Below are 260,587 nucleotides of genomic sequence, written 5' to 3' on the forward strand. Positions count from 1 at the left end.
TAATAAGAATCCGAGTAATATAGATAAATCAGGATTTGTGCATGTTAATATGCAGAAGTTTCTGTTTACAGTCAACCGGTTGAGCCAATCGGAGATAGATTATGTAGCGGTAATGTTTGCTTTTATGCACCGCCTCCTCCTCGATGTAATCACACTTCTCACTATAAGCGGGGCTCCTAATCTCGCAGAACAACTTGAATCTGGTATGTGGGTCGCTGAAATTAGAACGATCTGATGTTTACGGATGTTGCGGGTTAATATCTCCTTTAGACCCTGTGTTTTGCAATTTCTTTCGATCGAGTACGTTAAAGTTCACAACCAAGTTCTTGTACACTACGATTACTGATTCGTTGTAGATGGAGTTTAGCACACTGCACCCATGGAAGGCGCTCGAATTTTTTCTTTTTCTTTGAATAATTATCAGCTTGAATTGATGGGAACCTCTCGAGTTTAGAGATTGAAGGGTAAATTACGTGTTTGATACCTAAACTATCAATCTTAGTCCGTTTTAGTACATAAACTTTTAATTTTTTCAAAACCATTACTAAAGTTTAGTTTTTGTTTCATTTAGTACCTCGCCGGTAAAAACTTTAGTCTTTGTTTCATTTTAGTATCATGACGTTAAAAACTTTAGTTGTTGTTCGTACCCCTTTCAAAATTTAACGTTAGGTTTTGAAAAAATCGAAAGTTTATGTTAGGATTTTCGGAAGCTCGAAACGACAACCGGAACGATTTGCAAAGAGGGGTCGGAACGGTTTTGTGTTTAGGGAGTAAGGAGATTGAAAGATAGAGAATTGCACAGCAATTTATAGTGGTTCGACTTTCTCAATCAAAGTCTACGTCCACTACCTTAGCTCCTCACCAAGGATTTTCCAACAAATTCTTTGTGCTCAATTTTAAATTAAAAGAACTTTGAATTATTTTTGTAAATTTGTAATAAATTCAATTAAGTCCAAATACATTTTGTAAATTCAATTCAAGTCCAAAAACCATTTTGCCTTAAATTATTATATCGAAACATAGTTCAACAATCTCCCCCTTTTTGATATAACAAAACATTTGAAAAAATGTTTTTGGCAAAAACTCCCCCTTAATAAAATGTTTAATGAAAAAGATACTAGTTGTTGGAAAATATATGAAAATGTTAAACTCCCCCTTTTTCATTAAGAAATTGAATTTTTCAAAATAAACTTCTCCCCTTTTTGTTATATCAAAAATAATTCGATCTTTGAAGTTTAAAATAACTTTGGAGAGTAAGTAGTAAATTTTACATTTAAAAATAATTTGAAAAATCAAAGCTCCCCCTCAATAAATATATTCCAAACAAAATTAAGCTTTTAAGATCTTGACACTTAAACAAAATATTGAATTTCTAAAAAGAATAACAAACATGTTTGTAGCACATGAAATTCAATATATCTAAGTCTAAAATACTTTATGCAATACCAATTGTTGAAATTTGATATTAATACCAATTGCTAAAATTAAGTGCATTTGCATAAAGTTTTCCAAAAATGTTATGCAATTTTAAAAATTTGATATCAATTGCTAGAGAGATATCATTTTCATTTAGACCACATGCATAAACATTCAAATTTAGGCCAAAAATTAAAATTTATAAAATCAAAGTATTTTGAAATTTGATATCAATTGTTAGAGAGATATCATTAGCATTTAAAACCAATTTTGACCAAAATTCATTATGATGAACTAAAAATTCTCAAAAATAAATGTTCATCATAATCATCTTTTCAACATACATGAGATTAAAACAATGATGCATAATCATTTAAAATCAAAACTCATGCATGCTTAAAATCAAATGAGCAACCAAATAACCAAAATTAAAAGCATTAAGCTTAGAGGTTACCCATTCCTTTTTCATGTGTGGCTAGAGCATCTTGAATGTCATCATTTTCATCACAATTGCTTCCACACACCTACAAGAGACATTTAAGTAGATTTTGGTATCCAAATTGCTTTGGATCCTTGAACATTAGTTACAATGCCCCTTGTTCCTTTTGGAACCCATACTTGCCTAATTTTAAAATGTGTTCCTTTCTTCAAAGGACAATTATGTTTCATATGACCATGATAATGGCAATGTGAGCATTTTGCCATTTTTAAACATAATAGATTGTTTTTAGAAATTAATTCTTTTTCTTTTGTTAAGCTTTCAAGCTTAACTTCTAACTCAAAATTTTTCTTTTCTAAATCATTTATTTTGATTTTTGAAAGTTCTAAATCATTTTTCAAAATTTCATTTTGATTTTCAAAATCAACTATAGCTTTCAAAATCGATTTATTTTCAATTTTGAGTTTTAAAATTAATTTCGTATATTTGGAATTCATGGTCTTAAATCCCAAATACAACCTATTATAAGCATCTTGTAACTCATCAAAAGTAAATGAATTAAATTCATTTGAGTTAGAAGATACCTCAAATTCTTCTTGAGTGGTCATGAGGCATAGGTTGACTACTTCATCTTCATCATTGGAATCATCTTCATCACTCCAAGATGCAACAAATGCCTTCTTCCCCTTTGTATTTAAAATAGGACATTCATACATGACATGCCCCTTTCTTTGACAATCAAAACATACCGAGGGACTCTTCTTCTTGGTTGATTCATGTTTCACTTCCTTGGAAATCATGAATCTCTTGAGTTCCTTCAAGAGCTTGACCATCTCTTTTTTTTGTTCATCATCGTCTTCACCCACCTCATCACTTAAATCTTGATAGCTTTTATTGATGCCTACGTCCTCATTCTTCTTCTTCTTCTTCTTCATGTTTTTCTTCTCTTCCCTTTCTTCATCTTCCTTCACCATCATCTCATGAGTGAGAAGGGAACCAATTAGCTCATCGAGAGTGAGAGACTTTAGGTTTCTTGCTTCGATAATGGCTGTCTTCTTTGATTGCCACTCATTTGGAAGAGAGTAAATCATCTTCCTCACAAGCTTCTCATTTGGGATTATTTCTCCATATCCATTGAGACCGTTGACAATCATAGAGAATCTATCCGTCATAGCTTTGATGTATTCATCGGGTTTCATCTTGAAGTTCTCGTAGCTATGGTTGAGAAGACTTTTCTTTGATTCCCTCACTTCGTCGGTTCCTTCATGAGTGACTTGGAGCTTAACCCAAATCTCTTTGGCACTGGAACAAGATGAGACTCTTCCATATTCATTTGGGCCTAAAGCACAAAATAGAATATGTATAGCCTTAGAATTAAGCTGAAAATTTTTCTGCTCTTCTCTACTCCAATCGTTGTACTTGCCGGGTGGAAAGGAGTAACCATCCATGATTGAGTACCAAGCTCCTAGATTGTATGATTGAATGAAGTACATCATCTTATTCTTCCAATGTGCATAATTTGCTCCATTGAAGAAGGGTGGCTTGTTGACCGGTTGTGAATCCATAATAGGATATTCTTCAAGATAATAAGCACCGGAGGAAAAAGTTATTTCTTTGTCGGCTGCGTCGGGAATTGGTAGAGCTTCTTCTAGGATCGTCTCAAGGTGGTTAAACCTTCTTAACGAGTTAGGCTCTGATGCCAATTGTTAGGATTTTCGGAAGCTCGAATCGACAACCGGAACGGTTTGCAAAGAGGGGTCGGAACGGTTTTGTGTTTAGGGAGTAAGGAGATTGAAAGATATAGAATTGCACAGCAATTTATAGTGGTTCGACTTTCTCAATCAAAGTCTACGTCCACTACCTTAGCTCCTCACCAAGGATTTTCCAACAAATTCACTAATTTGTTCTTTCTTTTGAGGACAAAGAGATAACCTTACAACTCCCTAGTTTTTCCAGGCTAAACTAGAACCTTTCCCTAGCTTTTACACGGGCTAAGCTATAACCTTTCCCCTTTACAAAAGGATAAAAGATGTAAACAATAAAACCTCTCTAAGGTAGGTGTTTACAAGAATTAAGCTCACAAGAACAAAATATTTACAAGAGAAAGATGAAATAAGAATGAAAAACTCTTCTCTTGTGTTTGATTACTTGGATAGTTGTTCTCTCTCTTCTTCAAGTGTCCTTAGCTTGTATTTATAGCTTGGAATGTGTTTGAAGTCATATCTAGCCGTTGGGGATGTTTTGGAGCCGTTTGGGAATGATTTTTCAGCAAAAATAGGCTGCCCAGAATGGGGGGAATCGGTACCCCTTCATAGGGAATCGATACCCCTTCATAATATTCAAATATTATGACCGTTTGGCTGATGAACAGTGAGGGAATCGGTACCCCCTTGGGGGAATCGGTTCCCCTTTTACATACTGGAATTTTTGAGCCTCGAGTTGCTGTTCAAACAGTGATTTACTGTTCAAATAGTAATTTACTGTTCAAATAGTAAATTACTATTCATAAAAACATTTTTGTGCTCAATTTTAAATTAAAAGAACTTTGAATTATTTTTGTAAATTTTGAATAAATTCAATTAAGTCCAAATACATTTTGTAAATTCAATTCAAGTCCAAAAACCATTTTGCCTTAAATTGTTATATCGAAACATAGTTCAACAGTTTAGATACTAAAACGGACCAAAACTGATAGTTTAGGTACTAAACACATTAAGTTTTTAACGGCGGTGATTAGTGATCGATGACTGGCAACGATGATGAGTGACGGACAACAATGTGAACTTTGATCGAAATTAGGGAACAATTTGATATTTTATATAAAGTTTAAATGTTAAATTAATATTTTATGTAGAATTTAAAGTCAAAATAATATTTTATTTAAAATTTAACTACTTTTATTAACCTATCACATCAGTAATGTAACGAGTGTTGATGGCCCAGAGACCAAAATAATACGGTTTGAAAATAAAATTGATCAAAACCTAACTTTTCCAAAATTGGTGACTGTAATCGAACATGTCAAAAATATAAAGGACTAACATTGTTATTTATACTATATTTTAATATTTTTAGAAAAAATGTAAATTACATCATTCATCATTCAGTTACCATTTTACTCTTATTTTAGTTATTAAAGTTAAAAAAATTAATTTAATCACTCAGTTTTCGAATTACTATTGTTTTGTTCGCTCTACCATTAAATAATTAACGACATTGTTGTAATACCTCGAATTTCGAGTCAGTAGTTCGAGTCAACTCGAGACCAATAGGTTGAGCCCATTAGATCTTCTAGACCAGTCTATATTGGTTTTGGGCTTAAGTTTGGCCCAATAAATTAAGGTAAGTGGTGATTTTAAGTTGGGGAAAAAAGGAGAGAGACCAAATTAGCAATTTACCCATAGCTTGTTTTAAAGGATAAAAATCCCTTATTCTTTTAGAATTCACAAGTAAACCAAACCCACCAAAACTATCTTCTTTTCTCTCTTCCTTTTTCCTCCCAAGAGAAAGCTTAAAGGAGAAAGCTTTTCAAATTCCAAAGTTAATTAGAAGAATTCAACGTAAGAACCTTAATCTCCATCCATTAAGCTTCATTTAGAGCTTTTAATCTTAAGTTTTGGTTAAGGTTTTCAAAATGAGGTTTTATGAAAGTTAAGGGAATCAAAGGATTCAAGCTTGTTTTAGTAAAATTATGTTGTTAGAGTGTTCTTAACTATATTTCCGAGCTCTAAACAAGTTAGTAATCTTCTTATTTTGCTTTGGCTCAATAAAAGAGGTATGAGAGAGTTCTAAAGCAAGGGGTAAGGAAAAGGTGACCCCTAGTTGATTCGAGAGAAGTTTTAGCAGCCAAGGAGGTCAGATAACACACTTATAACTCCTTCATACCCTTAGTGGGTCATTAGAATTGCAATATTATAACACCCCCAACCCGTATCCGACCCGGATACGAGTCCGAAGTGTCACATTGACTTTTAAAACCTTGACTCTTAAGAAAAATCCCGGGAAATTTAAAACTTTATTTTAATCAAAATAAAGACTTTATCAGAGTGCTCGTACTTAATGACTTATTACATGCCAACACTTTATACATAACCAAATACATCCTTTGTCAAATATTTCTGATCTGATCTTTTGGTAAGGAAAACTGACCTATCTTGCTCCGCATCACTCCTTACTCTTCTCGAAACCTACGTGTGAAACAATCACACGCTAAGTCGAAGACTTAGTGAGGCATAACAACTTATAATGCACTTTAAAACATATATTGATACATGCATGTTCTGTTCTATCATGTTATAGCAATTCCATGCATTTTTCATATCGTATAAAATCATATCAGATTAATTGCAGTAAATACATACATACACATAATTCATCATTAACAGTTTATAATATAATCACATACTTTTCAATCAAACACTATACACACACAACATCATATCATTTCTATAGCATTTATCATACCACTAACTTATATTTGGTCATATCTCTGGATTAGCCCATGTACATATGTGAGAACTATCGATATGTGAGTCTATAGAGGTTGTGCACTATGCTGTCACCACAGCTCGTATAAATGCACCAAAGTGCCCCGTAGAATTACACCGTAGTGCCATATAATAATGTCCATAAGGACCACATAGAATTCTTTAAGAATCATATACATATGCTAAGGATCAAGTATGTGTCTTTCCAGACTTCACACATGTTCCAAAGAATATACATATGTCCCGAAGAACCGCGTAGAATTGCACCGTAGTGCCATATAATAATGTCCATAAGGACCACATAGAATTCTTTAAGAATCATATACATATGCTAGGGATCAAGTATGTGTCTTTCCATACTTCACACATGTTCCAAAGAATATACATATGTCCCGAAGAACCGCGTAGACCCTCGACTCTTGGCATGCCAACTATACCCCTAGCTCTCATGACACATAACATCGGCGTTATCATTTATTTCATTTCAAATATTCACATAAACTTGTAATTCATTTTCACATATCACTTATCACATAGCTTCTTTTCATATGATCACATAGTCACGTAGTTCACTTACACGTAGATCATTTCCATATAATTCACATGTCACATATGTCATGTTTTCATATAATTTCTATCATTTCTCACCCAATCACCTTTATTCATGTACACATACTCATCATATCTTGTTCACATATGATCATATACTTCATATAACAGATAGGAACACTTTCGCGTAGCTTATAATCATAGGTTTTGTCTCATAACATATACTTGTTTTCACATATATATTTCATATCAATTCTTATACCATCACATAATTCCTTTAACATACATAACATATCATGTAACATTATAATAGAAATACCTATAAGTCATATCACTTAGAGCACATATATTTATAGTCACATTGCTTATATCTTAATCTTATGCCTTCTCTTAGACATATATATATATATATATATATATATATTCACATGTTCAGGTAATCCATCATTTCATCACATAATTGTGTATTCATATAACTCATTTCATTTCATTTCATATCTATCTATATATATCTATCCTCAAGATTATCCTAATATAAATCATATAGCACTCTTATATTTCTTATTCATATTCATCTAAGGCAGACTTATAAACATATCTCACTTCTATTGTTTCTCTATATATAATCTAATCTGTTTACTTAATTCAATTTCATATAACTCCTATAATCTTCTCATATAACTTCAAACTTTTCTATCATACAACCCATGTGTTATAGTTTTATTTAAACATATGAATCTTTCCCATCTAGCTTATCTTATATGTTCATCTTATCATTTATGTTCAAATCTCCTAGTTAGTGTACTATTCTCACTTCATCCTATAGATCAATATTATCCAGCTTATTTCACTTATCATATAGTAATAATTATATTTTACTATGATCACATAGTTTATATCTCATATAATTCATAACCTTTCTTATGTAATTACTTATACTTTATCATCTAACACATAAAAGAACAGATCAATCCATATACTCAAGCATACATACATGCATATTCAACTCATGCCTTTAATCATGCATTCATGTGTAATACTTCAGGAAATAGACTCATCGCAAGTCTTATTCCTATTGCACATCATATACTATTGAATATGCACTCACCTGGCCTCACTAGTCAATTCCAATCTCTTATCTTTCCCCTTGATCGATCTTACTTGTCAATGGTTCCGGAACTCGTTTAAGCTCTGAATCTACATAATTATACATTTTAAGGCAATTATTAGATACCTACACCTTGTAATTTGATACTAGCAACTTAAACGAACTTATTAAACCCATATTCCCAATTTTCCTTTAGGGGGAATCGGTTCCCCCCTATGGGGGTATCGGTTCCCCCATGACATACTGGAAATTCTTGTTCATTTGAAGGGGTATCGGTTCCCCTTGAATGGGTACCGATTCCCCTTGCCCAGAAATCATATTTTGAGCTCGAAAATCCTTCATTTTCAGCTCAACACATCATACTTCATTCCCTTTAATATTCCTAACTTTCATACACCTACTTAAACTCATTTCTACTCCATAATCACTTCATTAAACTCAAAATTCTATCATTTACATGGCATTCAAGAATCACACTAAATTTCCAACATGTTCTAAAACCCATTCTATCACTTCATATCTCTTAATTTAACCCTTGACAAGTCAAATTCAACTTCACAATCTATTATCTCCTTCCATATCAAAAATTCACTTAAAAACTCATTTTTTTAATTTCTCATAACTTGTTAATCTTTGAGGTTTAAGCCACCTAAAGCTTTCCTTAATCTTTCTTAATATCCCAAGAATCAAAACAAGCTTTAAAACGAAAGAATTAACCAACTAACGACCCACTTACCTTATACCGGGCTTCACGGTTGAGAGGAGGAAGAAGAAGACTGAAGAATGCTCTGGACTTTTCTTCCTACGTGCTTATTACCCTTTATAAAGGGAAATATAAATCTTCCCTGAAAAATTACCACAATACCCTTAATATTTCCAAACTTAATCATTAAATCCAACATCAACTTTCTTCAATTAAATCCATGAACTTTTAACTTATTTCGAAATCGAGCACCTAGTTTACAAAATTTGCAATTTAATCATTGACCCTGATTTGGGATGTTACAAATATAGCTTGAGAGTTGAGTTTGAGCATGTTGAGTAGATTTCCATGGTAGATCCATATTAAAGTTACTTTAGCATGTTTTAATCCTTATTTATGACCCTTATAAGCATATAAGCACATAAGACTTAATAACTAATTGGGAAACCTTAAGGTAGGAAATTTGGGGAGTTTAAGAGGCAAATTTGTGCCTAAATAGGGTATTTTTTTACATGCAGTATCGATATTTCATAAGGAAAGCATGAAATCGAGAGTTTTTGACGAACAGCAGCGATACCCTTCTGTAGTAACGATACTAAGAGTAAAGTATCGAGACCGGGATTCTAATAGGCTATTTTGGTATCGGTACTCTAGGGAGTATCGATACCCAAGGTCCCAGTAACGATACTCCCATATGAGTATCAATACTTCCTATTTCTTTCAAGGCATATCAGTTGGGGTATCAATACTGAGGAGAGGGTATCGATACTGTAAGTCAAGTATCAATACCAAGGTTAAGAATTGGGATTTAATTCAAGGGAAATTATAGAATCAAGTGAGGTTTCCCAAAAACTTATAACTTTTCTCAAATAAGACTACAAGTGAGAACAGTAAAAATGCTTAATTCAAACGTAGCAACGAGATAAAGTAAGGTGAAATAAGACTAGCCTTATTTGAATGCTTGGAAAGCGATTAGGACACCCGAGTTTCTTTAGAAAAGCTAGTAGTGTCGAAAGCATAAATTTAGTCTGAATATATCCATAGGGAGTACGCAAGGAACTTTAAGCTGACTGACTAAGGCCAAGGTCTGACACTCGCAAGGGGTGGGTTAGTTCGAGGGTGTTGATCAATGCAGTGATTCCGGGCAATCATCCTCGGTAGATTATAGGGGTGTGTGAGCTCCGAGGTATAGAACCCTCACCTGCACCATGATGTCTATCATAAAGTAGAAAGTGAGTATACTTGTATACTCACTAAAGCAAGGCAGTAAACTTGATAGCTTGAGTTTTTCAGTGATGCACTTTTAGTATGTTCTAGTTATTATGTGGCACTAAGTTAGTATCTCAATGTTTAGAATTTGTTTCCTTACACATATTAGGTAGAGTAGTTGAGGAGTAGTAAAGGAGTAGTAGAGTGATCGAGGTTCAGACCAGAGAAGATCAGAGTACGTCTCAGCATTTTAAAGGGTATGTATAATTGTAAACATTGTTGTCTAGTTGAGTCGTAGATTCAATTAAAGTGGTTTGTATTATTTTGAAATGTAAATATGTTTATTTTGGAGCTTCTCAGTGTAAAGTTTTATTATAATATATTATATTTTATTAAAATGATTGTTTTGAAGTCAAAGAAAGTGAGAAAAAGTTGATCAGCCACTTCGGTGGTTCCGTGTAACACTTTAAATATATCGACTGTGTGTCGTACTAGTCTAGGGTGTTACAGTTGTAACATGATAACCAACACCAAAACAACGTAGCTTTAGATCCCTATAGAGAATCAAATTTAGACCAAAATGATATCATTTTTGTCTAAATAGAAAACTATTTTTTCCTTTATTTTCATTCTTTTTTCTTTTTCTTCTTCTTCCTCATTTCTCTCGTCAACTTAAACGAATTCAAATTCTGGTGACCAAGCCGACCATCATTTTAACCACTGTCGATCTTCGACATCGGAGGCCAATAACTCTCAAAATTTTCTAAACGCAAATCCAATATTCATTTAATCGAAACACACCATAAGCTCCATAGATATAATAATGATACCATTCCAATTTCATGTTAACCTGACTCCTCGTTTTGTTGAACATTGAAGTTTGCTAATTGATCAGGACCGATGGTCATAAAAGGAGTATTCAAGATATACGAAAGATAGAACCCCAATGATTCAACATAAGTGATGGATGTAAAAATATTTTTCAGAGTGAACACACATATTATTAGTCATAAAAAGTTTTTTATAAGAGGTGGACACAACTAAAATTTCGGGATGAACACAACTATTAATATATATATAATTATTCAAAAAAATTAAATTTTAAGGTAGAGACGTGCCGTCCCTGAATTTTTAATTGATCCGGTACTGTCCTGAAAATAGGCATTGGGTGTCGTTGGATTGATATCAGTGTGGGTTCTATTATTAATGCTAGTGTTAGCATTGGTGTTTCCTACAAATTACCTCTTTCAATTTCCATACAACGATTCGTATACTATCTCTCTTTGCCTATCGTCCACTGAATATATTTTTACTTCTAAATTTGTAACCTTTCAAATAACCAAAAGTAGGGCACAATATCTCACTTTTTTAAAAAATTACACATGCTATTGTCTGAAACATATTTACACCTCAATTCTCTGACCTTTAAAGATAAGTCACTGTAAGACTGTTATGCATGGTGCCTTCACACACTAACTCTATTTTGGATGATTTTAACACTCATTTTTCCCATCCTCACAAAGTAAAAAACAGAATGACAAAGGTAATTAGACATGAGCCATGGACATTAAGTTCTTGAAAGTAAGTTCTTTTCTTTTAAGAAAATATGAGTGTTATCGTACGAGTTCATCAATAAATTTTTTCACCTTGCTTTTTAACAGGATGAGCCTCAGAAATTTGTGAATGTTCATAAGACCTTTAGAGCGAGAAACGAGATCAAGCTCCTCAACGGAGAAGATAAGCGACAACAGTAAGTAGGCGGTGAAGAGTTAAAACATTGGATTGTGGAGAGAGAAAAAATATAATAAAATATTCATGGGTGCATGCGACAGTCTAAAAAATAATAAAAAATGACATGCCACCACAAAGTTAGAGACAAAATGGTAGAGTGATAAAAATGTTCGATGTTTAAACTTTAGTGATTAAAATAAAATGTTTTATACTGTAGTGATCAAAATAAGATTAAGAATATAGTTAGGTGATGAATAGTATAGTTTACTCTTAAAAAGTGCCAATGAAAACAACGCCGTTTTAACTGTATGTCTATAAACCCTAAAGTAAACCCTAAACTCTCTTTCTTCCCTTCATATCATTCCTGGGATTCATTTTTTCCGTTCAAAAAGCAGAAAATTCAAGGGTTTGGTTATATTTGATTTTTTTAACTTTAGTTAATGGTCAGCAGTAATTTAAAGGAGTGGTTTGATGGTTGCCCAAATGTAGATAGTTTTGGGTTAGAAGAGAGTGTATTTGACAGTATTGAGAACACTATGGAGATTGGTCAAGAGGAAAGCTTCGGGAAAACCCCTGTTGGTGACCTTGGCTTTGATGGGTTCGAGCCAGTTGTTGATGGGTCCGCGCTGGTTGAAGATGAGCCAGGCCGTACAAGGTTGGAGGAAGACGAGTCAAAACCACAAGGGGAGTTGGGTTTATCAGTTGAGGAGTCAAAACCAGAAGATTTTGATGGGCTCATGGCGATTGGTTGCGAGTCTGATCCAGTTGGAGTTGAGCCAGGCTGTACAGTGAAGGCGGAAGAAGAGTCAAAACCAGAAAAGAATCCGACTTTACCTATTGAGGAAGTGATTGAGAAGGTTGGTTTGGATGATGGATTAGAGAGTGGAAGTAGTAGTTCAGTGTCCGACAGTGAAAGTTCTTCTTCGTCAACATCTTCTAGTAGTAGCAGTGACGAGGAGGAGGAGGAGGAAGAAGATGAGGAGGATGAAGAGAATAAGGAAAAAGTGAAGGTGAATGCTAAAATGTTGAATGATGCAGATGAACTTGAAGATGGTGAGATAATAGGTACTAATGAGGAGGCAACCTTTGATGGAACTGACAATGACGACGATGACGAGGAGGAAACAGATGATATCCTTAGTGCATTAGATATTGAACTCGAAGAAGTTGATGATGATGAGGATGCTGGTGCTTCAAAAGGTCCCATCAGGTCCAAGCATGAAGTTGAGGTAACAAATTGTAGCTTTGGTCATATGTATTTTGATAGTTTTGTTATTAACTTATTATTATCTTGGTTTTGACTTTTTGAGATTGTCATGGTGTATCATGTTTCTATGATTATTTTGTGTTTCTGCATGGTGTCTAATATTTCCAAGTGAAGCTCTTGTGTATCTGTTCTGTTGTTTATTTGAATGGTCTGTGTGTATTGAGCTTTTCGCTTGTTAAAAGCTATTTTGACATGCTTTGGATGAAAGTTATTGTTTTTGACTCTGCTAAGATGGCAGATTAAGTTCATAATGAAACCATGCCATATCCATTCAAATTACTGGCTGGCTGGTAGCAAATCTGTGTTAACTTTGTTTACAATTGGAGCCTTATTTGGTTAACTTTGGATGTAATTTTAACTCATCAAAACTAAAAGATATATTTTCCGTGCGAAACATTGAACGGTATTGCATTCTGGTTCTTGCTTTGCCAGATATCAGGCTTTTCAGTGCACTCTGTTCTCGACCATGGAAACCTATATCTAGACTTCTCTTCCATGCTCTCTGTAATTCTGAACAATATGACCAAAATAGTTATTACTGAAGTTAAAATTTCGGCAAGGCATAAAGCCAGAGTTATATTTGTTGAATAATATTTCTGAGAGAATGCATTGCATTTGGCAGGTTCTTCCTGAAGTTCCACCACTGGATGTTGAACTGCAACCCCATCACCAAATGCTGCCTGTTGGAGTTATTTTGTCGGTAAGCTCAATTCGGAACCTCTATTGCAAACTACAAACGCCGAACCTTAAAGTTTGTTCATACTTTATTAACACTCCTATACCTTATATTTCAGAGCTTGGGCTTTTTTTTCAGCCTTTAAGTCTAATGATGTTCATTACACTGTTACAGATGATTGGTACCAAAGTTATTGTTGAAGGAAGAGAGCAGCACAACCCTCTGAATGAAGGTTCGGTTCTCTGGTTAACCATGAACAGATCTCCACTTGGATTTGTGGATGAAATCTTCGGACCTGTAAAAAACCCATACTATATAGTGCGGTATAATACCGAGAGCGATGTCCCTGCTGGGATCCATGAAGGCACTTCTATCTCTTTTGTTCCTGAATTTGCTAATCACGTTCTCAACGAGAAAAGTCTTCACAAGAAAGGATATGATGCATCCGGTGAGAATGATGAGGAGTTGTTGGGTGATGCTGAGTTCTCTGATGATGAAAAAGAGGCCGAGTACAAGAGGATGCAAAAAATGACAAAGAGAGCCATGAATGACCAGAGAGTGGGAAACCAGAAAAGCAATAAAAAGAAAGTTAATGGAGCTTGGAATACCGATGGGAACTCTGCCCAGCAAACAGCAACAGGTCAACTTCCACCTAATCAGAATCAACATAATATCTCCGTAGTCTCAGCATCTTTGGTCAATCATAATTGTTCATCTTCTGTTGTGGGACAACAAAATTTTGTTGGTGGATCTGGCTTTGTCCCACCGTCTGGTAATATTGGACCTTCTAATGGAGTTTGGAATAATGGAATGGCAGGCCAGCATCCACAGAATGTTGTTTTCCCGAACAGGTTTTCTGCTGAAGGAATGCAATTGCTCTCGCAGAATTACGCACAGCAGCCTATTCCTTTGTCAAACCCTGCAATATCTATGCCTACCATGATGCCCTATCAGCAGCAGCAGCAATTTGACCCTAGTTTGAGCACATTTCCTAATATGGTCTTACCTGGTGGCCAGTTAAACTCTTTTGCTGGACTATCCTCTGCACCTTTGCTGGGGATTGCCGGTCAAAATTTAATCAGCCAAAGCACGTTCGGAATGGGTATGCAGTCCCAACAATTCCTTGGTGCATTGCAGAGTATTTTAACAAATGGACCTACTCTAAATGGGAACTGTAATTTGCAACCAAAAGGTGTCCAAGTCAACTTCGAATTATCCCAGAACTTTAACATGGGTGCACCATCGAGTCATGGAGGAAAATCACATCATCGAGGCCGTGGAAGTGGTCGTGATCGTTTTAGTGGTGGAAGAGGTCATCACCGATCTGAATAAATTCGAATAGAGACACGAGCCAAACTATACGTTTCGGTGTGCAACTTTTTGTTGATTTTTTCCAATGTAAGAGATTCAAGGTAATTAGCATTGAATATGTCTGACTATTAATCAAGCATTTTTTTCCAGTTTCAATTCCCAATTCTTTCATTGTCAACACACAACAAAATGTTTTGGTGTTTTTCTTTTTTCATAGATTTCACATTCAAAGAGTAAAGCTAATGCATATTCAATGAAAAACTTCATGTGCTTAGCTTAAAAAAACTTGGGATCATCATCAATTCTTGAGTTAAACTAGAAATAACCACAACCTCCATGAAATATTACCTCAACTGCAAACTTTTGGTGGGTTGCGAAGTTTATCTCAATCGAATTCTACTGGAATTCTCCCTCGTTCCTTCCACTCAAATCCACTACCAGTTGCCGCCGCAAAAATGTCATCAATGGAGTCTCTCATTCTCCAGCTCCACGAAATATCCGCCGTCAAATTCGGCAACTTCAAGCTAAAATCCGGCATCTTTTCTCCCTGCTACATAGACCTCCGCCTCATCGTCTCCTACCCTTCCCTCCTCCGCCAAATCTCCCACTCCCTCCTCTCATCTCTCCCTCCCCGAACGCCCTTTAACCACATATGCGGCGTCCCTTACACCGCCCTCCCAATCGCCACCTCCATCCCCATGCTCATGCGCCGCAAAGAAGTGAAAGACTACGGCGCTTCCAAGTCCATCGAAGGCGTTTACGAGAAGGGTCAAGCCTGTTTGGTGGTTGAAGACCTTGTCACGTCTGGAGCATCGGTCCTAGAAACCGTAGCGCCGTTACGGGCGTCGGGAATCAAGGTGACGGATGCCGTCGTGGTTATAGATAGAGAACAAGGCGGGAGGGAGACGTTGCAAGACAATGGAATCAAACTTCATGCTTTGTTTACTTTAAAGGAGATGGTTAGGGTTTTGAGAGAGAAAGGGAAATTGGAGAAAGAGATGGAGAGTTTGGTTATGAAGTTTTTGGAAGAGAACAAGAAAGTGGCTGTGCCTAAGGATGATAAAGTGGGGGTTAAGAGTTTGGGGTTTGAAGAAAGGGCTAAGTTAGCTAAGAATCCAACTGGGAAAAAGCTGTTTGAGGTTATGGTTAAGAAAGAAAGTAATCTCTGTTTGCCTGTTCATGTTGGGACCGCTGCTGAGTTGCTTGATATTGCTGATAAGGTAAAATTGGTTTTAGTTTCTTAGGAAAGTTTTGAATTTTTCTAGAGAAAATGATTGAAGGAAATGGGTTTTCTGTTTTGGATGGACTTGTTTTCTCGGTGAAGTTGAAATATTTCTAGTAGAGTGATGAACAAAGTGTTTGTTTTTATAATTTTCTTAACCATTTCTGTTAAGTAGAGAAGTTGATTTTGCTCTTTGGCTGATTTTGTTTATATACTAACTTGCTAAACATTCTCTTGCTCGATATTTGAATTTATATGCAGGTTCTAAACTTGTGAATTTATATGCAGGTTGGACCAGAAATCTGTCTATTGAAGACTCATGTTGACATATTACCCGATTTCACCCCAGATTTTGGTTCTAAACTTCGTGCGGTAAATATCAAATGCTTACTGAATGTTTTGTGCCTACATTTCCTGACCTAATTGCAGCATTACCTGTTAAAGTCGGTAATGTAGGATCTTGTGAAGTGGTAGACGTTAATGCTAAGTTGAACTAACAATCCTGTTATGGGATCTTTCAACTGAAGATTGCAGAAAGACAACTTTTTTATCTTCGAAGACTGTAAGTTTGCCGACGTTGGTAACACGGTGACAATGCAGTATGAAGGGTAACCTTCAGTTTTTTTGTAACCCAAGTGTTTCTGGTGTGTTCTTTTGCAGAGGAATCTTCCACATATTGGATTGGGCTGATATTGTTAATGCACACATAATCTCAGGTCCTGGAATTGTGGATGGTCTGAAATTGAAGGATGGTTATGATTTCTCAAAGTTACCTTTTGGCTAGGTTTAAACTATGGAGTTGAAACTAATCGTTCTTGTAAATTTATATTCCGGGAACTGTTTTAGGGTTTGCCTCGTGGTAGGGGCATGTTGCTACTTGCTGAAATGAGCTCTGCCGGTAACCTTGCCACAGGAGACTACACAGCTGCTGCTGTAAAAATTGCAGAAGAGCATTCTGATTTTGTCATTGGTTTCATCTTGGTCAATCCGGCATCATGGGCTGGGGAACCGGAAATCCTGCGTTCATTCAGGCAACCCCTGGTGTCCAAATGGTAAAGGGTGGTGATGATCTTGGCCAGCAGTGTAACACACCATATTCTGTAAGTATTTTATCCCGTCATCACTCCTTCTACAATCTTTTGTACCATGAAGCTATTGTGTACATGAACTTTCATTATCCTTTTCGTCTTGAACAATATTCCAGGCCATCTTCGATAGGGGTAGTGACATAATAATCGTGGGTCGAGGAATACCGCCTTCAAGGATGGAAAGCATACACGGCTAAATGCAGTTAAATATCTTTTATGTTATCTGTCCCACCTTGCTTGAAACTAATGCACTCACATCCCTAATAACAAACCCAGTGGGATTTTGTTAATCAGTAATTTTTTTATGCATACTAAATCAAAGAATTAAAATTTATAAATACTAAATCAAATTTATAGTTCATAACATTAATTAATAAATACATTTCAAAAATTAAAATAATATATTTGAATCAATCAAAGGAGTAAAATCTATAAGTACTTTTGAATAATTAATAAAAATATTAATATTATATATCGTAATATATTTCTTGGTAAACTATAGCATTCTTGGCGCAATCGTATTTCTTATATATATTCATAATATTTTTAACTTTTAATTTATTTTCTTATCGTGGGAATGTCTAAAGCTCTATCCGCTTAAACTCTGACAACCATTTAGCTGAAACTTAAAATGTTAATAGTATACATAACATTTATAGATTGTAACTAATTTTCTTATCGTATAACATTTTAGTGCAACTTGTTATGTTACTTCGACTAATAACTTTTTCGGTTATGATTTATAACATTTTGTGATATGATTTTAACATGTTACCTTTTTTATCAGTCACGTCGTTATTAATCTTATTTTAGGCGTCTCACAATAGAACTTCATGTTATAGGGAACTTATTTGTAAGAGGCATCTCCAGCCAGTTATGAATACATTACAGAGTCAACATTGTTGTCTCATCTTACTAGGGAAACTGGAGAAGAAACTCAAGCTAAAATAGAGGGACTGCACCAAGATATACAGTCAAGTCATATCAGATATATAACGAAAATGAAAACAAAAGCTTTTAGGATGCAATTACAGGAAACAATGGAGAAGAATTAATTTTATTAAATTGAAAGTAATTTGTACAAATTAATTAATTCTTTTATTTATTTATTTTAAAATAAATTTTTTTTCTTTTAATCATTAAAAATACCGATGTTGAAAAGGCGCTATATAAATATATAATTATCATTTACAAGATATATCTTAAAAATATTCTAAAATAATATAAAAATAATATATATCTAAAACTATTCGTAAAATAATCTAGATATTTATAATGTAACACCCTAAACCAGTACGACACATAGTCGACTAATTAGGATGTCACATGAAACTACCGGAGTGACTAATCAATTTTTTCCTCCATTTCTCTTAATTTAAAACGACCAATCACATAATAAAATCATTCCTAAAATATAATTGAAACTTTACATTGGGGAGCTCCCAAAATAAAAATATAAATTCAAAATAAACAGAACAACTTTACAATAAAGTTACGACTCAATACAACTGAGTCACGTCATTCAAAACATGAGACATACTTTGTTTTCCTCTGGACCTTAATCACTTTAAGACTCCTCGGATGCTCCACCTAATTTGCATAATGAAACAAATTTCAAACGATGAGTTAACTAGTTAGTATTACACTAACAACTAGATCATACTAAAAGTGTATCATTAAATGCTCAAGATATCAAGTTTACTGTTTTAGTGAGTATATTTGTATACTCGCTCTCTACTTTATGATATATATCATGATACGACTGAGAATTATGCATCTCGAAACTCACATATCTCTCTAGTCTATCGAGAATATTTATCATACTAAAAATTTAGTATTAAAAAAAATATTTATCACTCTAAAAATTTTGAGTTCAAACAACATCATTTACGGGATATATTTACATTGTGGATAAGTTAGAAATTTTTTAATAGATATACATTATAATAGCTGCAAAATTTTCAATATATATATATATGACCTTGAATTTTATTTTTTTAATAAAACTCAAATCTTTTTACCTTCACGACTTTGGTATCAATCACTATGGAAAATACCAAAATAAAAACGAGCATGGTTTGTGTCGGCCATTCTCCGATCTTTCAAGAGTTAATGAGAAGGCAGCATGTGGAAGAGGGTAATAGAGATAGTGCCGATTTGATTGTCAACGGTGGGGGTGTCGGTGTTTCAAAGTTGAAGAAGAAAGGGGGCTGATTTATGAGTATAAAGAGCGTTGCTAATAGCGTGAAGGGTAATAGAGAAGGGCGAAGCAGCGACGAGAGGGATACCTCATCGGAGAAGGGCGGGAGGAGATCAAGTTCCGCCACTGATGATTGCCAGGATGTTTCATTTCATGGGCCGGAGAGAGTGAGGGTAAAGCAGTATGGGAACCATGTAAAGAGCTCACTGCTCTTTTCAAGAGTCAAGAGATACAGGCGCATACAGGGTCCATTTGGAGTATTAAATTCAGTTTGGATGGCAAATACCTTGCTAGTGCAGGTGAGGATTGTGTGATTCATGCATGGAAGGTTATTGAATCAGAGAGGAAAGGCGAGTTGTTGATGGAAAAGCAAGAAGATGGGAATTTGAGCTTTTTGCTTGTGGCTAATGGATCTCCGGAACGGACTCTGTCGTCACCAAGTTCTGATCTCCATCTTGAGAAGAAGAGAAGAGGAAGGTCATTGATAAGCCGGGAATCGATGAGCCTAGACCTCATTGTGGTGCCAGAGACTGTATTTGCGCTCACAGATAGGCCTATTTGTTCTTTTCTAGAACATTTGGATGACGTGCTTGACCTCTCATGGTCCAAATCTCAGGTTAGTCACACCGGACTATCAATATAGTTTGATTTTCTGGTTTTTGGTAAGTAATGTTGTTGGGAAGAACTTTATTTAGAGTTTCTATTTTCAGCCTTTAGAAGCCTAATAAACTAAATCTCTGGGGTAATTGTAGTTGTCTATTTACTTAGATTTAGTTAATCAGTTAAATAGATGTGCTGGTTTTTCTTATACCAAGCATTTATTGTATATTTTCATGCTGGCTCAATGTAAACAAAGAAATGCATTTTTGTTCTTTTCGGATCTCTGGCTCTGTGAGATGGATTTTCACATCGAGTTTCTGGACTGAAAAAAACTTAGTAGCTTGTCCGAGAAGTCGATCTTCTACGATCATGATTAATTCTTGCTTGTAATGCACTTAATCAGAAGTTATTTGTGAACATAACTGGTTAAATTACGTGTGAATTTCACAAATTATGAAATCTATTGCCATCCTGCTTGATTTATTGTTTTTGATGCTTCTATGATACCTTCTTCCTTGTTACCAGTTCTGGTTAAGGTTCATGGTGACACCGTAATATACCTTGTGGAAACTTTGAGATCATCTTAGGACCACTTTTGAATTTGCATATCGATAATAAATGGTTAGGAATGTTTTTGGTTCTACCACCACAAGTTTTTATGAACCATTACGAACGTTAATGACATTTAACTCAAATTGGATGCCTTAGAAGTTTTTCAAATTTTAAATGATGCTGAAGTGATGCCTCTATGTATTCCTTTTATATTTGTTGCAAGCTTCTAGAGAGGTAATTGTTTGGCCATTTTTTATGCCTTCCCCCCTGCATCACTACTTAGACTCTGTTAGAATCATAGCTGCAGGATATTCTGGTAAAAAATTCTGTTTTTCCTTTTCAGCAATTGATCTCATCATCAATGGACAAAACAGTTAGGCTTTGGGATTTGACTAGCAAGAGTTGTTTGAGAATGTTTTCACACAGTGATTATGGTAAGTAAATTACTGTTGAACGTCTGGTGTTAACCTTCATAATGTCCCTGTTAAGAACATCACTAAATTGTACTATTTTTTGGGGATAAATAGTTAGAATACATACGAGCAGTGAATGACATGTGATATACTTTTGTTCTCCATAGTTGTAATATCAACATTTGCATCAACCCAAAAACATCTAAGAGACTCTCAAAGTGCTAAATCTTTAGTGTAATTTCGTGGCTTAGAATGTGCAGAGTTCATTCACGTTAAGCGTGTTTGGTGTTGGTTCAATGAAAATTGTAATTCAAAGATCCAACATAAAGAAATATATAATTAGCTTTTTCTTGTCTCTTGAAATTGATTTTTGTATTACTGATGATGCTTTATTCTTGTGGAACTACCTTGACACAGTAACTTGCATCCAATTTAACCCGGTCAATGATAGATACTTCATTAGTGGATCCTTAGATGCTAAAGTTCGCATATGGAGCATTCCTGATTGTAAAGTTGTTGATTGGAATGATCTACATGAAATGCTCACCGCCGCTTGTTTTACACCAGATGGCCAGGTTGGGAATGGCCAATTACAAGTTCGTTCTATACAATAAACAATGAATAAGAAGCTCATGAAATTTCTATTTATTTTGAAGGGTGCACTAGTTGGCTCGTACAGAGGAAGCTGCCGTTTATACAATGCTTCTGGTACAAGTTTATGAATTCTCTCTCCCTATATTGTCTGCATTCTCGTTCTTTATTTTATGGATGACTTACCGAAGAAGTTTCTTGCATTCATGCATTTTTTCTCCAGAGAACAAGTTGCTACAGAAAAGTCAAATCAATTTGCAGAACAAAAAGAAGAAATCTCATCAAAGGAAAATTACAGGTTTCCAGGTAAATCCCATGTCCCTGCTGCTTGAAATTCTATGTTTAATATTGAAGGCACATTTCTTACTTAGAACCCCCCTTTTTTTTTTACATATTTCTTGCCACCTTGTTTTCACTTTATACTTTCCCCTGCGGACTACTTTCCCAATCAGTTTGCACCTGGAAGTTCATCAGAAGTACTCGTCACATCTGCAGATTCACGAATTCAGGTAATTGATGGTTCTGATCTGATTCACAAGTTTAAAGGTAATTCTTCATATGATATAAATATGAGCATGAGATTCTGCAATTACGCTGATTCCACTGATGTTGTTGACTATATGTGACAGGATTTCGGAACACGAACAGCCAAATCTCTGCTTCTGTTACGGAAAATGGAAAATATGTTGTCTGTGCTAGTGAGGACTCTTATGTTTACGTGTGGAAACACAAAGTAGAATCAAGACCTAGCAGAAGTAAAGGAGTCACCAAGACACGCTCTTATGAACATTTTCACTGTAAAGATGTATCAGTTGCCATCCCTTGGCCAGGTATTGGTGACACTTGGGGACTGAGAGATACACGATTGAATGATCAAAATTGTTTCGACGACAATATCGACAAAGTTTCGACAGCCAATCATCCTCCTACACCTATTGAGGAGTATAGCGGAAATGAGGGTTCATTATCGGCATCCGGGTGCAGCAATAGCCCTCTCCATGGAACAATTTCTAGCGCCACCAAGAGCTATTTCTTTGACAGGATCTCAGCTACATGGCCGGAGGAAAAATTACGGAACTGCCCCAAGGCGAGTGTGGACTTGTCTGGGGTTAACCCAAACATGTCAGCCTGGGGCTTGGTGATTGTAACAGCTGGGCTTAGAGGTGAGATTAGAACTTTCCAAAATTTCGGATTGCCATTTCGAATTTAATTGGGTAAGGAACCTCGAGGGTGGTGGCAAATGAGTTGATAATATGCGAGTACAATGAAGGTGAGTTTGAGAGATTCCATGTTGTTGAACAACGCTGAGTTTGAGAGATTTAAGCCTTTTTTTTTTTATTTTGTTGTTTTTTCCCCAAGCCTAATGAAGGTGAAGCAAATGTCCAAAAGAATAATGCATCTTACTACAACATATATATCAAGTATTTAAATTTGTTTAAACAAAATTATGATTAAGGATGACAATAGTTCGGGTTGGACTGGATTTTTATCAACTTGACTTGATTAAAGAAATATACCTTGTTATTCGACATAAAAACGACTTAAATTTTAATATAAAAATTTAAACCTAATTTAATCCGACATAAATTTATAAAAAAAAAATATTAATATGATACAAATATACATAATTACATATGAAACTCCGGCATCAGTTCACCACAAACTGAAATTCAATCCATTACACTGTATCCCCCCACTAGAGACCATCGTCCACTCCCTGTCCCTTTCAATCCTCTCATAAAACCAGACCCCATACATTTTGGGGCACAGCACCGAAATATCCCCATGCTGTTTAATAGGAGAGATAATATATTTTTAAAAATATCATAGGAAATCCAAATATCAAATCCTCATTGGCTACACACCTGGAATCAATATGGCGGATGCATTACCCTGCGCATTATCTTATCTTTCCATTAACTTTCCCTTTCTCTTTTCTTCCCACCTTATATATATGCCACCATTAAAAGCTGTTTGACACACTGCTTCAACTTGGGATTCTACAGTTCAAAGTTGGTAATGGCTCTACAGACAGCTGCTTTGGTTCCAGCTACTTTCTCTGTGCCTAAAGAGGTTGTTTTTAAGTTTTGTAGCCATGAAAGTGGTTCCTTTCTTGTGTTTTAATGGTGGGTTTTTGATTGTTTTTGCAGGGAAAATTTAGTGCATCTTTCAAGGATTCAACTTTCTTTGGAGTTTCACTTTCTGACAGTGTCAATGTTGATTTCAGTTCTGCATTCAGATGCAAGGTTTCATTTGTTGTTTTTTTGTCCAGAATGAAACACTGACATTACATGTTTCATATCTTGTTTGTTTTTTCTGTAATTTGAGGATATTATGTTTCATTGTAGAGGGAATTCAACCAAATGACTGGAGCTGTGAGAGCCCAAACAACAGCTACTGAAGCTCCTGCCACCATCAGATCCGCCGTGGATGGCAAGAAAACTCTGAGAAAGGGTAGTGTTATCATTACCGGTGCCTCCTCTGGGTTGGGTTTAGCCACCGCTAAGGCCTTGGCTGAAACTGGGAAATGGCATATTATCATGGCTTGCAGGGACTTTCTCAAGGCCGAGAGAGCAGCAAAATCTGCTGGCATGTCTAAAGAAAACTACACCATTATGCACTTAGACCTTGCCTCGTTGGACAGCGTCCGCCAATTCGTCGACAGTTACAAGCGATCAGGGAGGCCTCTTGATGTTCTTGTTTGCAATGCTGCTGTTTACCAGCCAACTGCCAAGGATCCCTCTTTCACTGCTGAAGGATTTGAGCTTAGTGTGGGAACTAACCATCTTGGTCACTTCCTTCTTTCCCGGTTATTGCTCGAAGACCTGAAGCAATCCGATTATCCATCTAAACGTCTCATTATTGTTGGTTCGATTACAGGTAAGTTACTACCAATGCATTCGAAATGATCATGTTACAAAAAGTAGTTATGTGATGTACTGACTTGGAGTTGTTTTTTTGGTACAATGAACCAGGAAACACGAATACCTTGGCGGGAAATGTACCTCCCAAGGCCAACCTTGGGGATCTAAGGGGACTTGCAGGGGGACTGAACGGGCTGAACAGCTCGAACATGATCGATGGTGGAGAATTCGACGGTGCCAAGGCATACAAGGATAGCAAAGTCTGCAATATGCTCACTATGCAAGAATTCCACAGGCGGTTCCATGAGGAAACCGGCATCACATTCGCTTCCCTTTACCCGGGTTGCATAGCTACGACCGGCTTGTTCAGGGAGCACATTCCGTTGTTCCGACTCCTCTTCCCTCCATTCCAGAAGTACATCACCAAGGGCTTCGTCTCCGAGGAGGAAGCCGGAAAAAGACTAGCACAGGTATAAACAAAGACCAACATATTGAACATTCAGTAGCAGAACTAGTACATAGCATCGAGTGTTCAATCAACACAAACTAAGCTGCTTTGATGTAGGTCGTGAGCGAGCCGAGCTTGACGAAATCGGGTGTTTACTGGAGCTGGAACAAGGATTCGGCTTCATTTGAGAACCAGCTGTCGCAGGAAGCCAGTGATGAGGAGAAAGCACGCAAAATATGGGAGCTGAGTGAGAAACTTGTGGGGTTGGCCTAAGTTATAGCTTTGAGATTGAATGTAGTGTGGATCTTCTAGAATCTAGATGGTGTGCTGTTGTAAAACCTTCTTCTTTTGTAGATTGTAGGTGACTGGCATTGTCAGTATGAAGAATGAGCAAACCAAAAATAACAAGTAGCCAATCTCTCTAGGCAGTTCTTTGTGTTCTAATCAACACCAAAATAACAATCTTAATCATCGTGTTCTAATCAACATTCTTGAAATATTAAGACAATTATACCCGCATTTCCCGAAATTCTTTGTGGGCAATATTAACCCGACCGAACCCACCCAATAATGAACTGATCCAACTCTCTAGATTCTCAACTTTCCCGCACTTTCTGGGCAGCCAAACTGGATAAACCAAGAAGAAAACCGGAGAAGAAACTCTCCTCGTTTAATTAAGAAACCAACTCCGTTACGTGTTTGATATTTGCATCTAATACAAAATCGTAGAGTTGAAAGTTTTAGCAGAACTTCATAAAAACAGAGCACAGATATGTATAGATATTAGCATGAACATGCATTAATTACGTACGTACACATGATTTTAAGGAACTTTATTGCAAACCTAAGATTGTTTTGAGCACTTTATTCTTCATAGTTACAGTGTTGATCCAACGGGGGTTTTACTGCTTCCTTATTTAGATAAATACTAATACACTACAAACTTTTTCGATTGTTATTTGAATTCATCCAACTTTTTTGGGGTTTATATGTAAGGTTATGTTATGTAGGTTTTTATTTCTTTTATTTTTTGTTTTTGGGTAAAGCACACAAATGGTCCCTCGACTATATGACATTGTCCTATTATAAGTCTCTTGACTATTAATAGTTACAAAATGATCCTCCGACTATAACATGTTGCCTCAACTATTAAAAATTATAAACTGATCACTCGACTATTCATTATGTTCTAAATTCGTCCTCTTCCGTTGAAAATTTGATGGTTGTCTAAGTTGGACTTTAGAATGATGATTGAGATATGATTGTCGTTTGAGATTCTGTGATCATATTTTATTATATCACAGTGAGCATGTTAACTTTTAGCTCAAAATACCGTCGATTTTTTAACGAAAAGGGCGAGTTTCGAACATAATGAATATTCGGTAACCATTTTGTAAATTTTAATAGTCGAGGTACACAATAAAACAACACTCTATAGTCGGAGAACCATTTTATAATTTTTAATAGTCGAAGAACTTAATAATGCAATACCTTATAGTCGAGATAATTTGTATATTTTACCCAAAATCTGTGGGTGTTTTAGATAGGATCAGTAATTTACCTGATCATGTTCTTTGTCACATTCTATCGTTCCTTCCCGGCAAAGATGCAGCCCGAACCTCTGTTCTTTCACCCAGGTGGGGGTATCTTTTTGTTTCATCATTATCTACCCTTGATTTTACTCGTTTCTTAGCGCCTCGGGAAAATGATGAAAATTTCCTGGTATTTGTTGATAGATTCTTTTCTAACCCCAATCAGTTAAGTCTAGAATGCTTTAGGGTGAATGACTTTTGGGTGAATTGTCACATTCCGTTGGGGAAGAGTGAAATTAGATGGGGGAATAACCCTCCATGGAGCGATGATTATGTACGCCTTAATGGTTGGATATGTGCTGAATTGCGGCGTGGGGTTAAGGAAATTGGTATACATTCCATAAATCAAAATTTTCTCACTTTGCCCACTCTTCTGTTTACCTGCCAGTCGCTGGTGACACTGAATTGAGCATCACGGGTGTCCACTATGTTCCATCTAATGCTTGTTTACCCAATCTTAGAACTCTTCATTTTGCATACTTTGTATTTCGAGATGCTCATTCAGTTCTAAGGTTAATTTCCAGACTTCCAGTTGCCCTTTGTTAGATGTCGGTTTCGTGAGAGAAATGAACTCAATATCCATAGTCTTTCGCTTAAGAGATTGGTTCTAGATTTTGAAAAGATTGTGGATCGCGACAGAGGTTTCGATTTCGTTGCGGTTAATGCTCCAAACTTTGTTTATTTCAAATAAGTCGACGATGACATGGCTGAAGGCTGTACTTTAAGTGATATAAAATCTCTAGAGAAAGCTGATGTTAAAATTACTCTACTTGCACTTGGTAGTGTGGGTCGTGGACATGAAAGAGATCTTCTTCGGAGAATTTGTAACGTACAGTCTCTGTATTTAGCCATTGAAGATTTGGTTGTTATCAATCAAGTCAATGTCTTCGGAATGCATCTTGAATCAGCGTTTGCGTTTCACAACCTTGTTGAATTTGAACTTGTGAATTATTCAGAATGGCAAGCGGCTTGGATTGTGGAGTTTCTACATTGCATGCCTAATCTAATGAAGCTTGTCCTGGATCTGGTATGAAAGCTTGTTTAAGTACGATTTAATCTATATATTCTTTACAATGAATACTCAGTTATATCCACCAGTACAACAAAACTTGAATTTGAAAGCCGTTTGAGATCATAATTTATGTCCATTTTAAACTCACAAAATTCACTTGTGTGTGTGTGTTTAGAGAACTGCAGAAGAAGGTTTCGGGTCACCGCCTAATGCATTGCCTGCATGCTTGCTATTTCACCTCGAGGAGATTGAAACAGGACACATCGAGGAAGATGGTCAGTTTGAACCATGGTTTTCAGAACTGGACCGGTTAACAAACCGGCCATGTTACCGGTTCAAACAGGTCGAACCGATTCGACAGGTCGGAAGAACCGGACGACGTCATAATTATTTAAAAAATTAAATAAAAATACCAAAAATATTTAATAAAAAATAATTTTTTATATCACAAGTTATAACATATATAAATTAAAAACCATAAAATCAAGTGAAACAAAATGATTCAAATTAACTACAACATAATATTTAAGGTAAAATATATTAAATAATAAATATAATTATATAACTATAATTAAAAAATAAATTTGGGGCTAAAAAAATCATAACAAAATGATATTCTTTGGTTTATTTTTTTTTTAAAACAATCTCACATGGTTAAGAAACATAGAAGAGCATCCCAAAAGTCTAAAGAGTAAAAATATGAGAACAAAACAATCTCACATTGCTAAGAAACATAGAAGCGCATCACAACTAACTTCTATAAATAATAGAGTAAATTTGGCATTCAAAATCATGGAGCCTTTTGGTGAGCATTGAGTGAACTATTCTTTCACTTCAATCAAGCTCGAATTTTAGGTTTCAATTGAGCTTCTAAATTTTTTTTTAGTTCAAGCCTTTTTGAGTTCAAGTTTCAATTTTATATTTCGAGTTCGAGTTGAACTTGATAATTTTTAGCTTGTGAGTTTGAGTTGAGTTGAACTTATTTTTAAAGTTTTCAAGTTCGAGTCAAGCTCAACAATACTCGAGTTCGACTTGGCTCGTTTAACAAACGACGTTTGGTTTAATTTTAAAAAACAAAATTTTCGGTTTTTTCCGGTTTTCAACCGGTCCGGTTCGAACGGTTCAGCGGTTCTGGCTGGTTCACTAGTAACAATTCAACCGGTTTAGATTGAACCGGACTAGGTAACGATTCCCGGTTGAACCGGCCGATCCGGTCCGGTTTTCAAAACAGAGGTTTGAACTAATTAATTATTTTCTGAAATATGCATTAGTCCTACAGAATCTCATAATTAGAATTTATGCCTCCTGTGACGAAGATCGATTACGTGCCATTGAAAAACTATCGAGTTTACCAAAGGAAAATGACCATGTTACTAATCTAATACAATGAACTTGTATGGAAAATAATTTATATAAACTTGAACCATTATCAATTTATCATTTAAAAATTATTATTTTCGATTTTCAATCTTTTGAAACAACTTCAATAAAACCAATAAAAACATATTTTATTTTCTAATTTTTACACATTGTTCATTCTTTTAATATCTCAATCAAAACGTTATTTTCAATATTTTACGCAAAAAAAAAAAACGAAAATCATCCTTGGTAAACCAAATTTTTGAAATATTAACCGGACCGAACCCATTCAATAATGAACTGATCCAACACTTTAAATTCTAACTTTCCCGCACTTTCTCGGCATCCAAACTGGAAAAACCAAGAAGAAAGTTGGGGAAGAAACTGTTGTCATATAGTTAAGAAACCAACTTCGTCAAAGTCCTTATACGTGTTCGATATTTGCGTCCAATACAAAATCGTAGCAAGTTGAAAGTTTTAGCAGAAATTCATAAGAACAAAGCATATATATAGATACTAGCATGAACATGCATTAATTACGTACACGTGATTTGAAGCAAACCTAAGATTGTTTTGAGCACTTTATTCTTCATAATGATTGTGAAGATCCAACAGGGGTTTTGCTGCTTTCTTATTTAGATATACACTAATACACTACAAACTTGTTCACTCATTAGCATAATATGGTCTCGTTTCTCTCTCTCTCTCTCCTTACTTGGGTGGAACAGGCTCATTGATGTTAGGCTCTTTGACATTTTGTTCACTGCCAACAGGTTCACACCCTCCCGAACCGTACCTCGGCTGATTACACTGTCCGCACCCACCGCAAGGCTGCTGTGGTTGCTGGCAACACCCCCCATTGCTACACCCTGGCTGCTCTCCTGGTATTTGTGGAATCTGAGGGATCTGTGGGATTTGAGGAATTTGTGGGATGCTTGGGATTTGTGGGATTCTTGGGATTTGTGGGATCTGTGGGATTTGTGGTATCTGTGGGATTTGTGGGATATTTGGGATTTCTGGTATCTGTGGGATTTGTGGGATCTGTGGGATTCTTGGGATTTCTGGTATCTGTGGGATTTGTGGAATTATTGGGATTTGTGGGACTTGTGCACATGGTGGTCGAGTGGGACAACTAGGGTGATTATTACATGTCTCCTGACATCCGGAACTGAGATCATCAAGAAGACCGGGCTCACCAATTCCAGCGGTTCTTGTATCATTGGCGTTAAGCTCATGACTTGTGCTGGCTGCATTGACGTGAGGAAGAAGGCCGTCCACGTTCTTGTTGCGGTCGTCATCGTTGTTGTGGTGTTCCAGGAGGAACCTATGACCCAAACTGAAGCTTAAAGACAAAAACACCGACAGACTCAAGACTGCAAGTTTTGTCACTGACACCATCTTTGTGTGTCTTGTCTTTCGATGCTCCATCAAACCGATGGGTTATGAATACATTTTATAGGCTCGATCAAACAGAAAGGCGGGAAAAATGATACTTGTGTTTTGTTTGGTTTGTTCGTTTAATCCGGAAGCATGGATTGCATGACTACTTGTTTTGCCCGCAACGCCATTCTTAAACGCAGCCGTCTTTTACCCCTCTAATCCTGCTCATCACTTTCAACCATTATTAAGCATCTTGAATAGGGTGATAAATTATCTTAAATACTATCTTAGATATGCGAACTAAGCACGTTGAAGTTTTAGGGTTTAATGTTAATTTTCGAATTTTAACCTTTCAAAATTATTTTAGTTTAGTTTAGGTTAAGTTGTATGCATAATTTTACTTAAACATAAATTTATCGAGTAATTTTAGTGATAAAAGAGAATATTATTCTTCTAAAAAAATCATATTTGAGTAATTACATCTATAAGTATATGTATGTTATTAATAAATTAAAAAAATTATAAACATTTATTACTTATAACCGCTCGAGATTATTATTTTTTAAAAACTTTAATTCTAATAAAATAAGATTGTACAAAAATCAATCAGTTCATTGTACTTCCACATGTTTCTTTAAATCCAAAGAACCTTTTTTTTAAAAAAATACACATTAACCGAATGATATTTCATAATTATCTTTTTATCTTAAAAAAAATATATGTAACAAGAAGGTTAATCACTGCTACAAATAATAGATACTTCAATTTAGGAGAGAAAAAACATACAAACATGGGTTTCCCCCCCCCCCCAACAAATCAGGCGGCTAAAATATTAAAGGTATTGGGGTCGTTCTGCGGTGCGGCGCCTAAAAAACGGCTAATATACGGCGTGACCGGTTAAACAAGTGACCGGTTAAAATTTAGACCGGTTATGTTATATTATTTAACCGGAAATATTATAAAGTACAATAACATACTAGGTAGCGCTTATATAATGTAATAGGTAGCGCTTATATTTACCTATTTTATAAGTAAACCGGTATATTTATACCGATAGCATTGCAAATTTACCTATTACATTATATTATATTGAAAGTGTCCATACTTTTTATAAAAAGGATCGATACTTTAACAGTGTTTCATGTTTTCCACCTACAATATTGATTTAATAATTTCATTTGCACAAAAAATTATTTGATTGTTTTGATATTTTATAAAATATTATTTAGAATTTTTAATTTAATAATAATATATACCGTAACGTAAAAAATAAATCATTAGACGCCTATAATTACTAAATTAATATCTTAAAACTCACTCAAAAGATAACCTTAAATTAATGTTTTCCACAGTGAAAAAGTATGGACACTTTTATAAAAAGGATAGACACTTTACAATATAACCACTACCTATTGCTTGGCATCATATGAGATTTGGATTTTGATTTCCTTTTGCTTGGCACCATATGAGCTTTGGATTTTGATGAGCATCGGAAGTATTTCAGACTTATGATTTGGGTGGTACTCAACTTATGATTTTAGTTGCTATTTGTTACATTTCTTGTATACCACCCAGATCATACGCCCGAAACGTTTCTGACGCTTTAAAGTTGACCAAAAAATAAAATGGTCGGGATTTCCCTCGCGTTTATACGTTGGAAAAAAAACAATGGAAATTAGGAATAATCAATGATAACATGCATATTGGCTTGGGCTAATATTTATAGTGGAGCCGAAATATATATTGAAATTCAAACTCAAATTGAAATTTAAATTCAAACTCCAATTACATATGAAATGAATTTGAAATGCAGTGTTAAATTGAACATGAAAATTGCATAATTGATTCATACTGTTCAAGTAACATGCTTTATGAACCATCAAGCTAAAAGACAATATTGATTGAGTTCAAAGCTGAGTTGTGAGTTGATGGAGTTGTCACACTTGTCACATGGTTGGAATAAAGTACTCACATGCGAGATAGATACCTATTACATTATATAAACGATACCTATTACATTATATAAGGGCTACCTATTACATCATATGTTTACCTATTATATTGAAAGTGTCCATACTTTTTATAAAAAGGATCGATACTTTTTTTAAAACTTATGTAATTTATGTTTCAATTTTTTTAACAGTGTTTCATGTTTTCCACCTACAATATTGATTTAATAATTTCATTTGCACAAAAAATTATTTGATTGTTTTTATATTTTATAAAATATTATTTAGAATTTTTAATTTAATAATAATATATACCGTAACGTAAAAAATAAATCATTAGACGCCTATAATTACTAAATTAATATCTTAAAACTCACTCAAAAGATAACCTTAAATTAATGTTTTCCACAGTGAAAAAAGTATGGACACTTTTATAAAAAGGATAGACACTTTACAATATAACCACTACCTATTACATTATATAAACGATACCTATTACATTATATAAGGGCTACCTATTACATCATATGTTTACCTATTTTATTGAAAGTGTCCATACTTTTTATAAAAAGGATCGATACTTTTTTAAAACTTATGTAATTTATGTTTCAATTTTTTTAACAGTGTTTCATGTTTTCCACCTACAATATTGATTTAATAATTTCATTTGCACAAAAAATTATTTGATTGTTTTTATATTTTATAAAATATTATTTAGAATTTTTAATTTAATAATAATATATACCGTAACGTAAAAAATAAATCATTAGACGCCTATAATTACTAAATTAATATCTTAAAACTCACTCAAAAGATAACCTTAAATTAATGTTTTCCACAGTGAAAAAAGTATGGACACTTTTATAAAAAGGATAGACACTTTACAATATAACCACTACCTATTACATTATATAAACGATACCTATTACATTATATAAGGGCTACCTATTACATCATATGTTTACCTATTTTATTGAAAGTGTCCATACTTTTTATAAAAAGGATCGATACTTTTTTTAAAACTTATGTAATTTATGTTTCAATTTTTTTAACAGTGTTTCATGTTTTCCACCTACAATATTGATTTAATAATTTCATTTGCACAAAAAATTATTTGATTGTTTTTATATTTTATAAAATATTATTTAGAATTTTTAATTTAATAATAATATATACCGTAACGTAAAAAATAAATCATTAGACGCCTATAATTACTAAATTAATATCTTAAAACTCACTCAAAAGATAACCTTAAATTAATGTTTTCCACAGTGAAAAAAGTATGGACACTTTTATAAAAAGGATAGACACTTTACAATATAACCACTACCTATTACATTATATAAACGATACCTATTACATTATATAAGGGCTACCTATTACATCATATGTTTACCTATTTTATTGAAAGTGTCCATACTTTTTATAAAAAGGATCGATACTTTTTTTAAAACTTATGTAATTTATGTTTCAATTTTTTTAACAGTGTACTGCGAATTTAAAATGATAATATACTTGTAGTTATTGTACATACCTAAATATGTACTGCGAATTTAATGTTGTACCCACCCTTTAACTACAGAAACATGTTCAAAATGAACCTTCGTTTACATATCCATCAACTCCTGGAGCACTGAACTTGCACAACAAAATTTTTGCCATGGATAATACTGATGTAGACAATGTTAAGCCAACCGAGGAATGCCATGAAGTACATAATGTTGATGAATCTGACAGATTGGTTGGTCAGCTCTTCTGTTCACGTGATCAAGCTTGGCACTTTTACAAGGGATTCGCACGGGAACATGGGTTTAGTGCACGTAAGGGAACAACACGGCTTGACGTGGAAGGGAATGTGAAGACACAAGAATTTTGTTGTTCCAAAGAAGGGTTTCGAGTATCAAAAGTCAATACTGTTGATCGTCAACGTGCTCATACGCCAGTCACAAGAACAGGATGTAAGGCTAGAGTCGTAGTTACAGCAACAAATACAAACGATCAGTGGGTTATAAGTAAGTCTGATCAGAAACATAATCATGCATTGTGCACATCTGCTATGACACCATTTATGCGTTCTAATCGAGCTGTAAGAGTACTATATAAACGGTGGAAAACACTTGATAGGACCTGATTTCCTCAGAAGAATCGTTTGTTACAGAAGGAGGTGGTTGAGAAGAACTGGGTTGAGAAGAGCTTTGAGAAAGACCTCGCTTCTGACGCTGACGTTTTGGAGCCATTTTGGTTGGATGCTACCCCTATTACAATGGAACACAAACACATTCAGGATAAAAACTCCAATATAGAAATCAATCAAACCCATAAAATATCGATAAATTTACCTGAATATCTGATCGTCACTTATGATAACGGTAGAAGGAAGAAAGAGGAAGATTGCCTGCTTGCATTTATGTTTAGGGTTTCTCGATTAAGAGTACTATATAAACGGTGGAAAACACTTGATATTTAAATTTGTATCGACACAAAATATATTAGTGTCGACACATTATTTAGACATATTCTCTCATAAAACCGGTATAATTGTACCGGTTAGATTGAAAAATTACATATTACATTATACTTTTGGGTTCGATGATTTTGGGATCGACACTTTTTTATATATGGATCGACACTTTATGGGTGCACCTTGTTTTTAATTCATTCTGGAAAAAAAATATCGACACAAATTATATTAGTGTCGACACATTATTTAGACTTATTCTCTCATAAAACCGGTATAATTGTACCGGTTAGATTGAAAAATTACAGATTACATTATACTTTTGGGTTCGATGATTTTGGGATCGACACTTTTTATATATGGATCGACACTTTATTGATGCACCTTGTTTTTAATTCATTCTGGAAAAAAAATATCGACACAAACTATATTAGTGTCGACACATTATTTAGACTTATTCTCTCATAAAACCGGTATAATTGTACCGGTTAGATTAAAAAATTACATATTACATTATACTTTTGGGTTCGATGATTTTGGGATCGACACTTTTTTATATATGGATCGACACTTTATGGGTGCACCTTGTTTTTAATTCATTCTGGAAAAAAAATATCGACACAAACTATATTAGTATCGACATGACCCTTAATGTGTATAAGAAACATGTACAACAACATACTGCTAACTTTTCTCATCTCATTCATAATTATATTCACATAAAAAATATAAATCGTATACAAAATTATAAATCTTATACAAAATTAACTCGACATTTACATCATTGCATCCTTTTGTTATTCCTATGTAATATTGCAGCTTTTGTTATCTCCTGTCTTCGTTCATTTTGATTGTGGCTTACGAGATCGTTTAATACTCGCGATCGATCCCAGTCTCCAACAACCTATATTCAAATTGTCAGAACGTTAAGTATTGTCAACTACAGCATTCAATCTACGACTTTTAACAATTTTACCACAAACAATTTTTTCTATCCACTTACAAAATCACCAGTTGCCCCTGTAGAACCGATCGATTCCATCCACATCATCACATACATGCTGCAATCATATCTGTTACAAAATTTGAAAACCACACATGTCAATATGATGAATACTGCATAAATTAAGCTTTCTATTTGTGATAACATCTCATACCCATTCAATTGCTTATTCTTCTTATGCTCCACAAATTTGAAATTTTTCAAGGGATACTTTCCTAGAGATCCACATGACTCAACCCAAATGCGTTTCTTATTATAAGAATCTAATATTTTAATCTGCATTAAAATAGAAGAAGTTATGCACCAAAAAATTATGCATTATAATTTACATAATGTCCTTTCATACATACATACATACCAATCTCTTAGCATCCTTCACTCTCTGTTTAGCTGCTTCAGTTGTAAACATACTATCATATATTGTTACAACATGATCTACCATATCCAACACCAACAGATACCAATGTGAATTATGGTAGTTTATTGTGATCATTATCTGCAACAAATTTCACACCCAATTTGACAAAATTCAACATTCTATATCCGAAAACATCATTTGCAATTGGTATGGTGTCTTACCTTCTCACAGTCGGTGAATTTCACATAGTTATCCAATATGACACCCCAGAAGGTAGAAATACCCTCAACACTTTCTTTGTTGTTGCCTTCCAACGCCTGTTGCTGTAATTACGCAACAAACATTATTAATTTACCGTCTATAACACTACTTTTCAATATTTATTAATTTAACTCACCACTAAGAGGTATGGAAGGTAGCCAATCCTCCGGTGTGACTTTTGAGAATCGTAGCATATGGTCCAGGCGAGCAAATCGATAACCTAACAAAATTAATTACACAATCAGAACATATTCAATAAGTTTTATTTATTTTCTACTTTCTACTTACCACACCGCCAACCCATTCCGTAGGCTTCAACGTTGCAACGTCGTATACAGTAGCGAATTGATTTCCCATTGATATTACAGAATATCTGTATGAATCATTAGGATTAATATCTTGTCATGAAATATTTAAATATCACTCACAAAACAATATATTTCACTTACCCCGATTCTAACTCGCTATTCCATAAATAATCACAAATTGCAGCTTCGATGTCATCAATTCCGGTTGGAATGTCCGCTTTTTCAACCTACAATTTTGCATACAAATTTTGTCACAACAACATAATAAAAATCAAATTAAGTATTCTTTTATTAAACTTACCTTCTGCTTCTTCTTCTGGGGTGCAGGACATTCCGAATCCAAAACTGCTGCTATAACACTCTCCGGTGTATAAATGACATCGACTTCCTTCCTCCTCATTTCTTCCATCTCTTCTTCTTCCTCCTCCCTCTTTTCTTCTTCATATTTTTTCAGTTCATCGTACTTTTTTTCTACATAGCTCTTCATATCTTTTATTTCACCCTTCAATTGAGCTCCTTCATCCGAGTATTTATCAACCACCCCTTCACCCCCGTAAGTTCACTCCTCAAATCAACAACCTCCTTCACCACTCCCTCAAATTTTTCTCCCGTCACCATCTTAATATCACCCCTTAACACCGAAACTTCTTTCACCACTTCACCCCTCAACACCTCTACTTCTTTCACCACTCCATCTATTTTTCCTTCCACTACCCCCTTATGCCTCTCGAGTTTCTCTACGACTTGATCAAGTTTCTCTTCGACTCTTGATTGTCTTTGCATGATTTCAAATTGGATTTTTTTGATATCAGCCAATTCAGACATCAAAATGTCGAAGTTACTCTGTTTTGCTTCACCGTCGTCTCACTCACCTTCATCCCCCAATACAACCATCCCTCCTTTCTTCTCCTCTGCCTCCACTGCCTCCTCTACATCCTTGCCAATAACCTTCAAAAAATTAAATTACAATATTAAGACATTGATTATATTCTTAATATTATTTAATTACATTTATTACCATTTCTTGCTTCTTCCCTCTATCCAACTTCAACTTCACCATCACTCTAACCACCTCTTCCTTCCCCCATGCACGGATGCGTGCCACTCCGGTTCTTTCATAAGCCGGCACTGCCTCACAGCCCGACCAAAAATCGAACAGTGCAACCTGCATTTATAATAAAATTAGAATTTTTATATAAAAACACAAAAAAGTGATTCAACTCATTTACCTCTAAGATTGCTATGCACCCTTTGAGGTATCTCTGGCTGCCCTTTTTAAAGGTGATAATTGATTCAATCAATCTCGAATGGATATATTCAGCCCAATTGAATTCACCCTTCAAGCCTTCATCGCAAATGAGCTTCATATATTCCTTGTTCGTTGACGTATCACCCGTTGGACAAAGAAATATACCGACAAGGTACAATAGAACTCGGGCCTTCAGCTCATCCCCCAAGTAATATCCACTTTTGATATCCTCTTCAACTTCAGTATATGTCACCTTATGATTCAAACCATATTTGGAGGCAAGTGCTTTCCAGTTCTTACTCCTACAGACTTCTATAACACTTTTGCCTTTGTTTTGTACCCCCAATACGGCTGCAGCAGTCGATACCCCCAGAGGGAATGAATAATCACCATACTTAGCCATACATTGACTGACGTCAAATTGTGCCATCAAGGATCAACACAATTCCCTCCGAATAGGTCGATCCCTTACTCCGATCAACGATCCAAAACCTATTTCTCCCAGCACATTCAACTGACCCTTCTCCTTAAGGTGTTTAATTAATAAATTCACCCTTTTAATGCTGCATCTTGTCGACACTTCCTACATTTTTTAACAATATATAATGTTATAGTTCTTATATATTTGTATCAACGTATTTACAAGTTTAATGAATACCTTATTTTCATGTGCTTTCCTCCGTTCTTTGTATTCTTTACTATCATTCCTTGACTGTGTGATGTAAGGTTCCTTTTCAGCATCACTCATTGAATTCCATTTGGACCTCACATCTTTTTTCACCTAATATTAAACATAAACGTTTCTTAATCAATACATTAACACTAAATACTAATACTACTCAATGTCAATTTCATTTTACATACCGAACCGCTCTGTGTGCCATCTCCCTTCATCCTTTTGCATTCGGCCATACTGTTAACATTTAAAATTTGTAATCAATTTAAAGTTTATCGATACTTTAATCCAATTACCATTTCAACAATAATAACAAAAAGACATTGATACTTACTAGAAGTACATATATCCACCCTTTGGTTGCTTTCGAGTCTCGGCCTCAATTTCAAAGTCATCTGCTCCACCAACAATTTTCCAACCCATTGACTCCATTTTTCCTTCATATATCAGTTTACGCAAATCAAATTATTTTGTTACATACACTTTTCAATATACAAATATAGATAACTACTCTTGTGGTAAAACGGTTTTCTTCAAAAGAATTTGAATGGCCACACCAAAATGTGTCGGCACATTTATACAACCTATAATATCATTTTCTACCTATAATATTTAATAAAAGTATCGACATTTATATTTTTCCTTGAATATCTATTTCTACCTGCAATCGGTCCCAAATGCTTCCTTACTCCAAAACCCCAAACAACACATAAAAAACCCTATCGCGATTACTGTAATAATAAAAAATTAGGGTTTCGACAACATACTTTTCGATTCGACTGCAGCAACAAACAAACAAACTTCGCTTTAGAAACGCCTTCTGAAATGCAGCAACAATTACTCTTCGATTTCAAAAACTCGTCCGTTCTATCTATTTTCAGAGGATATTTAGCTTATATTTTCATCGGATATGTTATTTATATTTAATCGATACAAATACAAAAGTGTCGATACTTTTATGTCAGGTGTCGATACTTTCGAAAGGATAATTACCTATTTCTTTGAAAGTGTCGATAATTTATTACACGTACTTACGAAAGTATCGACACTTTCAATATATCCGGTATCATTTTACCGTTTTTATCATTTTGGTACCGGTTTTATCATATTTTTACCTGTTATATCGTTGTGGATCGATATTTTTTTTTAAAGTATCGACACATTATAGGCGCTATAACTGCTTCTCTTTTAAATTCACAAAGTGTCGATCCTTATATAACGTATCGACACTTTTAAATTTACCGGTTTTATCATTTTGTTACCGGTTTTATCATATTTTACCTGGTATATCGTTTTGGATCGATATATTTTTTAAAAGTATCGACACTTTTTAGGATTTAAAACTGCTTTTAAAGTTATGTAATTTATGTTTCAATTTATTTAATAGTGTTTCATGTTTTCCACCTACAATATTAATTTAATAATTTAATTTACACAAAATTTTATTTGATTGTTTTGATATTTTATAAAATATTATTTAGCATTTAAATTTAACAATATTAACCAAATATAATAATAAATATGTTTTCAACAGTGAAATAAGTATGGACACTTTTATAAAAATGATATATACTTTTTTGAAAGTTATGTAATTTATGTTTCAAATTTTTTAATAGTGTTTCATGTTTTCCACCTACAATATTAATTTAATAATTTCATTTACACAAAAAATTATTTGATTGTTTTGATATTTTATAAAATATTATTTAGATTTTAAATTTAACAATATTAACTAAAGATAATAATAAATATATTTTCATAGTGAAATAAGTATGGACACTTTTATAAAAAGGATAGATAATTTACAATATAACAAGTAAAAATATGACAAAACCAGATTCATTATGACAAAACCGGTAAAATTTACTTGATATGTTAAACGTATGGACACTTTTATAAAAAGGATAGATACTTACCGATAACCAAAGTTTACCGGTTACCAAATTTTTTAATAGTTTTTCATATTTTCTACCTAAAACATTATTAGTTGTCAACATAATAGGTACCGCTAAACCGAATTTATTAAATACATTTTAATGTATCCGGTAATGCTGTATATTAGCCGTATATTAACCCGCCTTTCCTGAGACATCCCCAAGGTATTGGGTCTACTAAAACTTTATTTAACTAAATACGACATTTGTAATAGACGCAAGTGATGAGTTCCATGTGATAATATTTTTAATAGTCTACGTATAATGAGCTTCACGTAGATCATTATTTTAATGGCGTTATAATGACTCGTCAGTTGAAGTGATGAGTCAATTAAAAAATATTAAAAAATAAATTAGAAAATAAAAAAATATTCGATGGAACTCGTCATGTCGAGGACGAGTTCCTTCGAAATAAAAAAAAACTAGATGTTGGCTAGTCATTATTCAACGGACAGACGAGCAACAACGGACAATTAGAACTCGTTACCTTGAGGTGACGAGTTCGGCAGAGGATAATTTAAAAAAAATTAAAATTAAAAGAAAAATCAATTTATTTAAATTTTACGAAATATAAAGTAAATTAATTGTAAAAAAATAAATTTTTACGTGAAAATTATAATAAAAAAATTATCTATGTCTTTTAAGTTCTTGACGATGCCTCGGAGTGGTCAAATGCAAATGTCGTGGGGGTCATCGAGTACGTCGTTGTCGTCTTGCTGAGGAGGTGTACCCAACACACTCTACGATCCACATTCAAAATACGGTGATGGATTTAAGATATTTGACGCCATCAACGCCGTAACTGCTTCGACTTAGCTGCTACTTTGTTAACCATATATGATATGGTCCCAGTCACCAACAGCCGCATGTTTTATCGAAGATGCTTGACTGTACTGAGGTGCATCTCATGAACCTCCAACCCAATTCGGTCGAGTCTCGGCTGAAGTATGAAATGGAGGATAGAAACCGAAACTCGCTTGGGATGCATAATAATACTCTTCACCGGTAGATGTTGAAGCAAAAGCAGAAAATGATGATGTTTTCTTCTTGGACTTCAACTTGAACTTGGCGCATGTGACCTGATGTTGTTGCAATTTTGCCATCTCTTTCGGTGTCGTGAGATATGGTTTACCACTTTCTTCGTAAAGCTGAAGTTAGGGAAAATGGTCGAAATCTAAGTCCAGCAGTGTAATGTCCTAACGATGGGGGAGCAATAGTTCACGTTGATTCCATAGGTCGATGTAGTAAGTGCACTGGACAATTTTCATTATGTTTCCCACATGTATCGATTGTATGGAGCACGTCCATATTGACCTAGGAATTGGTTGGCACATCACTCTATCAATCGTGTGCCACTCAATAATCGCTTGGTGCAATAACGACATCATGGTACACCATAAGTGAGACCCCTAAAAAAATCATCCCGGTAATACATGATTGATCTACTCATCGACATACTGAAGCCAAGAGAACTGTAAATATTAAATATCAAAGTTAGTATATATAGAGTTAAAAATATTCAAAAATAATAATAATAATTTTGTATGTCATACCGTGAATCGACCAGCGATGTCGATCTTCATCTATATGTCTTGTACAGTGGCACCTCTCAACTTCGTCTCCTTTATTTTATTATGTCATCTAAAATATTTAAAAATAGACAAATTATTATAAAAAAAATAAAAAGTAAATAAATTTATGAAATTAAAAAAATAATTAAATAAATGAAGTTAAACAATTACCTTTCAGCCAGCAGAAACTCGACCAAGGCATCTGTAATTGGCATAAAAAACAGGAAGTGATACGAAGCCCAGGACTGTAGCAGTATCACACAACCTGCTACATCACCTTTTCGATCCGACGTTACAATTGCAGCCTTGCAAAGCTCCCGGTACAGAAAGGTTAGAATCACCGAGCCCCAACTGGTGTTACTGCACACAATGAATTCTTCCAAAATTTGCAGATATTGAGTGTGCACCAGATTATCATATTTATCCAATAATGATATCTCTCTGATCACTTGGAGAAGAAATGCTCGAGACGCGAAAAAAACCTTTGCCTCGGTAGACTCGACAGTCACTTCGAATTCAGACTACAACCACGTTATCATTACCCGATAGCCCCTCATGACGTCGGATGGTGGCCATTTTCCCAGAACTTGGTGGACCAACGTCAAGGGGTCGTACATGTTCTGCCTCACCACGGGGGCTCCATTCACTGGAACACCGAGTTGGTAAGCAACGTCTTCCAAAGTAATTGTCGCTTCACCACTCAAGAAATGGAACGTGTGTGTCTCGGAGCGCCAACGTTCGATCAGGGCCTCGATCAACGATAGGTACAACTTGAAGCCACATAAAAATATAGTCAGAAATAGATCGGATTGATGTAGACACATCATTATTCGATGATGCGGTTCTCTGGTTGTCATCCCTCGACTTCGAATGGAGTATTCGTCGTTCAGCCCACGTTGGATCAATGAAGCATGGGCGTTATCCAACTGCAACATATATTCTCGGGTTACCATTTTTCAAAATTTTCTCACAATGTATGTTTTTTTATTTAGGGTTTAGTGAAAAACCAAAACCCCAAACTCCTATTTATAACCTTATCCCCAACAACTATAAACGGCTAATATTTTTTTAATTTGAAGGAACTCATCACCTCAACGTGACGAGTTCCATCAAATATTTTTTTTATTTTCTAGATTTTATTTTTTTTAAAATTAAAAAAAAAATTAATGGACTCGTCACCTCGACGTTACGAATCATTATAACGTCATTAAAATAATGGCCTACATGGGACCCACCACACATGGATCATTAAAAATAGGTAACGAGTTCCGTTTGGACTGTAACAAATACTGTATTTTGCTAAATAAAGTTTGGGAAAACTCAATACCCTAAATATTTTACCAGCTTAGAGTATTGGGCCAAAAAAACCCTATAAACATGAGTGGAAAAAGGCCCAATAGCAACTTTTGCAATCAAACTTATCAAAAAAATTCATTTCAACTAACATACACTTAGGTGGTGTTTGTTTTTGCAGAGCTAAAATGTCTGTAGTCTGCGAACCACATATGCAGGCATCTACAACAGAAGAGGTGGACCAAAAGCCTACAGTCTGCAAGAAGAAGATTGTTTGTTTTTTAACGTCTGCAGACTGCTAAAATAAACTGAAATATAAATAAACTGATTTTTTAAACTTAAAAGAGTTTTGCAATACTGAGATTTAAATAATTTTAGTTTTAAAATACTGAAATTTAAATAATTCATACAACTACAATAATATATTTTTAGAAAAACAAACACCACCTTATTAATTCTATTATAAGTCTCGCATAGTCACATGTATTATTAGTTTTATAAGTTTTATAGAATAAAATTTATAAATGATCATTAAATTGTATGATTTTTTAAATATGCAATTATGTAATACTTTTAATTTTTTTAAATATATATTAATATTTTATTTTTATAATTATATGATATTTTTAGAAAATATTTTTTAATTTATCAAATTATTTTATGATTATTTTTTATTTAATTGTGATTATATTTTAAAATTTTAAAAACATAATTTATAATTTTTTATATTTTAAAATCTTAATTATCAAAAAATGAAATTATTTTTTATTAAGCAATGTGGTTTAAATACTTACATTTTGTATAAAAAGTTTAAATATAATTTAAAAATAACAAATCCAAAAAATATTATATTTAAACTTAAATCAAAATAATTAAAATAAATATAAAATTTTAATAATATATAAAATAATTTATATGATATAAAATTAAATATCTATAATATAATATTAAAAAATTAATATTTAATTTATTTAAAAATTAATATTAAAATTAATATAAATAATATAATATTAAAAATTAATATTTAATTTATTTAAAAAATTAATATTAAAATTAAAATCAAATATAATATAAAATTAAATATAAAACCTCCTTGAAGAGGTTAGAAGAAGTCTGCAGACATAAGGCCACGTCTACGTCGCGCAGACCACGCGCAGACGTTAAAAGAGCTTATGTCTTATAAAAAACAAATGGTCTGTGAAGCACAATGTTTGCGCGTGGTCTGTGCGGCGCAGAAATATTTTTTAATTTATCAAATTATTTTATGATTATTTTTTATTTAATTGTGATTATATTTTAAAATTTTAAAAACATAATTTATAATTTTTTATATTTTAAAATCTTAATTATCAAAAAATGAAATTATTTTTTATTAAGCAATGTGGTTTAAATACTTACATTTTGTATAAAAAGTTTAAATATAATTTAAAAATAACAAATCCAAAAAATATTATATTTAAACTTAAATCAAAATAATTAAAATAAATATAAAATTTTAATAATATATAAAATAATTTATATGATATAAAATTAAATATCTATAATATAATATTAAAAAATTAATATTTAATTTATTTAAAAATTAATATTAAAATTAATATAAATAATATAATATTAAAAATTAATATTTAATTTATTTAAAAAATTAATATTAAAATTAAAATCAAATATAATATATAATTAAATATAAAACCTCCTTGAAAAGGTTAGAATAAGTCTGCAGACATAAGGCCACGTCTACGTCGCGCAGACGTTAAAAGAGCTTATGTCTTATAAAAAACAAATGGTCTGTGAAGCACAATGTTTGCGCGTGGTCTGTGCGGCACAGAAATAAGAGCTTTACAGACCTTACACAGTAAAAACAAACATCACTTTAGAAAAATATGTAACAACAGGATTAATCACTACTACAAAGAACGGATACTTTTTTCTTATTTCGGCCCACTTCTATGAAATTTATTTTGGGCCTCTGGCCTTTTTCGTAAGAATTCATTTCATGAATTTGCTTTTTAAAATTTTGTTTTATATAATTTGTGTGAAAAATCTATAAAAATATATATTCAACATATATTTACAGGAATTCATACGAGTTAACATAATGCTTGAATTGGTTGTGCCCTTAAAACTGGTCTTTTCCACTATGTTTGGTTACAATTTTACGGCAACCCTCAATGCCATTGCCAATAAGCAAAAACTGATATTAAGAACCAGGAAAACGCACGGAGCAATGGACTACAGATGTTCCAGTACTTCTTGCATCACCCAAGGCAGCCGGTAGCGTCTTCATCCCGGTGTCGGATCATACTTCACAAGTACTACCGGACATCAAAGGTTCGGCAAACTGGTCTAAGTAGTATGATGATCAAAGTGGATACAGCTCTGCCACTAAGAAATATGTGTAGCAGAGCTTGTGTCTTCGATGTATTTGTGTTTATGCCCCGGAATTCATAATTTTCTCTCATATATGTATGTGACAAAAACATGATTGAAAGCAAGATACAGGGACAATGAGAGCAGAGCATTTATGAAGCTCATTCAGGGTGTACAACAATAAAAGAATAGATAACAAATTTTTTCCAGACAAAAATTTGTGCCATAATCCTAAAATTAGCCAACTAGTCCTCCTATTCCGAGACGGGGAAGAAAAGAAGCAAATTTGTTTTTGCCGAAAGAAAAGAAGATGGTTGACGATGAAGAAAGAGAACGAGATTTCTTCTCTTATCTTCTTTTTGGTTCAAAAAGCATTTAAAAGAAAGTGCCATCTCTGTTACCAGCAGTAGCCCTACGGTGACGTCTCGAACCAGATCTCTTATCCCTGCCACGTCTTGGAGTCCTCTTCCCTTGATTTCTTCCACGGACATTTGTATTTGGCAAAGCCGGTGGGCGTCGAATCACAACTGGTGGGGGCATGTGCTCCAATAGATCTCTATGATATGCCTGTGAAAAAGAAGAAAAGCAGTCGAAATTGATTACATGTGCCTATCGTACCTAAAAGCTCCTGCTACTGGTTGTATCCAATAAAAGCCGAAGAAATCCCTTACTCAAGCATATCAAGCACTGATGTAAGTGACTTTTTACATTGTAACATATTATATATTCAAAAAATAATATATATTCAAGCTCGAAATTAGTAATCTCGTGAAGTTAATAGCAAATACAGAATATGTACCTGTATGACAAAATTGCGTCGTTCACAATCCAAAAACATATTGATATGCCAATCAACTTTCGCCATTATCTTATCCCTCACCATACCAAAGCTTAATTGGTCCCGAGATGTAAAACGATCAACTTCATTGAACCACAGGCATGTAAAAAGATTCGTGATTGGAATATGTTCCTTTATGAGTACACAACCTTCAGGAACATCTGCAGAAAACCAGTTTAACACCAAAAAGAAAGATTTTTAGTATAGAAATGGTTGAAAAACCGTATAAGGCATGTATATATTTGTATTTGTACATAATATTGTACATACCACTGGTTATAGGAAGCTTGGCCTCAGAATATGGTGTTAATCCCTCTTTTTTATAAAAATCCACCTGCGCATCAATCGATGAATTATCATATTTTCCTGCAGCTTTATTTGCTTCAGCCTCTACAAAGACATCAAATCGCCTGTAGTGTCTCGAGATTGCAAAATTAGCATTATGGCGCCACAAGAATCTGAGAAGAAGAATGGCGAAATAAGATAATGGTCAAATTAAATTCAACTGAATCATCAAATCTGAAGTCAAAGACTCAAATCTATGTTACTCAGACTTAGATGCAAGTGTCAAACACATGCATCCAACATGCATATATTCAATTTTACTCCAAGATTTATGTAATTCAAGAATCTTAGCACATTGCCAGAATCTCATTTTGCCAACATCGGACATTAAACCAAAGCAAAAATTATATTTAAGTAGCCATGTAGCAATAATGTGGTTGATATTCTTGATCGACAAAGAGTTTGTTTTCATTATAATTTGGTGATGCAGTCCATCTGACACAATAGAAATCATATGACCAAGAAGTTTAATAAGCATTTTAAAAATCATGAGACAGAGAGCACCTCTCAAGAACTTGATAAGGATCCACAACAAGCTGGAGCTTTCCGTCGATCCATAAAGAGTAGCGAACATTTGGGAAGATTCTATGTAACAAAAGCTTTGGGACCTGCCATAAAAACATGCCACATAAAAAGAACTTCCTTAAGTCACATTTGGTACATAAGTAATAACATAATGAAAAAGCTTAATAATTACATGAGTTATTACATAAGTTTTAAAACAATATGTCTAATATAAAGAAGAATTAGAATGAATTTACACTTTCAGTTAGAAAGATGAGTTAAACTCAAGGAAAAACTAATACCTATTCAAACAAGCAATATATATTCCTTATCTTTGTTCAAATTAAGCCTTGTGAATGGCTAAAAATTACCTAGTGAACATAGCCTATTGCTAACTCATGTACTAAAACATAAGGAAAAAGTTAACACTCCTACCAAACGTAGCATAAGTGCGATAACCTAAAGAAATTTCTGATAAGGATCAATGCATCAGATCTCCTTGATCTTTCACCAAATATTGATCTAGTCGTCACACTTATTTTGTAAACTGAAGTATATATTTATAGGTCCATTTCAAAGAGAAAAAACATAGACAACAATGATAATCAATGACCAAATTCCCCTTTATGACCTCTTATCTTTTCTCACCCTCGACAATGCTTTAAAAGAAAACACTGGTAGATCAGAACCAGACAACGAACCCAACTACCCTACGACAAGCTCATAATTGTTGCTAAAATAGATGAGACTACGCATCAAATTTTGTTTACTAGTACTAATCATAAATTCTATGACACAGGGAAGGACCATATACACCAGGATCTGATAAATGTTTAAAGGTGAATCAGATTACAAAAAGTCCAAATAATGACAACAAAATGAAGCGCAAATCAATCAATATCGAAGTATGCTAACCTTGCCATTACGTCTCGCATCCATGTAAGGAACATTGTGAATCACAACAATTCTCCACAAGCCCACCTTTTTACTGTCATCCAACACACTTTTGTTCTTCATATATGCTTCTGTTTCTTTATCAATAAACATGTAGAAAGGAACATTTTTCTTTGCTTCTTCACTGATGTTCATGGGCTGTTGTATCACGTCATAGTTCCCTGGAGAGCAACAAATAAAGCAATGATGAGGATAAAGCATGCATAAATGCAATAAAATATTGTGGAACCCAGAATGTCTAGTAGTACCAAATATAGCCGACGCAACGATGATCTCGTGGAACTGCTGCAACTCTTCCAGATCAGACTCGTCAAAGTCAAATCCAGTCTGGTGTCCAGGTTTACTTCCCTTGACAAATCTGACAGAGAAAGTACATGGAATTACAATATTAAAAAGTAAAAGGAAAACAATATCTATTTGTGAAGACAGATAGTTCATTCAATCATTTAAATGCATCGTGAATAACAAAAGAATCACATAAATCTCTACCTGAAATGTTGTCAATGAGTATATTGAGAGGAGAGTGAAACCTACCCACAGTGGACTGTCATCGACTCTTTTATGTCAAATAAATCTTCTCTTTGCTTTAGAGACGGATATCCACCAAAGTCAGAGCCCCCATGTGGTTCAGTTTTAATTGGATTTTCATCATGAACATATGTCAAATTATGAAGCACTGGAGATTCTGATGGGGAGCTTGGCATGCTAGCTATGGCCTGATCCACGGGGAGGTAACATACTGGACATGCTGAAACAAGGATGAGCAAGAATAAAATTAGTGGCAAGATAATGAAACATAATCCAAATATGCACATATTGAAGTAAGCACGAATCAACATTTTTGGTGCAGAAGTGATTATGATTTACCTTAAAAAAAAGAACATAATAAATAATCCAATGGCTTCAAGTTGATATATTATGTTATTATTAAACAAATGAGGTAGCTTCTAATTAAAACTATCGCTTTATGCATCCATGTGAAAAATATTTATACAATTACATTTAATGCAACTCTGATTATGAGAAAAAAAGAATAATGAACCTAAACTTACGCCGAGGCCCAATCCGTCTAAGATAAGGTGGAGGGGGAGGAGGAAATGTGAAATTCATGCATGGATGGTTTGCACCTTTAGAATCAGAAACTTGAAATTTATTTCCATCGCCCCCATTCACACTATTTGCTGCAGAATACTTTTTATCTTTATGCTGATCCTTCCTTCCAAGTATCCGTGAAGCTTCACTATGGGCACCGTTCAGGTAATGAGTCATGCTCATAGTTCCAATCCGTTGATCCACAGTTGGACTACGACTTTCTGTCTCTTTGATCGTACAGAATGCAAACCAGAAAAAGATGAATAAGTTATTGTCTCGATTAAATTACTGTGCTAAGAATGAAAAGTCTGCAAGCCACTATGTACATCAGTAAGTGAGCATATAAAAGACCAAGTACAGAAAAACCATGTCAGCCAATGCTTAGTGCTCTAGAAATCAAAATTCAAGAATCCAGAGTAACAGAAAAAGGAACAGACCTTTGTTGACAAGAAAAGAACCCAAGACGAAGACCAAAAGGGAAAGGGCAACCAGAAACAGCATGGAAACTTTCCGGCGACCCAAACACCGATACCAAACGGAGGGGAGAGACCTCTCCTTTTCTCTAGAACCTGAAAGCATTATGATTGGATTCTTTCGTGCACTAACAACTGGTTTAGAGTGCAACAATCTTCCACCGCCAGCAATAACGTTTTTGATGCTCTGCAATGACCCATAACTCCCTGTACGTAGACCCAATGACCCTCCAGTCATTGTATCTCAAACCCAACCCCGAGTTCCTCTCTCATTTCCTTTCACCCTATCATTCACTCACAACAACCCCACAAAATTTCTAACAAAAAAACATACAATGAATAATTATACTATTCAGCTGGAAGCTAAAAGCAAATCCAATCACTCAACTCTCACTTTAGATAAAAAATACAGCAAACATTGTCCGGTTAAACAAACCTCTATCATACATATCAATAGATAAACCAGTAACACATTTCTTTGAAGCATTTAACTTTCGAACTTGTTCCCGAAAGCCAATGTGATTGATTTCTGTTAACATAAACAGACCAAAGAAGCAGGAAGTCAGGAATTCCTTTCCTCAAGCCACCTTAGACGGAAATCATAACTTTTTTTTTGGCAAATGTACTTTGGAAATTCAGGACAAACGAAAACTAATCTACATCTTTTTTCAATGAACACGAATTAGATTATCTTGGGGCTAAGACCTAGCATCCTTCCACTATTTTTCTCTCCATGACTATCCAGTACAACTTTAGTCACCGTTCATAAGGATGACATCACAATATATACTTATTAATGGTGTTAATAAATACATTGATAAACAATGGATAAAAAAGAAATACAGTGAGCTGATTAATTATGGATAAAAAAGCAATAGAGCGAGATGAATCCTCTAATATCAAGCCTTTGGTCATGAAAATACAGAAAGCTAATGACAAATCGTAATAGAACTGTTCCTTAAACCAATGTGATTGTAGTGGGATTGAATTCTATTAATCCAACGAACACATGGAACATCAAAAATATAAATTTGGGATTAGAAATTAAAACCCGGTTTAGAATTTCGCTCACTTTTTCTCAGAACTGATATGGTTCAAAATATTAACAAATTGCAACAAAACTGGGTCTTTATCCACGGAAACAGAGAGAAACGGATAAGACCCAAACCCAAAAAATTGCAACAAAAACAAAAATGTTAATCACAGTTTAAAAGAAATCATTTTATTTCCAGGAGTTCAAATCCAAACTGAAATCAGGGAAATTTTGCTAAAAATGTGAGAGGGATCACTTACCTTTAAGAAAATGAAGGTCCCATTTTAGATCTTTTGTTCCTTTTTGAGTCTTTAATTTTTTGTTGAATGCTTTGAGTTTTCGTTCTCTGATGATGATTGTTTTGATACGAAAACCAAATAAAATTACATTTTTTATTTGTACAATAAATAAAGTTTCAAGCAAATAAACATGATAAATTTAGTTTTCTTAACTTAATTTATTAAATAAAGAAAAAATGTCTTAAATTATAAGAAAATATATTATCGTACATTTATACTAAAAAAATCGAAGTATATTACATAAAGGGTAAAGTTCACAAAATGGTCCCGATTATATGATACTAATTTATTAAGTTTGTTGACTATTAAAAGTTACAAAGTGTTCTTCTGATTATTTATTATGTTCCAAACATATCATTTTTCGTTAAAAATTGACGGTACTCTAAGTTAAACGTTAACATGTTGATTGTGATATGATAAAATCTGATCTCAGAATCTTAAATGATTATTATATCACAGTCATCATATTAACGTCCAACTTAAACAACCGTCAATTTTTAACAAAAAAATTATGAGTTTGAAACAAAATGAATAGCATAGTAATCATTTTGTAACTTTAATAGTCGAATGACTTGACAAAATAATATTATATAATTAGATGATCATTTTATAACTTTTAATAGTTGATGAACTTAATGAGATACCATTTGTGTACTTTACCTTATATAAAAGAAATTAAAATTCATTCAAACAACTTAGATAAATTATATATACGTGTGTGCACGAATCGAGAACCTAAGTAGCTACGAGATTTATTGTTATCCCTTGAAATTTTAAATTTGAGCATCATGCATATAGGAGTATAAACATTCATTATGACATGATTGAAAATTTTCAAATCGAAATAACTTTATATTCATCATAAATTTATAAAAATAAAAATAAATTATATATCTAAATAAATAATATTGTAGACGATAAACATTATAACATTAATATAAAATTATATATAACAATAATGACTCGTTAATAAAGTGACATTAGAACAATTTAAAAATAAATTATCTTTAATAATTATAAATGTCTATCAACATATATTCCGAGCGTATAAATTATTTATCATTAGACACAAATTTATCAGCCTCATTGATCGAGCATCCCTCACCAACAAACCTATTTACATTGATCCCGATCGAGAATCGCTTTCGAAGACGACGTTTCTATGAGTTGATGAAGCCTTTGAGCTCCTGGACCTGGCTTGATCTTGTTCATGTCTCCGACTTCCGAACATTTCGGTTCGCCGCTGCACCAACCACCCGGTGTGAAGCTCCCCTTTTCCCGGCCGAGCAAATCTTTGTCGATCTTATCCAACACTGCATCGTCTTGTTTGAATTTCCGAGCAAAAGCGGCATTACTTCGAATCATCATGTCCCAGTCATTAAGAGTAAGGATGTGCGGGTGCTGTTTAGGGGGGGATTGTCCCATGAAATATAATGCAAATCATGGTTGACAACGGTCTTGGCAAACTCCGGAGCATTGCATACGACAGACTGAAAGTAACCTTCAGGCGAGGAGACGAAGTCGTGTGGTACATGAGAAGAGTTCTCGGCAGATTATCCCAACCCCAAACACAAAATTTGACGAACGAATGCGACATAACCGTCCATGCAGAACCTGCAACCAGAGACGATGTACAGAACCAGTTAACCGAAAGCACGGTTTCAATATATACTATCAATATGTATGAATATAATTTGCAGTTCCAGCATACGAAGAACAAAACCAGGGCACTCCTTTAAGAGCAAAGATCCATCCAGCTGCATCAATAAACCGATGCATACGACATATAGATTCGGATAAGTCACATTTCAATGCTCATATTCTTAAGAGAGAATAGGAAACATCTTAAAGTTTCCGGCATACAACGGTGTACTAACCGGTAAATAATTTGAATGCTGTAGGTAATTTTCGCTTCTGTGAAATCCAAAATATATCAGACTTGGTCCATAATCAAAGGCTTAGCTCGTTTATCCCTGCACAAGAACCACCAAATATGTTGGCATTCGACATATGTAACTGTGTTAGATTCAGACAGAAAGAATGAGAAAACCTACGCTTTCCAACCAAGCTGGCTTGTGTGTTCAATAAAATTAAGGTTCCGGTCTCAATCTGAGAATGCATGAATAAGATCTGCAGATAACAAACAAATATATCAAAGACCGTTTGGTGCATAACTGAATAAAGGAACACCGGAAACGATATCAACCGGCTCGGTTCTCAGATAAGGCATGTGATGGAGACTTACCATCTTGAGTCACAAGGGGATAATCCGATGCACTGAGATTGATAAACCAATCCCAATCTTTACTTCTGTTGAGATGAATGGCACCAGCATGGAGCGTATTGGCGACCATGGTCAGCCCTCGATACGTAACCATATTAGCCTTGGTAATCATATAAACATTCCCTACCTTCGAAAACATCGTATGGTTATTTATTCTGGCAGCAAGCGTTGATCTCTCCTCGGTCGGCGCCTCGACGTCCAAATAAACAACATACTGATTCCTGGGATGATACAGAATATGAAGTGTTCTCCAAAGCTTTTCCAGATCACCTTTCGATCCAGAAACCAAGTATACAAAACAAGGTAATACCGGAGCAGGAGATGGCGTCGAAGGACCTATGTTGATCTTCGACTCAGCATAGCCCGGCTTCCTTTGATTCATCAAAATATAAACCGGGAAAATCGAGAAGAATGAGTTGATTTTGCGAACCGAGGGAACGAGACCCATGTCGAAACAAGTAACAACAAGGATCGTGCATATGAGAGAACTTATCACAAGGGGGAGCACCCATTTCTTCTCCATGTTCAACATTGACACCATTTTCGAACCTCAAGGATCTAACAGACAACCTCAACTCCAAGGCCTTTGATCATCACCGATTCGGATATAATTCGAAACCGCAAATACCATCAATCTTCAGATCAAAGGCCTTTCCTGCAACATATAATTCCAAGATATACCTTTGCAAATAGATGTTAAATGAACAACCGTTGATATTGGTTTATTCTATCTAGAAAAACTATTTTATTCTATGTTAACCTGTTATGCTAATTCCCAGAACATTAAGGAGTGGAAACTAGATCAGGTCGACGAATCAAACATAAACAAATTAGCAATGAAAAAGAAAGAGTATTTAAAGTATGAAAGATACAAAAAAATGGACAACATACTAAGACAAGGAACCAGACACATAAATAAACAATTAGTTAAAACACCATTAAAAATACCGAACAATTAGTTAAATACTTTGGGATTAAGCTACTGTTCTAGAAAAAGCTGTCAAGGAATCTTTTTTTTTTTTATATTTCCAACTCTAAATCAAAATGTTGTTAATCACCAAACCTGTAAATCTAAATCAGGTTAAAGATCCATAGCTACCGTTAGAACATAGGCAAAACCCAGAAACGGAAAATCGGCAAAGATCACGTCTTTGCACGAAAGGAACAAAACCCAAATCTGGAAATCAAATCCAAAAGCAGCCGCTGGATAACAAATGAAGCTGAAGATGAAATGAACCTAAGGATCTGTTTATTTGGCTGTTGACTGTTCAATAAAATAGTGGTGAATGATTTAGTATTAAAGTACATTCTGAATGATTTAAACATTCAGAGTTAATTCATATAGAGTCTCTGAATCATTCAACGTTTAATCATTTTAAGATAAATAAACAGCTCATAACTTAAGAAACAAATCTAACTTTTGATGCTGGTAAGATAACAAATGAAAAAAAATGGTTCTCTTATTTTCATATGTAATGGGTAAGGGAGGTAAAATAGTAGGTTGTCTCCAACACTAGGTTGAAAGCAGTTTCTATAGGAGACTTCCAAATTATGAAATGTCTTTCATGAGATTCAATCTCACAACCTCAAAATTAATAACTTTGTACTCTACCAACTGAAATGTCCCCACTGATTTATTTATTGTCACCACAGCTTAAAATTCTCTACATTATTAATTAAAGTAATAAGCAGTTTGTATTGTTTAAGTAAGATTTTATGATCAAATCATTATATATGTAAAAAAAAATTCATTGAAAGATTTATCTATCAAAATTAGATGTGTAATATGGATCGATCCAAATTAGTTAGGGAGAAATTTTGGAACTAGAGGACAACAAAAAAAAAAATCAGATTTGAAATTAAATTATTATCATACTTTTAGTTTTGTTAAAATTTACAAAGTAACGTATTAAATAAATTTTCCTTATTTTTTAGAACCAAAAATATTTTCCAATTAGGAAATTGAAATATGTTTGATGGTCATGGTATTTGATGTTAATAAATATATATTTTTTGAAATATTAATAAATATTATTTAATATTGAAATTTAAAAAAATATTAATGAATTTGTCGATAGTCTTGATGTTTAAACAACAAAAATTAAATATTTTATTAAAATTTATTAATATAAAGAATTAAAAAAAAAGCTTTCGGAACTCCATAAACAGCAAAGCTAACCAAAATCTTTGAACGGTTTATTTTACCGCTTGTAGTAGGAAGAAACCCCACCAAAGCCAAATCCTTTTTACTATGTTTTCTCACTTTTTTTTTAAATTTTCAATTTTACCTGCCATTAATGCTTGGTATAATTCTAAATCTAGAGTTTCTATCTTGTAGTTCCTTCCCTATTTGAAAATAAGCAGAAGAGAAAGGGACTAAGATCTGACCCCATCTCTCCTTTGCTTCGCCAAAAACTCTCAAAACCCCTTTTTCCCCTCTCTCAAAGGGTTTCCTTATCCTCTCTTACAAATCTCTCTAAAAGGGTAATCCTTTAATCTTTCTTTCATTTCTCATGTTTTTCTCTCTGGGATTTTTGTTTGATCTGTTTTGACTTTTTCACCTCTTTTGGCCTTTTTGAAAATTCTGGGATATTCTTAATTGGTTCGTTGTTGATTTGCATTCAATTTTTTTAATATATAAAGGCTTGATCTTGCTGTCATAACTTAATTTTTCTCTTTTAGTTTTTTGATCCGGATTTTATATTACTGTGGTTGATCAATCATGTATTTTTGTTGTTCGATTTATCCGATTTGATATTGTTTATAAAGATCTCGTGTAGAATAAAGGAAAAAAAACTGAAGCATCTGTTGTTTATTTAATATATTAATATCCTTGAAGCCAATTTACAAAATTCCTGCAAAACAAATAGCTTTAGATTGATCTTCTTAATGTTGTTATACTATTTGATATTTTACTCCTTGTTTTTGATTTTATTATGTCTTGAATTGTCCAGTGATTAATGGGTGTTGAAGTTGTGGGATCTGAAATGGTAAAAGTATCTGTTGACAATGCAACTGAAGTTGACGAGTCACTTCTTCACGATAAGGAAAACGGGAAACTGGACAAGGATCGGGTTCATAGTGAACCCATTGAAGTCGGTTCCGATGCCGAGGAACCAAATAAGGGAGAAGAGAAAAATGTATCTGATGCTAACTTTCCGAGTGATGCAGTTGCCGACTGGCCTGCGCCTAAGCAGATCCACTATTTTTACTTTGTAAGGTATCGTCCTTTTGATGATCCAAAGATAAAGGCCAAAACCGATCAGGTTGATAAGGAGATGCAAAAGTTGAATAAACTCAGGTTTCAGCTTATTGATGAATTAAAATCATACAAGGTGAGTGAATTGCAATTAATTTCGTTTAGTTGGATAGCGTTATTGTTGGCTTAAAATTAGATCAATAAACTATGTTTCGAATATGATATCTGGTTTGTTTAGGGTTGTCGTGCTCTTAAGATATTCATATGCCATCCTGTTTTGTTTTTCATTGGTTCCTATAGATTAGGTGACATTAATGTTGCGACGATATGGATCATTTATCTGATTGTCGGAACCGCAAGTCCTTGAGCATGAAACTAATAATCGCATATATGTTATTGCTTTTTTTACATGTGGTGCGGAATGGGATTTGGTATATATCAGTTCCTCGTTGCTGTATTTTCCTCAAATTGCGAAAGATTCTAAGCTCATTATGCTGCTGCTGTTTAAAGTTAATATCTTTATGTTAATGCAGTCGGATCGAGCAGAGCTGCTATCTCAAGTGAAAGCCCTGAATGTTGATTTCGAGCAGTTTAAGACAATGTTAGGTGAGAAAAAGAAGGAAATGGAACCACTGCAGCAGGCTTTGGGCAAGCTTCGCAATAATAACAATGGTGGAGGTCGTGGTGGTATGTGTTCTTCTGAGGAAGAGCTGAATGATCTTGTATGCTTCTACTGTAAACGAGATTTAAGCATTGTTTTTCCGCTGCAGTCGATCCTTTGCTCTCTCTCTTTCTGGCACTTATCCGGAATTGATAAATTGCAGATCTATAGCTTGCAATATCGCATCCAGCATGAAAGCATCCCATTGTCCGAGGAGAAGCAGCTCCTTAGAGAAATCAAACAACTAGAGGGAACCCGAGACAAAGTTATTGCCAACGCGGCGATGAGGACAAAGATTCAGGAATCACTGGGTCAGAAAGAAGACATTCAAGATCAAGTTAAAGTAAGAAAATTCTGTTTTGCACAATTTTTCTATCAGAATTTTCTTTTCCCCTTTTGTATCAAAGTATAGACTACTGTAAAATTAGACTAATGAACTTGCTATATTTGTTTCATTGTAGCTTATGGGTAATGATTTGGATGGAGTAAGGAAGGAACAAAATGCTATATGGTCTAAGAAAAAGCAAATTAAAGAAAAAGTGAATGCGATAGAGAGCAAAATCGAAGCTTTACAGGAAGAGCTGAACACCGTGATCCAGAAGAGGAACAAAGCTTATGAAACCATGCAGCAACTGTGGAAACAACGAGATGAGGCGGTATGTTGTTCATTGCTTTAAATTGAATCTTTTTTTGTCCTGGTTTTGCATGAGATACTCTACTTTTTTTTCTTTTTTCTATTTCTCTCTTTGCATGAATAGATGCGGTTTTCTATGGGCCTCGGAATGGATACGTCTCTTTTGCATTTGGATGTTTTCTTCTTGGCTCTGCTTACGGATGAAAAAATAAATTTTAACATTTATTCTTTGTCATTTCTGAAGTTGTTTTGGTCATGATTGTTATAATATAATGAATTTTCGATCGGTATGTATTTCCGGGTTTTTCATAATGAAAATTACTTCTGTTTTGCAATTCAGAATGCTCACTTTTACCAAAGCCGGTCACTCTTAAACAAAGCCAAAGAGCTAGCAGCAAAGAAAGATATAAAGGGTCTTGAGGAGCTTTCGACTGTTGAGGTTGTTCAGAATATTGGTTAATGTTATGTCTCGAGTATCGCCTATGTTATAGTTTTTGGCTCCTCTTATTTTTTGTATTGTGCAGGTCGAGAAGTTTATGGCTTTGTGGAGCAGCAAGAAAGCCGTCCGGGACGATTATGAGAAAAGGGTTTTGTTGTCCCTGGACCAGAGGCAATTAAGTCGGGATGGTCGGATAAGGAATCCCGATGAGAAACCACTGGTTGTACAGGTGGCACCGGTGCCTTCTGCACCTGAAACGATTCCAAAACCTAGTGTCCGACAACCAAAGGAAGAAGCCAAACCTTCTCCTGAACCAGATACGAAACCAAAAAAAGGCAAGAAAGATGCTGACATCAAATTAGTTGAGTCAAAATCTTCTCCCAAGAATGATGCCGTAGCTGAGAAAGAGATCTCTGGATCCGGCAACTTGCAAAAGGAAGCCGAAAAGAAATCTGCTGAGAAGGAAATCGACGCAGCTAAACTGAAAGAAATGAAGAGAGAAGAGGAAATAGCAAAAGCGAAGCAAGCCATGGAAAGGAAGAAGAAGAAGGCTGAAGAAAAAGCAGCCAAAGCAGCCATAAGAGCTCAAAAGGAAGCTGAAAAGAAGCTCAAGGAAATTGTTTCATTCTTTAATCATGTTTTGCTCGTCGCTAACTAGTTTGCAGATCTAAACTAATCTTTTTATTTTATTTTATTTCCCCCCTTTCAGGATCGCGAGAAGAAGGCAAAGAACAAGGCGGCAGCATGTGCAAATACTGAGGAACCGACCGAAGCTGTGGTTGAGGCTCCAGAACCTGAGAAGGATGAAAATGCCGATGCAGCAGTTCCTGCTTCTGTTGTGGGGAAGGATAAAGTTCAGAAGGAGAACACCATAAGGTACAGGAACCGAACTAAAGGTCGTGATTCACTACCGAGACCCATCCTGAAACGTAAGAAGTCGACCAACTACTGGATGTGGGCTGCCCCTGCTGCACTGGTGGTGCTGGTACTTATAGCTTTGGGTTACTATTATCTTGCATGAAGAAAGTTAAACTCGAACCGGAACCGAACCGAATGAGTTATACAGACAAACTTTTTCGGTTGATAGTGGTTGAAGTTAGTTAATTTCGTTCGTTGCATCCCAATAGGGATGTACATCCCATAATGTTGCTGGTAGTTCAGTCTTAATGCTTTACTGAGAACAAAACCATGTACTTTTTGTTTGTAGTATTTTTAAAAAAATTTATTGCAATGAGATGATAAAGTTAATCATATTACTGTGTGATTATGTATAAGAAGCTACACAAATATAAATAATTTAAAAGTTGATCACCAATAAGCAAGTAAAAAGTTTAAATACGTGCTAAATTCTTAATTAGGATTAGTCTTCTAATTTAAAAAAAGGGCCCGTACAGATTGAAAAATAAAATTATCAACAGAAGATGCCAAAATATTTTGTTGTTAGTACTAATTTTGCAAAAAAGAAAAAGGGTAAATTAACTATTTCATCAATAAACTATGAGGTTAATTTCATTTTGAACATAGAAAAATAGTTGAGGACTAAATAGTTAATTTATCCAAAGTAAAATAGTGCACTGTTTAGCGTTTTAGGATAGTGTTTGTTCATTAACTAGTTTTGTTAACGGAATGAAACAATAACAATGGCTGCCGCAAGCCTCACCTCCCCATGGCTTCTTCGAAGAGCATTTCTAGCTTTGGCTTTCTCTCAACCTCTTCATTTCAATAAAAATCTTTCCTTCTGTGGAAATCGCTCTTTTCTGTTTCATAAATCTCTAAATTTTTTTCCAATGTCAAATAAATGCAAAGTAATGTTCTCCTATTTTCTTTATTATTCACCTTTAATTTAAATTACATATTTTTTTTATTTAATTAATCTTTTTTTATATGAAAAAAGATTAATTATTTTATTTATTTTTTAGCACGCTATCTATTTACTCTTATATTATATCTTTTTTCACGATTAGATTTGACATCAATTCTCTATAATCAAATGATGTTTATTTAGTTATCTTATTGATTTATTTCTACTTTAGACCTTCATATTCGAAATTGATAGGTGCTCGTAAATCGTAATATTAAAGATATATCATGATTAAGATATGATAATGTCAATTTGTTAACGACTTTTTATTATTATATATTTTTATATTTTTGTTGATAATGGTTATACTTCATCATCGACAATGATGTTTATTTATATTTATCATTTTTTATGATCCTTCTTTTATGTCATTATTGTTATATGATTTTTATTTTAATGTTGTTTATGTTCATCCTATCATTAATAATGATATTTGTTTATAATCTTTTCAGTATCTATATCCTTCATCATTGACAATAACAAATAATCCTGTTTTATTTTTATTTTTTTTAATCAGGAATTATATCCTAAACTCAAATGCAACTAATTACTTTGAAATATGGAAGAAATAATGAAAAAATAAAATAAAAAGAGAAATCAACATATAAAACTTGGAAGCAAAACTATAAACGTTAAAGCACAGATATTATTCATTAAATATCAAAACATTAATCAACAACAAAGTAATATAAAATATCTAAAACCCACCTTCAGGGATGGACATGGAACCGAATCAGACCCGATCGGGTCGGGTTTTTAAAAAAATTGGGTTTGGTTTAGGTTTTTTAAAGGTGAGTTCGGGTCGGGTCGGATTCGAGTTTATGGTGAAAACAACCCGACCCGAAAAAAATATAATTTTACCTTATATATTTATGAATAATTACAATAATACCCCTCTATATATTATTTTTTCAATAAAATCACTGTTTTTATTTAATAAAAATAATATTTTATTATTATTTCGGGTCGGATCGGATTTAGATTTTATATCAAAAAGTCGAGTCGGGTTCATGGTGGAGGTTATATATTTTTCGGGTTAGGTCGGGTGAACGATGTAAACTTTTTTGGCCGAAACCCGACCCATGCCCATCACTATTCAAGAGAGACAACGATCATACTAAACAAAACGCTGGCAGCAAGCAACACTGCACTCGAATAAGTCGTTGTAGCAGATGAACTCGACGGCGCCGGAGATGAACGGTTGGTCGGAGCAATGGTTTGACTTCCACAGGTAGCCTGAGAATCGGACGGCGAAGAATCAATGGGAGAAGGAGAAACACCTTGCGGAGGTGCTGGTGGACTTGAACTGGTTGAAGGTGCCGGTGGACTTAAACCGGTAGACGGTGCCGGTGGACTTAAACCGGTAGACGGTGCCGGTGAGGAATCAGAGGGAGTTGACGCTTGTGGTGACGGAGATGCTGTAGGGCCATGAGACACCGGAGACTGCTAAGGGCCGTACTGTGGAGCATGAGTCGATGGCACCGGTGAACGCGTCAGACCATGAGCCATGACTATATATAGAGAGAGATATACACACATGAAGCTCCAAAGAAACCTCTTCAAACCCAAAACTTTCAATTTTGGAAATTGACAGAGTTTTGGATTTTAATTAAAAACATAAAAAAACGTGTGGAATTGAGCCTATGTTGTTAAGAGTATCATCATTTGAAGAAATGAAATGGGAAGGAGTGTTTAAAATATAGAAATGAAATGTATAAATATTGAGGACTAAATGTATAATTATTTAATTTTTAATAGCAACGTTACTTTCTCTATTAAATGTTAACTACAAGTGGCTTATTGACACACTTAAATAGTTAAGTGAACTGTTTTAAAATTGATGACTAAAATTAAAAAGTACAATAGTTAAATTATCATACGGATATTTTACCCTAAAATGCAAGCACAGAGTTAATATTTCAAAAATGAAAAATAAAAATCAATAACAAAGGCCCAATTCGATCATCGGCCATGTTGGGAAAAATCAGCCCGTGTTAATTATTTAGCCCAATATAACATAAAGTAATATATGTAGGGATCTTTCAAAAAAAAATATTTTATTTAGGGATCTAAATATTTTCTACGGTGACTGGAACTCGTCACGTTGAGATGACGAATTCTAAGTAAATTATTTTTATTCAATTCTTTTACTCCGATGTGATAAAATTTAACTAAGAATTATATTTTATTAGAACTCGTCATCTCAACTTGATGAGTTTGAATAAAAAATATTATTTGGGCAAAGTCGTCGCCTCGAGGTAGGGATGGGCATGAGACTTGAACCTGACAGGTTTCAACCCGAGCAACCCAATCGGGTCTGGTTTTTTAAATCGGTTTCGGGTTGGGTTTTTAAAGGTGATGATCGGGTCTGATCGGATTCGGGTTTATGGTGAAAAATACACGACCCGATCTGATCCGGAAAAAATAATTTACCTTACATATTTAGAAATAATTATAATAATACCCCTCTATATATTATTTTTTAATTAAATCATTGTTTTTATTAAATAAAAATAATATTTTTTATTATTTTGATTCGGGTCGGATCGTATTTAGGTCAGGTGGAAGGTATGTATTTTTCTAGTCGGGTGAAAGATGTAAATTTTTCGGATCACCAACCCGACCCAAACCCGATTCATGTCAATCCCTATCTCAAGGTGATGAATTCCTTGCCAAAATAGCCAAAATAAATTTATATATGTCCGTCTTATTAGGCAAATTTTTTTTGCTCGGTAACCATATTGGGCCAAAAAAACCTTGTTCTTGACCTAAATGGGTTGCCTTAGCTCCCCTTGTTACAAACTCCCTCTCAACGGCGTCTTTTAATGCAATTAAATTTACAAGTAAAAGATTCCAAGTAAAAGAGAGAAAAATACCAAGTCGAGAAATTCCATTAACAAACATTTTTTTATGCTCTAATTTCTCGATCTCTTTCAAAACTCTGAAAAATCCACTCTTTTGACAAAAACCGAGGGAGACAAATATCGAAACAACGATACAGAAAGATCTGCAAAAACCCAACAGGTAAAATTGAAAAAAGAAATCTCGAACAAATGGATTTGTTGTGTTTTTTTTTCTTTCTCGTTAGACACACTTGGGGATGTTGTGGTTCCACTATCGAAGGAGAAAGAATTTTGTAAATGGTATTTGTTTAATTTGGTTGTAAGAATTCATGTTGTTTATGTTATAATGTGAATTTTAGGATAATCCTATGTTTTATTGATTTTTTTCTTTTTGGTTTCTATCGTGCATTCTTTGCTTTCAGTGTGAGATAGCTTATAGGCATTTTCTAACTTTATTTATTTTGTGTTCGGGTTTTTAGACCTTGAAAATGTGGGAATGTTGTAAGATATGCTTTCGTTGTTGTTAATTATGGATGTAGTTTTTACTTGAGGATATTAATGTTTTTCTTCTTCTTTTTTAACATTTTTTGTTTCAGAGATTGGGTTTTTGAGGCTGCTTTTGGATATTTGGATGTGGGTATTGAACTGTAATTGAAGAATGGGTGGAATGTGAATGGTTTGAGGGGTTTAATTTTGGGGTGGCTTTGATCCTTGGTGTCCAAGGAGTTTGTGTGTTGAAATGGCTGATATAGAAGGTTTACAAGCAGCAGCAGGGTCTAGATTTAGTCAGGTGGAGTTGATTGGTAGAGGATCCTTTGGTGATGTCTATAAAGCGTAAGTGTATTATCTTGATTTCTTTCCCAATCACATTGCTTCAGTACAGTTGCATTGTTTATTTACATTTTGTTATAAGAAAAGAACTTTAATGTGCTAGTTATACTTGCTAATTGTGATTGAATGTATGTTGCTCATTATAATTTTTTTTACAGTGCTTAATTTAGAGTTGTTTTGTGTTTATGGGGTTAGATTATCGATACCAATGCCTCAAGTCTTAAGTTGAATATATGAGATGTCCCTAAGATTTGAAATATAAAGAAAGAATCTGTCTTCCTGTCTGTTGGGGTAAAAGAAGCTTAAAGGGCTGTTGGGTGCTGATTGACTATCAAATCATAGGAATATATGGAGACATCTGAACTTTATGAGTATTCTAATTACTTTGTTCAATTGTGTTTGTTATTTTGTTATTTCGTTTTGTAATGTTTGTAGCAGTTGGATGATCTTGCTCTATGAATATGGATATACTAAAATAAGCTTTGAGAAATGAGAGTGAATGGCTGTTTAAATAATGAATCTTGGTAATGAAAATGAGATGGATAACTGATGTTTTTCTTGATTTGCAGGTTTGATAAGGAGTTGAACAAAGTAGTTGCTATTAAAGTTATTGATTTAGAGGAATCGTAAGTTGGTTCATTTGTTAAATTAGCAAGAAAGTATTCTAATTTATATACTATCTTCTGTTTGTAGTTCCTTTTTCAAGTTAGATCTGCCAACTTTGGACACAATACATTTACACGGCACAACCGTGAATGATAAGAAAACACGACAAGAAAAAAATAACACGAACAAGACACGAATTAATGAATGTGTCAAAATAGATATAACATTAATTGTTTATGTGTCAAAGTTTATAAATATTCAATATCTTAAACACAATTATGACACATGAAATTACACAAACAAAAAAAACTCGAGTTGTTGGGGCTATGTCAAGTATTAGCATCTTCCTCTTAGTCTATGTTAATTAATTGCATCAATTGTTTGTTCACGTGTCCAGCATAGTAAATTTATCTTCCCCTTGTCAATATCGTCCTTAGAAGCATTATAATTGATCAACTTGCATGGGAGTTGCAGAAGCCTCTACTTACTAACAAGTAGCTGGGACATATAAATCTTCTTTCATTTCACTGTTTTTATTTTTATTTTGGTTTTTAGCTGTTTCTTATGGTCGCGTTGTTTTGCATTTTGCAGCGAGGATGAAATTGAGGACATCCAGAATGTATTGCCTTACTTACCTGGGAGCTAGTATCCTAAGTTTTCAATGAGTAGGTTACTAGGTTTTTCATATGTTCTGTTTTTGTTCCAGGAAATTTCTGTTTTGTCACAATGCCGCTGTCCATACATCACAGAGTATTATGGTTCCTACCTTCACCAAACTAAACTGTGGATAATAATGGAATACATGGCTGGTGGTTCAGTTGCTGACCTAGTATGTTACTTCTATGATTTGCTTCTGCATGTTTGATTCATCAAGTATCATTGCTTAAGACTATGCTTTAAATGATAAGGAATAGGTTTAATGTTGCTCTATGTATTACTTGAGGTGCTGAGGAACTTGGTTACCTAGCTTTTTCCATATTACTTTTCTTATAATATTTCCCTCATAGATCAAAGGGCATTGACCTTGATTTCCTTCTCTCGCTCTCTATTAGGGGGTTGTTGGGGGTTGGGGTCGGGGGCATTGGAAAAGGGGAGAGTTGCTAATAGTGATCTTGTGTAATTTTAAAAGTATTAACCTCATGATAAAGATTCTATATAACTATTTTCATTCCTAAATTTCATCTAAAGTAGGTAAAGATAATTACAAAACTTTGAAGGTATTGCTACTGTCTTTCCTATGATAGTGCTTTTAGCTCCAATTTGAAGGCACTTTTCTTAATAGACATCGGTAGTCTTTTTCTTCTTTTATTTCCCTGTTCTAATGCAGCACACAATCTCCGTTTCGATTTTTTTGGAGGGTATAATACAACTACCAATTTCATCATATCTCTCTTCTCTTTGCATATGAACTAGCCTTTGTCCACTCATATTTGTGTCAATGAACTTGTTTGTTATCTGTTCTTTTTTGCACTATAATTCTCGAATAACGTTCTTTTCTTTTTATTTTCTGGAAAGTTAATGGCTACTCTTTGTGAGCAGCTCCAACCTGGTCATCCACTAGATGAAATGTCCATTGCCGGTATCATAAGGGATTTGCTGCATGCAATTGAATACCTACATAATGAAGGAAAGATTCACAGAGATATCAAAGGTTGTTTTTTATTCACTCACTTTACCCACTTGTAAGGTATACGATATAGTGTCACATATATAAGAAGAATTTTAGAACATTCGGTTCAGAGATTTGTATAGGTACATGCCTGCTTCAAATTATTCTTCTCTTTTTTTTTGAGCCACTTGATTTTTAACTGTTGTTTGCATATATCAACTTACCTTCTTACTGCCAACATTTTTTACCATCACTTTTGGCAGCGGCAAACATTTTATTGGCTGAGAATGGTGATGTTAAGGTACTTCTCTTCCTCTCAAATGGACTCAAATTTAGCATGAATTATTTCTGTAGAGTTGCTATGCATATAAGTATCCAGTTGGTACAGGTATATGCATTCTGCTGTTGGCATTTAAGTCTGTGCCCATGAAACAGGTTGCAGATTTTGGTGTTTCAGCACAACTAACAAGGACGATATCCCGGAGAAAGGTACAATACATTTTCTTTTTCGAGTTAATAGCACAAGATGTCAAACTATGACCCCCATTCTAATTTGGTCCCTAAACTTTAAAACATTATGTCCAGCTAACTCTACAAGTTTTTGAAGGTCCTGATAATTAAAAATTCTAATCTATTTTTTAGAAGGTCACAGGTTCAAATCCCTGGAGCTTCAAAAACAGATTACAATTTTTTTAACCAGCAGAGTTAACCGCACGTTAACAAAAGGATCAAAATGGATTTATACTGATAGTTTGAGGATTGATATATGATATTTTAAATCTTAAGTACCAATTTAGAATGGGGTCCTAGTTTAGGGACTGAAATAAAATGCTTTAAAGTTTAGAGATCAATTTAGAATGAGATCATAATTTGGGGACATCATGTGCAATTATCTATTTTTTGTTAACACCATTTTTCCAATAAGCATGAATGCTCTTTCGGGCTTTGTCTTCCGCTATTTTTTCCTTAATATCCATGCCTTTAGTGACACCCTAATTTCTGGCTGCTCTGTCTGCCCCCTCTGTGTGTAGAATGGTGTGATAGTCGTATGATCAGCAATGAACTAACATGGTTGACAACATCAGACTTTTGTAGGAACACCATTCTGGATGGCACCAGAAGTGATTCAGAATTCAGATGGATACAATGAAAAGGTACTTCTACACCTGTGCTTATATTTCTTGAGTTTTCTAACATGTTTTGCTGCTTTCACCTCACATCTATTTGTGCATTCTCTCTATCTATTAAGCACATATGCGCAGCCTGCCGTATCTTTGTCTGCTAAGCCTTGTCGAATAATGGGCGTTCCATCACTCCAGTTATTTTCTGTTACAGGCAGATATATGGTCTTTGGGAATAACTGTGATTGAAATGGCCAAAGGAGAACCTCCATTGGCTGACCTTCACCCTATGAGAGTTCTTTTTATAATACCCCGAGAAAATCCGCCGCAGGTAATATCATTAGTTTTGTTATCATGATGAAATTTGTGTCAAATGATTTATTCTTATGTTTTTCATTCTCTTGGCGAAATCATTATGATTTACATTTTGATGTAATCCTAAATTTCTATCCTGCAGTTGGATGAACATTTTTCCCGCCCTATGAAAGAATTTGTTTCTTTATGTTTAAAGAAGGTACCTGCTGAGGTGAGCAATTATGCTTTCAGCTTCCGTATGTGTCTGTATTTTAGGTATGTTGTATTGTGACTGTTGTCTTGAACTCTGTGAGCTGCCTATAAATCGCAAAATTTATGTTGATGTGCTGTCTTTTAAAACTACTCTGATGTGTAAAAGTTAAGTGAACCTGGAATTTTGGTTAAATTGTTTCCGAGTTCTTTAAATTTCCTTATTCTTTTTTTTAATCTGTTTAATTTCAGAGGGCTAGTGCCAAGGAACTTCTCAAGCATCGTTTTATCAAGACCGCTAGGAAGAGTCAGAGGCTTCTCGAGAGAATTAGGTGCCATCACTTACTCGGTTCTTTGTGATCTACATATTATGGGAATTTTCTGTGTCAGCATCTGATAAGGAATATGCTTATGTTGTTTGTTCTGTTTTTTAAAATGTCATGATTAGGGGATGCTATGCTTGAAGTATCATTCTTACATTGGTTATTGTAGTTAAGATGCTTGCATTTTTTTTGTTCTTAATAGAGACCGGCCAAAGTACCAATTGAAGGAAGATGCTGAAACCCCCAGAAACAGCCCCAATCCTTTAGGGGAATTTACTGACACTGTGAAGGTATTAAGAGATATAAGAGGTGAAGGAACTGTTCGAACTAGGTGGGTTGACCATGTTAATTAGCAATTACTTTTTTGATTTTGATGGGATTCTTACTGACCTCTTCTGATCAGCAGTAATATGGGGAAAACATTTAGAAGTGCTGGATGGGACTTCAGTATTGGTGGAATGCAGAATACAGGCACCGTTCGAACTGCTCCAAAACCTCCGCAAGTTAGAGAAAGGAAATCGGACGTTTCATATAATCAAGCTAAACTGAGACCTCCAAGTGGGAATGCACTTAATGAATTCCCTGACGTTTCCTTTGGCGAAGGCATTAGAGAGTCACATTCCGATGAAAATCAGGATAACTACCATGATGTAAGACTCTCTCTCTCTCACACACACACACAAAAACCTATGTGCTCAATAAAAAGCTCCATTGCATGGGAGGATCTTTGGGTTTGAAAGACCTCTTTTATTGACAGGTTGGAGCTAAACGTATGATTTTTTTTATTTGACATGCACATGCTTTGTTATTAAATGACCAATTTTTTTTTAGAATTATTGTCCTGTCTGCTTCTTATCAGACTAGAGAAGCTTGCAAAGCTGGATCCACTAGCCATTTCTCACATAGTCTGTTTATGTCTCTCACATTTAACTATATGGTCCTTTTCTGCTTGGATCATATTAAATTGGTTTTTTGTTTTGTTCCCAGGATGAAACATCAGTCAGTGGGTCAGGAACTGTAGTCGTAAGATCTCCTAGAGGATCTCAATCATCTGCTTTGGTTCGTGACCCAAGTTCTCTTGTAAGCCTCCTTCACTTTACTTGCAGTTGTCTCCACAAATATTTAAAGATGAATTCTTGCTCAAATTATGGTTCTTGACCCAGTACTATGCTCAACTTTGGGAGTTAGTCCTTGTACCCTAATTTGGCATAATTTGATCCTCTTACTATTATTAATGTTATACCCTAGTCCAGATCACTAGTACCGTAAAAAGAAATCGTTAATCGTCTGGTGTAGACTGACACCAACATTAATGATTTGGTATAAATCCTCAAGTTGAATATGGTACGGGGCTAAATCCTTGTGTCTCAGCTGTTGATTTTTTAGATTTCAATATGTGTCGTGTAGTCTAGCAGCGGATATGCCTCTTTTGAAGATGCTTCTACCAGTGGAACTATTGTTCTCCATGGACAACATGACGACTCTGATTCTCAAACTCCAAGATCTAGGGTAGGTATTCAAGGGAAGCCTTCGACTGCATCAGCTGAAGATAGTACAGCAAATCTTGCCGAGGTTGTTCACTTTTCATCTTTCTTGATCATCTTACCTGTTGAGATTCCTCCTATATAAATCCGAGTTGATTGAACATGGAGCTCAAATATATTATTAGCTTCTAAATACGGCGTGTATGATCATGCTAATTTATTGAAAAGGTCATTTTTTAACTTGTCGGTCCAGGCAAAGGCTGCAATTCAAGCCGGGCTGACGAGAGGAAATGCTAGGGACAAGTCTGCAATGAGCAAGAACAGTACCCCGGGAAACGAAAACAGAAGAAGATATCAAATGAGTAAGAGTTCCGACTCTTCCAGGTAAACCTGATAAAGAAATAACTTTCGGTATCTTCACTGCAGCATTTTATATGGCTTTGGTTATGATATGGTTGTGCTGATATCTCTATCATTATTTTATTCCTGAAGTTCTCATGAATATTTTGATACACAAAGAGCATTCCCAAGAACACGTCAACCAAGTGATGATGAAGAAAATGCAAAGATTGCATCATCATCTGTACCACTATCCATGTTGCTTATCCCTTCCATTAAAGAGGTGTGCACCACATGATGTTTAGTTATGTTTTTCCTTGCCAATTAATGTGATAGATGTAACTTTGAAATTTTGTTTGAATTTATGTAGTGTTTAACCCAGAGGCTGTATTGAGTTGCTTGGATAGATACAAATTTCTCTATCGAGTATGCAATAACTAGAACTTAATCTAGATTCAGACTCTCTTTCATCCACGTCTAAATAACTTCATTGTATTAACTGATTCATATTATTGATTGAATGAAACAACTGCGTACCAACTCAAGTTAGTAGGTTATGATTAAAAAATGTTAAGATAAATGGAAACTACCAGGATTAAAAGCTAGGATATTGGAAATGGTTTTGACTAGTAGAATGTTGATATAGGGTCATTTGATTTGAGCCCTGCATAATACATGTAAAATTTACGAGGAATTCTGAAAGATGTGATGATTATTCCGTTTCCTGATCAGCTGCTGACATGTGTTAATTTTGCGTTATTCCTGTTCACATCTTAATAGTTCGTCAATGCACGGAATGTAGGTAATTGCTGATGATTCAGAAGGGTCAGTTGCGCATGCGGTTACAAGTTCTTTCATGCTAATGGAGCGTACAAAACCTGGATCTTGTGAAGCTCTTGTATACAAGTTGCTCGATCGATTAGCAAGGTACGTAAAGAAAATAATTTGTTCTCTCACGGTATCCTCTCTTGATTAAACTCAAGTAGACGTAAACTTTTGCAGCTCAAAGGAATCATCAATGAAAGATCTGCATGAGCTTTCATCTCGCTTGTTCAATAAGGGCGAGACACAAAATAGAATCCCAAATACCGACAGTAAGAAAAAGGCGCAGCATAAAGAACTTCATTCGAATTCCAACTTGAGTCCACTAGCAAGATTTCTTCTTTCCAGGTCTGACTGAACATTACTCCCTTAACTAACAAATGATTCATCGTTTGAGAAGTTGAGCTCTTTCTTACAATCTGCTATTTTAATGGGGCACTAAACTGTTCCGGAACCATTTTCGTATGATGCACAGATGGCAAAGCCAAACATCGCGAGATCTCGAGCCTGGTTAAAACGAAAACTGTTGGATCGAGTATACATCTCTGCTTCGTAGTGTGGTTTAATTTTATGCATTTGTTCTGATTTTGATGTTCATAACATGGAAAGCAATTGTGTATTTTATTTCTGCTTCACATTTGTCTTGGCATCATTGATGTATAATTAGGGTTTGCAATTGTAATATCATCAAACATTAATCATTCATTAAACATGATATCTTTGGCGATATGTCCTGATAATTTTCCTAAATGAATGGACCGGCAGTGCCTTGTTTTATGGATGTAGAAATCAACACCTTATAGAGGCTAAGCTTACAATTCTTGTCCAATATGGGGAATAATAACAAAATAGGACTAAAATTTATGCTATTGTAAATTGGGAATTAGAATTGTTTAGCCCAAGACAAAAGTGTTTTATTGTAAAATCACCCTTAAACTAAACTCTTTTTTACCTAAATTAAATTAGATAATGTAAATTTTTAACATGCACGTATTAACTTGATTGGCAAGATGAGTTTTGGTCAAATTTTCATTAGGAAATTTGTAAAAACGAAATTTTAGACAATTACTTTGATTAAAAAAAGGCAGATATTTAGCAAAAATTAAATTAAACATTTATTTTTCAAATAAACTAAGAAAATGTAAGTATTAAATTATAAAAAAAATTAAGTTTAGGGTGTAAAAAGTTATTTTGTGCTTCCAAACTAAAACCCCAATAGCTAAAACCCATTCCCTTCTCCTGCTCCTCTTCTCTTCCCCAAAGATGTACCCAATGTCTCACCCGTGTCGTATCCCGCACGTGTGGCCCCTCTCCCCGAGGATTCCTCTGAACGAGGTGGGGACGTGAGGAATGAACAAAGCGAGGAGATGGCGAGAGAGAGTAGACAAATTCAGGCTGAGAGTTGAGTTTGGAGGAAACCTTTTAGGATTACGACAGAGGAGGAGAAAATTCCCTTCCCTTCGCTGCTTATGCCTGAGAAAAAGAACGAGAAGCGTGCTGTTCTTGATTTGATGGATGGCATTAGGGAAGTCAAGGTGAGTGTAAATGCTTCTTCTTTTGAAACAATTTAATCTTCTGCATATTTCCTATGACAAACACGCTTAGTTGTTGACTTCTTGTATTTTCTTTGCTAATTACATCAAGTTATTTCTAGTAATTTGTTCAGGCTACTGCCAAGGCGAACTTCGATGAGACCATCGAAGCTCATGTGCGATTGGGTATCGACCAAAAGAGTTCCGAGCTGGTATGCATCATCTTAGTTTGTCTGGGTTCTTATTTGTAACATTCTTTTGAAGTAATTACAGCTTTTGGTTTCTATATTTTGTTTGTAAGAGGGGATTTTTTGTCTGCTTACTGCTCCTCCAACTGAAATGCATATTGTTCGTGGTACAATGGCACTTCCTCATGGTGCTAAGAAGGTATTCGGAACTTTTTCTTTCAATTCATGGGAATAGGTTGCACTAAACTGTTATCTTGTCTGTTAACAATACTATATATGAATTTTCAGGAAGTTAGGGTGGCTGTTTTTGCTGAAGGAATAGATGCTGATGAAGCTAGAGCTGCCGGAGCAGATATTGTTGGTGGCGTGGAACTTATTGAGGAAATCGCAAGTATTAAACCACACTTGTTGATATTGTTTTCGATATATGCTTAATCATAGTTCTTCGTTGTCTTGAGTTAATTATTGTTATCACCCTTGTCAGGGTTTATGCCCTTTAGGTTTTTGCTTTTGCGTTCCCTCCCTGAACCTGAGCTTGTATTGTTGTAGGCACTGGCAAGGTTGACTTTAACCGATGTTTCTCAACACAGTTTCATGAAACGCCTTTATCAGGTTCTTGATTTCAGATACTCTTTCAAATACTGCCCCCTTATTAATGTTATCATTTGGTTCAACTGATGTGATTTTCACGTCTTGCAGATATCGAAGATTCTGAATCAACATGGTCTGATGCCAAACCCCAAAGTAAGTTTATCATCTAATCATTATTTTTGTTAATGCATGACTAAGTGGAAACACCACTCCTCACAGTTACATTTATAGCAAGGTACTGTCACCAAAGATGTTACCAAGGCAGTCAAAGAAGCAAAACAAGGTCAAGTAAAATTCAGAATGGACAAAACGTCTATTGTGCACGTCGGAATTGGAAAGGTTTCATATCTTACTTATGAACATGATCTTGTGGTTTTAAGAATGTCATTGCTGAAAGTGAGGTCATGAAACTTTTCACCTGTGGTACAGGTGAGCTTGTCAGAGGAGCTTTTGCGTGACAATGCTGGCGCATTTACGAATTCTCTTTTGCAAGCAAAGCCAGCAGGACTAAAGAAGAGTAAGAGAGCTACACATTATATTTTATATTTGCAAATTTATTCAGTCTTAGTGTGACTGTGTTGCTTGGAGAAATGCCTTTCTAGTGTGCAAGTGATATAGTGCGGAAGTATATGAAGTTATGAACAGTAAGAAGAAGAAAAAGATATGATGCAGAAGTGGAAACAATAAAAGAAAACCAAAATATCTACTCATATTCTGGATAGGATTTATCTTTTAGCCTGCCGTAAAAGAGTTGCAATTACAATGAATTACTTTGCCAACAGAATGATTTTATGAAGTAACTTTAATCTTAAATTTTCCAATCCTCAAACCATAAACTATGAAAATGGTTATTTGTTACCCTTAGTTGCATTCTAATGCGATGCAGATTAACTTCTTAATTCAATAACTTTAATTGGGAATCAATTATAATTACTTAATATTCAATAAACTAGATAAAAGAATTTAAGTATAACATGCAAATATTAAACAGCCAATTTGGTGAACTTCTAGGATAGTCCTGCATCAGTAACTTTCTTGAATGGACCCTATTTTCTGTCTGATTCTATGTTTATACATAATTTTGGGGTTTTTTTTACAGCTTCCAAGTATGCAGGATATGTGAACTCCTTCCATATATGCAGCACAATAAGTTCATCATGTTTATTTATATTGCATTTTAGCCGCTGTTCATTGATACCTGTTACTTTTAGAAACTGGTATCCTTTTATAAACTACTCTGATAAACATAAATGATTTTGATATGACGTTAAATATAATATTTTTTTGTAAAATTAATTTTAAGTCCCTAAAATTTTTCAAAGCTTTACAATGAGTCTTTTAAGTTCAAATTATATTAAAAATGTCATTCAAATACTTTAGAATAATTTTCAAAGTCTTAAATTTCTCAAAATGTCAAAAACTGACTTTTTAAACAAGCATTGCCCAAAAGTTTCGAAATTTCTACAAGAGTTTCGAAACTTTCCAACAGTCACCCAAAAAGTTTCGATACTTAACTGTAGTTTCAAAACTATCTCAAGAGTTTCGAAACGTTTTTTAAAGTTTCGATAATTTGGGTCCAATGGTCATATTTTTCAATTGTTCTTTCGAAGAGTTTCGAAACTTTCCACAGAGTTTTAAAACTGTGTGCAGGTAGCCTTAAATGCGTGAATTTAATGCTTCAAACGACTCCAAACTCCCTCTAAAAACCACAAATGGATAGAAATCAATGAGAGCATATAAAAGGGGTCTTCAAACAGCCAAGAAAAGACAAGAAAACTATTGCAACAATCAAAGAGCATTTAGAGCCAAATTTGTAATCTATTTTGTCCTTCTTACATAGAACACTATCCCATTCTTTGTAATTTTCATTCTAGTGTTCTTGGATGTGTGAGAGCTTCAATTTGCAAACATCTTATCTTGTGAGGACATTCAAAAGTTTGCTTCTTTGTAATTTCTTCTTAGAAATGGTTGTACACTTGAGACTTTGGGGTATAAGTCTACGTGTGTTGTAAGGTTACAGTTTGTCCTAAAAGGTTAGAACAAATTAGTTGATTTTTCCTATCAAAAAAAAAAATTAGTTGATTTGTTGAAATACTTTAGTGTGGAAGCTAAGGTAGTGGATGTAGACTTCATTGAAGAAGTTGAATCACTCTAAAATTGCTTGTCAATTTTTCATTTTCTTGCAAAAAGCTTCCATCATTTTTCTAATTGCCAATTCACCCCTCTTGGCTATTCCATTGATTTTATTGACACAACATACTCACTCTACTTGCTATGCTTGTGAATTCAAAAGTATTTGCACTCTAGGCAACTTTGCTAAGCTTAATAATTGCTAGGAACTTTCAGTTGCATGTTTGAATGTTCTGATATAACCTCTTTTTGGATGTTGATTATAAATGCTTCACTACAAAGTGAGGGAAGAAGAATGAGGATTTTATTGTATGATTTCACGAACATGCATACCACCATATGAACTATTCATTATCTCAGATGTTAATACAATGTCAACTGTCGCTAACTTTCCCGTGATGTCGGGGCATGTTCAAGTTAAAATTTTATCATCTGATTTATAACAAATGTGTTTCGAATTTAAATGTCTTTGTGCAGATGGGTCCTGGTTTTCGTGTGTCTCTACAGTCATTGTCCAGAGCAGCAGATCACTACAGCAAAGTATATCTTAACGCCTAATTCATTTATCCAGACTAGCAGAACACTACAGTGTTCATTGCCTGAGTGGATGGTTCCTCGGAGACCCAAGTGCATTCACAGAAGGTCTTCAAGATTTTAAGGTTTTGTTGCGACTACAATTGAATATTGTGTTGTAATCTGCTGATACTCTTTGTAGCCCTAGACCAATCCCATCAATGGCAGAGTCATAGCTTGGTGAGGTAGGCACGTGTTCACCTTAAAATTCAAATTTTCTTCGATTAGTTATTTATTTTAATGATGGTGTTCACCCTGAAATTTTTCGTGTCCAACCTGAAATCTAAGTTTTCTTCGATTAGGTACTTATTTTACGGACGTTGTCCACCTTGAAATTTTATTTGTATGCATTCTATTTAAAAATCTTATGTTGTTAACATACGTGTGTCTACCCTAAAAAATATTTTTGGATCCGCATTTAAACCGAAGCTAGTTTCTTTTAACTATTATTCTTATTATTAGATTGACATATATAATAAAAATGAAAAATACCATATCAATAAGATCTATATAAATCAGTTTTACAGGGTAATTAATGTACGTTTGTTATTTCATTAAGATTATCCTTGTCTGTGCAATTTTGACCGACGTTGTCATCATTGTCGGCATTACTGTATACTAATCAAATTCACTTTGTAAGATCTAAGTCCTTGCTTCATCATAATCCCTTCCCGTATCCTCAAACCTCACGTTTGTTGAATGTCTAACAATTATATAAATTATTTTATATTTTAATAGACCAAAGTAATAAAGTAATAAACAATTCCATATTTTTTAAATAAAATCTTGAATTTAAATATTATGAATATAAAAGGTTTATGGAAGAGAAAAAAGTAGGGGGAGGGGGAGGGCACATCACATGCGAGTGGGGCAGAGTTGGCCTGAAAGCAAGCAAACAGGTACTTTGCTATTCCATCCAAATTACCTAAAATGCAACTAATTTGATTGCAAAGCCAATCATTTCAGCAATCACGTGCTCAATTCCAAACTTAATATAACCAAAGCTACCCCACACTCTTTCATCATCACCCAAACATTTTCTTCATGCTTTGCTCCTCTCCTCTCCTCTCCTATTGCTTCAATCTCTCTATTATTCTGTACTGTTTTTTCTTCCGTATATTTATATGATTACGACGTATTATTTGCTTAAAATTTTATTAATCTATTGATAATGTGTATATACATTTACCGTTGAGATCTTCTAGAGAGAATATCATTTCTTTTTATCACTGGTTTCACTTAACGGGTTCTCGTCTGCAAAGTTCACTCAAAATAAGATTTGTTGATACGATTTAAATTTACAAGTTTTATATGTTTTGAACATATTGAGTGGCATCAGTGGTTAAAGAGTATTATTCTCCCTAGAGATTATGGGTTCAAACAGTTACGTTTGCAATGTGTGCGTTGTTTATTAATACTTAATAAAGATTATAACATATAGAATATTTAAATTTTACACTATATAAATAAACCCCATTTTTTTGATACATTATTATATATAAATAAACATTTAATGATTGGTTTAATCAATAACAAATAAGTTCTCATACACATGTATTGAAAACCCTATTTTTATGTTCGTATCATATTGATATTATTTTTTATAATTATAATTACATATTATATAATTAAACAAAATTTGATATATTTTATACTTTTAAGCTCATTTATATTTAATCATTTTTTATAAACACGAGATATCTATATTATTTTAATATAATGCAGATTTTTCACGCACCACTCGTGATATAGTTATGTACGTAGAAGATTAAACAATTACATTGGAAATGAATAAATAAAAAAGAACCGAAAAATATGTAAAACATTGTGGATTAGGCAAATATTAAGATTAATTAAGGATAGAAACTAATAATGCACGATGGTACAGTCATGAAAATAAAATCTAGGTAGGGCAATAACATTAATTAGCAGTCATTTCAAGACCATAAATGGTAAGTTCCTAAGTCTAATTAGCAAGTCCACATGCAATCAAGCTCAGTTTGGGACATCTTGCCATCAGCAACAGAGCCAGTGTTGCCTTCCTCAGATACGGCCCCCCAATTGACAGACGAGCCACCGCGAAGTGGTTGCGCCGCCGGTTGGTAGAGGAAGAAAGAGAGCTGCGGATTCTCCTCAAGCGACCTCAGGCTTGGAAACACTGGAACACCCTCGTTTCTTGCATACCTTGAAATGGAATCGAAGCTGTTGTTGAACATTTGGAGTGGAGGAGGTACCGGTGGTGGCAAGGCAAGGTTGAATCCGCCGTGGCAGGTGGGAAGGGTGGCAGCATTGGTGGAGAAACAGGACACGTGCTCGGTTTGGTTGTGGCTGTCGTAAGAGCAGATGTCGCGGTCAGTGAGGGAAACGCCGCCGGTTGCAGCCGTGGGATCCAGGAGCGGTGGAAGGGAGACCGAGGAAGGAGAGCTTGGTTCTTGGTAGAGCAGCATGGGGGCGGCGTTCATGGTGGTTCTCTTGGCTCCTCCGCCTCCATTGCCAGTGCCACTCTTCTGAAAGACCCTGGATATCACCCATTCATCCTGGAATAGTAAAATAAAACACATGCAAATTTCAGCAAACAGTGAATACTTGAAACAAGAACCAGAGGTTCCAAATCACCTTGAAAATGGCAGTCGGCAGATAATAAAAAAAACACTTCATAAATGAGATTTCAGGCGTCTTTTCATTGGATTTCGAGTTCACAGAAGAGTGAAACTGTTAAACCTCATGGTGCTGATCAGATCTTGCATGTAAAATAGTAATCTTTAAGTGTACATACATGAATGGAAAGATGCCATTTGCTTTTAACGTACAGATTTAGAGAAATACAGTTCATTGGCCAGAAGTCCAAATGCAAAAAGCTCTTTCTAAAGAGATCATATAACTGTTAGATCACAGTGTTAATCTGAAAAGTACAGGTAAAAAACCACAGTAACAAGAGTTGTAACACAGATTAATGACTTTCAATTCATTGTTCAAAGGAACAACAGTTGCTTTTAACATGCAATGTTACTGTGTAAGAACTTCCATTTTCATTAATAAAATTAAAGGTTTTCCCATTGGAATAAGTGCAAAAAGACATGAAGTTTACGATCAAAGAGAAGGATATAGACCTTGGAGCTTGTACAGAGGTAATGGTAAGCAAATTTGCCTTCCAGGCGATATTCATGCATGACCCAGTTGCTTTTCTCTCCTTTAGGAGCTCTTCCCCTATAAAAAACCAGTGTCTTCTTCATCCCAACGAGTGCACAAGTCTTTGAACTATAAATCTCCCGATCTTTCCCAGTAGCTTTCCAGTATCCAGCTTCAGTTGCTCGGTTAGTTCTCAACCCAGTTGGGTACTTCCTGTCCCTTAAGCAAAAAAAGTACCACTCTCTCTCTCCCATTTTCGCCTTCTCTGCAACAAGAAACAAACAGCACAAAAGCAAAAAATAGTTAATAACATCATCATCGTCATCATATTTACATCGATTTATGTGTAACAAAGAAAGGGATAGTAAAAGGATATGAAAATGATTGCCAACCAGGAAGTTCCCAAGGCTCACACTTGTTGAGGTCAACCTCAGCTATGGCTCTACCAGTAAAACCACTATCAAGAACTTTCTTCAACAGGTAGCATGTAATGAGCTCTTCATCGGTTGGGTGGAAACGAAAACCCGGAGGTAAATGTGTTTGGTAACTATCCATTACCTCAAGAACCCTTAACCAAGGCTACTGAAAAGTGAAAACCCTAAGCTTCAAAGACAAAGTTGATGACAATGGAGTGAAGAAAAAAGGGTTTATATAAAATCTCTCTCTCTCTCTCTCTGTGTGTGTGTGTGTGTTTTATCTGGGATTTCTGACCTGATTCTGAAACCTCTCGGTTTGCTCTTTCCCTTATGTGTGAAGGAAAAAGGGGTTTGGAGTATGCGTGCGTGTGTGAGAAAAGGGTGCAGAAGCAGGGTTTTCCCGGGTGTCAGTGAAGAAGAAGAAGAAGGGAGGGGGAAACAGAAAGAAGCTTTTATGATAGTAAACTGCTTTGAGAGGAGATGGGAGGAAAAGAGGGAAAGAAAGACGAGATTTTTCACCATGAATCGATAAAGCTGTTTCATATCTTCATCGTCAGCACTTGACAGTGACTTTGTAATTACCTAAGCCCTCTCTCTCAGTTCCTTTTTCTTTGTAACAAAAACAGTTAATTACAATGAAATATTTTTATAGTATTGTTATATTCAGTTAACTAAGCGGTTTTCATCTTAATACTCCCATTTTAACGATGTAAATGAATTCAACGTTCAACGAATTGTTTAATAAATAATTTGTTTGTGTTTGTTTACTTGTCCAATGAATAAACATAAATAAATTTTTTCGTTCGTTTAATCAAATGAACGAATACTAACAAAAGATTCGTTTATTCATTTATATTTGTAAATATTCAGTAATACATTTGTTTATGTTCGTTTAAATTTATTAACATATGTATTTTTCACCCAACAAATCACTATCTCTTTCGTTTGATGATAGATTGAAGAAAAAATCCTAGGTCAATCATTTAAATTTACGTTTGTTTGTATTCGTCTGTATTCATTTATCATTTTAGTTAAGGGATGGACCTAGGCGGGTTGGTGGGGACGATCGCCTCCAAAATTAAAAAGTATCATATATTTTAGATTTTTTAATGTATTTTCTATTGAAATTCTATTTTCGCCCCCTATAACTTTTATAAGTTCAAGTTTGTCTCTTGAAATTTTATTAGTTTAAGTTCACCCCAAACATGAAATCCTGCATCCATCCACTCAATGAACATTAACGAACATGAACAAACAATATTTCTTAACGAATGAACACAAATAAAAAAATTATATCCGTTTAGTTGTTCGCGACTGTTACGTTTGTATTTATTCAATTTATTTACAAGCTTCGATTAACTTATAAAATGAATAGCATCAATCACTGCTCATTGAATATCACAAAAACCAAATAAGAAGTGAACTACAAATTTCATCCCTCAATTTTAAGCTCACTTCTATTTTGGTAATTAAATTTAAAATTTTTATTTGATCATTTCACTTCTGATTTTTTTTATTTTAGTCTCTCAAGCGTTATATCATATACAAAGAGCGATACTGATAATGCCCTATTTTTTTACATGAATATCAAGTGTTATCCACCTCATTTTCTTTTTTTCTCTATGTTATGTTCGTATCATAACTATTATTCTCTAACGTCTTCTCTGAGCACTCAAGTCATCACCAAACTTGTATTATTGTTTTATATCTTTCTATCAGTCTTATTTTTCTCAAAATCTATTTAAAATTCATAAAATTCAACCTTAAACTTAAAATTTATAAAACATCAAACCACTCTAATCTACAGTCTTCATCATCCGGTCACGAATCACGATTAAATCAAAATATATAATTTATCTCCTTCTTTTCCACCTTCCCACTATTGGAAATCGAAAATCGATGCTTCATTGTCGAGAGGTCAAAGAGGATTTGATACAAGTATTTTCCCATAAAAAACAAAGAAAATTTTAGGGTTATTTCATATAATTTTAAAAGATAAGTGCCTATTCATGATACATTTAAGTATTTAACAGAAGAGTGACCAAAATAAAACTAATTTAAAAATTTAGTGATCAAATTTTAAAAATTAAAATTTAGTTATCAAAACAAGGGCGGCTTATAATTAATCCTTAAGCCTTTTAGAACAAGGAGAAACTAAACAAAGGTAATCGCAGAAATTCTAAAATACAACTTGTTAATATAAGGTTAAGAATTTTGAGAAAATCAATTGCAACATAAAATCTTATAATACAAGTGTAACTTTTTAGATTCGACAAAGTAACATTTTAGGTTAAAACTGAAAATATTACATTCTCGATTGAAAATATCACGTTTTTCATAATATTTTTATTATAAGCTCTAAACCCCAAAATGTAACTTTCAAGTAACAACCGAAAATATTACAAAATTATATAAATGTTTAGATATAAAAAGATCATTTTAAGTTGAAATCCGCTTTAAATTAACCTTAAATTAAATTATCATACAGAAAAGCTATGCAAATGATAATTGTGGGTGGCATTTTTAAATCAATAACCTTTTTTTATTATTTAATTATAAAATGACTCCTAACTGATATTATTTAGAAAAATGATCCTAAAATCACTCATGTAGAAATACCTCGCGTTCTGAAAAACTCGTTTAAAGGACGCAAAAAATGTATAGAATTTACTTTTTGCAAAAAAGCCAGGTTTTAAATTTTTTTTTTTCAGAACGCGAGGTATTATTACGTGACTAGTTTAGATTCGTTTTTTCAAATGATACTGGTTGTGGATCAATTTTTTTTACTAAAATAATAAAAAGGGTTATTGATTTTAAAACTCACCAGACTTGATACTACAGTTAGAAGACATTTCATATAGGGACAGGTTTCTCGTTTGGGTTCACTTACAAAAATATGATCTTTATTAATCATTTATTCAACTATTCTCAAACAGTTGGTCTGAGGCATCGACTTAATAGCGATCTTAATTGATTTATCTTTTTTTATAATAGCCAATTGTGATTATAGTAACTTAAATATGCATTATTTGTAATTAAAAAATATTATTTGAAGATTTTCAAGATTGGAATTTGATCTTATTGACGCGTCATGTCTGGGATTTTGAGATTATATCAAATCATATCATCAACCAGCCACTTGCATGCTCAGGTGATGCACCCAACTTGCAAGCTTTCTTTTTGTAGGCTCCTCTAACCCTAAAAGCAACATGCGAAATGCTCCTCTTCTCCCAATTTTGGCCATCCTCATAACTGCCTTTTCTCTCTCTAAAATCGACAAGAGTGAAGGTGATTTCTGTCATTTTGTTGATGAAATTTGTTAATAACTAAAGTAGATAAATAGTCGACTATTAAAATTTATAAAATGATTCTCCGATAATAGAGATTTGTTTTGTTGAGTCTCTTGATTATTAGAAGTTACAAAATTATCATCTGATTATTCATTATGTTCTAAGCTCGTCCATTTCCGTTAAAAATCTGACGATAGTCTGAGCTATACATTGACCTGTTAACAGAGATATGATAAAATCTAATCTCATAATCTCAAACGACTATTATATCTCAGTCAACGTGTTAACTTCCAACTCAGGCGACTACTAATTTTTTAACGGAAAAGGACGAGTTTGAAACATAATGAATAGTCAAGTGATCATTTTGAAATTTTAATAGTAAAGAGACTCAACAAAATAACTCCCTATAATTGATAGATTATTTTATAACTTTTAATAGTCAAATAAATCAATAAAGTAATACCCTATAGTCAAGGGATCGTTTATATACTTTATCCTTTGTTAATTATGTTTAAATTAATAGAATCGGTCCATTAACCACACTTAATTTTTAACCCTTTGCAAGGTCAGCCCTAGATAGTAGGTAGGTAGCTTTTGCCGTTTACGCCTCCATCTCTGATCTCATCTTCTTCCAAATGCAAAACCATAATATCCTCTTCTTCCTGATTGGCCCTCTGCAGATCTATGTAAATTTTATGAACAAGTGAATAACAACTATAGCCATACAGTACAAGTGAATAAAAATGGCAATTTGTTTTTCTTCTTCTTCTTTTCAATAAATACAGATACAATTATGATTAGTGATTGTGTATCATTTTTAAAGCATGCATTATCATTAGGGATAGCATCGAGTCAGGTTAGGGTTGAGTTTTTTGTCAAACCAATTTAATCAAAAAATATGTATCATTCACTCAAATTCGATTCGACTCAAAAATTATATATATTCTCCATCCATCTCAATCTAAATTTTTTGAGTATAAATCTGACCCAACTCGATCCAATATAAAATAAAGACTTAATTAAAAAATAAAAACTTTTTTTAAAAAGAAATTACATTATTATCATCGGGTCAGGTCGGGTCAGAGTTTTTTCACCCTCCACCCGATTTGATCCGACCCGACCCCACCACTTAAAAAATCTGGTCCGACCCGAATCATTTTTTTTTAAAGAAAAACCAACTCTATCAGATCAGATCGAAACTCATCAATTTAGGTTAAATTACTATCCCTAATTATCATTGTGTTTAACACTTATTTAACTTATATATTTTTTATTATAATTGAAACACAATTGATCTAATTTGTATTAAACCACTATAACTTAAAAAATTGATTCATGTCGTACACTTTTATTGCATATAGTTGCCGATGGGCATCTATAAACATTTCATTTTCCATAAAACAAACCATATCTGACATCTATTTTAAGTATTGTTCACAATAAATGAACGTGCATCTAAGAAGTGGCAGCAGCATTAATTGATGGTTGCCGGTATACTGTATGAAGCATCAGCTTGCCGTGCCTCTTGCAGAAAGATTTTAACCTCCCCAATGCTTCTTTCACAAAGTGTGGATCTGCAGCAAAAGTGATTCGAATCCAATTCTTTAACCCCACTGCAGTACCTGCACCATAAATTTTTTGCAAAATCACCCTACTAGCTAGGCGAAATCCGGGTTCGAATTTGCTCGTCGTCGTTCCGATTACGAACAGGATTCATTGATAGACTCACTGATTTCATTTGAAAACCAAAAAGATAGAAGGAACTATGCTGATGGCAACATTATTGTTCGTAAATGTTCAATTTGATTGTTTCTTACCAGGAAGAATGATGACGGATTCTTCTTTGGCCAGCCTGAAACAGAAGTCGATGTCGTCGCCGATATCTTGCAGACCGGAAACATTTAGTTTAATCTGTGGAGTTCATGAACAAAATTGGCTTGAACATGTTCGTGAATCCTTGGAGTTCCAAACAGAGATTGCAAATTATGATAGTCCATTACCATCACAGACATTGACCCCTGAGGCTTATGGGGACAAGTAATACAAGGGATGTCCTTTATCAGATCCCAACAAATATCCGATGTCTGCTTCAGTGTGTTTATGGTTTTCTGGAAGAAACCCTCGTCGGTTTGCTCGATGATACGGGGAACTGCCGCCTACGACACCCACCGGAAAGCCACGAGACAAATATAGTGAATACCTATGGTGATGGCATACAGACTAGTGCCTATGCTTTGAATAACAATAGGATGCTCACATTTGGTTAGTCCATAATCAATAACATATATACATACCTGAATAAAAGTTGCAGGTCCTCCTAAAATATCGAAATACTTCTCGATACGCTCGATAATCTGATACGAAATAAGAACTTCAAAGAGATCGAATAAAGATCATAACAAATAGATAATGCTTGGGAACTTCATGTGCATCATTATTGTTCAAACTTGAAATAGACAGGTATTACAAGCACTAGATGTAGTATCACGTTCATTATTGTATAACATTGAGAATACTGATGTGCAAGACAAAGAGAATGACCTTAGGATTCTTAAACATGCCAGAGGGTTCATTTATGACGAACCAACCGAGTCGCCATCCGGGCACGATCCATCTCTTCGATAGAGATCCTAGAGTTAGGACCGGAACAATTGATCCGAAGACTCCCATTGGTACAAATGGGTTATCCCCAAAAACAAGGTGCCCGTAGACTTCATCAGCAATAAGCGGAATCTTAAGCTTCTCTGCAGTTTCTGCTATCTGATTACATAATTTATATTAAACAAACAATTAGATTACTCCAAGTTTCCCAGTAAACAACTGCATTTCACGGTCTGTGCACGGTCTCAGATCGTTATGCGGATGTGGTCGTATAAAAAGTTCCATTCTCCTGATGCATACCAACCTTTTTCAAGTGTTGATAGGAGTAAACGTTGCCACAAGGATTACCGGGGTTTATGATTACGAGACCGACCGTATTCTGATCTGCTAGTGCTTCAACCAAATCAAGATCAACTTCCCAGCCTTTCTCGGGGAGAAGATCGAAATACCGAACTTCAATACGTCTGAAGGTAGCACAGAGTTCATAGATTGGGAAGCCCGGCCTCGGAATCAAGATGTTTGCACCCGGTCGAGCAAGCATCGCCAACGCAACGTCAATAGCTTGAGTGCAACCGGATGTGATGAAAACATCATCAGATGATAGTTTGTAGGGAAGATCACATGAGAGATATTCTGCAATTGCCCTGTTAAAACATGAAAAATGAGTATAAAAATCTATGTTGATCCTACAAATAGATAAGAAAATTGAAAGAAATCAATATATTTGTATCATACACTTGCACCGAGTTAGAGTAATACATTCAATAAGTTTTCCTTTTTGCTTTTTAATGCATCGTTCTTCATAAAAACCAGGAAAATACAAGAAAATTGACCAAAGCGATAGCTCTAGATTGCACTAAATCCAAGACAAGTACGAAATTAAAGCTGAAGCAAGAATTTATCAAGCTTATATCTAGACAAGTTCTTTAATGTAAAAATTTAAAACAAAGAAATTACACGTGAAGGATTGAGAAACCCCAGATTTTATATGATTATTTTGAGTAAGCAATGAAAATTTATCTTTGTCAACTTAAATATCAAGCACAATCTGATGGAACAGAAACTGGTACTAAAATTTGACTAAACCACACAAACACACAAAAAGAAACTGTCAAATTCATGCACCAAGCATAGCAAAAAAGCATGGAATTAGGATCTGGAAATCATTAACCTTCTGGTTTGGGGAAGGCCAGCAGTGGGTGAATAGCCATTGAACTTATGAGATTGCAGAGCTTCAACAACAGCTTCTCCAGCAACATGAGTTGTGTGGAAGCAAGAATAAACAGTTGGGTCACCCATTCCCAGAGAAATCAACCCCTTGCTATTGTTTCCATCAACGTATTGCATTAACAGACTCAGTATGCCTTTGATTGTAATTGTTGAAGCTGTTCCCATTTCATGGTTCACTGTTCCGTTCTCCATGCTTTTCAATTCTAAAAAAACACCCTTTCTTCTTCTTTTTCAACGATTTGGCTTTGTTTATTCTTTGATGAACTGAGAGTTTGCGAAGAGAGCCAAAGACGCCTAAAAGAAGAGAGAGGGAGAGACGCGAGTTTTGAAGAAGAAGATTGGTAAGAGAAGCCGTTCAGTTCCCTCACCACACGTTAAAACTATATATTTTGGTTCCTTGCATGGAGAAAAATTAAAAGATATACCATTCTGAAACTTCTATGGTACAAGTGAAAATCATCCCCACAATTTCATATATTTAGAAACACAGTCCATCACTTTTTCTTCTTTTTCTTTTTCACCCCACCAACAAACAAACAAAGTCAAATCTCAAATCAAAATGCTAAGCCGTCCCGTGACAGTATTATATATTCCCACGTTATAAAGATAAAAATGACATTTTTAATTGAAATTTAAAAATGGAAAAATTATTATTATTTAAAGAAGCACGTTCTCCTTAAGAAAGAAACCTTTGAATAATATATATATATATACCAATTGAAAGGAGAACTTATTTTCTAAAAAATTAAAACCATAAAGGCAGTATTACTTTATTATATATCAATAAATATAAAGACTAAATTATCTATTTGGTACTCTATATATTTTAGTATTTTTGTTTTAGTCATTTACTTTTTTCTAAATCATATTTAATATTCCAGTTTATTTTTTATTTTGATAGCATGATATGATAATAATTTTAATTCTCAAAATTTGTACATTCTTTCATATTGGCTGATGTGTTCATACTAAAATACGATTCTTTTACATTAATTGTTCATCTAACCGATGATATCTACCTTCAAACTTTATTAGTGTCCACCTTCATTCGGAATTCTTTTATTATTAATTTATAATTTTTTAAAAAATAAAAATCCGTCACAGCTGTGCCGAGTGATATTCATTGCAGCAGCCTGATGCTTTTATTTTCATCCGTACTGGCTGTGAACTTCAAAGTGGCCATGAAAAATGTACAATTAATAATCCTTTTTGATTTTTTGGATTTTGATTTTGGTTCCAAATGAAGACAGTGACCAAAGAAATAGCAGTGGTGGAATAAAAAACTATGAATAAAATTTTATAGAATTATAGTTGAAAATATTGTAAAAGGTACTAAATAAAATTTAATTATTTTTACTAACACGATCAAAGTAAGGGAGATAACGTCTAATGGTCAAAATGTCACTAATCGATAGTATAAATGATCAAAATTTCATAATTGAAAAATTGAGTGATCAAAAATTAAAAGAAAATGAAAAAAGTGACCAACACTGTAGTTTAATTAAAGGAAATAAATTACAATTTTTATTTTTATATATTTCTATTTACCAATCAATTCAGTTGAACTATCTAAATTTGACAAAGACTATGCAACAAAAGCTTTGTGATTTTTCTATTTAAAAATCATTTTTCCGAAACCCTAAATTGATTAGACTGGTTACCCATTTTGAGGGAAAAATCAAAATCCATCTACAGTAAACCGATTTTCAAATCTAAAAGAGTATATTTGTAAAGGCTTAATACTAAAATAAATTTTCAAATTAAACATTTTTTTTAAATAGGTGTCTAAACTAATTTATGATTCATCCCAATACCTAATGTTACAAACGTTATCTATTTAAGTGGTCGGGCCTTCAACGGTGTTAATTATTTCATAGTTTTAAAAAATTTATTTAAAATTAAAAATTAATTATATATATATATATATTAAAAAGAAAACACAAATTTGAAATAAACTAAAACTTTGAAAACCTTCATTTCAACCACTAAACCCACGCCAACCGCCGCTTTTTACAGTTGACGAAGCTTCACCCGACCTCCCATTCCCCCAGCAACCAAAACCCCCATGAAACAGTGACGATAGACGACAAATCAACATTTTATACCCCGCGAATCCTAGGATGAAAATCGTGATCTCACACGATTCCAGAGACCAATCGAAGAAAATTACGACGACGTATGAGTAGGGGATTGCAAGGACTATGTCGGTGATGGTGGTCGTGGCCGGAAAGGGCGATGACAACATATTAAGTTTATGATTTGGTATTTTGGGGTTGTTTTATATTATAAGAAAAATTAGTTTTTTTTTATATAAATATCATGATTTTTTAAAATATTTTTTAAAAAATAAATTACAAAATCATCAGATTGTGACACGTTTCACTTAACGGAAGAAATTAATGTCATTGACGGCACGGGAACCTAAATGGGTAATGTTTGTAACGTTAGGCACCTGAATGAGTCAAAAAATAATTTAGGTACCTATTTAGGAAAAGCGGTATAGTAGGGTCACTTATTTTGGTATTAAGCCATTTGTAAATAATTGGACTTATGATAGATTTGTAATTTTTTTCTATTTTATCACTAACATCGAAAAATTATGCTTGAGGTACTGAAAATATTAAGTTCTCTATATATCATACTACTATCATGTATGAATTTTATCATGGGTAGATTTTTAGTTTAAATTTATTATGGTTTAAATTTTATCATGTATCATTAATTATTTAAATTTATTTTGATTTAATTTTTTAATTTAGATTTATTTTAATCATAAGCCTTAGTTAACTATTATTGTTTATTGTGCAAGAATTATTATCTTAATAATTATTTAAATGTATATTGTTTATATTTATAATTGCAACTGTAACGATAAATATACTTAAAAAATGAAAATTATATCGAATTCGATATGTTACACTTAGGGATGGGAATGAGACCCGACCCCGACGGGTTTTGACCCGACCCGATCCTATCGGGAAGGGGTTTTTTTTTTAAATTTAGGTTCGGGTTGGGTCGAGTTTTTTTAATGTGATGTTCGGGTCGAGTCGGGCTCGGGTTTAGGGTGAAAAATACCTGACCCGAAAAAATAATAATTTTATCTTATATATTTAAGAATAATTACAAATACCTCTTGGAAAAACCATGCAGACACACTACAGGCCAACACCCAACCATGCAGCCACACGAATAAACTATTGAACTTGCAATTGATTTCGATTTACCTCTACAGCCAAAGTTGCTGCTTAGGTGCTTCTTCTATCCAAACGATACCGCTAAACTTCACGAGCAATTGTATGGTCAGCCTTATTGGCCGCACGACGGGAGAAACAGAAAAATACAGATTCAATCGCCTTATCATCGGCCACAAAAGTTACGACTCGACTGTACATCAGGGTCTATAAATATACATGCCCTCTAAGAAAATACTTAAGACATACTCTGCTTTGAGCTCGGTCTGGATCTTGATTGCTCAAAAGGCTTCTCCAATACTCCATCTACTAATCTGCGTAAGTAAACAAATTTCAAATGTTGAACTCACTAGCCCAGTGCCACATTAACAACTAAATCATACTAAAAATATTCAATAAATGCTCAAGCTATCAAGTCTAAATGCATCAGTGAGTATACTTGTATACCCATTCTTTATTCTACGGTAGACATCATGGTGCGGCTGGGGATTCTGCATCTCGAAACTCACGTACCCCTCTAATCTACTGAGGATGAGGCCCGAAACTCTACATCGGACACAACACCCTCGACTAACCCACCCCTCGCGAGTGTCGAGTCTCGGCCCTAGTTAGTTAGTTTAAAGTGCCTCGCGCACTACCTAAATATATCCAGACTGATTCTACTCATCGATACCAGTATCACTTACTAAAGTAACCAGGGTGTCCTGAACGTTTTCCGATTATTCAAATAAGACTAGTTTTATGTCACCTTAAATTATCTCGTTTCTAATTGTAATTGACATTATTATGGTTCTCAGTTGTAGTATTACTTGGAGAGAAATTAGAGCTTTTTGGAAACCTCATTTTCCTCTTAAGATCTATTGGTATTGGATGTTAAAACCCAAACCAATACTTTGGTATCGATACTGGCCTTACAGTATCGATACTGCCTCTTAAGTATTGATACCCTAGTGTTAATTCCCCTTGAATGAAAAGGGGAAGTATCAATACTCCTATGGGGAGTATCGATACTCAGACCTTAGTATGGATACCCCCTGAGGTACCGATACAAAAATACACACTAAAAAAAATAGTTTCGATACCAAGCCCCCTGGTCTCGAAATCAGGACACCAGTATCGATACTCCTTCAAGGGGTATTGATACTGTAACACTAATTTCTTTAATTTTAAGTCTACCATAAGAACAATATCGATAGTACTGATACTCACCCTCGAAAATGCTCTATTTGGGAACGAATAGGTTACTCAAACTTTCCCAAATCGTTATTTTGAGGTTCCCAATTAGTATTTAAGTCTTATATGATAAAAAAAAGGGTCATAAATAAGGGTTTGAAACATGCTAAACCACCATTGCATAGAAACTACAATGGAAATTTTACTAACATGCTTCAATCTCAACTCTTAAGCTAGAATGCATTTCTAGTGACCCACAATTGGTATGAAGGAGTTGTAATGTGTTATCTTGAGTCCTAGTTACTGAAATCTCTCTCGAAATCAATTAATAGTAAATGTATCATTTCATCTAACTTTTGAGCTTTCCCCCACTTCTCTAAATTAAAGCTAGAAAATGAGTTAATAATCTATCTAGGGGCTTAAAAAAAAGTTAAAAACACTCTAAATAACTTAATTTCACTAAAAAAAACTAGCTTGGATCACTTTATTCCCTAAAACCTCCAAAAAACCAATTTTAAGAAACTACAACCAAAACTTGAGATATGAGGTTTAAACAGAAACTTAAAGGATAGGGATTAATATTCTTACCTTGGGTGACTCAAAATAAAATTGAAATTCTTAAAGTATTCACCTTTAACTTAAGCTTGAAGGAGGAAGAAAAAGAAGAAGAATAAGAAGAGAAAAAAAAAAAGAAAATATGGAAGAGTGTTTGGTAAAAAATTTTTTGGAAAGGGCTCATGTGAAAATCACCTAAAATAAGGGGTTTTCATCCTTTGATTTAAGAAATTGGTTAATTGTGCTTTTGGTTCCTCCTTTAGCTCCTACCAAACATCACAAACCTTACTCCTGGGCTCAACTTATGGGTCTCGGTTTGACTCAAACTACTAACTCGAGATTTGGGGCGTTACAAATTCATCATTTCCTATTATTCATACCTTCTTAATAGGTCAGTCCCTTAGGCTTAGTGGTGCAACCAAGCTTGTGAGTCGAGTCCACGATGTAAATGAAGCTAGTGGAGTTTGAGATTTTCAAATTATTAAAATTAAATTTGATTCGATTTTTAAATTTACGAGTTTAAAATTGTCAAATTTAATTCGAACTTGAAATAAAAATAAAAGCTTGACTCAAAAGCTCGTGAGCTTAAAAATTTTAAATTCCAATCGAAATAAAAATTTGAAACTCGACTCAAACCCAAATTCGAACATTAAGCACATGAAAATCTTATATTATATATATTTTTTTAAATAACATGTAGATGTTAATATTATCAATAATTTAATTTTAAAAATATAAAATTTTAATATATTATTATTTTTAGTTGCTCGCTAGTTTTTCGAGTCGAGTATCATGTAGCTTCAACTTGTTAAAAATTTGAGTCCAATTTATTTTAGTGTTGACCAAATTTTAAATCAAATTAATCTCAAATAATTCATAATTTATCTCGTTTCATTTACCGTCTTAAACCAATTCTTTATTCTGATCTGGGTTTTGGGTGAATGTTACTACGTTAGAAACGGTTTCTAGGATTGGATTACTAATTACTTATGCCTTTTGATTTAATTAATATTGTTTTTCATATTGAACCTATCGGTAAAAGAGAAATGAGAGAAAGAAAAAACAAAAATCACATTTTTTTACTTGATTTTATTGGAATAAAAAAAAACGACAAACAGACTCTTACTGGTGGTAAAATTAAAAATAAGGGGAATTAACCCTAGCTTATCACTACTTTGGGGCCTTGATGTAAGCCACATGGGTTGCATTTGCAACTCTTTTAAGGGTTTTAAGATCATAAGCCACCCAACACCTTGAAATTTCCTGGTTGTAAAAGTAGCCCAAACACTTGCAATCCTTGCTACATCTCTTCCCACATTCATCTTCTTTTATGGCATTTCCTCTAGTGTAAGTAGTCATGAAATGATCAACCCCTAGAAGCTTGTAATAGTAAAAATCCTTCTCGTTGCAGCTCGTTAACTTCTTGACATCGCAATCTTTACTCCAACCCAACAGCCCGTTGGGCGACGGGCATGCCACGCATTGGCTGTCCTCACAAAGCCCGAATTTCCCACATCGTTCCGGCATTTGGCATTCATCGTCCCAAGATGGATCTCTTTTGAAAAGAGTGAAGGTTTCCTGCCATGCACCCTCGAACACAGGGTCATAGTAGGTGAATATCCTAATATTTCCATCCATTCCGAGTCGAAGAAACGATAACGTGCTGTTGTAGTTGGGTCTTCCGATCCTTAGAGTCCCTCCATAGTTAGAAGTAGCATGATACCCCAGATTTAGCCCATAGGCAGTAGCCTCGTCGTTTTCAGGGGTGGAATCGAACTTAACATATTCTAAAGGACCCTTTCTAACATTCACCCAAAATTCAGGATTGAAATAAAGAATTGGCTTAGGGGTGTTCGGGCCCTTATAGTACAAAACCAACGATTTAGATTCCATGACCAGGCTATAAGCACCATCCGAGTTATTGAGATCAGAGGCTCGACTCACAAGCTTGGTTGGACCACCAAGCCGAAGGGACTGTCCTGCTAAGAGGGTATCGGTAGGATAATCAAAACTCTGCCAAATGAAATTACCTTTGGCATCATGAAGCACCATGTTCCCATTAGGCAGAATTTTGAACCCCGTCACACCTTTGTTAGAGGTGTTGGTTTGCCAAGCGATCCGGCCATCGACGTCGGCCAGGACAAGGTTTCCGTTGCGTCCGAACGTCAACGTGGCGTTTTCCTTAACCGGGTTCCCGCGGTTCGCTTCCCAAACCCACCGGAACAAGGATTCGGATTTGGTGAGCCCCATACGCAATGCAAGGGTAAATGCATCCGGGGTGGTGTTGTAGAAGCAAAGCTGGAATGGGGATGCAAAGGGAGGTAAAACTCGATAGTTGCCATCGTACTCTATGATATAAGGTCCCAGTTCTCCTTCGTTGACGTATTGAAACGTCTCTGAAGCTGGCACCGTGGCTTTAGCAAAGGAAAAGACTGCAAACAACAAGATATATATCATTGTGGAGGGAAATTGAAAAGCTTTGTGTTGGTGAGGGATGTGAATGGATGCAAAGCGCTTTATAAAGACCCGCTGTAATTCAAAAAATGAAAAAGAGGGTTAATATTATATTCCCAATAGCTATAATTTCCCACGTGCCGGACTGCACATTGTTTTTTCCTTACATTTTTCTCGAAACCTGCACATGCAACTTTTACATTACCATAATCACGTATCCGCTTTCATTAGGGTATATGCAACTTGTCAATACCTTTATTTAATCACTATTTTTGTCGGTGCACCATTATCCATCTAGATATAAAATATAACTTGGTAGGGATATTATCTGTCCATATTGTTCACCAGACATCGAATTTGACCAATAAAAAAAGTACAGACAGAATTTGTTCGAGCGCAATATGATATATCTAAACATAATAATACAATAAATTTGGACATATTTAAAAACTTATTTTAAAGTGAAATGAGTAAAGTTAAGATGCTTATTGTTTAATTAGCAGGCAGTAAGTGCTTCAAAAGCATGTACTAATACTTTACAACAAAGGGTTTTGATAATGGGTTGCATGGCTGGAAAGGCATTAGCTTTTGTAACGAGGAAAATAAGAAGCCGTTTGCTAATTTTGTAATATTTTATGCATAAATTGCATCTCATGTACTGCATAAACTGTTACTGGTATGATGATATTATGATCTAATTCTGCTGTACAAGTTGATACTATGGGCACTAGAAAGGACGAACCTAAGCGGTACTTGGAACTTCTATCTGAATTCAGGCGTGGCTGCTGATTTTGACCGCCAGCGCATAACAAATGACAAGTTTGGACTTCACCAATTATTTGTTTGCTGCTTCACTCTATGGATTGGCCCCTCGTTTACATGAATCCACAAGAGATCTCAAGTTTTTCTTAGCACATAAACTAGACAAGGCTATGGTCAGAAGTGACGGACTCTCATCTAAATCTAACCCTCATTCAGCAGGGCAGGGCAGTTTCCAAGAATTGGTTTAAGATAACTTTTAAAAATAATTTACTATTTAATATGCAACTAATTAATTAAATGAATATTTTAAGGACTAGTTTCAATGTTTCATGATAAGCCACGAAAGGTTGACGAAGAGAAACGCATAAAGGCATTAGGTTCACGAAAAAATCATTATCAGTGGAATAATATTTTTTCGAAATTATATTCTTACGTTTGGTTCAAGAGTATTCTCTCTTAGAGATATAATCAAATATTCTTTTTTAGAGGTATAATAAAATATTCTCAACGGTATCAATTTTTGGGTCTTTTTTCGGCATGCCCGTTTTTGAGATTTTATTGGCCTAGAGCAAACATAGAAATTAGATCCCTAATTGTTAGATGAACGATATGAATGATCATTGAAGAGTAATACTGCTCTATGTTATTCATAGTACTTACACCATTATATACAAGTGATCCATAACTACTTACAACAACCTAACAACTTCAACAACTAACTGCAACTAACTAACTGACTACACCTAACTTCATACCAGCTTATACATTTGCACACTAACTACATTCCACATTCTCCCCACTTTTGCCTTCTCCTCCAAGAAACGACTGAACATAAACCTTTGCTCGAAACATCTGAAACTGTGCTGCAGACAAAGGCTTGGTCAAGCCATCTGCAACTTGATGGCTAGCAGGCACATAATTAATCAAAACCTGTCTAGCAACCACTTTTTTTCTAATGAAATGAACATCAAGTTCAACGTGTTTTGTTTTAGCATGATACACCAGGTTTGCAGTAATGGCTACTGCACTATTATTATCACACCACACTATAGGTATTTTAGGTTGCAACATTCCCATGTCTGATAGTAGAGCACTTATCCACGTTGTCTCGGCAGTAACATCAGCCACGCTCCTATACTCAGCCTCCATAGTGGATCTGGAAACAGACTTTTGCTTCTTAGAGCTCCACATAACCAGATTCTCACCAATAAACACACAGTTGCCTGAGACAGACCTTCGATCATATGCATTCCCACCTCAATTAGCATCCGCAAAGGCCACAATACTCAGTCCAGCACTGGACGGTGTTATAGCCAGGCCATGGTTAAGTGTGCCAACCAAATACCTTAGGATGCGTTTAACTGCCACCAAATGATCACGCATAGGTGCCTGCATGTACTGTGCCACCTTGTTCACACTAAAGGAGATATCAGGACGAGTGTGACAGATATAAAGAAGTGCTCCTACAATGCTATGATACTCAAATGCATCAGGCAACAGATCACCATCATCATCTCGCGTAAGCTTCGATATAACCAGCATAGGTGTAGCCGCAGTACCAGCATTACTCATCTTGGTCTTCATGAGAAGCTCCATAATAAACTTTCGCTGACTGAGATTCAATGAATCATTGACTCGATGAATCTCGATACCGAGAAAGAAACTGAGCTCTCCAAGGTCCTTTAACGTAAACTCAGCCCCCAACAATTACACAATTTCTTCAATTTGAGCATCTAACTCACTTGTAACTATTATGTCATCGACATATACCAGCATGTATGCATAGCTGTCATGAACATGCCTTACAAACAATGAAGTATCTGCTTTAGATTCTTTGAACCCAATGCGAAGCAAACACTGCTTCAACCTGTCATGCCAACTTCGAGGTGCTTGTCTCAAGCCATACAAGGCTTTTTGAAGTTTACAAACCAACAACACACCATCAGATGCCCTCTACTCAAATCCAGGTGGCTGCTGCATGTACACGTCTTCACTCAACTCTTCATGCAAAAAGGCATTGTTTATATCAATCTGCCGTAATTGCGAACCCTTTGTCACAACTAAGGCTAAAACCACATTCAGCGTGGTAAACTTAACCACTGGACTGAACGTCTCATGAAAGTCATGGCCTAGAATTTGGGAATACCCCTTGGCTACAAGACGAGCCTTATACCGATTGACAGACCCATCTGGATTTTTTTTCAACTTAAATAGCCATTTACAGCCTACTACTGACCGACCTTCAGGCAAAGTCACAAGAGACCAAGTTCCATTCTTCTGCAGAGCTTCAATCTCGGCATGTACTGCATTTTTCCAATGAGGGGACTGAAGGGCTTCATGCACATTGACATGTTCCATAGACGCACAGGAGGCCACATATACCTTAGGCTTAAAAATCCCATACTTGCTCCTAGTACGCATAGGATGATAATTCAAGTTGGACTGCACACCACCTTGTTCATCAGACTCGACATTATCTTGAGCACTGATTTCTACATCACTTTGCTCATGAGAACTGCTTGCATTTACTGCTTCTTCATAACTCTGGACAGTAGAACCACAACTGCTAGTAGTATTATGTTCAACATCAAAAGATGCACTCGATGACCCTACTGCACTCAAGGGCTCATGTCCTGCTGTTTCATTTACATTGTCAGGTGTCAACTCTTCACACAACTCAACAGGTGCAGCAAGACTATGCACACCATTATCTCGTTCAAGTAAATTCCTCACATCAGCAACAATCTCAATATCACCAGATATCGAAGCAGCAGAATGAGATGTTGTGCGATTGGCTGCATTACCTGCAAATGGAAAGATTAACTCGTCAAACACAATATGCCGAGAGATATAGACTCTCTCATTGTTTGCTAAACAGATGTAACCCTTGTGTTATGGACTATATCCCAGGAACGTGCAAGGCTAAGACCGAAACTCCATTTTATGTCTTTGAAACACACGTAAATGTGGGAAACATTTACAACCAAATGCCCTCATGAATCCATAATCAGGTTTCCTCCCCCATAATTTTTCCATAGGAGACACCCCACTCAATACCTTAGTTGGTAGTCTGTTGATGATATAAACTGCAGTAATAGCAGTATAGTACCAGTAATGTTGAGGCATTGCAGCCTGAGCCAAAAGTACCAAGGCAAGCTCGATAATGTGTCTGTGCTTCCTTTCAACCACTCCGTTTTGATCAGACGTATGAGGACAAGCCACTCGATGAACTATGCCACTCTTAGCTAGAATCGGTGAGAGAATTCGATACTCACCACCCCAGTCACTTTGCACAGACTTGATTACCACACCAAACTGAGTCAACAACATCTGTTGGAACAACTTGAAAACACTCACAGCTTGCGACCGATCCTTTAGAAAATACACCCACGTGTGTCTAGAGTAGGCATCTACAAATGACAAGTAATATCTATATCCATTAGACACTACATTTGATGGTCCCCAAATGTCAGTAAATACAAGTTGGAAAGGTGAAGTATATACTGTAGAGGAATTAGAAAAGGGCAACCTATGACTCTTGCCAACACAACAAGCTTCACAAACTTTATTCATTGCTTTGGAAAGTTTGACATCAATCGTTTTACACACATCAGTTATAGTACTATAAGTAGCATGACCCAATCTTCGATGCCAAAGTGTGAAATCATCAACTGCCACAGCTGAACTAATTGAAGCATTCTCACAAACACCTAGCAACCGTTCTCCTGAAAAGACATACAACCCTCCTTTAACATGACCATGCAACAACACTTCTTTTGTAGCAACATCACGAACACAACACCCATGATCATAAAACTCAAAGTATACACCATTGTCCCTAGCAAACTTGGACACCGAAAGAAGGTTTTGAGTTATTCTAGGGACATGCAGTAGGTCATTTAACAACAAAGATTTAGAAGATGTTGCTAAGGTACCATTATCAACCATGTTTATAGGAAAAGACACACCATTACCAACAGTGAGCTTACCTGAACCACCATGTTCTGACCGGTGTGTAAAGTTACCAGAATTGGGTATCACGTGGTGAGTGGCTCCAGAGTCCGCCACTCACTGATCTTGAGTAGAACTAATCATTGAGTAACCTTGCGAAGAACCTTCCGTGGTTAGCTGACTTCGAACCCCATTCACACAACAATCACAACCAGTGCAATTGGCTTTTTTATAAGTCACGTTATTTGCATTAGTTGTATCTCCTGCATACTGAGAACGACTAATATTGGTGGACACAATCTGGAAATCCTCATCAAAACGATGCCAGCACCTGTCAACAAGATGACCAGGTTTCCCACACAATTGACATTGTACACGCAATCGGCCACGACCACGACCACCTTGTCCCCTATTTCTTCCTCCAGAGTACGAGGTCTGATGTGATCGATGACTATATGAATTAGAATTTGGCTTGACAGCATCTGCTCGAGCAACATGAGCATTGGCCAATACTAAATCTTCTTGAGCAACAACCCAGCTAATTGAGTCTCAGCATCAATTAGAATCGTACTCACCTTTTCTAAGGAAATAGAGTCACTATTGGTGGTTATAACCGCCATGAATGGTTGGTACTCTCGGGGTAATCCTTTCAGTATACTCACAATATGCCCAACTGTAGGAACCGCACTGCCACAGGATGTTAGGGCAACACAGGTTTCTTTAACCTGAGACAAGTAGACACGCATGCTTTCTTCTCATTTCTTGAGAGACTGTAGTTTACAGTGAAGGTTCATCACAGCTATGGACGATCTAGTGGCAAAGATCTGTAATATTGTGTTCCAAACTGCAGATGCAGTTTCTGCTCCAACGAATTGCGAGAGTAAATGCGTACTGATAGTCGAGAGAAACCACGATGCTAACGCACTATCTTGAGCTATAAAATCTTCATAGTCTTCATTTGGAATTGTTGAAAACATTTTGATATTTCGATATAACAAATTAAGTTAAATGAATTTTAAGATTTTCCAAATGATTTTCTAAGTATATTCGATATAACTATTCGAATATCAAAACATTACTCCAAATCTTTTAAAGATCATTTTTAATCCTTACTCAAGTGTAAAATTAAGTTTTAATCTTAAAACAAATTCAAAATAACTTTACAAAGTATTTCGATTCATTTCAAAGCCAAAAATTCCAGATTGCTCAGAGGGAACCGATTCCCCTCCAAGGGGGTACCGATTCCCCCTGAATGGTTTGGCCCCAAGAATTCCAGTATGCTCGGAGGGAACCGATTCCCCCCCAGGGGGTACCGATTCCCCCTTGTATAACGGTCGAAATATTTGAATTTTACACTTAGGGAACCGATTCCCCATAGGGGGTACCGATTTCCCCAAGCTCCAAACTATTTTATTAATTGTTTTCACACTAAAACGACTATATTATTTTCTCTAATCATCCCCAACGTTCAGAAGTGATTCAAGGTGTATTTAAGCAAGCTTAGAAGCCATTGATCAATAACAAGAAACATCAAGCAATTAGAATCAAGAGAGAATCAAAGAGAAAGCATCAAACCTCAAGTTTGAGCATTTCAAGCCTATTTTTCATTCAATATTCATTTTGCTTTCAAGAACACTTATTGTGCTCAATTGTATTTATTCTTGAGTGTTCTTTCTTTGTTCTAGAATTGTGCAAACATATTTGCCTTGTGAGATTTTTCTTGTAAGTTTGCAAATTTGTATTTCTCTTTGAGAAAAGAGTGTTCTCAAGAATTGGGGTATATTCTTGAGGGAGTTGTAAGGTTATCTCTTTGGCCTCAAAAGAAAGAAAAAATTAGTGAATTTGTTGGAAAATCTTAGTGTGGATAGCTAAGGTAGTGGACGTAGACTTTGGTTGATAAAGTCGAACCACTCTAAATCGCTGTGTAATTTCTTTCAATTTTCTGTAAAAGCTTCCACCAAAATTTTTATTGCCAATTCACCCCCCCTCTTGGCCGATTCAGTCAATCGATTAACTCAATAATTGGCATCAGAGCCTAACTCATTTGAAGGTTTAATCGCCTCTTGAGTCGATTCGGGAAGAGTTATATCGATAATCAAAGTCATCAATGGCCTCCGCTTCAAACTTCGACTCCGGTCTCGATTTGATGCCCGTCAACAAGCCTCATTTCTTCAATGGAGCTATCTATGCCTATTGGAAGAATATAATGATTTACTTCATTCAAGAAAGTGACATGGGAGCATGGAATGCCGTAGAAGAAGGATGTATCAAACCTCTCACTCATCCAAGGTTGTGGAGTGAAGGAGAGACAAGAATGTTCCAACTCAACTCCAAAGCCATCCATATCATTTTTTGTGCCCTTGGACCAGATGAATACAGAAGAGTTTCATCATGTACAACCGCCAAAGAAATATGGGACAAACTTCAAGTCACTCATGAAGGTACCGATGAGGTAAAGAAATCTAAAATTAGTATTCTAACGCATAGCTATGAAAATTTCAGGATGAAACCAAATGAAGATATCAAAGCTATGACGGATATATTTTCAATGATTGTTAATGGTCTCAAATTATATTATATGGAGAGATCATTTCAAATGAAAAGCTTGTGAGGAAGTTAGTCTACTCCCTCCCAAAATCGTGGCAATCAAAGAAGACGGCAATCATCGAGTCTAAGGACTTAACGTCCGTAACTCTTGAAGAGCTAATTGGGTCACTCCTCACTCATGAAATAATGCTTGAAGATGAGGTGGACCTCGACAAGATTGACGAGACACCAAAGTAGAAGGAGAAGAAGAAAAACATTGGAGTTGCTCTCAAATCCACAAAAAATGAGAGTGATTCGAATGACGATGACGATGATGAGGAAATGGCATTGTTTGCCAAACGGTTCAGAAAAATGATGAGACCTTATCGAGGAAGAAAATTCAAACGAAATGAAGGCCTAAAAAATGAACTGAAAGAGAAGGACCCAATCATTTGTTACGAATATAAAAAGCCAGGGCATGTCAAATATGATTGCTCACAATTGAAGAAAAATGGTCAATCAAAGAATAAGAAAAGGGCTCATGTGGCTACATGCAGTTTTGAAGAAAGTTCTGATGAAGAGGAACAAGAAGTAGCTAACTTGTGCTTGATGGCATTCGAGGAAGATTCTAAGGTAACCTCTAACTCATCCGATTTTGATGATTTATCCTATGATGAGTTATTAGAGGAATATAATGGGTTGGCTTCGGATTATGAGAAATTATTTTTAAAATATAAAAATGATGTTTCAAAATTGAAAAATGAAAACAAACTCATATCCAAAACCAACAACGATCTTGAAAGTAAAATCAAAGATTTGCAAATCAAACTAGAAGAGTTTGAAAAGAAAAATTTAGATTTGCAAAATTTACTTTCAAAGATCAATGATGATCATCAAAAGAAAATTGATGATCTTAAAACTTCTTTTGATAAAGTTGGAACAAAACATTTTGAAAAAGGTGGAAATTCAAAATCTAACTTTGTTAGAAAAAGTTTTAGAAACTACAATCATAGAGGTCCCCAAAGAACCTCTAATGGAAGAATCGTTAGAAGTATGTGGGTTCCTAAATAACTCATTACAACTAAAGATAAAAATATCCTACACAAATGGATACCTAAGGGGACTAGGATTTTGGAAACTAATGAATATGGACCCAAAAGAATTTGGGTACCAAAAATAAAAAATTAATCTATGTTTGTAGGGAAAGGAGCATTGCTACAAGGCACGGGAAACAAATTCAAATTCATGGTACCTTGATAGTGGATGCTTAAGACACATGACTGGAGACAAAAGCCGGTTCATTGAGCTTAATGCCAAAAATGGAGGAGAAGTGACTTTTGGAGACAATTCAAAAGGTCACATTGAAGGTATTGGTACAATAGGTAATACCTATTCCATACAAATTAAAAATGTTTTATATGTGAATGGATTAAAGCATAATCTATTGAGTATTAGTCAATTATGCGATAAAGGATTCAATGTCTTATTTGAAATTAATGGTTGTAAAGTCATTGACATTACATCTAATCGGATTATGCTTGTTGGTCATAGAATACGAAACATATACATGGTGCATTTAGATTCTTTTGATATGACTAATTTATGCCTAGTTGCTAAGGATGAGCATGATAGTTGGTTATGGCATAGGAGACTAGGACATGCTAGTATGAGTGTTTTGCAACGATTAATTCAATGAGACCTAGTAAGAGGGTTGCCTAAGCTTAAATTTGATAATGATAAAATCTGTGATGCTTGTGCTAAAGGAAAACAAAAGCGAGTTTCTTTTAAATCCATTAATGATGCATCAACTAGTAGAGTTTTACAATTGATTCATTTAGATCTTTTTAGGCCAACTAGAACTACTAGCTTGGGTGGAAAACAATATGCATTTGTCTTGGTAGATGACTATTCTAGATATACTTGGGTTCTATTTTTAAGTACTAAAGATGAAGCATTAGAACAATTCATCACTTTTTCAAAAGTAATCCAAAATGAAAAATGTTACTCTATAACTAGTGTTAGGAGTGATCATGGAACTGAATTTGAAAATCTTGGATTTACTGAATTTTGTAACTCTAACGGTATTAGCCATAATTTTTCAGCACCTAGAACCCCTCAACAAAATGGAGTTGTTGAGAGGAAAAATCAAACTTTAGAAGAAATGGCTAGAATCATGCTTTGTGAAAATAATTTGCCAAAATATTTTTGGGCGGAAGCCACAAAAACCGCTTGTTATGTTGTAAATCGAGTAATGATTAGGCCAATTTTAAAGAAAACTCCATATGAAATTTTCAAAAATAAAAAGCCTAACATTAGTTATTTTCATCCTTTTGGATGTAAATGTTTTGTTTTAAACAACGGTAAAGAAAACCTTGGCAAATTTGATGCTAAAAGTGATGAAGGAATTTTTCTGGGTTATTCCTTAAATTCTAAAGCTTATCGTGTATTTAATAAAAGAACTTTAGTTGTAGAAGAGTCTATACATGTTGTTTTCGATGATAATCCCCTTTCGAGGAAGGATTCTTGTGTGAATGATGATGTAGGTGTTATAAATACAAATGACGTTAGACATGACGTTGGAGAACCATCATCAAAGGAAGAAACGAAAAATGAGGAAACTCATGATCCTCTTGAGAATCCAACCATTGAACAAAGGGAAGTATCTTATCCAAGAGAGTACAACTATGTCAAGGATGGTGAAATTATAGGTGATCCATCCAAAGGGGTAACAACTCGATCTTCTCTTTGAAATATTTGTAATTATGTTGCATTTATCTCATGTATAGAGCCTAAGAATATTAAAGAAGCATTAAATGATGAACATTGGATTATGGCTATGCAAGAAGAGTTAAATCAATTTTAGAGAAGTAAAGTATGGACATTAGTTGAAAGGCCTAGTAATAAATCTACTGTAGGTACTAGATGGGTATTTAGGAATAAGCTTGATGAGAGTGGTAATATAGTGAGAAAAAAGGCTAGACTTGTTGCTCAAGGGTATACTCAAGAAGAGGGCATAGACTATGATGAAACATACGCTCCCGTAGCTAGGATGGAAGCAATTAGAATGTTACTAGCATTTGTATGTTTTCATGAATTTAAATTATATCAAATGGATGTTAAAAGTGCATTTTTAAATGGTTTTATAAAGGAAGAAGTGTATGTGGAACAACCTCCAGGTTTTGAAGATTCAAAATTTCCAGACCATGTTCTTAAATTGACAAAAGCTCTTTATGGCTTAAAACAAGCTCCTAGAGCTTGGTATGAAAGATTGCCAAATTTTTTAATTGAAAAAGGTTTTTCAGAATGGAATGTTGACACTACATTGTTTCTAAAGCATAAAGGTAAAGATTTATTAGTAGTTCAAATTTATGTTGATGATATAATATTTGGTTCTACTAATGATGTTCTTTGCCAAGAATTTTCTAAGCTAATGCAAAGTGAATTCGAAATGAGCATGATGGGGGAGCTCTCATTTTTCTTGGGACTCCAAATCAAGCAAAGAAAAGATGGCATCTTCATCAATCAAGCTAAGTACGTCAAAGATATGCTCAAGAAGTTTGGACTGGAAAATGGGAAACCTCGTGACACTCCAATGAGCTCTTCAACAAAGCTTGACTTAGATGAAGGAGGTAAATGTGTAGATGTCAAATTATATAGGTCAATGATTGGCTCTTTGCTTTATCTAACTGCAAGTAGACTGAATATTATGTTTAGTGTTTGCTTATGTGCTAGATTTCAATCATGTCCTAAGGAATCACATTTACTAGCTGTTAAGAGAATTTTTAGATACCTTAAGGACACTCCTAGTTTAGGACTTTGGTATCCTAGAGACTCTAGCTTTAGCTTGCATGCTTTTTTTGATGCGGATTATGGAGGATGCAAATTAGATAGGAAAAGCACATCCGGTACTTTCCAATTCCTTGGAAATATGCTAATTTCTTGGTTTTCAAAGAAACAAAATTGTGTTGCATTATCTACCACTGAAGCCGAATACATTTCAGCTGGTAGTTGATGTGCACAAGTTTTATGGATGAAACAACAACTTTTTGATTATGAAATTGAAGTAGGTACCATTCCTATCAAGTGTGACAATACTAGTGCTATTTGTCTCACTAAAAATCTCATCCAACACTCTAGAACTAAGCACATTGAAATAAGACATCACTTCATTAGAGACCATGTCACTAAGGAAGATGTAGTTCTAGAATTTGTTGATACTTTGCACCAATTAGCGGATATCTTTACAAAACCCTTAGACAAGGAAAGATTTTGGACACTTAGGAGAGAATTAGGTTTGACCAACCTATCTTCACTTAGTGTTTAAAATAATTTTGGCACTTTTAAGAATAAATGAAAAATGCTTATAATAATAATTTTTGATTGCATTCATTGATATTAGTTAGGGGGAGTTTATGATTCTTGATGAAAAATTAATTTTATGTTCAAATATCGTTTAAAGATTAATTTAATTGTTTGAACATGATTAATTTTCAATATATAAGTTGCCAATACCACTAGAGGAAATTAATTTAGCATTTTGGGTGTTTAAAATCGGATTTTAGCATTTTGGTACAGAGAGAATCGATTCCCCCTTTAGGGAATCGATTCCCCCTTTGAAAGGGAACCGATTCCCCCCACAGGGGAATCGATACCCCCCTGGGGTTCTGGTTATACACGGCAGAACCCTTCAAAATCCTCAAAAACTTCTCTCCTCTCTCTTCCGCCGTTCCCTCTCAACTCTCTCCCTATCTCTATTCTTGCCTCAAATCATCGATTTTAATCGAAATTCACTTCAAATATCATCTCCTAAACTTGCAATCATCATTAAAATCGTGAAAACAACATCAAAATCCACTCAATCTCATCCTTCAAGGTAAAATTTTCTAAACTCCCTATTTTATTGATTTTGAACATAAGACTTGTTTTAATTAGTTCTAGGATGAACTTTAGATTGGGCATTGATTGTTTAGTGATTAGAAACTAGATATTACAACCAATTTCATCAAAAACACAAGAATTTTCCATTTTTTTTAAAATTTTCGAAATTAAAAAAATTGTTAATTTTCAAATTATTGTGTTTTGATTAAATTATGTTGTTGTTATGAAAACTATACATATATTGTTTCTCAAAACCATATTTTTCAAAAGTTTTTCAAAAACTTTGCCCATTAGGATTGATTTAGAGAACCTTGAAATATTGAGGACTCAATTGAGTTTTGGGATTGATTGAATTGCATACAAGTGTTTTCTAAATTGCAGGTTATCAATTCTATTCCACTTTCCTAAACCATGTCCAATCCTAAACGTGCTACGTCATCATCTAATCGCTCACACCGTCAACCAAATCCACCTCCAAATCCTCCTCCTATTCCAATTTCTAATCCTAATCCCATTGATCCTAACTTGACTATCCAAAATTCGTGTTTCAATCATCCTGGTCCTAGAAATCATCGTTTTTGGTATTATCAATATTTCGACTCTTACAAAATCCGGGGAAGAACGTATTCCTTCTCGTCAAGCTATGTTAGCTATCAATTTTAAATATCTTCCTATTTTACAAGAGTGGAAATTTGATAAACTCTTTGACCTTGAACCCATCGTTTACCATCAACTTGTTCGTATTTTCTATTCTAATGTCGTTTGTGTTAAAAACCAAACTGAAATCGAAACCATATGAATTCGTTCCTACCTCCTAGGACAATTCTTATATATTGACTCGGCTTACATAGCCAATACATTCGGATTAGATAATGATGGTATTTCAAATGAAAAACAGGTTTTAGGATCTCGTTATAAAAGAAGGGATAGTGCAAGTGTCTTAGACCTTCATGAACGTTTTCTTCATCTAATGATTTCTTGGTGGTTTCGACCATCCGGAGGTCGTTATTCTACTCTTAGAGCCTTAGATCTTTGGTGGTTACATTGTTTCGAAAACAATATTAAAATTAACCTACCTCAGATTATTTTTGCTGAAATTGTTAAAACCGTAAATCTTTTTTCCTAACAAGAAACTATGTTCATCCCTAGTTTACGGTTGCATTTTGAGTAATCTGTTTTCCAAAGCTGAGCTTAGAGTCAGTCTAGATGTCGTTTTCCCCCTTAAGAAACAAATTAACCTTCTTTCCTTAACGAGAGCGGGATGGATTAAGGATAAGGAAACCGGTGAATGGGTTCGATCTTCTGCAAATACTCCGGGAGCTAGTTCTTCACAAGCTCCACCCGAAGCTGACGAAGATCTCGAGCTTGAGCAATTAATGCGAGACATCGATGAAGCCGAAGATGAGCCTGAGCAGCCCGAGGAACAAGCACAACAAACGCATCAAATGCCTCCATATTTTCAATCCTTTATGGAGACATTCGATTTCCGATATGGTACCATGGATTCGTGCTTTACTTCTATAGAGTCCCACTTATCCACAATGAGAGCTCAACAATTAGAAATTCTTTGGGAGATGCGTGCAAACAACGAAGCAACCAATGCACGTATTAATGACCTCACTCACGAAATGGCCGCTATGCGAGCTCGTTTTCCTCCTCCTGATCCTGATATGTGATTCTATGTTTTGCTCTGAACTCCAAACTTATTATTTTAACATTTTGAATATTTTATAATGATTGAATTTGTGGATTGATTGACTTTGAATTTGTTTGGATTTATGAATGGTTAGAAATTATCTATTTGGTGTGATTAAATTTATTCATTATTGCATCATTTACTTCATGATTAGATATATGACCAATTTTGCCATTTCACATTAACTATGAATATTGATTATGAAACTAATGGCTAACGTTTCTCTTGCTTGTGATCTTAGCAGCTTAAAATATAATCAATTGGCTAAATGATTTCAAAACCTTGTTTAATTCTTTAAAATGTCTTTTTGATTTAAAAAAAAGGGGGAGAAGTGTTAAATGTGTTTTTTAAATGATAAATGGGAGAAGTGTTAAAGTAAGGGGGAGTAATTACTAAAATGTTTTTTTAATTTCAAAACTTTATTTCAAAATCTCAAAATCTTAAAATTACTAAAATGTTTTGTTATATCAAAAAGAGGGAGATTGTTGAAAACATTTTGATATTTCGATATAACAAATTAAGTTAAATGAATTTTAAGATTTTCCAAATGATTTTCTGAGTATATTCGATATAACTATTCGAATATCAAAACATTACTCCAATTCTTTTAAAGATCATTTTTAATCCTTACTCAAGTGTAAAATTAAGTTTTAATCTTAAAAAAATTTCAAAATAATTTTACAAAGTATTTCGAATCATTTCAAAGCCAAAAATTCCAGATTGCTCATAGGGAACCGATTCCCCCCCAAGGGGGTACCGATTCCCCCTGAATGGTTTGGCTCCGAGAATTCCAGTATGCTCGGAGGGAACCGATTCCCCCCCAGGGGGTATCGATTCCCCCTTGTATAACGGTCGAAATATTTGAATTTTACACTTAGGGAACCAATTCCCCATAGGGGGTACCGATTCCCCCCACGCTCCAAACTGTTTTATTAATTGTTTTCACATTAAAATGGCTATATTATTTTCTCTAATCATCCCCAATGTTCAGAAGTGATTCAAGGTGTATTTAAGCAAGCTTAGAAGCCATTGATCAATAACAAGAAACATCAAGCAATTAGAATCAAGAGAGAATCAAAGAGAAAGCATCAAACCTCAAGTTTGAGCATTTCAAGCCTATTTTTCATTCAATATTCATTTTTCTTTCAAGAACACTTATTGTGCTCAATTGTATTTATTCTTGAGTGTTCTTTCTTTGTTCTAGAATTGTGCAAACATATTTGCCTTGTGAGGTTTTTCTTATAAGTTTGCAAATTTGTATTTCTCTTTGAGAAAAGAGTGTTCTCAAGAATTGTGGTATATTCTTGAGGGAGTTGTAAGGTTATCTCTTTGGCCTCAAAAGAAAGAACAAATTAGTGAATTTGTTGGAAAATCCTTAGTGTGGATAGCTAAGGTAGTGGACGTAGACTTTGGTTGATAAAGTCGAACCACTCTAAATCTGTTGAGTTAATCGAATGACGAAATTGGCCAAGAGGGGGGTGAATTGGCAATAAAAATTTTGTGGAAGCTTTTGCAGAAAATTGAAAGCAATTGCACAGCGATTTACAGTGGTTCGACTTTCTCAAACAAAGTCTACGTCCACTACCTTAGCTATCCACACTAAGGATTTTCCAACAAATTCACTAATTTGTTCTTTCTTTTGAGGCCAAAGAGATAACCTTACAATTCCCTCAAGAGTATACCCCAACTCTTGAGAACACTCTTTTCTCAAAGAGAAGATTACAAATTTGCAAACTTACAAGAAAACCTCACAAGGTAAGATGTTTGCACAATTCTAGAACAAAGAAAAGAACACTCAAAGATGAATACAATTGAGCACAAAAAGTGTTCTTGAAAGCAAAATGAATATTGAATGAAAATGGGCTTGAAATGCTCAAACTTGAGGTTTGATGCTTTCTCTTTGATTCTCTCTTGATTCTAGTTGCTTGATATTTCTTGTTATTGATCAATGGCTTCTAAGCTTGCTTAAATACACCTTGAATCACTTCTGAACGTTGGGGATAATTAGAGAAGATATTATAGCCGTTTTAGTGTGAAAACATTTAATAAAACAGCTTGGACAGTGGGGGGAACCGGTTCCCTATCATAGGGAATCGGTTCCCTAAGTGTAAAATTCAAATATTTCGACCGTTGAACAGGGGGGAATCGGTACCCCCTTGGGGGGAATCGGTTCCCTCCGAGCATTCTGGAAATCTCGGAGCCAAACCATTCAGGGGGGAATCGGTTCCTCCTATGGGGGGGAATCGGTTCCCTCTGAGTATTCTGGAATTTTTGACTTTGAATTGGTTCGAAATACTTTGTAAAATATTTTGAAATTGTTTTATGATTAAAACTTAATTTTACACTTAAGTAAGGATCAAAAATGATTTTTGAAATATTTGGAGTAATGTTTTGATATTCGAATAGTTATATCGAATATACTTAGAAAATCATTTGGAAAATCTTAAAATCCATTTAACTTAATTTGTTATATCGAAATATTAAAATGTTTCAACAATCTCCCCCTTTTTGATATAACAAAACATTTTAGTAATTTTAAGATTTTTGAAATCAAGTTTTGAAATTAGAAAATTAAAATTAGAAATTACTCCCCCTTACTTTAACACTTATTCTTCTCCCCCTTTTTGTTAAATCAAAAAGACATTGTAAAACAAGGTTTTGTAAATCATTTAGCCAATTGATTTATTAATTATAAGCTGAAGCTGCTAAGATCATAATCAAAAGAGAGGTTAGCCATTAGTTTCATAAATCAATATTCATAAATAATGTGATATGGCAAAATTGGTCATATTGCTAATGATAATGTAAATGATGCAAAAATGAATAAAACACACCAAACATATAAGTTCACACCATTCATATATCCAAAATCCAACAATCCACAAAATCAAACATATCAAAATGTTGAAACAATATTCATTTTGTTCAAAGTTTTAAAGCTAAACATAAATCAAGCATCCGGATCGGTAGGAGGAAAACGGGCTCGCATGGCGGCCATCTCGTGTGTGAGTTCATTTATACGAGCGTTGGTTGATTCATTGTTTGCACGCATCTCCCGAAGAATTTCTAATTGTTGAGCTCCCATTGTGGATAAATGAGACTCTATAGAGGAAAAACGCGAGTCCATGGTAGCGTATCGGTAATCGAATGTCTCCATAAAGGATTGAAAATATGGAGGCATTTGATGCGTTTGTTGTGCTTGCTCCTCGGGCTGCTCTTCGGGCTGATCAGGTTCTTCTTCAACTTCATCAATATCCCTCATTAATTGTTCAAACTCGGGATCTTCGTCAGCTTCGGGTGGAGCTTGTGAAGAACTAGCTCCCGGAGTAGAAGAACGAACCCATTCACCGGTTTCTTTGTCCTTTACCCATCCCGCTCTCGTTAAGGAAAGAAGATTTATTTGTTTCTTAAGAGGAAAAACGGCATCTAGACTTACTCTAAGCCCAGCTTTGGAAAACAGATTACTCAAAAAGCAACCGTAAACTAGAGATGAACAGTGTTTCTTGTTAGGAACAAGATTTACGGTTTCAACATTTCAGCAAAAATAATCTGAGGTAGGTTAATTTTAATACGGTTTTCGAAACAATGTAACCACCAAAGATCCAAAGCTCTAAGAGTAGAATAACGACCTCCGGATGGTCGAAACCACCAAGAAATCATTAGATGAAGAAAACGCTCATGTAGGTCTAAGACACTCGCACTATCTCTTCTTTTGTAACGAGAACCTAAAATTTGTTTTTCATTCGAGATACCATCATTATCTAATCCAAATGTATTGGCTATATATGCCGGGTCAATATATAAGAATTGTCCTAGGAGGTAGGAACGAATTCCTATAGTTTCTGTTTCAGCTTGGTTTTTAACACATACAGCATTAGAGTAGAATATACGAACAAGTTGATGGTAAACGATAGGTTCAAGATCAAATAGTTTATCAAATTTCCATTCTTGTAAAATGGGAAGATATTTAAAATCGATAGCTAACATAGCTTGACGAGAAGGAATACGTTCTTCCCGGATTTTGTAAGAATCGAAATATTGATAATACCAATATCGGTGATTTCTAGACCCAGGATGATTGAAACACGAATTTTGGATAGTCAAGTTAGGATCAGTGGGATTGGGATTAGAAATTGGAATAGAAGGAGGATTTTGAGGTGGATTTGGTTGACGACTAGAACGACTAGATGAAGACCTAGGACGTTTAGGATTTGACATGGTGAAGGAAATCGGAATAGATATAATAACCTGCAATTTTAAAACAAGTGTATGCAATTCAATTAATCCCAAAACTCAAATGAGTCCTCAATATTTCAAGATTCTCTAAAACAATCCTAATGGGCAAAGTTTTTGAAAAACTTTTGAAAAATATGGTTTTGAGAAACAATATATGTATAGTTTTTCATAATAACAATATAATTTGATCAAAACACAATAATTTGAAAAATAACATTTTTTTTTATTTCGAAAATTTTAAAAAAATTTGAAAAATTCTTGTGTTTTTGATGAAATTAGTTGTAACATCTAGTTTCTAATCACTAAATAATCAATGCCCGATCACTATTTCAACCTAGAACTAATTGAAACTAATCATATGTTCAAAAATAATGAAATAAAGAGTTTAGAAAAATTTACCTTGAAATATGAAGATTGAGTGGATTTAGATGTTGTTTGCACGATTTTAATGATTCCAACAGGTTTGGAAGATGATTTATGAAGCAAATTCCGATTAATATCGTTGATTTGAGGCAAAAATGGAGATTTGAGGGGTTTAGAGGGTGAGAACGGCGGAGAGAGAGAGGAAGAGGGTTTTTGGAGAGTTTGGGGTTATTCTGCCCGATTTTAGCAGAACCCCAGGGGGGTATCGATTCCCCTGTGGGGGGAATCGGTTCCCCTTCAAAGGGGGAATCGGTTCCCTCAAGGGGGGAATCGATTCCCTCTGCACCAAAATGCTAAAATCCGAATTTTTAAGCACAAAATGCTAAATTAATCTTTTCTAGTGGTATTGACAACTCATATATCAAACATTAATTATGTTCAAATAATTAAATTAATCTTTAATTGATTTTTGAACATAAAATTAATTTTCATTAAGAATCACAAACTCCCCCTAACTGATAGCAAGAATGCAATCAAAAAATATAAGCATTTTTCAAGATTTATTAAAAGTGCTAAAATTATTTTAAACACTAAGTGAAGATAGATTGGTCAAACCTAATTCTCTCCTAAGTGTCCAAAATCTTTCCTTGTCTAAGGGTTTTGTAAAGATATCCGCTAATTGGTGCAAAGTATCAACAAATTCTAGAACTACATCTTCCTTAGTGACATGGTCTCTAATGAAGTGATGTCTTATTTCAATGTGCTTAGTTCTAGAGTGTTGGATGGGATTTTTAGTGAGACAAATAGCACTAGTATTGTCACACTTGATAGGAATAGTACCTACTTCAATTCCATAATCAAAAAGTTGTTGTTTCATCCATAAAACTTGTGCACAACAACTACCAGCTGAAATGTATTCAGCTTCAGTGGTAGATAATGCAACACAATTTTGTTTCTTTGAAAACCAAGAAATCAGCATATTTCCAAGGAATTGGCAAGTACCGGAGGTGCTTTTCCTATCTAATTTGCATCCTCCATAATCCGCATCAGAAAAAGCATGCAAGCTAAAACTAGAGTCTCTAGGATACCAAAGTCCTAAACTAGGAGTGTCCTTAAGGTATCTAAAGATTCTCTTAACAGCTAGTAAATGTGATTCCTTAGGACATGATTGAAATCTAGCACATAAGCAAACACTAAACATAATGTCCGGTCTACTTGCAGTTAGATAAAGCAAAGAGCCAATCATTGACCTATATAATTTAACATCTACACATTTACCTCCTTCATCTAAGTCAAGTTTTGTTGAAGAGCTCATTGGAGTGTTATGAGGTTTCCCATTTTCCAGTCCAAACTTCTTGAGCATATCTTTGACGTACTTAGCTTGATTAATGAAGATGCCATCTTTTCTTTGCTTGATTTGGAGTCCCAAGAAAAATGAGAGCTCCCCCATCATGCTCATCTCAAATTCACTTTGCATTAGCTTAGAAAATTCTTGACAAAGAACATCATTAGTAGAACCAAATATTATATCATCAACATAAATTTGAACTACTAATAAATCTTTACCTTTTCTCTTTAAAAACAATGTAGTGTCAACCTTTCCTTTTAAAAAACCTTTTTCAATTAAAAAATTTGACAATCTTTCATACCAAGCTCTAGGAGCTTGTTTTAAACCATAAAGAGCTTTTGTCAATTTTAAAACATGATCCGGAAAATTTGAATCTTCAAAACCTGGAGGTTGTTCCACGTACACTTCTTCTTTTATAAAACCATTTAAAAATGCACTTTTAACATCCATTTGATATAATTTAAATTCATTGAAACATGCAAATGCTAATAACATTCTAATTGCTTCCATCCTAGCTACGGGAGCGTATGTTTCATCATAGTCTATGCCTTCTTCTTGAGTATAGCCTTGAGCAACAAGTCTAGCCTTGTTCCTCACTATATTACCACTTTCATCAAGTTTATTTCTAAAAACCCATCTAGTACCTACAGTAGATTTATCACTAGGCCTTTCAACTAATGTCCATACTTTACTTCTCTCAAATTGATTTAATTCTTCTTGCATAGCCATAATCCAATGTTCATCTTTTAATGCTTCTTTGATGTTCTTAGGCTCTATGCATGAAATAAATGCAACATAATTACAGATATTTCTAAGAGAAGATCGAGTAGTTACCCCTTTTGATAGATCACCTATAATTTCACCATCCTTGACATAGTTGTACTCTCTTGGAAAAGATACTTCCCTTTCTTCAATGGTTGGATTCTCGAGGGGATCATGAGTTTCCTCATCTTTTGTTTCTTCCTTTGATGATGATTCTCCAACGTAATGTCTAACGTCATTTGCTTGTACAATACCTACATCATCATTAACAGAAGAATCCTTCCTCGGAAGGGGATTATCATCGAAAACAACATGTATAGACTCTTCTACAACTAAAGTTCTTTTATTAAATACACGATAAGCTTTAGAATTTAAGGAATAACCCAGAAAAATTCCTTCATCACTTTTAGCATCAAATTTACCAAGATTTTCTTTACCGTTGTTTAAAACAAAACATTTACATCCAAAAGGATGAAAATAGCTAATGTTAGGCTTTTTATTTTTGAGAATTTCATATGGAGTTTTCTTTAAAATTGGCCTAATCATTACTCGATTTACAACATAACAAGCGGTATTTGTGGCTTCCGCCCAAAAATATTTTGGCAAATTATTTTCACAAAGCATGGTTCTAGCCATTTCTTCTAAAGTTCGATTTTTCCTCTCAACAACTCCATTTTGTTGAGGGGTTCTAGGTGCTGAAAAATTGTGGCTAATACCGTTAGAATTACAAAACTCAATAAATCCAAGATTTTCAAATTCAGTTCCATGATCACTTCTAACACTAGTGATAGAGTAACCTTTTTCATTTTGGATTATTTTTGAAAATGTGATGAAATTTTCTAATGCTTCATCTTTAGTACTTAAGAATAGAACCCAAGTGTATCTAGAATAGTCATCTACCAAGACAAATGCATATTGTTTTCCTCCCAAGCTAGTAGTTCTAGTTGGCCCAAAAAGATCTAAATGGATCAATTGTAATACTCTACTAGTTGATACATCATTAATAGATTTAAAAGAAACTCGTTTTTGTTTTCCTTTAGCACAAGCATCACAGATTTTATCATTATCAAATTTAAGCTTAGGCAACCCTCGAACTAAATCACCTTGAATTAGCCGTTGCAAAACACTCATACTAGCATGACCTAGTCTCCTATGCCATAACCAACTATCATGCTCATCCTTAGCAACTAGGCATAAATTAGTCATATCAATAGAATCTAAATGCACCATGTAAATGTTTCCTATTCTATGACCAACAAGCATAATCCGATTAGATGCAATGTCAATGACTTTACAACCATTAATTTCAAATAAGACATTGAATCCTTTATCGCATAATTGACTAATACTCAATAGATTATGCTTTAATCCATTCACATATAAAACATTTTTAATTTGTATGGAAGAGGTATTACCTATTGTACCAATACCTTTAATGTGACCTTTTGAATTGTCTCCAAAAGTCACTTCTCCTCCATTTTTGGCGTTAAGCTCAATGAACCGGCTTTTGTCTCCGGTCATATGTCTTGAGCATCCACTATCAAGGTACCATGAGTTTGAATTTGTTTCCCGTGCCTTGTAGCAATGCTCCTTTCCCTACAAACATAGATTAATTTTTGATTTTTGGTACCCAAATTCTTTTGGGTCCATATTCATTAGTTTCCAAAATCCTAGTTCCCTTAGGTATCCATTTTTGTAGGATATCTTTATCTTTAGTAGTAATGAGTCCTTTAGGAACCCATATACTTCTAAATATTTTACCATTTAAGGTTCGTTGAGGATTTCTATGATTGTAGTTTCTAAAATCTTTTCTAACAAAGTTGGATTTTGAATTTTCTCCTTTTTCAAAACGTTTTGTTCCAACTTTTTCAAAAGAGATTTTAAGATCATCAATTTTCTTTTGATGATCATCATTGACCTTTGAAAGTAAATTTTGCAAATCTAAATTTTTCTTTTCAAACTCTTCTAGTTTGATTTGCAAATCTTTAATTTTACTTTCAAGATCATTGTTGGTTTTGGATATGAGTTTATTTTCATTTTTCAATTTTGAAACATCATTTTTATATTTTAAAAATAATTTCTCATAATCCGAAGCCAACCCATTATATTCCTCTAATAGCTCATCATAAGATAAATCATCAAAATCAGATGAGTTAGAGGTTACCTTAGAATCTTCCCCGAATGCCATCAAGCACAAGTTTGCTACTTCTTGTTCCTCTTCATCGGAACCTTCTTCATCGCTCCATGTAGCCACATGAGCCTTGTGCTTATTCTTTGATTGACCCTTTTTCTTCAATTGTGGGCAATCATATTTGACATGCCCCGGCTTTTTGCATTCATAGCAAATGATTGGGTCCTTCTCTTTTGGTTCATTTTTGAGGCCTTCGTTTCGTTTGAATTTTCTTCCTTGGTAAGGTCTCATCATTTTTCTGAACCGTTTGGCAAACAATGCCATTTCCTCGTCATCATCATCATTAGAATCACTCTCATCTTTTGTGGATTTGAGAGCAACTCCAATGTTTTTCTTCTTCTCCTTCTCCTTTGGTGTCTCTTCAACTTTATCAAGGTCCACCTCATCTTCAAGCATCATCTCATGAGTGAGGAGTGAACCGATAAGTTCTTCAAGAGTTAAGGACGATAGGTCCTTAGACTCGATGATTGCCGTCTTCTTTGATTGCCATGATTTTGGGAGGGAGTAGACTAACTTCCTCACAAGCTTTTCATTTGAGATGATCTCTCCATATGATTTGAGACCATTGACAATCGTTGAAAATCTATCCGTCATAGCTTTGATGTCTTCATTTGGTTTCATCCTGAAATTTTCATAGCTATGCGTTAGAATACTAATTTTTGATTTCTTTACCTCATCTGTACCTTCATGTGTGACTTGAAGTTTGTCTCATATTTCTTTGGCGGTTGTACACGATGAAACTCTTCCGTATTCATCTGGTCCAAGAGCACAAAAAATAATATGGATGGCTTTGGAGTTGAGCTGGAACATTCTTGTATCTCCTTCACTCCACAACCTTGGATGAGTGAGAGGTTTGATGTATCCTTCTTCTACAGCATTCCATGCTCCCATGTCACTTGCTTGAATGAAGTACATCATTCTATTCTTCCAATAGGCATAGTTAGCTCCATTGAAGAAAGGAGGCTTGTTGACGGGCATCGAATCAAGACCGGAGTCGAAGTTTGAAGTGGAGGCCATTGATGACTTTGTAATCGATGTAACTCTTCCCGGATCGACTCAAGAGGCGATTAAACCTTCAAATGAGTTAGGCTCTGATGCCAATTGTTGAGTTAATCGAATGACGAAATTGGCCAAGAGGGGGGTGAATTGGCAATAAAAATTTTGTGGAAGCTTTTGCAGAAAATTGAAAGCAATTGCACAGCGATTTACAGTGGTTCGACTTTCTCAAACAAAGTCTACGTCCACTACCTTAGCTATCCACACTAAGGATTTTCCAACAAATTCACTAATTTGTTCTTTCTTTTGAGGCCAAAGAGATAACCTTACAATTCCCTCAAGAGTATACCCCAACTCTTGAGAACACTCTTTTCTCAAAGAGAAGATTACAAATTTGCAAACTTACAAGAAAACCTCACAAGGTAAGATGTTTGCACAATTCTAGAACAAAGAAAAGAACACTCAAAGATGAATACAATTGAGCACAAAAAGTGTTCTTGAAAGCAAAATGAATATTGAATGAAAATGGGCTTGAAATGCTCAAACTTGAGGTTTGATGCTTTCTCTTTGATTCTCTCTTGATTCTAGTTGCTTGATATTTCTTGTTATTGATCAATGGCTTCTAAGCTTGCTTAAATACACCTTGAATCACTTCTGAACGTTGGGGATAATTAGAGAAGATATTATAGCCGTTTTAGTGTGAAAACATTTAATAAAACAGCTTGGACAGTGGGGGGAACCGGTTCCCTATCATAGGGAATCGGTTCCCTAAGTGTAAAATTCAAATATTTCGACCGTTGAACAGGGGGGGAATCGGTACCCCCTTGGGGGGGAATCGGTTCCCTCCGAGCATTCTGGAAATCTCGGAGCCAAACCATTCAGGGGGGAATCGGTTCCTCCTATGGGGGGGAATCGGTTCCCTCTGAGTATTCTGGAATTTTTGACTTTGAATTGGTTCGAAATACTTTGTAAAATATTTTGAAATTGTTTTATGATTAAAACTTAATTTTACACTTAAGTAAGGATCAAAAATGATTTTTGAAATATTTGGAGTAATGTTTTGATATTCGAATAGTTATATCGAATATACTTAGAAAATCATTTGGAAAATCTTAAAATCCATTTAACTTAATTTGTTATATCGAAATATTAAAATGTTTCAACAAAATCGCTGTGCAATTTCTTTCAATTTTCTGCAAAAGCTTCCACCAAAAGTTTTATTGCCAATTCACCCCCTCTTGGCCGATTCAGTCAATCGATTAACTCAACAGGAACCATCGTCTCATCTTAAGCAGCCAAGCATTCTGGTGGAGGCTTCAACGCACCGGTGAGCAACCGTTCAAGCCGGTGACTTCTTACTGTGAGAAGCACTTGCTGCTTCCAAAGCAATAAATTCATTTCATCAAGCACAACATTAATCTTTTTGTTAGTGAACATCTTGATTCTGTTCGAAAGTGATTGTGAATCAACAGCAGCCATGAACAACGAAACTTCTTGCAGCAGAAACAATCTCTCCAGGACTTATGGTGATTGATACCATGTTAGATGAACGATATGAATGATCATTGAAGAGTAATATTGCTCTATGTTATTCATAGTACTTACACCATTATATACAAGTGATCCATAACTACTTACAACAACCTAACAACTTCAGCAACTAACTGCAACTAACTAACTGACTACACCTAACTTCATATCAGCTTATACATTTGCACACTAACTACATTCCATACTAATAATAAGTATAAAAAATTTGAATCGTAAGAACAAGCAAAACTAAATAAATTTGTTTGTAAATTATTTTTTATTACGTTCAATAAACTATATAATAAATACATCAAGCTATAAATAGAAAATGTCAAAAAAAATTCAAAAGACCCCGTATTAGATTTTTAACCTACTCCATCTTGTAAAAAATTAATAAAAGAATAATTAAGTGGAAAGAAAAAAATTAAAATACCACATCATGATCTCCCTTAATTTTTTTAATGATGAGTAACAAAAAAAAACAAAATGCAACATTAAGTATGATTTTGTAAAAAAAATAATGATAACATGACCAAAATAGAAATAAATAATATGTGAATGACTAAATAAATAATTTATCCTTTTAATTATATGAATTTATAATTTTGGAGGGGCCATAGGTAGGTGCCCCTTTTGCCCAGGCCCAAGGATAAGCCTATTTTTCGGGAATGTCATTATGTAACACTCCAAATTCCGGGTTAGTAGTTTCGAGTTTACCCGAGAGGTAAGTAGATCCCGTAAATTTCATAATTTAAGTTATTGGGTTTAATAAGGTTGGATTTAGGCTCAATTAGCCACAAAATTGAATTTTTAAATAATAGACAAAATTTGAAGGACCAAAAATGTAATTATACCAATGAATATCAAGTTTCACGTGGGCTTCTCGTTTCTCCTCCATTTTCTTCATTTTATCTTCTTCCTCATTTCCCTCTCCAAGTTCTTTAGCAAGGTAAGATCTTGAACTCTCTTATAATTTGTTTTTGTCCTAATAAACCCCCTAACAACCTTATTTTTGAAGATTCAAGCTTTGAGTTTTATTTTGCATGAAAAAGAGGAGTTTTCATCATCCAAGCCTTGAGGAGAATGATTGCTAGTTAAAGGAAACTCATTTCGGGTTTCTAAAATTAAGGTAATGTATTTTTAATCCTTCGGAGTATTAAGCTTTCATAAATTACAAGTATTTGCTAAGATTTGTGTAGTTGAGCATATTAGAGTTTAAATTTGATTTCAAGATTAAAAGACGTTTTAAGTGTTATTAATGTGTTTTATGACACCTAGGAACCCTAGTTAACTCCCAAAAACTTCAGTGAATGATTTAGAATCAAACTATGGCTTTTAGGATGATTATCAAGTGTTTCCAGAGCCTAAAAACATCCATTCCAGGGTTCGAGTATCGATACTGGGATGAACAATATCAATATTGGTTAAATTGGGGCAAAAATTAGGGATTTCAGGCAAAGTGTATCCATACTTTCCAAGAGTATCGATACATTAACCTAGAAGTATGGATACTTTCCAAGAGTATCGATACTTTCAGCAACATAATGCATTTTTGGTACCAATACTTATGGAGGTATTGATACTTGACCCTAGGATATCGATACTACAAGTAGAGTATCGATACTACTCACTTCGAATGGTTATATTTGACCCGTTTAAGGCCCGTAAGATCTAAGTATGATCCGTCATAGAAGACTTAGTCCGTGAGGGACACAAATGACCAAGCATGCCTAGAAACACCCGTAAGAGCAAGTTATATCAGGAGTAACCATATTAAGCGTAGTAAGCCAAAGTATCTTTGAACGAGGACAAATACAAATAGTCATGACCGAAGATCGTTACAGGAGACATCTGACAAGTGGTACGATGTTTATGTCAGATTCGGTGGTCACAAAAAGTGTGAGTTTTAAGGATATTAATGAACCCGAGAAGAGTAAGTCGTATTTTTTAGTTCAAGAGGTTTTGAAGGGAAGTACGATAAGATCGAATATAGTACCACTACTCAGTAACATAATCGAGCCAGATATCAGGCTAGCCAATTTCTCAGATAATAAGTAAGCTTTCGGATAACGTTATAGATGAGAGAACGAGCGAGATAACAATTAATATGACTTTGACTTCGCCTTAGTGAGTCCAACTATGTTAAGGCATAATCAGGTTACCTTAGTTGCCCTAGTGGGGCACTATCAATGCGGGAGACACTTCAGGGCTAATTAGGGTGCGAGACCCGAACACTTGTGAGGAGTGGGTTAAAAATATCAATATCATATGGCCTATGGGCTTTATATATGCATGGTTAGTTATGTCAGTTCAATTCAATTGGGTAAGCTTCTGATGCACGTAAATTCTAGTGAGACCAAGCCAATGCTTCAGATTGTGTGAGAATTTTACCAATGCTAGGTGACACTTGGTTCCCCTCAGTGATATACCTTATGGTTATGTGAGAACTAGGAGATCATCCAGTATGTTTGTGGGAATTACGCATATGCTATGTGACACCGGGGTTCCCTCAGTAACTAGTGTCTGAGAGCTATGTAAGAACATATAGTAGTCAGATTTGTATTCAAATAATGCACAATATGTTAGGATTGCATTCAAATAATTCACATGTGCATCAGTGTCACATTAAGATAATATATAGCATGTTTAGTCATTAGGGTTAGAGACACTTTCGAGGTGTTCTCATGGCGAGGCTCTTAGAGGAGGACTAAGGGAAGCGTGAGACTCTTATACCTGAGGTAGAGCAGCAAAGCCTAAGTAGGTAGCACTAGATCTAGGTCATACATGTACCTAATGCTTAGTGTCATGTCTTCAGTATGCTTTTGTTTATGAATTCTTATGCTGCTCTAGATTAACGATTATACTGTTGGGCTTTATAAGCTCAACCTTCGGAGGTTTTTCGTGGGCAGGTTTCTAGTTTGGGCTATTCGTTGAGCACCATCATAGCAGGACTTTTAACATCTCCAGTAGAGTATTATTTTGTAGCTTTAGTGGACATGTATATTCACAGAACCTTTCTTATGTATTTGAGTTGTAAACTTCAAGATGTATTATTTTGTTTTAAATTATGTGTCACAGAGCTCCGATTTTGTAAAATGATTTTATAACAGTTTTATGAGTGCTTAATTTAGTCATTATTTTATTGTTAATTACTCCTTTATTTGTCGATTTATATTGCTAAGTTGGGCGTTTTATATTTTTTTTATAGGATAATGGATTCCAAAAACTATGCTAAAATGGACGAATTCTGTAAGATTTTATTTTTCTGGAATCAATACTGAACCAGTGGGCATGACTTCGCTAATGTGGTGACAAGTTAGCATCTTCTAGAAGATCAAGTAAACATTTTCGTGCAAGCAAAAGACTAAGCATCCAGACGTGAATTTAGGATTTATCTTTATTTTGGGGATTTATTTCAAACAATTATGAAAATTATGTTTTGTAATTTATTAGAAATTATCTTTGCAATTTTTTAGGAATCATCTTTTAGGGTTTTTTGGGTTTTTGAGCACTATAAATACCCCTTGGGATAAGCATCAAATCAACATTCACATCTCGAATTCTCTGAATTTCTTTGTTCTTTTTTTTATTTCTTTTATAAAGTTTTTACTTATTAAGGTTTTTTTATTTTTCTTTTAAAATGCTAAGTATGATTTCTATCATAATTAGCTAAGTTTCTCATAGTCAAAGGCTGAAGCAATGACTCAATTCCGGTCATGATAATTGAAAAGCACGTAATACCCTTTGGGTTACATTCTCAGTTTTAGGGAATCAAGGATCGGTAATCGACCATCCTTTTATAATCAAAATGATTTCAAATCAAAAAGAACTCGTTGACTTGTTAGTCGTTTTGATTAACAGTCAGGAAGAATGATCAGCTTGTAGCACATTCGACTTCATGGGAACACACTGAGCGGTGATCCGCTATTGGGAACTGAGATCGAATTCGATTCTCAGTGAGACACTATCCGAGTTGGGTTTTTCCAAAGCTTTAAAATCGAGTGGCACTAATAACGATTATCGCGATTAGTCCACATAAGGACTTACAATCAAAGATTGTTTTGGATTGTCGGTTCAATTGAGAGAAAAACAAGTTATAGGGGTTGGACCTATAGACTGTAACTGATATGAATCCAAGGCTAAAATCTATTTCGATGATCGACGAAATTTGAGACAAAGCGAAAGCCGAAGGCTGATATTTACAATTATAATTTTATTTCAAGTTTACTTTATTTCAATATTATTTTCTTTATTTTTCAATCAAACAAAATCCCCTTTTTATTTTCTTTTGCAGTTCACACCTAAGTCCAGAAGCAAGAATCAATTCATCGGCAATTTCATATTCCCTGCAGATCAACCCTTACTCTCTCTATACTATTTTTTATTTAATTTTTGTTGAGATTAAGGCAAATTTTATTTGACAATTAAAACGATGCGTTGTCATGGTTATTTATGTTGTATTTATGATACTATTTAGTATGTTTGAAAAGAAAATAAACATGTTTTGAAATTCATAGGTTGCCTCGGTAGCCCAGTGTGGCATTTTAGGCCCAATCGGGTTTAGGGTGTTACATTTAGTGGTATCAAAACATCAGGTTGAGTCGGTCCTAAGACCCAGTGGTCGTTTTTAGTAAGGTGTCAGTGAATACATACCCCTAGGTACTTAAAGTACTTGTATAAGCCTTGAATCATGATGGTGCTTCTTTCTTAATCTGTGTTGTAGGGCGTTGCGATAGCCGATAATTCTGAGCATGGTCTTAAGGATACGATGGAGAATCGAGCCTCTCATTCAATCAGTGCCAGTGAAGAGTTTCTGCCTAGGGCAGAAGATCATGAGGTCCCGTTAGACGCTGGAGTTGCTAGTTGTAGACTGAAAGTGAAATGTATGCTTTATACAGTGTTAAAATTGGTCTAGAATGAAACGACAGTAGTGGAATTAGTGAAACATATAAATAAAATGGTGAAATTTAAGCAATTAGCAATGGAGGGCAAGTAAATAGAACAAATTGTATGGGTTGAAATCTATTAAATATAGAATTGTATAGTCCATGCTGAAATAATTGAGGTTTAATCATAAATTAAAGTTCAATGAATTATTTGTTTATTTCTGAAACAATTTATCGGATTGGATTAGTAATTACTTGTGCTTGGGTCAATCAACTTTATATATATATATATATATATATATATATATATATATATATTGAATCTTTCCGTAAAAAAGAAAAAGAAATGAAAGAAGAAACACTCAAATACGTTTTTTTTATTGGATAAAATAACAAAGAAAAAAAGTTAATGGATAGACTCAAACGATAATAAACTTAATATCGTTTAAGTATGTCTTGAGTTTGAGTTTTATGTATAAAAAAAGTTTTGTTGAGAATCGGAAGTGCAACAAACTAACAAAATCAAGGAAAGAAAGAAACGACAAACATAATTTTTATTGAACCCATGAGAACGGTAAAATTTTAAACAAGGGGAATTAACCCTAGCTTATCTCTACTTTGGAGGCTGGGGCCTTGATGTAAGCAACATGGGCTGCATTTGCAACTCTTGTAAGGGTTTTAAGGTCATAAGCCATCCAGCACCTTGAATTTTCCTGGTTGTAAAAGTAACCCATGCACTTGCTGTCCTTGGTACATTTCTTGCCACATTCTTCTTCTTTTATGGCATTCCCTCTGGTGTAACGAGTCATGAAATGATCAACCCCTTCAAGCTTGTAATAGTAGAAATCCTTGTCGTTGCAGCTCGGTAACTTTTGGACATCGCAATCTTTACTCCAACTCATCAGCCCGTTCGGCGACGGGCAAGCCACACATTGGCTGTCATGCACTTGCTGTCCTTGGTACATTTCTTGCCACATTCTTCTTCTTTTATGGCATTCCCTCTGGTGTAACGAGTCATGAAATGATCAACCCCTTCAAGCTTGTAATAGTAGAAATCCTTGTCGTTGCAGCTCGGTAACTTTTGGACATCGCAATCTTTACTCCAACTCATCAGCCCGTTCGGCGACGGGCAAGCCACACATTGGCTGTCCTCACAAAGCCCGAATTTCCCACATCGTTCCGGCAATTGGCATTCATCGTCCCAAGATGGATTTCTATTGGAAAGAGAGAAGGTTACATCCCATGCACTGTCGTATACGTGTTCATAGAAGGTGTATACCTTAATGTTTCCATCCATTTCGAGCCGAAGAAACGAGTACGTGCTGTCGTAGTTGGGTCTTCCGATTCTAAGAGTCCCTCCAAATGAAGAATTAGAATGATACTCTAGATTTAGCCCATAGGAACTTAACATATTCTAAAGGACCCTTTCTAATATTCGAACTTAATATTTTTTATCAAATATTCTTTAATTTTTAGTCTTCTTCAATCTCAATCTAACAACAATTCTATTTATTTATTTATTATATATTCAAAATCGAGCTATATATCATACATACATTCAATATTTTTTATATTTATTCCCTTTTAATTGTATTTAAAGTGTTTTCTTGATAAAATAATAAAAAGAATATATTTTTACAAAATTTAATCATTTTTTATGATTTATTTATGTAATATTAAATTAATTATTCAAAATAATGAAATATAATTTCATAAGAACATATTTTTGAGTTTTCGATCGGTATCCATAAATGTCCGAGGCGGTTGTGCTCAAAATCCACACTTTCACATGATTTTTAAAAAAAATGTATCATCTCGATAGACTGTCATGTTTTCAGACAATTTTATAGTAAAATTACACACAGGCATTCTTGACTCTGACTTTGTCTTCTTCCACCAAGTTAACGCCAACCTTCAAACCTTACGACTTCCTTTATGCCCTTAGGGTGCGTTTGGTTCACGGAATGTAAGATTACCAGTGGGAATGTAAGATTACCAGGGAATAGGATTACTGAAAATGTTGTATTTTGTGTTTGGTTGGCTTAGCAGGAATGTAAGATTACCGTGTTTGGTTAAAGGAATAAAAGATTATTGGAATGTATATTTAATCAAATTGTCCTTATTATATATTTGTTTTCTTAACAAGTTGGAAAATATTTATATATTTTCTTTAAAAAATTTAAATTCATAAAATTTATATAATATTTTTTACAAAATTGAAAATATAAAAATGTTTAATAAAAGGGTAAAATTTTATTTTAACCCCTGAACTTCATTTAAAATTTTAATTATAAACTTTTTTTTTTGTAAATCTAAAATAGTTTAAGGATAAATTTGTAATTTAATATTCGTAGAATTTTTATTATTCAATGACAGAAGAATGATATTTTTGAAAAAAAAATAAGGACATTTTAGTCTAAAACGCTGGTAATCCAATAATACCTAAAGAAAGGGAGATAATGACATTCCCGATAATATACCCCAAAAAATCCATTATTGGTAATCTTACATTACCGGAAATGGGATTCCCGGGCTAACCAAACGGGAGAATGTGGACTTCATCACATGGGAATCTCACATTCCCCCCTCCAAACGTCCCTTTAATCTTTTTTATTCCTAACTAGTTTTCGATAATTATTATTTTTTATTAGTTTGAGTGTCAATAAATATTCAAATACTCATGTAATCAACGTGTTGGAACTCGAGTCTTTTATCTATTGAGATGTTTGGTTCGTGCTATTTATATCAATTATGTTTATATAATTTAAGATTCTTTTTCTTGTAGTTGGATGGATGTATCAAAGATTTCACTATAGCTATTTTTGTTCCCCGTGTAAGTATGAGATATCGATTTGTAGGGCATTTCCATTAGGTTGGTCCATGGCAGAAAGCTGCAGGTCTGGTTTTCAACTCGAAGGGAGTGTCAAAGGAAATTATGGCGGCCAACCAGCTGTAGACTAGATTACATGCATCTCCTCCCTCTCATGAATCTTGTTCAAAAAGTAAACGCCTTATCCAACCTAACAAAAGAAAACCTTAATGATGTTGAAAAATGAACTGCTTTTTAGTTAGAATATATAGAATGAGGACCAGAAGTGGAAGTATCACATTAAAAGTGTAACCAAAGTAGAGGTGCTAATTATATTTTATAGTGAACAAAATGCAAAACAATATGCAATATAAATATAATATATGGTATGCGATGAACACCATACATCTGATCAGAAGAGAGAGAAGCCATCCTTAAGACTACAATAATGGCAAGTCCATTGAATGTGGAGGCTGCTGATCATGTTGTAGTTCACAAGAAACCAGTGGAAGGTGTTGGAAAAAAGTTATGGATTTCGCAGAGGCTAAGATTCAAATTTTGTTTGCGGTTCCATTAGTGTTATCCAATGTTTTTTCCTCCTCGATTACTATTGTTTCTGTCATGTTTGCTGGTCACCTTGTGAGGTCGAGCTTGCTGCTTCAACTCTCGCCAATTCGTGGGCCGCCATTACTGGTTTTGCTTTCATGGTAACCTCTCAGTGTAACCTAAATCCGGATGATGTTCTTGTCTGAAATTTTGTTGTTTTCAGGTTGGTTTAAGCGGAGCACTGGAGACCCTTTGTGGTCAAGGATTTGGTGCAAAAATGTACAAAATGCTGGGGATTGACCTTCAAGCTTCCTTCATCATTTCATTCCTTTTCTCCATTATCATATCGATTCTATGGTTCTTTACTGAGTCAATCCTTGTTCTGCTTCATCAAGATCCTGAAATCTCTAGAACTGCTGCTCTTTACATGAAGTATTTGATTCCTGGTTTTGCTTTTGGTTTTCTGCAAAACATGCTGAGGTTTCTTCAGACACAAAGCGTAGTTATACCTTTGGTCGTGTTTTCTGCCATTCCATTCGGTATCCATTTTGGAATCGTTTACAGTTTGGTAAACAAGACAAGTCTAGGTTTCAAGGGTGCTCCCATGGCGGTTTCAATATCGACATGGATATCGTTCCTTTTGTTAGCTATGTATGTCGTTTTCGCCGACAAATTTAAGAACACGTGGAAAGGATTGTCTGTTGAATCATTTCAGTACATCATACGGAACTTGAAATTAGCCCTTCCTTCCGCAGCAATGTTTTGGTGAGCATTCAACCCGAATCATGCATGTTCCAACCATTACTATCCAATATTTGTATTGGACATACATACTTACATACATGCATATATATATATATTGATTTAAATACTTGAAATCTTGTGCCAGTTTGGAGGGCTGGGCTTTTCAGATTCTTGTGTTTCTAGCTGGTTTGATGCCAAACCCAGAAATAACAACTTCACTGACAGCAATATGGTAGGCTTTTCTGTTTTTATATGTAAATACATTTCTCTTATCCATTTTTACAGAGCTTCAATCATGGCGGATGATTGTTCTCTTGATACCATATGCAGTGTAAATACCGAGAACATTGCCTACATGGTCACATATGGTCTTAGTGCTGCAGCAAGGTTAGTTTTCTTGCACTAAATTGGATTTATTTTACTCGGTTCTGCAGCCCTCAATTATTGCTTTTTTCACAGCACAAGAGTGTCGAATGAGTTGGGAGCAGGGAATCCAAAAAGGGCAAAACATGCTATGATTGTGACACTCAAACTCTCTGTCCTTGTTGCACTTGCAGTGGTCCTTAGTTTAGCCCTGGGACACAATGCTTGGGTTGGTTTATTCAGTAATAGCCATTCAATAATCAAGAAATTTGCAGAGATGACGCCATTGCTTCTCGTCTCAATAGCAATTGATGCCATACAAGGCATCTTATCAGGTTCAAAACACATCATATATATATATATATATATATATATATATATATATATATCAAAACTCGTCTTAATTATGTATTAAACATGTTCATTTCGTATTCTTATATTGTGTTACGTGATTGAAATTATCAAACGTGATTTAAAATCATGTTGCAGGGGTTACAAGGGGATGTGGTTGGCAAAACTTGACGGTCTTGATTAATATAGGGGCTTTCTATTTCTTTGGCATGCCAATTGCGGTTCTTCTTGGATTTAAATTTAAACTTTATGCTAAGGTAAGACAATTATGTGATTTATAAAACGAACCCCAATTTTATCATTAATTTTTAAAATTATAATTAGACATCCTTTTGATTAAATATAACTATTATAATTTTTATTAAATATGCTATAAATTGTGTCTTCTCCAACTTAACTATTTTTTTCATTGTGATTTATTCAGGGTTTATGGATAGGCTTAATATGTGGTCTATCATGCCAAGCTTGCACCCTTATGCTGATTATATTTTATAAAAAATGGACAAAAATTAATCTTTCAGGCAAGAATAATAATGAAACCCAAGCTGTTTAATTTCTCTTTTTGTAACATGTTCCATTTCTTCCTTGTACTATATTTGGATTGGAATCAGAAATAGTTGGCCATAACGTTTCAGATTACTGGACATGCTTATAAAATTCTATAAGACTGAAATATATGATAATTTGAAATTTTTAAGGAGGCAGTCGACCCCATCGACTCCATGTCCGTCCTAAGTACAAGTACCGTACTATAAAAGCTTAGTTTAAGGATGAATAATCAAACTAAAGTCCAGTTAAAAGAAACAAACAAGTTCATTCAACTGTATAAAGCCAACAAAGATACACGAGCATCTACAAATTGATAATTTAAAGAAAATGGAGACTTACTAATCAACAACTCCACGTAAAGCAATTCTTGAATTACTCATTTCCATTCGGATCAACTACATGAGATGATAGAAAAGCTCTTCGAGCAGGCACAGGCCACCATCTGCTAAGACCGAATCCGAAACCGGATTTCGATTTTTTATTGCATGTGTCCCTCACTTCATCATAAAGAATGGTGTAGTTTGAGCTGCTAACGTTCCTAGAATAGCAAAATCTACCACCACGATAGTTATATGATTGTTGGGTACTCGCCACTCCACGGACAACCAGGTTGTCCTTTACCACCATAACACCCTTTCCATTCTGTAAATTCTGGAGTGAACTGCTCGGTGAACCGGCACCAGCGTCGTTGAACTTCTTCTCGTTAAATCCCAATCTGACATTAGCCACAGATAACGAAGTGCCATTTCCTTGATCAATTTCGTCGGAGTACATGTAGAAAAGAAACCTCTTGAGAGATTTCTTTGATATGGCATTAGGAGCCGGATTGTTCACATTAACACTATCATTAAAATGGGTGATCTGATTTATGATCTGCAGACTTTCATTCACCACCATGGTGTTACCATAACTTAAATCTTGAGTGGCTTTGGTTGTGACCTTCCCGTAACTGGACGTTACCCATCCCGTCGAGGATATGAACCTAGTCGTATTCGTAACGAACGTTCCATTTAAACCTTTAAAGTCTAACACAGAAGACACACCGAGAGGAACAATTTCATACTGCAAAACCTTCCCTTCGGTCTTCGAGCTCTTACTATCTAACCATAGATGCAAATTGGCATCAATATACCACACATTCAAGGCATTTGTAACACTAAAGCTTAGGTTATGGAGTTTTCCATCCAATAGATTCCCCAAAAATGGGGTGATTTCGATATCGTAACTAGGGAGATCGAACGAACCGATGGCACTAATCGGTCTCCACAAGAGGGGATTGATTCCACCGGTGAAAACCACAGTGAAAGGCCAAATAGCACCAACAACATCACCATCCAAACCAACCACGACTTCCCTAAAAGGTCCATTCCCTGCATAACCCGTAAGATTATTGGCAGCAATGTACTCATTCGGAAGATTTCCATACCAAAACTCATCATTCTCATGAAAGGACACATACACTTCCAGTACTGCTCGATTTACATTCTGAGGAATTTCGAATTCCTTCACTTTCACATCACCGGCATTCTGAATCTCATACCACAAACCATCATTCAATGGCAAATCTCGCGAAAAGGGTATAATCAGATCAGCCTCAGAATCAATTCCAGACCCTAAATTCCTCCTCTTTTCCTTAAAAAGATCCATTTTTTCCACAGCAGGGTAAAAATAAAGAGTCACATTGACATGGTAAACACCGGTATAAGTTCTATCGACAAGATTCCCCAAATAAACGGTAAAAGTTTGAGTCTTGTTGGATAAAAGCAAGGAAGAATACCTGGTGATATCCTTTTGGACAGTCCAGAAAATACCAGTAGCTCTGGGTTCAGCTGTACAGCTCCTGAGGAGTTCCACTCCAGATAACCAAACCCCGAAGATCCTATCGAATTGTCTTCCTTTACAAGTGGCATTCCACTCCAGGACAATCTTGGAAAATTCCTGAAAGGGGCAATCAGATGGGAAGTTATAGTCAGCCAAAACAGGGGATTTACCATAAGTGAAGCCGAAGTCGTGTTGAAGAAGGGTGAGGGAACAGGGCTTGGAGTGGGGGACTTGGATGGGTTTGGTGACTTCGAAAAAGAGAGTGGGTGGGATGGTTTCATTGGTTGATGGTGGCTGGGAGAAAAGGGAGGATCTGAGGAGGGTTTTGGAGTTGTGGAGATTGGCTTGGCTGAAGAAAGGGTCGAGAAATAGAAGGGGAAGCAAGTACAACAATGGGTTTAAAGTGAAAGAAGCCATGGATGGTTTGGCGGGCATGGAGTAGAGTGATTTGTTGATGTTGCTGCTTTCAAAACCTACGCAATCAGATTCATATGGATTCTGCAGAATCCAAGACACACCCAAGAAGGGTTAACTATACACAAAACGACGTCATATTGCTTAAATATATTATTGAAATATTGAAATTTGAAGGGATTTGAAATCTAGGTACCCATGGAAAAAGATCTTAATCCTTAACCATTGGGCTGCCTTGATTTTCTTGTTATTTTTCTATAAAAATTTTAAAAATTTAAAATTCTAGTTAAGATTAACTCTAAAATTTTAAATAACCTAAGGACTGAACCTAAAACTTTTAACTATATTTTCTCTCTTCTCCACCGAAACGTATCTGCAACAGTCGTTGACGAGGGAAAGGAAGAAACAACCGAGCTAGACAGTAGATTCTTCTGACGAATTGAGGGTTTATCATACGATGAAAAAATAGTCTGAAAAAAATATAAAAAAGGGAAACGAAAATAGATTGATAAACAACAAGTACGAGTAAAGCACAAGGGATGAAAGGCAAACTAGTAACACACACAAACTCTCTCTCTCTCTCTGCTTTAGGTTTCTCTCTCCCTTTTATGTTCTATCTCCATGACAATAAGACTGAATAAAACAAAAATTCCTTAAAATTTTAAAAACAAAGCAAGTCAAAACAATCAAGAAGGCAAAAATATTCACTGTTTTTTTATTCAAGCTGTGAAGAATAAAGGCATGGATTTTCTGCATGACAATGTTGTTATTATAAGGCGACGGATAAAGAAGGAAAGCAAGTATTATCACTGTAAACTACCCTGATAAAACTGGTTTAGACTGTGATTTATATCACATCTTGTTCTTATTGGGTTTTTTTAAAAGAAAAATTAACTTGTTCTTGTGAAGATGCATCTACGGATAGGAAATAGTGTTATATAGTGTTTTTGGGTGGTTTATAAGGCAACAATAAGATGGGAATTGTTGAAGAAAAGACTAGTTGGAGCTTGCCCTTGTTCCTATTCTGCTTCTGAGATATTTTTTATTACAGTTTTGAATTGCTATTTCTCAAGCTTAATTTGTTCTTATTACGGTTTTAAAGCACAAGTTAAGGTAGCCTAATGGTTAAGCATTAAAATTTATTTCTATGCGTTTAAATCCACTCAACTACAATATTTCAATATTTTTTAAAAGCAAAACTATGTCATTTTGTTTGTATTGAGCTCTAAATTAGTTGTGTCAAAACGTCGTTTTGGTGAGACATTCACGTCAGCACCGTCACGGCGTAAAACTGTCATGTTATCGTGTCATTATATCATTAAGGACATAGTAGTATAATTGCACTTAAAAGTAAACGTTATTATTAAAATTGACAAAATTAAAACGTTGGTGGTATAAACGAGTCAGCGCTTAAATGTTGGTGGTATTTGAAGTAGTTAACCCTAATATAAAATTTTAATAATCAAACTATGTTTCGAAAAATGTTTTAATATCTAAATAATTTTTGTTAAAAATAGGTGCTAATGTTTTTCAATTATATTTTTAGGTATTTATCGTTATATATATTTTTTAATTTTTTAACTTTTTAAATTATAAAAGTATTTTTTAGAAAAGAAAAAAATAAAAAGCTTAATTTATTTATAAAAAAACTAATTTTTTTTTACTAAAATTATAAAAAAGCTTTAAAAAATTTAGAATTTCTCATTCCAACACCATTATCAACTGATGTCAGTCATCTTCAGTCATTATCTTCACCGCCGAACGATTGGGTTCTGATCATAATTGCATGGTGGTGGCGGTGTGCCTTATAGACTTCGAAATCGACAAAGAACATCGACGGTGACTTAAAATCTAATGAACCTTTGAACGCTTCTCCACTGCAAACGCTGGCAGATTACGACAATAGGCTAACGAGAAGTTGATTGGGGTCAACGCCGACGTTGATGACGACGGTGGTGACGATTACGGCTAACTGGCTTACGGCTATGGGATGGTGAAGGGAGAAGCGGGGAGAGAGCACGGGTTGCTGTTTGGTTTTTGTTTTTTCTAAATATTTTTTTTATATTTTTTTATTTTTTAAAATAAATTCTCAAAATTACTAAAATGTGACACGTGTCACTTAACAAAGATTATTAACGTCGATTGACGTATGAACACCTAAAAATATAACGTTGGAAACATTAAAGACATATTTTTAACAAAAATACTTTAAGCACTAAAACATTTTTTCAAAACTAGTTTAGACGCTTAAATTTTGTATTAAGCCAAAAGAAAATTAGAGTTTAGTCAAACTGTAAATTAAACTAAATAGACGGTAAGTTATTTAGTTTTTTATTCATTTACAGTTTAATTAATTTTAATTTTAATAGATTTGATTAAATTTAAGTTTAAGTTAAATTCTTAATAAGTCGAGATAAATTATTTATATTTGACTTGAAAAACTTATTAACAACTTAAAAAATAATATATTAAAATTTTAATTTTTAAAATTAAATTATTAAAAAATAAAAATTTCTTAATTCTAACTTGGAATTTGTGGTAAAAACGTTTCAATGGATTTGCACCTGAGCACATCTAAATGCTATATCAATTATCATAAATTTCTTGTAATTCTTTTTTTTTTACGGCTTATAATTACCGCTGAAATGAGAATCATCGGTGGGATGTATATCTGAATGCAAAACCAGCTGTGACAGTGAGATCATCGATTCCACCAACAAAACTTTATCCGCATTCCTTGCAATCATATCCATATCCTGTAACAGTGATCCGAAACGAATCGATGTAAGCAGCCAAAATGATAGTGAATAAGTTACAGCCGAGTTCACCCCAAGTACCCGTAGGTACATTTTAGAAGCCTCTGTCATGATGTTTGACTTAGCTTTGTAGCCTCCTCCAGCAGTTTGCTGGTTGAATCCCGTACTTCCTCCGGAACTCTGAGCTTCGGGGTGCACTTGGTCTAAGGCATATAAAATGATAACCTTCATGACATCGACCAGAAGCAAACTCTTTGTTGTAATTCCCCACACACCCTCATTAGCATACCTGCACGAATCCTTTAACACGCATCGACTGCAAACCTGAAGAGAAGTGATCACAATATTTTAACTAGATATAAAGAAGGTTTTACTTGTTTCAAGTATTGAAACAATGCCTTACAGTGCCTTCTTGAATTTTAAAGATTTTTCGCAATCTCTTAGCAGCAAAGACATTGGTTTTATCCAGGGAAGGGCAGCCAAAGGCCGCGACTTTCTTCAAGCGTGTGCCCGACAGCCATCTGAAAATACAATGTTGATGTCATTTAGTGAAGATTCCCCCAAACTACGTGAAATTATCAAGTGTTTCTGCTCTTAATAACAGCCAAACATAACACGAAGAACATCAATCAGGCAACATACATTTAACAATATCAAATCCAAAATGAAAAAGGACAAAGGGGAAAACATGTTCTTACTTTGCAATCTCTTGATGATCTTTAGCAAACTCGTAAGCAGAAAACTTGATAAAACCTCTAGCATAATTATTATCAAAGTGCCCAAAATCCAACTTGTTGTCCTCCAAGAAATTAGCTTTGTGAAAATACCCTATTGAAAACAAATACCTAACGAAAGCCTCAACAAAAACCGAAAGATCCTTCAAAGCTGTTACCTCCCCGGACTCTCTCCTCGGTTTCACAATCCTTTTCACTTTTTCTTCCTTCCTTTCACCCCCAAACAACCCAACCAAACTGTTAACTTTCCAGGGTATGTCCCCCTCAACTTTCTCTTCGGCTTCCTTTTCGGGCTTGAACTCCCCAACTTCTCTATCCAACTCCCTTGATTTGCTCATTAGCCTATTATTTTCGTCTTGGCTCTGGCTTTCTCTTTCACCAACCTTTTCAGTTAAACCAACAGTTTCTTCAAACAACAGAGAAAGTGGCTTCTCGGTTGGTTCCGGGGAGACAAACAAAGGGTTCTGATCATAAAGGACGGTGGAGGAGGGAAGAGTTTGTAAAGAGAGCTACGGGTTTTGAAGAGAGCTTTGGTTTGGTTAGAAAGTAGTAGAGTTTTAAAGAGATACAGTTCGTAATGGAGGGGTTTTAGAAGGATCTTAAGGTTCAGAGACAGAGTGGCTATGGGATTTTTGCGTACGATGCCATAGAAGAATCTGCAGAGCTATAGAGAAAATGGGCGAAACATCGGTCCTTTATTAGGGACCCAAAGCTGGACCGTAAACCAGCCCATTACCTGAAGAAACCAAAGCTGCGGTTTCATACATCAATATGCTTTCATTACTAGTTTTGTTCAGAAGGCCCATTACCTCAAGTATGTAAAATATTCGATACATAGAATATCTATTTTTTTTGTTAATCCCAGGAAAATACAATATAATATCTATTTAAAGATAATTCTTAATCATTTAATATTAAACACGTTAAACTCTTATATCACTGACATTCATGATGCTTGAACTCGAGACCTCAAGGAACAACAACAATTCTTTTACCAGCGAGGTGTCTTGATTCGTACAAAATATCTAAAATTTAGACTACATAATTTTACATATTCTAATTGTAAACCCACAACTTTAAATTCGTCACTTAAATAAACAATATTATTTAATCTAAATTTTGCGCACTCTATATATATATATATATATATATATATATATATATATATATATTAAAGTACAAAAACATAAACATAAAAGTTCTCATTGGTGTAAAATATTACTATAATATAAAAAATAGTTCTCTCTCAAAATAATTTAGTTTTATCTTATTGGTGTGCCACCGCCTCTTCTTTTTTGTCTTTGTTGATCAATGGCAACATTAATTTTAATGTTGGTTACCGAATGTCGGTATTATTTATTTCCTTTTTCTTTTCTATATCGTATATTTATTTTCTTTTTTTATTCTCAACAAGTCTGCTTATGTTTCACGTTTACATCTATTTTTATGACACGTTTTCTTATGCATTTTGTCATGTTTTTCTGTTATTTGGTCGTATTTTCATTTATCATTTTCTAAGGGTTTATTTGACTTTGACACAACTGATCAAGATGGATTTTATCTAATATCTTGTGATATTCTTTGTTTTAACCTTCAGATTGGATTTGAATACTCGCTTTTCGTTCGTTGATAGCTTTTTATGTCGTTCGAGTTTGATTTGTGGATTTTCGGTGTCTTTCAATAGTTTAATCCCTTTTGTGATTCGTTTGTCGATGTGATCAAATCTGTTTGTATTTATATTTGTTCGAGTTTTCTTGGTTAGATTTAATCTTTCCTTGTATGGTCCTTATGCGATCTTAAATCGCTATATTTGTTTCAATGATTATAGGAAATTTCCTTAATTATATGTTTAATTTATTGTGATTGTAAATCTTTATTTTAATTTAGAATATTTCTTATTTTGAATAAAATTAATTGTTTCTTTTTAAAAAAAAGTTCTCTTTAGTGTGTTGCTCATCCATTTTTTTTATTATTTGCTACGGTACCAACTTTAATGTTGGTTACCGATCGTGGATTTTTTTTTCTTCTTATATCATATTTTTTTATTTTCAATAAGTTTGCATTGTGACATTTTTTTCATTTGCTTTTATTACACGTTTTCTTCTTTCTTTTGGCATGTTTTTCGGTCGTTTGACTTTTTTTATTTATCTTTTTCTAATGATTGATTTGACATTATCACAACTAATCAATATGACACTTATCCGATATCATACTTATTTTCTTGCTTAGGGCTCTCGGATTGGATTTGGATACCTAATTCACTTTCGTGGATTGTTTTTCACGTTGCTCGAGTTTGATTTTACGGTTTTTTTCGTGGTCATTTAGTAGCTTGATCCTCCTTTGCGGTTCATTTGCTGATACGAGATCTTTTTGTATCTATCTTTGTTCAGAATTCTTGGTTAGATTTTTAATCTTTCCTTGTATGATATTTATATGATTTAAATTGTTAGTTTGTTTAATGATTATAGTAAATTGTCATGACTATGTGCTTAATTTACATTTTTTATGGTAAATCTTTATTGAAATTCAAGATATTTTCGGCACCGTTATTGGATTCCACGTGGGTGTGGATTCAAATGGAAACAAAGAAAGTTTTGTGGTCAACGTCAAAAATAACATTTATCTCATATTAATATAATATTTAAAGCGTTTAACTAAGTATTTGAAAGAGAAAATAACCTCAGTGACTAAAAATGCCTTATAATATACGATTTTAACCAATTTTTTTTGGATTTCCCAAAATGACCAACTAAATCGCAATGCGATAATTCGCAATGCGATCTCCGGTATCGCAAATCAGTTTCCAGATTCGCGTTAAATCGCAACGACTGGTGGTATTGCATTTGTTTCTTAAGAATTTTCTCTAAAAAAATAGTATTCACGCGGACGTGTCGAAGACACGTATTACCACGACCACGACCACGACCACGACCACGACCACGACCCCGACCCGAGACAGACGGCGGCGGCGGCGGCGACACGCGAGAGTCCCCCTTATTCTCTATCACTCAACAAGGAAGTGAGAAGGTCAAGCCTTAAATACCATTCCCAATAGTGTTTCCAATACTTTGTGGGATTGAGCATTACCAACATTTGTTCCTAATACTATGTGGGATTGAGCCTTAAATAGTGATATTATTTGTGAATTATAGTTAATGACTTTAGTATTTGTATGAAATTATTTGTGGTTTGTTTAGTTTTCATGCAATTCTAATTTATTTTCAATTGATTGTAATTGCACGATAACAATTTTTTTTATTCTCGCGAGTGATGCAATGTTTTTTGAATGTTTTGCTTAAAATTGCAATAATCGCGATTGATTGTAGATTGACTTTTAATTATGACATATTTAATCGTATGATACTAATGCAATTGGTTGTTGATTCAGTTGTTTTAAGGTGCATAATTTTTAATTGTTTCTTGAATAATAACATAGCATTGAAAACAAGTGTTGGTAATGCTCAATCTCACATAGTATTGGAAACACTATTGAGAATGGTATTTAAGGCTTGGTTTTCTCACTTCCTTGTTGAGTGATAGAGAACAAGGGGGACTCTAGCGCCGCCGCCGTCCGTCTCGGGTCGTGGTCGTGGCCGTGGTCGTGGTAATACATGTCTTCGACACGTCCGCGCGAATACTATCTTTTTAGAAAAAATTCTTAAGAAACAAAATTTTAGACTATCGCAACGAATTTAGAATAAATCGCAACGAACTTGGAATAAATCGCAACACGAACTTCGACTATCGTAACGAAATTAGAATAAATCCCAACGCGAATTTAGACTATCGCAACGAACTTGATAACAACATTTTTTGTCACTAAAATTATTTTCTCTATTTAAAATTGTCTTTAAGAGAAACATGAATAAAATAAATGGTGGGAACGTAAAACAGAAAATAACGGAAAATGGCCCAACCTTTGACGGTTGCTTTTCGCTCCATGTCCGAAGAAAAATATATTTTTGTGTGATTTCCCATTCTTTACTCACCAAGCTTCCACCATTGTTTCTCTTACTCCTGCAAACATCAAATCAAATATCCGCTCAAAAATGAAACAAATTTATCGCAGTTTTTTTAAGGAAATGATCGTTTGCATTGGAGAAGTGACGGTAGTTGGGGATTTGATATTTGAAGCTAAACAATAGTTTATTGCTTTTTTTCTCCGCTCGGTAATCGTTTGATAAACGATACTTCTTTTCAAGGTAAGAAATCTTAAGAAGCTTTACTTTTACCATTTATTGTTTGATTCTTTTTTCCTTTTTTTCCAATTAAATTTAGGAAAAGGAGGGCGCCAAATTGGACTGTTCATAAATATACATACATATATATATTATATACATGTATAGTTTTCTGTATCAGTAGTGATCTTATTTTCCTTTTTTTCTATCGTTTTTCATCTTAGGTTCATTGGGGGAGGTAAAGGTTAAGTGTTCTTCTAACAGTTTCTCATTAGCTTAACTTCGTTTTTTTGTTTTCTGGGTTCCAGTTGCTTTTTCTCCTTAATTCGCTTTTTTTAGTGGCTCTACTCTCTGTTTGTTTCTCTGTCTGATTCTTAACTGTTTTGATTAATTAAATCTCAAGCAAACATAATCCATAAATCGAAACGTTAAACTCTGTTTAAAACACGTTTGATGTCTCTCAAATCTCACGACTTTTTAAGACTGAATAAAAAAGGGTTAAGCTTTCAATCTGTTAAACATGTAAATCTTAATCTAAACACATGCACGTGTAATTCCCACCGAAAACTAAAAACTAGGGGTTTATTTAGGCTAGTAGGTGTAGGACAAACTCCGCAAAAGGCTTCTACTTACAGGACAAAATAGGCACAAATCTCGGTAAATATAAAAAGATGTTGCAGAAATCCTACGGATGTTTAAGGCTGTTGCACTGCAGAAAGAAAGCATCTGTGCAATGCATTGTTTTTTCTACTATTATTAATTAGAGTATGCGATTGTTGTATAGTTTCAAAATCTGAATGTTCATACATAGCAGCATATAATGATAAATTAGAAAGATTGTCATATGAATTTTAGCATGTCTGTATGCTTTCGTTATATTGCAGACTTTGTTTTATGCTTCTGTTATATCATATTGGTATAATTGCATCATATTTAAGATTACCATATGAGGAGTATAAAATATGCAAAGCTCGTGAATATGCTGCAGCTGTTTCATATTAGATTTTGCACTTTGGTGGTCCCCCAAGGACCCTTCCCAAATGAACTCAGCTTACTTTATTTTTAGAGTTATTTTAGTCTGTGAATTGTGAATGCATATACCCTTAATAATTCCATGGGGGTTAAAATATAGCCAATTGTTAAAAATGATGTGCCACTTTGGTGGAAATTTCAAGTGGTTCATGGACCACATTTTTCTTGGGGGAGGGGGTGTCCTGTTGTCAACTTTGCTCATATGTAACTAGAATATTTTGTAGGGTTTGTCTCTTGTATCCTGTAAAAATACAGCTTATCTTAATTTAGATTTGTGCTCAAGTTTCAAGCCTTCTTTACCATCTTATCAGTATAGTTTTGGGGCATGTTTATTGTTTAGATCACCCCCCAAGTCATCGAATGATTTTTCTATTCCACTTTCCTCTTCGTGTTCTTCTGCGTTTGTCTTCACCTTTCTTTTCCCGCGTTGTTGAAAAGTATTCATTTTTTTACTCTGTCAAAAGAAGGCTAATTAGAAGCTAAAAAAAGTTCAAAACAACTAACAAAAAGCAAATTCCATTTTCCATTAAAGATCTTGGTCTGTGTTAAAGCGTCTTGCTTTTTATTCTTTTCAGTCAACACGCTTGTGACCTCTGCATTTCTCCCTTATTTATTCTTCTGTTCACTTGTAATAGGTGGTGGTGTCATTTGTGAGATTTTGCAGATGGAAGCGGTGAAGCCATCGGCCGTTACTCCAACAAAGAGTAAATGGGTTCAAACGTTATCGAGAGTTCTTCACCTTCATGCTGCTACTGCCGGGATTGTCCCTGATGATGGAGTTCAGAAAGTTAAGCCAAAAGAAACCGAAGAATGGAACGACGTCTTACAACATGATGAAGAGCTTCAAAGAAGGGCATCCATGGAAGCTCTTACTGCGAAAATATTTGCTACCGTTTCTGCTATTAAAGCTGAATATGCTCAGCTGCAGTATGCGCAGTCACCTTATGATGCTGAGGGGATTCAAGCTGCTGATCCCATAGTTTCAGTCTTTCAGACTTGAAGAAATTGTCAGAATTGAAGCAGTGTTTCCTGAAGAAACAGTATGATCCTTCCCCGGAACAAGCTATGGTTTTATCTGACCTTCAGGAGCAGAAAAGTCTTTCCAAGACATTCAAGATTATGGGAAAGAAACTGGAATCTCAGCTGAAGCTCCAAGAGTCTCAGATCATTTTTCTTCGAGAAAAGTTGGACGAATCCAGTAAGGAAAACAGGTTGCTGGAGAAGAGATTGAATCAAAGTGGTCAGTTATTTGTGCTCGACAATCTTCACCTATCAAGCTTGAATCCTAGCCATTTCATTACCATTCTTGGACAAACTGTTAAGTCCGTTGGAAGTTTTGTCAGGCTGATGATAGATGAAATGAAGTCCGCTGACTGGGATATCGATACGGCGGCTAGTTCGATCGAACGAGGCGTGGTGTATCGGAAAGAAGATGACAAATGGTTTGCATTTGAGTCCTTCATTTGCATGGAAATGTTCAAGGCCTTCCACCGCCCTTACTTCTCTCTTTTCGGCAAATCCATACCGGAGGGGAAGAAACATCCACAAGTCTTCTTCGATAGATTCATGGAACTGAATTCCTTGAAATGCAAGGAATATCTAGCCATGAAACCGAAGTCAACATTCGCGAAATTCTGTCGTCACAAGTACTTGCAAGTCATTCATCCCAAGATGGAATCATCATTTTTCAACAATTTGAGCAGTAGGGACATGATGAGTTCCTATCAATTCCCAAACACTACATTTTTCGCCTTATTCGCCGAAATGACAAAGCGGGTATGGCTTCTGCACTGCTTAGCCTTTGCTTTCCAGCCAGGGGCCTCAATCTTTCAGATCAGCAAAGGGTGTAGATTCTCTGAAGTATACATGGAAAGTGTCGATGAGGAAGCGTTCCTTTCACCGGATATTACACCGGAATCGGAACCGTAGGTGGCTTTCACCGTTGTTCCGGGATTCAGTATTAATAAAACTGTTATACTGGCCAAGGTGTATCTCTCTCAAATGAAGACAAGGTAACCCAGTTAGTAGGTAGCCATAGGCAAATACATTGGATCCACAACATGGGTTGAACTGGATGCCATTATCTCGATGCTTTTTGTAGTAAATTAGATCGAGGAAAATGGCTTTTGCTGGTTACAGTATCTGTTGTGGGGATTTGAAACATGGTTACCTAGGCAACTTATCTGCATGTTTTGTGGCCTTAAGGCTCAATCACTGGTAATTTCTTTGTAAGACACATCCCCCAAGTTTGTCAATATTAGGCCATTGATGTTTATTGATGTTTTTAGCTGTTTTCCATTCTTGCCCTACCATATGCATATTGTCACGGGGTTAGACTGCTGCTAGCAAGCTCGTACGATCTTAGATTTTTTCAAAGTCGAAAATCGGCTAAGTGACCCGAACCTTCACTAAGCAAGAAAGCTTAGTACGTTGGAAAACCCAAAAGAAATGGGGAAAACTAAGAGATGGACGCACAAAGTAAGAAGAGAGAATTGAGAGTGAATACTAGTTTGTATTTCTCAATTGAGGTGTGTAAATGAAGGGGGTGAGTCTCCTTTTATAGTTGGAGTCCCCTACAATCAACGGTTGTGATTAAAATACATCAATGGCTAAGATGAGAGCTTTACACTATTTACAAAGTGGGCAATGTGTTGGCATCACAAGTGGGAATTATCTTTAAGATAATAATTATCCTCCCTCCAATGTGGATGGGTCAGCTCACTTGGGGCTTCTAGAAGGCCCAAAACGTGGCAAAGATAGTCTCTGGCAGCCTTGAATGAACTTAGCTTGGTTATGGGCTGGCGGTCCGTGACATTCTCCCCCACTAGTTCTAGCGATGCCCTCGTTGCGCGGCTAGAGTGGAATTGATCTATCTTATCTCAGAATTGCCTTAAGTCTTTGGAAGGTTCCCAACTTCTTTCATTCTCTGGAAGTCCCTTCTACTGAACAAGGTATTCATGCCTTGGTCTATGTCCCACTCGATGAACGGGTCTCTCCGCATGGATGGCTTCTACTTTGTTCTCGTAAGAGACTTTTAACCCGACTGGCGCTCGGTGTGACTTGCCTCGATCTAGCTCCTCCTCGTCCTGATAGTATGGCTTCAACAAACTCACATGAAACACAAGATGAGCTTTGATCGTCAGAGGCAATTCCAATCTGTAGGCCATAGTGCCTACTCGCTTTAGAACTTTAAACGGCCCCTCGTATCTTCGCACAAGCCCTTTGTGATATGGGTTGCGCAAGATCCCACTTAATTTGGCAAGGACTAGGTCACCAACCTTAAAATTGACATTCCGACGCTTTCGATCCATCCACTTCTTGGTTCGCTTCCCGGCCTTGTGCAAACAAGCTCGGGCAAGTTCATGATGTTCTTGTCACTCCTTGACAAATTGGTATGATGTTGGATTCGACCCTTTGTACCCGGTCAATATTGTATTTGGAGTGAGCGGCTGTTACCCGGTAATAATCTCAAATGGACTCTGATTTGTCGCTTCACTCCTTTGTAAATTGTAGGAAAATTGAGCTATATCCAACAATTTCAGCCAGTCAAGTTGCGTGGCACTCACATAGTGCCTCAAGTATGTCTCTACGAGCGTATTCACTTTCTCGGTCTGCCTATCCGTCTGTGGATGAACACTCGTCGAGAAGTTCAAGCTTGATCTCATCAACTTGAACAACTCCTTCCAGAACCTCCTAGTAAACCTTGTGTCCTGATCACTGATAATCGTCTTTGGAACGCCTCAGTACTTCCACCACGTGCTTAAGAAAAAGACGTGCGGCTTCTTCGGCTGGGCATACTTTGGATGCTGGGATAAAAGTTCCATACTTGGAAAATCTATCAATCACTACCATGATGCTAGAAAATCCATCGGTAACCGGCAGACCTACAATAAAATCCATGGAAAGACTCTCCCATGTCTTTCAAGGATTGGCAAAGGCTGCAACAATCCAGCTGGTTTTTTCTACTTTATCTTGTCTTGTTGGCACACAACACATGTCTTCACATAGGCCTCAATATCATTACCCATGTGCGGCCAGTAATAGTGTTCTGTTATTAAGGCCAAAGTCCGGTGGATCCCCGGATGTCCCCGCCCACTTGGAATCGTGACATTCCTTCATGAGCTCCTTTCGCAGCACATAGAGGCGGTGTCCTCGAACATACAATTAGCCTCCCTCGAGCCAAAACTTTCGAGTCTTACCCTTAGTGGCAAGCTCAATCAATGAAGTGGCCATCTAATCATGTGACAACCCCTTCTTGATGCGTTCCCGTATCTGTCCGTCGACATACTGACAAACTCCATGTCGTACCTTCGACTTAAGGTATTGGCTACGAAATTTACTTTCTCTGATTTGTGCTCAAAGAACAAATCAAACTCGGCAAGAAACTCTTTCCATCGAGCCTTCTTCGACGACAACTTCTTCTGGGTTAAGACGTAACTGTTGGCAACATTATCGGTAAACACTATGAACTTTGACCCAAGTAAATAATGTTGCCATGTACACAAACAGTGCACAACCACCGTCATCTCTTTCTCATGGACCGTGTATCGCTTTTCGGTCTCGTTGAGCTTTCAGCTTTCGTAAGCAATCGGATGTCCTTCTTGCATCAAGACCCCACCAATTGCAACGTCAGATGCATCGGTGAATACTTCAAAGGGCTTGGTGTAATCTGGCAACACCAAGATTGGCTCGCTTATCACACCAATTGCAACGTCGGATGCATCGGTGAATACTTAAAAGTGGTTGGAGCATTCGTGAGGCCAAAGGGCATCACAAGGTATTCATACGAACCATACCTGGTCACGCATACTGTCTTCGGTTCATCTCCCTCGGTTATCCTCACTTGGTAATAGCCCGATCGCAAGTCCAACTTGGTGAACCAACTTGCACCACCAATCTGATCGAACAAGTCCGCAATGAGGGGAATCAGGTACTTGTTCTTCACTGTGAGCTTATTCAAAGCCCGATAATCGATACACATCCGCAAGTAACCATCGTGCTTATTTTGAAACAATACCAGGGCACCATAGGGGGACTTCGATGGTTGGATGTAACCATCATTAAGAAGATCCTTCAAATGTCTGCGCATCTCCTCTAACTCGGGAGGAGCCATTCGGTAAGGGACTCGAGCGGGTGGCTCCGCATTCGGCACAAGCTCAATCTTATGATCAATCTCCCTCTTTGGAGACAACTTCTTTGGCAACTCGGAAGACATCACATCTTTGAATTCTGCCAAAATGTTGCTCACCACATCAAGAACTTCCTTTGTTGTGGTTGGCTCATCACACACCAAGACCGCTAAGAAGGTTGGTTCCTCATTGTGCACCACCTTTGAGAATTGAATAGCGGATGAAACTTTTGCGCCTACTCTGGACCCTCGGCTTACTGGAACAATGCATTGTTGCTTTGGATCCAGAATGCACAAGCAATTGGCAAATGGTATTGGGAAAGCATTGATCCTGTCCAAGAAACTTAACGCAAGTACAAAATCAAAGTCATCAAGAGGAATTACCTTAATGACTTCTCTTCCGGACCAACCTCCAACGGTTAACTCGATTCCCTTTACGACCCCCGTAATCGGAACTTCTTCGACGTTCACGATTTTGATAGAACCATTTGCCTTCTCCACATTAAGGCCAAGTCTCTTGGCAACTGGTTTGGACATGAACAATTCTGAGGCACCGGTGTCCACTAGTGAACTCAATTTTTTGCCAGCAACGTTGACGTCCACGAACATCAACCCTTTCTTCTTTCGACCCTTCTTGACCGCATGGTGCTAAGGATGGAGCCAAGCTTTAGAGTCTCACTCTCTTCCCCATCTTTCTCCTTGATGGTTGAGAGTTTATTCTTCTGCGGACAACCCCTCGCCAAGTGCCCTTGGCCCTTGCAGTTGAAACATTGGATAATCGACTTATCTTTCTTATCCAAGTGCTTACTATTCGATGGCCTTCCACTGCCACTCGAATCTTTGTCGGATTTGAATGCCCTGTCCCTATTGCCACTGCTGCCTCAAAACTTTGGCTTTGGTTTGGAGTCCACACTCTTAACACCAAGCTCAATGACTGACTCAACCGTTGTCTAGGCAGTCGAGAGATCATTGACCCCTCGTCGCCTTAGCTCGTTTTTCGCCCATGGTTTTAGCTCATCCATGAAGGTGAAGTACCCGTCCTCTTCACTTAAATTTGGGACTTGGAGACTTAGTTCGATAAACTTTCGAACATGCTCCCTCAATGACCCTTCTTGCTTGAGATGCCTCAACTTGGACTACGCCTCATCTTTGGTATACTCCGGGTAGAACTATTCCTTGAACTCCGCTTGGAACTCTTCCCATGTTGCAATGGCATCGTTACCACGCTTCACGTTGTTGCATCTACGTCGCCACCACATGAGGGCAACCTCGGATAAGTAAACGCTAGCGATACTTACTTTCTTGGTATCCTCCGTGATGCCCATGACCGCAAAGTATTGGTCCAGCCCCCAAAGGAAATTCTCGACATCCTGAGCTGACCTGGACCCTTTGAACTTTTCTGGTTTAGGGATGTCGCCCAAGGTTTTGGGTGCAACCGTGGCCACGCCACTTCCGAATGCAGCTTTGCACACCAACAGCTCGGTCTTGAGCAACTCGGCCTCCCTCTTTAGCTTTGCCACCTTAGAATCAGAACTCTCGCTCTTGAGTTCCTTGACTTCCTTCCTTAAAGCCACGACCATGGCTTCTAAGGAATCACCACGATCGGTTATCCTTGCATCCAACTCGTTGAGGGAATCTTGAACCTCCTCCTTGATAGAATCCAAAGACTCTAGCTTGTCGAGGTCCAACGATCCCAACCATTCAAGGTCTACGGACTCCAGCATGTCCAACACTACCTTGGCTTCCGTCATGGAACCTTCGAGCCTGGTAACCTTCTCCTGGAGGGATGCGAGAACATCTCTCGATGGTGCTCTCTTCTTTCCAGCATTACGGGATCCATTCCCATCGGAAACTCCTGCATCGCCATGTTTTGGTGCCATCTCGAACCTACAAAATAGATAAAAATACGCTCTGATACCACTTGTCACGGGGCTAGACTGTTGCTAGCAAGCTCATGCGGCCTTAGACGTTTTCTAAGTCGAAAATCGGCTAAGTGACATGAACCTTCACTAAGCAAGAAAGCTTAGAACGTTGGAAAACCAAAAGGAAATGGGGAAAACTAAGAGATTGACGCACAAAGGAATAAGAGATAATTGAGAGTGAATACTAGCTTGTATTTCTCAATTGAGGTGTGTAAATGAAGGGGGTGAGCCTCCTTTTATAGTTGTAGTCTCCTATAATCAACGGTTGTGAGTAAAATACATCAATGACTAGGATGAGAGCTCTACACTATTTACAACAAGTGGGTAATGAGTTGGCATCAATAGTGGGAATTATCTTTAAGATAATAATTATCCTCCCTCCAAGGTGGATGGGTCATCTCACTTGGGTCTTCTAGAAGGCCGAAACGTGGCAAAGGTAGTCTCTGTCAGCCTTGAATGAACTTAGCTCGGTTATGGGTTGGCGGTCCGTGACAATATATAAACATTCATCATATATATCATTTATGCATGGTTCAGTCTCGTGTGTCATGCCATTGACTCCATTGGATGTTACAATCCGTGTTTTTGTATCGTGTTCGTGTTATTTTTCAAAGTATAACTAGTAACCCACAGAAGAATTAAAAAGTAAAAAATCAAAAATCCAAATTGTGAACCAACCCAACTAACACAAAGTGATGCCTATTTGTGAATTCCAACAAAGTATTTAATAGGTTGTTGGAGCTCCTGTCCTGTCTCTGGAACTGGAATCTTTGAAGAAATATAAATGCATTTTAGATATCATAAAAATTGTGTATTGGTTTGCAAAATAACATTGGATGTCACGAAAAATATTAAAAAAGTTGTATGGGACTCAATGTGTGTTCGGTCATGAAAGGACAAAATTACTTGCCAAGGATCCGATCATATTAATTAATCTTATATAAATATTTAAAAATAATTTTAAAATAATATCGATTTTAAAATTTTATCTTTATTATCCTGGATCGATCCATTGATTTTGGTGAATGAATCGACTCATATCACACATTGATTTTAGTAGATCAATCTTACATTGATGATTTTGGTAATGATTGTTGGGCCTAACATTTTCAGAAAACCTGAAAATAAATAGGAAAAACAACGCTTATTTAACACTTCTTTGCGAAGCATAGTCAAACATAAGTATGAATTTATATTTTTTTATCAAATTATTAACGGAAAATAAGGGAAAAGGTCAGTACAGATTTTCCTGCATAAGATGTCTTCGTGAGTTTTGCCATTTGGTCTGCTGCCATGTTTGCTTGGAAATAGATTAACCAGCATCCTATTGAAAATAATATCGGTGGCGCGTGGGGTTGGATATTATATGGGGTGCAAATAACTGATAGCTGTTAGTTTATTCTTGTAGTTGGTTTGACCAACTAATCAAATTAGTTGATTTGAGAAACTAATTTGATTAATGATTTAAAATTTAGTTGTTAAGTACACATATGTTTTATAATACTTTAGTTTTTATTAGGGTGAAATTATTCGGATAAAATACTTTTGACAAAGAATTAAAAAATTCTTAAGAAAATTAGTGAATATTTTTGAAAATTTTGATTATATTTTTTAATTTAATATTTATAAATATTAACCTTGTGAGATTGATTCATATTATTAACCTTATATAAAATATCAACTCTACATTTTTTTATTTTCATATTTTGCTATATATTTTTTAACTAAAATACATTTGAGAATTCACAACTAAAATATATAATAATAAAATAAAATTTCACTAAAATATATTAGGATGTAGACTATTACATTATATTAGGTTTTATGGTAATTATGTAATTATGAAAATAATAAGATAAAATATATCACTTAACATCTTTTTCTTTGTTAAAAAAAGTTTAAGTTAGGAGTGACTCTTCTAGTCCAGGATCAAGGCATACCAAAGACCTAATTTTCATTTAATATCTTATTTTGTAATTATCTCTTCCAATCGCTGAATTTTTAAGTGTTTTCATTTTTAACTTATTTTACACAATAAACTATTTTTTTTAAAAAAACTAAAAAAAATATTTAACTACCAATCAATTATTTATACTTAAATAAATTAAAAACTCTTTAAAAAAAATTGTTTACCAAATACCGCGGATATGCCCCAAGTGAGTGAAAATGCGGAAATGCAGATATAACTTTTGAAGGTGGACTTTTGTTTTTCAAAATATTATTGCACTAACAGGAACATTATTGAAAGCAACGTCGGCGGCGCGTGGGATTCCCAGACAAACAGTAGGTTTCGGAGACCAAAATCATTAGCGCTCAAAGTTGCTTTTTATTGAACACCACCATGTTCTTGTTAATTAAAATCATGGTTTTCAAAACTGGATCGGTTAGCGAACCGATCATATTATCGGTTTATTGATTTAATCGGTCGAACCGGTTTGATCGGTCGAAAAAATCGGACGACGTCATAATTATTTAAAAAATTAAATAAAAATACCAAAAATATTTAATAAAAAATAATTTTTTATATCACAAGTCATATTCAAAGCAAGTCATAACATATATAAGTTAAAAACCATAAAATCAAGTGAAACAAAATGATTCAAATTAACTACAACATAATAATTAAGGTAAAACATATTAAATAATAAATATAATTATATACATATAATTAAAAAATAAATTTAGGGTTAAAAAATCATAACAAAATTATATAACTATTTTTTTCACTCCAATCAAGTTCGAATTTTAGGCTTCAATCGAGCTTCTAATTTTTTTTTGAGTTCAAGCCTTTTTGAGTTCAAGTTTCAATATTATATTTCGAGTTTGAGTTGAACTTGATAATTTTTAGCTTGTGAGTTTGAGTTAAGTTGAGATTACTTTTAAAGTTTTCAAGTTCGAGTCGAGCTCAGCAATACTCGAGTTCGACTTGGCTCGTTTAACAAACGACGTTGTTTGGTTTAATTTTTTTTAAAAAAAATCAAAAATCCCGGTTTTCCCGATTTTCAGCCGGTCCGATTCGAATGATTCAGCGGTTCTGGCCGGTTCACTAATAGCAGTTTAACCAGTTTAGATTGAACCGGACTAAATAACGATTTCCGGTTAAACCGATTGAACCAATCGATCCGGTCCGATTTTCAAAATAGAGATTAAAACCGATCTCCCAAATTATAAAAGAATGTGTATTATCAAAATGAGAAGTCTAGACGGTATAAAGGCGAAAAATCTTTAAATTATGTTGGGTCCCTGAGTTTGCTAAGCGAGCTTTCCCAATTTCCCTCATGGAATCCTCCTATTCAAACTCTTACCAAATCATTAAATTAAAAATCCCATAATTTTTCTTTAACTTGTATCCAAATCATTTACCATATAATTATATTAAAATCCCATAAATACAATATATATATATTAAATACAATATATATATAAAGTAAGGAAAGAGAACGAATCTTTTGAGTTATTCCCGCAAATTAATAGTAAAATTATAGGTTCTAACCAGCCACGATAATTATAGATGATTCATCCCGTTTAGTTTAAATAAGAGTCACAACTGATGAGAGATTAACTTTTGATTGGTATCTAAGTCCTCTATCTCTATAAGAAAATAGAGGAGAATTAAGATTGTTTGATAGTCGGAAAATATTTTCCTCATTTTCCTATGTTTGTTAGTTGAAAAATATTTCACGAAAATTGTTTTCTTGTGTGTAATAGTTGTAATTGATTTTATTAATCTAATTAATTTTCCTAATTCTTTTGTATTTTATGTAAAATGTTTTACTATCTGATTTTTTATAAAACATTTTCCTAACTTTTTCAACTCAAAGTATAGGCACTAAAAATACTATTTTATTTATTTAATATTAGTATAATATTTTAATATTATTTTAATAGAAATATTAATTATTAAAATATTCAATATATATATATAATATAATTTTAATAATATTATATTAATATGTACTCAATTCTATTATAATAATATATTATATTGTATTTTTAATTTAATAATGTATAATAAGTTAATAATATATTTAATATTATCTATTTTTTTATAAATATAGTATTATTAAATTATTAATAATGAATAATATTAATTAAATTTAATATTAATATAATAATTTAGTATTATGTTAAAAAAATACTAATAATTAAAATTAGAAGTGTTTAAACGGTTAATTCGACCACCGATCGAACCAAATTATGAATTATCATTAACCAAATTAGTCTAACTTTTTTATTGAATCGTTAATCGAACAATTTTTTTAATATTAACTGAATCGAACTTTTTTCAATTTATGTAAATCATTTTCTATAAAATTAATTATAGTGTATCAAACAATTATTAAAAGTTGTTTACACAATATCATCAAAACATCATAAAATAGTCTTCAAAACTGTTTTTTAGAAAGTATAATTCATTTTACATAAAAAAAAATCATGTAATTCATTTTACGTAAAATAATTTTCAGATATTTTATTTTGCATAAATTATTTTTTAGAAAATAAATTATAGTCTATCAAACAGGGGTGAAAGAAAGATAATGAATTCTATCATGTCTCTCTCTATCATGATTGAGAGACTTTATAATGAGTTTTAATGTTGGTGAATAGTTATTATAATTATTTATAGATTAGTAGACTAGATAAATATAGTCCACTAACAATATATTTAATTCTAATAAATTATATAAATTTATTAAAAATCATATTAAAAGATCGTAATTTTTTTTAAATAAGAGATTTAAAATCTTTCTCTTTAACATGAATTAGTATTTTGGATTGGCACAAACCAAAGTAGCATTCCGAATCTTGAGGACCTAAATTCGAGTATCATAGATGTCAGGAGTGTGAGTGATCAATGTCTAAAGATAGAGAATTATCTTTAAATATATATTATTACGTACTTATCCTAAATTATTTTTTAAAAAAAGTATTTTGGATTGTATTTGCAAAAATTGTTAAAAATGCAGATTTGAATTTAGGTTAATTTTAGCACCTTAATGATGAGGCAATGGGAAAAAGGCATTGTTTTGAAAATCGAATCGAATCGGTCGGTTCAATCTAAATCGGTTGAACTGCTACTAGTGAATTGGTCAGAACCGCTGAACCGTTCGAACTGGACCGGCTAAAAATCGGAAAAAACCGAAAAAAAAAACTGGAAATTTTTTTTTTAAAAATAAAACCAAACAACGTTGTTTGTTAAACGAGCCAAGTCGAACTCGAGTATTACTGAGCTCGACACGAACTTGAAAACTTTAAAAGTAAGCTCAACTCGACTCAAACTCACAAGCTAAAAATTATTAAGTTCAACTCAAACTCGAAATATAATATTGAAACTTGAACTCAAAAATGCTTGAACTAAAAAAATTTTAGAAGCTCGATTGAAGCCTAAAATTCGAGCTTAATTGAAGTGAAAGAATAGTTCACTTAATGCTCACCAAAAGACTCCATGATTTTAAATATCAAATTACCTCTATTATTTATAGAAGTTAGTTGTGATGCGCTTCTATGTTTCTTAGCAATGTGAGATTGTTTTGTTCTCATATTTTTATTCTTTAGACTTTTGGGATGCTCTTCTATATTTCTTAGTCATGTGAGATTGTTTTTTTTTTAAATTAAACCAAACAATATCATTTTGTTATGATTTTTTTAACCTCAAATTTATTTTTTAATTATTTTTATATAATTATATTTATTATTTAATATATTTTACCTTAAATATTATGTTGTAGTTAATTTGAATCATTTTGTTTCACTTGATTTTATGATTTTTAATTTATATATGTTATGACTTGTGATATAAAAAATTATTTTTTATTAAATATTTTTAATATTTTTATTTAATTTTTTAAATAATTATGACGTCGTCCGATTCTTTCAATCGATCGACCGAAAACCATGGAAAAAGGTGTTAAGTTATCACTTATCCGCGTACGACATAAATACAATTAAACACTTTTAAAAACCCCGCCTTGTATAAATAACATTGAACACAGCCAGACTAGACCATAACACACCTATGACAGAGTAACAGTGAGAAGGAGAGAGAAAGGTTCCCTTCCCTTACTTTCTCTCTTTTTCCTCTTATACTTCTTTCTTTCCTTTATTTTCCAGGGCAGGCCGAATGGGACATTGGGTCGATTCCAATTCCAATGTTTCTTCATCACATATTTGTCTGCTGGTTTTGGCTCTTGTTTTCTGCTCCGCCAATGGCTGCGATTTGTTCACCGGCAAGTGGGTTTTGGATCCGTCTTATCCTCTTTGCTCAGCATCCGCTTGCCCTTTCATTGAGAAGGAGTTCAGTTGCCTGAAGAATGGACGCCAAGATATGCTTTACACTCAATATCGATGGCAACCTCTCCATTGTTCCTTGACAAGGTAATCTGCTGGATATCTCCATGTCGCCTTCTTCTTCTTCTCTGGATTTTCTTAGCTTAGTGCTGTGTGGTGTTGTGATGCATAATTTGATTCCTTTAGCCTCCATTTCTTTTCTCATTAAAGGTAGTTATCGTCGTCTCCAATTGACAGCCAGGCAAAGGTTATGGGGCTCAACTTTCTTGTCTTTTTTAATTGCATGCCAGTTAGCATCGAGTTTTTAGCCTTCCAAGGCGCGTGGATCCATGTCTCTGTCCTATGTTGGGATTAGGAGGTGTAAGATGCTTCATATATGTAATTTGCCATGCTTTTCCACACTCCTTTGTAGCGCGTGTATTATCGTCTCTAGGAAGATTAAATTAATGAAAATATTGATGTGCATAATTGACATAGATTCTCTAGCACGTGGAAATGGAACTGGATATTTGGGTAAATTATGTATTTAGTCATCTATTTATCTCGTATTTATGTTTTTAGCGCTTAATTTTCTTCTTCAAAATCACACTTAACCTAATGTTTTAATTCCGTTTTGGTAACTCATCATTAAAAAGTAAACAAAACTACCAACATGATAATTTCTTTTAATTTTTTTAATGATAAAATGATATTATCTTATGATAACACATCAATAATATCCTTATTTTTTTAATGATATGTGACCAAAATAGAATTAAAATATAATATTAGATATGATTTAAAAAATAGTTTAGTGACTAAATATATAATTTTCTTTTTTTTCCGTACTGTCAACCTCACATGATCGGCGTGGGATGTCTTTTCTTTATTCCCTTTCAACCCTTGATGTTTTTGATTGCATATATATATATATATATGCAGATTTAATGGATTGAAGTTGCTAGAGAAGTTTAGAGGGAAGAGCATAATGTTTGTGGGGGATTCTCTAAGTCTAAATCAATGGCAATCATTGACGTGCATGCTACACTCTGCGGTTCCTACTGCCCCATACAACATTACAAGACTCGACGATCTCACCACATTCGAGTTTCCGGTGCGAATTTTTACCCTATTTTACGTATAAAGATGACAGTTTTTTGAGCAAATTGTTTGTGAAAAATTGCAGGATTATGATGTAAAAGTAATGGTGGATCGAAATGTGTATCTGGTGGATGTTGTGATGGAAAAGATAGGCAGGGTTTTAAAGCTCGACTCCATCCAATCAGGAAAGTTATGGAGTGGAATCGACATGCTTATCTTCAATACTTGGCATTGGTGGAATCGTCGTGGTCCTACTCAACCGTGAGTGTCGTGTTCAAAAATGTTATACTTAAGATTCGAATTCCGATATCTATAATTTGTTATCGTTTTTCAGATGGGATTTTATCAAATATCAGGGTGCGATCAAGAAAGATATGGATCGAATACAAGCATTCGAAATAGCTCTCAACACATGGGCAGGATGGGTGGATGAGAACGTTGATCCTTCAAAATCACTAGTCTTTTTCCAAGGGATTTCTCCCTCTCATTACAAGTAAGCTTCATGAACATGCACAATCCTTTCATCATGTTTCTGGTTAAGCCGAGTGACTAATGTTTATAGCATTGGCAGTGGGACTTTATGGGGTGAACCCAAAGCAGAGAGCTGTGTAAGGCAAAAGCAGCCATTGCCGGGGACGACGTATCCCGGAGGACTGCCGCCTGCAGTGGATATGGTGAAGAAAGTAATAAGCAAAATGAGGAAGCCGGTGAAGTTGCTGGATGTAACATTGCTGTCATTGCTGCGCAAAGATGGACATCCATCCATTTATGGGCTTGGAGGATCCACTGGTTTGGATTGCAGTCATTGGTGTCTAGCCGGAGTTCCAGATACATGGAACGAGCTTCTTTACAACCTTATTCTTTGAGAACCTCTCATTTCTTAACATCCAATTTTTGTAATAAAAAATGATGATGTCTTTAGTTAATATTCAAATTTCTCATTCCATTCTTATCATTTGATCAATATTTACATTTTTAATTAAAAAGAAAATCCCTTTTAAAGTTCAAAAATCTTCAAACTATCAGGTTTTGAGTTTCCAGCATGTTCAATGCGGTAGCATTGTGAGGGCTGAAGAATGAAAGTTATACCGCCCAAGGACACAAAAAACATGAAAAAGAAAAAAAGAAGGAAAACAACTTTGCTTGCTGCCTCGTTCGCTCTCTTGATCTGAACCCTACTTTAAGTTTTCTTATCGCTGCTTCTGCACCCTTTCGTCCTGTATAGGCAACTCAATAGGCTTATGAGCCTCATGCGGATGATCCAGGCCCTTGTAAACCTTCAGGTGGTTAAACAATGCTGGAAAAAAGACGAAGATTGATGGACCTTAGCAATAATCAATAAAAATCATGCATGGCATTTTCGAAGCAAAGGATAATTAAAGAATGATGACAATGGATTGAATGCAAAAGCTGACATGATATATTGTTTCGTAAGCCTTACAATTGGACTAACTTTGAACTTACTACTCTTCATTATCTTTCAGAATTCGCAAATTCCAGATTTAACCACCCCTTTTAGCAAACCTTATTACCAAGGTAAAGCTTATTTGTAGAGAACCTCAATATCTATGTTCTATTTATCGTTCAAACTCATATTTTGCATAAGCAGATTTCACGAAGCCACCCCGGTAAAACTATTACAGCAAAAACCTACTTAAACTAGCTTAGCAACGTGTGCACATAGAATGTCCGGTTCAGGTTTTTTTCAGTCTTGACTTCAAATCTATATACTGATTCATATTGAGCTCAGATGCACAATATTAGTCAGGAGTTTTAAACCAACGAACTCACCCTTCCTTTAGGAAGCATACCCCGAACAGCATGCTCGATAATTCTTTCGGGGATTCTCTGCTGCAGCTGGTTGAATGTTTCCACTTTCATGCCACCTGGTCTTCCTGAATGCCTCCTGCAGAGCTTCTGGGTCCTTTTCTTTCCAGATACAGTAACTTTTTCAGCATTTACCTATTAAGTTGATGTCAGGCAGAATTTTTTTTAGGATTTTTAGATAAGTTACAAACATGTTGTGGGAAACAATGCAGTATCATTAAAGTTCCTTCCCCTAAATAGCCAAATTAGTATAGATCGTAACACGATTGTATGTCCATACGGATCTACCTTATGGAACAAGATAATGACTACCAATATGATACATAAACATCAGTAAACGGACGTAAAACAGGTTGATATGCAAGGAAAGGCCTTTCATCAAGTTACTTAACAACCAGGACATTACATGCTGATGGTCTGGTTTACTTGATCACTCCTCAAACATATAAAGCAAACCCTGCAGAATTACCAAGGTCAATATTCCACAACTGAAGAAATATCGAGAGGTCTCGGGGTGGAATTAACTTGTATCATGTTTCAATCAAAGCAACAACTTGTATCATATAAAGAGTATGCAACATAAAACACCCTAACTAAAGCTTTTTGGACTGCAATTGTATTAACATGTAAAAAGCATGCTAAGCACCGGTTTCGACATAGTTAAGCCTCTTTCCGACATGTAACTAATGGCAAACAACAAAATAAACAAGATTTCAATGTTCATAAAGAAAACAGCTCCTGAAAGTAGTCTTTAACAAGAAACCTAATAACATCAAAAACCACATACCACTATCACAAAAGCACCCATATCGACACTAGGAGTATAGGTGGGCAAATTCTTTCCACGGATATGCACATCAATTGTTGATGGCCGTCTTCCCAGAATTTTGTCACTTGCATCACAACATAACATGGTTTTTCAGTGTTAATGTGGTCTTTAGCTTTGGGGTACCATGTGTAGTTCCAAATGTCCTGTAAACAACAAGAACATGATTCAAATTAAGTAGGCAAGAAAGGAGGAAAGAAGAAATATCATCAAAGAACACAGTGAGAAGCAGATAAATTGCGCAAAATGTTTCAGAAGTTGAATGCAATCTCATATTAATAACTTTAAAAAGGGCCACCAATTTTCACCAAATGAACCAAGAAAATCATCAGTACAACAGTCATAATTATATTAAAGGAGCATTTCATTCCAAACCTAGGAAAACAAAAACACTTTAAGAAAGAAAAAATAGCAAGGAAATTAAATGTGTGTGTGTGTGAGAGAGAGAGAGAGAGAGATTACAGGGCCATCAGCCTCGGATTCCTCGAACATCAAACGTTGGTTTTCAGGGACAACATAGAGGTCCTGGCAACAAACCCGGAAATCCCGTTTAGAGAAAGACAACGTTGTTGTCCGAGGCCCGAGCAGAAGAAGGTTTGGACAATGCTACTGCAGGGAAGAACCCAAGAATGAACTTTGGTTACTGGGAATGTTCCTTTTCAATGAAGCAAATGAAGGTCTCTCCGATGAACAAGGAGAGAAGATGGTAATTACTTGCACAGATTAGATAAGATGGCCTTTAATTTCCTCTCTGGCTTAGAAAAAGTAAAGCCCAAACCTTCCATTGGCATTGAAAATTGAAATCTTTAACTAGTCCTTTCACTGTTTAGACTTTTGAAATTTAATTTAATTCATTCTATTTATAAGAATTAAATCCCTCATTTCTTTGGAAAATCAAAATTAAATTGATAATATCATTAATAATTTTTTATTGAATTTAAATATATTTCGTTTTAATATTTAAAGATCTAAATTAAAATAAATTTAAATTGGTAATACATGAACAATTTATATGTTTCATTTGAATATTTATAATTTAGGGAAAACTATTGAAATGATCAACTAACTTTTAAGGCGCTGTCAATTTAGTCACCTAAACAAAAATTCATGTAATTGAATCATCAAACTTTTAGGATGCTATTAATTTAATCATCATTATTAGAAATCACTAAACATTTAACAGTAAAGATTTTTGTTTGAACGACTGAATTGAAAAGATCCTAAAAGTTATATAACTATTTGTATAGTTTATCTGTAGTTTAATTGTTCCATTAATCTCCAAATTCTTAGAATTTTATGTTTATGAAGTATGATTATTTGTTAGGGGTAAATGAACATATTGTTTGATGAATTATTTTTGAACTGTACGTATTATATTAATTTATTAAGTTAAATGAAGGAGTATTAACAAAATTTATATATTCATTTAATAAATGAACGAACATGAATGGAGATGTGATTGGTTAGTTTATATTCATGAATAAACTTGTTTGAGAGCCCGTTTATTCACTTGTTTATAAGCTAGATTGCCGTGCTCTCCTTTATATTTTAAATATTAGTGAATGAAAAGATTAAGTTAACATAAAGTGAAGTTTGGAGTTCAGTGTGAAGCCTAATGAGCCTAGTGACCTTTTGATTTTCTCTCAGTGAACATGTGATCATCTTCTTCAAATTAGTTATATTCTCCACATCATCTTCTCCGGCAGCAGGTCACCTCGTCATGGCCTTACCCTCATATATCCATCCCCCTAGAGACTGCTTCAGCCTCTAAGGCTATTCATCTCTACAATTGGTGATCTTCATCGGCATCAAATATTATAAAATATTAACATTATTTTTATATTAATATGTATTTTATAATTAAATATAAATTAAGATATTTTTTGCCCTATTTTTCTGTAACTTGACTCGCTTGATTGCGTGTAATCAGAATGTTTCTCTTTCAATCCGCCACATCAGTTCTAACGTGACACCGCGTAAGAGATCCGGCAATAACTTCGTCGTCGTTGTATTAACGCCGTCATTGGAGTGTTAACGATATGCTTTAAATTTACGCGGGGGAAGATTCAGGTTTGGCTGTTATTCAGTTTGATCGTGACGCCGGACGTCTTTTTTTCCTTATTCCTTTTGTTCTATTGGACATTAATGCTTTGACATCCTTTTTATCTCATATTTGAGAAAATAACTTTCAGTGACTAAAAATACCTTATAATATACGATTTTAATCATTTTTTTTTTGAATTTATCAAAATGATCAACTAAATTGCAATGCGATCGATAATTCGCAACGCGATCTCCGGTATAGCTAATCAGTTTCCAGATTCGCAACGCGATAGTCCAAGTTTGTTGCGATAGTCGAAGTTCGCGTTGCGATTTATTCCAAATTCGTTGCGATAGTCTAAGTTCGCGTTGCGATAGTCGAAGTTCGCGTTGCGATTTATTTCAAGTTCGTTGCGATAGTCGAAGTTCGCGTTGCGATTTATTCCAAATTCGTTGCGATAGTCGAAGTTCGCATTGCGATTTATTCTAAAATCGTTGCGATAGTCCAAAATCGCAACGACTGGTGGTATTGTATTTGTTTCTTAAAAATTTTCTCAAAAAAGATAGTATTCGCGCGGACGTGTCGAAGACACGCATTACCAAGACCACGACCCGAGACGAGACGAACGACGGCGGCGGCGGCGTGCGAGAGTCCCCCTTGTTCTCTATCACTTAACAAGGAAGTAGGAAAGCCAAGCCTTAAATACCATTCCCAATAGTGTTTCAAATACTATGTGAGATTGAGCATTACCAACACTTGTTCCCAATACTATGTGGGATTGAGCCTTAAATAGTGATATTATTTGTGAATTATAGTTAATGACTTTAGTATTTGTATGAAAAGTATTTGTGGTTCGTTTAGTTTTTATGCAATTTTAATTTATTTTCAATTGATTGTAATTGCATGATAACAAATTTTTTTATTCTCGCGAGTGATGTAATTTTTTTTTTGAATGTTTTGCTTAAAATTGCAATAATCGCGATTGATTGTAGATTGACTTTTAATTATGACATATTTAATCGTATAATGCTAATGTAATTGGTTGCTGATTCAGTTGTTTTAAGGTGCATGATTGTTAATTGTTTCCTGAATAATCACATAGTATTGGAAATAAGTGTTGGTAATGCTCAATTTCACATAGTATTGGAAACACTATTGGGAATGATATTTAAGGCTTGGCTTTCCCACTTCCTTGTTGAGTGATAGAGAACAATGGGGATTCTCGCGCGCCGCCGTCGCCGTCCGTCTCGTCTCGTGGTCATGGTCATGGTCGTGGTAATACGTGTCTTCGACACGTCCGCGCGAATACTATCTTTTTAGAGAAAATTCTTAAGAAACACATGCAATAATACCAGTCGTTGCGATTTTGGACTATCGCAACGAATTTGGAATAAATCGTAACGCGAACTTCGACTATCGCAACAAATTTGGCGCGAACTTGGACTATCGCAATGCGAATATGTAAATCGCAATGCGATAGTCGAAGTTCGCGTTGCGAATCTGGAAACTGATTTGCGATACCGGAGATCGCATTGCGATTTAGTTGGTAATTTTAGCAAATCCAAAAAAAATTGGTTAAAATCATATATTATAAGGTATTTTTGGTCACTGATGTTATTTTCTCTATATTTTAATTTGTCATTGCTCAATTTTAATTCATATGGCTTAATTCATTTTTAAGGTGCTTACATTTTCATCATCAAATTTTTAAAACTTATAATACAATCATCGAATTTTTAATTTATTTTTAATAAAATCCACGTTATTACCTTCATTTAATTTTTGCTGACGTAAGCTCCCGTTGACTCGCTCTTCCTCCTCCTCCTCCTCTTTCTTCTTACTAAACCAGCAACTTATTCTCCTTCAACCAACTCCTTCCCCTCTGACCGAATCGAACCCAAACTCTGAAAACTCATATCCCTCCTATCAAATCCACTCCCAAAAAGAAGCAGAAATATGGGTTTAGGATTTACGAACGAAGGAGCTCTCTCAAGAACCTCAAAATAAATCCCCTGAACCTGACTTTCAACTCATTCTTGGTTTTCGCCTCTGAAACCCGAAATACTCTCTCCTAGCATTCTTGACCTCATTTCTTTGCTCTTCGTCTGGTTACTCATTTTATATTCGACCCATTTGATCGATCTGGATCTGGAATTTACCAAAATTGTCCCAATAATAATGCGAAGCTAGATAAGGAAGTCGAAGACAAAGCAGTTAAAGAGAAGGGGCTTTAGTTGCATCAATCACCGGCATCTACGCCGCGAGAGTGGCCGGTGACGGCGATATGAGTAGGTCTAGGGCTAGGGTAGTTTATGTTTGGTTATGGGCTAGAGTTTGGTTAATTGTTTGGGCCCAATTTGGGTTATTGTAATGACTGCAAAAGAAAATAATAATTTAATTAAATATTAATATAATAATAATAACCAAAATAAAAAATGTTAAAACCTAAACAAAAACCGTGTCTACAAAACTGTTTGGAAAGAGTAGGGTAAGTTGGGTGATTAAAATGCAAGCACCTTAAAAAGGTCAGGCATTATTTGTATACTTTACCCTTATTTTACATATTTTTGTAAAATCCTTATTTTAAACATACATTTTATTAATATGTGCTAGTTTTACTATTAAAAAGAAAATAATTTTTGAAAATTAATATACTAAATTTAACATGAAAGTCATTAGTGATGAGTTTATAAATTTTTTTAATGATGAACAGAAATACATTAATAACATTGTTTTTTATAAGATAAATATAAATAAAATGTTCAAATAAATATAATAAATAAAATAAATAACTAATTACATTACTTTTTATAAGATAAATATAAATAAAATATTAAAACAAATATAATCAATAAAATAATTAATTAATTGAAAATTTTGAATTTTAAAATAAAACTTATCAACAAGTTAGAGGTAGATACAACATTGATATCATATTTATTTTTGGCCATGTGGATGTGCATGGGTCAGGTCGGGTTGGATTTTCAGTCCATCTGATCTGATTCAAAAATTATAAATCCTTCACCGGATTTGAATTCGACCCGAAAAATATACATTTTTCACTTGATCCGAACTCGACCCGGTTATTTGAGATAAAATACGATTCTAACCTGACCCAACTCGAAATAATATATTTATTAAATTTTTTATTTTTATTCAATAAAAATAGAAATTTAATTGAAAAAAATAATACATAGAAGAATATTATTATAATTATTTCTAAAAATATAACATAAAATTAAAAAAAGGATTGAGTCAACTATTTTTACTCTAACTTGAAACCAACCCAACTTTCTATATCCTGATCCTACTTGATCAAGTCGGAACACGTTGCCAACCCAACTTGGCCACATTAGTTGCTTAAATGTCTCATCGTTCATTCTCCTTTTGCCTATTTCATTGGATTTTATATATACTTTGGGTGTAAAATACTTCTTTTATATATATATATAATTTTACATTATTAACCCCTCATTATTTTGATAATTACATTATTAATTTGTTGTACCAAAAAGTTGGTAGAAGAATCATCAGTATTTATGACCAGAAAATGATGTAAAAAATCCAAAAATAAGCCAATCGTGCATTATGAATCATGTAGCACTGGCTCACAAATCGAGAATCTAGATAGTTATCGTGAACAGAAACTAAAGAAGGTATGGGAAAATAGTAATTATAGAAGAAAATTGAGGGGTAAATTCATCGAATATTTTAAATTTTAATCCCTGCAAACATGCATGGTCTGGTATCTTATTTTCTCTTTCAAGTATCCATCTTTCCTTCTTTAGTCTCTCTGACTCTGTTCAGAGTTTTAAAAATTTCCAATCTTTGCCACATCCTCCTTACACGCGTCAACAGGAGATAGCTTGATATTCTCACACTTTCGTAGGAACCAAACACTGCGTTATTCTCATCTTTCCACCACCCCAAGGCAAAAGTTTACATCTTTTTTACTCTAAGCATCTTCATCATTCAAATTCCTCCCAACCCTTCTTTTCTTGGTTCACATTGCACGACTTATTGTCTGGGCATATTGGTTTTCTTATTGAGCAAAACCATGGCAGTTGATTCGGCTGACAGGAAAGAATTCATCTTGAAGATTGATGATAATGGCAACGACGACGGTATTCTTTCTACTCCTGCAGCCGGAGCAACCGCCAGCGGCGGGGGGAAGATTTGGGGCGAATCAAAATATGATTTTTGGAAGGACAGTGAGAAAATCAACAGTAATGGGAAAAAAGAGAATGCCAACTTGAATGGTACCGGCAGTAGTACCGGAGGTGTTGATGGGGAAAGCGATGAGTTCGAATTCATGCACAGCAAACAAGCCGCCATGGAAGATCCACCATCAAAGCTGATCGGCCAGTTTTTGCATAAACAAAAAGCTTCAGGAGATATTTCCTTGGACATGGACTTGGAAATGGATGAACTTCAGCAAGAAGAGCAACCCCGTGACGGCAGTTCACTGTCTACGGTTGCCGAAACACCTTCACCTTCAGCAGCTGCCTTTCACCGTAGCGTGCCCTTTGAAAACAGCCCTCTAAGAAGAAGACAAAGTAAAGGGAAAGAAGACAGTAGGGACTCTATGGAGAGTGATGAGGTTGTAAAGTGCAGTTCAAATTCTTCTGTTCAAAGGAAGTCGAGGTTGTTAGCAACAAAAACAAAATCCAGGTTGATGGACCCTCCAACACCGGAAAAAGGGACGCCGAAGTCGGCGAAAACCGGAACCGGGAAGTCCGGACAGGCAAAATCTGGGTTTCTTGGGAAAAACATGGAGGAAGAAGATGATGATTCACTGCTGGACGAGGACTTGCCTGATGAGTATAAGAAAGACAAATTAAGTGTTTGGATATTGCTTGAATGGCTAAGCTTGATTCTGATAATTGCTGCTTTAGTTTGCAGCCTCGCAATTCCATATTTAAGAAAGAAACGTTTGTGGGATCTTATGTTGTGGAAATGGGAAGTACTGGTTTTGGTTCTAATATGTGGTAGACTGGTTTCAGGTTGGATTATAAGGATAATTGTTTTTTTTATTGAGAGGAATTTCCTTTTGAGGAAAAGGGTATTGTATTTTGTTTATGGAGTGAGGAAAGCTGTACAGAATTGTTTGTGGCTGGGGCTGGTTTTGATTGCTTGGCATTACTTGTTTGACAAGAAGGTTCAAAGGGAGACTAAGAGTGAAGTTCTTAGATTTGTGACTAAAATCATGATTTGTCTTGTGGTTGGTGTGATGTTGTGGCTAGTGAAGACCCTTCTGGTGAAGGTACTGGCATCTTCTTTCCATGTGAGTACTTATTTCGATCGAATCCAGGATTCGTTGTTCAATCAGTACGTAATCGAGACTCTTTCCGGTCCGCCATTGGTCGAGATTCAAAAGGCCGAAGAGGAAGAAGAGAGACTTGCGAATGAAGTCGCTGACCTACAGAAAGCTGGTGCTACAATTCCTCCTGGTCTCAAGATGTCGACCCTTTCGTCACAGAGGCCAATAGGGAGCGGACTGATTCAGAAAAGTCCTAAAGGAAAAAGTTCTATGATTTCGGGTGTGCTTTCTGCCGACAAGGGAGAAAAGGATGACAAGGGGATAACAATTGATCACTTACACAGATTGAATCCTACTAATGTCTCTGCCTGGAATATGAAAAGGTTGATGAATATTATCCACCAAGGAGCTCTTTCGACTTTAGATGAGCAGATTCAAGGTTCGACTGAAGAAGACGAGTCTGCAACACAGATTAGAAGTGAATACGAGGCGAAAGTTGCGGCAAGGAAAATCTTCCAGAATGTTGCTAAACCAGGATCCAAGTATGTCCATCGCTCCTATTGCTGTGCAATATATTATGTGTGTATTATCTGTGCTTTTAAATTCTTAAGTCAACATCAATATTAACATTGTTCTCAGATTCATCTTCTTGGAGGACATTGAACGATTTCTCCCGGATGATGAGGCTTTGAAGACTATGAGTCTCTTTGAAGGAGCACCGGAAAACCGGAGAATCAGCAAGAAGGCTCTCAAGAATTGGGTGGTAAGAATAGGCAAACCATGCATTGCATTTGTTAGTGTGTGTATATATATATATATATATACTTGTATTATACACACAGGTTCAAGGCTTTCTATAATGCGTTGTACTTCAATATCTTAGGTCAATGCTTTTAGAGAACGAAGGGCACTTGCCTTGACATTGAATGATACCAAAACAGCTGTGAACAGGCTTCATCGGATGGTGGACGTTTTGGTTGGCATCGTCATAGCGGTTATATGGCTTCTCATACTTGAAATCGCCTCCAGCAAAATTCTTGTTTTCATTAGCTCTCAGCTGCTTCTAGTTGCATTCGTATTCGGAAACACCTGCAAGACAGTATTTGAAGCTATTATATTCTTATTTGTTATGCACCCATTTGATGTGGGTGACAGGTGCGAAATCGATAGCGTTCAGGTACTTATGTATTAAGAACACATGATTTTGCTGTTTCTTTTTATCTATACCGTAATATGGATCCTCTTTATCAACGGTATTTCAATGAATTTCAGATGGTAGTGGAGGAAATGAACATCTTGACTACTGTTTTCCTACGATATGACAACCAGAAGATCATAATCCCGAACAGCGTCCTGGCGACTAAGGCCATCCATAACTACTATCGTAGTCCCGACATGGGCGATGCAGTCGAGTTCTGCATCCATGTGAAAACTCCTGCAGAAAAGATTGGTCTAATGAAGAAGAGGATACTGAGGTGAGTCTAGAAAGATTAGTCTATATATGGCTTATATACGATGATGTTGTATGTCTTGTTATGCTTGCTTCCATCATCAATCATATTACACTTCAACGTGTCTGATCAAATCGATCGTTTCGTACCGCAGTTACATTGAGCACAAGAGTGACCATTGGTACCCTGATCCGATGATCGTGTTCAGGGAACTTGAAGAGTTGAACAGAGTAAGGATAGCCATATGGCTCACACACAGAATGAATCATCAAGACATGGGAGAGAGGTTTGTAAGAAGGGCTCTGTTGGTAGAAGAGATGGTCAAGATTTTCAACGATTTGGATATCAAATACCGCTTATATCCGATTGACATCAATGTCTGTAGCATGCCTCCGGTGGCATCTGACCGGCTTCCGCCTAATTGGATCGGACCGGCCAGCTGAACACAATGACAAGCAAGCTATAAAAAGACATTTTTAATGTCAAAACTGTAAGTATATTTCACTGCTATGTGACGTTATTTCCTTGATAACGATTTCTTCAGGGTGCTCTATTGTAAGTTATAAAAATAAATTGTTCGTATAATGTTCGTTTATTAAGTTAAATAAACGAGAATGAATAAAATATTTATACTCATTTAATAAACAAATGAACACTAACAGTGGTATATTCAATTCATTTATGTTCATGAGAAAACTCGTTTATTGGGTTGTTTATAAACTTGTTTATTGACTCGTTTATCCGGTTCTCGATTTCATTTATTAATTGACAAGCATTTTAAAAGGGTCGGGCCAAGTCAAAAAGATGGAAGCTCCTTTATTAAGTGATCGTCCTCGGAAAATACTACAAAATGTGGATAGAAACGATTCATCGGCCGGCGTTGGCGACTTGATTCTTGGGGAGACAGCTTCATCCAAAGCATCCCAGAATTGTTTGCCATCAACATCTCTCGCCAGTACTATCTGCAATGATTTCTCCATAGGAGCTGCACTTAAAGCAACTAAATTGGCAAACTTCTATTCTCTCTTTCCCCACGTAGTCGAACATTAGGCCAAATATATACGTATTCGCATCCGATGGACCGATACTCATCCTATGTCCTGGTAATCATTGATCAAAATTCATATGAGATTTTCATTGTTTCCCTAAGAAATTGACTTAAACAAGGACATGTAATCTCGAAGCTGAGCAGCTGATCGTCCCGGAAATCCGATTTACTTAAGAGGGATCGATCGACATATAGTCCGGCAGCATAAACCTTAACACCGATGATGGCAAAAACTTTCTCACTGAACGCTGAAAGCATTAGGCAGCTAAGACAGCTTATAGTTCTTGTCTTAAATTCAAGCTCGATCAGATCAATTATCTAAAATAATCATAGATTAAGCTGTTAATGCAGTACAAAAAACAATAGATTGAAAGGAGATAATAAAAAAGCTTCAACATTTAAGAATGAACCAACTAGTATGCCCTTCACACTTTGACTCCTTTAAAAGGTCTCAACTTTTCTTTGTTTTCCTCGATCAAACTGCTACCGTCTCATCGTTTAGCTTTCAGTCGTCAAAAAAGTACTTTTCAGCTACTTTAGTTATGGTTTCATTGGAGTAAAGAAAATTTGGCCTTTTCCACTTTCACAGTTCAACTTCTCTGTACTTTCTTTTTCAGTGTCTAGTATTAATGCTTTACTGGCCTGTTTGATTTCTTTGGGAAAAAGAAAATTGTAGCTTTAAATAAATAAATAAAGAGATTAAATTCTTCAAATTAAAAGATGGGAGATTGAATTTTAAAAGCTCCAAGGAGTAGGGTAATTGGGATAGATTTGAGCAAAGATACGGCCTCTTGATTAGCTTCGAAGGAATCGTAATTGTTATTAGAGGTCACGGGTTCGAACACCCGCGGTTATAGTAGAATGATTGAATGTTCATTGTTAAATAATTGATAGTATTTAGAATAGATACTGTTTTGTAATAACCTTAATAAAAAATTAATATACTTTCATATAATATATAATTTTATATTAATTGAATATTTTAAGAAATCAATAATTGTATGATTTAAATCGATTGGATTCAAGTTAAACAAATTTATTAGGTCATCATCATAACAACAAATTGTCAATTTTATTTCTTTTTTCAAAAATAAATCATATCGAAGAAGAATCAAACACGTGGCCATTTTTTTAATGATCACTCAGTCGTAAGAGATATAAAGAAGGCAGCACATGGCCCTTGTTTAGACAAGCAACAGCCGATTTTGCAACAAGGCCGGCCTCTTGATTTTTGACCCAAATATGAGGCATTTCTTTAATTTCCATAAATTTCGTTTTCTTGTATATAATTTTTTTCCCTTTTTACTTATGTTCGAAACATATCTCCCTGTTTTTGGGGTCCAGAAAACATCAAGAGTCTATCAAAACTCACGGAACTTGATAAGCAGCTTAGGACAAAACTGCAAGAAAGTTCTATGTGGGATTTTTTCATCCACCCAAAATTTTTGAATACTTGTTTAACTTAAGAGCATCATTGTCCTTTTATTTTTCTTGCAAGAGAAATGGAAGCCTTTTCTAATTTCAACACACCTTTTGAGCTCTTTTGAACTTGTTTTTACTGGCTTTTGTTGAATACCCAGTTTTTGTTTCAGCTCGTTTTCTTCATTTTGGTGATTGTTTTATGGGAATTTGACAAGAAAGGTGGAGTCTTTATTTCTGGGTTTTTGTCCTAAAGAGTGAAAGTTACATTTTTGCTATTTTTTCCCTTCTGTTGGGTGTTGATATTAAGAATGATGTCAACGACATGCCATAATATTGATTTTGGAACAAGAGTGCCTGATTTGGTTGCCGTTGGCTCGTCTTCAAATGCTTCAATTGAAAGGCACTGGGTGAAGAGTCACGGGAAGACATTTACTAGTAAAGTCTATGGAGCTAGAAGAATGGTTTGCAGCAGGCAGAACATTAGTAGAACTCGTCTGTTCTCCACAAATACTTCTCAGTCTCTGCTTGATGGTAATGTTTTGCTATCTAAATACCGTTCAAGTTTCAACCTTGCTTTTGGTTGTAAGTTATTCAAATTCATTTTTTTAATTCAATTTTATACTTGGTTGTTTTAAAAATTTGCTTTGGCATGGTATCTTTATATGGCTATATCTAAGTAATTGGTTTTATGCTTTTGTTGTTACTATTGGATTCATATACATGGAGCCATTCTTTTGGTTTCTTGAGATTTGAGTTCAATATTTGAAATTAATTTGGTCTCATTTTGACATCAAATGTAGGAGTTGGTGAACGAACTGCACCAGTGTTGGATTTGAAGAAAGAGACTAAAGTTCCCATTTCACTGGGTAACTTGTTTGAAGTGGTTGCTGATGACCTCCAGACTCTAAATCAAAATCTCCAGTCAGTGAGTGCTTATTGAGAGTTTAATTCTTATCCATCCTTAATAGTTCTGTTGTCATATATAAAAATTTCCCCATGTTCGAAATGATTTTGTTTCAACTGCTATAGTTGCTCCTAAGGTTTTGCACGTTTTGGTTCGGCACTTGAGTCCAGATGAATTGACTTACAGTATATATGATGCTTCCTTGTTATTGGAATCTAATATTTGCTTGATAAATTATGTATAGCTCTTTTAATTTGTCGGCTTAGGATCTACTTTTTGATCTGATTCTGATTGGTTAGTTTTTTTGAAGTTGTTGATGTTAGTATGTATCTGATGATGATGGTCTGCTAGATTGTTGGTGCAGAGAACCCTGTTCTAATGTCCGCAGCCGAGCAGATCTTTGGTGCTGGTGGTAAAAGAATGAGACCTGCCCTGGTGTTCTTAGTTTCAAGAGCTACAGCGGAGTTAGCCGGATTGAAGTAATGTTTTGGGACTCTCTAACATATTCAAAACGTTTTAATTATTATGTTAGGCTAACCTCCATTTTGTTTTGCTTCCTTTCCAGGGACCTTACTACAGAGCATCGACGTTTGGCTGAGATCATTGAGATGATTCATACTGCAAGCTTGATACATGATGATGTATTAGATGAAAGTGATATACGAAGAGGTTAGCCCGTAAATTAAAATCTTTATATGTTCAATGTGTTGTTCTTATTTTCAACTCTCCCAAGTTAAATAGCAACGATCTAAAATCAGAAGAGGTATTAGTTCTTTTATTCAAGTGAAGTAAGAAACGAGTGGTCTGTGGTTTTGGTCTTATCGTGACATTGATCATTCCAGTCAATGTATCATCTTGGTGTATGAGTTACTCTAGGCTAACTCTATATCATTGTCGAAGGTGAGATTCTGCAGCAGGAAAAGGGAAAAGAAAAGTTTTAAGAATGAAATTGCCAGAGTTTTAAAAAAATACTATGTTTTTTCTGTGATTACGAGTGTGAGATTCTTTAATCCTTACCATTTCTTAGATATGAAAGAGTTGGGCAAAACTACACGTTCTTCGCACTAAATGAGGCTACGATTCGAGTCTTCAATACCCTTGTCTAAGGGCAGAGAAAAAGTTTCTATTTCAGTATATAAAACAATCACATACGATTTGTGGGCATCTATGTTCATTTTATACCTCCCTACAAATTTTGGTAGTTGTGGGGTAGTTGAGAGGCAAAACTCTCGCCAGTTTTCTTGTCTGGGCATGTTAGGGAGAGGAACTACTGCATCTAGCCATCTAACCATTCCATAGAATGGTTGGGACTGCTCGGTTTTAACTTGCGTTGCTACTTGTAATGGTAATAATAGAAAAAAGAATCATGGGGAGCTTGAATTTCTTTGATATCCTTTTCCTCCTAGTCTTTCATCTGTTGGGAGAATGCTGATTTGAAAGTTGAAACTGTATGTTAACTTAATTACAGGAAAAGAGACTGTTCACCAGCTGTACGGCACGAGAGTAGCTGTACTGGCTGGGGACTTCATGTTTGCTCAGTCGTCATGGTACCTTGCAAATCTTGAAAACCTTGAAGTCATCAAGCTTATCAGCCAGGTATGTATGACGTATGCCTAACGTACCTTCTTGTTCGAATGTAATCCCAAGTAACACGATATTTGACTCAGGGTTTCCACCTGTAGGATTGGAAATGTGCTCTGGCTATGGAGATAGTTTCAGTTAAATTAGTCTGAATCTTATCCTTACATGATATTGCAGGTTATTAAGGATTTTGCAAGTGGTGAGATTAAGCAGGCATCAAGTTTGTTCGACTGTGATGTCGAACTCGAGGAGTATTTGCTAAAGAGTTACTACAAAACAGCTTCACTGATTGCAGCTAGTACCAAAGGAGCCGCTATTTTCAGTGGGGCAGATCGTAGCGTAACGGATCAAATGTATGAGTTTGGAAAGAACCTTGGCCTATCATTCCAAGTTGTTGATGACATATTGGATTTCACACAATCAGCAGAACAGCTAGGGAAACCAGCTGGTAGTGATCTAGCAAAAGGCAACCTCACAGCACCTGTAATCTTTGCGCTCGAAAAAGAACCAAAACTTAGAGAAATCATCGAATCCGAGTTCTGTGAGACCGGTTCCCTCGAAGAAGCAATCGAGCTGGTAAAACAGTGCGGTGGAATCGAAAGGGCACAAGAGTTGGCAAAAGAGAAAGCCAACCTTGCGATCAAGAATCTCCAATATCTTCCTCAAAGCAATTTCCGATTCGCTCTTCAAGATATGGTGGTGTTTAATCTTGAAAGGATTGATTAATTTAGATAATCCAAAACAAACAGCTTCAGACATGACAGAAAACAAGGCATGAAGTTGAAGCCTGTGCCCATATAGAACAGCTTTTCTTAGGACTCACTGGTTGTATATTCATACAAGGGATCGAGCTTTGAGCTCCAAGTATCAGTTTCTTCAAATTGTACATTTGTCTGAGAAACCGAAAAATAATTCTCTGGTAAATCAAATTATTGAACAATGAAGCATTTGAGGTCATCAATATTAAGCTAATAAACTTTAATTTCCATGTACATGTTTGTGTAACTTATGTCAAGTTCTAAAGGTACCATTTTGGGGAAAAAAAACAAAACTTCCGAGTCAGATGGGTAAATAAGAACTAATCTATGGATATTATATCAATTTACGGAACTTACTTAAACCCAACAAACCCCTAGAAGAGGAAAGAGAAAAAATGAGACAATGGAAAATCATAGCAAAGGAGGCCATGGCTCGAGCTTCCATTATCGCTAAATTCTTTGGCGTGCTACACGTCACCAACACCTATGTACTATCGTCCAACCATGTCTGTAAATTTCTCGATCTCTCCCTCTCCCTCTCCCTCTTCTTCTTTCTTTTTCTTTTTACTGTTTGTGAGTAATTAGTTGAATTTATGCAGGTTATGGGTCCCAGTATGCTCCCGACGTTAAGCATTACCGGCGATGTCGTACTTGTTGAACGCGTGTCTCACCGGTTAGGGAAACTGGGTTCGGGTGATTTGGTTCTGGTTCGGTCGCCGCTCGATCCTAAAAGGAACCTGACTAAGCGCATTGTAGCCATGGAAGGCGATAAAGTTACCTTCTCGTTGGACCCCACTCGGAGCCACAGCTCTCGTTCTCTTGTGGTACCCTTCTTTTTAATTGGGTCTTCCTTATTCTGAAAAAAAGGACCATTTTTTTTTGCATATTGTTGAGTATCGCAGTTTAATTGAAGTTGTTGGCTTAGATGCAGCTGAATGATGAGAATTTTGGCTTTTTTTTCTATTTGAATTTTATGATTGTTCATAACTAAAGAAAGTAGTGAAAGTAACAATTGAATGGAGCTTTGGATCGGTTGGGAAAAAAATGTTAAAGCTTGGATTGAATGATCATTTTCCTGATATTTTTCTTTGGGTTTAAATGGATAGGTTCCAAAGGGGCATGTTTGGATTCAAGGGGATAACTTGTATGTTTCGCGTGATTCGCGGCATTTTGGTCCCTCTTCCTTATGGGCTTATTGAAGGAAAAGTTTTTATGAGGGTAAGCAATGCTAAATCTATTGATTTTGGATTTGTTCCCCAGAATGAGTTGAACTTATTTGTTGGAATTAGTAGTATAGGTCATGTGATAAACATGGAGTCATTTGATGTACAATTTCTTTGGCATCTTACATTTATACTTTTGCCAGTGATCCGTTCTGAGTCACTTCTAATGCTTAATAAGCAAAGAGCATGCTTGACTGACTAATCGATTGGTTTTACTTGTCTTATTTGTGGACTTGGCCGGTTTTAAATGATTTAGAATTTTTTTTTTGGTTGAGACTTGAACTAGTTTGGTGGAACCTTTTGCTGTTGATGTCTTGAAACAAGCAAATTAGCTTCAGGTTAAAATAGTAAACATAGTCTTCTTGGTAGCTTTGGTTTGAAAAGTAGTTCTTAAGCTTACCTTTATTAGATTGGGATACAACTTAGTGTTGTAAAGGCGTAAACCTACGTGTGCTAGTGCCTTGTGTCTTAGCATTGTACAACAAAAGCACCTCAGACCCATTCAAGTGAGGGCCATTTGATCAAGTGCACGCCTGGTGTGCCTAGGCGAACATTTTTGCAAGTCAATAATAGGCATAAAAAACTGCCTATTGGAAATCTCTTAATTTTATTTTTGTTTTCACCCTCATTTGACACTTCATATACCTTGACTAGTAAGAAAAGTATGATACGGAACTCTTACTTATCATTTGAGAACATCAATACATTGGCCATAAAGAAATCATGCATATTGAGCAGCAAAAGAATTACAAGCTTTGTAGATAAAAATAGAGCACACTTAAAGAGTTTTTATATATCTCAAGTTTTTACATATTTATACGCACACGCTCACAAAACCTCGCACGCTACATGTTGCATTTTACTTCGCTATGCCTAAGGCATTATAAGGATTTTAGATCATTTTTTGCACCTTGTGCCCTTGACGACACTAACTTGTCTTCAAAGAAACATTTTTTTTCGATTTAAAAAATGTGAGACCTTTCACTTATTAACTTCACTGAATTGCTGAAAGAAATGAAAATAAGGTGCTGATGGTTTGTAATGCTTGATAGTCGTGCATGTGAAGAGGTTTAGAAAATGGGCAATGCATGCTATAATGAAGGTTATGCTCTATCGTCTTGTTCTTTAGGTATGGCCACCTAGCAGCTTTGGTTTATTGGGTCAATGAGAGAATGCAATCAAGGCATATGGTTTGCTGTTCATGCTTTTAAGATACGGACATGCGACATCGTTTGACCGACAAATGAAGAAAAAAACCCTTTATTCTTTATTCTGATCTACCGAGAACGGTGTTTCCTGGTTCTTATTTTAAATGATATTGCTGATTGCTGTGTTGGTCAAATTTTATACCAATTATGATAAACAATCACAACTAAACACAATGCGCACTTTTTATTTGGCTAAATATAAATGTATGTAAAAGTTCTAGTTTAACAATCTGCATTGCTATAAGAGCAATTATGATAAACAAACATCACTAATGGACCATATATGTAGTTCGCATGTATTCTCCGACCAAATTCTCACAACGATAGCTTACAAGAAAAGGCATATACACTGCTCGGAATAACTTATCAATCGTTGATTCCCTTTGTTACACCGAGGACAATGGCAATTGTAGCAAGAACAGCCTGCGAAAGTAGCAGCCTCATTAACCGATTTTCTAAGAACCCATCTCTAGGAAGAGGGGGCAAAAGGGTTCCAGTGCACCATGGCTTTCATAAAATCGAAAAAGCATATATAAATGATACTCACAGCAATTGTGCAAGCGATATATCCCGGTTTCTCTCGGTGGTCCATCCTCTCCCTTGCACAAAGTAGCATCAACAGTCCAATGTACCAGGGGATGGTCCCAAGGAAAAAACCAATGATGAACCTTCAAAGAAGAGATCAAGAACCAGACTATATAACTGGTAGCTATGATTAAAAAAAACAATAGCCAGAACAATAATAAATATTAAGTGGATTATGCTCCAGATTTGGGTTTTGGGTACATATCCAAGTGTCTGTCAAATTCGTTTGACATGATATTTGTATATAGGGTGTTGTCTAGCAGACTTTGTCATGACATTTTTTGCTTTGATTCTTCATTTTCCATGGCATGGGTATGGAGTTCTGATGCACCATATATATCAAAATAAAGGGAAAATTCTAGCATGCCTGTGTTAGAAACTATACTGTCCCCTGAATCCAAGTAAATGAGCTTAACGACGTTGTTTCATGGAAACAGAGACTTTACGGAGACATAAAGAGCTATACATTTCATGATAGCACTAGGCTGCTAAAATGGACAGTTATCAAATTTGGTCCATTCAAGCATTCATGTGAACATCTTATAGTTAAGATATGTATCCGCAGAATATAGCTGCACATGAAAAAATCATCCAAGACATGATCCTCAAGTAAGGCTCAATATATGTAAGCTGTGCATTGCATTTCTTATCCTGTAATTTTCTTGAAATTACAAGCATCCACCATACCAATCTCATCAATAAAATGTTTCCTTATAAGTCCCCCAAAGCTCAATGCTACAAGTCATAGCTATCCCCAAAGCTACAGAATTTTTCACATTTTTTATTAACCCACAACAAAAGGAGTAGAGAACATATTCATTAAGTTGTTATTTGCTTGACATTATGTTTTAAAAAACCTTAAAACAACAAAACAATGCAAGACTTACAGGAACCATCCAAGGCCACAGCCACAGCACGGTAGGCGACGCTCTCTTACAGGTCTTCCTTCAGCAACAGCATAACCTATACATCAAAGGTTTCAAGTACAAAGCATATCAAGAGCATAAAATTTTCATGAAAACAACGCAGGATTTGTTGTACCTGAGGAACAAACACCTCATTTGTTTAAGAATTGTTTTCATCAGAACTATATACGAGAAAAGAAACTCATACGCACCAACTCGAATAAAAAAAATACCAAAATATCACTGATCTTGCGATACACATCAATGAATCAAAACATTCTAATTCTTTATATAGTTTTAGCAAACTAAGATTCATACAATTTATACAATTTCCTGACAGGCTCTATACGTGTTTTGCCTTTATTTCTCATCTTTCTCTGAAATCTACTTCATTTCTTCTTAAAACTATTATGAAATTTATAGTAAAATATGTCAACCACGATAGCAAAACTTGGATACTCATGCTTATCCTAAAAAATCGGATCTTTCATCTTAAAAAACATGTTGATCATTCAAACCAACAAAAACCCAAATCTCAAAGCCCTTCCTTTGATTAACTAATCACGAAAGAAGAAAGTTTTGTCCCTCTTATTTGTAGACAAAGACTACCTGGAACGGTCTGATAACCTTGAGAATAATACTGAGAAGGAGGAGCAGAGGGCTCATGGAGGCCAGGCGGCGGAACAGGCTGAGGAAACCCAATAGCAGGGCCATGGTGTTGAGGAGGAGGTGGAGGAGGGTAGTTGGCTACTCCTTGGAAAGTTCCATATCGATTATGCTGGTGATCTACAACTACAGCTGTGCTTTTCTCGTCACCGCTCATTTTTTCCCCTTGTTTTGGAGAGTTTTGGAGAGTTTTGATTGGGATCTGGATATGCTTATGGATCAACTAGAAAAAGGTAGAATGATTACTTTGATGTTAAGATTTTTGGGTTTTATGAGTGGTGGGATCAGATTGAGGAACCTGCCTCGGCCTAGCTACCAGTTTGTCTTCTTCACTTCACAACTAAAATCATCGACTTTTTTCTTTTTTTATCTTTTATTATAAAAAATTGACTTTTTATATTTTAAAATATTTACGTGTGAAAGTGGATAAGCTTTTTTTTTGCCAAATTTAAAAATTAAGACTCATTAATGGATTGAGCAGTGAAAATGTTCATATTATATTTAACTTATTATATAAGATATGATAAAATATGATTTTATAATCTTAAATAATTATTATATCAAAGTCAACATATTAACGTCCAGCTCAAACAACCATTAATTTTTAAAGAAAAATGATAAGTTTGAAACATAATGAATAGTCGAGTGACCATTTTGTAATATTTAGTAGTCGAGAGACTTAACAAAGCAACTCCATATAGTCGAGGGATCATTTTATAACATTTAATAATCAAGTGACTCAATAAAATAATATTATATCATCGGAGACTATTTGTGTACTTTATCGTCAAAAGAAATGAATAATTTTATTAGAGATATAAATGAATTGATTTTAAACAAATAAATTTATATTTGTGTTTATTTGTTTATTTTTGGAGGTATAGATATTTGTTCACATCTGTTTAAATTTTTAAGTATTTATATTCATTCGTCAAATATTCATGACATATTTATTTAACGATTACAAATATATTCGTTTAATGTGTGGTAATTAAAATTCTATTTTTATGTTTTATTCGCAAACCAAAGAAAAATAGTAAAACTATATCACTAGTCCTTAAATTCTTTATATTATATAGTTTGAATTTCAAAATTCACTTTATTTTCAATTTAGTAATTGCCTTCACCATATTTAAAATGTTAAAGTATAAGAAGAAAAGGAGAAAAGAGTAAACGAACTTATAAACGAGTCGATAAATAACTCAATAAAAGAGTTTGTTTGCGAACATAAATGAACTGAACACATTTTTATTCATGTTCGTTCATTTATTAAATGAATATAAAAATTTGATCATACTCATATATTTAACTTAATAAATGAATATATACAAATAATCCGTCAAATGTTCTAATCATTTATACCCCTACATGCTACATTCCATATAATAGAAGGACTAAATGGAACCGATCCATATAATAGTAGGAGCAATGTGACCCATTCAATAACAAAGGAACTAATTTGAGCATGTCACTATAATATAGGGATCTATAGGTACTTTCACCTAAAATTAAATTATTTTCACCCTACCGTTTACCCAACAGCCAAAGCTCGTTGCTTGTCGACGGTCTTACTTCCCGCCTCAACAACGCAATCGAGACCCGATGTTTTCGTTCGGCCGCCATTACCAAAGCTTATATAACTATTTTTATTTCGCTTTACTTTTTCTTTCTTATTTTCTTTCTTTTTTGTTTTGTAATCGCTGGCCCAAACTCCATTTCAAAGCTATGTTTTTTACTCGTCACAAGAACTCAAATCCCCAAAGCATCCAATTTGGTGATTGACGAACCCCTGGTACAGTCTCTTTCCTGTTTGATTGAACTTTTCCTCATTAAGTGCAAGAAAAATCTTCTACTTTATAAAAGTTTTGGTTGTTGGTTTTGACTTGAAACTGATTTGATGGAATTCTTTTGGCTTAAATCTGCTTCTTCTTCTTTATCGTTCTTTCCTTTTTTTTTTATTTTGCAAAAGGGTTTCTTTCTTTTCTGTTAATTTATTGATTGAGGTGATACTGAATGCTTGTAGGGAAGTGGAGGAAGATAAGGGATTTAGCTGTATTTGGTTAAACAATTTTGTTTCTTTTTATTGTTGAATTTGAGCATTTAAGTTGAGCTGTGCAAGATTTGTTTAACCAAGTTTGCAGGTTCTTTAGTCCTTGATGTAACTAGCAAAGTTGCAATCGATCCGTGTTTTGCAGGTTTTTTTATGTATTTGTTTTTTATATGAATTCAGATCCCAATGATTATTCTAAATTGTTCCTCAATTATACATAGCTTAGAATCTTATTCTTGGGTTTATGGAGCAGTTTCTGTTGAAATTTGATTTTTTTTTCCATCCATTTATTCATCCTTTTTGTAGGCTTTATTGTCAGTATCATAACGGCAATGGAACAAGAAACGAGTATAAGGGTAACAATCCGCAATTGGAAACATGGTTATAGAGCTTTGTTGCATATGAGATGGGCCGCTGCTTTCGGGTTCCATCTATCAGTGGTTGGTTTAGTGGGAGTTGTTGGCATCGTATTGGCTGTAATAAGGGACGATAAATTGAGGGAGAAGAGAAAGAAACACTTCGAGAAAATACACTTGGTTCCTGGGTTGCAAAATCTTGGCAACAACTGCTTCTTGAATGTTATTTTGCAGGTTTGGTTCCTTTAAGCAAATAGGTAGTTTAGTTTTTGTTCAGACTCTGTGGTTGCTAACAAAAAGAGAGACGAAATAGGAAATGAACATTAGTTACATCTCGAGTCTTGTTTCTTTTTGCTTTTGTTAGTCGGTGCTCATTTTTCATTAAGGAAAATTATGGGGAAATGCTGTCCATTTTGGGTTCTTGAATCTACAATATTTCAGGCTCTGGCTAGCTGCTCATATTTTCAGCCTTTTCTTCAGAAGATACTGGAAGAATGCGACTCTACACTAGTTGAGGGGCAGTGTGAAAGCTTGCCACTTATAATTACTTTATCTGATCTCTTAGAAGGTAACATCAGCACTTTGTGAAGTGCTTTGCTTTTTCTAAATTTTCTGTATCACGGGTATTTTAATGTACTCGAATGTTGACTGTAAGTGTTTTTTTTTTTAATTTCCCCAATGACCATGGCACATAATATGGTACCTCAGCTGTGTCTCCGATGATTAGTTTAGTTGAGGATCGGAAATACATGTTTGACCTTGTCAACCTCCTTAGAGACTGTATTCAATGTGGTCATCACAGCATGAGCTATATATATTCCAATTTTGCAGAATTAGGCATGGCTGGAGAAAGGAGAGTTGCATTAAGCCCGCATAAAGTCATGCTTGCATTGGCACTTTATATTCAAAATTTTGATTTAACAAGTCACCAGGTGCATTGTTTTTGATATTATCCATAAACTTAACACCATCTATAGTGTACTTATCTTTTATGTTGCTTACATGCAGGATGCAGCTGAAGCAATTCTCCATCTTTTGTCTTCTTTAAGAGAAGAATTTCCGATGTCTTCCAGTCAAAGCACTCTAGCGGATTTTTGCTTCTCAAAGTTGTAGGATTCTGACTCCATTAAGGAAGGAGGATCAGAATGAGCAGAAAGATGGCAGCAACACTATCTTGGACCATTTATGTAGAGGGTTCTTATTCCCCGCGTATTTATCTTCCTTTGCTTTTGTCATGTCATGGTCAGCTAAGTTTGAACATCTTTAAATATATGATTATGATTCGTTATGATACCTCATTTGAGAATCTGGAATTTAAAAATTATTTAATGAAATTTTATCTAACCTCTCTTTTTCATTTTGGTGTTTCCCACTCAGATTTCTTTGGATTTTCAAAATTTTCATTATGGTGCTTCTTCCATTGTATGTTAATTAAAGGTTTGCCTATTATGGATGTTTAAGCTTGTAACTTCTTTGAAATTTCTTTTATAAATTGTGGACCCTCCTTTTAACTCTAGTGCGAATTTGTTCAATGCAATATTAGATGGCTGGATGTCATTGGAGGATTGCTTATGGCAGTTTGTCCTTGCTGAAAAACTCGAGAATTACTACTGCAGCCATTGTTGGCACAGTGCTGCAATAAAGTATTTATCTTGTGGAGCAAACGAGGTAGTGTCTTTTTAGTACTATAATGTAAACATTAGGTTGTTTTCTATTACTTGATGAGAAAAAATGTTATAAACTTTGTCTCAGATTGAGATTGAAAAGTTGAAGAGAAGTGCAGAATCCTGTGTCGAAATTTAAGTTGTTTAGAAATTATGCTTTTTCTAGCAAAGTCCAATTGCTTCTAGAGTATCCATATGTTGTTTAGGGTCATAGTAAAGACTATTCTTGTAGACTATCTGCACGAGTAGTTTTTTCCTATGATGCTTTTTTTTTTCAATTGTATACTTGCAGATTCTATGCCTTCATCTACAACGTGCTTCAATGAATGAATTTGGGGAACTGATCAAGCTTCAGGTAGTTTCCCCGCTTGTTCATTACTCTCACATCATTGCTTCCTAAGTAAAGTATTTCTTGCTTGTACTTCTTCTTTGTTGGAAGTTATATGAGAACGGTTGTCATAATAGTAAACTATGCATTAATGGATGCAGGGTCATATTTCTTTTCCACTGATTTTAGACCTGTCATCATTCATGACTACTAAGGTGGAAATAACAAACTGGGAAGGGTTCCGTAAAGGGCAACTGAAGCTGCAAAGTCAAAAGCCAAGGCCTCATCTCGACCTTATCAATGTGCAATATGAAACCATTTTCAATCACATTAGAAAACCAATGGGAGAAAAGGTTTCTTCGGAAACATTAGAAAACCAATGGAAGAGTAAGTTGTACCCAACTGATTGCAGTTCAAAGGCCTCCAACACGCTTGAGCAACATTATGACAAGGTTGGATGCATAAATACTAATCTGAACATATGTAGACTGTTACGTAATTTTGAGCAAAATAAGTTAATAACTATTTTTGTTAGTTCACTAGGAGGTTAGTTTTAACGTATTTAGAGCACGTCTTGTGAACTGTGTTAAGATGGCAGAGCTTTAGAAGCTTCTTGCCTTGGTTCTCTTGTGCCTTTCGCAGTTTGGCATTTGTGCGATGAATGCTAAACTAGCTTTTTCCTCATGTTTTCCTTTTTGGCATTGCTTGCTCTGCTATTTTTGTGCAGGTTCATCATTGAAAAACTGTGAAATTGTTATCAAATTTGATTATTGGTGCATGATATGCCAAGAGAACAATTTCTCAGATCTTTTGCTGCTCGTGATCACAAATGGCAATTTATTAACATTTACATGGACCGAGATTCCCATTCTAGCACCCAAAACCTGTTTTTTGAAAAATCGTGACTCATTCCTTGGAATATGCATCGTTTCTTAACTAGGTTAAAAAAAACTTGATGATTAAATTTCGGAACTTTGTTTTACCAACTTGATACGACACCGTAAATTTGGGATTCATGATTTGGGCACAACATGCGTGGTTTTTTAATGGATTGAGGGCTTACGGATGTCTATCTTGGATGTGCCTCTAATTTCTTGATGCAGGTAAGTTTGGCTGGCAAGTTACCTCCTTCAGAAACTAAATTATACCGGCTCGTCTCAGTTGTGGAGCACTTTGGGAGATCTGGGGGTGGTCATTATACTGTTTACAGAAGTGAGAACTAAATCCCATGAGGAAGGTTCTGCGAATACCCTGATCTGCTACAAACAAGTGGTTCTGCATTTCAGATACTCAAGTACGTGGTGTTTCAGAGAAGGATGTTTTAGCTGCAGAAGCCAGCTTATTTTCTACGAGAGGATCATAGAAGGCTGAAACAACGACTACTCATAAGTATACTTACCTAACTCCATTGCGTTTCTCTCAAAAGCTCTCTGCTTCTAGCATCACAATTGCAGATCAGAACATTGAAGTGTTGATACGGTGCTTCTAGAAGCCTGAATGAACATAGATTGTGATCAACTAATTGGGATCGAACCTTTTCTGGAGTAACTGTGAAGAAGCATAGCTTGTATGGAGATTTTACCTTGACAATAGCTATTAAATAGACATAAAGAGAACATCAAAATTTAACGAGGTTAGGCCAAAATTATGCCTACCTCCTCGAACACTACTAAAATAATATTTCACTAATAGAGGAAATATTACAAAGAGAGAAAGAGTACAAATAGCCTTTAATAGTGAAGAAGGCTTATATTTGTGGGATTCTAAACTAAGGAGGAGGAGAGTTCTATTTATAACAAAAGAATTTCCCCTCCTCTTTATACACAACCAATGTGGGATTTTGCCAAAAAACCAACAAATCTCCACCTTGGCAAATTCACACACATCTCTCAAAAATTCAATCTTCAGTAATGTCTGCAAATTCATCTTTCAATTTGTAGTAATATTGACCAAGTCTAAACAATGTTTAAACTTGATCGCAATTACCACTTTTGTCAACATATCAACAGGATTCTCAGTGGTCCGAATCTTCTGGATTATGACTCCACCTTCTTCTAGAATCTCTCGTACAAAGTGATATCGAACATCGATGTGATTCGTCCTTGCATGGTAAACCTGATTCTTTGCTAAATGAATAACACTCTGACTGTCACAATGCACTTTGATGTGCTTCTGTTCCATTCCCAATTCACCAAGCAACCCATGAAGCCAATTGCCTCCTTCACAGCCTCTGTAACTGCCATATACTCTGCCTCTGTATAGACAAAGCCACTGTTGACTGTAAGGTGGACTTCCAACTGACTGGTGCCTTTGCAAATGTAAACACATAACCAGTAGTTGATCGACGCTTGTCCAAATCACCTGCATAGTCTGAATCACAATATCCAACTACACATTGACCATCTTGTTTGTCATGCTGAAAACCAAAATATACGGTGTTCAGAATATACCGCAGAATCCATTTCACAGCTTGCCAATGCTCCTTTCCAGGATCATGCATATGCCTGCTCACAACCCCAACTGCCTGTGAAATATCAGGTCTTGTACACACCATTGCATACAGAACCTTTGATATGTATTCCCGTTCTGCATCATCCTTAGGTGACATGGATGCACCGAGCTTGAAATTAGGAGCAAGAGGTGTACTAACTGGTTTTGACTTCTCATTCATGCCAAAACGTTTTAGTACCTTCCTTAGATATTCTTTCTAAGACAGACAAAGCCCCCCCAATTTCTTATCCCTTGATATTTTCATGCCTAGAATCTTCTTCGCTTCACCAAGATCCTTCATCTCAAACTCCCTGTTCAATTGAGTCTTTAGTTTCGCAATTTCTGTCTGACTCCTGGAAGCTATTAGCATATCATCAACATAAAGAAGAAGATATATATAGGATCCATCTTGTAGCTTGCGTAAATACACACAATGATCATATTTGCTTCTTGTGTACTTCTGCCCTATAATAAACTTGTCAAATCGCTTGTATCACTGCCTTGGAGATTGCTTCAATCCGTACAACGATTTTCTAATTTGTACACCATCTCTTGTTTTTCAACAACTTTGAATCCATTGGATGAGTCATGTAGATTTCCTCATCCAAGTCTCCATGTAAAAATGCAGTTTTTACATCCATCTGAACTAGTTCCAAATCCAATTATGCTACCAAAGCCAACAAAATTCTGATGGAAGAATGTTTTACAACTGGAGAAAATACTTCATTATAATCAACTCCTTCCGTTTGAGCGTAGCCTTTAGCCATCAATCTTGCTTTGTAGCGGATGTTATTCTTGTCAGGAAATCCATCTTTCTTTGCATATACCCACTTGCACCCAATTGCCTTCTTTTCCTTCGGAAGACTAGCTAGTTTTCACGTCTGATTCTTTTGAAGGGATTGCATTTCTTCATTCATGGCGATCTCCACTTATTATGTTCTGAACTTTGGACTGCTTCATTAAAAAGTGGCAAGAACGTCATCAATTGCAATTGGTGATGCAAAGAGACCATATCAGCATAACGAAGCAGTTGTCTAATGGTCCTTTTTCCCTTTCTGAGTGCAATTGATTCATGTTGCTGTGGAGGTTCTTGGGTTTGAATCTCTTCTTCATCGACTCTTCTTCTACCATAGGAGAGTCAACATCAGTTTCTTTACTGGCTGAGTCAATTATGTTTCCTTCAAACTCCACTTGTTTGGGAGTTTCATATGTCTGCTCTAATTTTTCTGAAGTCACCTTTCTCAACATGGTAGATTCATCAAAGGTAACATCCCTGCTGAAGATTATTTTCTTTGTTTCTGGACACCAAAGACGATAGCCTTTCACACCATAGGTGATCCCCATAAAGATCATCTTCTTTGCTCTTGGATCTAGCTTTGACTCCTTAACATGGTAGTATGCAGTGGAACCAAACACATGTAAGGAATCATAATTTGTAGCAGGTTCTCCAAACCATTTCTCTAATGGTATTTTACCACCAATAGCAGTCGATGGTAGGCGGTTGACAAGGTGATAAACATAGACCAAAGCCTCAGCCCAAAATTCTTTGCCTAACTCAGTATTAAACAACATACACCGAACCTTATCCACTAATGTCTGGTTCATACGCTCTGCCACCCCATTCTGTTGTTGTGTAGATCTGACAGTGAAATGCCTGACAATTCATTCTTCTTCGCAGACTTTCAGAAATGGATCATTTTTGTACTCTCCACCATTGTCTGTACGGAGACGTTTGATTTTTCTACTTGTTTGAGTCTCCACCATCTTTTTCCATTTAAGTAAAAAATCCTAGCACCTCATCCTTTGTCTTCATTGTATACACCCAAACTCTCCGGGAAAAATCATCAACAAAGGTGACATAATAGTGTTTTCCTCCCAATGAAGTTGTCTTTGAAGGCCCCCATACATCTGAATGAACATAATCCAAAATACCTTTAGTATCATGGATTGATGTTTCAAATTTCACCCTCGTCTTCTTCCCTTTGATGTAATGCTCACAAAACGCTAATTTGCAAGCCCGAACACCCTTCAATAATCCTTGATCTATCAGCAATTTCAAGGATTTTTCACCAACATGGCTCAAGCGCATATGCCATGACCTGGTTGCTTCTGACTCCTGTTCATCAGTAGAAGCTGCCACTGCTGTTGTCCCAACAATTGTACTACCCAGAAAGTAATGCACATTGTTTCTTTTCCGGATTCCCTTCATTATCACCAGTGCACCAGAGATAATCCTCATAATTCCATCTTTTGCCCTCACTTCTAAACCTTTTGACTCTAAGGTTCCCACAGAGATGAGATTTCTCATTAAATCTGGTACATAATGGACATCTGTTAAGGTTCTGATTGATCCATCCTGATTCCTCAAGCGAATTGAACCAATCCCAAGTGTGTCAAGAGGGGAATTATTTGCTGTGTAGACAATTCCACCTTTTAGTTCTTTAAAATCAAAGAACCATTCTCTATTGGAGGTCATATGGTGGCTACAAGCTGAATCTAACAGCCATGAACTGGAACAGCTGGTTGATGGCGTAGCAGCGAATGTGAAATCTGAATCTGTATCATCATACTCGACCACATTTGATTCTGAGACAGCTTTTCCCCTTTCAGGTTTGCCTTTATTCTTTAGCCTGTGACATTCTTTCTTCCAGTGTCATTTTTCTCGACAAAAGGCACATTCATCTTTGCTCAATCTGGACTTTGACTTCGATCTCCCTCTCATTCCTTTATTCTGACTCTTCGAACGACCTCTAACAACAAGAGCTTCTGCTTCGACACTTGTATTTTCTTATTTGTCTTTTTTTCTCAATTCATAACTATACAAGGCAACAGTTACTTCACTGAGAGACACATCAACCTTCCCATGAAGTAGAGTAGTTTCAAGATACTCAAACTCATCAGGAAGTGATCCCATTAACATCAGAGTCAGATCTTCGTCTTCAAAAGTCACGTCCATATTCATCAGATCAATCACCATCTGATTAAAGCTAGTAATGTGATCATTCATAGTGGTATCTGGCACAAAGTTGAAGCGGAACAATCTCTTTTTCATGTAGAGCTTGTTCTGACCGCTTTTCTTCAAAAATTTCTCTTCCAGTGCCTTTCACAATTTACTTGCATAAGTTTCCTTAGACAGAACTACCAAGACAAGTAATTTTAATAGGACAATAATTAACAACAACTATACCCGACAATAGCTATTAAATAGACATAAAGAGAACACCAAAATTTAACGAGGTTAGGCCAAAATTATGCCTACCTCCTCGAATACTACTAAAATAATATTTCACTAATAGAGGAAATATTACAAAGAGAGAAAAAGTACAAATAACCTTTAATAGTGAAGAATGCTTATATTTGTGGGATTCTAAATTAAGGAGGATGAGGGTTCTATTTATAATAAAAGAATTTTCCCTTCTCCTTATATACAACCAATATGGGATTTTGCCAAAAAACCAACACTGCACACTTGTTTTTCTATTGGAGAATCCATTACCCTTCCATCATAATGTTGTCTAGATTAATTACAATGTGGATAAGGATAGAGATTGAGAATATCTTCTCACTCACACAATACATAGGTTCTCCCTTGTCACTTCCTCTGTTATGGTATTGGAGTTTTGCCTTTCGTCCCTGTCATTTTTTATGGGATATGGGTTTTCTGGGCCCAATGCAATGAATCCCTGGTCATACATAAGCTAGGTTTAGTTTTGTTTTGATTACTACGGTATTAAGATCATCATATTTAGATATTCTGACAACAGTTTCCATAGGTGCTGAGCAGCTGTACTAATCTTGTGCAAGTTCTAAAGAACCAATATGACCATGTCTCTTAAAAATTGATCTTGCAGTGTTCTTAAAAATTCTTTGCTTCTATTATGGTGATCCTGGAATAATGTAATAATATAAGTGGCAATAAAAATTGATGAAGGCTTCAGATTTTATGGCTAGTTTGTAATAACTGAACCTGATCCTAAAACCATAATGGATCCTTCATAAAGTACTCCGAGTGTACTAAAAGTTTCTCCCAGTGATAATATAGAGCTGAAATGCATTTAATATATATAATTTTATTTTCCAGCAGATCAGTACAATGATCTTGAGTTGGGACTTTCACGTTTTGGTTCCCTCATTGCACAAGACTCAAGGGCTCTAATGCAACTCTTACCTACCCAAGCTTTGCAGATTATAGTGTCATCCATAGAACATAATTGCAACTATGACCATACCACTTAGAAACTTTCAATTCGGACATGATTTCAGTTTGGAACTAACCATGATGCATTGTTGATAGATGGGTTTTGACTCTAATGCAGGCTAGTTACTTGATGGTTGGACTGGAACTACTCTTATCTTCTTCAAAGAAATTATTATGGATTTGCTGGTAATTGGGCAACCTTGCACTGCACCGCGTGCGCTGCTCATTCAACATTCAGAGCATCTATAATGTATCTCAATCGATGACTATAGTTTATATTGTTCTTGTCATAATGTCGTCTTCAGTCGCTGTCGTTTCGCATTATACGTTCGATGATAGAGGTGGCGCTCGGAGGTGGAATAAGAAGTAGAGGATATTTGGTGAATGTGCGGTAGATATTTGGTGGTGCCACTGCCTGTCTTTTTCAGAAACTTGTCATGTGATTCATTCTGGATTCATACCATATAAAGGTTCGCAACTCGTGCTTATTTTTATGGCACGCTGTTTGTCTTAATGCTTGGGTTGAATTTCTGTGGGACATGATAACACTGATCCAATGACATTCAAGGGTTCATTTTGTCTTGCTGCCACAAATACTCGATACCTTTTTCATATATATTTTGCACGTTTTACTTTGTTAATTATCTCGGATAGCAGGAGGTTTATCGGCTTAATGTAGCAATTATTGGTCTATTAATGCTTATCTTAATCAGCTAAGTGGTGATTAAAGTTGAAGAGCTATCTTGTCAACACGCTTTGGTGGCTTGTCGACCATAGCACTAGGAGAGTGAAAGAAGCAAAAGTTTTTAACCTCATATAGGTTAAGATTAGATGTAAACAGCATGCCACCGCTTCATTTGTTTCCCGACAAGTTCTGTATTCATGATTTTACTGTGCAGTGACTGTTCAAGGTGAAGATGGATCATTTTGCACCACTCCCCTCAACTTATCTATTCCTTTGCCGCTTTTTAAAAATATCTTATCTTTTCGCAGCAAAACAATGTATGAAAAAGTTCATTGAATTTCTAACCTTTAGTTTTTATTTTATTTTAATATACTATTATAAACTTAATGTGTTAAGTATTTAAATTATCAGTTTTGTTTCGTTTTAGTACTTAAACTTAAAAAAAAATAAATTTAATATTAAATTTTGAACGGATATTAAAATGAAACATAAACTAAACTTCAAGTATAGTTTTGAAATAATTAAAAGTTTAGGTACTAAAGCAGATTAAAATTGATAGCTTAAGTACTAAATACTTAATTTACTCTAAAATCATTTAGCCACTTTTCCATTTTCTTTTAAGATTTGATCACGTGACAGAGAATAAGAAGAAAGGTTTGATAAGCATCCGTTCAAGATATGTTGGATAGAAAACCCTAAAATGAAACCTAATTGCGGAAAGCCTTATCCACGACGGTAATATTAATATGATTATAACAATATTTCTTTTTTTGCACTCCCGGTTCCAAGGTTTCGTATTGACTAATCCGGATCGACTCGTGTCGCACATCTGATTTTGATGGATGAGTCTCCCAATAGAGATTTTCTGCATTCACAATGACTTGAACTTAAGACTTTGTTTAAGTGATATCAAGCTGCTTACCATTTGAATCAACACTTGTTGGTAACAATACTTTAATATAAATATTAGGCCTTAAAAATTTATTAGATTAAATAATTAATAAAATTAGATAAGTACAACCAGACTTTGACGACTCTTGTTTCGGAATCTTGAATAAATTAAATTAGTAGACTAAAACTATTTTGAGTTATATAAATTAAATTAATAGATTAAATAATTAAATTAGTACACGAATATAGTCTTGTTCGTTCAAACTTGATTCATTTACACCCCTAAATTTGGGCACTTATTTTGGTATTAAACCTTTTTTTCGAAGTATCTTAGGTGAAAGCCATGCTTAATCCCATGCATAATGTAATATATAATGTGGAGCAAATAAGAAACAGCAGGTCTACTTTATAGATGATTATGAATTGGATATGCCCCCATGAAATGGAATATCATAGTAAATAATAATAATAATAAATGATTGTCTTATTTTTCGATTTTTGTCTCCTTTTATGTGGATTTTTGTCTTATTTTTATGTGAAGTATTGGTTAATTGGCTGTCGAATGTCTCTATGGTTCCGGGGGAATGGTCCACCGCGATTCTTCCTATTGCTTCCCGTATGGCTCAGGTGAAGGCGGTCATTAATTTCGTTCCTAGAAGATGTAATGCCATGGCGGAATGGTATGCCAAAAAGGCGATAGGGTAGAGGGATTTTTTTCAGGCGGAGTGCAGGTGCCAACGAGATTGGGGTGATGGTGGGTCTTGCTTCTGTTAAGGAGTGGAGCATTCTCGGGTTGAGGGAGAAGATTGCTAGACCTAAGTGGAGTTAGAGGTTGAGCTGTTCGGTTAGGTCGCCTATGTATAGCATTTGTCCGTTCGTTCCCTTCGTTTTTCGCACGAGCCAATTTTGTTCTAGTGTATTTCGGTTAGGATATACTCTTTTTATTTCGATTAGGGTTGGAAAGGTTTTTCAACGATACCCTTTCCAAAATGTAACGATAGTTATGCTTTTGAATAAATTTTCTTACCTTTAAAAAAAATGTTATTGAATGATCAATCAAGTTTGCCACATTTAGCTAATTTGCATCGTGCAGGTTAAAAGAGAATGAAAAATGAAAATTGATGGCGGTGCATGCACGCAACATTTGTGCTTGAAAAAAAAACTCATAGATAGTAATTAATTATAATATATAGGCTTAAGTGTGATTGTTATCATTGTAGTAAACTCAATTTATTATTTCCACCCCTATCATTTTTTATATCAATTTAGCTCTCGAAGTTGTCTATAGTGTTCATCCTAACCCTTAAAGTTCGTTGACTATTTTTGCTAACATATCAGTGAGTCTTCTCCTTCTATAGATTAAGGGATTATGTTAAAATATTTATTAAACACATTGATTAAAATAAATTCTTAAAATTTTACAATTTATTTAAGTAAGATTAAGTTAAATTCTTGGGAGTTTTTTCTAATCGTTGTATTGAGTAAATTTTTTAAATAATTTATTATTTATTTTTTAATAAATATCACATCATCATCAATTAAGCCATGTCAATAATATTTGACTGATCTAGAAATTATTGGTGTTGAAAAATACATAAGATTAATGATTCTATTTGTGAAAATAAACTTTTAAGATTAGGATGAACATCATAGATAATAAATAAATAATTAAAAATAAAAATGATAAATTGAGTTTTTTAGAGAGACAAAAGTGGCCCTTTTGTCATTTTCTTCTGGAGGGTTAAATAATTAACTCAAACTAATTGTTGAACCCATAGATAAAGCCACGTCATCTGATAAGGCGTTCCTACGAGTCGGAGCTGTTCTGTTCAAGTGGAGGCTGCCCTTCTTCCACGTGTTGACTCGTCTCGATTTTCGGGCTCAGAATTTAAATTAAATTAAAAGGTTTTTGCCATAAATAAATAAAATAAAATAAAAGCCTGACTCACTTTCTTTCGGGAGTGCCAAAAATATAAAAAGGGAATCTTTCATTTTCTAAAAACGAAACGAAGTAGGCTTTTCCTTATCTTTCACATAGTGTGTTTGATTCGGGGTATGTGATTATTGAGTAAATAGAATCTTTATTCTCGTTTGGTTAGTCAGTAATTTTATTCTCGGTAATTTTTATTCTCAACAATAGGTTTTTTGAGGTATATTACTGGGAATGTAATTATCCATTTCTTTAAGTATTGTTGGATTATCGGCTTTTTGGACTACAATGCTCTTTAAAAAAAATTCTTCAGAAATATCTTTCTTCTGTCGTTTAATAATAAAAATTATACAAAGGTTAAATTATAAATTTATCCTTAAACTATTTTAGATTTACAAAAAAAATCTATAATTAAAATTTTATATGAAGTTCAGGGGTTAAAATAAAATTTTACCCTTTCATTAAACATATTTATCTTTTTAATTTTGTAAAAAAATTATATAAATTTTATGAATTTAAAATTTTTAAAATATATATATATAAATTAATTATAGTAATATTATAGTAGAATTTAAATTCTTAAAAAATAAATATATAATAAGGACAATTTGATAAAATATACATTCCAATAATCTTTTATTCCTTTAATTAAACACAGTAATCTTACATTCCTGCTAAACTAACCAAACACAAAATACAACATTTCTAGTAATCTTATTCTCTGATAATATTTTATTTCGACTGTTAATCTTACATTCAGTTAATCGAACGCACCCATACTATTTTCATTTCTTTTAATATAAATTATACAGAAAACTCTCTCGAGTGTGACTCAGTGGCCAACCGTAGTCGTTGATGATCTTTCTCTGTTTACATTTTCATTCCGAACATTTTGTTGTTGTTTTTGCATGACAAATGGATACACATATTTGACCATATTATATATATATATATTTTTGGACATGTCGTTAATCAAAATATCAAATCGGTTCTGGCTTATCTGGATATGTATGAACCAAAGGGTTCAAGGAGTACAGATTTTTGCCTTCAAGAAATTCAGAGCATGTGTGATCAACATAATTGTTGTAAGTACAGATTTTTTAATGATTTGTAGTGATTACGAAACAATACGTGTTCAAATTTTTTCTTAGTCGTTAACGACATAAATATTATAGTCACGAACGTAGTTGTTTAAATCCAAAAATTTTAGAAATAATAACTATTTTTTCATCTTGATAGATTCTTATTTATATTTTTCTAATTGTAATTAAAATATTTTAATAAGACTGTAAAATAAAAATCATTTAAAATTTTACATGGGGATACAATATGAACAAAGTGGCATATAATTGATGGTTTAGGGTATGTATTATATTTACAATAGATGGAAGAGGAGTTGTGTAGTAGGAGATGTGGCATATAATTGAAGGTTTTAGTAACAAATATAATATTATAAAGGGTAAATTAAGCACTTAGTACCTAAATTATCATATTTAATTTGTTTTAGTACTTAAACTTTTAATTTTTTTTCAAATCATACCGAAAGTTTAGTTTTTGTTTCATTTTAACATCTTTATTCAAAATTTAACATTGAGTCTTGGGGAAGTTGAGAGTTTAGATATTAAAATAGATCAAAACTGATAGTTTAATTACTAATGCGTAGTTTACCTGTTATAAAACCAAAGACAAAAATTGGGAAAAGATCAATTCCTTGAGGACACCAAAGGTGAAAAGTTGAGAAGGCACTGGAGATTGCAGAAAAACACAAAGTCAAAATGTAGAACACTTGCTGCTAGTCAACATCTATGGGTATTGAATATGGTTTTATGGAAGTTATATTATCAGGTTTTGCTTTCTTCTTTATGCTTTTATATAAACTTTCACTTTTCTAGCCCGACTCTCTCAGTTATGTAGCTCACCCAATTTGTCAATTCCATTTTGAAAACGATAATGCAAGTCACAAATAATGAAAAAGTAACGATAAACAATTCATCTTAAACAAGATATATATTTACATAAAAAAAATGTACCAAATAGCCCAAATTGCTACGGCCAAAACTTTACATTGGGTCATTGAGAAAGCATTAAAGAGATTAGATAACCATTGCTGCTCAACAGGTACAATCGAAAGATCCAACTGAAGTTCAGAGAAAACCTGTTTGGAATAAGGGCAGCTCTGAGCGATGTGAGCAACTGTCTCAGGCTCGGTTTCACACAGCTTGCATACGGTAGAAATGTTCATACGACGATTAAAAAGATTAACCGCTGTGGGGATGAAGTTCTTACAGAAGCGCCAACAGGCAATCTTCACCTTAGGTGGATTGTTGTCGAGTGTTGACTTCATAACTCTTCTGAAGTGTTCTGACGGCCGACCTCAACCTGTTGGGATTAAAAATGACATATCGCCTCTATTATTATTGATTCTCTTATGACAAATAAATAAATATATAAATTAAGGTATTTTTATTTTTTTAATCAATAAATTATATTTTATATATTTAAAAATCTCTCTCTCTCTCCCCTTCTCTCTTCCTATAAATAGCCAAGCAAAACCCAAAACCATTTGTTCATCTGCCCCCCTCTATACAAATCTATTCCAAACTAAAAAACCATCCATTTTCATCACCGAAATTTTCAAAAATAACTGACAGAGAAACCAGTGAAGGAGAAAAAACAATGGTGATATTATCAAACCAACATTGAACAGTTCTCTTATATCAGAAACAGGCAGCCATCTGCCGCATTGTTCCCTCCTCTTATCCCCGTCGTGGACCTCTCGAAACCTGATTCCAAACACCAGATAATCAAGGCCTGCGAAGAATTTGGATTCTTCAAGGTGATCAACCACGGGGTTCCCATGGAACTCATTTCCAGGCTGGAATCTGAGGCCACCGAGTTCTTCTCTTTACCTCTTTGCGAGAAAGAGAAGACAGGGCAGCCCAAACCTTATGGATACGGCAATAAGAGGATCGGTTCCAATGGTGATGTTGGTTGGGTCGAATATCTCCTCCTCACCGCCAACCAAGACCCAAACCTCGTTACTGAAAACCCAGAAAGTTTCAGGTACTGTTCTTGTCTTACAGGAGACGGGATATCTGTTTATGTTTTTTTTGTTTTTTTAACAGCTTTTGACACAGTGTTGTGCGTTGTTTATTCTCTCAGGGTTGCTTTGAATATTATATGGCGGCGGTGAAGAAAATGGCGTGCGAGATACTTGAAATGGTGGCCGATGGGCTAAAGATTCAACCGAGGGATGCTTTGAGTAAGCTGATGATGGATGAGCAGAGTGACTCTGTTTTCAGGCTTAACCATTACCCTCCATGCCCGGATGTTCTTCAATCTTTGAACGGGGATGTGATTGGATTCGGCGAACACACTGACCCACAAATCATCTCGGTTCTAAGATCCAACAACACTTCCGGCCTTCAAATCTCTCTTAGGGACGGCTCTTGGATTTCAGTCCCACCTGACCACTACTCATTCTTCGTCAATGTTGGTGATTCATTACAGGTAAAAAAAGAAAGACCCTTTTCTTTTCCTCCAAACACATGAAAAACAAGTCTAATTCATCCGAAACGTTTCAGGTAATGACGAATGGATGGTTCAAAAGTGTGAAGCACAGGGTGATGGCGAACAGCGTGAAATCAAGGCTGTCGATGATATATTTCTGTGGACCACCATTGAGCGAGAAGATAGCACCGTTGCCATGTTTGATGAGGGGAGATCAACAAAGCTTGTACAAAGAATTTACATGGTTCGAGTACAAAAGATTTGCTTACACTTCTAGGTTGGCCGACAACAGGCTCATGCACTTTGAGAAAATAGCTGCCTCATAATTTCATGTTTGACGTTAGAGTGTAACCGATCAATATCAAAATTTTGAAAACTATCTTAAAATTTAATTGAAATTTACATAAGAATTTACATAGAATCACATCATATTAGAATCCGATTAATAAATAATATATTATTTAAGGTAGTTGGATGTTATAAAAATACTGACAATCAATGTATATGGGCATCGAACACAAATTGATGAAGTATAGATAAACAAATAAACAAAGCATTGCACACATGAGGAATATTAGTTAACAGGGCAGCATCCAAAATTGGGAGGTCAAACTATACGATATTTTACTTAATATTTTCTTAACACCACCATAATTAAAGATTCTTGCTCCTACTTTCAACCACAGCTGGGTTGAAAAATAATAATATTTTAATACACCGCCAATTTCAACTTTCAATAATAAACGAGAAATTATCTGCATTACATAAAAACATGTCCCTTTGTCGACCCTATTCATTTTTTTCTTCGACTTAATATTAAAATAAATCTCTAAATTTTAATCTCTGATTCCTAAAATCCTAAATATTTACCCTTAAATTTGATCGTGATAATCGATCATTTCGCTAACTGTGGTAGCCTGCTGTTTGGCCGGCCTTTTAATTGGTTGTTTGGCCTTTGGTTATGGATGCAAAGAGCAGGGGGGGGAGAGAGAGGGAAAAAGGTGGTGGAAGTGGGGGAAGCGTTTTTCTTTAAATTTATTTTTTAATAATATTTTTACGAAAAAAATTTAAAATTTTGAGAATATAACATGGGTTACTTAACAGGATTTTATAACAATAGTTACAACCGAGTCATAACGTTTATAACGTTAGCTATCTGGATAAGTAAAAAAAAATAAGTTATGCACCTATTTAAGAATAAAAATATAGTTTAAACACTTATTTTCATATTAAATATTTTTCTTCGTATCCGACATTGGAGGATTAAAATATTCAAACTTTACGTGCAAATTATTCCTCGAGTTCCAAACTTAAGATGGGCTAAAGTCAAGGATTTATTAAGTGAAAACAATAGGGATTGTAAATAAATGCAAGATTAAAATAATATTCGGTGTTGACGTTATAACAGTTGTAGTGATAAAATTATTAGCCAAAGTATCTAATTGTCTATCACAGCACTGTAATTAAGTACATCATTTTAATAGTATATGGACTAATTTGACCTTATTTCTATAATAACAGATATACTGATATATATATATATATATATATGGCCTGGAAACCCTAACAGCTCTCTTCTTCATTTTTCTTTAAGATTTGCCTCACTTTCTATATAAATCAGATTATTTTTTTAATTTTGTTTAGTAGACGACGATGTCGATTTTGATGTTGATTTTCGATAAACAACCTTTTTAAATTTTTAATAAGAATAATTTTTATCTTTGTGACACTTTTTTTCTCCTTATGACACATTTTTCGTCTTCTTTCCTTTTGTTTGACTGTTATTTGTATTTTAAGTTTTTTCAAAGTTGAATTTGATGATGTCACGACTAGTCAAAAGTAATGCTTATTTGTAATCATGTTGATATTCTCTGTTATGGACCCTCATATTGAATTTTGATACATGACTTTGCATTCATGGATAATTTCTAGCCATACTCAACTTTAATTTACGATTCTCGTTAATCTTTCAACAATTTAATCCCTTTTATAATTTGTTTGTTGATTCAATCAAATTTATTTGTATCTACTTTTAGCTCAGGCCTTTTGGGTTAGTTTTTAACATTTTCTATGTATGATTTTTAAATGATCTAAACTGACTAGCTTCAATTTTGAATATGTTCACTTTTTTTTTTTATAAATCTCTTAGGGACGGCTCTTGGATTTCAGTCCCACCTGACCAGTACTCATTCTTCGTCAATGTTGGTGATTCATTACAGGTAAAAAAAGAAAGGCCCTTTTCTTTTCCTCCAAACACATGAAAAACAAGTCTAATTCATCCGAAATGTTTCAGGTAATGACGAATGGATGGTTCAAAAGTGTGAAGCCAGGGTGATGGCGAACAGCGTGAAATCAAGGCTGTCGATGATATATTTCTGTGGACCACCATTGAGCGAGAAGATAGCGCCGTTGCCATGTTTGATGAGGGGAGATCAACAAAGCTTGTACAAAGAATTTACATGGTTCGAGTACAAAAGATTTGCTTACACTTCTAGGTTGGCCGACAACAGGCTCATGCACTTTGAGAAAATAGCTGCCTCATAATTTCATGTTTGACGTTAGAGTGTAACCGATCAATGTCAAAATGTTGAAAACTATCTTTAAATAGATACGACTATGTATTCTTTCAGTCCAAAGTAAATGCATACTTAAAATTTAATTGAGATTTACATAGGTTTTTTTGTTACATTGACACGAGCATGCTAAATAGCATAATAGAGAGTGCATCACAATATGATTTTGTTTGCATGATACGAACATGCCAACAAATTAAATAAATCAGGCAACGTGGATTCAAAACATTATGAATAGGATCAAACAACCTACCTTTTGCATCTGCTACAATAATCTGTTTGCTTTACTAATATCTATCAATCAATCTATATATATATTTATGGAGTGATTATAGTGTGAAATAGGGAAAGGGTCATCACTACCTTGACCTTTCAACTAGTTGTATCCAGCTCGAGAGTCGGGATTCGGCTAGTTAACAGCCATGACCAGCATCGTTCATTCGAGAAAGACGATATCAGGAAACCAGTCCATAAAACTATTGCCATGAAATTCCGGGGCCACTTGTCATTGCTCTAGCTTCAGCCAGAGATACAGCCATTGCCAGCATCATCTGCTCCTCGTAACTTTCTGGAATAATGGGCCCAGGGCCAGGAGCATTCTGAAAGCTGTCCTAATTTCGTGTTCTTGAGGTGTTCCCGAGATCCCACCGGCATCTTGTGTCACTTCAGAGCTTGAATAACTAGTCCCTGCTACAGCCCCCTCTGATCCATGATCTAAACCCCATTTCCCTTCATCTCTTGCTGGTGTCGTCACACCATCACGACTGGACTATCTGCAGGAGGATAGTTCCCGGCAACTGGGTCCAATTCCGACCTGTTATAAACCTGCTGCTGCTCCGGGAAGCATATAGAATGACGGCATATTTCCATCATGGTTAAGAGAAGAAGACTCTCCACCTGTCTGCTGACGCTCAGCAAGGGCAGCTATTGCACACGCAAGTCCACCGGAAGGAGATGATGATGAAACCAGCAACTGTGGTCATGGCTGGTGAGATATAGCGGTCTCTGGAAACATAATGTGCCGAAGAAGCAGCATCTACATAGTTGGAATATCTGTGTCTGCTGTTCTCCTGTACCAGTTCAAATTTAAAGAATCAATCGAAGTTGGGCGTAATATAATCGAGTAGAAATGGAGATCCTGCACAAATACCAAGAGAGCATTAAAACATTTTAAGATTACAAGTTACAAGATTTCTCATTTATTGTTTTACTGTTTAACTAAATAACAAAGTTTGCCGTTCAGCAACTTAACCGAAACCAGTTCCCTAACCAAAAGCTATAGGCAAAACCCTTTGTTTAAACTAAGAATGAGTTCATACAGCAGCTAAATACTAAATTCTGCAATTAGTTTCGTACGTAATCTCATCTAATTTTAAAAGATATACCTGAATCGATTGCCAAACCGCTTCCATGATCATTATCTCCTCAAGGTCTATGTCAAACTCATCATCCCTGCAATTTAAGCATTTGATAGAACAAAGTCAAAGAAGATTCATTGGAACAAAGTCTAGCTAGCCAGGCTTAAGCCTGACACAGAGTGGTACATGACTAGTTGTGCTGTCAAACACAAAATTTTCTATCATCTTTTTCAATCAAAAGCAAATAACACTTTAACCAAAACGAAATGCAACAAAGAGACCTTCCAACCCGTTTTTTCCCCTTTTATTTGCCATAACACCTGGAATGTGTCATCATCTTTACACAATAGGAATTTTTGAGCATCTACTGAACATGCTTTTTTTCTTATCATTCAAAAGGAAAGAAAATAGAGGTTCACTCGCATATACCCTAATTATTAAATAACGAAATCTGCTTTTATATTTTCATCCATATCCTCTTCGAACATTGTCTATTCACAGGACCATTATCCATTAAATAACATGTTCTCGAGAAGGAATTTGTAGGTCAACTGATGTTGAAGTCACTTTCCATCTCCATCATCCTGTCTATAACAGTGACCATCATTACTTTAGGCACTCATCCATTATCTCATCTTTACTCGTATGCAACACATCTAACAAAATAATTTGTTCTGAAAAACACTTATGAATGGTGAAATATTTTTTCATTTTTCCTCAACCACGAGTTAAACAAGTGAAAGCTTTGGTGCTGAACTAGCATACTGACAAATCATCACAATGTAACTTTCAACTATAAAAGTAATCTCCAAATCCACTTTCAGATTACTCCTCCAGCCTACTATTACCAATGCGTTTCAACTCCAGAATAATATCAGAATCACAGCTGTGACTCGAATACCATTTTCATGAAACTCGTCTGAACAAATCTAGCATAAGCATACCTTTTACTCTCACTAACAAAACTCGAGTAAACACAAAGACCATCTTACAAATGAATTTAGAGATTTCAATATCAACAGAAAATCAACACTGATACGAACCGAAAACATGTAATTTGCAATATTCCCTTTTCCTCTTAACATATGAACAGTTGATCCTACACATGGATGCAAAGCTACCTATAACTTTGCCTACCTGTTAGCCTAGGGTGTGAGGTTGTCTAATCATAGAGGCAGCTGGTGAATCTTGAGATGAAATATCTCTTCCTCGCCAGAGGATCTATCTGCAAATAAAAAGAGGAAAGTAAGGAAAATGATCTCAAGACAGAACAATGTCAAAGCAAGTGAAGAACCAAATATAAGAAAATAGAATAACAATAAATTCAGACTCCAACTGAATTGTACTGAACATCTCCTGCTGCCACTGCGGTGCTTGAAGAACCCAATTCTTGTCTCTTGTTCATCCTCTCTTCGTTGTCCTGAAGTTCTTGTTGCCTCATTCTAATTTGTGCTTCTATGACACGTTGTTCTTCCTGTAAAATTTAAATAGATAAGGGAGTATCAAACTTATTTTTCTATCCGGTGAAAATCACATAGGAATTACACCCTTCTTTTATTCACATTGACAAGGAGGTGGGAACTTACAATTTGCTCAATCCCTTTTTCCTCTTTGTTTTCACACCTCGATACTCGACAGCATAGTTAGAGGTTTACAAAATGGACACCTCAAATTATCAAGGAATGCAAACATTGAAATACAAGTATACACACAACTAATCAATTTGAAAATTTCTAGTCAATAGCAGGAAGGATACTGCGTAGGACGGGTTGAATTAGGATTCTTCATCTGCAGAAAACACTCTGGTGCAAATAAGTTGTGTCAATATTTATAACTAGCTGTATTATTAATTCAGCATCATTCGAAAAATTCAGATGTAGTTACCTGTGCAAATGCTTTTCATGCAGCACCTTGATCTGTTGAGACTTGGATAACTCTAAAATGCAAAAGTAGAAAAAGAAAATCATATTCATGTAATCAGAAGGTATTACATTCAACCACAACCACTTTTAAAAGACAATTATAAAGAATTTCATTAGATAAAAGACAGGGAAAGAAGAGCACAGAGTAAGCGGCGACTGATAAAGCAAAAGGATTAAAGAGCAAGGAATTAGCAATCGCACAGTAAGCATGACGAGAAAGCGAATGAAATAAGCACAAACCAAGCAAATTGGGCATTCTTCAAGATTGGAAAAAGCATTCTTCATCACCAGGATAGCATGGCGCAAGCTTTGATTCAAGGATCAGCTTTCTTAGCTTCTTAATATCCACATCTTTATGAACATACAACCCTTGTGGGTGTATACTTCTCATCGACAGCTTGTCTCCGCCTTCCCAATTTATTACCCATTAAAAAATATCCCTAACAGTATTCACCGACCAAAATTACCACACATTTGATTTGGTTATCTGGTTTACTAAAAATCACCAAGCATTATGAACAAACAATCACGTAGAATCTAAACCGTAATTTGTAGCTTTACAACACAATCAAACACACACACACTATAGCAGAACACAAGTCTAATCCAAATTGATAATAGTTGATATAAAATCTGCCACATGAGTCCTGCTCCTGCAAATGCAACAACCCAAAAAAATCAAAATTAAATATATGTTACCAGTTAAACAATGCATCAAAAATGTAATTTACGAACCAAAAGTTGATTAGAAGAAAAACCCTAAGTTCTGAATTACTAAAAGAAATTAACTTACCAAGTCTCCAACTTTCACAGCTGAATTGGCCAGCGCAATCCTTCCCGAAACATGGCCATAACTATAATTAAACCGAAGAAAGGAAGACATCAACACTAAACGAAAAGGTAAAAACCGTTGCAAAAACAGATTAGTTTCACAAGAACTAACAACACAAAATCGAGCCAAAAGACAAAGCTTTTGAACAAAACAAAATCGAAGCAAATAAACAACCAGAAAACAAAACACTTTACTAAATTATGGGTAGTTTGAGAGATGAACAACAACACAAAAACCCGACCTTGAAACCTCGAAGGGAACTGCGGAAGCGAATTTGGGGACTTAGAAAGATTGAAAGAAAGAGAGAGACTCTGGTAACGAGATTGGAAACACAATCAGAACTTTCTCTCAGAAAGGAAAGAGATTTTCTTTCTTTTAATTTTTTTTAAATTGTAATTTTGTTTATGTTTTATTTATTTATTTATTTCTTAAATTGTTGGATTTCTATTGCAAATTATGAAATTCATGCATCTTCTATGTGATTTAATGGACCGTCGATTTCATTAAATAGTTCGATTGCTGAATAATTTGATATTAAATATAATAATTAATTATGCGGATGAATAATTTTTTATTTTTTCAATTTAATCGATCATAAAAAATTTATTTCAAAATCAAGGAAAGAAGGATATTTAAATTAATTGATATAAATCTATTAATAAAGAATAATTTCTAAATTAATAAATTTATTAAATAGTTTATTATAAAACATAGCATTAAAAATAATTATGATGTAGGGCTTTGCGTTCGTATCTGAGCAAATAATTAATATTTTATGATGTATTCTCAGTTTTTTGCCTGAACGGAAATAATAAATTTAAAATATTATTTAAGTTTTATTAGAATTTTAATAGTTATATAGGAGAAGACATAAAAAACCCTATTTATTTATGAATAATAAAAGGAGGGAAGGATCAAATCATGATGCATCACACCGCCCATCAACACAATAACCATTTACTTCCCCTTCCGGGTTTCTTTTCTTCCCCCCGCTTCCCGTTGCGCGTCTTCTCCAAACGCCATTCCTTCAATCTATGTATATTTTGATGATACGAACAAAATTACTTCAATAGTTAACGAATTGTTTTTATTTTTAGAGATTACGATTTGAGCATCAGTGATTGTAACAGAGTGATAGAGCGTTTACAGTCAAATAGTTGAGAGTATTTAGAACATATATTTTATAATCACCTTAACTTAATTAATATATATATATATTCATGGGTAAAAGTTTAGTAATGAAATTATTACATTTATTTCTTTTGGTATCTAAATTTTTTTTTAAATCATGACTAACGTTTAGTTTAAGTTTAATTGATATATGTCATTAAAATTTAACAGAACTATACCATGGTAATTTTTATTTTTCCTCTGATAATTTGACATTATCTTATGGTGACATGTCAATATCATCATTAAAGTTTTAACGATGAATATCAAAATTAAACCTAAATTAACGTTAAATATGATTTAAAAAATAAGTATCAAATGAAATATAAATAATATTTAGATATTGAACGTGTAGCTATCCTTATTTTCATTTGTTTTCTTCACGATGAAAGTTGGGCAAAATCCTAACTTAATTTGTTACATTCTCAAATGTCATAATTCGAACATCTGACACTCATTTTACTCAAATTTATTAAGTGATAAAAAATTTCTTTCATAAATTTTAAGTTCCAATAACTTCATGTACAAAGTTAGGGATGGGTATGAGACTCGACTCGATTGGGTTGGGTTTTTTTTTAAATATTAGGTTCGAGTCAGGTCGTTTTTTTAATGTGATGTTCGGGTTGGGTCGGTTCGGGTTTAGGATGAAAAAATATGACCAGAAAAATAAATAATTTACCTATATATTAGGAATAATTACAATAATAGCCCTCTATATATTATTTTTTCAATTAAGTCTTTTTTGAATAAAAATTTTTTATTATTTCGGGTCGGGTCGGTTTTTTAAGTTATATATCGGGTCGGGTTCAGGTCGGGGGAATCTTGTTTTGGTCGGGTCGGGTCGGATCTCGGGTGGAGGATTCTTTGTTCTCGGGACGGGTTGGGTGGACCAAAAATCCGACCCAACCCTACCCATGCCCATTCCTATACAAAGTATGTATTATTTGTAGACACTCATTTTCACACAGTGATATTTTGTTTTATATATATATTATTATATATGTATATAGTAATATAGTTTGTGAAAAGTTTTTGACGAAATATAATATATAATTTTCAGAAAACGATTTTCGAAAATTTATATTATATAGTTTTTGAAAACATTTTTAAAATATATAATATATAATTTTGAAATATTTATATTATATAGTTTTTAAAACAATTTTAAAAAACTTATATAATATAGATTTTTAAAATATTTTTGAAAAATTATATAATATATAGTTTTTAAAATATTTTTGAAAACATCTATAATATTTTTAAAACATTTTGAAACTATAATGTATAGTTTTGAAAACTTTTTTAAAAATATAATATAGTTTAAAAATATTTTTTGAAATATATATATTATATAGTAGTAGTAGTATTATTATTATCCTATTTACGTTTTTTATTAATTAATTAGTTATTTTATTTATTTATTTTTCTCATTTTTGTCCATGTCCAAATAATGTCCAGGTCCAACATAGGTTAATGGGCCTAAACCAGGCTTGAAATCAATTAGGGTTCCCACGCCAAGTTCCATGGAGCCGCACAGGAGGAATCAAAGGGTCAAACCACAGATCAACAGCCAGCGAGAATCCGGCCGAGATCCAGTCAAGAAACAACCGAGGCAGTTAGCCCCGGCTAAATCGGGACTGACCCATCCCGTTTTAGCCGATCAACCACGATCAGCACGCAAACAAATATCTCGAAACAACTCCGTCATAATCGGAGCAGGCCACCGGTAGGGTGGGTATAAATACCCCTTACAGTCAAACGACAGAGGACACGAAGTATCACCGAAAGACGATCAAAGAAACCATCATCGAGCCACAATAGACCCAGATTAGAGAAAAACACACAAACACCACCACGAGAACCTTCGAGCAAACGGCAGAACACAGAACCGAGGGAGAACCCACACGGAACCACGGTACCAAACCAACACAGTAAACAGAGTGAACCCACAAGGCATCATCGATCTAACAAACCACAAGAACAAACCAACAATCGAACCCACAACACAGATCAATCAAAACAAAAAAAAGATACAGAGACTAAGCAAAATCATTCGAATATAGCACAAAGTAAAAAACCAGCAAGGCCCTCGTCCAAAGCCACCGGGAGAACGCAAGGACCACGACTGAAAATCGGAGAGCTGAGGAGCCACCATAGGCGAAGGTAAAAAGTCGGGGTTTGAGTGTAAATCTACGTTTATAGGAGTTTTTTGTGAGGTTTGGGGCTTATATCTGGGATTACGGGGTTAAGGAGAGTTTCCAGATGAGTTTGGGTTTTTTCAGTCGCCGCCGGTGACAGTCGGTGCAAATGGCCGACGTAGACGAGTGGCCACAGGGCGGTGGCCTATTTGCGACCGGGGAGAGAATTTGAGAGAGTTTGAGAGCTGGAGGGAGATATCAGTTAAGAGAAATGGCGTAAATGAAGGGAGAAGAGTGATTTTGGTATTTATATACTGAGGACTAAAGTGCAAATAGGATTCTTAAATCATTTCCTCCGTCCCTGGTATTTTGAATCGCTTTGCAATTTGGTCACCATTTGTAAATTTGCCTCCGAATTCCCAATTTAATCAATTTTTTCCCTGTTATATTTTTATTTTGTGATTTGGCCACTAACTTTTTTTTCCGTTTGTAGTTCAATTTAATACCAATTTAAGCCATTAATTTCAATTTGTCTCAATTTGGTCCTCTAAGTAGTTGCCTTTTTTTCTTTGATATATATATATATATATATATATATATATATATATATTTTCTATTTATACTATTTTTGTTTTTTCTTCTCCTTTAAATTTTTCTTTCTTTCATTCTTTTTTTTTTTTTTTTTGGATAATTAAGTTTTTTATTACCCAAGAATAGCAGTAGCCTGTTACAAAACAGAACAACAATTACAATCCAAAGAGTAAGAGAAGGGGATCCTAATTACAACAAAATCAATCTATACCCCAGTTATAACAGAGAGAAATATTAGTTATATCTAATCTATTAACATTTCTATTACTAAATTGAATTCCAACAATTTGCTTGATAGATTCCAGAATTGTATTCTCATTTCTGGAAGTTCCTCTAAATAATCTTCAGTTTCTTTCTTCACAAATTGTATAATTGAGAGTGCACCAAGAAATCTTAAGATCATAGTAAGTAGGATTTACCTTTCCATGAATTTGTAGCCCATACCAGCAGATCTTCCCAAGTTTGCGATGGTTTTTGTAAGCCTACGAGCTGAATGATAGAATACCAGATTGTTGCAGTGAACTTACATCAGCAAAAAGATGGTTTCTTGATTCACTAGCTTCAGAATAAAGGATGAATAGGTCATTCGTTTCAATACTGAATCTTTGCAATCTGTCCTTTGTGGGGGGACGATCTAAAATGGACATCCAGAGATAAGGCTATATTTAGGAATGTGGAAAGAACCATAACAGCTTTTTCCATGGTACTTTACTTTTTTCGCTCAAACCTCTTCCCAAATCTGCTTTGTACTCAATGCTCCTGAGGTGAGAATAGGACGAGCAGCTAATCGGTGGTTCATAATTTTTCTTAGAAGCCAACTTGAGTTTGCAGGAACTTCCATCTCCCAGAAGTCTCATTCCTTAAAATAAAAGATTGGATCCATGCGACCCAAAGAGAACCCTCCCCTGCAAGAAGACGCCTAATGAGAAGCATCATGCAAGATTTATTCCATGATTTGATGTCCTTGAGACCGAGTCCACCTTCTGATTTTGGTTTACAAATTATATCCCAACTAACTCTGGCTCCCACAACAGGAATATCAGAGCATTTCCAGAAGTATCTCGAGCAAATCTGTTCGATTTTATTGATGACAGATTGAGGCAGAATAAGCTGCCCACACCAGTAATTAGCCACACTAAAAAGGCCCTTTTTATCAGCTCAAGTCTGCCTGCATAACTCAACTTCAACCTGGACCATTGATGGAGTTTGAGTTAACCTTGTCGATGAGAGGCGGGAAATCTTTAACTGTAAGTTTCCTCGTGACTAGGGATCCCCAAATATCTTACTAGAAGAGAACCAAGCTTAAACCAGAGGACTTAATAATGGTGTCAAAGAGCAGAAATTCCAGCAGTGAAAATTTCGCATTTAGCAGCACTGAGTTTGAGACCTGTATTTAGGGTGGAAGTTAAGATCCCTTTAGCAGCAACAGTATTTAAAAGATTTGATAGGATGTTCATACCATAACAAACAGGATAAGGGAGAGAGGGTCTCATTGTATAAGACCCTTTTCACCCTTAAAGTACCCATTAAGGTATCGTTGAAAGCAATGGAGTAAGTAGCGTAGAGTAGCAAGCCTCAATCCACTCCATGAAGGAATTGGAAAACCAAGGGCCTTGAAATAGAAAGAATGAAGTTCCAATGAATAGAATCAAGGCTTTATGCAAATCAATTTTGAGGGCACACCTAGGGGAGGTAGATTCCTCCCATAACCTTCACTATTTCTTGGCTAAAAGAGTATTATCAATGATACTTCTCCCTTTGACAAACGCAGACTGGTTAGGGGAAATAATCTTTGGCAGCAATGGAGTAATTCTTTTAACAATGATCTTGGTAATAGTCTTATATATGATAGAACAATAAGAGATAGGTCGGAAGTCAAAAAACTTTGCTAGGGTTGAGGATCTTGGGGATCAAGGCAATAGTTGTGGCATTAAAAGCTGGAAAAATATAAGCTTCATGAAAGAATAATTTAATTGCTTCAGTAACGTCGCTTTCAATCACTGGCCACACTTTTTTGAATAAGAGAGTGGTGTAACCATAAGGGCCTGGAGCCTTATCATTACCCTGGCTAAAAGAGCTCCTTGATTTCATCATAAGAGACTTCCTTTGTGAGACCATCAAATCATCAAAGGAAGGAAAAGGGGACAAGAGTTCTTTAAGAAGATTAATGGGGCATTCTTTGACATTAGAGTCATAGGAGCCAATGAGTCTTTTGAAGAAATTAACAACTTCTGAGGACATGTCATCGAATGTATCCGAGCCTTCTTCCTTGCTCATCAACAATCACTCTAATGGTGTCTTTTTTCCTCTTAGAAGCAATTATTGAGTGAAAAAAATCTGGTACATTATCACCATATTTAAGCCAGTAGATTTTAGCTTTTGCTTTAAGAACATTTCCTCCGCTCCTCTAAGGAATTGAGTTCATTTTGCAAATCCATCCTTATCAATAAATTCAGCACCATTAAGGGTGGAGAATTTGTTGTTTTTCAATTTCTCTCTCTTTAGTCTAACCCGGAAGAAATGTCATTATAATAGTCATTGTTAGGGGTTGAGACAAGCTTTAAGCCGTTTGAGCTTAAGAAGAGTTCTTCATAGGATCTCCTTGGATAGGCACAGACCAAGAATGATTGACAATATTAAGGAAATTGTGATGCAGAGTCCAACAATTAAAGAATTTAATGGCTTTGGTCTGTTGGTTTGAATTCTTTGTTTAGGTACACCAATGCCATACAATGATCAGAGGGATCAGGAGCCAAGAATTCCAAGAGTAAATAAAAGATTCTGACCAAGTTGGATTAATGAGGACTCTGTCGAGTTTGCGAGCAATGTAGTTTCCTTTTGCTGTTACTCCAAGAGAAAGAAGGGCCAAAGAATGGATGGACCTGGAGTTTGAGATCTTGAAAAACTGGAATTACAGCATATCAGGGGAGGTGATCATACCAAGATGCTCATGAGCAGAAGTTTCTTGAGGATGAAGAATTACATGAAGTCTCCTCCCAAAATCCATGGGAGGTTACAAGAAGAGGAAAAAGTATTTCTAAGGTCCTGCCATAGATTCCTTCTTGAAATTCCATTGTGGCCATAGACTACCGAGATCAATAAAGGGTTGTTATTTTAGTAACTTTTGACAGTGATGATTTGGTCAGAGGATGGCATAAAGAGATATTTAAATTTTTTCCTCCACAATAGCCAAATTCTACGTTCATAACGGAGTTATAATTGGTATAACTATTCCAGTTTTCAAAGGTAGAGGCTAAAATACCAGCAGAACTTTTCATTGACACGGGTTTCCAACAAACAAAGAATGTCCACTTTATTAAGATAACCCTTTTTAGGACCTTGCCTTGTTTATGAGGATTGTTCAATCCTCTTACGTTCCAAAATGAGATGATCATTGGGCAGGAGGTGAAGGAGATTGTTCCCCTACTAAGCTTCCAGCAGTACTTTTAGACTTTATTAATTTTTCTTTATTTTTATTTTTTTGTCATTTTTTTATATTTATATATATATATATATATATATATATATATATATATATTCCTCTGATTTATCATTTATTTATTTTAATTCATTTTTTTATTTATGTAGTTTTTCCTAACATTTTCGATTTTTTTAGAGAAACTCCAATCAATTAAAGGTGAATAATTCGAACCGAATTTTTAAATTTTGATTTAAATTTTTAATTTATTAAAGATAACCGATAAATTAATTGGTACTGAAAGGGCGGTTCAAGAGTGATATTCCTTCCTTGACCGTAACCGACACCCGAACCGACACGTTTCTGGTACAACGCAGATCAAGTAGATGGTGTCCGACCCACCTAAATTAGTTTTAAAATAGTCGATGGCGACTCCAATTCATTTAATCCAAGTCGAAGCCCAATTCCGGGTCTAACTGAAAGACGGTTGCGACATTATTAAAATTAAAAAATTAGAGAAACGTCGATTGTGATCATCCTAAAGTTCACACACGAAATTTTTATCCTACGTTCCTACTCATATGTAATAACATTCAATTCACCCACATAAATGCAATTACCCACATTTTTTTAATATAAAACAATAATTTATCATTACATTTTTTAATTGTAAAGTGTGTGCAAAAAATGATTATATTTTATGTAATTGTTGAACCTAATTGAAGTTTTTTTAGTTTGTATGGTATGACATGTCCTTGGAGATGATGGTTAGGAGGCTGTTGATTGGGGAGGAATGCATTTGGTGTACCCGATTGGGTTAGGGATGTGGAACCATAACTATTACGGCTAAATCTATTTGACCTAACCCCATTACTTGGACCATAGAGAATAAAAATCTTTAAAATGAGTGGTTTTTCTGTGAGGTTGGTACGCCAAAATTTGTTGTCTTCCACGAGGCAAATGTTTTTTTTGTCATTTATGATGATGCATCATAAATGAAGTTTCAAAATATATCCTTTAATTTCTAAAGATAGTCTCTTTTTGTATTAAAAAAAGAAATAGTTATAGATAGACTTAATATAAAAATAAATGTCAAAACTATTTTTAAAGTTAACTTTTGATATTTAAAGAATTTTTGTTAAATATAAGTGTCTATAGTTTATTCCGTTATATTTTTAGGTATTTGCCGTTAAAAAGAAGAGTTAAAAGGCATGTGTAGCGTTTATTTTTGAATTTTTAAATAATGTATTTTAAAAAAATAACCTAAATTTGACACATGTCATTTAACGGTGAACATCTAAAAGTATAACGGAAAAAATTTTTTTTAACAATAAAAATTCTTTAAACACTCAAAATTAACTTTGAGTATAACTTAAGCACTTATTTTTACATTATATAGATATATAGTTACATTGTGTTGTGCGTCTTGCAAAACAAATTAATTTAAATTTTTAAGTAAATAGAAATTGAATTATAACTTTTAAATGATTAAAATATATTTATATAAATATAATTTTATCATTTTATTAACTTATAGATTTTGGAGAAAAAAATATTCTGAAACTTAACATTTTGTGGGGGTCCTTTTAAATTTTTTTTAAATGTTATTATCTTAAAGTTTTATGATTTTTTTTTATAAAAAAATAAACTATTCATTTTGGAGGTGGCTAGGCCTCTAAACGAGCTGAATGTTCAGCGAATCGTTCGTGAACCGTTTGGCGGGAAGTTTGTTTATGTTTATTTATTAAACGATGAACATGAACAATATTTGTGTTCGTTTAATTAAATGAATGAACATGAACGTAGGGCTCCTTCATTCATTTACATTCGTGAACGTTCGGTAAATGTTCGTTCGTTTATGTTCGTTCGTTTATGTTCATTCATTTATGTCCGTTTATGTGCGTTCATTTAATTTTGGCCCAATCTCTCTAGACCAATTAAAATATTAAAGCCCAATAAATTTTAAAATGATACAAATAAATATTTTAAAATTCAATTAAATTTTAAATACAAATAAAAAAAACTCAAAACAATAATAAAATATAATCCTAAAATGTTATGAAAGGAAAAATATATTTTCATTTATGTTCGTTTACGTTCATTTATGTTCGTTCATTTGTGTTTGTTACGTTCGTGACATCCGTTCGTTTATGTTAGTTCATTTGAGTTTGTTTTCATTTAAATGAACGAACACGAACGAATACAAACAAGTTACATTCCTTACGAACGAACACGAACAAAAAAAATTTCGTTCGTTTATGTTCATGTTCGTTCATTGATTACACATTGTCATGGCACATGTTATCAATTTTAATTTAATAGTTTTATTTCTACCAATAAGAGGGTGACACTCTTAGAAAATAAAACAACAAAGACGCAAGTGCGGGGATTCGAAATAGGTGTCTAAATTTTTAACAAAAATTTATTTTAAAATTGATGAATGTGTCATGACAGGTGTATAACCAATGATACATGATACTTCCTGATTTTTAGGTAAATTTATTTTAATTTATTAAAACTATGATCAAATTGAAAGAATATATAAATAGGATGGACTATATGTATAATTATACCATCCAGGTAAGCCTGTTGACGAATGTTAATGATCAAAATGAATGCTTTTAGACAAACATCTATGATATTATTCCATAAATTATTCGATATTTAATTATTAAATATATTTTTAATTCTCATTATCATAGAGTCATCGTTTATTAGTTTTATAATTTAAAACTGTCTTTTACAATGGTAATAATTATAATAATAACAAAAACAAAGGGGTGGAGTAAGATAAAAGTTCCTCAAGCTCAAATATTCAACCCCAAGAAACCTCATGATATCTTAAATCAAATGTGTGTTTTAAAATTATTATTGAAGTGTTACGGTTTGGTTGCATTCAGTTAAGGGGTTTGGTTACACTTTAATAATTGTCCAATTATTAATTGAATCGACTTTGATGTTAATTAGAGTTAATAAAGTATACCAATAATTAAATAGTTAAAGGAATTAAAATAATTCATTTGTTCACACATTTTTTTGCACATGACAACTAATTTTTGGGCTTTTTTGTTTGAGAATTAATACATGAAAAAGCTTATAAAATATCTATTAACCCAACAAGCCGTGGGTAGTTTTGCGGTGCGGCGCCTAAAAAACGGTTAATATACGGCGTGACCGATTAAACAAGTGACCGGTTAAAATTTAGACCGGTTATGTTATATTATTTAACCGAAAATATTATAAAGCACAATAACATATTAAGTAGCGCTTATATAATGTAATAGGTAGCGCTTATATTGACATATTTTATAAGTAAACCGGTATATTTATACCGATAGCATTGCAAATTTACCTATTACATTATAACATGTTGAAAGTGTATATACTTTTTTATAAAAAAGATCGATATTTTTTTTAAAGTTATGTAATTTATGTTTCAATTTTTTAATATTTATACTGTTTTGATATTTTTTTAATAGTGTTTCATGTTTTTCACCTACAATATTAATTTAATAATTTCATTTGCACAAAAAATTATTTGATTGATTTGATATTTTATAAAATAATATTTAGAATTTAAATTTAACAATATTAACCAAAGATAATAATAAATATGTAATATATATGTTTATTGTTTTTAATTAATAATAATATATATCGTAACGTAAAAAATAAATCATTAGACGCCTATAATTACTAAATTAATATCTTAAAACTCACTCAAAAGATAACCTTAAATTAATGTTTTCCAAAGTGAAAAAAGTATTGACACTTTTATAAAAAGGATAGATATTTTACAATATAACAGGTAAAAATATGACAAAACCAGTTTCATTATGAAAAAACCGATAAAATTTTCTTGATATGTTGAAAGTATGGACACTTTTATAAAAAGGATAGATACTTACCGATAACCAAAGTTTACCGGTTACCAATTTTTTTTAATAGTTTTTCATGTTTTCTACCTAAAACATTATTAGTCTGTAACATAATAGGGTAGCGCTAAACCGAATTTATTAAATATCTTTTAATGTATCTGGTAATGCCGTATATTAATCATATATTAACCCGTCTTTCTTGAGATAATCCAACAAGCCGTACATCCCATCAAGCTGTCTTAATTCTTCCTACACTCTTTCGGCCTGCATTCGCTAATTGATTCATTATGGTCTTAGAAGTATATATACGAATATATACATAATCGAATAAATTAAATATTTTTTTTTGTATATGATCTATTACATTTTAATCTGATATTATTTATTTATTTTATTTATAAATTTCCGACAAATTTAATAAGAAATGTACCAATTTTTAAAAGAACATTTCGTTACTCAAATGAAAAAAAAAGTTGGAATGAAATACAAATGACTTCTCTTTCAGATCGTTGAAGGCGTAAAACCAGGTCAATTATCTTTCTAACACCTCAACGGTACACGTGTTAAATTTATTTTCAATCATCTTCCAGATGTTCGAAGGATCTGTGAAAGAAAATTCTCAGACAATTTTGTTCTTCCTTTAAAAATATGAAATAAAACAGCTTTGATGGGGATATAATTTTATGATTGCGCTCTTTCGGTCGAAAAGATAAAAGAACAGCCAACTTATTTGATATTTTTTTATTAACTATAAATTCTTTGAAAAGATAAGGGTTATATATAGTTAGTTGGTTTTGTTAATTATCTCATCCACGGATTTATACACGACAAATTCAATCATCAGGGTCCCACTTTTAGTTTAAAAAAAAACATGACGGTCAATTAATTTCATTTATGAAATAAAATATTTTTTTATATACTTGTGTACATATAAAGTATAAACAAGATAAAAAGGAAGTCTGTTGGGTTTGTCTAAGAACACTTACAAGTGTTTCGAATAAAATTAATGCCACGTGTCCTCGCGTCCCCCCCCCCGGCCGATTAGACTGGCATAGACAGGATATTCTCATATTCATCGACGCACATTCAACCAATGTTTTTCCATTTCAATAATATTCTTAGGATATGTTTTGTGAGATTTTTATGAGAATGAAATTTATATTCTCATATTTGGTTGGTCGAAAATATCATTTCTGATAATGTTTTATTATTAATAGTGGAATTTTTGGGGTATATTACCATGAATGTCATTATATCTCTTTCCTTAGGTATTGTTGGATTACCGACGTTTTGGACTAAAATGCCTTTAAAAAAATTTCTTCAAAATTATCTTTATTCTGTCATTGAATAATAAAAATTCTAAAAAATTTAAAATATAAAATTTATCCTTAAACTATTTTAGATTTACAAAAAAAAAAGTCTATAATTAAAATTTTATATGAAGTTCAAGGGTTAAAAATAAAATTTTACCCTTTCATTAAACCTTTTTATATTTTCAATTTTGTAAAAAAATATATAAATTTTATGAATTTAATTTTTTTTAAAAAAATATATAAATATTTTCCAATTTAAAAAAACAAATATATAATAAGGATAATTTGGTCAATATATATTTTAATAATCTTTTATTCCTTTAAACAAACACGATAATATTACATTCCTGCAAAACCAACCAAATACAAAATACAACATTCACAGTAATCCTATTCTCTGGTAATCTTACATTCCCACTGGTAATCTTACATTCTGTGAACCAAACGCACTCTTAAGGTCTAATTGCTCGTTATTAATTTATTTTTATTTGATTTAATCATTGATTTCAAGCATATAAAAATACGATTGAATCTATCACGTTCGACGAATATAATTGAGTACCACTGAAGTTAAGTATAATTAGTTTAAATTATGAAAATTTAAAATTATAAATGGTTGAACGTATAATTATAAATTAATTAAAATTTAAAAGCTAAATTATTTAAAATAAAATATCAATCAAATTATTTTTTAATAATATTCCTTTTAAAACTCTAAATTAAATGAACGGTACTCATCGATATTATGGTATTAAGTTATGCTCGTCAAACCTCGTAGGATTTTCCTAGAAATATACTTAGTTAGAGAAAGCTATAACAATTGAAGAATTTGAATAAATAATTACATCTTTCCATTCAAAATTTGATCACCTTGTCTGCTTGTCGATTGCTTCGTAAATCAGTTAATTTGTCGCTTATTGTTATAGTTTACTTTATATACGTGGCACCAATCACTGCCAGAGATCTTGCACAGCATCGATTTAATTGGTCATCAGGAGTAGGACTGTGAGACCCACGGTCCCCTTCAAACTACAATAACGGCATGTTTGGTAAAGCCGAATTGAGTCTGCCATGCTTGATTACTTTATACCCATATCCACGTGGACTGATTTGACACTTGCAAACGCGTCCCAACTGTTTTCCCTTTGCTACTCACCATAACAGGTGGCAGCACGGCTTCCCATGCAAACAAAGCGCCGGTCAACATTTATGGTGGACCACTACATTAATATTGGACCACCTTTTCCCCTTAGCCCATTTGTCTACGTGTTTACATTCCATTTTCATCATATACAACTCCCCTTTTCTTTTTCCAGCTTCTCATGCTTCACTTTGTATTGTCCCCAATTATTCGGGAATACCTTCATTCTACTCCAACAAAACAACCAACACCTAATTTTTCAACAATTAAACATAAAAAGTTATAAATATTAAAATCTAAATTTAAAATATTTAACAATAATAGTGAAGTGAAGGTATACATTTAGGTGGAGACTCATTGGTACAAGTGGGAGAGGTGGGAAAGTTCAATGTAACCTTTAAGAAGTAGTGTACAATTTTGTGAGACTTTGTGGGGGTGGTGTTTACTTGGTGCATTGTAGATGCTCCACCTCATGCGTTAGACAATAATACATAACAATCCACTTATTGGGACCCCAAATTGATCAATTATATGTACGTGTTTCAAGCACTTGACATGCAACAAACAATTTTTGGCCATTTTCTTGTTGGGTTCATGCAACAAGGTCATTTTCTTGTTATTTATTGAGCATTGATTTCCGAGTTGAATTCCATAACTTTTGAGCAAGTTGCATATGCATGCCGCATGCGCAGCAAATGCAATGAAATGCGAGGAAAATATGGGGAATGGAGCGCCGGACATTTGTGTATCGAGAGACCATAATAGCCACCACTATTTTGCTCACAAAGAATATGCGTCCATGTACCTTAATTCCCCCATACCCTTTTCTCATGGGTCCATGCAGAGGAGACCGATCATCGAAGCATGGAGCCTTCCCCTTTCCTCATTTAATTATAGACGTTAATATATCCGATATTTTGACTTTCTTTAAAAAAAAAGATTTTGAATTAAATTCACAAACAAATCCAGACTACTACTCTGTTTGAACTCGAACCAGTATGAAAGAATAAAATTTTCTTTAACCACTGAAATCACTGTGAGAGTTTATTTAATTTTATTGTATAAAACTCGAGTATATTTTATAAGTATTGTGTTGGGAATTATTCAATCTAGTTTCAGGAGAAGTGGTCACCAGGACCGTTAAGATAAAGATGGGGTGGTTCATATCATACATCATAATGAATGTTTCTAAACTTTAATTAAAGTGCATGCACTTGGCTAAAGGAAATCAACAAAATTTACGCTCAATGTTTTTTTTTCTTGGAGCTTGTAGCCTCTCCGTTGGTGGGCTTATGAAAACTAACTTTAATTATTTTATAGATTAAAGCTAAAAAAAAAGTTAGTTGGTTATCGGCAGTTGGCCGTTTCTCCCGGTAAAGTCGGTTGGTCCAATAGCTGTGAATTGAAGGGTAAACTAAGTACTTAGTCATTTAACTTTCACTTTATTTTTGTTTTATCAGCCAAGCTTTTAAAATTTTTAATATGAAGATACAGACAATTCAAGACCAAATTTTTAATATTCATTTTTAAATAGAATTGAACGACCAAACAAATATATCTAAAATCTCGACTTTTCCATTTATGTCATAAAATAATTAACTAATTCATTGTAGCATGGCAAAAATCGAAGTTAAACTATCATACACCAACAAAAACAATTGTATTAATCATTTGAATTTCCCATCCATGCTGGATCAAAATATTTCAAACATTTGATAAAAAAATCAAACATGAATTCAGCCAATAATGCAAATATTATAAACTAATAGAGATAAATTTTGAATTAGTCCATGAATTTAAAAACTAATATGGAAAATTAAACAAATTGAAGGACTAATATGAAAAAATTATAAACTAAGGGTGTAAAGGGAAATGACCAGCTTTTGTTATAGAATACAAATTCATGATTCTAAAAAAAACAAGGACCAACGTAGAAAAAGTAATCATATTAAGGGACTAATTCAAACTTTACCCTAGTACAAAAGTTTTTTTTATTAATATGAGGTAAATACAAGACAATATATATTCATAGATAAATATCACCATTTGATATTGAACTCTCGCACTCCTGATATTCCTAGTGCTCAATCTCAAAACCATAAGGAATAACAACAATTCATTTACTATCGATGTCGCTTAGTTCGTGTACTTTAGTTCGTGTGCTTAATCACCAATTTATCTTGGTGATTAAGAAATTATTGTTGTTCTTAAAGGTAAAAAGTTTGAGTACTAACAACTGCAGTAAGGTGATTGAGCGTTCATTATCAAATGATTGAGAAAATTTACATACACAATCATAGTTTGATATATATATTTCATTATATCATAAAATATTTCATTAATAATTCAACACATTTTATCTTCATAATATAAACTCCATTAATAACATAAATTTTAAAATGATTACATATTTTTCATAATAAATTTTATAAATAAATAATCATCAACCAATAAAATCATACTCCCTCCGTCCCATAAAATATATATTTTAAATAATTAAATTTATAAAATATGTATTTGAAAACTACTTGATAGAAGGTTTTTAAAATATATTTTTATTAATAATAAATTTTAAATAATAATTAGTTAAAATTTAAAAAATTACTAAAAAAGTCAATAATGAACGTCTTTTATGGGACATAAGGTGTAATAAAATTTAATTATACTATATATATATATATGTTGTTCTTCCTGTTATACTTAAAATTTAAGTTAGTATATAAAAAATAAATATTTATCAATAATCAGTTAGTATAATGAGATGAGAAACTATATCTAGGGATAAACCGAGGAGGTAGCGGGTGTGTCATTCCTAAAAATTCTATATATATTTAGATATTTTTTAATATTTTATACTGAAAATATGTTTTCGTCTCCTAAGATTTTATAAATTTACCTATCCTAACACAAAATAATGTGTCAGTGCCTAAATAGATCCCTTAAGTAAGATCAAGAGTCCAAATTTAAACTTTGTGAATAGAATAATTAAGTTGGGAGAGTCGTCCCCATAATGTGCCTATGTAATATTTAATATGAATTAGTTAATAAATAAATTGAATATTAATGTGATTTAAAATAAATAAATATTTATTTATTTTTCAATATTTAATAAAAAGGTTACCGGATCTAATAATTGGTGGCACACGCCCACTAGTGCATTGCCACCTGAAAAGGTTTCGAGAATAATCTCTTATTTTGTTGTAAATTAAGATGAAGGATATGATCAAAGACAACTAATGAAAAGATTATCTTTCAACTATATAATCAATCGTGTGTTTAGTTTATTAATTGTGTATTATAAAGTGAATTAATATAATAATTAGCCTTTTCAGTGCTTTAAGGTCACTTAAGCACTAAAATTCACATATGGTTTTTTTATATAAATAAATAATTAGTTAGAGTTGGTTAATTTTAGTTTAATTGACATAATTATCGTTACAATATCTAATAAGATTTGAATTAAATATATTTAAATATTTGTTATCTTTTCATTTATGAATAAAATAAATCTAAATATTTGGACATATTGAATAGTCTCAGTGATTAAAGACAATGTTGTTCTCTCGTGAGGTCATGAATTCGAGCAGTTGTGCCTTAACGGTTTGTGTGCATTGTCAATGATTAAAAAAGATTATGAACATATACTACCTTGTAATCACTATGAATTATTAAAAAAATTAAAAATTAAAAATTATATTACAAATTATTTGATTATGATAGGATGCTACTATTAGATAGCTAAAGTTGGGAATTTTGATAAGTTATCAACACAATAAGGAAAATATATTAAAATTATATAAGTACGATTATATAATATAAAAATATTAAATAATATACATTATTAATATAATAATGTTCTATAAATATATATAATTTTATATAAAGCTATAATGCACAAAAATTCCATATTTTACAAAAAAAAAAACCCATGATTGGCAGTTGAATTCTTACAATAATTGTTTACCACTCTCGTGTTCATGGTGGAAATTTAGAGGGGGGGGGGAAATAGATAGGAATCTCCCCAACCTATAGTTTTATATTTAAAAAATAATATATTAAAAACCCAATTTTTTATTTTAAAGTTTATATGTTTCTTCTACAGAAAATCTTTTCTATTTCTAAGTCATGTCAATGATTAACAATCTTATGTTTTTGTTACTTGTTAGCGAATAATATTACCGAATCATACTAAATAAGCTTAATCTTAAATGTTAAAGTTGTATAAATCAAACGACATAAGTGGATAGAGAATTTATTATTATTTTTAGAGATATCGGGTTTAAGCACTGTGTATGTAAGGGAATAAACATTCATTGTCAAATAATTGAGAGTCTTTGAACAAATACTCTCTTGTATTCACCCTAAATTTATAAAAAATTATCTTAAAACAAAAAAAAATTGAGCAAGTATATTTGACTGGTTGACCAAGCTGCTTATCTTTATTCTCTCATATTCTCTTAAGTCATAAATTATTGACCCATTAGGAGCAATTTTATTTTGCGTAAAGTACGAATAATAATCTTAACGTTCTCGAAGTTCACGAGCTTAAAATTGTCAAACTCGATTCGAAATTTAAAATTAAATATTGAAGCTCGACTCGAACTAAAAATTTGAATTCGAAACAAATTATTAGATTTAGTTTGATTAAAGCTTGAACTTGACCTCATATTTGAACATTAAGTATAGGAAAAACCTTATATTATATTAAAAAATATATAGATGTTAATATTATTAATAATTTATTTTTTTTAAATTAAAATTTTAATATATTATTTTTAAGTTACTCGTGAACTTTTTAAATCAAATATAAAATAATTTATTTCAATTAATTAAAAACTAGAACTAAATCTAATCAATTCAAATTTTAATTAAATTTTAACTAAATCAAACTCAAATAAGTCTATATCCCTCTCGTCACTTCACATTTACAGACTAATCTTTGTCCTACAAACGGCCCCAGCACATGACCTTACGCTATTTTAAAATCACTTTTTATTTTTAAATTTCCTACAAAAATGCAACACGTGGTGTTCTCCTACATGTGTCTTCGGCATTGTTGCCACTTTGTTTTTCTATATATACACTCTTCTCTCCCCCCAGAACTCACTTCACCAATAACCAATCCAAGTCCCTCTCAATTCCCATTTAAAGATCGAAATTTTACATTAACAAATCGCCACTTACCATATCACTGCAAATAACCACAAATCAGCAGCACCAATGGCTTCCTCTCTGAGTTTGGGTTCAATTCCTTCTTCTTCTATACATCTCCAATGGCCTTGTAGAAAGAGCAACATTGCCTGCTCTTTACAAACTCCCTCCATTCTTCATTTGCCTAAGCAATCATCGCCTGATTACTCTGATCACACTTGTTCCACCGTGAAAACTCAGCCCCAGCAATGGAATCCTTTTCAAAGAGCGGCGGCTATGGCTTTAGACGTGGTGGAGAATGCTTTGGTTTCTCACGAGCGGCACCATCCTCTTCCCAAAACAGCTGACCCCACTGTTCAAATATCTGGAAACTTCGCTCCTGTACCGGACCAGCCGGTCAAGCGTAGGCTCCCTGTGACCGGAACAATCCCGGATGTATAAAAGGAGTCTACGTTCGCAACGGAGCCAACCCGCTTCACGAACCCGTCGCCGGTCATCATTTCTTCGATGGGGATGGGATGGTTCATGCGGTTCAGTTCAAAAATGGTTCGGCTAGCTATGCTTGTAGGTTCACTGAGACCAACCGTTCGTTCAAGAACGAGCTTTGGGGCGTTCGGTTTTTCCCAAGGCCATCGGTGAACTCCATGGCCACTCCGGCATAGCTAGACTGTTGCTTTTCTATGCTCGTGGCTTATTCGTCTTGTTGACCCGAGCCATGGCACCGGCGTTGCAAATGCTGGACTTGTTTATTTCAATGGTCATCTCCTTGCCATGTCTGAAGATGATTTGCCTTACCATGTCCGTGTCACTAAATCCGGGACTTGGAAACCGTTGGCCGATATGATTTTGATGGTCAGTTGAAATCTACAATGATTGCTCACCCTAAAGTTGATCCTCAAACGGCTGAATTGTTTACTCTTAGCTATGATGTTATCCAAAAGCCGTATCTTAAGTACTTCCGGTTCTTGCCGGACGGTAAGAAATCGCACGATGTCGAAATTCCGGTTGACGGTCCTACAATGATCCATGATTTCGCGATTACCGAGAACTTTGTGGTTATCCCTGACCAGCAAGTGGTGTTCAAATTGCCTGAAATGATTCATGGTGGCTCACCGGTTGTTTATGACAAGAACAAGAAGTCGAGGTTTGGGATATTGGCGAAGAATGCCACTGATGCTTCAGTGATCAAGTGGATTGACACACCTGATTGCTTTTGTTTCCATCTTTGGAATGCTTGGGAAGAGCCAGAAACTGATGAAGTTGTTGTAATTGGCTCCTGTATGACACCACCAGACTCCATTTTCAATGAATGTGATGAGAGTCTCAAGAGCGTTCTATTTGAAATCCGACTGAATTTGAGGACCGGCAAATCGACACGCCGCCCCATCACTTCGGATTCCGAACAAGTTAACTTGGAGGCAGGGATGGTTAACCGAAATTTGCTCGGAAGAAAAACCAGGTTTGCATATTTAGCTCTAGCTGAGCCTTGGCCTAAAGTGTCTGGGTTTGCCAAAGTTGATCTCTCTACCGGACAAGTTAAAAATTACATCTATGGAGACCAAAGGTATGGCGGCGAGCCTTTGTTCTTTCCTCGAAACCCCAATTCCAAGAACGAAGACGACGGTTACATCCTGGCCTTCGTTCACAACGAGAAGACCTGGAAATCGGAACTGCAGATTGTGAATGCCATGAATTTACATCTAGAAGCCACAGTGAAGCTTCCATCTCGAGTTCCATACGGTTTCCACGGAACATTCATAAGCTCCAAGGACTTGGAGAAGCAGGCCTAATTCAACCTCTATAGCCTTGTTATCATCAATTTTTCTAGATGGTTTAACAGGTTAAAAGGGAGGGAGATTTACCAGAGGGATGTTTACATATACTCCCCGGAATCTCTAACCCTGTTATTTTAGGGTAGTCCTTTGGTTTATTTCAATATGAAAGTCTTAAAAGAGACCAGCTTGTAGCTTTTGTGTATAGGAAGCTCAGCTGATCCTTGTTTATTCTTTTACTTATGTACATAAATTACATGGAGTTATGTATATATTGTGTATTTTCACTGTAATTCTCTGTTTTGTTGTAAACATATATGCATTCCAATATCTTTGCTGTAATTATTTCTATCTTTGGTCTTCAAAAAGTGCATTGTTATTTTGGAAAGAACATCAGTAGAATTTAGAACAATGAACAACGAGAAGCAGCACAGTTAAATCATTTTAAGGATTGGTTCAAAAAAGACAGATTTGGGATTGGACCCCTTTTTTCAGTCATCAAATCTGTTAACTGATAACCCATTTGCCAGTTTTCAAGTTTTAACCGATCTACTGCAAACCCTGAAGTTGATAGTTCCAACATCGTCTGGCGTTTGTCATTTATATTCGAAATAGATAGAGTACATGATCCTATATGAAAATAACCCGGAAAAAATTTAACATACTCGTGTAGGACAAATTTTATATCCAAACTTTATTCTTGAATCGAGATAAAATCGGTGGCAACATATGATAGGTGGTGCAAGGTTCATCTGTTAACCAATCAGTGCTATAAACATCATGGAGGGAAGAATTAAACACCTAAAGTATTGAACAGTGAGTCAGATATTTCAAACGGGGAGCAAAAAGGGTGATTTGACTCAACTTGTCCATTCCTCTAAGTTGGAGAGACGATGGCTCCTTTTCCCTGAAAGCAAGTCCACTTACATAGTCATCTGATCTTTTTTTAGAGCTTGAATAATTCGGACAACCTCAGTGAAAGTAGGTTTCCTACGGAGAGTTTCAGAAATAAAAAATCATAACTCAACAGTCACACTAAGAAATATCAAAGATATTTTATTGATTAGAATTGTAGATGATAAGGTGAAGTTGATGCGATAATGTTTAGCACCTTGTATCCATTCCATTTGCTGATAAAGACTTGGACTTTTTCGGGAAACTCATTCCTTGGCTGAGTTCGTGCAATGTTTAGCACCTTGGCTGAGTGAATCCATTGTTTGGTGTCCATTTCCGGCATAAAACTCAATTATTGGGGGGCTGTGTGTGGGGGTGTAGGGGTACATGGGGAGAGCTTTAAGGTTTTCTAGACATTATTACTAGTGCTGCAATGGTTTGAGTGTTGTCCATACATACATTACAAAGTTTTTCTTTTTCAATGTGAAATGAAGTAATGTGATCCCACTGTTTCAGTTCTCGTTTAGGTCGATATTCACCGCTGATGTTTATCATAATCGACAGTTGTACATTCATTATTACGATAAACAGAACAAAGGCAGCTTCATATGAAGTTCTGTCCCATTTGGCGACTCTGCAAATAGCAATCATAACCATCTTCTCTTTGCCTTATCCTGATGAAGCTGTCTATATAGCAATGTCCAGCCTATAAAAGATAAATTCATACGCTTCATCTCGAATTTCTCTCACAGTTTCATGTCATATCATGAAATGCAAATAATTCATACAAAATGGTTGACAAGTAACATTATTCCCCAAAAAATAAGCATTTCTATATCAGGGGAAGCTCTAAAGATGCACAAGTTAAGGTCTTTACTAGTTGATGTGTTTTAATCTTCAAGCTGACTTAACTATGTGTATTTATGATAGAAACTTGCAGATATTTTGCTTGACTTGGGTTCATTTTCCTACTTTGAACCATTTGACGAAGTATGTGTCCTGGATAGTCCAAAGTCTCAATAGTTAGCTCTCGGTCTTCCGGTCGAAAAGCAACTTTGATGAAGACGTGTGGGTGCACTATTTCGCGGTGAGGATTGTAACTTTCCATGAATTTTTCATTTCTCACTCAACGACGGAACTTTGCTTATTTCTTTTTTGAGGATCGACAAATCAAATGATATTTTTGTTCCAATTTTTGCCTCTTCTTCTCCCTATGAATCAAACTTTTTTTTTTGCCATAATGGTTCAGTTCCTATTATTATCAATGATACAAGTCGGATCCTAGATGTAGAAATAGAAGGAGGGCATAACCCCTTCTCCATCGAAAGAGGTGATATTATCACAGATACAGCGCATAACATAAGGAATTAACCAAATTTGACCGATGTAGAGGCAATCAAGAAAGCCGCTTAAGCTATCGGTGCTGTTATTCGCATTATTGGCCACCTCATCTAGAAGAAACTATGTCTTAGTTTAAAGAAAGAATATACAGTGAAGGCAGAAGTAACCATGATCATCATTACAGAAGTTTTAACTCATTCAAACAGAAATATTATGCTTAAAGGAAAAAAGCGTGCTATCGTGATTGATTTAAGCAATAATGTGTTGCAGATGTTGATACTTTGAGCCGTGCATTTATAGCCTAGGGGCGGGAAGACCACCAAGAGTGTCCCAGTCGGTCACAATGTGTTGACGGGTGATTTCTTTGAGGGAACGACAACCACTCAGTGCCATGGTTAGTTCGAACTCTTCACGCAGCATCGAAAGCACTTTCCTCACACCAGCTTCACCCTCAGCGGCCAATGAGAATACCACTGGTCGTCCGATCTGAGTTAAGACCATTACAGAACAAATTTCTAGTCAGAACTTGTGTTCTTTAGTACAACATAGACAACTATTTGTCTATGCTAAGCAGTACATTCAACTACTGTGCCAAAATGCAATGCATGCGTAATGCCTTTCCATGATACAGTCTTATACTTACAAATATACCAGAGGCTCCCAGTGCTAAAGCTTTGAAAATATCGGTTCCACGCCTAACACCACCATCCAAGAAGACCGGTACCCGTCCTTGTGCAGCCTTCACAACCTGGTATTGAAGAATTTGTCAAAACTGCTATTTTGGTATTGTTGTCTCATGTTAGAACAGGTCTGAAAGCATTGGCATACCTCTTCCAGGGCCGTGATAGTGGCAGGAACGTAATCAAGCTGGCGAGCTCCGTGGTTGGAGACAATAATACCAGCTGCTCCAGCCTGTACCGCTATCCTTGCTGCGAGAGAAGCATAGGATGTTTAAAAATCAGCACATGTTATCAAAATGGCCGAGAAGAAGAGAAGTTCAACTCTCTTACCATCTTCAGCAGTGAGTACACCCTTCACAAGAATTGGCAAGCTGGTAATTGTCTGAAGCCATTTCACATCCTATACGTAGCCAATAAAGTTCATTCAGCTCGCCGTTAATCTAAAGAATGTTTAGGCATAGCCTAACCAAGCACATGGTCCAGCTGAGGACCATGCATATACAGACCTTCCAGCTGAGGGTACGATCTATTTGTCCAGCAACATATGAAGCAAGTCCTGAGTCATCAGCCTGCATTGCTTAGACGAACAAATTAAATATTAGGAGAAACATGAGCTCATTATTGGAATTTAAAGAATATAAAGTTATTTACTAGGTCGCTACAATTAAAATAACAACTAACCTTATCCATCTTGCCCAGGTCTAAACCTTCAAAGTTCTTCAAATTCAAAAATGGTGGCAGAGTGAACCTGTATGAGAATATAATGCTAAGTTCAACTAACTGCGACAGTAGATATTTCTGCTCGAAGGACATTGAGAATTTGAAGAGAGAATGTTACCTGTTCTTGATGTCAGCTTCTCTGCGACCGAGCCTCGGAGTATCAACTGTAAGAGCAATTGCCTTGAAACCAGCCCTTTCGGCTCTTCTCACGAGCTGTGCAACTACATTCCTGTCCCTGTATACCTGAAGGTTGGACAAGAGATCAGTTATCACATAAAAGAACTTATCCCCATGAACGAATAGTTAGATTAAACGATTGGTTTTTAAGGAACAACATCTCAAACTTACATAGAGTTGGAAAAACCTAATGCCTGGTCCAGTTGAAGCAACCTCCTCTACACTAGAAGTGGCCCATGAGGATAGTGTCTGAAATAATCATTTAAACAGCACAGTTTATACTTTTGTCAGAGATTGGCACTTACTATCTATATTACTCGGACTCTTCATTTTCTTCGAAAACAGTTTAAAACATTAACATAAAAAAGTTGGAGTTTGAAGCCAAACCATAATGGTACCAGCAGCAGATGCAGCCCTGGCCGTTGCATACTCCCCTGTCAAAAATCGGGAGATCTCGTCATTAGATTGTCGATCAAATAGCTTTTAGTGAAACCATGAAGGTTCATATTAAATCATGTTTAATGATGAATAAAAAAATGATGATATACACATGATGTATATGATCAAATTCTAACTCTTCCTGTAAATGCAATAAGATCTACCATGATGAAAGAGGCTACAAAAGCAAGATTGTTAAACAGAGCAATGCTGTAAAAGGAAGTGCTTATGTCTAATAATGCATACATGTGCAAAGAAGGATACTCCTTTACAGTTCCATACCTTCAGGATGAGCCATTTTCTGCATGGCAGTAGGGGCAAGCATGATGGGCATTGATATCTTGAAACCCAAAACAGTGGTAGTCATATCGATCTTGCTTACATCGATGAGAATCCGAGGACGAAACCTACGCATTTGTAGGAATAAATATGTCATTTAATGGAAATCAAATAACCTAAAGATGTTTTGCAATAAAAGATGGATAGACAAGCTCACAGAATCCTTGAAAAAGCATTTCTGTTCTCCTGCAATGTCCACTGATCCTCAGCACCAGATGCATAGTAGTCATACACCATCTTTGGCAACTTTTGCTTTGCAATTGCCTCATACTCACTCACATTGGTTATCTCCATCTTTGCTCTTAAATTTTAGTCTTCTGTCTGCAACTTTTTTCTAGATATTTTAGATACACATCCAGGTAAGTAAATGAAGGTTCGTTAATCTATGTCACCCAGACTTGGTTAAGAGTGAGTGACTGTTGACGAAAACGGGTAAAGAAAACGAAAGAACACGAGAATTTTACGAGGTTCGGCAATGTGCTTACGTCCTCGGTGCCTAGGCGGCGCTAGAAGTTTTATTCAATGATCTTTTTAGGTCTAGGTTACATCTCTATTTATAATAGAAAACCCTGGTACATAATTACAAAATCAACCCTGTACCGTACCGCGGGGGCTGCGCCCCACCCCCCAACCCACATAATTCGTAACCCCACAACGAGACTTTTTATGAGCCATACATAACAAATCTCCACCTTGGCGAATATCCTGCCCCTTGGAAACTTCAATGTGGGTTGGGTTACCTTGCTTCTTTAACAACTCGAAACATTCAACAAGTCCAAGCAATGCTTGAACTTGTCTGTCGTAACTGGCTTGGTGAACATATCAGCGGCATTCTCATCAGTATGTACCTTCTGAAACAAAACCTCTCCAGATGCAACCAACTCTCTGATCTTGTGGAACCTTACATCAATATGTTTAGTTCTAGCACGATACACCTGATTCTTAGCCAAGTGAATAGCACTTTGATTATCACAAAGCAACTGAACTCCACCTTGTTGAACACCCAACTCCTTCACTAAACCAGTAAGCCATAAAGCTTCTTTTGCAGCTTCAGCCGCTGCCATGTATTCAGCTTCAGTTGTAGATAGTGCCACGACAGATTGAACAGTAGACTTCCAGCAAATATGCCCTCCACCAAGAGTAAACACATACCCTGTCATAGATCTTCTATTATCCAAGTCACCTGCATAATCTGAATCCACATATCCTACAACCAAAGGGTTATCCCACTGACTCCCAAAAAATTCCATGTCCCACAGTACCCTTTAAGTACCGAAAGATCCACTTGACTGCTTCCCAATGTTGCTTACCAGGTTTAGACATGTACTTACAAACTTGACTAACAGCATGAGCTAAATCAGGACGAGTACATACCATCGCATACATCAAGCAGCCAACAGCATTAGAATACGGAACCTTTGCCATATCTTCAGCTTCCTTATCTGTCTTGGGGCACTGTTCTGATGAGAGCTTAAAGTGATTCGCCAATGGAGTGCTAACTGGTTTGCGCTGCTCATCGCAAACCTTTCTAGCATTTTCTCAACATAACCCCGTTGAGATAGCCGCAGTTTCCTTGAGTCTTTGTCCCTGCAAATTTCCATTCCAAGAATTTTCTTTGCAGCACCTAAATCTTTCATATCAAATTCCTGACTCAATAAAGTTTTCAAACCGATAACATCATCCATGTTCTTCGCAGCAATCAACATATCATCAACATACAGTAATAGAAAAATAAAAGAACCATCATCAAGGCTCTTAACATAGACACAACAATCATACTCACATCGGTTGTAGCCAATCTTGATCATATAGGAGTCAAACCGTTTATACCACTGTCTCGGAGACTGTTTTAACCCGTACAAAGATTTCTTCAATCTGCAAACTAAATGTTCGTTTCCAGGTTGAGTGAAACCTTCAGGTTGCCGCATGTAGATCTGCTCCTCTAAATCACCATGCAAAAAAGCAGTTTTAACATCCATCTGCTCTAAATGCAAATCCCAACTAGCCACCAATGCAAGTACTGCTCGGATTGAAGTGTGCCTGACCACAGGAGAAAAGATTTCATCATAATCAACTCCTTTCTGCTGTGAAAAACCCTTCGCTACCAAACGAGCCTTGAACTTCTCCCCCTCTTTTTCTGTTACTGCTGGTTTCTTCTTATACACCCATTTGCAACCAATCGGCTTCTTACCCTCAGGAAGGGGAACTAACTCTCATGTGCGATTGTGATTCAAAGACTCCATCTCCTCAACCATGGCTGCCATCCACTTGTCGTTTTCCTGACTAGTAACGGCATCATGAAAAGTAATTGGATCATCACTGCTAACAGTAAGTGCAAAAGATACCAAGTCTTCAAAACCCAATCTGTTCGGAGGCTTTATATTCGTCCGTCTCACCCTGTCTCTGGCGAGACTATATCCTGCAAATCATCCGTAGTGGAACCACCAGAAGTCGGTTGAGAAGTTTCTGGTTTCTCAACTGGAAATGCTCGAAATCTACCACTGTCGTGTCTTGCTTCTGCTGCAACATAGACTGTTCATCAAAACGACATCTCTACTAATCACAACTTTCTTCGCAACTGGATCCCAGAACTTGAATCCTTTGACACCTTTCTTGTAACCCAGAAAAATACACTCCTTCGATTTTGCATCAAGTTTGGATCTCTCATCAGCAGGTACATGCACATAAGCAGGACAACCAAAAATCCGTAAGTTATCAAAACTAACATCATGACCAGTCCATACCTCTTCTGCAACTTTCCCAGCCAGCGATGCCCTTGGCGATCTGTTGATAAGGTAACACGCCATGTTAACAGCCTCAGCCCAGAAGTGTTTGGGAAGCCCCGCATTCAACCGCAAACATCTGGCTCTTTCATTCAACGACCTGTTCATTCGTTCCGCAACACCATTCTGTTGTGGTGTCTTGCGCACTGTAAAATGCCTCTGAATCCCATGCTCCTTACAGAATGTAGGAACTGTGAATCTGTGTACTCCGTACCATTGTCAGACCGCAAACACTTGATTTTTCGTCCTGTTTGGTTTTCTACCTCAGCTTTCCACAGCTTGAACTTCTCAAAAACTTCAGATTTCTGTTTCAAAAAATACACCCAAACTTTCCGTGAAAAATCATCAATAAAAGTAACATAGTACCTAGATCCACCCAAAGACGATGTCGTGGAAGGCCCCCATACATCAGAATGCACATAATCAAGAATCCCTTGAGTTGTGTGCTTCGCAGTCTTGAAACGGACTTTAGTCTGTTTACCAAGAACACAATACTTGCAAAAGTCGAGCTTACAGCTTTTGACACCATGCAACAAGTTTCTCTTGTGTAATTCTGCCATACCACGTTCACTAAGATGAGCAAGGCGCATATGCCACAATTTTGTCGTATCATCACAGGACTCAACAGAGTGAACTCCACCTGCAACGGTACTCCCTAACAATCTGTAGATATTCCCTGCAGTCATCTTGCCTTTCATCACAGTCAATGCTCCTTTAACAATCCGAATGGTTTCCCTATCCTCGTCAGCCTTAGGGATAAAACCATTCTTGTGCAAAGTGCCCAAGGAAATCAAATTCTTCTTCAAGTCTGGGATATGTCGAACACCACTCAACGTCCGAACGGAGCCATCGTGCATCTTAATTCTGACATCACCAATACCAACAATATTGCAACATCGATCATCACCCAAATAAACCGAACCAGAATTAACCGGCCTGTATGTCGAAAACCATTCCCTATTTGGCGTGATGTGATAAGAACATCCAGAATCAAGAATCCAAGCATCCGTCAATTGTGTCGTTGAAATAGAAAGCATATCACCCTCACTGCAATCAGAAGTATCATCCTCGACCACGTTCACAGACTTGGATGAGCCATCACGCTTCTCATCGGTCTGCTTTTTCAACTTCGGACAGTCTCGCTTCATATGTCCCGCCTCCTTGCACTTGTAACAGTGAATCGTCTTCTTATCCCTGGATTTGGATCTGGAATTCCGCTTCCCGGACCCTGCCTTCTCTGGCTTCCGTCCACGATCTCGATTACCCTTGACATATAAGCTATCGGCTTGAGAGCTTTCCCCTGCATTCTGCTTCCGCTGGTTGTGAGCCAACAAGGCTGCAGTAATCTCCTCAACATTGATAGTCTCTTTCCCATATGTAAGAGTAGTCACCATGTGTTCGTAAGAGGAAGGCAACGAACACAACAGAATCATCGCTCTGTCTTCATCCTCAATTTTCACATCAAGCCGAGCCAGATCAGAAACGATTTGATTGAAGACATTCACGTGTTGCGCCAAATCGTGATCGTCCTGCATCTTCAGCCCATACAACCGCTGCTTCAGATACAGTTTTGTCGTTAAGGATTTGGACATAAACTGACTTTCCAACTTCCTCCAAATTTCGTCTGGAGACGATAGATGCATGACGTGATACATGACCTCGTCCGCCAAGCATAATCGTATGGTTCCTGCCGCTCGCTGCTGCAATTCTTCCCAATCTTCCTCATCCATCGACGCCGGCTTTGTAGGTCGCAAAGCCTTCAAGATCCCTTGCTGCGCCAATAGATCCTTCACCCTCGTTTGCCATAATCCGAAGTTACCCTGACCATCGAATTTCGCGACTTCGAATTTTGCTCCTGACATCTGATACCAATTGTTGACGAAAACGGGTAAAGAAAACGAAAGAACACGAGAATTTTACGAGGTTCGGCAATGTGCTTACGTCCTCGGTGCCTAGGCGGCGCTAGAAGTTTTATTCAATGATCTTTTTAGGTCTAGGTTACATCTCTATTTATAATAGAAAACCCTGGTACATAATTACAAAATCAACCATGTACCGTACCGCGGGGGCTGCGCCCCCACACCCCCAACCCACATAATTCGTAACCCCACAACGAGACTTTTTATGAGCCATACATAACAGTGACGGATACGAATATATTCGAATCTTTTTAAGTTTTTTAATTTGTTCATATACTTGGAGGATTAAACTCTCATGCCATATCCTGATATGTGGTGGATTGAGCTGAACATTAACTACACGAGCTGAGCTTTGCTATTAGGCCTTCAATAAGGTAACTATATTTCGTTTGTTTCCGGAGAAAATAACAACCAAGGTAAGTCCGGTTTCTTTGTATCATCACACAAGCAGGAAGTGAGACAAACAAATTCAAAACACAGAATCGTATGACGAAAAACATGAACATGAGGAAATATCACGTAAAGAGAATCACAGAAGAATCATTAATAAGAACCATCGCTACAAAGTAAAGAAAATAGAAGGAAATAAAAGAAGAGAAAAGCATACCCTTTAGGTTACCAGATTATGCACCACAGTGCATGCAGAGAAACCAGTTAAAGAGAGAAACTCTACTATATATCCCAATGCAAGAAAAAGAAGACACAGATTGGCAATGAAGAAAATGCCAAAGGGTTTATATATGAATCCGAAAGTTGACAAGAAAACAGTGGGGTACACGTAGCATGGATAAACCATACAAAAAGAGAGAGAAAAAAACAAAGGGAAATTACAAGTTGAGTGGATGAGCATTTGAAGGTGAGGATTTGAGAGCAAATCCTGCTACGAGTCATTGGGGAACTCTCATCCACATACACTTTGTGTGTTTCTCAGCATTTCTTTGTGTATTATCATATCTCATCCAAAAAATAAATAAAAAGGATATGAGGTTGAAGGTATATAAAATAAAGGGTAAATTACCTATTTGATATGCAACTTATTCATGTGTTTCTGTTTCAGTCATTCGATTATTTTTTTCCCAAAATTATATCTAAAGTTATGTTTTGTTTCGATTTTGATATTCCATCGTTAAAAAATTAAGGACGATGATAATAGGTCATTTTTTTTGGATTTTCACGTGATTTTCTATCTTCCAATATAAATTTTATATACATGTTTTAAAATAATTTTATTTAAACCAATAAGGTAATACTCATTTATCAAGAAAAATAAATTGTGGAAAGGCGATACGAATGGGGCGATTTGACATAATTTTCTAATTATGTGCTTAATTTACGATTGTAATTATAAATTTTTATTGGAATTTGAAATATTTATTATTTGAATAAAATTAATTACTTCTATAAAAAAAATTAATCTTTAACATTGCCCCAAGACTAAATCAAATTATTTCTTGCCTCGTTTAGAAATAAAAAATTAATTAAATAACTACTTAGTTATTTTTATGAAATTCATAATAAATTTGTTTCCATTTTTAGTACGTATTATATGCTAATAGAAATTTTTTTTTACAAAATTCATTTTAAATAAATTTTTTTTAATATTAGATATTATTTTAAAAAATAATTGAATGATCAAAACAAAAATACGAGAAGAAGTATAATACTGAAAAGGTAATTTAGCCTAAAATATAAAGGGAAAATTGTTGAGAATTGAAAGTGACAACAGTGGCTCTCCCTCAATCTCTCACAATGAAATCCCATGCTGACTGTTTCATATAGATTTTTGGCTTAATATTTCCCCCCTAAACTATAGATAAATTATCAGTTTGGCCTCACAAGATCTTTTTTTTTTGTCGATTTATCTCCCGTATTTTCATTCCGGTTATCACATTACCCTCCCCATTATTCCATTAAAAAAAGGCTTATGTGATGTAATCACACGCTGCTATGTATAATATATATAGGGTAGAAATTGAAAGACCGACTTGCTGGCTGGAAAACTCACCACCTTTTGTTTGCGGGAAGAATTATCTTAGCGAAAGCGGTCTTGGCAGCTATTCCCACTTATATCACACAGACTAGTTTCCTCCCGAGGAATGTTTGTGATGAAATTGAGCATGTGATTAGAAATTTTATTTGGGGTGGTTCGATTGAGAAACGGGGCATGCATCTAGTTAATTGGAATGATCTTTGTCAACCGATTGAGAATGGTGATCTAGGAATTAAAAGAATTCAGAGTCAAAATGAGGCGTTCCTAATGAATATGACATTCAATCTTATTAGAGATGAGGCGAGAATTCTTCGACCGAAATATAAGGTTCGTGGACGGTATCCCGGAGAATATCAATCGCTCGGTTTGTTCTCGACTTTGGCGTGGTTTATCGACGGTATGGAAAGATGTTAGGAAGAATGTAGTCTGGAGCCTTCGAAATAGAACCTTAATTGACTTTTGGTATCATGATTAGCTAGGGGATCAAGGTCCAATTGTCCACCAATTGCGGCCGAATGTGACTCTTCCGATGTATGGGATCATGATTTGTTGTTATGTGAGCCGGAATGGAGAGTGGATGTGGAGGCTTTTAAGGGAGTGTCTGTCGGATAAGGGTTGTTTGGTTTTGCAAGATGTTCGGCCTCCTTTATGTACGAATGGTCCGGATCTGATTGGATGGCGACCGAACAAGAGACGACAATTCTCAGTGGCGAGTGCTTAAACCGCAAGAAGGGTGGATGTTGTCGGAGTAGACATTAGACCATGGGACATTATACGGTCATATAGGGGCTGGCCTCGGATCAGAATGTTGCTTTGGATAATCTGTAAAGGCAGATTACTTTCAAATGAAGAGCGTTTGCGTTGGCATTTAACGATGGACTCGAAATGTGCTCTTTGCTGTGCTTCAGTGGAGAGCGTGTCCCATATTTTTCGGGGATGTTGGGTGGCTCATGCATCTTGGAGGGAGGTTATTAAACCAACCTCAGTTGCTTGCGGAATTTATGAGTGGCTATATGGCTAGCTGGATTGACAAAGATCTCCGGCAACCGGGATATTTCCCTGTGGTGGAAGAGTTCTGGGATCTTTTCTTTGGTTTGATGATTTGGAATATTTGGAATCGCGGGAATAGGGTTATTTTTGACATGGATTATATTGAAAGCGAAGGACTTGTTCAACGTACTTTCGTCCGACGGAGGAGACTGCCAGAGCACTGGTTCGAAGAAGACAACAGCAGGGTCCTCGCCTTCCAAAGGTCCATCGAAATGTGAAGTGGTAAGTTCCCATGGACGGATGGTTGAATCTGAACTCGGATGAGGCACTGAATATCGAGTCAGGCCTTGCAACATGTGGAGGTATAATTCGAAATCAATTGGGGGACTGGATTGTGGGTTTTTCAAAGCGTATAGGCTACTGCTCGGCGAAGGATGCAGACGTGTGGGGAATATATATGGGTTTATGCATAGCATGGGAGAGGAATAATCGTAGATTGATAGTTGAGAGTCACAATAAGGAACTAATTGAGATGTTTCGAAGGAAGGATGTTGCGGGATGTTACTCTCCAATGGTGTCGCATGTTCGGATGATGATTGATTTGGATTGGCAATTGGAATTTCAGTTTACTCCACGGGAAGGAAATAAGGTTGCGGATGGGCTCGCAAAGATGGATTGGACGAATGCAGCGGATCTTATCCGTTATGATGTTGTTCCAGCGGAAATGCGAATGGAGGTCGAACTTGAGGCGATTCAGCGAACCGTTCAACGAATCGTTCATGAACCGTGCGGCGGGAAGTTTGTTTATGTTGTTTATTTATTAAATGAACGAACATGAATAAATGGCTTGTTCGTTCATTTACGTTCGTGAACGTTCTATTATATGTCCGTTCATTTATGTTCATTTATGTTCGAACAGAGGGCAAGTTGAATATGTTACGAAGATTATTGAAGTTGTTTGGATTTCAAGAAGATTGTTTTGTTGAACTTTTAAGACTTTATTATGTTCATATAGCTTATTTATGATTTATGTATGTTTCGAACAAATTAATTTAAAGTTGCAGGTTATATTAATGAATTTTAAGTTGTTATTCTTGTTGTTTACTTTTTTTTACATTCGTTTGTTGTGTTCGAATAAGTTTTTTTTGTGTTTGTGTTGTTCGTTTATGTTTGTTCATTCGTGTTCGTTTATTTATTAAATGAACGAACATGAACAAAAAAAAAATTGTTCGTTTATGTTCGTTTATTTATTAAATGAACAAACATGAACATACCTCCGTTCGTGTGCATTTAGTTCGTTTACAGGCCTACTTGTACCAAAAAAAAAACAAATCAATAATTTACACCGTTGAATCAACCATCATCACCCATCTTTTAAATCGTCAGAATTCAATTATTCGATTGCTAAATACCTACGAACTCTATTCTGTTATTCACCGATCATTGTTTGAACCAAATCGACTAATCACGTCGCTTAAACCTTCGATCATCTAAAGGATTTACGGGTATAAAAATTTGTACGACAAAAATGAAGATGATCGATCAAGTGGATTCGATGGCGAAATGAGTAGACAATAGTGGTTAATTCTATGGTCGTTACTAAGGGCTAAATTTTTCATAAAGTAAAAATATGGGTATTTAAAGGTAATTTTAGTCATTATAGATTTCTTAATTTGGGTCAAAGATTTAGGCCTTACCAAACCAAAACCCAACGCAAATCCAAAGAAACAAAAGGTAGCCAAGTTTACAAATGATCCAATGTGACTAAGAAACAGCCCAAGAAAGCCCTGGAATTGTACCCCGGAGACTTCTACAACATTCATTTGCCTTTTTAAAACCAACACCATTCTTCTTCGCTTGTTCCACCACAGAGGAGAACGATCGAGAGAGAGAGAGAAGAGAAAAGAAAATGCCAGACGAAATTGTCCTACTGGACTTTTGGCATAGTCCGTTTGCAATGAGAGTGAGAATCGCATTAGCAGAGAAAGGGATAGAGTATGAATCGAAGGAAGAGGATTTGAGCAACAAAAGCACTCTGCTCCTAAAGATGAATCCAGTTTACAAGCAAATCCCAGTGTTGATCCATAAGGGCAGACCCATTTGTGAATCCCTCGTCATCTTCGAATACATCGACGAGGTTTGGCCTCACAAGCCCCCTCAGCACCTGCTTCCTTCTAATCCTTATGACAAAGCTAACGCCAAGTTCTGGGCCGACTATGTCGACAAAAAGGTCAAAACTTTACCCCTTTAGCATATGATTTTTACACATTTTTGTTGAATGTGGAAAAAATATGCAGATATATCCGACTGGGAAGCTTGTATGGGGAGCAAAAGGCGAGGTCCAAGAAGCTGGAAAGAAGGAGATAATTGAGAACTTTAAGGAGCTTGAAGGAGAGCTGGGAGAGAAGCCTTATTTTGGAGGTGAGAGCTTTGGGTTCGCAGATGTGCCACTAATCCGATTCTACTCATGGTTCTATGCATTGGAAGCTTGTGGGGATTTCAGCATTATTGAAAACTGCCCAAAGCTGGTTGCTTGGACCAAAAGATGCATGCAAAGGGATAGTGTTTCCAAGTCTCTGCCCGACCAATACGAAGTCTATTGCTTTCTCATGGACCTGAAGAAGAAGTTTGAATCCAAATAAGACGGTTTTTAATACACTTTAAGGATGTGTATTTCAGTATATTAGGATCATAGAAGTTTTACGATACAGTCTTTATTATGCCGATGGATGAAAAATATAATAAGATATGAAAAGCAAACGCTCTGTTAATTTCTTTATGTCCGTCTTTTCCTGGCTAATTGGAAGAGAGCATCAATATAATGGGGGACACTCACCATGTCGCAACATGTAATATAAATAATTTTATAAAAGATACATATAATCAATCGTATTTTGTATGTATATCAAAACCTTTTTTGAAATATATAGAATTGACATATATAATAAAATTGCATTTTGTAGAACATGTCTTTTAAAAGATATAGATAACAATGAACACCTTTACTATAGTCTATATGTATGGGAAAAAGTGAAACTTAGAAATACTACGTTGATTTAGAAAATGTTTTTTAATGGTGACATTATTAGGTAAAATCGGCCTACTGATACTGCTGACGAATGCAATTGCGTAAGAGCAACACGTACTTTGTCATTGAGTCTACCACTGAAGACTACTGACGTAAGGAATGGCATATGCTAATCGTCTTATAGAATGTCCTAGAATAATTATAACATTATCTTGATATCGTTTAATAACTAATAAGCACTCGCATGAACCGACTGATTTTCGTGGTGAAGGAATTATAATCGGTGACTTGATGAAATAGTTAAATAACGATTTAATTGAAACAATTAAATAATTATATGATGTGATTGATAAAATTAAAATGGTTGTCCCTTTTTTTTCATATGTATGGGGTAAAGGGGAGGTAAGATAGTAGGTTGTCCCCAATACCAAATTGAGAGCAGCTTCCGTAGGAGACCTCCGAATTATGAAATATCCTCTCCGTGGGACTCGATCTCACGACCTCAAGGTTAAGAACCTTGTGCTCTATCAACTGAGCTGGATGGTCATTTCATTGATTGATAAAATTAAAAGATCAATAATAAAAGTAAAAAGATTAAATAATTAAGTGGTAAAATTAATAATTTACCCTAAATTCTATAATAATGATATTATTAGGTAAAATCTCCAGACGGGTACTGATGACGAATGCAATTATATAAGAGCAGCCCGTACTGTATCATTCAGTCAACCAAACAGGCTACTGACGTAGGAATGGCATATGCTAATGGCCCTAGAATAGTAATAATATTAATTGTAACTATCTTGATATTAAGAATTGTCTGTTCAGCATAACTCTTAATCTTGTGATCGTGGAATCGAGTTTTACGGTGAACAACTTATAATTCTGATTATTGGAGGTCTCCCACGGAAGCTGTTCTGAACCTGACGTTAGGGGCAGCCTACTATCCTACTTGTCCCTTATCCCATTACATATAGAAATAGAGTCAGTTAATTTTTTTTTATCTTGATATCAAGACTACATATGAAGACTGTTCAATTATGTATTTATTTATTTATATATACATGCATTGCATTTTATCTTTATTTTAAATTTTCTGACTGCCGGAGGTCTTTCACGGAAGTTGCTCTCAATCTAGCGTTGGGGACAGTTTACTATCATACCTCCCTCTTATCCCATTACATATAGGAAGAGAGTTTTGTTATTGTTGTTACTATAACTATCTTGATATTTATTAAAAAATGAGTCATAAGCACGAAACATCAAAGCATGAAATGGACATTATAGAAATATAAGAATATTGCGATGTACAAATATAGTATATATAATTTGTTATCATGTTACGAACAATCAATTAGTCTAATAAGATGAGGTGTTAATTTTTTTTTAAGTAAGATTAGTGATTTGAATAGAATAAATTGAGTTGAAAGGGTCATCATTATCTCTATAACATCCGATTTAAATTAATCGATCAATAGAATAGATATCAGTAATTAGTTAATTAAAAAAAATTGATATTACATTCGATTTATATTTTTTTTATTTTACACGTTATTAATATTTACTTGTTAAGTCTATTATGATGCAAAAGGAAAATACAGTTGGCCTCACTAATAATCTAGAAGTCAACAAACTAAACAAATAGATAACCCTAGAATAAAGCGAGATTTCCAGATCTAATATAACCATTTTTGACTTGTCTTTTACCGGTCTCTGGTAGAAACACCTACGACCTGCCAACCCTAATTGTATTTTTTGCCTATAAATACATTGCCGTCGGCCCTTTTGCTTCACAATCAGCAAGAAAATAAAAAGGAAATACAATCTTTTGTTAGCTCGAGTTTTTGAGTCTTTAGATTGCAAGAATGGAAGGGGCTGTGGTGTTGTTGGATTTCTGGCCAAGCATGTTTGGGATGAGAACGAGGATTGCTTTGGCTGAGAAAGGGATAAAATACGAGTACAGGGAAGAAGATCTGAGGAACAAGAGTGATCTGCTCCTGCAGATGAACCCTGTCCACAAGAAAATCCCTGTTCTCATCCATAATGGCAAACCCGTTTGCGAATCACTCATCCAGGTTCAGTACATCGACGAGGTCTGGAATGATAGAGCTCCTTTGCTCCCCTCTGATCCTTACAAAAGGGCTATTGCTAGATTCTGGGCTGATTTTGTTGACAAGAAGGTACGGCCTTTTCTTATTTTTATTTGATCTGAGAATTATATGTACGTAGAAACTCTACCATGTTAGTTCAATGGGCTGAGTTGTAAATTATGAAATGCAGATATATGACCTGGGGAGCAAAGTGTGGAAGACAAAGGGAGAAGAACAGGAAACGGCAAAGAAAGAATTTATTGAGAGCCTGAAGTTGTTGGAAGGGGAGCTTGGGGACAAGGCTTATTTTGGAGGAGAAAATCTCGGATTTGTGGATGTTGCTTTGATCCCATTTTATAGCTGGTTTTACGCGTACGAGAAGTGTGGGAACTTCAGCATTGAAGCGGAGTGCCCCAAGCTGATAGCATGGGCTAAGAGGTGCATGCAAAAGGAGAGCGTGGCCAAGTCCCTTCCCGACAAAGAAAAAGTCTATGAATTTGTCCTGCATTTGAAGAAAGTCTATGGAATCGAGTAATTTCAGTTCCGGCATTTTGCTTGTTATAGTTTTAAATAAAGGGTGCCTGCCTGGTTGGTTTTGTGTTCACCTTCTCTTTTTAGCCCACTCAGCTGTGTGGGTGGTACTGTCATTTGAAATTTCTGGAGTTTTTACATTGGAAGTAGTCAGCTCTTTGTGTTATACATGTTCTCCAGCTTTTCCTTTTAGTTCTGTTACAAAATGTTTTGAAGATATATTTTTTTAATATTAATTATAAAATATTGCACACGGTAACTATCTAAATCAAAGGATACATTAACGGAACTAACCATTAACGGAATATTGAAAAAAAAATATTAATCATTCTCCGATCGAATTAATTCGGTGACCGATCGAATTAATCTAACTAATTCGATTCGATTGATTAATTCGATTAAAATCGAATAGTGAACACTCTTAGATTTGACGATTGTAAAAAATAATAATAAAATTATTGAATATAATTAATGTAGTGTTTATTAATGATCACGATCGAAAGAATATAAGCTGACGACGGTATAGACTATGCACGGAATGAAGCTAGCGGCTATCAATTTAGAAGAAAACTTTAGGGCGGCAAGTCGACTTCTCTTAACATCAGCCGAAGGCAGAGTGACCTAATGAAGGCGAATAAAAATCAAGTGACCAATATGCAAGTGTCCAAAAAGTTCAGGGAATATTAATGTAGTTTACCCGTGAGTTAATATAATTTGATAATATCTTATACAATTTATCTTTATTTTATAGTAATCTTATTACGGGAAAAAAAAAACTCATTTCGTTGATTTCAAAAAATTTATTCATCAGAAAACCATTATGCAAGAAGGACCTACCAACTCTAAACATCATTTACCTATAAATATACTATCTGATACCCTTCAGCTTCATAAACAGGGAGGGGAAAGAAGTCAGAGCCAAAACAAACCAAGATTTTAGCTTTAGTATTGAGTTCAGATTACAGGAATGGCAGAGGAAGTAGTATTGTTGGGAAGAACAATTCATTGGGTTAGCTGGACAAACTTGTGTAAACCTAGGCTTTGTGGGAGTTTGGGCCTTTCCGACATTAGAATAAAGAATCGATCACTGCTTTATATTCGATTGCAGAGTTTGGGTCGGATTCGGGTTCTTGCAGCGTTTTATGGTTTGAGTCTTGAGTATTTTATGCGCTGTTGTTATATGGTTCTTTGCCGTTTTAAGGATGTTTTCTTTCCGATGCTACGGGATGGTAAGCTGGTTCATTGTTTTGGTTCTGGAGTTAGGAATGAAAAGTTCAGTCAGATGTATTCAAAAGTGTTCGTTAATCGGAGAGGTTGATCTGTGGGTCTATCCAAACTTGAAACTTGTGGTTTTCCTTTCGATTAGTTCTATGAGTGGGTGTGGTTGGCTGCATGTGGAGTTTAGCATGAAGATGCCCGGCTGTGTTCCCTTTGTTATGAGCATGTTTTCTTGGATTTTAATCCATCGATAATCGGTGGTTTAGTACTTTGAGTGTTAAGTAGTGTGGTTGGATATTTTGGTTTGTTGAGTTGTATCGGTTCCATTACGCCTCGACATCAATAGAGCGTACTATTTTTCCTCCACTTATGTTTATGAAAGTTTTTTTTAATAAGATCTTTATTACATGTTTTGTATGATCCACTAATAAATTCATACAAAACGTTCTTTCATTAAAAAAAAAGTTAGTATTGTTGGATTTCTGTCAAAGCCTATTTAGGATGATATCAAGGATTGCCTTGGCCGAAAATGACATAAATTACGAGTACAGGGAAGAGGATCTGAGGAACAAGAGTGATCTGCTGTTGTAGATGAACCCTGTTCGTAAGAAAATCCCTATTCTCACCCATAACAACAAACCCGTTTGTGAATCGTGTTAGTGTATGTAAATGCATGGCATATAAGTACACGTGCAACTGCTGCGCATGATGGTTGTGCAGCTGAGGATTGGTTCACTGCAGCTGATCAGTTGAAGCAGTTAGTTTGTTGTGAAATTAGTTACATCAGTTTCAGCTATAGTACTAGCTATAAATACTCTCCTTGAGAATTGTAATACAGACTCTTGAAAATAATGAATTTCAGAAGTTCTCTTTCGTTTATTCTCTTTATTCTTACGTTCATAGCTTAGACATTTGTTCATAATCTTTACATGGTATCATTTGCCAAAACGATCCTGTAGTTTCTGGTTTCTTTTTTTCTTGGAGGTTCTTGAAGGTTCTTGTATTTCTTTAAAGATGGTGGACTTGCAACAAGCTGGAGTTCAGTCTCCGGCGAATACCACAGTTACTTCAACGTCATATGGTTCTTTAGTTCTGTCCAGTGTTCAACATATACCCAAACAGGATGTTATAAAGCTTACCGAGTCAACATACCTTCTTTGGAAGCATCAGGTGACCCTTATAATTGATGGCTATGGATTGTTGGCTTACATCTCTGGTGATAGTCCTGCTCCATCTCAGTTTGTTACAAATGAGTCTGGGTAGCTTGAGGAAAATCCAGTGTATCCTGTGTATAGGCAACAAGACAAGTTGCTTGCTTCGTGGTTGTTGACAACGGTTAGCATGGAGGTTTTGCCACATCTTACGGGGCTCACATCCTCTTGCACAATCTGGAATGCAGTTTCAAGATTGTTTGGAGTTCGTTCTAGTGCCAAGATTTCTTCTCTCAGACACATTTTGCACTCTCAGAGGAAAACTGGCTTGACTGTGAGTGATTATTTAGCCAAGATCAAGACAATCTATGATTTGTTGAACGCTGCAGGTTGTGTTGTACCTGAACAAGAACAAGTAAGTGTGATTCTTGCTGGATTGTCAATGGAATTCGAGTACATTATTGCTATAGCATCTCGTGATGTAGTGTCACTGGATAGTCTCACTGAAATGCTCTTGGATTGTGAGGATATGCAAAAAGCTTTTTTAAGCGATGATATTGCTGCAAATATGGTTGTGCAGCCGAAAGAAGAGAAAGGGACAAGGTCTCAGGCTTCCACTGAAACAGATGCAACAAAAAAGCAGTTTTATTCGGGAGGTCAACAGGGAAGTCAGCAGGGAGGCTATCGCGGTCGAGGCAGAGGAAGGTTTAACAATTCAAATATACCACAGTGTCAGTTGTGTGGAAAGTTTGGTCACATCGTTCAGCGGTGTTATCTTCGCTTTGATCGAGATTTCACTGGAGTTGACAGTGAAGATCAGTCTGCTGAGCAGTGGAAGAAACCAGCTGAACAGATAGTTCCTGTGAATGGACATGCGTATAGTCACACGCTGTAATCTCTTGTCTTCTACCACTATCCATCTAGCTTCATGCATGGTATGCCCTATACTTTGACTCGTCAAGGACTGCCTTACTCCTCGAGTCATGTAATGAATACCTTCCCTGGGGACTGTGGAACTCATCCTGCAAAAACAGAAGGACAAGAGTCATTTGTTCATACTGCACCTACAACTTTTATATCCACTGTACCTAGTATGGCAGCAGCTCACAGTGCTCCAAACCACTCCAATGCTTTGTGATATTTAGACACTGGTGCCACTCATCACGTATCAAATGATCTTGTACCGTTCAATTCAGGTATGACATACAAAGGTAACAACACTCTTTTAATGGGAAATGGTGATGGAATTAAAATTGATCATGTTGGTCAAGGCTTTCTGTCTTCTAGTCTTAGACCTCTGGTGTTACAGAATATGCTATATGTCCCACACATTAAGAAGAAGTTGCTATCAGTATCTCAATTCACTCGTGATAACAATGTATTTATTGAGTTTCACCCTTTTGAGTGCTTGGTGAAGGATGCACAGACTCGGAACATTCTGTTGAGAGGGAAGCTCACACGTGAAGGTTTATACCAGCTGCTACCGTATGAAGAAAATAAATCGTGTTGCATGGTGAATAATATGACCAAGGCTTCAAACAGTCTGGAACTTTGGCATAGGCTCATAGGACACTCCTGTGAGAAGACTGTCAAAGATGTTATGAAAATATGTAATGTTTCTTCTAGTGAAAACAAATTGAACAATGTTTGTTCTGCGTGTTTACAAGGCAAGGCTCACAAGCTGCCTTTTTGTAATTCGTTGACTGAATACAAAGAAATTTTACAGCTGGTTGTGTCAGATGTGTGGGGACATGCTCCTGTAATTTTGACTGAAGGTTATGTATATTATGTATCATTTATTGATGTGTTCAGCAGACATACATGGGTGTATCTAATTAGAAAGAAATATGAAGTCAGCCAATGCTTTCTCAATCTTGTTAAAATAGCCGAGGTTCAATTTTGGAAGAAAATCAAAGCATTGCAGAGTGATGGTGAAGGTGAGTATCAGGCTCTGAAGAGTTGGTTTTTTACCAATGGAGTACAACATCGAATCTCTTGTCCCATCACGTCAGAGTAGAATGGGAAGGCTAAACGCAAACATCGCCACATTGTTGAGATGGGACTAGCCATGTTAGCTCAAGCATCACCGCCAATAAAGTTCTGGAGTTATGCCTTTACCATGACAGTGTATATCATAAACATGCTCCTATCTGAGGTCATTTTAGGCAAGACCCCGTTTGAGGTTCTCTATCAGAAAGCTCTTGACTACTCGGGAATGAGAGTGTTTGGGTGTGCTTGCTTTCCCTTCTTGAGACCGTTTAATCAACATAAATTGGATTTTCGGTCAAGGCAGTGTGTGTTTCTCGGGACCAGCACCTCACATCATGGGTATAAATGTCTAAACAATAATGACAGAGTCTTTGTATCTCGACATGTGAGGTTTGACGAGCAGATATTTCCTTTTGATAAGAAGCAACTTGTGTGCAACTGCCATAGACAATAAATTGTCACTACTGGACAATTGTATATATTCTATAATAAGTGTGGAGCCACACTGCTTGGAAATCATCATAATGCGCATGGGGTTGGATTCACTTTATCTTCTGCATCGTTTGGAGCTATACGAGACAATGCTCATGAACATGGGACCACACCGTTTGAATTAATAGCCGTTCACAATAATGCACATAATGGTGCGCAAAGTCCAAGCAATGGGGCCGCCCGTGATAATAGAGCTAATGCGCATTGTCCAAGCACTCAAAATAGAGATGAAATTGTTGAAGGTGCGGCGTTAAACAATAATGCGCAAGACTTAAATATTGAAAGTGATAGTGGCTCACATGGGGACAAAGGTGCGACAAACTTAAACAATGATAATGCGCCTAGAATAAACAATGGTGCGTATGGGCTCCAAGGAGGTTCTCGTGATGCGCATGAGGTCCAAAGAAATAGTGTAGCAATTGTTTATAATAGGAGGAGTGGTGCACATGACATGGTTCCCACAAATGTCCAAGAGATCAACATTGATGCGCCCACTGACATTGAAGAATTAATTATTAATGCCCATGAATCTCCTCTTGGCGTGGTGCCCACCCGTGTTGACACTTCAAATGCATGGGTCCAAGAGTTAAATGATGCACATGGTGTGGTCCAAGAAGAAGATAGTGGTGCGACTATTTTAAATAATAGTGGTAATGTGCTTTTAACCGACCATTATAATATGCATGAATCTGATGCATATGGGAGTAGTGGAAATAGCAGCTCACATGGGGTCCAAGAAGAGAATCACGGTGATATTTGTCCTGGTAATAACAATCATGGTGACAGCTCACGTGGGGTTCAAGAGACTAGTGTTGAAGTTCAACCCAGAGTGGAGATTGATGTTCCACAACCAGTCTCCAATGTGCATCCCATGATGACCAGGAGTAAGCATGGAATCTGGAAGTCAAAAGTTTATAACGTTGCAAGTTCAGATCGAGAACCGACAAATATAACAGAGGCCTTGATGAGTCCTCTTTGGAAAGAAGCTGCACAAGCAGAGTATGATGCACTGGTAAGGAATGGCACGTGGACACTAGTTCCTCTTCCTAGAGATAGGAAGGCAGTAAACTGTAAATGGATATTTCGTATAAAGAGAAATGCTAATGGCTCGATTTCAAGGTATAAAGCACGCTTGGTGGCGAAAGGTTTTCTTCAAAAACCAGGGATTGATTTTGATGAAGTCTTCAGCCTGGTGGTTAAGTCTGCAACGATCAGGGTAATTATTTCCTTGGCATTGTCACGAGGGTGGAAGCTGAGACAAGTTGATGTCAATAATGCTTTTTTGAACGGGATGCTCACTGAAGAAGTGTATATGTCTCAACCACCAGGGTATGAGCAAGGCAATTGTGAGCTGGTATGTAAGCTACACAAGGCGATTTATGGGCTGAAACAAGCACCGAGGGCCTGGTTTGATCGACTGAAGGCATACCTGCAATCTGAAGGTTTTTGCCTAGCTAAGTCGGATGCCTCTCTTTATGTTCGAAAGACCTCGGATAGCTTGGTGTACTTACTGGTGTACGTTGATGATGTCATCTTAACAGGGGATAAAGAGGTGGTTGTTCAAAATGTTATAGACAGACTGAATGCTCAGTTTTTGTTGAAGGATCTTGGACCATTGCATTTTTTCCTAGGAGTGGAAGTCAGTTATGAAGGTTGTGATGTTGTTTTGAGTCAAAAAAGTATATTCAAGACCTTTTACAGAAGCATGGTTTTGGTGAAGTGAAAAGTCTGCCCATCCCTATGGTCTCTAATATAAAGCTGTCTGCCAAGGAATGAACACCACTTGAAGATGATGCACGATACAGAAGCATCGTAGGTGCCCTGCAGTACATTGTGATCACTCGACTTGATGTGGCGTTTGCTGTGAATAGGGCGTGTCAATTCATGCAAGCTCCACTGGATGTTCATTTTCTGGCAGTCAAGCGAATACTTCGTTACCTACAAGGTACTGTTGACTTTGGACTGCGTTTTACACCCTCTTCAAGAATGGCTTTGACTGGTTTTGCAGATACGAATTAGGGCTCAGATGTTGATGATAGACGGTCAACCTCAGGGTTCTGTATATTTTTCTGTGGGAACCTGGTCTCGTGGAGCTCTCGAAAGTAACAGGTTGTTGCACGTTCAACTGCTGAGGCATACAGAAGTGTGGCTTGTGCAGCTGCTGAGATGGTGTGGCTTCGATCTTTGTTGGGGGAATTGCATGTAGTTTCACATGGCAAGGCCACATTGTGGTGTGATAATACAAGTGCAGTTGTTGTATGTGCTAATCCCGTACTGCATTCCAAGTTCAAACATATTGAGCTGGACTTGTTTTTTGTCCGAGAAATGGTGGCTATGGGACAGCTCCAAGTGCATGAAGTTCCTGTAATCGAGCAGGTTGCTGATGTGTTGACCAAGCCTTTATCATCACATTTGTTTCTCAAACACAGACAACAGTTGCTGGTGGTGCAACTTAAGAGCATGTCAGTTTTGAGTTTGAAGAAGGTTTGAAGTTGAAGATTGCAAGAGGAGTGTTAGTATAAATGAACTTTCATTTCATTTTGGGTTTGAATGAGCATTGATCATGTTTGTGCTTCTTGAGTTTGAAGAAGGTTTGAAGTTGAAGATTGCAAGGGGAATGTTAGTGTATGTAAATGCATGGCATATAAGTACACGTGCAACTGTTGTGCATGATGGTTGTGCAGTTGAGGATTGGTTCACTGCAGCTGATCAGTTGAAGCAGTTAGTTTGTTTCAGGTCCAGTACATCGACGAGTTCTGGTACTGGCATGACAAAGCTCCTCTGCCACCCATCGATCTGTCGAAGCTTGACGGCCATGGCCACGATGAAGTCTCCAAGCAAATCGTTACAGCTGCAGTAACTCTGGGTTTCTTCTAAGTTGTTAACCATGGAGTCCCTCTTCATCTACTTCAATCCCATAAAGACACTGAACATGAATTCTTCAGCTTGTTCCTTCAACGAAGGATGTTTATCTTGAATTGGTGAGCCCAACTCCACTGGTGCGGTACGACACCATCTTTAGGCAGGAGAAAGAGAAATCATTAGGATAGAAAGACTATATCCTCGTTCATTACACCGATAAAAGATAAAGCTCTTCGACATTGGCCTGCAGAGATCAAGTGAGGTTTATATAAATTAATTTCTGGTTTTTAATATGCTTTTTCCAAAATCCACTTGACCATCTTTCACTAATTTCTAGAGGGGTGTTACTTGAGTACTTGAGGTCATCAATCATCATGGTGAATAAATTGCTTCAAGTTTTGTTGGAAGTTTAGGGGTGGAACCGGATGACTCAATGGTTGATGTACTTACCGACAAGAAGATGCTTAGTATGATCCTCTATCCGACATGTCCTGATCCGGATCTAACGGTCGGAGTAGGACATCACTCCGATATAGGTACTCTTACAGTGTTGTTACAAGACGAAATTATGCGGCTTATATGTTGAAATCGAGGAAGATACGAAATTCGGAAAGAAAGGAGAGTGTATAGAGTTCTTTCCTATTCCCGGTGCGTTGGTCATCAATGTTGGAGATATGTTCGAGGTAATCTCGATACCCTTGGAGAATTTAAACAACTCTATTAATGTAGGTTTATAATCCCTGTGTTGTTTGCAGATACTAAGCAATGGAAAGCACAAAAGTGCAGAGCATGGCGTTCGTACCTCAAGCACAAATTCGAGGGTGTCACTATCGATCATTACGATGCCAATAGAGACAACAAAGATTGCACCTTTGCCTCAAGTTGTGGAGGAAGATGGGATGGCTGTTTATAGAGAATTAGTGTTTGTTGATTATCTGAACAAGGTTTTTGGAAATGCACTCGATGGCAAGAAGTCACTTGCCTTTGCAAAGATTAATTGATTAAATGCTTCATCGGTTGTCGTTTACCTTTGTATCATATCAAAGCTTAAAGGATGGCGTGTTGAATAATAATAAAAAAACAGAGTCCTCGTCCTGTTTACAATTTGATGGAGAGGTTTGTTGATGCATCATGTATGTGATTACACTTATTGCATATGCCTTGTATATTTCATGTAAAATAAACCCACTTGATGTGTGAAGTCAGACCTTAGTTAAATTATGATTGATTTGCGTTTTAGTTTAGAGGAAGTCCATTGAATCTCACTGGTCTAGCTTGTTTTGAATGGCCCAATTAAGCTAAAAGAAGCCAACAATCATAACCAATGAAATCCAACAAAAGCTCATACCATGGCCGAAGCCTATCTGGAAAGTCCAAAGATGTCAGCTGCAGCCTGCAGGCTATCGACCATAGTTTCTCAAGTTCTTTCTTTTATTATAATCCAGCCTTGCAAAATTCCCAGGCTGCCCAACTGGATTTTCCAACCAAAAAGGCAAACAATTTGCTCTCTTTTCATTCACATTCTTCATATGTTTCGTCCTCTTTGATCCGTCACTACTTTCTTTTCTTTTCTTCAGAACCAAAATTACTCAGATTTCGAACTTTCCCATCAACAGTTTTATACTCCGTTTGCTGGGTTTCGTTTGGTTTCTGACATCTTTGCTACTCCCACTTTTCCAATCAGATGGTGATAGATCGTTATTTAATAGCTTTGTTTCTGGCTTCTTCGTTTCTTGTTGGCGCCTTGAATGCCAGTGCTGGTGATGCCGATCCACTTTACAGGTTTTTCGGGGTTTTTTCCTTCTTATATTAACTTCCCCTTTTTTGTTCGTTTGATCATATTATACTATTATTGTTCTAATTTTAGCTTATGCTTCATATAAATTTGTTCATGGTAGGAAAAAGATTTCATTTTTCCAATACGCTGAGGGAATTGTTATTACTTAGTGTTCGTTTCAATAAAAAAACTTAGTTATTGATTTTCTGTAAGGATGATGAAGGATCTTGAGAGTTTATCAAGTCTCGTAAAGTTTGGAACATACATTGCCTACTGCAAAAGTAATGAATATTACTTAGATCTTAGATTGGAAGAAGTCTTTTCATTAGAAATAATCGTTTTACCATTCATTTGGTTAACTAGTAGGAGTCTCCGCCGACTGTAACTAGCTTTTTATATGTTGTTGATGCAAGTCCCGGAAATTAGTCTTTGCACCCTTTATGTGTGTGTGCTTCATATTGATTATGTGTAAGATAGGGAGTTTCGATGTTTCTTGTTATGTGCTTCATAGTGTGAAAGTTTTACTGTAAGGTAAAGGTACTTTATGTATAAGGGAGCTCATTGCGGTTGATTCTGATTGTTTGATCAAGAGTAATATACACATTGAAAATATGCATTTACAAACATAGATTGCTTTTTATTTTAGGGCTTGTATGGCAGAATGTGAGAAAACTGGATGTGTTGGGGTAAGATGCTTTCCACAGTGCAAATTTCCGTCTGATGGTGTTGCCAATGATGGTCCATGGTATGTGCAAGAACCACTCTACTTGAAGTGGAAACAATGGGATTGCCAAAGTGATTGTCGTTACAATTGCATGGTTGATAGAGAGAAAGAAAGAGAAGCAGTTGGTAATGGACCCGTCAAGTATCACGGTAAATGGCCCTTCAAGCGAGTTTTTGGAATTCAGGTTTGCTAAACATATTTTTTAGTTTTCATGGAATTTTGTAGTCTTCTTTTTGCAGTATCCATCTTGACCTCACTGTTAATTTGCTCAGGAACCAGCTTCAGTAGCTTTCTCTGCACTCAACCTAGCAGTGCATTTTCATGGTTGGCTATCTTTCTTCATCCTTCTTTACCATAACTTGCCTTTAAGACAAGGTAATAAGGCATACTATGAATTTGCAAGTTTGTGGCACATATATGGACTCTTGTCGATGAACTCATGGCTCTGGAGTGCTGTTTTCCATAGTCGGTAATCATTTCTTCCATTCTCCACTTCTCTCACTATTTCCCATGAAGATAAGTTTGGTTGGAACTTTGCATCAATTGCGTAGGTGATTCTTTTGATATAATACCTTCAAACTTTTGGCTTTGAAATTATTGTTCTGCTACATAGAGTTGAGATTATTTGTCAGTTTGGGAGGATCCTTTTTTTGCTTAAAATCATAATATCAATGTAACAAGGGGAACGACGAGAAACTAACTAGCGAATAATTATAAGATGCTTCTTGCCCAATACTGCCTTTCCAAAATCAGATCCAGAAACTGGCATTCTATATAGAACCTAGTTGTGCTTCTCAGTCCTTTCTCAGGTCTGTATTCTTTGTTGCAAGTGCTTGGATTCAAGTGTCACGGTACATGATATGTTTCAACTTTCAGCAAGTCGTTCCCTATATTTAGACAATTGTATCCTCGTTATGATGTCTAGCTTAACACATCCAATAATATAGGGGTCTGGGAAAACAGAACAATCAATAATGTAATTTGTACTTTTACCCGGCAGCTGGAGTTGTTTTTTCTTTAAAATGAATTCACTGATGTTTTGTCTAGATTGCAAAATGTTTGACATAGTTGGCCTAATCTTAAATCGTGCACATGCTTAGAAACTCTGAGCTCCCCCCACCGGGTGAGCGACTGCATGTACGCCCAAACAATGGCCTTGTTTCTGACTCGCACATTTGTTTGAAACCGCAGTGATGTGGATTTGACAGAAAAGTTAGACTACTCATCTGCTGTGGCGCTGCTTGGGTACTCTCTTATTTTAGCCATACTAAGATGTTTCAATGTGAGAGTTGAGGCTGCTAGAGTAATGGTTGCTGCCCCATTTCTCGCCTTTGTGACTACCCATATATTGTATCTCAACTTTTATACCTTTGACTACGGTAAGATCTCTGTTCTTCGATAGTTTGTTTCGACTAACATTTTCTTGCATTACTGGCAGAATAACATGATACAAAACACTGTACAGGGTGGAACATGAAAGTTTGTGTAGTAATGGGGGTTGCTCAACTTCTGATTTGGTCGATTTGGGCCGGTGTTACTTGCCATCCTTATCGGTGGAAGTGCTGGGTAGTGGTCATTGGAGGAGGCCTCGCGGTGCTTCTGGAGATCTACGATTTCCCTCCTTATCATGGATTCTTCGATGCCCATGCTATATGGCATGCCACAACTATCCCACTCACCTACCTGTGGTGGAGCTTCATTAGGAACGACACGAAGTTTCGGACTTCCGTCCTCCTTAGGAAGGCTGATTAGCCGCCCATGTAAAACTAACATCATTCAGTAGCACCTTCACCATTCACAAAGCCTTTTGCAGGATCATTTGGAGATTGGTTTTTACATAATCATATTTCCCTGTTATTCATGATGCCGAAATGGATTCTTTTGTAGATTCAAATCGGAACCTGTCCCTGTTAGTTTATACAGTTACGTGCTACGTTCGGATTTTAACAAATATGATTTCTTCCGTAGTCTTCAAATTATTATCTAATTTACGAGCATTCATGTGGGTAGTCCTAGCGTGGCCCAAAAACGTGGTACGCTTATAGAAAAGTTTCAAAGAAGGTAAATTAATCCAATGAATAGTTTCGGTTAGGGCAATCGGGTGGGGAAAAACAGAAAATCGTGGGGATTCAAACCGACAAGATGGGAAATAATCGAAATCTTTATATTTTAATAAAAAATATAAATATGATAAGATTGTGAGATTATGTGTTGTCATTGTTAGATTTCAAAGGAATTAAAATTGAAGTTTAGATATTTTCTCATTTAATATACGTTGATTCGTTGAGATTAAAAATGATTAAGATTGCATATATACATTGGGTGTTAGATGAATATTGACGTTTTCATATTATATAGATAGAGATCAATTTGAGACAATCTAATATATCTTACAAGTTTTAAGTGTTGCATTGATTTTAAAAATATTTATTTAATTTTTTAGGATGGAGATTAATCAAAACCCGAGATTTGTAAGGGATAAAAAAAAATCCCCGAAATATATAATGGTTCCTAAAACCGTACCCGTAAGTGTTGGAATAGAATAGTAATGCAAAACCGTCCTTCCCTGCCCCGTTGCCTCCCCTAGTTTTAGTGATATAAGGTGCGGATATCCACACTTTTGTTGTGCCCCTCTATTCGAGAGAGAGCGCTTTAACGACCTCCGTCTCTTTCTCTCGCTTGCCGCCTTTTTCCTTCTGGTTCGGTCTTTTCCTCTTTCGTTTTATTAAGACCTGTTTCCGTTTAGATCCATGTATGTTCATTTCTTATTGTTCTGATCTTATATCCTGATTTTGAATTTACTTTCTTCGATGGCATATAGAATATGATTCTTTTTGCTAGTAAATGATGTAGTTACTTAGCTCTAAAATATGTAGGTGAAAGTTTCTTTTAGCATCTATAAATAGGTAATATGATTTCAGATCTCGAAATATTCCACATTTTTATGGTTGAATTTGTGTATTTGAGATTATTCGTTTTCTGTTGGCACTGTGAATGCATGCTTTTTGTAAGATGAGAGCTTATGTGTTTTGTTTGTTCCGCAGGTTTTTTTCATTCTTTTTCAAAGACAAGCTGAGATGGTAAGTTGACTGAACCGTATTTTTGTTTGGCTTTTATTTTTTTCTGTGATTTCCATTTGATTTGATTTCATGTTTGATATGTTACAGGTGAAGTTTACTGCTGAGGAGCTTCGGGCCATTATGGACCGCAGTCACAATATCCGTAATATGTCTGTTATTGCTCACGTGGATCACGGTAAGATTCTTCCAGTTCCTGTTTGTTTATCACCGAAGTCTGCTTTAAAAATGATTAAAGCTTGTTTGACTAATTTTGTGCTTTATTTTATTGGTTTTGATGCGTATTATTAATGAAATGTGATCTTTGTCAGATTAATTGGCAAGCTAGTAATAGTAATATGAAGATGATACCTGTATGGAAGTTATGCTAAATTACCCTTGAATTTACAATCAGTTTACGGCAATAGCTCTTCAGTTTTTGATGATTGTTGAGTGTTGCGAATTAGTCTGCCCTCTTTAAAGAATCGGCATTAGTTCTCATCTAGCTCTTGTGATGTGCAGGGAAATCGACTCTTACTGATTCTCTTGTTACTGCTGCTGGAATTATTGCACAAGAAGTTGCTGGTGATGTTCGTATGACAGATACCCGTGCTGACGAGGTCACGAGGCTGAGCGGGGTATCACAATCAAGTCTACTGGTATCTCTCTGTATTATGAAATGTCTGATGACTCTTTGAAGAACTACAAGGGAGATAGACAAGGGACTGAGCACCTCATCAATCTTATAGATTCCCCTGGCATGTAGACTGTAGACACTAATTTCTCACCCATCTCCCTGTTTTTCCGCCAATGACTCCTCACAACCCTTGCACCAGATTTCTCGGCACACTCAACCACCAAGCGACAACCCCTCGTCAACAACTGAATCCCGGTGATCTCGGGATTGAGTGGAAACAACCCCCCAACTCACCTATAAGTACCTGCAACAGGGTAAAACAAGGGGGGGTTCTGATCCTAGGAGAAGGGAGAAGCAGAAACAAAGGCAGCGGGGGGACCTGCACAAACGAATAAAAAAGGGGGATTTTCTCTTTTTCTTCTCTCTCTCCGATCTCAATTTTCACGATGGCTGGGCAATGATTTTCAAGTAAAAACCGAGTAGAGAAAAAGAAAATGAAGAACAATACCAGCAATACCAAGCTAATCCTCCTTCATCCTTACATTTAAAAACAAGGAAGTTCCAGCAAGCTATGGCTGCTCGCTTTCATTTCCTTCTTCACCATAGCTTTCGTTCTCACTCTCGTGTATACCCGAGAGTCGATAACCGGGAAAACCGCTGCGATGACCTGCGATCACGACCGGGTCAGGCAGTGGTAATGGTGTTACTGCGTCATTGCCGACCACCGTCTTCAACACCGCCTCCATTAGAGCCAACTTCGAGGATTTAATAGTCTTCGCTGTCATCGGCGTTCATTTTCAGTTGCCATCGTTGTTTACGATGGATCCATGCCCGTTCGTTCGTTTGATCGTCGAATCATTAGCTTTGAAAATCCCGCTTGCAACGACAACATGTTGAATCTTTGAAGCGTCGGTTGGAGATGGAAGGCAATTCCAGCGGCTTTACTGGAAATGCTAGTTTGCATGGCTTCATGTACGTGATTTTCTTGCATGGTAATAGTAACTTTGTCATTAATTATGGATTGAGAATTGAAAGCAATACAAACTTAGTTAGAGCTTTTGTAGGTTATGGACCCCGACTGCATAATTGGTCCTCATTAGATTTGGCATGGTTAACTTTCACCTTTCCACCATTATAGGAAATCCGATTGTGATTACCAACGGGATTGGAACCAGCTCAATTTGCTTTGGGCTATTAATTGTTGCATTAGCAGTGATGTTTCCATTAACATTTTTGGAATGTTGTACACCAAGAGCGATGCTTTTATTTGTTTCCTGTTCCTCCTCTTATTTAATTATTTATTTATTTTTAATTTAACATTCTTTCTTAGCTTTTTCAGTAATACTTTCAACCAATTAAAGGTAAGTAATTTGAATTAGATTTTTTTAATTTTAATTTTAATTTTCGCTATTAAGACACCCGACAAATTGATTGGTACCGAAAGGGCGGTTCAAGGGTGCTAATCATTCCTTTACCGTAACCGACTCCCGAACTCGACATATTTCTGGTAAAGCACAGATCAAGTAAGATGGTGTCCGATCTACCTAAATATCGTTTTAAAATGATCGGTGGCGACTCCTAACCCATTTAATCCAAGTCGAAGCCCAATTCCGGGGCCCAACCGAAAGACGGTTGTGACAGCTTGGCGACTCCACTGGGGACAGGTAAGTGAGTCAGGCCAGAATTAATTTTCCGTTGTCTTTTTATGCGAAAATTGTAAATTTAAATTTTAATTTATTTATTCGATTCCAATTATTTACCTTTGATTATTTTTCAAATAAATAGTTGTACTAACGTTTGTTCAATGATTTCAGATTTTTCAAAATTTTCATCTTTGGCTCTATACCCGAGCTCCAAACCCTTTTAAGTGGAGGTGAAAGCGACGCATTCGTGTGAATTTATTCACCGTATATGGCTAGCCAGTAGCCTTCGTGATTCATATACCTTATGTCTTCGTGTGAATTTATTCACCGCACAGACATAAGGAAATGTTTCCTCTCGAGTTTAACTTAGTCCACACAAGCTTATAATGGGCTTAGGACTAAGGGTCTGGCAAGCCCAAGGGGGCACCAGCAAAGAGAACTCGAGTACCTTTTTAGAACCTAAACCGGGAGAGTACATGGAATTAGGGCCCACCCCAAAACCTCATTCCAAACCCTATGCTGCTTTTATTTCTTACTTTATTTTCTGTTCAAAGCATGCGAACTAGACAAATATGCGGCTAGGATTTGTTTGAAATTAGCATGCGGGTTAGAAATCATGTCTGTGTAGGAATATTAAGCATGTTCGGGTAGATTATCATGTGGGGTAAGATTTTTCATTTTCATCATTTTTTTTATTATTATCATCATTATCTCACTAACTTTTTTTTTTGTTCTTCCTCCTTTCATTTTTATTCTTTGGCATTTTTTTTATCATTCGCATCATTAAAACGAGGTATTGATCCACAAAAAATGTGTTTGTTAAACGTAAATAATCTGCATTAATGGACAAAGGGGTTATAATACAAAGAGATAAAAAGCTCAGAAGTCCAACCGTGATCAAAGAATACTCAGAGGTAAAAGTTGCAGGGGCAAGACGAGGAAATGGTTACTGACCCGGAGAGTCCTTTCGAAAATTACGAGAACAAGATGGTGAAACCCTAGCTAAGCCGGAGACCATTATTCCAAGAACAGGTCGACAAACTTCGGATTGAGGGCTCCAATGACACTTTCGTTTGGAACGAGCTCGGCATAGAGTGAAGGCCGGAGATGCAGTCATTCGAGACCTTTTTTGGGGCAAGCAACTCGTCACCCGCACAAGTTTAGCCAAAGAAGCTGGAACGGTTCGACAGGATATTCAACCGGTGAAGAAGCGGAAGACAAATCAACTTGCCAGAGGCTGTGCGGGATCTATACCATCAAAAAGTTTTTTGTCTCTTCAGACGTAACATTTTTGTCCCCAATAAGGATTATTCAGAATAATAGGCACATTTTTCGGATCAATGCCTCGGACATTTCATGCTTCATGCATTTAAACATTTTGCATTTTGTTCATTTCTTTACATTCACATTAATTATCTTCACATGATTCATCAAAAAATGAGAACACTTTGACCCTATGACCTATAAGGAGCTTTACCAACAGTTGTTCGACGCACATGTGGTGTCACCATATCCAGAGAAGTCCATGAAGCCCCGTACCCCAGGTAGTATGATGAGAACGCTCATTGCAGCGGAGTCCCACGGTGCACTATCGAGAATTACTCCACAATCAAGAGAATCATACAGAAAATACGTAACAAGAATCTGATCGACTTCAACAACTTGAGGGGCATCCAAGTGAGGAAGATCATTTCATCATTTGAGGCATTCTGTTTGAATCTGTTTTTTCATTATTTCTCAAGTTTTTGCAAGGACTTTAAAATAAATTTATGTTGCTTTAATGATGGCGAGCAATGAATCACATTTGCAAACTTGCAATTCTTTTAACATCATCTGAATTAAGAAAATCTGTAAATGGTTCAAAGTTACAGATCTTTGACAAGTAACATGATCTGAAACAAGTACTTTAACCTTACCCAGAATATACACTCAAACATCATACATTGCTCTTATGACCTTTTCCTTTCATAAAATGCGGGCAACATGGGGCATCCATTTGCATATGGAATTACTATGCTTTTTATTTAAGACGTTCAGTGATGATAATGATCTTCACATATGGAATAGTCGAGTAAGTGAATCTAGTGTAAGTCAGTTGCTTAAAAATTGAACTCTAAAGATGAGATTCCTTAACTTTCAAAACACCTAGACTATAACAGTTTCTTCTTTCCAATCTTAAGAAATTTAATCCGTAAAACTGAGCTATTCCACTAAGGCAATTGGTTATAGAGGAAACTTGAAAGCCCTGGCTTTATGAATAGATATCATTCAAACCATGACATTGCTCGGACACTTGGCAATTCGGTGTTTGCTCCACTGCTTTTGTCAGGCCGAAGACTTTGTGATGAGATGAACCCTTCAGTTAACTTGATAAAAATGATTATAATGATAAGTTGTCCATCTAAAGCAATTGGTTAAACGCCCCGGCTTTATGGATTCAGCTAGCCAGATAACGGCAAATTAAATCGAATTTATCTAAGCATGAAGTTTCGGTAAAATGGACTAAAGGAGTTAAGGAACACCTGTTATAGTCAATTTCACACGAGCACTCAAGAATTTCATTTTTAGACCGATATTTTTTGCACTGCCTTCGTTAGAGGAGCCTACAAAGCTTGAACAAATGGAAGATTTCAGAGGACCGAAATAAAAGGTCTAGTAAGTGATCATGCTAATTGCTTCATTTTGTCCGCACCCAATTGAAATACCAAAACATGTTGCGATATTTAAAAACATGACATTTTGGGTTATCAAAACCTTAGAAAGGAGGCCAACCTAAGGCCAACTCATCCATTTAAACATTTGTCAAAGAGATGTGACTCTAAAAGCATTAAAAGAGCTCTTGATTCCTTTGATATTCTTTGAACTCACGTTTACAATTTGAGTCAATTGTCAACAATATTTTTCAACATTTTTTCTCCTAAAACAAGAAAAATGAGAAAAACATTTTCAAACAGAGTAGTCTCAGATTTGAAAGATCTGTAAAGCCAAAGCTCGAGAAAATAGTGGGGCACGATCGATTCTAAGGACCTCATTGACAGACAAAGCACGAGACTCCATCCAGGAGATAACACATAATTCATTCATATTGCATGTATCTTAGACATACTTAGGTGCATCACATTCATCATGTTAGCATACACGTTTTTGCAGCTTTTAGAGTCAAGTTTTGACTTCAGGATGAAGGATACTCGATTCTCAAGCGCCTTCAAAGAAGGAAGGGTGGTTGCTTAGCCGGCAGCAAGAAGCTACACTTCGACCAACTCGACAGATTGAAAATTTTCTCTCGAACTCACAATTTGCTCGAGAGTAAATTTCAACTTCTCAACGAAGGATCTTGAATCCAAGACAACACAAGCTCAACTTCATGACGAAGGGGCGGCTGATTGTCAACAAACAACTTCTCAATCTCAGAGTCAATTTCAAACTTCACAACGAAGGATATTGGACTCTAGACAACGCAAGTTCAACTTCACGACGAAGGGACCGCTGGTTGTCAACGAACATTTCTCGATTTCAGAGTCAATTTCAACTTCACAACGAAGGATATTGGACTCTAGACAACGCAAGTTCAACTTCACGACGAAGGGACCGCTGGTTGTCAACAAACATTTCTCGATTTCAGAGTCAATTTCAACTTCACAACGAAGGATATTGGACTTCAGACAACGTAAGTTCAACTTCACGACGAAGGGACCGCTGGTTGTCAACAAACAACTTCTCAATTTCAGAGCCAATTTCAACTTCACAACGAAGGATATTGGACTCGAGACAACGCAAGTTCAACTTCATGACGAAGGGACCGCTGGTTGTCAACAAACAATTTCCCAATTTCGGAGCCAATTTCAACTTCACAGCGAAGGATATTGGACTCCAGACAACGTAAGTTCAACTTCACGACGAAGGGACCGCCGGTTGTCAACAAACAACTTCTCAATTTCAGAGCCAATTTCAACTTCACAACGAAGGATATTGGTCTCGAGACAACGCAAGTTCAACTTCACGACGAAGGGACCGCTGGTTGTCAACAAACAATTTCCCAATTTCGGAGCCAATTTCAACTTCACAGCGAAGGATATTGGACTCCAGACAACGTAAGTTCAACTTCACGACGAAGGGACCGCTGGTTGTCAACAAACAACTTCTCAATTTCAGAGCCAATTTTAACTTCACAACGAAGGATATTGGACTCGAGACAACGCAAGTTCAACTTCACGACGAAGGGACCGCTGGTTGTCAACAAACAATTTCTCAATTTCAGAGCCAATTTCAACTTCACAACGAAGGATATTGGACTCGAGACAACGCAAGTTCAACTTCACGACGAAGGGACCGCTGGTTGTCAACAAACAATTTCTCAATTTCAGAGCCAATTTCAACTTCACAACGAAGGATATTGGACTCGAGACAACGCAAGTTCAACTTCACGACGAAGGGACCGCTGGTTGTCAACAAACAACTTCCCAATTTCAGAGCCAATTTCAACTTCACAGCGAAGGATATTGGACTCCAGACAACGCAAGTTCAACTTCACAACGAAGGGACGACTGGTTGTCAACAAACAATTTCCCAGTTCCAAAGCCAATTTCAACTTCACGACGGAGGATATTGGACTTGGAACAATACAACTTACTTGGATTTCAACTTCACGACGAAGGATATCCAATTCTTTGCTCAGCTTAACGACGAAGGGTCACCCGCGGTTTCAACTTCATGACGAAGGGAATCGTGCACACAAGCAACATCAATCTCTAGATTGGATTTCAACTTCACGACGAGGGATATCCAACTCAAAGAAGGAGTATCTGCCAACCAAAGACCTTTGAGTTCGACTAGGCTCAGCTCCAAAGCACATCATTTGCAGCATAGCTTAAGTCGAGAAGGGCTATCTGCTAAAGACATTCGAGTTCGATTATATTCAACTTGGAGGCAAATCAAGCTTACATAATAGCTCCAGGCAAGAAGGGCTATCTGTCAATAAAATTGTCGAGTTCGGCTCCATTCAGCTCGATGACACCTCAATTACACTACTGTTCGGCTACAATCGAGGTTTTCAAGTCGAGAAGAAGACCTGGGTTAACCGTGTCTTAGTGACAATAAGCCGTTTTTCCGGTAAAATAGCTTAGGTCGAGGAAAGCTATCTGTCAGCGAAGACCTTTCGGGTTCGGTTTCATTCAGCTCGAGGGCCTGTCAACTACATGAGGGAGTCATTCTTCAACTCCACCGAACGAAAATTAATGTCATTTTATCTTTGTCCTATTTTTCGTTCCACGAAAAAGGACAAAGAGGGGCAGCTGTAGATACTAATTTCTAACCCATCTCCCTGTTTTTACGCCAATGACTCCTCACAACCCTTGCACCAGATTTCTCGGCACACTCAACCACCAAGCGACAACCCCTCGTCAACAACTGAATCCCG

At 35.3% G+C, this 260,587-nt stretch overlaps 24 protein-coding genes, 1 long non-coding RNA gene and 11 pseudogenes across 32 annotated transcripts; 23 read left to right on the top strand and 13 right to left on the bottom strand.

The window, feature by feature from the left end:
- Window positions 1–12,023: 12,023 nt before the first annotated feature.
- Window positions 12,024–14,932, top strand: LOC120164574 (H/ACA ribonucleoprotein complex non-core subunit NAF1-like). Its single transcript, XM_039174270.1, has 3 exons — window positions 12,024–12,871; window positions 13,532–13,609; window positions 13,760–14,932. The coding sequence occupies exons 1-3, from the start codon at window positions 12,083–12,085 to the stop codon at window positions 14,915–14,917; spliced, it is 2,025 nt and encodes a 674-aa protein (XP_039030201.1). The 5' UTR covers window positions 12,024–12,082; the 3' UTR covers window positions 14,918–14,932.
- A 293-nt stretch (window positions 14,933–15,225) lies between these two features.
- LOC120164575 (uridine 5'-monophosphate synthase-like) lies at window positions 15,226–16,556 on the top strand. Its single transcript, XM_039174271.1, has 2 exons — window positions 15,226–16,116; window positions 16,407–16,556. The coding sequence occupies exons 1-2, from the start codon at window positions 15,352–15,354 to the stop codon at window positions 16,539–16,541; spliced, it is 900 nt and encodes a 299-aa protein (XP_039030202.1). The 5' UTR covers window positions 15,226–15,351; the 3' UTR covers window positions 16,542–16,556.
- A 145-nt stretch (window positions 16,557–16,701) lies between these two features.
- Window positions 16,702–17,338, top strand: LOC120164576 (uridine 5'-monophosphate synthase-like). The gene is made up of 3 exons (XM_039174272.1): window positions 16,702–16,726; window positions 16,779–16,866; window positions 16,965–17,338. The coding sequence occupies exons 1-3, from the start codon at window positions 16,713–16,715 to the stop codon at window positions 17,172–17,174; spliced, it is 312 nt and encodes a 103-aa protein (XP_039030203.1). The 5' UTR covers window positions 16,702–16,712; the 3' UTR covers window positions 17,175–17,338.
- Window positions 17,339–19,225: 1,887 nt separating this feature from the next.
- On the top strand, window positions 19,226–22,900 carry LOC120164577 (annotated as a pseudogene).
- A 617-nt stretch (window positions 22,901–23,517) lies between these two features.
- LOC120164496 (protochlorophyllide reductase, chloroplastic-like) lies at window positions 23,518–31,262 on the top strand. 2 transcript variants are annotated; one of them, XM_039174199.1, is made up of 6 exons: window positions 23,518–23,635; window positions 23,713–23,808; window positions 23,911–24,442; window positions 24,538–24,928; window positions 25,871–25,875; window positions 31,250–31,262. In XM_039174199.1, the coding sequence occupies exons 1-4, from the start codon at window positions 23,582–23,584 to the stop codon at window positions 24,900–24,902; spliced, it is 1,047 nt and encodes a 348-aa protein (XP_039030130.1). In that variant the 5' UTR covers window positions 23,518–23,581; the 3' UTR covers window positions 24,903–24,928; window positions 25,871–25,875; window positions 31,250–31,262. The 2 variants fall into 2 exon arrangements, with proteins under 2 accessions (XP_039030130.1, XP_039030129.1); XM_039174198.1 differs by lacking the exons at window positions 25,871–25,875; window positions 31,250–31,262 and adding an exon at window positions 24,992–25,285 and having other exon boundaries at window positions 23,520–23,635; window positions 24,538–24,896.
- A 14,517-nt stretch (window positions 31,263–45,779) lies between these two features.
- On the bottom strand, window positions 45,780–51,207 carry LOC120164539. The gene is made up of 12 exons (XM_039174241.1): window positions 51,147–51,207; window positions 50,317–50,382; window positions 50,019–50,137; window positions 49,818–49,949; window positions 49,341–49,607; window positions 48,823–49,036; window positions 48,537–48,646; window positions 48,250–48,449; window positions 47,335–47,438; window positions 46,756–46,943; window positions 46,447–46,646; window positions 45,780–46,214 (listed from the first exon to the last, which is right to left on the bottom strand). Exons 3-12 carry the CDS (start codon window positions 50,089–50,091, stop codon window positions 46,023–46,025), a joined length of 1,680 nt encoding a protein of 559 aa, XP_039030172.1. The 5' UTR covers window positions 50,092–50,137; window positions 50,317–50,382; window positions 51,147–51,207; the 3' UTR covers window positions 45,780–46,022.
- A 1,031-nt stretch (window positions 51,208–52,238) lies between these two features.
- LOC120164522 lies at window positions 52,239–54,010 on the bottom strand (annotated as a pseudogene).
- Window positions 54,011–55,820: 1,810 nt separating this feature from the next.
- Window positions 55,821–59,494, top strand: LOC120164589 (proton pump-interactor 1-like). 2 transcript variants are annotated; one of them, XM_039174281.1, is made up of 8 exons: window positions 55,821–55,955; window positions 56,409–56,804; window positions 57,202–57,390; window positions 57,493–57,672; window positions 57,791–57,985; window positions 58,304–58,402; window positions 58,488–59,015; window positions 59,112–59,494. In XM_039174281.1, exons 2-8 carry the CDS (start codon window positions 56,430–56,432, stop codon window positions 59,421–59,423), a joined length of 1,878 nt encoding a protein of 625 aa, XP_039030212.1. In that variant the 5' UTR covers window positions 55,821–55,955; window positions 56,409–56,429; the 3' UTR covers window positions 59,424–59,494. The 2 variants fall into 2 exon arrangements, with proteins under 2 accessions (XP_039030212.1, XP_039030213.1); XM_039174282.1 differs by having other exon boundaries at window positions 55,821–55,953; window positions 56,424–56,804.
- Window positions 59,495–61,355: 1,861 nt separating this feature from the next.
- On the bottom strand, window positions 61,356–61,772 carry LOC120164623 (proline-rich receptor-like protein kinase PERK8). Its single transcript, XM_039174301.1, has 2 exons — window positions 61,763–61,772; window positions 61,356–61,681 (listed from the first exon to the last, which is right to left on the bottom strand). Exons 1-2 carry the CDS (start codon window positions 61,770–61,772, stop codon window positions 61,356–61,358), a joined length of 336 nt encoding a protein of 111 aa, XP_039030232.1.
- Window positions 61,773–63,136: 1,364 nt separating this feature from the next.
- On the top strand, window positions 63,137–71,429 carry LOC120164564 (germinal center kinase 1-like). Of its 3 annotated transcripts, XM_039174259.1 has the most exons (21): window positions 63,137–63,287; window positions 63,703–63,940; window positions 64,507–64,563; window positions 65,135–65,162; window positions 65,250–65,372; window positions 66,083–66,194; window positions 66,416–66,453; window positions 66,588–66,641; window positions 67,238–67,306; window positions 67,488–67,604; window positions 67,731–67,799; window positions 68,030–68,109; window positions 68,303–68,431; window positions 68,507–68,750; window positions 69,088–69,180; window positions 69,508–69,672; window positions 69,838–69,968; window positions 70,077–70,206; window positions 70,726–70,850; window positions 70,926–71,093; window positions 71,221–71,428. In XM_039174259.1, exons 2-21 carry the CDS (start codon window positions 63,846–63,848, stop codon window positions 71,258–71,260), a joined length of 2,067 nt encoding a protein of 688 aa, XP_039030190.1. In that variant the 5' UTR covers window positions 63,137–63,287; window positions 63,703–63,845; the 3' UTR covers window positions 71,261–71,428. The 3 variants fall into 3 exon arrangements, with proteins under 3 accessions (XP_039030190.1, XP_039030191.1, XP_039030192.1); XM_039174260.1 differs by lacking the exon at window positions 71,221–71,428 and having other exon boundaries at window positions 70,910–71,052; XM_039174261.1 differs by lacking the exons at window positions 63,137–63,287; window positions 63,703–63,940 and having other exon boundaries at window positions 64,520–64,563; window positions 65,135–65,208; window positions 65,293–65,372; window positions 71,221–71,429.
- Window positions 71,430–71,494: 65 nt separating this feature from the next.
- LOC120164624 lies at window positions 71,495–95,127 on the top strand (annotated as a pseudogene).
- LOC120164625 (protein CUP-SHAPED COTYLEDON 2-like) lies at window positions 77,605–79,443 on the bottom strand. The gene is made up of 3 exons (XM_039174302.1): window positions 79,281–79,443; window positions 78,870–79,153; window positions 77,605–78,296 (listed from the first exon to the last, which is right to left on the bottom strand). Exons 1-3 carry the CDS (start codon window positions 79,441–79,443, stop codon window positions 77,730–77,732), a joined length of 1,014 nt encoding a protein of 337 aa, XP_039030233.1. The 3' UTR covers window positions 77,605–77,729.
- Window positions 84,006–86,765, bottom strand: LOC120164566 (probable aminotransferase TAT2). The gene is made up of 7 exons (XM_039174262.1): window positions 86,367–86,765; window positions 85,500–85,839; window positions 85,136–85,354; window positions 84,889–84,948; window positions 84,595–84,750; window positions 84,412–84,505; window positions 84,006–84,216 (listed from the first exon to the last, which is right to left on the bottom strand). The coding sequence occupies exons 1-7, from the start codon at window positions 86,615–86,617 to the stop codon at window positions 84,050–84,052; spliced, it is 1,287 nt and encodes a 428-aa protein (XP_039030193.1). The 5' UTR covers window positions 86,618–86,765; the 3' UTR covers window positions 84,006–84,049.
- Window positions 92,397–93,822, bottom strand: LOC120164567 (epidermis-specific secreted glycoprotein EP1-like). The gene has a single exon (XM_039174263.1). The coding sequence runs from the start codon at window positions 93,799–93,801 to the stop codon at window positions 92,515–92,517; it is 1,287 nt and encodes a 428-aa protein (XP_039030194.1). The 5' UTR covers window positions 93,802–93,822; the 3' UTR covers window positions 92,397–92,514.
- Window positions 95,128–124,824: 29,697 nt separating the features above from the next.
- LOC120164627 (EP1-like glycoprotein 4) lies at window positions 124,825–125,334 on the bottom strand. Its single transcript, XM_039174304.1, has one exon. It carries the CDS (start codon window positions 125,332–125,334, stop codon window positions 124,825–124,827), a length of 510 nt encoding a protein of 169 aa, XP_039030235.1.
- Window positions 125,335–126,803: 1,469 nt separating this feature from the next.
- On the top strand, window positions 126,804–129,289 carry LOC120164628 (annotated as a pseudogene).
- A 244-nt stretch (window positions 129,290–129,533) lies between these two features.
- Window positions 129,534–131,584, bottom strand: LOC120164492 (peptide-N4-(N-acetyl-beta-glucosaminyl)asparagine amidase A-like). The gene is made up of 2 exons (XM_039174196.1): window positions 129,652–131,584; window positions 129,534–129,613 (listed from the first exon to the last, which is right to left on the bottom strand). The coding sequence occupies exon 1, from the start codon at window positions 131,539–131,541 to the stop codon at window positions 129,658–129,660; it is 1,884 nt and encodes a 627-aa protein (XP_039030127.1). The 5' UTR covers window positions 131,542–131,584; the 3' UTR covers window positions 129,534–129,613; window positions 129,652–129,657.
- Window positions 131,585–134,141: 2,557 nt separating this feature from the next.
- LOC120164629 lies at window positions 134,142–135,816 on the bottom strand. The gene is made up of 4 exons (XM_039174305.1): window positions 135,736–135,816; window positions 134,975–135,474; window positions 134,680–134,797; window positions 134,142–134,600 (listed from the first exon to the last, which is right to left on the bottom strand). Exons 1-4 carry the CDS (start codon window positions 135,814–135,816, stop codon window positions 134,142–134,144), a joined length of 1,158 nt encoding a protein of 385 aa, XP_039030236.1.
- A 5,068-nt stretch (window positions 135,817–140,884) lies between these two features.
- LOC120164630 lies at window positions 140,885–142,262 on the top strand (annotated as a pseudogene).
- Window positions 142,263–153,376: 11,114 nt separating this feature from the next.
- Window positions 153,377–155,504, top strand: LOC120164654 (protein trichome birefringence-like 41). Its single transcript, XM_039174318.1, has 5 exons — window positions 153,377–153,645; window positions 154,480–154,651; window positions 154,724–154,899; window positions 154,973–155,131; window positions 155,210–155,504. Exons 1-5 carry the CDS (start codon window positions 153,392–153,394, stop codon window positions 155,502–155,504), a joined length of 1,056 nt encoding a protein of 351 aa, XP_039030249.1. The 5' UTR covers window positions 153,377–153,391.
- Window positions 155,505–156,333: 829 nt separating this feature from the next.
- On the bottom strand, window positions 156,334–158,076 carry LOC120164631 (annotated as a pseudogene).
- A 3,142-nt stretch (window positions 158,077–161,218) lies between these two features.
- Window positions 161,219–161,620, top strand: LOC120164632 (annotated as a pseudogene).
- A 1,528-nt stretch (window positions 161,621–163,148) lies between these two features.
- On the top strand, window positions 163,149–169,436 carry LOC120164652 (mechanosensitive ion channel protein 6-like). Its single transcript, XM_039174316.1, has 6 exons — window positions 163,149–165,134; window positions 165,232–165,355; window positions 165,476–165,769; window positions 165,865–166,067; window positions 166,198–166,533; window positions 169,314–169,436. Exons 1-5 carry the CDS (start codon window positions 163,390–163,392, stop codon window positions 166,484–166,486), a joined length of 2,655 nt encoding a protein of 884 aa, XP_039030247.1. The 5' UTR covers window positions 163,149–163,389; the 3' UTR covers window positions 166,487–166,533; window positions 169,314–169,436.
- On the top strand, window positions 168,456–171,760 carry LOC120164653 (solanesyl diphosphate synthase 1, chloroplastic-like). Its single transcript, XM_039174317.1, has 6 exons — window positions 168,456–169,044; window positions 169,314–169,438; window positions 169,769–169,896; window positions 169,983–170,086; window positions 170,886–171,013; window positions 171,176–171,760. The coding sequence occupies exons 1-6, from the start codon at window positions 168,822–168,824 to the stop codon at window positions 171,722–171,724; spliced, it is 1,257 nt and encodes a 418-aa protein (XP_039030248.1). The 5' UTR covers window positions 168,456–168,821; the 3' UTR covers window positions 171,725–171,760.
- Window positions 171,761–172,044: 284 nt separating this feature from the next.
- On the top strand, window positions 172,045–174,230 carry LOC120164657 (mitochondrial inner membrane protease subunit 1-like). Its single transcript, XM_039174321.1, has 4 exons — window positions 172,045–172,262; window positions 172,356–172,580; window positions 172,863–172,974; window positions 174,109–174,230. Exons 1-3 carry the CDS (start codon window positions 172,152–172,154, stop codon window positions 172,953–172,955), a joined length of 429 nt encoding a protein of 142 aa, XP_039030252.1. The 5' UTR covers window positions 172,045–172,151; the 3' UTR covers window positions 172,956–172,974; window positions 174,109–174,230.
- Window positions 174,231–174,355: 125 nt separating this feature from the next.
- LOC120164656 (60S ribosomal protein L18a-like protein) lies at window positions 174,356–176,697 on the bottom strand. 2 transcript variants are annotated; one of them, XM_039174320.1, is made up of 4 exons: window positions 176,305–176,697; window positions 175,660–175,735; window positions 174,735–174,855; window positions 174,356–174,610 (listed from the first exon to the last, which is right to left on the bottom strand). In XM_039174320.1, exons 1-4 carry the CDS (start codon window positions 176,498–176,500, stop codon window positions 174,554–174,556), a joined length of 450 nt encoding a protein of 149 aa, XP_039030251.1. In that variant the 5' UTR covers window positions 176,501–176,697; the 3' UTR covers window positions 174,356–174,553. The 2 variants fall into 2 exon arrangements, with proteins under 2 accessions (XP_039030251.1, XP_039030250.1); XM_039174319.1 differs by having other exon boundaries at window positions 176,287–176,697.
- Window positions 176,698–177,932: 1,235 nt separating this feature from the next.
- On the top strand, window positions 177,933–182,112 carry LOC120164634 (annotated as a pseudogene).
- Window positions 182,113–193,520: 11,408 nt separating this feature from the next.
- LOC120164532 lies at window positions 193,521–194,801 on the top strand (annotated as a pseudogene).
- A 1,785-nt stretch (window positions 194,802–196,586) lies between these two features.
- On the top strand, window positions 196,587–196,980 carry LOC120164497. The gene is made up of 2 exons (XR_005519741.1): window positions 196,587–196,664; window positions 196,739–196,980. It is a non-coding gene; the product is annotated as an uncharacterized LOC120164497 (long non-coding RNA).
- A 191-nt stretch (window positions 196,981–197,171) lies between these two features.
- Window positions 197,172–201,502, bottom strand: LOC120164635 (annotated as a pseudogene).
- Window positions 201,503–219,966: 18,464 nt separating this feature from the next.
- Window positions 219,967–221,833, top strand: LOC120164559 (annotated as a pseudogene).
- Window positions 221,834–224,181: 2,348 nt separating this feature from the next.
- Window positions 224,182–231,730, bottom strand: LOC120164560 ((S)-2-hydroxy-acid oxidase GLO1-like). 2 transcript variants are annotated; one of them, XM_039174253.1, is made up of 12 exons: window positions 231,601–231,730; window positions 226,449–226,612; window positions 226,235–226,359; window positions 225,902–225,948; window positions 225,686–225,763; window positions 225,456–225,580; window positions 225,299–225,365; window positions 225,124–225,186; window positions 224,948–225,017; window positions 224,766–224,866; window positions 224,581–224,685; window positions 224,182–224,423 (listed from the first exon to the last, which is right to left on the bottom strand). In XM_039174253.1, the coding sequence occupies exons 2-12, from the start codon at window positions 226,583–226,585 to the stop codon at window positions 224,232–224,234; spliced, it is 1,110 nt and encodes a 369-aa protein (XP_039030184.1). In that variant the 5' UTR covers window positions 226,586–226,612; window positions 231,601–231,730; the 3' UTR covers window positions 224,182–224,231. The 2 variants fall into 2 exon arrangements, with proteins under 2 accessions (XP_039030184.1, XP_039030185.1); XM_039174254.1 differs by lacking the exon at window positions 231,601–231,730 and having other exon boundaries at window positions 226,445–226,560.
- A 4,127-nt stretch (window positions 231,731–235,857) lies between these two features.
- On the top strand, window positions 235,858–236,615 carry LOC120164561 (probable glutathione S-transferase parC). Its single transcript, XM_039174255.1, has 2 exons — window positions 235,858–236,203; window positions 236,271–236,615. Exons 1-2 carry the CDS (start codon window positions 235,883–235,885, stop codon window positions 236,613–236,615), a joined length of 666 nt encoding a protein of 221 aa, XP_039030186.1. The 5' UTR covers window positions 235,858–235,882.
- A 2,202-nt stretch (window positions 236,616–238,817) lies between these two features.
- Window positions 238,818–239,663, top strand: LOC120164477 (probable glutathione S-transferase). The gene is made up of 2 exons (XM_039174184.1): window positions 238,818–239,181; window positions 239,282–239,663. The coding sequence occupies exons 1-2, from the start codon at window positions 238,867–238,869 to the stop codon at window positions 239,624–239,626; spliced, it is 660 nt and encodes a 219-aa protein (XP_039030115.1). The 5' UTR covers window positions 238,818–238,866; the 3' UTR covers window positions 239,627–239,663.
- A 9,213-nt stretch (window positions 239,664–248,876) lies between these two features.
- On the top strand, window positions 248,877–251,721 carry LOC120164557 (post-GPI attachment to proteins factor 3-like). The gene is made up of 5 exons (XM_039174249.1): window positions 248,877–249,116; window positions 249,758–250,019; window positions 250,108–250,304; window positions 251,027–251,214; window positions 251,301–251,721. The coding sequence occupies exons 1-5, from the start codon at window positions 249,019–249,021 to the stop codon at window positions 251,585–251,587; spliced, it is 1,032 nt and encodes a 343-aa protein (XP_039030180.1). The 5' UTR covers window positions 248,877–249,018; the 3' UTR covers window positions 251,588–251,721.
- A 759-nt stretch (window positions 251,722–252,480) lies between these two features.
- Window positions 252,481–253,665, top strand: LOC120164558 (elongation factor 2-like). 2 transcript variants are annotated; one of them, XM_039174251.1, is made up of 3 exons: window positions 252,481–252,915; window positions 253,003–253,090; window positions 253,414–253,665. In XM_039174251.1, exons 1-3 carry the CDS (start codon window positions 252,913–252,915, stop codon window positions 253,587–253,589), a joined length of 267 nt encoding a protein of 88 aa, XP_039030182.1. In that variant the 5' UTR covers window positions 252,481–252,912; the 3' UTR covers window positions 253,590–253,665. The 2 variants fall into 2 exon arrangements, with proteins under 2 accessions (XP_039030182.1, XP_039030181.1); XM_039174250.1 differs by having other exon boundaries at window positions 252,481–253,090.
- The last annotated feature ends 6,922 nt before the right edge of the window (window positions 253,666–260,587 follow it).

This window comes from Hibiscus syriacus, unplaced genomic scaffold (genome assembly GCF_006381635.1).
Source record: "Hibiscus syriacus cultivar Baekdansim isolate YM2019G1 unplaced genomic scaffold, ASM638163v2 tig00111540_pilon, whole genome shotgun sequence".
In the NCBI taxonomy this organism is placed as follows: Eukaryota; Viridiplantae; Streptophyta; class Magnoliopsida; order Malvales; family Malvaceae; genus Hibiscus; species Hibiscus syriacus.

Excerpts from the sequence above, each read along its gene's own strand:
- LOC120164477 (XM_039174184.1), top strand. The coding sequence starts at position 238,867 with ATGGAAGGGGCTGTGGTGTTGTTGGATTTCTGGCCAAGCATGTTTGGG. Across the intron at positions 239,182-239,281 it reads CTGATTTTGTTGACAAGAAG|ATATATGACCTGGGGAGCAA; the intron begins GTACGGCCTTTT and ends TATGAAATGCAG.
- LOC120164561 (XM_039174255.1), top strand. The coding sequence starts at position 235,883 with ATGCCAGACGAAATTGTCCTACTGGACTTTTGGCATAGTCCGTTTGCA. Across the intron at positions 236,204-236,270 it reads CCGACTATGTCGACAAAAAG|ATATATCCGACTGGGAAGCT; the intron begins GTCAAAACTTTA and ends AAAAATATGCAG.
- LOC120164575 (XM_039174271.1), top strand. The coding sequence starts at position 15,352 with ATGTCATCAATGGAGTCTCTCATTCTCCAGCTCCACGAAATATCCGCC. Across the intron at positions 16,117-16,406 it reads TGCTTGATATTGCTGATAAG|GTTGGACCAGAAATCTGTCT; the intron begins GTAAAATTGGTT and ends ATTTATATGCAG.
- LOC120164625 (XM_039174302.1), bottom strand. The coding sequence starts at position 79,443 with ATGGATAGTTACCAAACACATTTACCTCCGGGTTTTCGTTTCCACCCA. Across the intron at positions 79,154-79,280 it reads TGAGCCTTGGGAACTTCCTG|AGAAGGCGAAAATGGGAGAG; the intron begins GTTGGCAATCAT and ends TTCTTGTTGCAG. Across the intron at positions 78,297-78,869 it reads ACCTCTGTACAAGCTCCAAG|GATGAATGGGTGATATCCAG; the intron begins GTCTATATCCTT and ends TTACTATTCCAG.
- LOC120164629 (XM_039174305.1), bottom strand. The coding sequence starts at position 135,816 with ATGGGCCTTCTGAACAAAACTAGTAATGAAAGCATATTGATGTATGAA. Across the intron at positions 135,475-135,735 it reads TTTCTTCAGGTAATGGGCTG|AACCCTTTGTTTGTCTCCCC; the intron begins GTTTACGGTCCA and ends CTTTATGATCAG. Across the intron at positions 134,798-134,974 it reads GATCATCAAGAGATTGCAAA|ATGGCTGTCGGGCACACGCT; the intron begins GTAAGAACATGT and ends TTGTATTTTCAG.
- LOC120164558 (XM_039174250.1), top strand. The coding sequence starts at position 252,985 with ATGTTTGATATGTTACAGGTGAAGTTTACTGCTGAGGAGCTTCGGGCC. Across the intron at positions 253,091-253,413 it reads TATTGCTCACGTGGATCACG|GGAAATCGACTCTTACTGAT; the intron begins GTAAGATTCTTC and ends TGTGATGTGCAG.
- LOC120164564 (XM_039174259.1), top strand. The coding sequence starts at position 63,846 with ATGGCTGATATAGAAGGTTTACAAGCAGCAGCAGGGTCTAGATTTAGT. Across the intron at positions 66,454-66,587 it reads CTGAGAATGGTGATGTTAAG|GTTGCAGATTTTGGTGTTTC; the intron begins GTACTTCTCTTC and ends CCCATGAAACAG. Across the intron at positions 68,751-69,087 it reads ATCAGGATAACTACCATGAT|GATGAAACATCAGTCAGTGG; the intron begins GTAAGACTCTCT and ends TTTTGTTCCCAG.
- LOC120164657 (XM_039174321.1), top strand. The coding sequence starts at position 172,152 with ATGAGACAATGGAAAATCATAGCAAAGGAGGCCATGGCTCGAGCTTCC. Across the intron at positions 172,263-172,355 it reads ATGTACTATCGTCCAACCAT|GTTATGGGTCCCAGTATGCT; the intron begins GTCTGTAAATTT and ends GAATTTATGCAG. Across the intron at positions 172,581-172,862 it reads ACAGCTCTCGTTCTCTTGTG|GTTCCAAAGGGGCATGTTTG; the intron begins GTACCCTTCTTT and ends TTAAATGGATAG.
- LOC120164566 (XM_039174262.1), bottom strand. The coding sequence starts at position 86,617 with ATGGAGAACGGAACAGTGAACCATGAAATGGGAACAGCTTCAACAATT. Across the intron at positions 85,355-85,499 it reads CCTATCAACACTTGAAAAAG|ATAGCAGAAACTGCAGAGAA; the intron begins GTTGGTATGCAT and ends TTATGTAATCAG. Across the intron at positions 84,751-84,888 it reads GACCTGCAACTTTTATTCAG|GCGGCAGTTCCCCGTATCAT; the intron begins GTATGTATATAT and ends TGGGTGTCGTAG.
- LOC120164656 (XM_039174319.1), bottom strand. The coding sequence starts at position 176,500 with ATGAGCGGTGACGAGAAAAGCACAGCTGTAGTTGTAGATCACCAGCAT. Across the intron at positions 174,856-175,659 it reads TGTGGCCTTGGATGGTTCCT|GTTCATCATTGGTTTTTTCC; the intron begins GTAAGTCTTGCA and ends TCTTCTTTGAAG. Across the intron at positions 174,611-174,734 it reads ATATCGCTTGCACAATTGCT|GCTGTTCTTGCTACAATTGC; the intron begins GTGAGTATCATT and ends CTACTTTCGCAG.
- LOC120164492 (XM_039174196.1), bottom strand. The coding sequence starts at position 131,541 with ATGCCCGCCAAACCATCCATGGCTTCTTTCACTTTAAACCCATTGTTG.
- LOC120164560 (XM_039174253.1), bottom strand. The coding sequence starts at position 226,585 with ATGGAGATAACCAATGTGAGTGAGTATGAGGCAATTGCAAAGCAAAAG. Across the intron at positions 225,187-225,298 it reads ACCTGGGCAAGATGGATAAG|GCTGATGACTCAGGACTTGC; the intron begins GTTAGTTGTTAT and ends TAAGCAATGCAG. Across the intron at positions 224,424-224,580 it reads TGGGAGCCTCTGGTATATTT|ATCGGACGACCAGTGGTATT; the intron begins GTAAGTATAAGA and ends GTCTTAACTCAG.
- LOC120164654 (XM_039174318.1), top strand. The coding sequence starts at position 153,392 with ATGGGACATTGGGTCGATTCCAATTCCAATGTTTCTTCATCACATATT. Across the intron at positions 153,646-154,479 it reads CTCCATTGTTCCTTGACAAG|ATTTAATGGATTGAAGTTGC; the intron begins GTAATCTGCTGG and ends ATATATATGCAG. Across the intron at positions 155,132-155,209 it reads ATTTCTCCCTCTCATTACAA|TGGGACTTTATGGGGTGAAC; the intron begins GTAAGCTTCATG and ends TAGCATTGGCAG.
- LOC120164557 (XM_039174249.1), top strand. The coding sequence starts at position 249,019 with ATGGTGATAGATCGTTATTTAATAGCTTTGTTTCTGGCTTCTTCGTTT. Across the intron at positions 249,117-249,757 it reads GATGCCGATCCACTTTACAG|GGCTTGTATGGCAGAATGTG; the intron begins GTTTTTCGGGGT and ends TTTTTATTTTAG. Across the intron at positions 251,215-251,300 it reads CTTTTATACCTTTGACTACG|GGTGGAACATGAAAGTTTGT; the intron begins GTAAGATCTCTG and ends AACACTGTACAG.
- LOC120164652 (XM_039174316.1), top strand. The coding sequence starts at position 163,390 with ATGGCAGTTGATTCGGCTGACAGGAAAGAATTCATCTTGAAGATTGAT. Across the intron at positions 165,135-165,231 it reads GTTGCTAAACCAGGATCCAA|ATTCATCTTCTTGGAGGACA; the intron begins GTATGTCCATCG and ends CATTGTTCTCAG. Across the intron at positions 166,068-166,197 it reads ATGAAGAAGAGGATACTGAG|TTACATTGAGCACAAGAGTG; the intron begins GTGAGTCTAGAA and ends TTCGTACCGCAG.
- LOC120164589 (XM_039174281.1), top strand. The coding sequence starts at position 56,430 with ATGGGTGTTGAAGTTGTGGGATCTGAAATGGTAAAAGTATCTGTTGAC. Across the intron at positions 57,673-57,790 it reads ACATTCAAGATCAAGTTAAA|CTTATGGGTAATGATTTGGA; the intron begins GTAAGAAAATTC and ends GTTTCATTGTAG. Across the intron at positions 59,016-59,111 it reads AAGCTGAAAAGAAGCTCAAG|GATCGCGAGAAGAAGGCAAA; the intron begins GAAATTGTTTCA and ends CCCCCCTTTCAG.
- LOC120164567 (XM_039174263.1), bottom strand. The coding sequence starts at position 93,801 with ATGATATATATCTTGTTGTTTGCAGTCTTTTCCTTTGCTAAAGCCACG.
- LOC120164576 (XM_039174272.1), top strand. Across the intron at positions 16,867-16,964 it reads TGGATGGTCTGAAATTGAAG|GGTTTGCCTCGTGGTAGGGG; the intron begins GATGGTTATGAT and ends GAACTGTTTTAG.
- LOC120164539 (XM_039174241.1), bottom strand. The coding sequence starts at position 50,091 with ATGACTGGAGGGTCATTGGGTCTACGTACAGGGAGTTATGGGTCATTG. Across the intron at positions 49,037-49,340 it reads TAGACGGATTGGGCCTCGGC|CATGTCCAGTATGTTACCTC; the intron begins GTAAGTTTAGGT and ends TCCTTGTTTCAG. Across the intron at positions 46,647-46,755 it reads CAAGCTTCCTATAACCAGTG|ATGTTCCTGAAGGTTGTGTA; the intron begins GTATGTACAATA and ends GGTTTTCTGCAG.
- LOC120164574 (XM_039174270.1), top strand. The coding sequence starts at position 12,083 with ATGGTCAGCAGTAATTTAAAGGAGTGGTTTGATGGTTGCCCAAATGTA. Across the intron at positions 12,872-13,531 it reads GGTCCAAGCATGAAGTTGAG|GTTCTTCCTGAAGTTCCACC; the intron begins GTAACAAATTGT and ends TGCATTTGGCAG. Across the intron at positions 13,610-13,759 it reads CTGTTGGAGTTATTTTGTCG|ATGATTGGTACCAAAGTTAT; the intron begins GTAAGCTCAATT and ends ACACTGTTACAG.
- LOC120164653 (XM_039174317.1), top strand. The coding sequence starts at position 168,822 with ATGATGTCAACGACATGCCATAATATTGATTTTGGAACAAGAGTGCCT. Across the intron at positions 169,045-169,313 it reads TTCTCAGTCTCTGCTTGATG|GAGTTGGTGAACGAACTGCA; the intron begins GTAATGTTTTGC and ends CATCAAATGTAG. Across the intron at positions 170,087-170,885 it reads TGAAAGTGATATACGAAGAG|GAAAAGAGACTGTTCACCAG; the intron begins GTTAGCCCGTAA and ends ACTTAATTACAG.
- LOC120164496 (XM_039174198.1), top strand. The coding sequence starts at position 23,582 with ATGGCTCTACAGACAGCTGCTTTGGTTCCAGCTACTTTCTCTGTGCCT. Across the intron at positions 23,809-23,910 it reads GTTCTGCATTCAGATGCAAG|AGGGAATTCAACCAAATGAC; the intron begins GTTTCATTTGTT and ends GTTTCATTGTAG. Across the intron at positions 24,443-24,537 it reads TATTGTTGGTTCGATTACAG|GAAACACGAATACCTTGGCG; the intron begins GTAAGTTACTAC and ends ACAATGAACCAG.
- LOC120164627 (XM_039174304.1), bottom strand. The coding sequence starts at position 125,334 with ATGTTAAGTTCCTATGGGCTAAATCTAGAGTATCATTCTAATTCTTCA.